The sequence below is a fragment of the Lepisma saccharinum genome, chromosome 25 (assembly GCF_977018435.1).
Source record: "Lepisma saccharinum chromosome 25, izLepSacc3.1, whole genome shotgun sequence".
NCBI lineage: Eukaryota > Metazoa > Arthropoda > Insecta > Zygentoma > Lepismatidae > Lepisma > Lepisma saccharinum.
Window position 1 is genome coordinate 36,700,604 of NC_139253.1, and position 263,086 is coordinate 36,963,689.

At 38.3% G+C, this 263,086-nt stretch overlaps 1 protein-coding gene and 1 non-coding gene across 2 annotated transcripts; both read left to right on the top strand.

The window, feature by feature from the left end:
• The first annotated feature begins 247 nt into the window (after positions 1-247).
• Positions 248-123,467, top strand: LOC145978919 (uncharacterized). The gene is made up of 5 exons (XM_083111893.1): positions 248-465; positions 60,367-60,491; positions 87,893-88,056; positions 101,147-101,301; positions 122,543-123,467. The coding sequence occupies exons 3-5, from the start codon at positions 87,957-87,959 to the stop codon at positions 123,140-123,142; spliced, it is 855 nt and encodes a 284-aa protein (XP_082968019.1). The 5' UTR covers positions 248-465; positions 60,367-60,491; positions 87,893-87,956; the 3' UTR covers positions 123,143-123,467.
• A 24,347-nt stretch (positions 123,468-147,814) lies between these two features.
• TRNAT-UGU (transfer RNA threonine (anticodon UGU)) lies at positions 147,815-147,889 on the top strand. The gene has a single exon. It is a non-coding gene; the product is annotated as a tRNA-Thr (tRNA).
• The last annotated feature ends 115,197 nt before the right edge of the window (positions 147,890-263,086 follow it).

Below are 263,086 nucleotides of genomic sequence, written 5' to 3' on the forward strand. Positions count from 1 at the left end.
TATTGGCGAGGTCTAATCTGCAGATCCGGGCTTGCCGGATGGAAAAGCGGTTTATTTTTACCGGATCTTCACACTGATATTGGTCCGTGCACAGTTATGCTCCAGTTCACCACGAGGTTCGGTCTCAGAAGGGAGAAAGGGTCTACGGCAGCAAGCATTTCCCACCGGGCACCATCAACCATCGTCAACTCTCTCTCCCCCTTCGCATCTCGCGTTCGGCCACTCTGGCCCCGCCCCTCCATCCTTCCGGCCAATCGGAGGGGCGGGATACGGTTGCCATGATTCAGGCTTCATCGTGTTGATATACCGTGAAGTGAACGTGCTTTGACGGTGTGCTTCTACCTAACAACGGCTTACCTCGCTTTCAAGGGGGGACGAACCGAAAACGCCCTATTTTCAAATAGTTATTTCATCTGGAGAAGTTTCTGGACACCCTACTTTCAAAATCCGGACAAAATTATCCAGGTAAGTACAGCAATTTACACTGTTTGGTTCTTGTGACGTGTTTCTGTGGTTTCTGTCAAGGTCGTGAACGTGATGGTTCGAGAACATGTGTAGAAACTAAAATCTGTCTTGGAACCGTTCGCGGATCTTTTATCGCTGAATTTGGTTCAATCTTAATGCAATGACGCTGTCGCATTTGGAATCCAAGGTGCCACGTTGCTCGCGGCGAACGCATTAGAAATGCCGGGCACGTGTGGAATTTCAGTACTCTGCGCCACACAAGAAAGTTTTCAGATTTCTTTACAAAATGTAGACGCCGACACCATCGATAGAACATTTGCTTCAGTCCACATGCTTATATTTCTAGCTATGATGTTACTGGATGCAAGTGGACCTCCCCGATGACATAGTGGTAACTCCGTCGCCTTGTAATCAACAGGTCCCAGGTTCGATACCGGCTAGAGGCACTTTATACCGTAGGTTTGAGTTCTTGTTTTAAGTCCACTTTATACACAGAATGGCTAATCGGGACTGCACCTATAGTTTAAAGTAGGATCCGAACCACGATGTCCTTACCGGGTATCGAACCCGGGACCTCTTGATTACAAAGCCACGACGTCACCATTACTCCACCAGGGAGACCCTTCAAACTGTTGGTCCAGTCCCAATTAATCCATCTGTAAAGTGTACTTAGAACAAAACTTTAAAAAAATGATGCAAATATTGTCTCAATTCAGATCACCGCGTAGAATCTGTGGTAAGAAACAGAACAGTGAAACTATATATTGTGCACGGAAAATACACACAATATAACTTTAACTAGTACCATTTTGAAAAACAAAACCCTGATTTGTTCTTGAAGTCTAGTTCACAATGGACTCAAAGTTTATCTTAGGGTTTGAACTTCGGATTCTTTGATCGGAAATCGAATCCCGTTTCCCTTGATTACAAATCATGCATCTTTATTAGACTTCCAATTGCGCCTTTTCAGTTCAATTAATGCACTACTAAATATAGAAATGCATAAAACCTCACCAATTTACACCAAAATAGACAAGTGTTAAGTTTTTAATAAAATATTGCGTCTATTCAATTTCCTACTTTGTTATTTTACGCCACCTATCTACATCTCTATAGTTAATCATAACGATAATTACATGAGCACATTATATCATAAACACGATAACACATTCATGTCTTTACCGTGATTGGAACTTAGGACCTGTCTGGGTTTCTAACGCGCTAATCTAAATATTCGTTACCGAGGTCGGCATCTACGTTGTAACAAATTTTGACAACTTACACTGATGAAAATCGTACAATACACGAGGAACGTAATTTATAAATATATCACTCTCTTACATTGTTATATGAGAAACTGTATTAAATTTTGGGTTTAAGTGCAAATTAATAACTATCTCAAGATGGATGTCACTTCCTACACCTTTCGAGCAGATAAAACATTGTTGCAAAAATATAGGTATACCTATATTATACCGGTCTATTATAAACGATTAACCATGTTTTTTTTTTCAACTGCATAGTTTATAGTGCATAAAATATATTTTATAAATTTACTTGCCTGCATTATGACCAAGGAAAACTGACGTTACCGTTTCAGAAAGCTATAAGCATGGAGTAAAAAAGTTTAGTTGTAATGATAATGCTTAATAAAGCAGCTACACATTAAAGGCCTTCGGTGGATAACTCAATACAAATCATGTACAATTTTTATTGCATACATTTCGGAAATTAAAGTCTGAGCGGGCACAAGTCACTTAAAACACGACGAACTCAAACCAGTGCTATGTAAGCAAGATTATATAATAAACATACGTGTGGATATTAAATGACTATTTTAGAAATTGTTCTTCTAAAATTAAAATTAATGATACTGGCATTTGATTTTTTGTAATGAGCGTGTTGCGTGAATTCTTTAAAATTTTGCTCTTTCGTTAATTTGTATTTTGTTGCGAACTTGTTATGTGTGATAATTTGAACACAAGCCTCTGCAGCAACAGTACAGTAACTTGAAATATTTTAGGTGAAAAGTGGCAAAGAACAGCTGACGTTTCCGCAAATATTATGTTCATTGATTGATTTGCTTCATTTTACTTCGCTTTTGTGCCACTTCTGGCTTATTTTTGAAGATTAAGATGAGTGATGATATGATGATATTGATGAATGGGCACTAACAAACATCCATGCCCAGGCAGGGATTCGAACCCAGGACCCCTGACGTCGTAGCGCGATGTGCTAACCACTCGGCAAGCTCAATATTATGTTGTATCACAGTGAAAACTAATTATTAATAGTTGCAATAATAATAATACATTTAATTCTATCTGGAAAAAATTAGCGCGGTCAGAACACGAATAATAAAAACAGGCTCCTAATTTATTATGTGTCTGCTTTCTCTAGTAAACATTTGCTAACCTTTGGCCTATCGCAACGATAGAAGCGTTTGTCACTGAATCAAAGGTCAACAAGAGTGTGTTAATGAATTTTGATTGTATATAGGTAGGTACCTTTGATTTCACTGTGTGTGTACAGTATCTTATGCTTGCCTTTTATACATTATAAATATTACCCGAATATGATGTTCTAATTGATCACGAATTACTACTATAGTTTCTCGTTAAGGGTGTACACACCAGGCTGTAATGTTTCTCTCTATTCTTTCTCTCTTATGTAAGTAATAGTATATTAAACTTGGTCTTGCTTTGTACATTTTGCACAAGCTTCTGTCGTCAATATTATTTATATGTTATTAATAATTTTTACCCAAGTTATTCTTCTTTACTTGAAGTTAGTTTGTTTTAAGTAGGCCTATACTTTATTCTCAGATAGGTTATTCAGGACTGGACTAGATCAGAACCACCGTACAATGTGTTTCGACCGGGGATAGAATCCGAAACTCCTTGATTACACGGCGGGACGTGAAGTCAGATGGAATTATTTGTCAAAAGTTCTTTATAACAATGCAACTTTAACTGTGACGTGAAATTTGAAATAATTCATGTTTATTTTATTTGTTTACAGTACAACCGTTGATGAATGAAATATCTTTTACTTTACTTTACTCTTTTAATTTACGTTTAAATTAATTACATTTCATTATGAGTGATAATTGACACAGGGCTTTGTGCAAGCCGATAGGCTGCAATTTGAGAGTTACTTCGATTTCTTACATAAATGGGTTTCTCTTCAAATTTTGGTGGCAGTATTTCTATGCTTTGCTATTACATAACAGTTTTCACGTATTCCATATTCTCAAGATTTAATTATTAATATGGTATATTCATATTTACAATATGAGAATATGTTGTATTATAATTAAATACGAGAAAAATATCTATGATATCTCACTGGTTGATTTGTTTCTTTAAAAATTCCCAATTACAAAAATATGTTTACATTCACTCACCTCAGATGTTGCATCTACTTATACTTTATGCATCATTCTATTGTGGATAATATAGATCATACAATTCATATTTACGACTGGACGCAACGAAACCGAGGTTAAAGATTACTCTTAATTATAATTTATTTGCTTTCCATAATTTATTGATTATAAAAAAGCTATAATTGTTCGCAGTGTTAAGAAACAGGTACATAATGTTTAATGTTTTACTATTTCAAAGACTTCTTACTTGTACATATTTAGTGTTTCAGAATTTGAAATCAATTTTTAAAATTCGTTATTATTTAATTATTGTCCAGTTTTGGCTGGAGGCGTACGTATTGTGTATTATCTGATCGTGTTATTAATGTTGTTTATTCTTAGCGTGACGCAACTTATATACATTGGTTCTTTAGGGTCGAGTCTGGAGAAGATATGTTTCTTGGTGCTATAACGGGTAACGATTGATGCTGTGTAGCCAGTGTTCCTTTAATCGAAATTCATCATTTATCCTCGTCGTCGCGATTAACACCGAATGGTGTAAAAGTGACGTTAAATAACGTGAATACAAATTCTTGAAAATCTATTTCGTGACCTTATCCATCTTTCCTTATTTTTATGTTGCTTATTTTGGCCGTTTTGGTTAAGTTCGATGGTGAGGATGAATGACAACATACCAGGGTTAGAACCTGGAACCCTGAGTGGTGAGGTTGTGGGGACCACTATCCCTTATAGTGTAAGGGACTTACACTGTAAAACGTTGAGTTGAGATATGACGGCCTGAGAACGTCATTTCCGCTCCCTTCAAACTACACTAAAAATATGACTGTGATAGTTTCAAACTGATTAACGACCATTACATAATTACCCTAATTAATGTAATTTTATTTATTTTTAAAAATCATGTTTATGATTCACGCAACTGTAGTTTTTAATGATTACCTATCGTTTGTGTCTTGTTTTGTAAATTAACAGACAGACTTAAATTTTAACGGTAGAATATTGTAAAGATTACACTAAAGTCGATTGAAGAAATGACGGTCTAAAGCCAATTTCTGTTGCCATAGCTACAACTATCATTAAAAAATTACCATGTCCATTTTTCTTGTATCAATGGCCATTATAGACCCCTACAGTAACCAATTTAATGTAATTTTAATTTTCATATTTTAAAATACATTTACGTTGCACGCAACTGTAATTTTTAATGATCATCTCTAATTGAGTCCTTATAATGAAGCATCCCGGGTTCGATACCCGGTGGAGGCACATAGTGGTTCGGATCCCACTTTAAACTGTAGGTCCAGTCCCGATTAGCCTTTCTGTGCATAGAGTGGACTTAGAACAAAACCTCTATTTGTGGCAGGGATATCTGGTTCGAATCCCGCCCTTGGCATACGTATTCTTTGTGACTATCCCTTCATCAATTTCATCATGTCACTCATCATAATGTTCGCGATTAGCCAAAAGTGGCAAAAAGCGAAGTAAAATAAAACAAATCAATTTATTTATGCATGATAAAATATTGAAATTGACATAAAATACGGTTCTGTCTTGTTTTTTTGTAACTTAACAGGCAGACTGTTAAATTTTAACGGTATAATATTGTAAATATTGTATAAGTTGTAATAGTGTAAAACATTGTTTATTAAATACCCGTTAAAGATATGAACAGATGAAGGACCTGTGTAGGTAGGGTAGTCGTGTATGGCGCTAACTCAAGGCTCACCTTTTATGAATTCGTTGTGTAATTGAAAAGTTCCGTCCAAATAAGACTACTTTCCGACAATGGCCGAAGGTGAGAGGCAAAAAAAATGAAGAAAAAGGGCATCACGTCTTGTGCTCGAGCATTAATCACACCTTTTTTGAGAGGTGTGGGTTTCCCGTGGAGCGTTTGAATGCCGACGCTGCGACCGAGCGATGACTTGCAGCTAGGGCTTTGTGTCCGGCAAGTGCAACTCGCCGTGACACGGCAAGCACGACTCCGTCCCGCGCAAATAAAGATGTGGGGGACTCCTTTCGGACGGCCGCTCGACGTGTTGGGAGCATGCTTCTTTTGACAGATTGGCGTCTACGGTGAAATCTTTCGGTCGGGGAGAATGACGTACAAACACTCAACATGCTGTTTTTTCCAACCGCTGCTGTGTTCTCCCTTGAATCACGGTGCAATCGGTAATGACATCTGAACGTAACTGGGATGAATTTCTTTTCGGAATATTCCAATAAGAACAACAATAATGAGGCCCTGCTCAGGATTTTTTGAGAGAAGATCCAAAATGTTGTAGTGATTCGGTTAGGTTATTTTACGTTTGGCTAATCGCGATGATAGGATTAGTGATGATATGATAAAATTGATTCAGTAACACTTAGAACACCCATGCTCAGGCTAGGAATTGAACCCGGAGTATTAGAAGTATTAGATGTGACCACCAATTCTATGGTAATATTGCAGTTAGAGCTAAACGTGCAATTATAGAGTTGCAATATCATGGTCCAAACTAGCAGAAAAAAATCAACTCAACGATAGACCCCCCAATCAGCACCGGAGTCCCATACAGACAAAGGCTATACGGTATAAAGCTTGGTGCTTATTGTTTACATTCAGTTCTCAGAAGTATTCGAATAGTTGTGTTCGGCAAAATAACACGGTTTTCAAATTTCCATTACTTTGAGTTTTTTGAGTTATTTTTTTAAGTCCATTTTATGCACAGATAGGGTAATCAGGACTGGAACTACAGTTTAAAGGGAGACCCGAACCACTTTTGTGCCTCCACCGGGTATCGAACCCGAGACCCCTTGATTAAGGCGTTACCACGACGCCATCGGGGAGTCTCTCAAATTTCTTTAAATTTTCTTATATCAGCACCACTGAACAGCCGTGATAATTCTATGTTTAGAAAATAATATATTTGCAAATTAAATTACACATAGTGTTGCCCACGAGACGAGACTTTGGCCTGTCTCGTCTCGTGGAAATGCTGTGAAATGCTGTCTTGTCTCGAAAATATTCGTTTGTCTCGGGACACATGATCAATCTCGTCTCATCTCGAATTTTTTAAAGCCTGTCCCGTCTCGTCCCGTGGGCAACACTAATTACACATGGATATTAGCAATGATTATTAAAATAAAGAACATGCCTAATGTGAGTTAACAAAAAAAGAAAAATATAGTTTCACAAGGATAAAATCGAACTTCTTGCAAATTGTGAAAAATCGTCAATGTTGTTTTCGTAGGTTTTTATAAGTTCACATTATAATATATTTCATAGTTCGAAGGGGTATGCCACCTATGGCCCCTCCCCTGGGTACGGGCCTGATAACAATAATGCTAAACTAAACTCCATGACGCAACAGTCCTTAAGGGCCAGGACCTGTAAGCAACTTTTTCATTAGGTGACGCGTGGTCAGCTCATCGTGTCCCATTGCCGCTGTTTTCTTCCATTCGAGACCAGAACCCGCTACTTTTGTTTTGAAATTACTGTCCAATCGTCGTCACGACGCTAAATCAACACCGACATTTTGAGAGCTTCTACCGAGAATCGAACACGGGATTGCTCGCACCAAAGGCAAGAACTCGAGACCCCGGCTTCCTAGCGTGCTGTTCTAACCACTCCGCCACAGTGCCATTTTATGTTGTAATAACTGAGAAATTCATCTTCAGGGCTTCTCCTCAACCTTTTCGCCTTTAAATGGCGGCAATTGATAAGGGATGAGCCTTCCCCCTCCTCTCCCCAAGAAAATATGGTTACGGGCCTGGGGAGCCCATAATAATAACCAGATAATATATATATATATATATATATATATATATATATATATATATATAAATCAGGTTTACCATGTTTTGAGAAGTGATAAGAGGACATCTTATTTTTTAATTTTCAGCAAAGAATTAAATGAATTAAAACATATATTACATTTCTACACCAACATGTTTGTTTATGCGTTATTTCGACTTTTTATAACAACTTTAACTATAAAAATGTGGTATCCCCTACTGTAACTATAAAACATCAATGCATGCCAAATCAACTGGGAAGTAGATGCGAATTCGAATCCGAGACAACGCGACGCGCGAGATAGTTTGTGTCGATTTTTGATATCGATATATCGGTCGCTATCGACAGTGTTTCAGTATTGATTTTGGCGATGATCTTACTCGCACTGTAACGTGACATCAAGCGAGCACGTTGAAATTTGCTATGCTTATTTTTAGTGTTTTAATTTTTTTCTTCAGGATTTGAGGACTTGTGCCCGGACGCACTCTTTTCATTATCTAGAAAGAGGACGTGTCCTGGGAAAAAAGGACGGATGGCAACTCTGATATGGATGCTTTGTATCATCCCCATCGTTGCGTTTAACCTACGCTGTAAAAAGTGGACTGGGGAAATGATAGTCAATTTCCACTTGCCAACCAACCATGGCCGTATATACAGAAATAATAGGTGAGATTCAACTTATTGTTGCCAAAGGACATTACAATGCTAATAAATATAATTTAATTGTTACTATTTATTTATTATTAATAAATAATTTTAAATTATAACCAATAACATTTTATCTCCAAACAATTTGGGTACATAAATTATACAGTGGACTCTTTTTAATTCGAACATGCAAGGAGACACAAAAAAGTTCGAATTATGTAAAATTGAATTAATAAAAACTCGTATTACTAAAGATATATTTCAAGGAGAATAAACTTCTGTTCGAATTATCCAAATTCTAATTTTAGACTCCACTGTATTAATAATAACAATATTGTTTTTCCACTAAACTTCGTTAGATTAAGTTCTTTTTATTTAAGAAACTAATAGTTTGTGTGTGTGTGTGTGATATTATTGAACTTTCAAAATTTTGAGATGTTTTACTTTATTACACAATAAGTGCAAAATATTAATTATTTACTCTAAATAGTACGTGTACGATGTCGGGATCATTGAGTGCATCGAAAAAATGTTGTGCTGTCTGGTAGCAGCAGCGCAATAGGCATATAATATTTCTCCCTCAGAGGTTCCTTCATCTTGGAAAACAAATCAAAGTCGCAGGGACTCATGTCAGGAGAATAAAGTGGGTGCTCCAACACCTCGTACATACATACAAAAATCAAAAAGAACTATTAAATCTTTCGATCATTCTCCAGCAATCTGCGAAGTGAATCAAGGTGGTGTGGATCTGTTGCCGTGCGACGATGCTCGCCACCATGTCCTTTCGCGGCTGATTCACGACCACTTTCAAATGCCTTGGCCCATCTGGCAACGGTACGACACGGTAAAACGTGGTCCCCACATGCCTCGCGTAAACCCTTGTGAATTTGCCGTGCATTTCTTCCACGTGCAACCTGAAATTTGATGAATATTCACTGTTCTTCACGCGTGAACATTGTTCAGGGCTGTATTATACACACACTTCACTTTAACGTCTTCAAACTACCACACAACAGGACTTTTCAGCACCAAACACCTACACACGATCCGGCTGTGTCCGGATTGGCAAGCGCTCCGTCCCGTTCTCTCCCATTGCTCTCGCGTGCCGTCGAAGTCACGTCCAAGCCGTCCGAATCTACATGTCCCCTTGTAGTACGGTTGTCACTTTTCCCGCCAGGTGTCAGGCTGAACTTCACACACCGCGCTTTGGGGTGCAGGCACACCGCACGAAAGTAGAAGGCAGACGCCAAACAAACATCACAATGATTTCCACCTATTTACTATTCATATTAAAAATGCAACATGCTATTTCATCATTTACAATTTTTCTACATTCAGTATTATCGATAAAATGTTAAACTATCACTGAGTTTTACATCGTCTAATCAGTAAATGTTGTCTGTACAAAGTGGTGCCAAGACTGGAATCTGAAAATAAATCCAGAAAAATCCGTTTTTATGAGGTTTACCCTCAAATCCAATTTTACAGCACCATCCTATAGATTATGCAACAAAATCATCACGTTCGTACAACAGCACAAAGATCTTGGAGTCATTTTCGACAGCAAACTCACTTTCATCCACCACATAGATTACATAACTTCGAGAGCCATGAAAACCCTTGGGCTAATTTACAGATTTACAGATATCACACATGTTTCTGCCCTCAAAACCTACTTTACATCGTGCGTCGTACCTATTCTTGAATATGGTGCCTGTATTTGGTCAATGGCCTGTGATAGCAATATAAAGAGAACAAACAAAGTGGTAAATTTCTTTATCAGAATAGTCAAACATAGATGCCCAGCCCTTGCAAACTTTTCCAAACATGAAATTCTATCCAATCTTCAAATTCACGATCCGTCCCTTCGCCGTTAAGTTTCAGATCTAACATTTCTTTTCAAAATCATGAATGGACAACTTTTCACTAACGAACTCTTGCCACATCTTCACATCCGGATCCCACGTACCAACAGCAAATGCAACAACTTCTTTTACACAAAAGCCTCAAGGCTATCCCTAGAACAAAGGTCATTTCTCTATAGGCTACAAACAAGGTACAATACACTAGTTGATCCTCCAGGCTTCCATCTATCTAAGCAGGCTTTCAGAAATGCGTGCATCAAGCAGCTGAAGAGAAATTAATATCTGTTATACCCTTGTTATTGTTTTATTATTATTGTTTAATTTTTATTATTTTTATTGTATTATTCTTGTTACATATGTGTGCGTGCTTCTCATTTGTTAATTTCTATTTTTCTCGCTGTTGATATCCTGATATAAAATGGATTTTCTCTGTATTCAGGATTTCTCAAATAAAAAAAAAATTAAAAAAAAGTTAGAATATGACTGCCAAGCGCAGGGTCACAGTAAGTTCAAGCGTGCATCTGTCGCGCCTCTCTGCTCTCCCCTCAGACTCCACGTCTGCCGCGAATTCGGACAACGGAGTTTGGCTGAGTCCCCGGATGGAACGGTGCTCTAGGTGACATCTGCTGCCGATTCGGACGCGGCCTAAACAAGACCTGATCGTCTTTTGTCCCAGCGACAACTGACAAACGTGTACCAACAGTGTTCCCACTACAAGAAAAATAACCCTCGTACAATGCAAACATTTCCTTCTGTGCAGAACTATTTGATATTATTCGAGAATCATTCAATATACATATCTTCAATTCGCAAATTGTCTTTAAAGTATAAAAAGTTATAGTTATTGAACGGTGTCAATAATTTTTATTAATGCCTTGGTTAAACAATTGATTGAACAATTTAGCGGGAACCGAGCAGTGAATCGAACAGTTTGTTCCAGGGGCGTTGCCACAAGGGGGGGGGGGGGTACGTAATATAGAATTAACAAGTTATCTTGCCCAGCTGAATTGTGAACGAGACATTTTCAAGGAAGACAGAGGAAGAAAACTTTAGAGAAATAATGTAATAAATTGGAGAGGAAACCAGAGAAAGAAAAAGGGAGAGAATGAAAACAATAAATTGGAGAGGAAACCAAAGAAAGAAAAGAGAAAGAATGATTGGAGAGGAAACCAGAGATAGAAAAAGGAAACGAACGAAAACAATACCGGAGATAGAAGAAGGAAAACAATAAAAACAATAAATTGGAAAGGAAACCAGAGATAGGAGGGTATGAAATGAAAACAATACCGGATAAAAAAGGAAAGAATGAGAACAATAAATTGGGGAGGAAACTAAAAAAGAGAGAGGGAAAAACGAGAATGAAGAAGGGAACAAAAGAAAGGAAAGAGGGGGAAAGGAAAGGAAAAATAGAAAAAGAAAATGGAACGAAAAGCCAAAAAGGGAGAGAGTCAGTAATAGTAAGTGCAAAAAATAATCCAATGACAGAAACACAGCTATCTGAAAATAATTGGACCTATTCAACCCACCGAAACGAAAAATTCTGCCTATTTTGTCCCTTCCAGCAATAGTTTGAGAGTGATAGTTAACACGCTCTGAAGGTACTAAGGTCGACAGAAAGCCCGTTAAGCTTGCAAAACGTACAGACAAACTTCAACTCGGATGTTCAGTGCGATCGTTTGATGTTTATAGTTGCAACTCCGGCTGTTCCAAGTCCATTGATGGTGACTTCGGTTCCAATTACAGCGGAAGTTGATGGGGTTGCGGCGGAAGCCGACGACTCGCATCAAAGCAATTCCTCGGCTTCTTGGTCTGATTTGAACTGAAATCTGCATCTTCCACCCATCTGTTGATTTTGGAGAACTCGTCACTCGGCTGATGCGTCGCTGGAAGCGATTTCAATCGATGATGAGTCTCGATGCCTCAGAGATTGCAGACTTCCGTTTTCATGGTGAGAATCTCTGGGAGCTTTATTCCCAAGTGAGGGAGCATTGTGCGGAAGGAACGATTATCTGAAAGACTCTAGTAATTTTTCCCATTTCACTTATCTCTGCCTGTGCATGACACAGAACAAAAGGGATGTGGTGTTAGTTTTTTGTTCTTTACTAACTGTAAATTTCATTATATATTTACCATTGCAATTAGCAAGAGTATTCGCTTTCAGAATTATGACAGACAAAAATGATTTATAAATTAAACATTAATTACCTTGCATTATCAGTGGCGTACGATTACATTTCGGGGTGGTGGGGGGGGGGCTTTTTTTATTGGTTGGATTTGCGACCAGCTGTCTAGACTTGATTGTGACACTATCCCGCAATCAGGTCAATATATACACATGTCAAGGCCTCCATGAGTCACTGTTTATCATTATAATCAGGTAAACGTTTGTAGCTTATTGCTGACCTCCGTGGCGGAGTGATTACGTGCGCTACGACGTTAGAGGTCTCAGGTTCGAATCCCGGTCTGGGCATTGGGAATACATGCTCTATAAAGTATGTCTTTAGGCAGCATCTCTGATTTGTAGTTAGAACCGTTTCAACGTTGAATAATTACTGGCTGTTAAAAATTGTGAAGTAATGCATTGTTTACATCGCACTCGGACGCTATTACATATGCACGTGTGGCATGGAGCTCCCTTCTGATTGGTTATGCTACGCGAGATGCTACGAAAATTAGGACCGATTCAATATGTGAAATATGCCATGGAATAGCCTATACTGTGCCATCAAAGTATTTCTTCACTTTACACACGGTAAGATTTCGATTGGGAAAGAAATGTTAAGAAAAATGCCATGGAGAATGCTTTCCTGTAAAACGAACCTTAGTGTTCAAACGTAAATTTTGAACATTGTAGTATATAGAGGATTTGGCTCTTCACATAAACTTACCACATGTTTATTGTACATTTAACTTCACTGATGCTTATTTTTCCAATTATTTACTTTCATTCTTTGTGCCTCAAGCATTTTAAAATACATGAAATAATATAGTTATTTTAAAAAAAAAACACCTTTGCACCATTGAAATTTTATTCCAGTAGGAAGTTCAATCTCGAGTGTCGATCATTAAACTATCGGGGAGACATCCTAAATTATTATATTTCCGTGAGTGATTGAATCACTTCCTGTATTCTTACGCCTCCGCCAATTTCAGTAGTGCGGTTTTTTTAATCTTATATTTTAAATCAATATTTTTCTCATGACAGTCAGTTCTGTTACGACGCAATTCTGTAATTCTGTCGAATGGTTATTGACTATAACCTGTAAGCTTCGTTCCGGTTGCTAGGAGATGGTAGATATTTAGCAAGAGGACGATGTAAGCTGATTCAAGTGTATGATTTCTGTAATAGTTGAAGAAGGTTTTCGAGATTAACGTTGTTATTTCCCGATTCAGTGTTTTCTTTTTTCTTTTTTTAAGTGAAACATAATGGAAGCTGTATTTAGTATTGACTGACAGGTAGTGTGGATGCTTACTATATATCATACAATGTCTTAAGGGTTATCCCACATCTGAGATGACCTCAGAGTAGGCTGTTTTTCAGTTATGAAACCGGAAACGCAACAGTATTCTACATACTCGTCATGGCATCAGAAGTAACTTACTTCAACACTACCTGAAAGATTGCATTGTTTATGTGGTAATGAGAATTTCTTTACTTTGATGTCCATGGCAGTTCCGATTTGTTTCGTGTATAAACTTCCCACATCCTCTGATAAGAATTCATCGGGAAAATAATAATACCCCTAATATAACATTAATAAAATTAAGTTTTTATTTTAGTTTATTTAATTATGGACTTCAATAATTTATCTCATCCTCAAAGTCTGCATAATATTTGAAACAATAAAATTTTGTTGGTTTTGTTCTTAAATATTTCCTTCTACACACTAAATTAATGTTTAATTCTTAGTTCATGTTCTTTACTTATCTAAAGTAAGAGTATTAACGCTGTATTCTCAACCGAGACGAAACCCTACACAATTTTGTTTTCCTTTGAAAAATAATTATAAAATTTACAAATGCACAACTTTCCAAAATGATTGAACGTGTGGATATATAGAATATGTATGGAAATGAATCAGACGAATGAATTTTGCTTCGAAAGCCTTACTTCCAAAAATTGCTGAATTTTGAAGATCGCCTCTTTACATTGCAGTCAGAACAGGGGTGATATTTGATATATTTTTGTTTTTATGTTTCTTGGGCCAAAAGGTTCCTTATACTTCGAACGCCTCCCTCGAAGGACAAGAGACATTTGAGGGCGCTCCTGAACTACGAGTTTCGAGATATCCTTAATAAATAGGAGCGTTTCACATTTTTATAAGATAATTAAATACTCTGTAAAATGTTAAATTTAATTTTGGAACTTTATAATAAGGTTTGTTTAAATTTTTAAATAAAGACCAAATTAGGATACATTTTTATCAAATTAAAAACACGTTATGTTTCAGTGATAAGATGTAAAAGAGAGAGAGAGAGAGAGAGAGAGAGAAAATTTTGATTGATTGATTTGGTTTATTTTACTTCGCTTTTCTGCCACTTTCGGATAGTCGCGAAGATGAGGATGAATGTTGATGATATGATGAAATTGATGAAGAGACACTCACAAAGAACACCTACGCCCAGGCAGGGATTCGAACCCTAGACCTCTGGCGTCGTAGCGCGCTGTGCTAACCACTCCGCCAGATTGAAGAGAAAACCAAACAATCAATATAACATGAATTGTTATCTTACTAAAATTATAGTAATAATTTCGCATGCAAAAAAATATTAGTAGTAATGGCAATTTAGAGTTAGTTAAAAATCGAAAATGTATATTAATAATATTACTATACAACCTTCAAAGTCATCAAATTAATAAAGCTTAGTTATTAGCAAACTGCTGAATCTTTTTGCTTGTTGTAATTATATGGGTCACGGAGTTACACTTCACTCACACTCAATTGCCAATCCCGATAGGAATTTCTGACAGTGTACTGTAGAACTTATTTAGTCTGGCTTATTTGGATATTAACTTTCTTAGTCATTAAAGAATAGCTATCATTATGCTTTTATTTATATTTCATTGGAAGATAATGACTTCTTTGTGCAGTTCAGTGCGCCAAGAAAATTTTCCCTTTTCAAACACGACGCTCAGTTCAATTTTGAGTTGCTTCTTTCTTCTCTTGCTCTGCACTTAATCCGTCTGACCTTTCCATTCCACCTACGCCAACTTTTCCTGATCCCAGTTCTAAATGTCGAACACATTACCCGAAGTTCTCTCTTTCTCTAGCGAGACTAAACTTTCTCTATGACAAATTCATCAAAAAGTATCTCCTCTCCCAACTTCAGAAATCAAAACTGGACTATAGCTTCTTAAAGATTCTGACTATGTTTGTTTGTACACAGAGAGTAAACAACAATAAGGATATGGTACATTCAACAGTTTCATACGTATTTGTCAGATATATTTTCGGCATTTGAAACCACGGAATGTAACTTGCATCATGCATAGGGGTTACATTTGAATGGAGGAGGGAGCAGGGTTCCCAGGAATAGTGAAAGGAGGTCCTGGTACCACCACATTATAAGCATCCTGGTCACAGAGAAGAAAACTGTACTAAGTTCTATCATTAAGATCTACGCGTTTAGAAATACGGTGGATAGAAAGTAAAAAGCTGTATTATAATATTCAGTAACATGTATTATGTGTATGTATGCCGACCCTGGTGACGGAGTTGTTATCACAGCGCGCTACGACGTCAGGGGTCCCGGGTTCGAATTCCGTCCCTTCATCAATTTCATCATATAATTCATCATCATCTTCGCTATTAGCCAAAATGGCAGAAAAGCGAAGTAAAATAAACCAAATCAATAAACAATGTATGTATGTACAGTCAGCGGCAATAATAATGAGACACTTATATTCTGTAATACTGGCTAAAGCTCTACATGTGTGTGGGTGCGAGAGAGACACCTTATACCTAGGTATATGCGCACACTCCTACACCTTTCTCATCAAAATCTGCATCGTGCATCAAGAGAAAATCGGAAAAAATAGATCACGTACTACTAAAGTTGTAAAATACACGGTCTAGTTGTTATATTCACAATGACTTGGATGTAATTAAATGCAACACCAAACCAATCTCAAAATCCATAGAAAGTGTAAGAACAGTTCCAAGGCCCAGTACTCAAGCTGCTTCGTTTGAGAAGAAAACTTCATAAGCAGCCACATCGTATTCAACTTTTCGTGAGAGAGATGGTTGAATGGAGAATTATGAAACTGGAACAAAACTGATTTTTTTTTTATTAAGAGATTGATTTACAATGATGCATGCTTGAGTTCCGAGCGATTTGTCATCAAACAACGCGTACGGATTGTGTGTCTACCACGCAGCATACTTTTCCATACAGTATTCTTCCTGCAGCTGGGAAAGTGGTGTGAATCACTTAAAACACCAATGGAAACATAAATATTATTCATTGGAAGACGTCCTTCGCTGTTCATCCACGTCTTGAATAATTAAGCACATTGATAGTCAATGGATATCCCCGTTAGACTGTGTTGCTCATCAGATAACATGCGAAAGCTTTCTGGTTCGCTCGGGGGCTACCTTCTGAGAGACCAGGACCAAAAACACTTGAAAAGGGGGTTTCGACGTTGAGCGAAATAACTCGGAGTGTTTTGGCGGGAGAGAAGGCAAATGGATGAGGGATTATGTCCCTCAATATCCTCCAGTGACTCAATCTATTGTTTCCCGCTGCTCCCTCCGACCAGTTCCCGTGGGATGGTGCACGGCAACAGCCTCATTTTGCTTGGAAACGGATCGGAACTTCCAGCGTGTTGTGCGAGTGTGCACCAGCCTTTGTGTGTGCGTGTCCCATCGAGAGCTTCTCCCAACAAACCTCTAATAGCATGTCAACGAATCAATTACACGGACGCGCAGCTATGAGTTTTGTATCCAATTTGCACAGATTACATTAGGTCTTCCCAAGTCAAAATGGTGAGAGTGAATGGTTTCCAAAGTTTTCTGAGAATTCCCTTTGTGCTTGCGTTAATTAGCTGACAAACACGCAGAGGTCAGAGAGGACCTATTTAATTGCCTTCATTAGGAATGATAAAGAAAGTTTATTTTATACCATAATTAAACAATGAATTGTTTATTTAAAGAATGCTCCCCTTACTAACTATATACAGGGTGGCCCCAAAAAGGTAACAAATGCTGATTGCATAATACTTTCGGTTTTTTGGGCCACCCTGTACTTTATATAGTATGCAAAATAAATAATTAAGAATACTTAACCGTAATAGACAAGAATTATTTATATCCGTTTTTGGTGGATTTTTGGTGAATTCAGTACAGAATACATATTCATGGTGACTGTTTTTATATTATTATTATGAAACATGCAATTGCTTTGAATAACCTACCATAACCCTATATGGAACTCACAAGTGTTACCTTGTTATCCTAAAGCCAAACATACGTACTACAACGTTGTAGTACATGTGTGGGAATAGATGCCACTTATTAAAATACCTACCAATCTTAGAGCACTTACAAAATTGATTGTACAGTGCATTCGTTTTGGCTAGGTAGGCAAGTGCCTCCGCCAAGTTACGCTAATTAGTCCGAGACGCCTTGATTACCACTACTATATATGTAACATCGTTGAATACGTAATTTCATGATCAGTTGTTACGGAATTGATCTAGAGAATGAATTCAATATCGATTCTTCTGTATCTTTAGTCATTATTTAATATTAAATAAATGTGTTTAGCTTGCTGCAAAATTACAAAACTACCAACTTAACGCATGCTGAAACTGAAAAATATTTGCAACAAAGGATACCACCTTCCAACTCGCCATGTGTTTTAATTCAGTGATGTTGAAAGATTATGTATGTGTAACTTCATCACTAGATACATCAACCCATGGCCCTGTAATTTTCCATTCATTAAATTTTTCATGGGCAACCAACAATCAAAAGGAACTCACCAGTTTACTTCTACTGACTTCTTGTGTAGATGCACTTGTAAAATTTTCAGAACCGATCCTTTGATCAACACAGTCTTCACCGCCCGGCACAAGCTTTATCAGATCTCGTTCTTTTTTAAAGCAGACTCCCTATATTGCAGAGTCTGGAACTCGTAATGATTACTTGTTTCACTAACATTCTAGCTTCATAAAGAAATCTAGCTCTTCGATATATATATATATATATAAAAAAAAGAGCAAAATGACTTCGTAAAGGGCTATCACTCTCGCGTCAAGAATTCTATGTAGGCTATCTTCATGTACTATTGTTCCCCTCATACAAATACAGACACATTCTGTGTCACGTGACAACTCATTTGAAACTTTCACACTCATTGCGGTGGCATCTTCCTGCCAAATTCCGAGGACAAAGAAAAGAGGAAGAGAAGAGGTGGTGGTCTTTCAACCCTAGCCACTTGTTTTAGTTCCAGGAATACAGCAGCGCTTAAGGCCACATTTTGTGTTCGCCAAATGGAGCTTCCAGTCATCTGACAGAAAAGTGTTGCAATGGATGATATTCAGCGAACAACTTCCCCACATCATTGCGCGAAAGCACGCCCGCGGCAAACGTTTCGCAGCGCAGACGGAGCATGTTGAAAACGCGTTTGATAAGCATTGCGCTCACAGCTTTTGTGGCAGTGATTCAAGGTACAAATATAACGATTATAAACCAAATGTAGACTTTCAAATTACTTAGATTAATATACCAAATGTAGACTTCAACAATGACCAGAGTATCTAAAATGCTGCTATTTGCCACAAAACAATGTTGTATAAAGCTACGTAACGTACGAAAAAAATGCAGGACTAATGGAGCCTGTTTCTCATGGAATCAATCGGACCTATCCGATAGTGCAGTGCCTAATTCTATCCCCTTGTAATCGAAGGATCCGAAATTCGATTCCCGCTGGAGGGAATTTTAAAAAAAATTAAAAATATATTTTTTAAAAAAGTTAATTAAAACAAACTTTGTCTCGTGAAATAGATAATTTATAGAAATGTTACGAAGTACAAAATTGTGTACTATATTTTTTGAGGCCGTAACATGTCACTGTCACTTTTCGTACGTGTATTGAGAGTTAGACAGGCATAGACGATATGCTGAAAAGTGTATACAAATATGCGCATACTTCGAACGCACCCGCTGATTGATAAGTAGTATTTCAAACTTTCTGTGAACATTATTAAAAATCGTAACACAACCACACGCGTCGCAAAGTATGAGGATGTAAAGAGTAACATAAAAGTCATATAACGCTAGCCATAAACACAGTACTTGCCTTTAAAATACGATTAATAATTCACCCCGGATTGGAAAAACCACCACCGACGAATCTGTATAAAGGTATGATGTTATCTCACAATTAATACATAAACAATGGCACACACACATGCATAACGCATTAATTCACCAAAAGGAAACTTCATTTGAAAATATACAATAATAGTAATACAATTAAAAATGTTAAACATCGGGGCATTTTCATGCACGCAGCATTTTCTTCGCTTCACGCTTGCTATGGCTTGCCGGACTGAGTGCCGGAGCATGTGCGGTTTGGCCAGATTTCCCTTCATGCTCTCCGCCGCTGACGCCACATTGAATATCATCCATTGAGTAGCGAAGTGGGAAAAAGTTATTATCCATTTTGCCTTGACTCATCTCACCCAACAGGTTAATAGGTGCTGGGGCATGCCCCGAGTTGATATTTTCCTGGAGATGAGGCCTTGCTCGAAGAAAAGGTTTATTATCTATTATCCAAAAGCAACTAAATTACCAATAATTTCTTGTTTCCCCCCAAATATCATTCCCCCCAGAATAAGCAGAGAGGGGACACAACTATCCAGAAGGGGGAATTCCCCCATCCCCCCTTAAAATACCACCCTGTAATTACGTATCATTTGCAGGTTCTGAACCATGCCATTGACCAAGGCGAACGAATCCAGATCATTGACGAGGGGGGGGGGGGGCAGAAGTGTCCGTGCTGTAACTAGTGATTTCAACGAACGGAATTCTCAACGGAACCCAGTGTCGCACGTTACAGTGTTCGAATTGCTGACCAGGTTCGAAGAGAGCGGTACAGTCCAGGACAGGCCACGATCTGGTAGGCCCAGAACTGCCACTGACGAAGGAACAGCTACGGCAGTGCTAGCATAGTTTGCTAAGTCTCCGCAGCGTATCACACGACGAATGTCTGTGCAATGTGGTGTCAGCCAGAGTTCCATTTGCAGGGTGTTAAAGATGGTTAAGTGGCACCCGTACAAGCTGCAGCTGCAGCACCATCTCTCTGAGGATGACCCGGATAGGAGAATGCAGTTTTGTGAATGGGCTGTGGAGCAAATTCGCCAGGACCCACAGTTTCTACTGCATATTCTGCATTCTGATGAAGCCAATTTTTATGTGAATGAGGAAGTGAATAAACAGAACATGCGATATTGGTCCTCCGAGAACCCGTTGTGGAGAGTTCCAAGCAATATGTTTGGTGCTGGGAAGGTTATGGTGTGGCTCGGGATCTGGGGGACACGTATCATTGGCCCATTCTTCATTGATGGCAATTTAAATGCAGAGGGATACTTACGGTTGTTACAAGAAAACATTTTACCGTCAGTTTTGACGGAGGATGGCAGTTTTCTCTCATATTTTCAGCAGGATGGGGCACCACCTCATTATGGGCGACAGGTTCGTCACTATCTGGATCTCCAGTTCCCTGGGCCAGTGGAATGGCGTCCCCGATCACCAGATTTGACCCCACTCGATTTTTACCTGTGGGGTCATGTGAAGTCAATCGTGTATGCCGAAAAGATTCGGGATGTGGGTCACTTGGAGCAACGAATACTGAATGCCTGTGCACAAATCACACCTGAGATATTGCTCTGTGACCACAGAGCATGGGAGAACCATCTCAACATGGGCATAGCGCAAGAAGGACAGCATATCGAACACATTGTGTAATTTCATTGTGTAACTTTCATATGCCCATAACTTCCTTATCATTAAAGTTTTCATAAATCTGACATCACCACTGAATTCCTGGTGCAATTCTAGCCCAAAATCATACTCCACATGCCCCCTTCCCATTTAAAGAAATGAAGTTTGATCGATCCAAGATGGCGGACGTTTTCATGACATGCACCAAAAAGTTTCCCCCGAGGCCTAACATATTACTACCATGACCAATTGCTGCAATCTACAATCCCTTTCATTTTATAAGGAGTGGTCAGGGACTTTTGACTCACCCTGTATATGTATATATGTTTGTATGTATATCGATAGAGAGAGAGAGAGAGAGAGAGAGAGACAGAGAGAGATATGTAACATTTCTTACTGGTTTAGATCATTATGCTGCTGAATGCGAAGACTTACTTAAAGTATTTATGTAATTGTGATACATATCATTAGCATAGTTCCATATATTGACATAGTCAAATATATGTATATTACACAAAAAAATATATGTTTGAATTAACAAAACACGTTTACTTAAGTTTTCGGTAACAGCAAACAAAGGAAATTGGTAGCGTTTACTAAATTTGATAATTTTGACCAAAATTGTTTGTACCGAACAAATGTACATGATTACTAAAAGAATTTGATTCTAGTGAACAATCATTTGTTTGTCATCAATCTAAACAATTTTTGTTTCCTGGAAATTATTTTTTCGTTATTCCAAACAAATTTTTTTCCCTGTGTACTGTTGGCACTCTCCAAATTGCATATTTTAGAGGAGGGCTGTTACTTAAGCAACTTCAAAAAGAGCAAGCTATAATATCAATAATTTTAGAGGTATGTTGACTTTGAGCAAATCTTAGAATCAAAGCCACTCTGAAACGGTGCATGCGTATCACTCAGAAAGTCTTAAATAACGGGTAGCATAAATTGCATAATCTTTTTGTGCATCGGTGGTGACGTCGTGCATTAGTTGATTACTTTTAGTTAACTCATAGAAACTATGCCATATTTGTACAGTTTACATTTCGAGCTCATAGTTTATTTTGAAATTCTACAAAGAAATTTTAAAACTTGAATCACAATTATTGTCAGAGATCAAAGATCATTAAATAAGTAGTGTATTTCAAGTGAAATATAATTATGCGAACACTATATTTTATAGTATTAAACTATAAAAATAGAAAATGAATGAATGAAGTAAAATTGTTGAGTGCTTCGGTACATATGGCCGTTTTGCACCTTTCGATGCATACGGGAAATATCACCATATCTAAAATCCTTACCTAAGAGTTAAGGAGAAGTGTAAAAAGTCCCCGAGAAAGGTTAAAAGTGCAAGGTTGTAAAGAAACCTGCACAGGACAAACACAACACATTAAATAGTTAAGAATACACTAATAGCTTCCTCACAGACAGTGCAAGAAACCACAATAAGCAAACCACGAAATGTAGTGTATAATTCAAAGAAATGTTCAATATTTCAAATAATCTTATGGAAATAATTCATCAGCTTTGAAGAAAGGCGCCTGTTATGCTCTTCTTTTGTTTACTAAGTTTCCAGTTGAGAAAAGAAATTGAAATTCTCTCCGTTTTTCAATTTACTTGTGGCATGATAAATGTTATTGATGGATACATGCCGAAAGATCTGAAAAGCCAAATGATGGTATCATTAAAGAAACTTTGCTCATAATTGTTCGGCAGACCATAATTTATTTATTTACACACGTATCACATAGTAACATGTTCATTACAAACTGACTATATAAAAGATACGCAAGAAGTATCACAAACTTCATTAAAACTCATGTTGGAAATCGCTGCACAAAGAGGTGCCGAAAATGGTGAACAGCATAAAATTTGGATTAACGCCGTATCTCAGTTAAAAATTGGCAATTTTTGCTTACTTTGATGATTTTCATGGGAGGCGGAATAACATATGTGTGTTCATTTACCGGAGAGATACATACTTTGAACACACTCGTTCTCCTAAACGATTCAAATATTAATGAGTACGTCATTTTACACACCTCAGCACAAACAAATAGATAAAAACACGGTAGTGGAACAATTGGTATTTTATTTCAGAGCGTTTAAAATTACAAGCAGAAGAAAATGTGTGTACCTGACCATTGTGTTCAGTGTAGCATGTTGACCATGACTAGAGTTCAAGTTAGAAAATGAATATATAACAGTTGGGCTGAAAAGTTCGTAGGCTGACTCATAGATGGCGTTACTAGAATTAAATCCATGTGATTTTTACTTAGTACTAACCTTCAAAAGATACGTGTATAAATTTCACAGCTGCCGGATAATTAGTTCGTGAGATATAGCATTGTGAGTGAAGCAGCTTTTGTTATTGTGAAAAAATGGATAAAAGAGAATTTCGTGTGTTAATAAAGCATTGCTTTTTGGCGAAAAAAATACTGTTGAAGCCAAGGCTTGGCTTGATAAACATTATTCGGACTCTGCACCAGGAAAATCAACCGTTGAGAAGTGGTTTGCTAAATTTAAACGAGGCGAAATGAGCATCGAAGACGATGCACGCAGTGGACGCCCCAAAGAGGGTGTTACCGACGAAAACATCAAAAAAGTCCACAAAATAATTTTAAATGATCGTAAAGTGAAGTTGATCGAGATAGCTGAGACTTTAAAAATATCAAAGGAACGTGTTGGACATATTGTGCATGAATATTTGAACATGCAAAAGCTTTGTGCAAAATGGGTGCCGCGCGTGCTCACAATCGATCAAAAGCAACAACGTTTTGATGATTCGGAGCAATGTTTAGCGATATTCAACCGTAATAAACACGAACTTTTCCGTCGATATATTACAATGGATGAAACATGGCTCCATAACTACACTCCAGAATCTAATCGACAGTCAGCCGAGTGGACTGCACGTGATGAACCGAATCCAAAGCGTGGAAAGACGCAACAGTCGGCTGGCAAGGTTATGGCATCAGTATTCTGGGATGCGCATGGTATTATATTCATCGATTACCTCAAAAAGGGCCAGACCATCAACAGCGATTATTACATAGCGTTGTTGGAGCGTTTAAAGGATGAAATCACGAAAAAACGGCCCCATTTGAAGAAGAAAAAAGTGCTGTTTCATCAAGACAATGCACCGTGTCACAAATCAATGAAAACGATGGCAAAATTATATGAATTAGACTACGAATTGCTTCCCCATCCACCATATTCTCCAGATCTGGCCCCCAGTGACTTTTTCCTGTTTGCAGACCTTAAAAGAATGCTCGCTGGAAAGAAATTTAGCACTGATGAAGAGGTAATCGCCGAAACTGAGGTCTATTTTGAGGCTACAGAGAAATCATACTATAAAAATGGCATCGAAAAATTTTATGACCGCTATAATCGTTGTATCGCCCTCGAAGGCAACTATATTGAATAATAAAATCGAATTTTGTCAAAAAAATATTTTTTACTATGTTAGCATACGAACTTTTCAGCCCAACTGTTATACCTAAGTACTGTTGAGATTTAAGTAATGAAATAGAAAAATTTTGGGATTAGGTTCAATATGCATACACACAAACATGCATGCAATAAAGAGTGCTGATCTGTGCCATGGGCGAGCTATAGAGACCGTGCATTAAAAGAATGCCTGGAGAGAATAATAGTAAGTTCATTTCTAACTTGAAACCTTTTGCTACAAGATTTAGGCCATGGGCGGGCTATAGAGACAGTACACCCGGTCCCCCTTAAGACTCTACAAGAGTGAGGTCATTTTGTTCGTTGTAATGTCCTCCATACAAGATAAAAGATGTTAACACTGAAAATTTATCGATGCACTATTTTTTCTAGGCAAAGTTTTATTGTACGTACAACGCTTTGAGTTGTTCACTATGTAGTAGAAAGACGTTTCGGTTTATATCTCGAAAACAGTAATGGAATTACGAAACTTAAATCACTGGCATACCATGTCAATTAGTGAAATGTCTTTTAAGCCAAGTTTGAGATGGACCGAGTCCGGAGATATTGGGGCAAATACTCCAAACGTAATGTAACTATTCGTAATAATCATTTTCTGTCAATCGTCTACAATGGAACCTATGGAATAATACTAGTTGGAGTTGTATGTTCCGAAAAATGTATTCATGGTTTCCCTTATGCACACGCGCAAAGTACATATTTCTCAAAATATTCACACTTTTAAATACATTTCTGCTTCTAAATAAGAGGACAGGAAGACCACAGTATTTACATTAACAGACCTTGTAATTGTCTATGTGAAGCCGTTTAGGGAAGGGGTCCTGAGCTATTTGGAGCAAAGCATCCCTTAATTTCCGCCTGAGATTCAGAGGAAGAAACTCTGAAGCCCATGCCAACTATCCACATCGTTAAAAAAGAAAATCAAAGTCCACATCAAATTATATTTGTGGATCCGAAGTTTAATAAATTTGAATATATTTCAAATGTGATGATAATTAGAAACAGGTGTATTCATGGATATACTAACACTTTCTTTAAAAATATCTTAAAAACGTATGTGGACTTTTGCATTTCTCGGTGGGTTGAAAGTGGATAGGTTGTATAGGGTGAAGAAAATGTGAAACGTATACATCTATTTCCCATACCGTAAATGGGTTATGAAATTCAAATACACATTTTCGACGGTTTATATTTTAAACAGAACCAACATTTTCAAAACTACGGCATTTAGAAGTGGTAATTTAACATAGGAAAGTAATATTTCTTTACATATGCAATATATTCAGCGCTGACATAAGCATAATAACTTAATTCCCACAGATGATATAGTGTGGAAATTGCAGTTCTCTAATATATCGCAATAAATAATATTATCTATCGACATTTCAGGTTTTACCTCAGCAATTTTTCGTCTTTTACACAATGCAAGGAAGCTCGTGCAGCCTAACGCGTCTGGCTTTGGAATCGCAATACCGGATGCGCACTGGTTCGAGTCTCCTGACGGAAGCGTAACAACTTTTCTGAGATTTCGGCCAGCACTCACCATCGTGAGGAAAATGGGAATGAGTAGCGTAACCCGGTCATGGAAGCTTACAACAACGACTGGGGGTTCGCCGTGCCGACCACACGTCACCTCCCTCCTGGGTTCGAATCCTAGCCTGGACATTTGTGTCCTTCGTGAGTGTCCCTTCATCAATTTCATCATATAATCACTCATCCTGATCTTCGCGATCAGCCAAAAGCGGCATAAAAGCTAAGGAAAATGAAGCAAATCAATCAATCACACGTCAACCCGTAAACTGGTTGGGTGATCTCCTACCTCTGCTGAGGCATGTGGGAGTGAGGACGGCAGTCAGTAGGTGGACCTTGCCCCTCAGGGGCTGTTGCACCACGGGTTATTATTATTATTATTATTATTATTATTATTATTATTATTATGTAAGGAAGCTAATCAATATTTGGTTGTAATACACTGAATAGAAAAACTAAATTAAACATATCCAAATCATGAAAGAAACTGTGGATGCAAAAGAGGTGAGGTTTCGCTACAGATGATTGATATAAAGGAAATTTGACTTTCGACATGTGATACAATTCATATACCTGCTATACTAAAGTCAATACTTCAATAAAACAGATAATTTCACACAACTTTAATTGCATTAAGTTTTATCAGACCAGAACAAAAGACGAACACATTTCCAATGTATTATGAAGACTCGCATCAAGTTTATAGCTGTCATCAACTTTTACGGCACTCAAATTGTGCATATGGTGTACATTACACGTGGTATAAAGAGAACATCTATAGAAGCCGCACAAAATTATTCTGGCATTTCAATTTGGTCAGCAGAATAAAAATAGTAATAAGGAAACGAGGACAAATATTTCGTCGAATGTGATTTAAATAAAGACCAACGAAAAGCACATCGCCTTTATACCAGTCGCGCAACCTTCATATCAAATCGTCTACTCATCTCAAGTTTTTGTATAAACTTACGAAAGTGAGCATTTGTCGTACATTTAAGTTCTTCTGTGTAATATAATAAGGATCTACATGTAAAAACGTCAAGTCTGTCCAGTGGCGTGCCAGGGATGTTCTAAAAATGGAATGGGGGTTACGTGTACTTTTTTTTTACTAGTGAGCCATAGTTTTGTCATCTTTTCCTGCCTGTGACGTTGTTTTAAGTTTTTTTTAGAAATTCTGGGCCAAAGGGAGAGGGGTTATGATCTCCACCCCATCCCCTTGGGCACGCCACTGAATCTGTCGATTCGCTTGGATATATGACGCAAACATACGAGTAAAATAGAGTGAGTATGGACACGGCCGATAGGAATGTTTAACACAATATAACATAACATTAACAAAGTTCGGAAAAATTTCGAATGAACATAGAACAGATTAACAACTATAATAAATAAATAACAGTAGGGCTCGTTAAGTGATAATAAAAAAATCCATGGTTCGTTTTCTTTCAACCACAAATATGATGTGTAAATTTATAACTGTTATGATAATGTTAGGTATAACTAACTATACGTGTAGGTCAAGTTGTATCTGATTTTCGGTCACATTCACTTCATGTTATCCTTTCAAAACCATCTCTCCTTGCCAGTGAAGGATCCTTTGTAGGCCCCCGAAACCATTTCTTTCTATATCAAGCTTCATTTTAACGCATCATTTAATGCGTTTTTTGATGCATTTAAATATTTGGTCTGATCTACATACTTTATGTATTTGTTTTGTTTCAGCTGATGCATTTACTCTCCTGCGTGTATCGACATCTTCGTTAGAAATAGAGTTTGAAAAAAAAATCCCATACATGCTCTTGAGAAACAACATGCTGAAAGTTAATTTCCTACGCTCGCAACCACTTGAACTGTTCGTAATGGAACCAAATAGATGCAGCAGTTTTAGGTGCATTATTCGTGACACGAAGAGCTTATTTTTACCTCGCCTTATAAACGTGGTCGTCTTCGCCGGTAGCTGCTTGTAAGAAGAAGAAAAAAAGTCATATATTTAAGGGTTGTCGGCTGGTGGCTACTGGAACGACCTTGAGCAGGCTATTCACGAGGGATGATAAATGTGACCCTATAGAAATCCTTCGTGACCCTTAGCTCAGCTGTTAGCGACGTAACCAATGACTTCTCTCTTGGTGACGCAGTACCGTTTTTTTCCCGTCGTTCCTATGCCTTCTGATTTTAATTGCTCCTAAACTGGGAGTAGGATCAAAACGGTTGCTATTGTGAACTTGACCTTGCTGCAGAGAGGCAGCCTCAAAGACGCCCGCACACGCTCACTTTTATTTTTTTTCTTATTTTTCCGTTGATGTTTGGTTTTTCTGGACAGTCACCTACTTCACCTTGGAATGAATATGGTGGAGTGAAGAAATGTGTATCATAAAAATAGAAAATATTTTTTGGGGTCACTCTTATGTAGCAACATTGATAGCATTGGGACAGAACTTCGAATTCGTGAATGCAGTGTGCACTAGCGTAGGCAGGGGGATCTGATGGGGCTACAACCTCTCCTGAAAGTTTGAGAAAATAATATTTTTTCAAATGAAAGCCGAAATATCCCACCCCTACTTGGAACGCAGCTATGTTATCCAATTTATAATTCCAGCCCCCTTCGAAAGAAAATCCTGCGCACGCTAGTGTGTGTGTGTGTGTAGTTGCGGTTGTTAGTCGCTAGGGCCTACCACACGGGAGACCCGGGTTCGATTCCCGCCACTGGTGCTTTCAGGCGGGAATTTTTCAAGCAATGCCTCTGCATGGAACAGCTCTGGAGTTCATTCAACCACTAATAAGTATGTATTTGGGATGAAAAAGGCAGCCGGAGCCTTGAGCTGATCACATCACCTCCACAAAATGTCAGAGAACGTGAATGTGTAGGATCCTTCCTCCACATACCCTAAAATGTTCTTTCATGGCATGTTGCAATGTGCAGGGGTTCGCTTCACCTTTATGTACAGTATATAGTCCATTACAACACAACATAAGCTGAATATGATTCATTATTGGTGGGTGTGTTCACTTACATGAACGAAAGTTTGAAATCTGTTGTCATATAGTTGTACCAAACAAAAGCAGATCGCGAACTACAAATTTATGGGGCCAACCCAATGGCGTAGTGGTAAGGTCGTCGCCTTGCAAACAAGAGGTCCCAGGTTAGATATCCGATGGAGGCACATAGTGGTTCGGATCCCACTTTAGCCTTTCTGTGCATAAAGTGGACTTAAAAACTAACTCCAACAACATCTTCAGTTCAAATTTATGACAAGAATTACCCCAATTTTCCTCCCAGACATTAGTAATACAACTTACACTTTGTGTGTGCTACTAATACTGAGTTTAGCAACTTTACAGATTAAAGATGCCTATTGCAAGAAATTAGATCTACCACAAACAAAATAGTCTTCGGTCAAGATCTTTCCCGCACCTTCCCCTTCATATGTTCAACTTGGGCAATAAGGAAGCATCACTCTCCACTGTGCCTCTCCCATCCGCATGCGGGAGTACGATGCACAAGAGTAACGGGTCTGCTCAGGTTCTTTTGCGTGAGGTTCCACTATAACAGAATCCTAAAAAAAAATAACCTTTATTTGTATTTATTCACTAGAAAAATCTATAAAGAGGCCTTTCTTCTTATGAAACTTCATTGTATTATTTCGAAATTTATATGCAAAATTTTCTTGGAAAGTATTTATGGTAAAATTGTTTTATATTTAGAACTATGGGACACGGAGGGCAGCCATGTTTGGCCCTAAGCGACGTGAATCAAACCTTTATCCCGCTCGGACAATAAAATACAAAATATCAGTACTTGAATTAACCTCCCTTAATCCAATCTTTATCTATTGTTTCACTCCAAATATCGAGGCAGTCTCCGTTGGTGTCTGCTGAACATTAGTCGTCGTGTAAGACAATAAAGTCGATATTGTACCGTCAAGAGCAAAAGTGCATTGAAACCATTCTTGAATTTTTATTGTGGAAACTTCAAGTAAAAGTAACACACACTAATTTTGTCCGTTATTGTACAATAACAGTTAAAGTATAAATTGAGTAGTACTAAGTTAGCTGCGGATGAGCCGACCTCCGTGGCGGAGTGGTTAGCACATCACGCTAACACGTCAGGGGTCCCGGGTTCGAATCCAAACCTGGGCATGGGTGTTCTTTGTGAGTGTCTCGTATCTTCACTCATTCTCAGATTAACGATTAGCAAAAAGTGGCACAAAAGCAAAGTTAAATCAATCAAATCAATCAATCAGTAACTGTGGATGTACAATTAACTTTTGCAACTAGGTGTACAACAAGTCTTATTTCAAACCATTCTTGTTTAGACAGCGATTTTGCAAGAAATCAAATTAAAAACGAACAATTACGTTAGAAATATATGCCCACATATATTATATCTTTTTTGCGCTTTGTACTCGATTGCTATTCATCTTCCCAGTTATTTAACTTTATTTTTTAAAAATTAATAAATTTCAAGGAATGGGTGTAGAATCACTTCTCAGCACATAGGCCTAATTGAAGATAATAAAGGAAATACATTTTGAAAAATTAAATTTATTTTAATTCTCTTTGAATGACGCATGAATACAGCAATGATAATAAAACAAAATGACAGAGAAAACAGAGGAAAAGTACAGAATTAACATAATTCACATTTGCAGTACACACAATGACCTTCCATACGAACAGCAGAGTCGTAAATATTTTCCAATTGTTTTGATTAGCCACGGCGAAAATGTATTGCATTGTTAAAATAATTTATGGATGCTTCGAACGTACGTGCACATTAACATGTGTTTGTATCATCCATGCGTGTATATACCTGTGGACGTGATCCTGTTTTTTTTGTAAGGCAGAAATGTAGAATAAGAATTAAGTGCAGTCTCCTGAATACCAGCATATAGATAGAAGTAACCTTCTTTAGAATACACTTTTTATTGCACATGACATTGACATGGCAGTGTAGCCATACTATGAGGCTATAAATTCCCTTCAGTGCAGAAAATATTTCCCTTTTTATCTCTTATTTTCCCTGCATACTCTTAATATCTCATCTTATACAAATCTACTAGTTTTTATGAAGCTTATGAGGTATAGACATTGGTCATGAGTTTTTACAGAATGGGGACCAGCGGTCTATCTCACCATGTACATAATTCGTGTATTTTAGTGTTACAATTGAAAGATATGCTAAAAGGAGGGACTTTTCCTCGTTCACGTTTTGGGATTAAAAATTCAAGTCAGGAATCAAAATTAGAATTACTTAGACTTCGGGCTTTGAAGATAGCCTAAACTAGCCTAGAATATGCGCTCTTGCTGAGAACACAATCTATATCGCAAACTTTTGTTTGAAAATTCCACTTTAGCATTCTGTTTCGGCAAATAATTTCATTCTTTAAATATAATTTTCTCATATATTTGTAAAGTGTAACTTGATCACTCTATATGCAAGAATTGTGCAATAAGGCATAGTACTAATACCAAAATTCATCAATTTTGTCCGGATAAAATTGCGATCTGGCTTATATATTTTGGAAAATGCAAATAACGACATATTTTTTTTTTAATTGAAAAAGATTTTTGGAAAAATGTGTTTTCAACTCGGTTATAAAGTATTGAAAAGTGTCTAATTTCTTCCAGTATGCATTTTAAAAGGTCAATCGATTAGATAATATTGTCGTTTTACATAAAATTTCCCTTAAGGGAAATATTCTTGTGTTTTTCTCTCTGAAGGGAAATTTTCTTTCTCGGAGGGGAAAAATCCCTTTTTGTGCCTCAACCAACACAATGACATGATGTCTCATCTTGTAGGTGCAAGTTGAGGCTTCTGGTCTGGACATCTTTTCCAAGAGCAATAAGACCTGGAGAAGGGGGTGGGGGATATTAGTTTTCAGGTTCCAAAATGTAATGGAGTCTTTTGCGGTAACCCTTCCAGGGTGACGGTGCGGGGAACGGTGTAAGGTTTCCACATTCCTCGTTTCTTGTTCAACGAGGCGCGACCCATGCACCTGCAGCCGAAAAAAGAAACCTTATTAACCATCCGAATTTGTTACATTTCTTAATATTCGTCTGCTCAGTCCCCCGTGAATTAGTGTCTTTCAGAGGCATGAAAGGAAAGGACATGCTTTGAAATGGAAGTGAGGGTCTGGCATTGTGGGGGGACGGAGCTGAAGCTATCGAGAGCCTGGTTAATTGGTATGCGGACCGCGCTTCGCCGCATAAAGCTTGCTTTGAGAGTGTCCAGGGAACAGAAAAATTGGTGGGTCTCGTGAAAAGGCGAAGAAAATCAAGGAGTGGGCTGTTGGGTGGTGAGGAGGACCCCCTGATTTCCCCGGCCACGCGCAGTTTCCGCACCTTCCACCGGTGAATGTTCCTTTTCACGCCAGACTTCACTTCGACCCGCCTTGCCGAAGGAGACTTGAGTTTCATGGACTAGCACCGTTGCCTTTCCCTATGGCTTCAACTTTACGCTGTTTGGTAGGGCCTCTGCGTCTGGCCTTGATGTTTCAGAGTGCTACTGTCCGTTGCGGTACATGTTCACGAAAAGTTTTTGTCTCGAGGAAGCACGTGTGTACATGTTTGTGTGTGTGTGTAGTTGAATTTTGTTATTTAGCGTCGCTTTTCTGCCACTGCCACGAAGATGAGGATAACTGTTGATGAAATGATTGATTGATTGAGTTGGTGTCTTAAGTCCACTTTATTCACAATATGGCTAATCGGGACTGGCCCTACAGTTTAAAGTGGGATCCGATCCACTATGTGCCTCCACCGGGTATCGAACCCGAAACCCCTAGATTACAAGGGGACGACGCTACTACTGCGCCATCGAGGAGGCATTGTTGATAGAATGAAATTGATGAAGGGACACTCACAAATCGAACCCGAATATTGTGATTGTCCCATCATTAATTTCACTCACCGTTACGATTTACCCAAGAGGCAGTAAAGCGACATGAGTAACCTAAGCAGAAAGCAAGAGTAACTTGCTTAGAATTAATTTAGACAGGAAAACTACTAAGATTTGTAAAACGATCCAGTCTCATTAGAGTTTGTTTCTTGGTTCACTGTATGCACAGAAAGGCTAATCGGGCTGGACCTACAGTTTCAAGTGAAATCCGAACCACTCCGCGTTCCCACCGGGTATCGAACCCGGGATCCTTGCGACGATTTTACAAATCAGTGAGTTAGACAACTACCTAACAGTCAACACTATATTATTCTTCATGGACACTTATTTCAGTAGCAATAATAACAATGCACAGAAGCACTTCCTTGCTTAACTATGACTTCAGCCGGTTAGCAAATTCGTTTCAGTTTAAACCTTATTTTTGTAGGGTATTTACAAATATTAAATTGTGAAGAAGTCTTTGCATTTGTGTTAATATTCCTATTTCTAAATGAAAGAGTCTTAAACATTATAAGTACTAATTTATGAGAGAATTGGCTCTTTACACACCCTTAACCTGTTGATTGATTACCAGGCGACAAGTTAGTTAACGCGCTACCATCTTAATTCCGGAACTAACACGTTCTGGTAAGGTATTGATGTTTGCTTCTTTGTCGATCATTCCTATTGCTAGTAATTTTTCAAGATTACACGATTGTGACATAAAGTTACTGCAGTGAGTTAGATTTAAGATTTTTTTCTACCGCAGCTATTTTCACTGCTGCTATATCAGAGGAAGTGCAGTCGGCAAATGTTATGAAGAAATTAGTGAAATTTGTAACTGTAATGGCGTGTTTGATGTTTTGTGGAACATGCATTCACATTCTAATACATGGAGCATGAAGGCAGATAATACGCGGTTCTCTTTGCGTCGTAGCCATTTATATATGAATTTGAAACGGTAGGAAAACATGTTACTGTTGCAGGCAATCGTGCGTAAGTGCAATGTGCGTTTTGAGACGATTCATATAAAAGTCTTGTTTTATTAATTTTGTCCATAACTGCTTTGTTTCAATTGAACTTGACCGTATCCGTAATGTTGAAGTACAAATCGAAAAATATTGTCTGTTACTACTTCCTTTAATGATTGAAATGCATAACAAGGCAGCCTAGAATCATAATTAACATTCAAATATATTCACCAGCGGTGATGAAAAGGAACGAGTTGAAAGTTATAAAAACTTTTGAAAGAACATGCTAAAATTATTGGTGGGATAACTTCAACACATGTGTGAGATATGTTATTTACACTTAGAAACAGATACGAATTACCGTAAAGCAGTATAACTGGCTTACTGGGGCTCCGCCAAATATTCAAATATTTTCACTGAAATGGAATTTACTTTCAAATACCTAAGTGCTTATTTAGTACTTTTTATATATTAAATGTTTCTGAATTTGAAATATGTGTTTATTTTTTAACTTAAAGCAAACAACCCAACCACACTAACTCAGCGTTGCAAGTGTTAGATATGTCTACATTCTAACTAGGCTACCACGGAAAAATCTTGAAACACTAAGGCCGCCGTGAAACGAAAAAGTTTGGGATCCTCTGCATACAAATACACAAAATACATCACAATATATTCGTTACATTTTATGACTAATAGCCAATACAATGCAAACATTCTATTTGGGCATCAGTCGCAGAAACAGCGATTCTTGCCTGCAAATATACGTATGGCAAGCTAGTAAATCTTTGCTTTAGTAACTTGTCAAGTGGTGGTGGGTTATTTTAGAATGAATATGAACTCTTTGTCAAGAAAGTGACGAGCATTTAGACAAAATATAATGAATGATATGAGCATCTTTCAAATAGTAGACCTACAAATCTTATATTTTATGCCTGAAACAATAGAAAAAATACATAACATCTACTACTATATTTAGGCATAAAATGTCGTTATTTGAGAATGTGTTTCAGAAAAGCGCAACTCATCTACCACCTCAATGAGATGGAACTCCAGAGAGTTCGAATGCAAAATATCTGAACCAACAAACAAATCTTAACATAACAAAAGAAAAGTTTAGACATGTGAAAGAGACCGCATCCAGTTTTCCCACATAATGTAAAATTTCCCCCATCGCAGGAAAATGTATGTAAAATTTAAGTTAAAATGGAGAGGAGAAATGTAATGAATAATATGAAAATTGAGGGAAGTTCGAAGATATTGGGCTCACATATTACATTCAACCTCTTCCAAGTTTTTCGTCATGTAAATTATTAACTTTATATAGACGAGAAATTATCAATTTCGTTGAGAACAATTAATTCCTTTCCGTTACACGTACTTAATTTTTAAAATTATTTTTATACCGCAACTGGTATAAACCCATGAGGTAACGTTCTCGTAAAACTGTCCGTATTTTTTAAAAAATTCTTGTTTTGAGTCCACCTTATATATCTACACAGATAGGATAATCGGGACGGGACTGAACCTACAGTTTAAAGTGGGATCCAAAGCAGGTGCTTCCACCGGGTATCTGGAACCCTTGACTACAATGACGCCATCGGGGAGACCGTAGCATATTTTCGAAAAGTGTACAATTTGAGATCAATAATCTTCATTTTTTTTTGTTACTTTCATTCATTCTGTAAATCCTAGTAATTCCATGAGATGCTTTCTATGGGCTAGTTGCTAGTAATAATAATAATAATAATAATAATAATAATAATAATAATTGGCTTATGCTTAACATTTGGATGGAAAAGAGTAGTTTTATCTCTGGGAAAGGGAAATTCATATCTCAAATTGTGACAAAACTGGACACATCATTGGTGATTTTGCTGCCTCTGATGATAGAATCGTTGAGATATTCACAATTGCTATCGTTGTTTTGAGGATGCACTGAACACTAACATAAAAAACATTTACTCGGCATGTGAAACTAACTTTGATGATACCAGTTACGCCAGCTTGATTTATGTCTCGTGGCTTCTTTCTCTTGGAGGATTAACCACCATTTGCCATTTATATATGTACTTTCGAATTCCTCTTTGCATTGTTTCCATCTGCTGGTTTGACCCTTTTTTGTCCATAATGATGCTCTCACAAGTGTTCTCTGTAATAGATGTAGACGTTGATAGCTAAGCTGGTCAGTTGTCGAGAATTGTACTCGTATTTTCTTCCTTTGTAGAGATCGCATTTGAAACTTTACTCAAAGTCTAATTTTATTGAAATTAGTCAAGACGATTACTTCAAAATCCTAAGGAGTAAATTATTATCATTTGACACTAATATAGCTCGATAAGAATTCGCTGTAAGTGACTAATCATTACACGTTATGTTCTTTTGTTCTGCCCAATGCCTTGATTAACTCTACAAGTGGGAATTAATTTGCAGTAAAGTGTAGAACGTATTCTTATTCCGAGCAAAATTTCACACAATTTAGAACAGTAGCATACAGTTAAATTGCTTGAGAATTTCATAATTTTTATTTGATTATTACTATGGTTATTAAGACTCATTAGTTTCGTAGTGAATATGCAAGATGTGAGTCACCGTGGACGAAAGTGGTTCATTATTATTATTACTTAGTTCTTGATTTAAAATAACAGACGAATTGGCCACCAAAGGTTCCCAGTTAGAGTCCCGGTATGGGTATGGATCAGTGGCGTATTCCATTCCATGCTGGGAACAATAGGTGCGTAACAGTGATTGGGATTTTTGCGAGAAGCCTGGCTGCGTTTAACGCACGCGCCGCCCCCTTTCCGCGTTGCCTCGCCACATGAATTCATCAAAGAAGGCGGGCAAGGTTCCCAACTCCTGAAGCACCGTCATCTTCTTATTGAAATGAACAATTTTATGCACATTTTCCGATCGATTTTTGTTCTGTTTTTTGGTCTCCGAGCCTTGGCTTGGCAGATAGCCTAGAATATACGCCCCTGGTTTCTTTGAGAGTTTCTCATTATCAGTTTCATCCTCCTCGTCGTCATTAGACAGAAAAGTGCTGAAATATACCCTAAAAAAAATTAAAAAACATTCAAATACCACGACAGCAATGAAAGCCGTGCCTTCGTTGTAGTGGACGGATAGAATACCAAATAGTAGCTCAAGGCAAGGCGATCTTTCTATGTATCAGATACTACTACAAGTGAACATTTAAAATTTTCCAAATTAAAAATCTTCCAAATGCACAGGGAAAAAGTTTGTTTGGAACAACCAAAAAATACTTTCTGATAACCAAATATTTGTTTAAATAAGCGACACACAAATGATTGTTCACCAGAATCAAATTATTTTAATATTTAGCACATTTGTTTTTAGAGTTAACAAAAAATTTACAAAATTTAATAAAGGCTACAATTTGGTTTTTGTTTATAGTTAATAAAAAGACTAACCTAACATGTTTTGTTAATTCAAATAACTTGTATTTTTCTGTGTACAAGTTTAGCACCACATAATCCTCATTGTCTCATCTGACTGTTTTTATGAACCAAGAAATTATATTTCGAAAATAAGTTGTTTACCCTTGGTGGCTTACGTATTTTCAAGTGTGGGGCAGTAGTTCCCTGGTTCGGAGATTTTCAAGATGTCTGACTTGGACATGCACTTCAATTCACAAACCACAATGTTTCAGAACAATAGAAGGTTTAAAGTGAACAACTTAGCCTTCACCGATGCATATGTAAAGGAAGCGAATATGTAATACAGTGTGGCTATAAAGACTGGAGCCGTTGGCGTACATGACAGGCTAGATTGAGAGAAGGGATCCTGTAGAATGGTCACCACGGTCACCTGACCTCAATGTATGGAATTGTGAAAATCCACGACGTGGATCATCTCCGAAAAAGGTTAACCACTGCAACACCTATTCTGGATCCTCACAATTTGAAGAGAATTAAAGGAAACATGTTGAAACGTTCGGGGAAGTGTGAGACTGGTGACGGAGAACGCAGTTCATCAGTTCTCGTATTGGTTCAAGACTTTATGGTCACTCTGTAGAAGTTGTTACTTGCAAATCGATTAGAGCATATGGGCGTTCAGGCAGAAGCTATTTAAACTGTGCATGCATCACGTCTCATTGTGGTGTTAATAGACCAGGCAAGACCAAGAGTATTGGAATCGGATTTTTGCATTTTCAGACGAACCCACGATGATTCTTCCGTGTGCAAGACAGGACAGGGGGAAAAGGGAGGGGGCGATGTTGCTACTGTGTCCGTGCATTCGGAATAGAATCGGGGGCAAGTCGTACGGACAATTCATCCCTGGCTGTTGTGTAGGCCCCCCGGGGGAGGGGGTAAACCCAGAACCGAGTCACCGAAGCGAAAAATGTGGCCGCTGGGACATGAATGCCCCCCAACATTAGCCGCTGAAAGAAGAAAGCAGTGTGTCAAATGTGTGAGGAACGGGGGTCATTGTGTGGAGGACGAGACAGCGAAGGGAAAGGGAACACAGTGTTTGCTTTCACGATCCACCGACAAGCGAGCCAAGGTACATGGAGGGCACCCGGGGAAACTGTCAATCATTCGAAAGAGCATTGTTTAGGATTTGAATGCACCTGGTGGCAGCGTTCATAGAATCAACATCGATACACTAATTTTCAACAACCTACCCCTGCTTTCTCTTCTCTATCTATTTTATATATACTATATACAGAACTATTTTCTTTTTCTGAAACCTATTCAGCCTATTGCTCTCGAAGCAGCAAGGCTTCCGTATACAAATACCGTGCCTCTGGAATGCCTTTTAGTTTGGTTTCTCAACTTATTTTCTTACATGAAAAATATAAAAGGTTTTTTTTTTCTGAATCTGCTACTTCACTTGTAACATAAATCACAATAATGACACAAGTATGGCAGTTAGAATGAGAAATTTGATATAATTCTAACAATTGCTCTACAAAATATTGCCTTCAAAGAGTTTATCTGATATTACTTTCTTTTTTAAATTCCATAGAAAGTAAAGGAGGAAGTACTATTTGAATGGTATGGAGTTACTTTTTAAGATTCGTTTAGCACTTTTCCGATAGCGTAGTGGCTATTGATGTGGACTTGTAATCAAGTATCCAAGGTTCGATACCCGGTAGTGGTAAATAGAAGAAGAAGCTTGTTTGAAATTACCAAAAATATAGTTTCTGGTAACCAAATATTTGTTTAAATAGGCTACACACAAATTGCTGTTCCCTAGTACCAAATTGGGTGCCTGCCCGATGGCGCAGTGGTAGCGTCGTCGCTTTGTAATCAAAGGGTTCCGGGTTCGATACCCGGTGGAGGCACATAGTGGTTCGGATCCCACTTGAAACTGTAGGTCCAGTCCCGATTAGCCTTACTGTGCATAAAGTGGACTTGAAACACCAAATCAACCAAAAACCTAGTACCAAATTATTTTAGGAGTCGTGCACATTTGCTTAGTTACCAGATATTTTTGTCAATATTACCAAATTTAGTGAAGGCTACCAAAATTTCTGTGTATATTTCACCAAAAATATTGATCAAACGTGTTTTGTTAATGGAAGCAAATCAGCTTTTTTATGTGCACATTGTACTGTGGTTTCATTCTCGCTTTAAACTGTATATTCTAATAACTTATTTGAGTATAAAATAGATTCAAACCAAAACTTGCTTTTACTTTTAAAAAAATCATATTATTTTGTGCGTATACATGACCAAGACAAATATTTGCACTATAATGAACATAGACGTTGATGTGTGTACATTTCATTACAGCTCAAGCTGAACACGATTCCTATGACCTCCATCAGTTGCAGTTCGCGGCCTTTCATTCCATTCTCTCACATAGCTGAGATTTCTTCAGCTGGTGTTCTCTTTAAGAGCATGATAAACTCAAGATCGCACAGTACTGATGTCTACGCATTCATCCCATTAAATGCCCTCAGTCTCAGATGAATGTCAATTTGTAGCACATTTTCTGCGGTTATAAACTCGATCACGGCACGCTACTACAGGCACTCCACCGACATTGCATGGTTACATGCTGCCATTTTCCTCGCAATAGTTCAGCACCCCCTGACGATAGAAGTTTGAAACCTTCAATTGAGTAGCGGGAAAGTCTTATAAGTGCAATGTATGGTTCCTCAAAATCCAAAATGCGTTTACAAGGTAAAAAAGAAAAGAAAAACATAGGAAGCTTTAATTTTCAGCACGCCCTCGTATATATACACTTTATTGTAGATCCATTTCAGGATTGTAATGTTTTTTCATTGACATTCCAAATTACAGTTCGCAGAATTTTAACACAAAATGTTAATAAGAAATGAAATTAGGCATACCATATTTAATGCAAAATATTGAATTTTTCACGAGTTTTGTATCTCTTAAACCAATTGAATCTCAAACTCAAAATTTTTACTGAAGTTACTTATCATGGAGTACTGTATTGTGTACAAATTTCAGATTTTTAAACAACTGCCCACCAGAGATATTTAACCCTGAACTTGGAATTTTTTAACAAAAAGTACATGTTTATGACCCTGTAGAAAAACAAATATTAAAGTCTCAAGCTTCAAATAATTTTGACATATTCTATTGGTACACAGGTACTTGCACAAAAAATTCAAGTATGAAACAAACTGCCTTCTCCCCCCCAAAAAATGTCCGAAAATGTCATTTTGAGCGATTAAAATACACAATTCTGACCTTAAAATTTATTATGAAGGAATAATATATAGAAAATTACACAGAAATATAATTGTAGCCTATAATGTGCTTAACATCACAGATTTTGTCTCATTGTCGTAGAACTTACCAGAACTGAGATAAAAAAGTTGCCGCTGATGCTTACAAATGGAGAAAATGACGCGTGCCATGAAAAAAAAATGCCCGCCATCTTCAAATCGGTGATAGTAAAAATAAAATAACAGTGGTTCTGAACTGTCAACATATGAGGCTCACACCACACAAAAAATAAACTTTTTTAAAAATGGTGAAGCAACCATTTTCTATGACTTCATATGGATTGACCTACGTGCAAGTTCGTCTACTGTAATTCTCCCGATTTTTCGTACAATACTCTCTTTATTTCACGGATTGTGTGCGGATTGTCTTTGTATACTTTTTTTCCCCATTTTTCTTTCCACTTTTATTCAGAACTGACCTTGTTACTCTAAACGTTTTTACGAGGTTTAATATAAGCGACTGTCGCGGACCCGTTCACCGGCAAAGTCAAGCGCTGATGCCGGGCCGCTTTCCGCCGAGTCTCGTATATAATTTCCAGGAAATTTTTCTTTAATATATATTTTTAAAAAAATTAATTTCATAATGGTCTTAAAATTTTAATATTCCAGATCTTTTAACCAGCCAGAATCATGCTAAAGTGCCAACAACAATTCCTTTGTTTCTAAACATTTGGGTTTACATTATACATTATTGAAACAAAACATGTACAGTCACGGACACTGCTGGGTTGTAACAATTCCATTAAAAGTCAATGCATTTATTACAACCCTAAATTGTCCGTGACTGTAATGAATACTTGCTCTCAACACAGACATCAACATTGCAGAGTGGACGTATAATTAAACCTCAACCAAGTTGCAGCAAAGGTTTTAAGCTCCTGTTGTAATTATGATCGAAATCACAAATTAGCGTGTCGAAAATAGTGGTTGCTAGAGCCAGATGTTTGAAGTTGATTAAATAATGCGCTGTTAACTTACAGCAGTTCCCTTTTTTTCCTGCGATTTACTGTTTCATTACGAATACAAACAACTCACTAATGCGTTGCCATGGCAACCTCGCAGATCGATTCCCTGGTGTAATAGAAAAGTTGGTAATATTTTGCGAGAGAGATGTTTTACGTGAAAACAGCCAGCTGCCCATTGTGGTGTGAAGTAAAAGAGAAAGTTCGTTTCGTGAAGTTTACTGCGGTAAGAAGGGGGGAAAATAAAACTCCTTTTTTATTACGTTAATTTGGAGAACTAAGTTTCCTAATTTTGAAACTAAAAGGAAGGCTACAAATTTCTTTACTGAATTCCTAAACTTTGCCGTACTGTGGGATGTGTGTGTTGCATTACATTTATTTCCATTTTCCTTGTGCGAGCTGTACGCGCTACATAAATTTTATTTTACACACTATAACATTCTCTCCCCTTAAAGACACGTGTAATAGAGATGTGTGTATGTACAGTCACGGACGCTTCTGGGTTGCAACAGCGCCACTGACTTTCAATGGGATCATTACAACCGAGAACTGTCGAGAAATCGAGAGCGGTTTTGACTGTTACGACTTTCATTAAACAAATTACACCCACAATATTATCATAATGTGTGGTGTAAGGGAGCACACAAATGGCGCCTGGACTCGCAACCAGTCAGTTTCTGTAAATATCAAAAATATTATTTCAGAATATTAATAAATTTTAATGTAGAAGTTTTCCATTAGAACTCTACCATAGCAGTCTCTGAGAGTTTTGCCTTGAAATATCCAAAACTTTACATGAAATATTATATATTTTCATAATTTCCAGGATATTTAACTTCATGAAAATATGGCACGACATTTTTGCGCACTCCACAAGACGGAAAAGTATCGGTCAGTATCGGTGAATAAATTCCAACCCAGTATCGGTATCGGCTAAGTCCTAATTCGATTGTATACTACATAGAAAATAATAAAAGATTCATTGGATTGAACTTTTCTTTTCCCAAATAAAAACGATTCCGAACTTCTGTTACTGCGACAAACTGGAAGATGTTTGCGCATATTTTTCAAAGCAAGATATCTGTGAAGACTGTTGCCTAAACGACCGGGAAAAGTTATTGAGACGATTCACAAAGCATCCTGCTATTATCCCACGAAGAGCTGACCATGGAGAAGATATTGTAGCCACTTCTTCAGGTAGCAGATCGAACGCCTTCAATTGCCCCTCTTCCATTTTTTAAAAATTTCGCTGTCCCAGCTCAAAGACCGCTTATCACATCTCATTAGCTTCATACAAACGATGAGACGCGCGCGCTCGATTGAGCGATAATGCACACACGCACCAGCCTTCTTGAAACATCATTAACAAAAACGCATCGGCTCGTTATGCAATTGCCATGGTCGGGTAAGTTTCCGGCTCGCAAAAGACTGCTTCTTGTTTTGGAGAGAGAGAAAAAAAATCACGTGGGGTTCTGGCCTGCTGACTGCCAATGATAAAAGTTAATCACGATGCCTGACAGATAGGCATCGGCCCTTTTGTGAAAAGCAGAGCAAATCCCACATTAATTTGGTAAATTATCCGGGTCCCGGCCCCCACCAGTCGATAAGTTTCTGCGGCCAATTCTCTGTTATGGCAACGTCCAATTACTAGTTCCAGACGGGGGAGGCTGCAGAGGGTGAGGGAGGCATTGGGGAAGATGAGCGCAGCACGTGGCATGGTGAGCGCGGAGCGTCCAGGAGAGATAACGCTTCCTGATGACGTTTTCTCCGGGGATAACTGAATAATGCTTGTTTGGCAGGAGCAAACTGCGATCGTGTCACTTTTTCGTGGTCTGTTAGAAGTTCAATAGACCTGAAAAGAATGTAAATGATTTGACGTAAGTCAGGAAACGAACTGTTCTTTGTACCTCAGTAAATACCGGACTTCTACACAGAAAAAAAAACTGATTTGTTTGAAATAATAAAACACTTTTGGTTAAGTTTTAGGTGGGGTGTAAGGTGTGGTCCTTCTAAGGACACCCAAATATCAACCTCACTTCCACGTAGCACACCCTGTACTCAGTAGCATAACTAACACGCTCTGCGCCTCCCCGCAACTTACAGTTGTGCGGCCCTAGGCAATTTTTTTAAACTTTATTTTCTAAAATTTTAATTCACTTCTGCACGTATACTAGGTATTTAAAAATATGAAAACACATACGTACGTGTAATTTGAATCTATTTAAAAACTGGTAAGAAAGGTTTTAAAAGACAAACGGTAAAAAAATGTTACAATTACAAATGAAAATGCACTGTTACTACAAAATTTACGATATTGTTAAATGCCTATTAACAGTTCTCTACCTTTTTTGATGTAAGCAAATTCTTGTGCTAGTCCCGTCAAGTCCAGTTTTCGAGCACGCGATCGCTTTCAATGCTTAGCAGCATTCATCTTATGATTTCAGTTGATTCTACATTCCGAAATAAATCAATTTCTGTAGCTATAGTGCAAGATCTTGTTCATATTTCTCCCAGAAATTTGTTGCAGATTCCTCTACAACAACTACAAAAGAAATTGAACAACAGCACAATTTCACCAAAACTTACTAAAACGGGAGGGGTGAAAACGTTTCCTTGCCTGTCGTCTACCATTCGGCAACGTAATCTATGACCTGAACTATTCAGCTAATGAAGGTTTTCTTCTAATCTGGAAATTCACTTTCTACTAATCTAATGATTAAAATTTTCTGTTTGCAGTTTTAGGGGCATAAAAATATAAAGTGTTCGGTTGAAAATATATTTTAACGCCGAAAGGAAACTTTTTGTGAACTATCGGTATTTCTTAATTTTTCATTGTTACTGCGCCCTCCCGTGCCGCGTGGGTTGCAGAGGTGCTATTTACGCCACTACCTGTGCTGCATTTTGCAGACTAACGAGGCTCTGGCGTCTGAACCCATGGCCAGTAAAATCCTCTATGGGACTTATGTTGTATCCTGTCAATATGTGTTTGTCCCTTTTATCACCACACGAGGGGTCTTGGATTCGAATCCTGACCTGAGCATGGGTGTTGTTTCCTTCATCAATTTCATCACATCATCTTTCATCAAATCAATCAATCAATCAACCTTTTATCACCATTCATCCTCATCTTCACAAAGGTGGAAAAGCGCGAAGTAAAATAAATCAAATCAATCAGTCAATAAAGTTTTTGGTCACCGTAAACAAACAATTTGGTAACTTTAACTAATTATGGAAATTTTAACAATTTTTTTTTGTAGGATTACTAAAAATAAATAGGATCTGGTAAACAATAATTTGTTTGCCCGGGCCGGTTTCTAACCCGCGATCCCTGACGTAGTGCGCTGTGTTAACCACTCCGCCACGGAAATCGGCTAAATGATCTTGCATTTCAATTCTTGAAGTATTGTGGGTACTGTCTTACACTCTTTTTTAACAATTACAAACAATTTTCTGCTAAGTATCAAACAACATATGTGATATTATCGTGATTGGTGGAAAAATTCCCATGTATTTTTCCCTACACTTTACCTTTCCTAACAGTGCTTGAAAGAGAATGCGAGAATTTCTTGCAGTAAATAAGACTGTTTTCAACTCGAGATGAACTAATATCAATAAAATATGTCACTTCCCCCTCAAAAGTGTTTTACATTAATTACATAGTCTAATCAGAGGTCGTGCGAACGCGTGGAACAATCTGGGAAATAATTACATCATTTTACATAATCAGTGGTGTGCTCAAGGAGCGCGGTGGTGGTGGGGTCGCTACCCTTCCCCTTTGATTAGTACCCTCCCCCAAATGTCAATCGTGGGAAAATATAACAAAATATAGGGTTGACTACTAAAAATAATCCTGGACACGCCATGTACACAATGCTTTGCCAAGCTTGGCATTCCTTATAGTGTTATCTTATCTTGCAAGCTTTTGTAATGTACCATATTGGGTGTTTTTTTGTGGTGTGGAAGTATTTGTTAGGTGTTGCGAAAGATGACAGAAGAATGTATACCTATAACAGAGGAAATTGACGTGAATTGATTACGGAGTGAACTCGACGGAGTGGATTGCTAGGCTGGGCACGTGTGAAAACTCCAGTCGTTCGGCGGAAAGGGGGGCTGAGGGAGGGAGGGGGGGAGACCACGTTGGTGTGACACTTGAGTGGACAGAGTAAGTGCTTGCTTTCACTTCCATGGCTTTCCCGATGCGTGCCAAGATATGCCTTCCCCTTGTTGTCAAGTTCGTCCACCAGATGGGAGATACGTCTATCATTCCAAGGTAAAACGAGCGAATCTCGCTTGTATAGGAATAACAGAAACGAAGAGACCTAGCAAACATTAATAAAGCAAAAATGAAATAAAGGAAAAACCTCTTCTGAAAACTTTTCACTGTTGAAGGTATTATGGCAAAGTGGGTGGACAGGGAATTATGAAGAGATTACCCCTCTTTCATCGACACCTGAGCGTCAATCCAACATTGCAACAGCTGGCCTGTTTCTCGTTATCACGCTTTGTACCAGGCTATACACATAGCTACATATTGGTGTGCACCGACTTAAATTGGCTGCTAGCGATGAACAAACCTTAGAAATTGGCATCTCAACATTACATGCTCCAAAAGTGTTGTTCTGAGACAAAATATAAAATACAATAAAACACTAGAATAACACTGCAAACAAATAAATTAAATGCATTTTGAATAGGGTGAACGACTTTTGATCTTGCCACCGAAGTTTCCGAGTTCAAGTCCCGGAATTGGCATTGGCATTCTTTGTGAGTGTCCATTCATAAATTTCTCCTAATCATCACTCATCCTCATCATCTTCATTAGCCAAAAGTGGCAGAAAAGCGACTCTGAATTTTAAATAAATAATGAATTGTACTTCGAGTGCACAAAGTCTGTTTAGATTGAATTTATGTGTAAGAACCGCATTCTAACAAATGTCTTTAACTATCAATTGATGTAAGTGAAATATATACAGCATATAATATTTACACCAGTACTACCGTTAAGATAGTCAAAACTCAAGGCCAAATATCGTACGCGATTAGCCAAAATTTGCAGAAAAATGAAGTAAAATAAACTAAATCAATCAATCATGCATTTCAGAAACATTGGAACTCTGCTATTTACAAGTGTGCCAGAACCTTCCCTTTGGATAAAAGTATTTCGTTCCCATAATGGCGTTCAAAATGCTTTTTCAACAGCTGCACCCCCTCCCTAAACATTTTCTGGGCGTGCCTTTGTTTAGAATAATTTAAAGGGAACAGCAGACCTCGTTTGCTATTCTTAGTCTTATGTTGCTACTGCAACTGTTTGAAAAGTCACGCAACGCAATCCAAATTTTGATCGCTTATAACATGCAAAATCGTAAGAGATATTTACACGCAGTTTTCTGCATTATATAGCCTCTTCCGTTGAGTTATTTTTCAATGCTTAACGTTATCAGTTTATTCCTAATCGATGTCAAGAGTCAGCATTATTTTTTTCCAGAAAACTTAGTGTACATGGTGTTGAGCTGTTGACCATACCACTTCAAGCTGGTGGTGTGATATCTCATTCCCACACACACATGCGTTTTTGTAGGAGAGGAATTGACAGTACAGGCTGAAATGAATAGGCTTAACTTGGCGGGGGCAAGGAGGAGAGGGGCACTTGCCCCTACCCAAAATTTCTAGAATTAATAAAATGTACATGTTAGTTTGTTTTTTAAACTTGAAGTTCATGTTCTGTACCCCCTTCCCAAAGTGAGGGTCCAAGTTACGCTGCTGCTGCAATGTCACCATGCTATAAATAAATAACTTCTCAGGTATTGGGAAGGAACTGGTTATGTATAGGACCAGTACTAAAGCTTGTGGCTACAAGGTTAGATGGGTGTGCCTGAGTAGTGGCTACCAAGACGACGGTCATGGCCATTGCTAAAATTTGTACTGTTGTAATTCGGTTATTTTACATCGATTTTCTACCTCTTCAGGTTAATCATGATGAATTGCTATTTATGCCCTGGTCGGAACTCAAATCTGAGAACTTCGAGATCGAAAGTTGAACACTGACCGCACTCGACCACCGAGTCGCTTTGTTGAACTTGTAAAACAGATTTAGACAATTACACCCACACTAGGAATTAAACTTAGAGCCATTTGTTTTATAGTGCGATACGGTATCACGTAAACGTTTTGTTATACTTAGTTTGGCCAAGCTGACTACTGCAGATATACATGCACGTATAATGGAAATCGCTCAATACTACAGTGTGTTCAAAAGTCACTCAACCCTAACTTTAATTCCTGTAAATTTGAAGAGTTATTTATACTGGGTTTTCTGCATTATGAAGCAGTAAATTTCTTTCTAGAATGCTAATGTTGAAAGAGAAAAGGGACAAATTAGCACAGGATCATAATTCGAAGTTTCCTGTCTGATGTCACGTTAATAGGTCGTTTGTACAATTGAAGGTCGCATACTTACCAAGCTACAGACAGCATGCTACTAATACGACCTGATGAATAAGTGTTACGCAATGTTCACAGTATCACAGAACCTATAAGGCGAAGAGTATTGTATCGTATACTCAAAGAAGATTACTCTCGTGTCCATTTCATTTATTCACACCGCTCCGATTATCTTCTAAGAACAAAGAAGCGACGCGAAATAACTTAAACCCAAACAGCAGAGACTTGATATAGGATAATGACTTTACTTCACAATTATTTTAAAGTGCTTAAACTCGTACAATACAAAACAGTACAGGAAAACAATTTTTATAGTAGCGTGTCGAGCGATTTCGTTAATGATATGCATGTTTCTATGAAAATGGGCCTGTGTGAGGGTGAAGTGGAAGGTATATTATCACATAAACCCACACTAGGCGAGGCACGCCGGTGATTATAATCTTCATACCCTCCTCTCCACACAATGACTTCAAAATAATTAGTATTACGACATGGACGTCCGCAGGATTTTTTCCAGGGAGGGGCAAGCAAGGCAATTTTTTTCCAGGGGGGGCAAAGGACACATATTTTCGTCCAAAATAGTGATGCCCCCTCAAAAAACACTGTTTTATTCTGAAATTATCATGTTTCTTCAACGAATTTATAATAATTAACATAAATTACTGTGATTGAAATGAAATTATGTGTGAATTATATAATTTTTAGGTACACATTCATTTTCCAGGGGGGGCGTGACCCCTCCTTGCCCCCCTTCCGGACGCCCATGTATACGATGAAATCACACTTCAGACAGTGTGGTTTGTACACAACCCTTACTGTACCCATGCAAGAAATAACATTGAGTATTGTTACCCCCGAGTGATCTAAAATTAATAATAAATCGTCAATTTGTATAAAAGTAGATAACAACAATAGCTTCTCGACATCTAAACTTAAGCGGCCACTATTCTCCGAGACTTCTAAAACTGCCAGGGAGAGTACATAAGAGTACAAGGTAGTTATCCCTCCTGTGACGAATAAAACTGTAACCACCTTCCATTGACACCTAAAATTAAGCGATCTCCCAGTAAATGATGATGGCCATGTAACGCCTAAAATTACCGTTGGACGCGAGAGCTAAAAAAGGACCGCTAATCCGCTACTAATCCAACCCTGCCAACGCCTTCTTCTATAGAAGACCTGTGCAGAAACTCCTTGTTTACACGCAACGTCACCATTGGTAGGTAATGGTCGCAACACATCAGCATCAAAGTCACACGATGCCACCTTATTGCAATTACTATATCCACACAGACTATGTATATTTTCCGAGTATTGACCAGTTATTTACAACTGTGATGGTGATGTCGAGTTATATAATCATGATCTACCAACAATGACGTTGTATGTAAGCGAAAATTTCTGCAGAGGTTTTGTTGTAAGAAGGCATTGGCGAGCCCCTAACTCAAGTGTAGTAAAATAAGTATATTCCTGCTGCTGAAACAAAACAGTCATTAATAGAAAGTAACAATGAGCTGCTAATCAATGCTCCGTGAGCAACAAAAGTGGGTGAGAAACGGACTGTTGAGCTCCACCAAGCGGTCGGTTCGAGCATCCCGGGAGATACAAAGAGGGGGATCTCAGCAATTGATTTAAGGCAGATTACACGGCCGACATATGAAAGGCAGTCTCTAATGCTCCCTGTAATGGAGGGATAATGGAAATGGTCCCAAGTGAACTGGCTCCTCCTGTATTAATAATTAACAATCCTTTTAATTTGCTCCCTGATTTTCAGCATTTTGGAGCTGGACCCTGGGGAGCTGGCAGGCCTTGGCCCAACGCTCTCTCCGCCGTAATTTGATCAGCCCATCTTGACGTTTTAATGCACCGCCGAGGCTCATCAATGTGCCGTACGGAAATTTGTTTCGGCGGTCACGTGACACTGACATTACGTCGTTGGACGGCGGGAAGTACAACTGCGAGAGCAGCGGAAGGAAATTTGCCTGCCCCCCAGAAACATCCCTCGAGGGTTGATTGTTCTTACCACAGGGGGCAGTAAGATAACAATAGTTGTTTATGAAAGACATACGTTAATATTTTATGAACCTTTCTTCTTGTTTGATTACATAAGCCTTTTCTGTTACCATAGTCAGTCAGTATGTACTGTTAGGTCAACCATACACTACGTCATTATTGAATTACTAAACATACATTTTTTCTGCATTATTGGACACGTCCTCAAGTTTCAGACACGCATGAGGTCAACCCCAAAGGGAAAGATAGGAGGAATGGAAATATTCGAGCCCTTCGTTAAATTAATACTCCCATCTCCTACCATGATTTCATATTGATTGCTTGATTGATTTATTTTACTTCGCTCTTTTGCCATTTTTGGCTAATCGCGAAGATGGGGATGAGTGATGAAACTGATGAAGGGACACTCACAAAGAACACCCATGCCTAAGCCGGGATTCGAACCCGGGATCCTCGGCACTGATTAAACACACACACATATTTACATGTGTGTGTATAATATGTGAAGGGCGGTCCTTTTTAAGATGCTCAAAAATCTAATCTCTCTTGAGTAGTACACTGTGGTCTGCCTGGAATCAGAGCCAGTATAATTCTCTGTGTGCTCGTGTTTTGCCCCGTCAATGTTTGTCTTTTCATCATATCATGTTTCATTCTCATCTTCGCGATTAGCTAAGACTGTTAAAAAACGAAGTAAAATAAAACAAATCATATTTGCATTTACGTTGAATTTTTCATGAGGATGTTCAGCATATACCATCTGGGGAAGTTTAAATTTTTGAATTGTTGTTTTTAAGTCCACTTCATGCACAGAAAGGCTAATCGCGTCTGGGCGTACGGTTTAAAGTGGAATCCGAACCACTGTGCCATGTGGCTCCACCGGGTGTCGAACCCGGGGCCCCTTGATTACAAAGCGATGAAGTTACAAGTACGCCAACGAGGAGGTCATGAGGAGGTGTAAGTATGATAGGGTGTTATATAAAGGTATGTTTGGCACCAAAGTGAACACATACGGGGCTTTTGTGAATAATTTTTGGGTGTTAGGAGTGGTTGGAATAATAACTGGTTCGTTTGCACCGTTCCGGTTGCTCTGATTCGTGGTCTTTTTTCGAAGTGAAAACCGTATTTTAGTTTGGATCTTCGTTGTAAGAAACAAAAATACCGTTATTAGTGAAACTACATGGAAGTGGCCTATTTGTCAACAGTTGGCTTTTTATTATTTCACTGTAAATTTTTAAGTTCATAATTTAAAGTTCCGCAGTTCAGAGAAAAATCAAAATTTGTCCTTGAATGTGCTAAACTTTCATGAATATAATGCTATCGCGATAAATAGAGGCTACCTGAGGCAGTATGCAAATGCAGATTAATAAAAAGAAGCAAAGAGTTATTTTGCTTGATTATAGATAAAACACGAGTCACATGAGAAAAAGATCTTAGAACACGGAAAATTCCCATTATTTTTTTTTTGAAGGAATCAGAATCTATTCGAAAATTCGTCCGGACATGACACGGATGAAATATATTTGAATTATGCTTTATTTCTATGTTTAGTGCTCTTGATAAATTTCTAATGGATATATTAACTCGGAAAACAATTTTAAATTTGCTACTTGATCTTCTTTATTAGTACACAGACTTAGTTCTCAGCCAAAGTTCGTTGTTGTTTATTTAATATAACTTTATCCGCAACTATACGCTAAAATACTCGTATACCTCCTCCAGGAATAAACTGTCCAAAAATAAGAACTTTTGGCTTGGTTATGCAAAGAAACCTTGAACAGATCTCAGAATTGTTTAACTTCAGATAAATTTAGCCAGTAGTTAGAAATATTGAAAAAATTGAATACGAGTCGAGTTTGAATTTTTGTTCTAAGTCTCGAAACCGGACCTACAGTATGAAGTGAGATCCGAGCCATTATGTGCCTCCACCGGATATTGAACCCGGAACCCTTGATTACAAGGTGATGATGTTACCACTACGCCATCGGGAGGTCTTTTAATTTGTCTTTATCACAAAAATATCATGCTTAACAATACATAAAGTATTATTGTACTCATGAGACTTTACTCTATTGTTTGGGGTCGATTGAATTGATTGAAATTAAAATTGTGGATGCGTCAGCGCTTAGGTTATTTGCAACCGTCACGTTATACGGGATGAAACCTCTTACCGTAGCTAAATTCAACGTGTGTGTCTGAGGACTAAGATCTTCTTACCCATGCCATGTTAAAAGCTGAGGTTGTAAAGAGGCACTCAGCACATATAGGGAAAAAACACAGGACAACACATAACCTTACAGAGAATTACACTGCCTGTAGTCAGACGGCAGAGCCCCGTTGGCCTTCAGGATGTGCTATGTGGAAGTGAGGCTGACTTTTGGGTGCCTTCTTAATAGATCACCCCTACACCCCTTTTGAGGTGTAATTATGCGTTTTTATTACTTTTATTTATTTATTTCAAACAGTATTTATAGTGCGGTATGCAGAAAATTCCAAAATAGCACTTTTCCACATACGCTCATAATCAAATATCACAAAGTAAAAGAGAAAATGAACATAAAAATAAAATACAAAATGTTTGACAAGGACATGAAATATATAAAAATCAGAACAGTAATATAAAATAGTTCAATCCTAAAGACATATGTCAAGGAACATGACATCCAAACAAAACACTCATATTTATCAGTTATTCTTGGTAACATTATATTGAGTTATTAGATTATGTAAGAAGTATTTCCTCCCATTATTTTTATGCATTACTGTTACTGTTCTATAATTTCGAACACCATATAGCTACTTGCATGGACGTCCGCAGGATTTTTTCCAGGGAGGGGCAAGCAAGGTATTTTTTTTCCAGGGGGGGCATAGGACACATATTTTCCTCCAAAATAGTGATGCCCTCTCAAAAAACACTATTTCAGTCTGAAATTATCATGTTTCTTCAACGAATTTATAATAATTAACATAAATTACTGTGATTGAAATAAAACAATGTGTGAAATATATAATTTTTAGGTACACATTCATTTTCCATGGGGGCCGTGGCCCCCCTTGCCCCCCCCCCTTCCGGACGCCCATGGCTACTTGGGTTCTTAGGCCCAATTTCAGAAGAATATTCAAAATATTATCTATAAAGTTGATTTCAAGATTATTTCTCCTATCTGATAATGGCCTGAGGTCAGTGATGTGCGTCTACGCGTAAACAACAATAGTCTACATTCTACACGTAGACTATTTTATACACGTAGATTACGGAATCTATGTAAACAACATGGCGAAAGATGATAAATTAGCAAAGGGCGCCGTGGAAGTAAAACAAAATTATACCTCGTATCAGTTGCTGATGTGTGAAAGTAACTTTTCATACGCTTCCTTCCAAATTCGAACAATTTCTCACCTAGGAAGAAACCTAATATAGGAAATATTCTAGTGTTTTATGGGGAAAAGACCACTCTTGCCTCACGACTGCCATCTGTTGTTCTTGTTTGCATACTATTTATCTTCTTGCAAAGTTGATGGTAGAAGGGAAGATAAATTTTGTTGTAAATAGGATTCTTTTCATTTCGTTAGGAACCAATATAGTTTAAAATGTCACTTTAATTTCATGAAACCCTTGAAAATTAATTTTAATGCACTTGAGATTGTCTACGTAGTCTACGTAAACTACAACCCAATGTAATCTACGCGTAGATTACGTGTAGACAACGCATGTAGACGTAAACTTATAGTCTACGGCACATCACTGCCTGAGGTTCAATCTATGTAATATATTTTCATGATCATAATAGAAACGAACTAATTTAAATTAAAAAAAATAAATCGAACTAATGTTTTCTGTTTTGTGATTCATAAATATAATTTCTTGTGCTACAAAACAAGTCTACAATAATTTTTCGACGTTTTCATTTGCTGTGATGAAAATATATATTAATTTCAGTATAATAGAGGAAGATTTTAATAGGTCAGGAATATTTTCATTTTGCCAAAATCGAGCAAATATCTACGCTTAAATTGCGTTGAAAGGCCTCCTGCTTCTCGCAGGCAGTTATAGTTCACCCTGACAGGTTAAGATGGACCACTTCAGTGAGGGCGCCACATGCGCTCTAAGCCTCTTACTCCCAGCTGATATACTAGGCTCTGTGATTTGTAATCCGACCACGTATCAACCGTGCAGGGTCCAGCAAATTTGCAAGGCTTCAGCGACTTTATCAAGGAAAACAGTTTGAATAATAAAAGCTTTCGTCATTTGTCCGAGTGATATATTCCCCCGCTTCTCAGTCGGGATGAAGGAAAAATATTGCGGGATTGATATATGGGATAAAATGGGATAACCCGTATCCGAGATAAGCAAATGCAGTGCCGAAGAATATTTAAATGAGAGAAATTCGTCTCCCTCGAGTAGAATCAAAACGGATGTTGTCGATTTAATTGGGTACTTGTATAATTTTACAATTAAAACAGGTCTTGCCCTGGCAGTATTTGTTGATAGATACTTTTTAGCACTATAGCCCTGCAATTGTTAATATGCCTATATATATTATGTGTCAAACCAGACCTTGCATGGCTCTTTGTATGTTGGGAACTCTCACTGTGGGCTTATTTATATTCTCAAAGCAGAACGTGAATTATACTTAAGCGTATCTAGTTCACACTCATTGCCGTTGCATTCGCCCTGTTATTCCACGTCGCCAGGTTGTTCGCTACGAAGATGATGAATGATGAACTGTACATGTGACAATGAGATCTGTGACTAAAACTGCTGCAAAATCTTCCATTAGACCATGCAAACTTTTAAAATTATTTGGTTTCCACGCATTACCTACCACGGGAGCCATCAGAATTTTTTGTAGGGGGTGAAGCCATTCATAAAACTTAATAGAAATAACAATAACAGTTATTTTCATGTTTATGATTATTTTTATACAATAACAACTATAAAACAAATAATGTTATTCCTATTATTATATCCTTGGACGGAGAGACTTTTCTACCCAGATGACTGAATACAGGCCCGTAGCTGCAGGGGGGCAACTGCCCCCCCTGAGAGCCTGCTTTGCCCCCCTGTGAAAAATACAGAACATATTCCTACCTAGAATTCTCACTAATCTTTACAATTATATCCTCTATTACTCTAGCAACATAACAAAAACACTTATTGATTTTGTGATTTATTAAGTTGTGTGGGATTCCGATTAATGTCGTACTAGGATTAGGGGGAGAAAATCCCTTCCTCATTCAGACTTCGGGAAATGATTTTGTAATTTTCAGTATCTAGAACAGTTGTGACATTTTGAGAAGTCTTGTATGAAAGGTGCCTAATGTGTTTGGATGTTTCTCTTGGATGTGTTGCTATGAAGTTTGAACTGCTTAATCTTTAGTTTCCAAAGTCTACCTATTGGTAATAGTGATTCATGTGGTAGAGAGAGGGAGTGGATATTTGATTTTTGTTACTTAGCGTTGCCTTTCTGCCACTTCGAGCTAATCGTGACAATGAGTGATGACGTGAAATTCATGAAGAGACACTCACAAACAGTGCTGCAACACAACAGGGAGCAGAGGCATTATCCCCCCCCCCCAATTTTGGTCGGAAGTCTAATCTATGGGGAGGGGGGCAAACATTGAAGTAAAGAAACATGACTAGCAGAATCTAAGAATAGCAGTACAAATGGGTACTCAGCACAACTGTTTTGCATTATATTTTTACATTTCATACAGTTAGTGCACAGTAATTCTGTTTTGTTACTAACTTTCACGCATTGTTCAAGAGAATGATTTAAAACTTAGGACGAAATTTTAGTCATAATGTTGTGACCTTCTTTCATATAACTCAAATTTTTGGAATTATGAAAACTGTGGCTGCACAATTTAATTTCGTATTTATGGTAGAATATGTAACATAATCTAAGGTATTTTACATTCAAATTTTTCATACTTCTTCCACTGGTTATTCTCCTACTAGCTACCAACTAAATGAACTTTTATCCCCCTGTTATTAAGAATAAAAATGACAAACTTCCGGATCTTTTGTAACTTAAAAATTAGGATACCAATATTTCCAGGAGGGTCCCCGCCCCCTCCAGACGTTCATGTTACTTACATCTCAAACCTCAATAAAAATGTTATTTCGTTTACTTAATTACTTTTACTCGGCCGAAGTTTCAATTAATTCTGTTACTTAAAGGTGGTAGTTCATGGAGGGATTGATTCATATACGTTTCTTGACCACTTCCCATGGGGATTATGTCAATCCTCTTACTGCTTCGAACAATACCAATTCAATTAGATATCCCTTTGATTGCTGTCTGTCTATCCATCGCCATAGATTTTTTCGTCTGGTTTCGGCTAGAGATATGTTACTATCACATATTAAACCATGCTTGATTTTCGTCCCCTTATTTATGAATGTAGACTGTTATATGACTTGAACTATCCATCAACTACAACTATATCAGTGCTATGTCTATGATACTGTAAACCTGGAGAAACTTCTGTGAACCTAAACACATTGTTACATAAACACACCTCTGTTATCCACTGTTTCCTTTATCGGAGAAACCAAATGACAAATTGGAAAAACAATATATACACCTTAGGCTGTTTATCGCCACATTTCATAGTGCAATTTATCATAACACTAGAACTAATAATTTTTTTTCATGATTCCGTTATTAAATATCTGAAGGATTACAGGATGATAGATAGAATAAGCATTATTAATTTACCTCGTGGAGCAACAGCCCTTGAGGGCCAAGGCCTACTTACCGACTGCCGGCCTCACTCCCACATACCTCAGCAGAGGTGGGCGATCATCCAACCAGTTACGGGGTGACGTCTGATCAGCACGACGAACCCTTAGTCGTTGTGGTAGGTTTCCATGACCAGAACTATTAATTAAATAAATTAAGAATTATTCATGTCTTCCTCTATGCCCAAACACATAACCTTCTGTAATCCATTTTCATAAGCAAAGTTGTTTCACACTTCAGTTCATTCTATCAAAAGTTTTTCTATCGACAGAATGAATAGTAGGCCTATTTGTGGAACGACCTCCCAATTCTATCAAAAACAATTTATATTCCGTAAAAATAAAATCTGTAAAATTTTCTAAATGCCAAGGGAAACAACATTCAGGAAACACAACATAAAGTTATTTTTTGTATTGTGTTACAATTTTCAAGTAATGAAGATTTATTGTATTTTTAAATGAAAATTATTTCCTTTATATTTCTTATTCAGTGGCCGCGGTGGCTCAGTCGGTAACGCGTCTGACTACCATGCTCAAGGTCCCGGGTTCGATCCCCGGCCGGTTCAAATCCGGGAACTTTTCTAACGGTAAAAGCGGCCCCGGCGCCCACCCAGCGTCGAATAACATGGGTACCTGGGGGAAACCCTGGGGGGTAAAGGCGGTCAGGGGCGTGATGCTGATCACATCACCCCCACTCACGACCGGATCAAGAAAGTGTGGGGCGTTACCCCCACACCCCCTATACGCCTTCATGGCGTGGTGCTATGCACAGGGGAACACTTTACCTTTTTTTTTTTTTTATATTTCTTATAAAATTATGTAAAAAAAGGCATATCTAACTGATTGTAGCAAGAAATTAACTTATGCGCCTGTAATGAGAAGCGAACAAGGAATCACTTGATTACAAGGCGATATTAAAAGACCTAAGAGGGATGGGGACAAAATAAATAACCTATTGAAGATATGTTTCAATATGGAATCACATATCATCAAATTTAGTAAATTGCAACCGAAAGTTGAATCCATCACTTGGGAAAATACATCACAGAAACAAAAGTTGCAATTTAAATTGTAGCCATAAAATCAGTACCTAATCAATTAATAGAGTTTATTGTTCACGTAACATGGTTTTCTTGAAAGTAGAATACTAAAAATATCGTTACTTTCAACAGCACGAATACTTTGTAAGATGTTTTTACATTTCTTTACTCCGTCTAAGATTTCTTCAACTACTTAGAATTACTTCCTGCAACGAATGTCCCTTCCTATACATTGATCTTACCAGAACCCTCAACATTTGCATACTCGTATTCGATATTTATTTAAGCATAGTGTTTCTTGTCACGTGTGACTATACTATCTTCTCCCACGTCAGTCTGAGACATCCAGAAAAACAATTCAATTGGTGCTTCCTTCGCAGTCAGCTTTGTCCGCATTTCTTCTCAACACTTCCAGACTTTCTTCTCCTTCTTCCATCAGAGCAAGACTCGGGAGTGGCACTATCACTAGATCAACTGTCACAAACCGGAATCAAGCTGTCGATTAAAGGCATCTTTTGTGTCAGCTTCCCTTTGATACTTTCCGAGATAGATGCTACAAATAGCATACGTGATTGTCTGGCAGGAGAGAGGTTCCATATTCTCTTCGTCGACAAACATCCAGTTTTTTTTTCTTCAAGAGGTTATCATGGAAATGACTCCAGATATTTCTTTGGATGGTGGTTTGGGGTAACTGTCATCTTCTTGCTGAACCTGTACGTTTCCAGCACTGGTTTTCGTAGGCGTCAAACGATAACGTGTGGAAATCTTCCAGACGTCGTCAGGTATGATGTTAAAGACCTGATTAATAATAGTATGTTTGTCACTGCTGTACGATGTAGAGAGGTATCGACCGAGCCACAAGGTTTTGTCATGGTAATTAGATCTTATCTGTTGCAGGTCAAGAAAAAAATGGGACTCCTCCTTTATGCTTGTACATTTTTTGATTCATGATTTAAATTAAAAATCATGCTTTTTGAACGAGGATATTAGTTTCCATAATGTGAACAACTTATTTTGTCCTAAGAAACTACTTTTCTTGACTGAAAGATAATTGTTGTATACATCAGACATTTTCTGCACGCACAAATTTAAGTATATACTTTATTTCGAACATGACTGGGCCCAAAGAGTGTCATTTCAATAGAAATGTTCATTTGATACATTTTACGTTTTCTCCTTTTTGTAACCAACCAAGTTATTTTCACACGAGTACCAAGAAAAGAAAACTGTAGATGTATTTCAGAAACATAATTTCGCACAAAGATATGACGACGTATATCTCAGACTATTTTGCATTTTTAGTGTCAAAGTATAGATGAACATATCTATTACGAACTTCTGAAGTGTGTGTAGTCATTTTAAATTCACTATCTACAAGTGAATTGAAATGTAGTATCTGAAAATTTCTTACAGGTTAGAAAAGGCTGTCCAGAATCATTTTGTACGTAACAATAGTCATTTTGTAAATTTCCAGACAAAAATACCCAAAGAAAATGAAACTTCATTTTCGATTTAGGTAATTTTTCAGATATTTGAAAATTCATGTTAGAAAGATTTAGTATTTGCACTTTGTTACTTTTGTTAGTTAGTTTTGTAAACTGAATCACTTGCTCTAATCACTTGGAGATATTTAAGTTTTCTTATTTCTATCAAGTCATGTAACAAAATGCCGGAACATTCTCACAGGCGTTCGAATCTGCAACGGGTATGTCCGTTATATAACTTCTGGCATATAAAAAAATATTGTATTACTGTTTCACAACACACAGTTTTACATAATGTATACTCACGCTTGTGTGTATAGTTCTTAGGCAGCATGTATGATTGTAATTGTAACTACATAAAGTAAAATAAACAAACATGTTTTTATACCGATGCAGTGCATAAGTATATTGTCTAAAATTCTATTTAGAATAGTTACTGAAAATAGTATATGATGTAGGTTCACCTTCTCAAAAGTAGTGGGTAATAATGGCAGCAAAACTGGGATCTATGTGGTGCATTAAGAATTTTCAGCACAGAGGGGAATCCAATCCAAAGGCTGATATTATTCTTTTTACAACTATCAAAAACCTATTACTGATGCAAAAACATACTCAGTCCAACATTTGATATAACGGAGAAATTTGAAAGAAACACAAATGACAGTATATGAAATAAGTTAAACATGGAAAAGAAAATAATATAACAAAAGACACGAAATATTAAAGTTTATTTCTAATGAACTAATAATTCACATCCAACAAAAAATGCCTCCCCGATGGCGTATTGGTAACGCCGTCGTCTTGTAATCAAGGATTCCCGCGTTCGATTCCCGGTGTAGGCTTATATAGTGGTTCGGATTCCACTTTAAACTGTAGGTGAATTCCGATTAGCCTATCTGTGCATAAAGTGGACTTAAAACAACAACAACAACATGTTCCATTTTATCAAACAATCTCAGAACAAAGTCATTTTCTTCTTGTATTGTAATTAATGTTTACGTTTCTTGTTTTGTTGCAGATCATGTCAAGGAATAAGTCTAAAACTACGTGACAGAGGGTGCCAATGGAAACGTGGATTAAAGTTCTAGTCGTCAATACTACGGGGAACATCGAAGTTTGAGTCTCTATCTTTCAGCCACAATCGTAAGTGTAAAAAATATGTTCTTATATATGCAGATATAAGCAAACAACTATATAAGCTTAGTTTTTCTAAATAAAAATCTCGAATGCGGTTAGATCCTTCTTTGATTTTTTTTTCAAAATAAATTGATACACCGCTAATATTAAGAGGATATTTGATTGATTCGTTATAATAAGACTGGCAAGATTTTCCATGTGTGTGTGAGCTAAGCTGAAAACTCATGTGTTCAAATCAGTCGCTTCTATTATGTGGTGTAATTCTAAACTTATCACAAAGAAGTAAAATAATATATATAATGTGATCACAAACTAGTGAAAATAGGAAAATACACATCTAAAGCGGAACAAAAGAAAAAAAGAGGGGAACCCCCAAAATATGCCCTCCTCCACCCACATAAGTATGCGCTTATGCCCTGGTACCTGAAATTAACCTAGTTCCGCTAATTTTTTTTACGGATTCTCCCGCTTTTCTTTGATTTATCCTTTAATTTCCTTTCTTTGTTTACAGTAATTCACTGTGGCATTGGCATGAATGCCCCAGTGTGAAGAACCAAATTTGTTCGGGTTTCCTGAACAAAGTTGGTTTTACAGCATTCTACAAGGAGGTTAGTAAGTTTAGAATAAAAGTTAGTAAGAGTAGGAGGTAAATGTAACATTAATAATATTTATGAATACAGATACAAAATTACATCAGTGTGTAAGTGGTTGGGTAATATTTTGTTAGTGTTGTGTGCATTAGTGTTTATGAATGAGATGAGGGGTAGTCATTAACACGATTCTATGAATGTTAAGCAGGGTCTATTACACAGCCCTGCATTTTTGGAAAAAAATATTGGATGATTTCAAATCAATATTTATATTTACAGACACACATGCGCGCGCTCACACACACACACATGTATATCTATATAGGTGGGTTTCATGTGACATCAGGATGCGCACTTCCGCCACGTTTGTGGCAAATTTTATTTGCAAGGGAATATCCACCACATTATATCTGCACAAATTGCATGTTTGTTTTAAATCACGAATGCTTGTGTCAGTATCCTCACCCGCTCGCTTGAATTCTGTATGCTTACAAGAACTGGTCGTGCCTCCCCGATGGCGCAGTGGTAGCGTTGTCGCCTTGTAATCAAGGGGTTCCGGGTTCGATAGTGGTTCGGATCCCACTTCAAACAGTAGGTCCAGTGCATGAAGTGGACTTAAAACACCAACTCAATCAATCAATCAAATAATTGGTCGCAATCATGGCTGATCGAAGCCACAATTCAACAGTTTGTGATGTAGGTGAAACCAGTAGCGTACGCAGGATTTCATCAAGGGGGGTGTTATTTCGAAAACTTTCTACAAATTCACATTACCATTGTTTTATTATACTTTATTTAATTAATAATAATAATAATAAATTAATTAATAATTATTATAATTAATGAATTAATTTAATTACTACTAATAATTATTACTAATGCAGCTGCTATTTATGAAAAAATAGAACAAAATTACATTTCTTTTGTTTCTTTGTTACAAAATAATTGTCTAGTCAACGGTTATTTGTATATGATAAGTCAGACATTTTAAGTGTGAAGAAAATCCATAAAAACAAGCTAATATATTAAATTTATTGAAATAATCGAAATATGAAACTCATTCAAGGAGCCGCGCTGGTCTTGTCTTAGTCTGACAACTTCGTGGGATATCCGGGTTCGATTCCCGGAATTGGTTGGAATTTATCCAGCCTTGTCTCCGCACCCAGCCTCATAGCAATGGGTACCTGAGAGCAACCCTGGGGGATGAAGGCAGCCGGAGCATGGTGCTGATCACATCACCTGCAAAATAGTTCGAGATCGAGAATCTTTGGGGCCCACCACACCACTACGTGTGACTTCATGGCACGGTGCTATATGCACGGGGGAATTTACATTACCTTTACCTATGGAACTCGCCCAGGATGATGATGAAGCGCGAGAATACATGTTGCTAAATTCCACTAAGTCTATGTTTTCCTTGAAAAGTAAGTTTATAGACATTCCAACACATTTATCACTTCTAGGTGATTCACAAAGCACTTCTTCAACATTATTTAATGATGTGGATGTAGACTCAGCATCACCTGAGAGTTCACAAGGGGATGTGAAATCAGTACCGGGAAGAACGTTTGCAATAAGGTCGGCACAATGCGACGAAGGAAGGAATTTTCACAATTCTCGAGAGAGTCACTGCGCGACTTTTTGCAAAAAAAAATTGCAAAATTGAACTTTGCGGCCGCTTAGATTGTGTTTGGAATGTTGTGTTTTTCTTTATGCTGCATGGGAATAATAATTCAAATTATTATTATTATTATTATTATTAATAATAATAATATTACTGTCGCAGATCTTTGACTGTGATAAATTAGCCATTTTTATTTTTTTTCTACAGCATTTTCCATAATATTTCAAAAGCTCAAGGGGGGGGTTTAAACCCGGTAACCCCCCCTTGCGTACGCCACTGGGTGAAACACACCTATACACATGTAAGGTACTACGCATCTGCTTACTCATGACTTGAAAGCATGGATTATCGTTAAGATTGTAGTTATTTGTGTTTAGCGCTGAAAAATAATTGTAGCCACAAGAAATATTTTCAATATTTTTAAAAATAAAATGAAAATGCAATGAAAAGCTGAAATAACTTGATCTTATCGGAAATATAGGCTACCTCCCGGTAAAATATGTCGTTGCGCTGTTATTTTCACTGATAGCCTTGTGTGGTTTCTCCTAAACTTTGATTAATTTGTCCTCTCTCAACCCATTGAATGGAACCATGTTGACCATTTCTTTCGGCAGAAAGGTTTGGAGGACATAAATATCCTACCCAGGGGATTAGGACATTGTGGTGTAGCGGCTATAATAGCTATTGCCCATGTCGGGAATGATGTAAATGAGGATGAGTGCCACATCTAGAATGTAAGAAGGGTTATATTCTGTAGAAACCCACGCGTTTATGTTATCTTAGTTCTTAGGAAGAAAAAGTTAACGTTGAACGTCCTTAATGTCAGTTGCGAACAGGTATTTCCCTGCATTACAAATTATAACTCTATATCAGAGAAATTCTTTTGTACGTCAGAATTTTAAAGATTATGATTCTTCTTAGAAACTTGAAGTTACACATTAGAAATATTTTCTAGAACTATGGAAGAGGGAAGTATTAAAGAGTACCTTGCGAATGCTCATGAAATAGTTAATCTTCCGATTAAATAATTTATCAATAAATAAAAAATATACTCTTGAAAATTTTGGTGGAATAAATAACTACGTTTCTTCAAGTAGTATTACTGTAGAACAATTCTCACACACAAATTGCTAAAAATGTTCCGCCTTTTTATTATATAATAATAAAAATGATTATTGTGTAATAATATTATAATTATAATCAGTGATTGATTGATTTATTTGGTTTATTTTACTTTGCATTTCTGCCACTTTTGGCTAATCCCGATGATGATGATGAGTGATGATATGATTTATAATCAGTATAAGCAGACTTTACACTATAAAAGTAATGAAAAAGTACAGCAATTTCAATATAACATGATTTTAGAACATTATAAAAGGTTCTGAAGTACGAAACGGAAAATAAAGAACAACACGAGATCCAAATGCGATGAATATAAATTGAATAATTCTGCATCACTCATCTCTGCTATTACACACCACTTCACATTGGGAAAGAGTTGTAGCATTTCGAGTAAAAGTTCTTCTCAGCTCTTTTGTGAATTCACTTCTTTTAACTGTCTTGATTAGCCAAATTCAACTCAATTCACGCATTAATTTTACTGAATATTTATTGTTTTCCCTTTGAAGAGAAAAAAAAAACGTTGAAGGGAATTGAAAATTGTGACCTTGCGTACGACAATTGTGACTAATTGCCAGTCTTTCATGCAGCGAATGTGACTAATCACTGCATGTTTAGTAAACAATGGGACGCTACTGAGTTAAAGTCTGACCCCCCTCCCAACTCTTTCAATAAAAATTGCAAATCCGACTCTTTTATTTCGAAACTTCATCGTATGATTTATCACCGGCGCATCCATTCCACTACTGGTTGCACCGTAATACATTTTAGAAAGCATTGAGCATATGGGAATAAATTACGAAGTGCGTTTTGGATTAGTCTCACGTTGAAGTGAGATCCGCAGGAGGCCGAAGGTTTTGTGCGCTGGAAACCCAGCCATTGTGATTGAACATAAGGGATGATACACGCACATATCAGACACTGGAGAAAATCGGAACCCGGTAGCTGGAACAGTCTCTGCCTGAAAAGGAGCCATGATTTATACAGTCCCACAATTCAGACGGCAAGACTGAATAAAAAGAGCTAGGGCGCACAGGTGTAGACGCAGCAAGGCTGTATTGTTTGCACCTGCATTCCTGCGTGGTAACTAAACATGGTATCATTACATCTTTTCTTACTTAGCTCACAGCCAACCTCACCTATTGAACTCTTGCCAGTGGATAAACATTAGGTGCATTACAGCGAATAGATTGTTGAGTACTTCTGCAGCACATTGTTGATTTCGGAACCTATAAAACTATATATCCTGTTAGCAGGTGTAATTCATACATGGGAGTGGAGCGAATGCAAGAAGTTACTTTTCAGGTCCCGCTGCAGGCTATCCATCTTTCAAGCTAATATTTTACAACGTTGCCAGAAGCAATAAAGTGTTTCTTTAACTGAATTCCTTCTAAAGTAATAAATCCCACTGTAATGTGAGGTTGCCTTGTTGCATTTAGTTAAGTGAAATGGTAATGTAACTTCAACTATAATTGACAACTTGGGTCTTTAAAATGTCCATGTATGTAGTTAAACTGATCAAGCCTTAACCGTAAGGAAGAGAGCTAAGGAAACGAAAACTTTGGATATGTAGACATCGTATCTTTCTTTCGCTATTGTGTTACGCACACAATTTATATAATTTTAAACGAAATACGTGCATTCGTATATTTCTATATTTAACTTAACGTTAACATACAATAAAATGAACGACTAGTTACAATAACAAACAATAATATAAAATTTGAAATTATGGTCTATTTAGCCAATGGCTGCATGCTTAAACGGTGTAGGGCCACGCTAAGAACCAGTCTCCATTCACAGCGCAGAACGATTATTTGGACAAAATCCTGTTTCCCTGCTGGCTGCTTCGGAGGAGGAGGGATTCTAAGGTTGCCGCTTGTTGCCCAAACAGAAGGGCAGCGGTAGGCCTAATTGCTCTTTGACCGCAAGTTCCTTCGTAGGTAAAAGCTGCAACAGCGAGAGACTGCTATCGTTCTCCGTGCTGGCTGTTATCGTAGCGGTACTTTCCCTATATAACAGGAGTCCAGGGTTAAAATCCCGGCCGAGGCATGTCTGTTCTTTGTGAGTGTCCCTTCATCAATTTCATCATATCATCACTCATCACGAGTAGAGTGCATTCAGCGAGTTAAAATATTTAGTCTTGAAGTCTATGTAATTCGCTGGTATTCCACAGACAAATTTCATAGCTGCTTGAAATGCTACATAAGATTATTATAAAACACAAAGAAGCAAATGGGAGTCACACTCGGGTGGTCAATGTTCAAGTAGCTCAGTGCAAGCATTTCCATTTCTTTCTGCAAGTGCTCAATGAGTAGATGCGGCGTAGTTCCAGGAAGCACATCGCATACAACTCCTTAAATGTTTGTATTGACTGATTGAAACTAATGTGTTGATTGATTTGGTTTATTTTTAGCTTTTCTGTCACTCTTGGCTAATCGCGAAGAGCATGAGTAATGAAATTGATGAAAGAACACTCACAAAGAACACCCATGTCCAGACAGGAATTCGATACCTGAACCCCTGGCGTCTTAGCGCGCTGTGATAACCACTCCGCCACGGAGATCGGCGGAACTAAGCGTTGTAGACAGAGGGGGACAAGGTAGTAAACGTCTCTCCTGGTCGATCAATCCGCCTCCCAAGAAAACAAGAATAATTCGATAAATAAAGGTATTATTTTAGCGTAAATATGAATTTCTGTGGAGTATTTAGGCGTACACTAAATGTGATATCCTGCAGCAAATGTCTTTCTTCTATTTTTGTACTCGAAATATTAAAACAAAATAACAATGAAAGATGACATTGTCGTCCTCGTCTTATAATCAAGGGGTCCCGGGTTCGATACCCGCTGGAGGCACATGGCACAGTTGTTCGGATCCCACTTTAAACTGTAGGTTCAGTCCCGATTAGTATTTCTGTGCATAAAAGTGGACTTAAAACAATAATTCAGTTCCATTCAACATGACATTGTATAGAGTTACCTTCAAGGACCGCATTTAACCTGAATAATTTCTTGAAAATTCTTCGTTTTGTAGGGCATTGCAAAAACTATGCCCATCTCTCTCGGAATTAAGCTTAAGTGAATTTTTACAATTAATGTTTTTCTGGTGCCGTCACTGGTTGTAGCCTATTGGAAAGTACTGAGAAACCAGTTGTTTCAACAGAGTAACGATAAGTTATTTCTCCAAAGTAACATAAACCACCTATTTCTGCAAATTGTACCAAGAATAAATCTTCAAACTTACTTGCAGTGGTTTTGATTCCACTTTATGCAGAAGATTTAGGCCCAGATCATAGAATGGGCTAACATTAAAATTCGCCATTTTTTTTCAAAGTAAGTCGTAACTTTTTTTTTAAACCAGCAACAAACACGACGCTCGCCTCCAATGAATTATCGCAGTCTCACCTGCTTCTATCTCACCCAATGACACAGCAGGCTAAGCGGGAGGAATTGTTGATTTACATTTCCTGCACATTTAGCAAGATTAATGGTTATCGCCCACGCTGCAGGTCGATTTCACACTGCACCCTTGAGCTACGAGTGTTCTGAACTCCTTGGTTTATCGCCTCAGTGTTTTCCTATGCGGCTTTTCTTCCAACATGGCGCACCATAGCAACCAGATATTCCGTAAGGACAACACACAATATGCAGAATACATAAACGTACGATGGATTTTCTTTTCGCAGGGGGCTGGAATTGTAAAGGTAGCTTCACCTCTAGGAAGGGGGTGGGGGATACACAATTAAATATTTCGTAATTATACAATTTTGAAGTAATCGCGCTCATTTGGGACTTTGCATTGGAATTTTCAAACAAGAAAGATGTAACATTATACCCAATTCGAAATATTTTGATAGGGGTTCAATTACTGTTTTATTTTATTTTAAATTATAATTGTATATGAAAAGGAGTTTTATTTACCATTTCGGTTTCCCCGTTGTTTACTGCTTTCATTTGAAAAGTTCGATTTTTTCGAAATTTCGGTTAGGGGCTGTAGCCCCATCAGCTCCCCCCTGCGTACGCCAGTGGCATAATACTGTGTTTACTTTCCTCAGGCGAACTTCAATCCTCCAAGCTGTTTGTCATCCATGTTGGGTGATGATAACAGTGTTTTACTAATGTTTTTAGCTTCTTGAGAAGAGCGGGACTGTTCCTGAGGAAGTTGTAGTCCTTTTTAATGTCTGTTGTGTATGTCCTGCTTAGATCTCTTTACAACCTTACACTTTTAACCTTTCACAAGGGACTCTTCACACCTGTTTTAGTTAAGAGGTTTTCCTCGTGTACTTTGAAGGGTGCAAAACGGCCATATGTACCGATGCACCCAAAATTTTTAATCATTCTTGAGATTAGTATATGGCATAACAATTAACACGAAATTGATTGATTCATTCGGTTTATTTTACTTGGCTTTCCTGTCACTTTTGGCTAATCGCGAATTTGAGGATGGGTGGTGATGTGATGAAATTGATGAAGGGACACTTACAAAGAACGCCCAGGCTGGAACTCGAACCTGTGACGCCTCTTGTCCCTGTTCTGTGCATAAACAAACTCATGCCATTCCATAATAACGGTATAATATTCCGGTAGTAGATTTTTATCGCACGTGCGAAGTGTTTGAAAGCACTGAATGCGAAGATCAATAAAATATGAGAAAAACTTTCACATGGTTCTCATTAGGGTATATTTCATATTTGAAGCATTTGTCGTCCTTATACAAATGCAATATAGGTTTCCATGAATGACATTTATTTCCACGTTTGAATATGGATGCCAATTCTAAAATACAGCAAACATTTTTCCCAAGGATGTAAATTATTCCTGTGCGAAGTAGAGCGTTAAGGAGTCTTAGATTCTGCTCACACAGAGAGTAAGTGTGCAGCATTGACAATCGTTAGAACGATTCTAAGAAAATAAATCCATGACAGATAACATTATTTTGGCTTGAACGATCACATATGTATTAATATTTTATTTGGTCAAAACAACACTGCAGTTGATTTGGTATAACCACGAATTTAATAATAACCGTACGTCATGCCTAGTGGACAAAAGCATTAAAATATTGTATTAACTGTTATTATACTTTCCATTATTTGCATTCCTTGCACTGTTTATATCCTAACTGGATTTTTGAAACAATATAACAGTATAATTGTATCCATCAGCGTAGACTTCTCGCTATTGAGTTGTCCGTCTGTGAGGTGTGAATAACTTGTTTCCGGTGGAAAGTTGATAGCAACAGAATGTACAGAAGACATTAGAAGAGGAATTGTTATGGCTATCATGAAGGATATATCTGATTGACTGATTTGTATTTCATAGGCACTTCAGCACTATTTTGCCCGTCACGTAATACGGGGATAACCCCTTAACTAAAACAAAATTGAGGACAGGCCCCTAACCAAAAAATAAAATGTCTGTTAAAAATTTCCTTTCTGAATTTTTAAAACTAGAACTTATACTAAAATCATCTTCCCTATGTTAATAGCTGAGGCCTTAAAAGGGTATTCAGCACAAACAAAGGACAGAGGACAACACAGAGACCTACAGAGGCCAGAGCCTCGTTGGTCTGCAAGAAACAGTTACTGGTGTGTACTACGTTGAAGTGCGTTGACGTTTGAGTGACTTACCAGATGATCTGCCTCCTCACTTTTTGACCCTGCACTATGGCCTCTTAATGCTAAGCCTTTACAACCTCTTCCTAGCAATTTTGCACCCCAGTTTTGTCACCCAATCGCCGCCACTGATAGTAGGTGTAATAGGCAAGATTATATGGCATAACTATACCTACCTACTCCTAATAAATCTCATCCCTATTGCCTACATCCTGTTCATTATTCATCACGTCTCAGAAGCATTTTGTATTGTTTCATAATATTTATACATGATACATGTAAGAGATATTTGTAGATATATTTGATTTTTAAATGTATACGATTTATCTTTTATTAAAATCAGGTTATCCAGTACTTTGTTACAGTGGCGGCCGGCGATTGGGTGCCAAAACTGGAGAGCAAGGAAGCTTACATTCTCTGCGGGGGCAAAAAGTGGGGGCTTGAGGTTGGTGTTTTAAGTCCACTTTATGCACAGTAAGGCTAATCGGGGCTGCACATACAGTTTAAAGTGGGATCCAAATCACTATGTGCCTCCACCGGGGGATAATTCCCCACGCCCCCCTCCGCCACTGCTTTCTTACTTGTTTCTACCTTTTGAGAGATCAATTTGTTGGATACGAATTAGCCTAATTTCTATCTAGTTTTGCAATATGAAACAAAGTTGCATTTTGTGCTAATAATAACTCATTATTTTGAAAGTAGCCTAGTTAATTTCGTGTGTAATAGTAAATTTGAAAAACATAATTTAATTAACACAAAGAAAAATCTAATTATGCATTACATGGGAATAGTTTTATGAATAGCTATCAAATGTTACAGTACGTCTCCATAAGCTTGTTATAAACACAATTCTATAGTTATTTAGAACCTTGTCATTTATTGTATTCCTTCCTCGTCATTTTTGCAGCACGAGACGATAAATAATATAACAATTAATAAGGAAATAATAACAATAATAATAGCTGAAACATGATTCGACACTGGTTAATTTACATTTGGCGGAAACTTCTTATTTAAAATAATATTTATGACCCTCTGCATGCGATTATGAATTCAGTGTGCTGCAATGAACAGTACGTGTAGAGAACTGCTATTCGTGTAGAATGGCTATATCTTTATCTCCTTCCTTGGTTTTGTTTACGTCGTGATCCCATGCATATTTCATTAAGCAGGCTATCTCGGGTGCTCTAATCTGCCATTTCTGTTGCATGACAATGCTACTCCGCACTGGAACAAATCGTTTACTCACAGTAGCGATGCAAATACTGTATTGCAACTGAAATAACACGGAAATCTAGGGACATTTGCAAGCTTCTGTTTGTTTCTGTAGTTATATAATTCTTACAAACGTGACGAAATTATACGAATATATTTATGTGCGATGCATTGTAAGTCAATCTTGACTCCAAGGCACGCGGGACGGACTTAGCAATTCATATTTTGGGCAATAAGTTTGAGCACGAGATCGTACAGTCTATAAATAATACAGGAGCGAAAAAGAGCATTGTTGTCTGGCAATTGTTGGGAGTAATTAATTGCACATACCCATGCAGGATCATGGAAAGCCTGGGGGTTGTTTAACGTCACAGGTCTTCAACCTGGAACCAGGGTTGCCAGGACTAACCAGCACAATATCTTATAACTTATGTAGGTGCAAAATTCCCTTTCTTAAATATTTCCCTTCGTAACTGAAAATTGCAGTTGCAAAACACTTCATCTATTATTATTATTATTATATTATTATTATTACTATTGATCCCTTAGGAAACGCCAATAGGGAAAAAATGAAATCACCAAATTAAATTAAAACAAAGAGGGGATGACAAAAGAAAATTGCATTTGATTCTTCCAAGGCCAAATTCAGAAATAGTTAGGCCTATAGTCCATTTTGTGGAATAACGAAAGGAAAAATATCTTTCAGAATTCAGAACAGCTTGAATCTAATACATGGTTCAATTGTTCTCTAATTTCGCTGCAATTTAGATAATTTTCATAAAATTTATATTTTGCTTTTTTTAAACTGAATTTCTTTGCTCTTAGGGAAATTTCTCTTCATGTGGCAACACTGTCTGAGACAGACGAATTTTAATTTACAAGGTGGTCATTAAGTCCTTCACCAAATTCAAATATTAATGACTAAAAATTAGCATAATAATAAGTTGAATTTGAATGTTTCAGTGGGGTGTCCGTCATTTATGCGAGATGTTGTAACAGATTATAGCGACAGGTTAAATCTAGAAGAGGAACCCTAACTTCTTGCGAAATTCTGGACGCGCTACTGTACATTTGTACACTAAAATCTTACACTAACAATAATGTTATAATTTGCGATTTTAAAGGTTGGTACATACTCTTTTCTGATATTTTTTTGAAATGCTGTATTTTTTGGGGATTAGCTCTTTTTGGCACTGGGTTAAAAACTACATCGAATCGAAGTTACCAGGTTTGAATCCCGGTCTGTCATGGGTATTCTCTATTCTCTATGAGTGTCCTTTATCAATTTCAAATAACCATCACTCAACCTCGTCGCTGCGAGTAGCTCAAAGTTGAAGAAATACTAAGACGTAAATTAAAAAAATATATATACGGATGATAATAGTTTTCATTGAGGCCGAAATTTAAGGGATATATAAATACTTTAAAATTGTGCTTGAATATATTCAGCTTATGCAATATCCCGATTATAATTTTTTGTAAAATTGTTGTTCACTTCCCCATACCGTTCGTACACATCTTTCCAATAACGGTTTTCATATTTTAACAACTCAGTGTGTTGTTTGCTATGAAAGAATACCCACCCAATCCTATGGTTATCTAGGACGAGAGATAATATGGATATCCATGATGAGATATCCCGTGAATATCCAGAACTGGATATCCCATGGACGTCTAATGGATATCCACAATATCCATGGATCTGATCTAGACATTGTGGATATCTTATGGATATCCCTTGGAGATTTGTGCTGTATGCACCGGGATTCGGACCCTGGAACACGCTTGACTACACACCCGGCTGGCTACCTTCTACATAAATTTGTAGAAAAACTTACAAATTTCAATAAGTAAATATTTCGTGCATTCAGATAACTGCATTCAGATACGTGGAGTTACACAATATCTTCAAGTTTCGAACTTTAGACCCTGAAAATCATTTAAACAAGGCACTTAATTTATGGGCTAGACTATAAAATAATTTTATGCTGAAGTCAAGTTAGGAAAGCTTGTATACAAGCATATGCGTCAGCATATTTTCGCCTTCTTACAAATCCAGTGCGTCTCCTTTAGAAACCCAAGGTTTTCAGTTGTCATGTCTTCTGTTCTTTAGTGGGAGAATAACACAATCGACTCTGAATTATTATACTTGCCCCGCATAAAGCTTCCCTATGAGCTCATCCATTACATTCCGATTCTGAACTTCAGAGTTTACGCGCCAGTGGTTACGGAGACTAACCTTGAAAACCTGAAGAAAAAAATGTATTGAATAATACAAGGTGTTTATAATTTATTAACCACATAAATGCCTATATTACAGTTAACCGAATGTCGTCTCGGTTGTCGAATCGCTTGAGTGGTTGAGCCACGGTCTCGGAATCGAAAGTTCCAGGTTCGAGTCCAGAATTTTCCTTCCTGTGTGTCTAATATTTAATGTAATCATCATCAATTCCCATCGTCAAGATGTGAATTAAGAAATTCATATCACATAGAGGAAAAATTGCTTGGAATAACCGTCGAATATTTTTCGTTAACCAAACATTTGCTTAAATAAGCTACAAACAAATTATTGTTTATCAGTAACAAATAACAAATTCATTTAGTAATCGTGTAAATTGGTTTAGATATGCCAAATAATTTGAACAAAATTACTAAATTCAGCAATGGTTTCCAATTTGTTTATTTATGATTGCGACATTTCAAGAGTAAAAATAATTAATTAATTTTCGGACAGTTAATCCAGTAAATGCAATCAATGAAAATAGCAAAAAAAAGTGACAAGCTATATTTGTCCTTTCTAGGTGGTCGAGTAATATTTAATTTTTTTTTGTTGACATGTTCTCGAGATAATCGTGACCAATTAATACCTAGACTTGGTTAGAAAAATGCTAAAGTTTTCGCCAGGGTATAACATCGCCTTAACACATTCGTTTTTTTTCTATGTAAAATATAAATTCCAAGAAATTACTTTCTTTGCTGTGTTTGTTTTTTTGTGTGTTTTCGGTCAATTTTCTTCATCATTAGGTTAATCGAGAAAATGAGTGTGCAAAGTGGTGATAGATGAAACTGATAAAGGCGCAAACAGAAAGAAACAACCATCACGCCGAGGCTTGAACTTGATCTGCCCCCTGGTTCTGCAGTTTTTGAAAAAAAAAAATGATTATCAATAGGTTATAGCAATGATACTACTATTTTTACCACTATAATATTATTGATTACCCCTCCCCCCTTTGTTCCTTCCCAATCTCGCGTATGACCAGCTAGGCATTACCTATTTCTGTCATTTGAAAGAGCAACTCTACAAATAACGTTTTATCAGGTTAACATCGAATTTTGCATAATGACGTGGAAATACAACGCAATAAGTGTACAATAATGTAGATTCAGTAAGAACACATGATTTTCCAAAGAAAATGTTGGTCTGCAATTTGTATGTGTGTAAAAGAAGTGTTGCAATTGAGTTACCAGCAACAGCGTTATGCGGAAAAGCATCAATCGTTCCGGAACATGAGTGCCTGAAGGGGAAGCGAGGGGAGCTGTTCCCCTCCTCCCGAAAAATCAATTTCAAAATGAAACAGTCCGGTGAAAATACCTTGCTTGCCTTTTCTCCTGAAGAAAGTCATGCGGATGTCCTTGTCCCGGGAATCGAAAAAAAAAAATATTGAAAGAAATAGATTTTAATTTGTGAATGTAAGAAAACATTAATATTATTGTATTCAGAAAATTTGCTACATATTATTTGGTTAATATTTCATATTAAGCTCGCCGTTACACACACACACACATATACATACATACTATACAAAAATACATATACATGCATACACAAACAAACGTATACATACACACACACGGGGCACGACCCTGTGCGAATCCATCCCTTAATATTTGCTACGAAAGACCTATTTCTGTCGACTTTAATGATCAGTGTAGCTTCACATCCCAAATTAAAAATTCTGGATAGATCAGTGGTTGCTTCCACTGCGGTTACCTCGGTATATTATACAGAAAAGAAGCAAAAACAACAGTTTTAAGTTTGCAAAATAAGATTATTAAGAATATCTTCGAGCAATAGTTAAAGTTACTCTCACATTTGATCATAGTTTAGTGGTGAAAATCACAATAGAAATAGGCTATAGAACGGAATAGAAATATGGTGAAGATGATAAAGCTTAGAAAGCAAGAAATCATGAGAGAGGAAAAACGAAACTCAAATCAACAAAAAAACGACGCTAAAAAAAGCTCTAAGCGGAACAAGAACATGGAACTCGAGCAACTACGAAGCAAAAAGCATCATCTCGAACACACGGGGAAACAGTTTCAGAAAAATACCACGAGATGGCAGCAGTGCATTCAAGGTCGGAGGACAACTACTCGCCAATGAAAATCCGGAGAACCTGGCAATGGGGAACCAATCAGAGTGTGGGGAGGAGTTTACCGGTGAAAGCAATCTTCCCCTCCGAGTGGGAAAAACCCCGCCTTCCGCTCTGTGATGCTTTCGACCAGACGAGAGGCAGACCGGCTTTCAACGAGGACGATCACACCCACGATGTGGTTTATTGCACCACAAATTAATGCCCTGTCAACAACAAAGTGTGCATTATTCAGCGGGGCAGACGTTACAATGCGATATTTAGCACCTTTATCTGCTGTGGACCACGTGCAAGTTGTCACTCACGTTTCCCGCTCACATTCACCTCCCTCCTCCCCTTTCAAAACCGAACCGACCATGCAATGTCACTAGATTAATAAGTTGGAAGAATACAGCACGAATAAGATCAGGTCAGCACTGCTTTATGAAAGTCCGTGTAATTCAAAAGTAAACCCTGTGAGTTCCGTAAAATATACTAAAAAATACAGGGTGTTTTGGAATAAAAATGACTCTAAATTTTGATCCTTTGAGCCTATTACATCTTTGGGACCATACCGTTACTTATAAATCACAGAGTCTTTAATAATCAAACGTTCAATCCCCGGTGGAGGCACATTGCACAGTGATTCCATTTTAACTGTATGGCCAGTCTACCTCAGCATAAAGTGATTGTAAAACAAACTTTCCCTTTCATCTAAATCATGATTTTTGTCATTTAGTGTCGCTTTTATGCCATGTTTGGCTAATCGCGATGATGAGGATGAATGATGAAAGAACACTCACTAAGAATACTCATGCTCAGGCCAGGATTCGAACCCGGGTCCCCTGACGAAGTAGCCGCTGTGATGAGCACTCCGCCACGGATGCCGGCAAATTCTTTTGGTAATCATGCATTTTCTTGGAGTTATCAAAAAATTTATTCAAGATTACCAAGGGTGCCATTTTTTTTTGTTTATGGTTACCAAAATGCTTAACCAAGCGTGTTTTGATAATTCATACAAATCCGTTTTTTCATGTAGTAAATATACTAAGGTCAGTTTCTTATTATTATTACTATTGTTAATATTTTTGGCCCGTTATGGTCCAGTCCAAGGTCCTTGGGATCGGTGCTCTCGCTGCCGTTGGTCCAATCGATAGGATGTATGGTTTCCACACAAAATATCGATTCCCGGAACTCGTAGGAATTCTTCCGTTGATGTCATTGCGTTAGCAGCTTTGGAGTTCGTCCAGGATCTCAAACATTGGTATCGTGGTGCCGATCACACGACCTCTACTGTGGATGAGATCCAGAAATTGCGGAGCCCTACGTTCACACCCGCGGTGGCTCAGTCGGTAACGCGTCTGACTACCATGCTAAAGGTCCCGGGTTCGATCTTTTCTAACGTTGGAAGCGGCCCCGGTGCCCACCCAGCGTCGAATAACATGGGTACCTGGGGGAAACCCTGGGGGGTAAAGGCGGTCAGGGGCGTGATGCTGATCACATCACCCCCACTCACGACCGGATCAAGAAAGTGTGGGGCGTTACCCCCACACCCCCTATACGCCTTCATGGCGTGGTGCTATGCACAGGGGAGCACTTTACCTTTTTTTTACCTTACGTTCACACCCTCTTGGTATGGTGCAATACACAGGGAATATTTATTTCATGATTATAAATAGGGTTTATTATACAATATCCCGAAAAGTCAAAAGTAACATTTAACCGCCTTTTTTTGTGCCTTTTCGTTCCTTGGTCGTGATTTTTTTACCAGCTCTGTTTATGCGTGAACTTTTACAGTAGGAAATTAGGCCTACCTGTAAAATTAAAAATAAAAACTGTATTTGCACTATAAAAACTTGATTGGATACTATATGACGGGTTGCCATCTAACCACGGTAAAAATTATATATGTGTGTGTGTGTGTATATAACATGTATGAGTGTGCGTGTGTGTTACCGACACCGTGTTTCCTTCTTATTCTAGCCGCTCTCCGTGACTATCACAGCTCATTACGACGCCAGGGGTGCCGTGTTCGAATCCCGGCCTGGCCATGAGTGTTCTTTGTGAGTGTCCCTTCATCAATTTCGTCTTGTCATCACTCATAATCATTATTGTGATTAGCCAAAAGTGACAGAAAAGCGACGCTAAATAAAAAAAAATGAAATCAAATAATCATTGTAGACACGGTAGAATGTTGTAAATTTTGTTACTTTCAAAAATTGTAACTATAACTCAGTTATTTTTAATAATGACACTCTGTATAGTTTATTGTTTAACGTAACCTACTGCGTAGACGGATCCTGTGTTCAAATTCCGATTATGAGACGGTGGTTTCTCTGCTGTTGTTCTGTTAGTCTGTTGTTCAGCCTAAAAGTATTCCGTCAACTTAAACTTATCCAAGGTATGCTTTTAGGCTGAACACCCTGTAGTTCATCAATTCGTCGGATGGAAAAAAGCGAAGTTAAATAAGTATAACACAACATGTAAATTATAATATGACGCGTCAAATTGATTATGCATAAATAATAACAGTTATTATATTAATATGGCCTCGATTTGGGGGTGACAAGAGAGGGCAACTGCGCTTACAGAATTATATTGAGTATTGTTATACGCAGGAAGGTTAATCGAGACTGGGCCTACAGTTTAAAGTGGGATCTTAATCACTCCACGGCGAATCGAACCCGGGACCTCTTGATTACAAGGCGCCCCGTTACTACCACGCTATCGGAGAGGCCCCTAATAGAATTATAGAATTATGAGGGAGTGAGAAATATTATATTGAAACTCAACAGAAGTTGATTTTTTTTTTTCGAAATTCATAACTGACCATGGCAACTAAATATGTGTGTAAAAAGAAACATAAATATCTTCTCATAAAAGTTGTTGAATTTCCTTAATACTCCCAGGCCAGCTTAAAAAAGATGAAAAAGAAAAATAGAGAAAAAAACAGAAAATGTAAAGAATGTGAAAGAAAAAAGAAAGTAGAGGAAGGGGGAAAATTGAACAGATGAATAAGAACGGATGATAAAACATCTGGAAAAAGATCAAATGTAGGAACATAAAAAAATAAAGCGTAAGGCATAAGCGTAAAAGGAAGAAAGAAGGCAAGGCAAGGGTGGAATAAAGGAAAGAATACGAGAGAATAAAAAGAAACGAAATTAGTATAAGAAAATAGGAAAATGCAAGGAAAGTAACCACGATATGCTTGTCGGGAATATAGCGGTAACCTATCGACTGTCATTGGTTCTGCATTAAGACCTTTCATTATAACGGAAAGAGAACTGTAACTCGTTGATGATGTCAGTTCTGGATTGCCTATATCTCCGCCTCTGTTTCTCATTATCGTTCGTTAATTATTAATTGGTTCCATGTATTCAATTTGAGCAATTTCTACGTTCATCTTCTATCTAATGATTCAGTTGTTCGCCGCATCAGTTTCTGACACGTGCGTACAAAGACACACATGCCCTTATTTGTGCCTGTCATAAAATATTAGGAAAACAATTTTAAAAAAAATGAAGACATAAACTTGGATTCTGGTGGTGATAGCATTACATGGCTATTTCATTGGTCGATTAATTGTCCTCGTTAACTTGTATTGCGACGTTAGGTAAATCGGAACGGGGAAAGATGACGATGGAAGGAAATTGGTGACGACATCATAAATACCATCCCAGCATTTGTCCAGAGCGACTGAGGAAAACACGGGTCAAGATGAATCTTCAACCCCCGCATCCTTGAGATGTCATATTAAACTGTATCGATTAGTCTATCTGTGTCTCCCGGGTTCGAATCCTCACCTGGGCATGGATGTTTGTGAGTGCCCGTTCATTAATTTCATCCATTACTCACTCATCCCCATCTTCGCAAATTAGCCAAAAGTGGCACAAAAAGCGAAGTAAAATAAAGTAAATCAATCAATGTATCTGTGTCAAGCAGTTACCAAATATAGTTTTTTTTTTTTAAAAAAAAAAATTAATAACTGAAAAAATAATAGTGTATGGTAGGCAGGAATACTACTTCTCGATATTCAGATGTAACCTATACGAGATGTCAAAGATTCGATCCTCTAGGTTCACAAACTTCTTTGTGATTCAATCTCTAAAAGAAGACGTGGTCAACACCGAGCTCTGATTACTATTAAAGTTTTTCCCCGTCAGATAGGGTTCTACCAAACAAACACAATTGCGTACACTGCAGTAGCAATTAAAATTATTGGACGTTGATAAACATTCGGTTTTATGTGGTAAGAAGTCATAGACCTTTGTTTCTGCCTGAAGTAATGGCGGTATGATAGCAAACCATTCGGGTCTGCCCAATGGCGTAGTGGTAACGTCGTCGCCTTGTAATCAAGGGGTCCCGGGTTCGATATCCCGTGGAGATACATAGTGGTTCGGATCCCACTTTAAACTGTACGCCCAGTCCAGATTAGTCTTACTGTGAATAAAGTGGGCTTAAAACAACAATTCAATCAATCAACAAACCATTAATTTTTGTCTGGTGCGGAACCTACTAACTCGGGAGCGAGTACCCTTGTTGGTAGTTTTCAAGTGGATTCATAGCTGCTAAGTTTGTAATTTTGCTGATATACATATTTATTTGCCTTATCTGAACATATACACGCAGCCACCCCCGATCCCAGGTCTAAACTTCCATGACAAAACTTACAAAGGTGTGAAAACTGTTTCCTTGTGAAAGGTCTACCACGAAACAATGGCTTGGAAACAGCCGTCTATAAATAACTAGCGTCTGAAGCCTGCACAGCATGAGAACTGTCCACGGTGTGGTCACCACTCTATTGACAGTATCCCGCCATCTCCAGTACAGGTGTTTCCAAGAAGGTAAAAGGTATTCTCTCCCCCGCGGGACAGGAAGTTATTTTTAAATGAACGCCGTTGAGGATTCACTGCGTTGCTACTTCTGTCGATTCAACCATCTTCGACACTGGCATGCTACTCTTTATAAAATTACACATTTTCCAGTTGACTTGACCTAGGAAACGAAGACTGCTCTCGTTGGTTCCTCCCCACGGCCTGTTCTTGCAACTCGGAAGGCCAATTTCATGGACAGCACAAAGCCCTATCGTTGCCAGCTGAAGCAAGAAACGGGCGTCCCTCAGGGCTTTTTACCCCTTTTGTTTCCTACTGCACAGGAGGTGGGGGCGGGGAGGAGCGGATAGCGTTCATAGCGATAAGCTGAAGCACGTGATCAGGTCTAACTTTCGTATTGCTCGTTAGGATCTCGTTCTGCAGGTAAGCTAATGTGAGTTGTGCTTTCTTTGCATGTTTGTTCTTGGTAATGCTTTAATCCGTGTAGTGTTGTAGGGAGTGGGATTTAAAGATGCGTTCTTGTTGGGATGGCAGCTTTGATGTGTTGTGCTTGGCTCATATGGGTAATCCTTGCAAGATGAAGACCGAATACCGTTACGCTGTCCACGTCTGTTGCTATAGATACAGTTGTTACCAGGACAGCATTCGGTTAGTGCCAAACTTGATACGTTTCACAGGAATGCCTTCTCTTGATTGGACATTGTGTCGTGTGTGATACGAAGTAAATGGAGAAGGTTAACAAGAACTGTCTGAATTTTCTGTGCGTGCGTGTGTGTGTCTGCACACGTGGAAGGTAGTGACACATGCAAAATTTTATAACGCACTTTTTTATTTTGGTCCTGACCTGCAGCGAACGTATTTTTACGACAATGTAGCCTCGGGAGTTGCCCGGCTTGTGGTGGACTTATGCGTGGTTTATGTTCTGGTATGTTTTGTTTGGCTAATATTTACAATTGGATTGGGGGGAGGGGGTTAGTGGTCGTGATGAATGTGAAATCATATTGTGTCCAGAATTTTCATGACAGACAACTACAATGCAATCGTATAGTATGTTGACGGCAAAGACACGCTATTCGGCAGTCAACCCCCCCCCCCCTCTGAAATAAAATCGTAAATACGGAACTGATGTAGACTATACTTTCCATATTAAAAATGTGATCGTCAATATTCTGTGACGTACCGCGAGAATGACACGAATAAACACACCTTGAAGACATAAGTCAATGTCTTGCAACTGTAATTAAAAACCTCAATTTATGTTCGATTTTAGCGATAATTTGTTCCATTAATTCGAATATAGACAATAACATTACACAAGAAACTTATAATTTAGAGTAATCATCTGAAAACAGTCCACGCGTACCCTAAAAAATGAAAAATTTGAACGAATCGCAGGGGATTGATGTTATTTGCATACGACGTGTAGTAAATGCAGTGGAAAACGTTCACCATCACTTTTACGATGAATAAGATTGCATGTTCAAAATTGTTATTTGCACCAGTAGAAGGAAAACTTTGATGCTGCTCTTTATGCCTCACATCCACTCATAAATAGACCTGTTAATATCATCCAGTATTATTATTTGCTGTGCAAAGAGCTTACAGGCTTCCCCGATGGCGTACGTCGTCGCCTTGTAATCAAGGAGATACGGTTCGATATGCGGTGGAGACACCTAATGGTTTGGATCTCACTTTAAACTGTAGGTCCAGTCCCGATTATCGTTTCTGTGCATAAAGTACACATAATGCAAAAACTTAAAGAGCTTGTGCTTGCACTTCCGTTTGGTGTTTGTTTTCTCTTAACAAGAACTCTCGAGATAAGTTGTGAATTTTTAACATTTTTTTTTTTATTACTGGACTCGCGCTTGGCCGAATGATTAGAGCTCTTAACCTTTGGTCCCACTCCCAGGTTCGATCTCCGGTGGGAGTCCTAAAATTCGGTCATCGGAATCGAGAAAACACTGGGGAACTACTTGATAGGAAGAAAACCAGATAACAGCGGCGATGGGACTCGATCCGCTAACCATGCACCCATTAATCCACTGAAATGCAGCTTAGTTGACGTTGGCCTTTATTATTATTACTCTTGTTGTTGTTTCAGTGTCTTTTAAAGGCAAGGAACCAGCCGAATACTATTTTATTTACGATTTGCACACACATCAGACACATACACACACACAAGACAGAATACTACTAGGCCCTATTTTGTTTGCCTGTCCATACTCTGACCATATGATTTTTAAATGTTTCAATATAACCGGACAATAATATTAATAATGCAGTATTTCAAAAAAGTATAGATTTTTTGTGAAATAACGGCAAATTGTTTGATTGAGAATCTTATTTGAGTTCAGGCATTTTTATTTCACTGTTGTGTCGTGTATATTGTATATACTAGTACATATATAATGTGAAAGATATTCGGAGAGATTCAGCAACACTATTCTACGTACGTCCACTGCTGGAACAAAGCCACTCAACAAATCCACGTGACTTGAGAGGAATCCTATTAGGCAGGTTTGTTGCACGTATGTGTATGATCAAATCGTGCCAATTGACTAAGATATTAGTAATTGTACGGTCATCAGTAGACAAGGAATTAGGAATTACTCAGACCCAAGGGACTATTTTCTCACAAGTCACGTGGTTTTGTTTACAAGTCTAGAACCGTTATTTTTGTTTCAATGTTTACCAGTTGCTACTATCTCATATTGATTAATTGAAGTTTCGAGTAAATGAAACGAACAAAAATATACCTCTACATACAAAAGATTTGCCATAATTTATTTCTTCATTTTCAAGTCATCTCCAAAAACACAATCGTGGGAAAATTTGTAGAATTCGGGGCACGAATTATTCTGATTATATTCTAATCTGTATTATTTTTTCTCTGCGTTTAAACTGTAACTTTATATGCTTGATACTTGTGAATTACTGAAACTTTGTCTCGCTAAGAATGCAATACAAATGACAACATTTAAATCAGTGATGTATTAAATGGTAGGGTGAGGATTTTTGTATATGTGCACTGCATGATTTTTACCTTGCCCAAAATTCGTATGCTTTTTACAGACTAATCATTTCACTTGATTTGGATTATCCTGTTGAAGCTTTATATTGCTTATAAATGCTTATTTGTGAGGTTAGTACATAAGCATTTTTCCTGCTCTTTGTGTCAGCATTAAAGAAATAGCCGATATCACCCGATCGACGTCACTAGTTAGGTGAATGTCAATCTTGAAGGGCAATAAGTAGTAAATTTAAAAAAATCAACAATTGAATATTGTGTCATATTGTAACTATGGCACATAAGAGATTTTAACATGAAATGCTGACCAAAGTAATGCAATGCATGTTCTGTTTCCATGTGATTGCAATTAAATACAAAATTATGCTCTGAAATTATCGGTCATTTTACACGTACGTGTATAATGCCAGTTTGTTTAAATTGTAAATATGTAATGTGTTAATTGCAGTGGCGGCGATTGAATGCCAAATGGGGGTGGGGGGTGGGTTAGGGTAGTTTACTTTATTTTGGTAGACAAGGCTTAGCATTAATAGGTCATAGTGCGGGGGCAAAAAGTGGAGGGCAACTGCCCTCCTAATCCCCGCCAGTGGATCATTAACTTACATCTTTACTTCCTATACAAAGCATACTACACTATTTTTTAACGTAGGTTAAGTTTACTAAATTCTTAGTACATATTTTGCCATGTTAGTTTATATACTCCACCCCATTTGTGATTAGTGTAAACGCCCTCGAAATCAAAGATTGCCTGGTGAGGCACGGGTTGCTTGTTTCTTGATTATTCACAGCGATAAGCGGCCCGCAGGCAAAATTCCCTGCATGAAACTTGTTTAAGTGTGTACAGAGCATAAATATTATATAAAATATCACTGACATTGTAATGGAAGGAAAGTTTCATTAAACAAGTGCCACTCAAACTTTTTGCACCAATAAAAAATAACACAATGTCTTGCAAAATAGTAGGCATGCAGAAACTGCATTGTTTTGTTTCGCAGTGTCGGCTATTTTTTAAATTTATACCTACTACATATTTCTATAGTATTCATGATTTCATATGCGATTTTTCTATAGCATATACTAATGGTGTATAAATTCTCGTTATATGTCTTAAGAGCCAAGTAGCATGGTGTCTTACCAGTATAGGAATCTACAGAGAAAGGGAATGAAACTCGATTTACATAAGGCCTGTTCTGCAGGGAACCATAAAGCTGGTATCGCCGTCACAGTCATTCATCAATCTTTACGGTTGCGACTAACCTAGATTTGGGGTACAACGTTAAAGGACTAAATACGAAAGTAAACGATCCTTATATCTGAGGACAAGCAACAACAAGAAAACTTATCGGTGCCTACGTTAAAAGTAGAGGCTGTAAACATTCCAACATGCATCATAAACAAAGTAGAGGGCGAGAATTGGAAAAGAGACCACCTCAAGTACTGTAGTTCCAATCGGTACAGCCTTGCTAATCTGTGCAGTGGTAGAGTGCGAGGGTAGGATATTTCAAATCGACTTAGTTCCATTTCTTTTGTATATTGGCTATTAAAGCAAAACCAGCATAACTTATTGTCAACTCGCTCCGCGCTTCCAATTACGGAATCACCCCATGTGATATTTTGAGTTGCTGTTATGTCTGAATCTTCAAACGAATTGGAAAGAACTGGTACTAAAGCAAAGGATTAATGTAATTCCTCCCCAAAATACTGATATATAGAAAGCAACTAATTATCTTTTTTATCTTTCCTTTCCCAACAGAGCTTTTTGAGGGTAAAATATGAAGGCCTGAACTTTCGGTGAAGCAAAGGACAAACTCCGTCAAAGAGTGTTTATTTACTCACGTGAATGAGTAAGCCTTTCTACCTGTTTGTAAGGGGGGAGGGGGGGCCAATGACTCAACAGTACGTTCGTCGGAAGCTCTCTAATCTGTTTGAGATGGATTCACTCACAAATATTTCCAGTCGAAACCTCAAGAGGATTATCCCAGCTTTACGTACGTACCTGCTCGGCTAGGCCTACTTCTGAAGGCACTTCACTCAAAGGAAAAACCTAGGAACAGTGGTCCACAAATATTTTTGGTTTCATGTTACTCGGGATCCCTCTGCAGTTCAGCTGTGTTGAGGCTTCCGAGGTCAAGTGACCCCAAATTACAGGGTTGACAGCTGTTATTGACGCCTGGATACCACGATCAACAGCACAAGACATGTCTATTGGTAACCCTGTTACAGGAGGGGACGGGTTGTGGATGGGAATTAGAGTCCTCAAACTTGAACCGGATTCTCCTTCTAAAGTTTTACTATTACTTGTCCTCAAGTATAAATGGCTGTTTAGATAGTACCAAGTAACTCTATTTCCTTGATATTTTCCTCTCCAGCCTTTGACGATTCATGAAAAGTACCATAAGTGCACATTAGCGATTGTACCGAGAACGAGACAGGTCTCTGTAAAATCGAAAGAAGACGAGGAGCTAGTCTCGTTTGACTTTCTATTCGAAACATTTACCTAAACCAAAATAACTTTCCCATACGACTTTATCACACACATCAATCGGATTCTTTATAGTTAATTCAGGATTTTGTTTGTAGTAACTATGAATCCAATTCATTAGTGGCAATTGTGAATCTCTGCTGCGTGGTTTCATGTATATTAAAAGTAAAAGGCCATTTTTGTGTCGATATTTTGTGGCCCCGAACAGACAAAAAAAAGAGGATGATACAGACAACAGTCTGCAGAATCTCTTCGATGGAGGAACAAAAAAAAAAATTTTTTTTGGAAACGACACTCCTGCTCTCCAAGAACTGCTTACATTTGAAATTCTAGTGTTCCTGTGACGATCCTATTAATGGTTTTCTTGCTACTGCCAGTTTCCTATGGCAATTCATGGAATGCTCGGATATGTAATTTTCGGTCGAGGGACTATGGCCCTCCTCCTGCTCCCTTCATTTCGAACACCCTACGATAGAGTTATAAGAATGTCGAGTGGTAAGACCGTGTTCGTAGGCGTAAGCATGTGCTGTAAGGTGCGAAAATAATATACTCTATTAAATATCAATGTAAATAATATGTACTTTCTGGGGTTAATATTATTTTCATTCATTTGACATTTCGACATACTTATACAAAAAAAATGTCGGATGAATATAAAGAATATCAACGACAAAAGTTCAATTTCTACATCTGATATTTAGCCGACCTTCGTGGAGGAGTGGTTAGCACAGTGCTACAGCGCCAGGTATACCGGATTCGAATCCCGGACTGAGAGTGTCCCTTTATCAAATTTACTATATCATTAATCATTTTCATTTTCACGATTAGCCAAGAGTAGCAAAAAAGTGAAGTAAAATAAATAAATGAATTTCCGATATTTAATGTAACGGACCCCAATTATCTTCTTCCCTCATATATTTCTTTGTATTAATGACCGATACTGCTTTTTCTCCTAGTGCTTAATTTTTCTCATCAACAGTGTTTTTCACCGTTATATCTCAATCATGATGCATTTCCTGCGATTTTTTAAAAGAGGCATTTGTTGTCATTGGATATTGACTGTCCAAGTTGTCCAGTCCCAATTAGCCCCAATGTGCATAACGTATAGACTTAAGCAAACGTTGATGTCAATCCTTTGAAGGAAGCGGATAGCACGATAGGTTTTTCATACAACTGGTCAATTTCCATTTGATTTGTTACTAAAATGTAAATACTGTCTGAAGCAGAGTCTTGGATGGAAACCTTCCATGCATTACGTTTCCTACACGTTACGGAAACAGAAAAGATTTTGAGAGGATGTTCTTGCTCACCGAAAGACCCGTAGGAGTAAAGCATCGACCTCGCTTGAGAGAGAATTAGGTCCCTTTGCTTCTTAAAAATTCTGCCAGAGAGCTCCCATTGTATAAGGGAGGTATTGTTCAACTTAAACCCCAGTAAATGGGTCTTCAAGAGTTAGCTTTCTGCGTTTTGTCTACCTTAGAAGAAAAGCTGCACGAGTCAAGGAGACTACCTTGGAGTTCACCCCCCGTCTTTATTATCGTAGCAGAAAAATCGACATTTTGACATAATTTGGAGATACGGAATGAATGTGCCCAAAATATATGTACTCCGTGCTTATCTGTTGGTTATTATTTGACTTATTTTACTTTTAAAATCATTTTTATTCTGAACTAAATCTATTGTTTTTTTTATCAAATAGGCGGAGTTTATATGAACTATGAGAAATAATTTTCGAAAAATATCTGCCTGTGAGTGTCCTAAAACAGCAATGAAAACCTTGGTAGCACTAAAGAAGACATACCCGATTTTGTAGTAGGGTTATTATATCTTGATATATATTGTTTTTCAATATGGTGACCTTTTGACTGTCCAAGAGTAGCAGAAAAGCGAAGTAATAAGTCAACCTCATTTCCACGTAGTAAATCCCGGTAACTGCAGTCTCCAACGAGGTTTCTGGCGTCCACGATTTCGAAACAGTATGCTTTCTGAACATTTGTTAGTGTATACGGACTTGCGGGTTGCAACAGGACACCCCCCCCCCCCCGGAAATTTACAGAGAATACTACAATCGCTGTATTTCTAGTGCCGCTCAGAACTAAAGCTTTTTTATTTCTGAAAGATCACAATTGTAGCCTCCTTATATGCACAAATTGACTTTTTCAAAACTGGATATTTCGAATTTAATAATAATAACGTCAATAACAAAAACCTTGGTAAAGTATACATAGTGTGATCTAGCAAGAAAGTGCACAATAAGAGATGGTGCAAAGTAACACGAAGTGTGGTCTTTCGAATACATAAACATGTGTAACATAACAGCTGTTTTCGTGGTAAATGGCTGTCTTCAGCTCCATGGTGTCTTGTTACACTATTGGCTCTCAAACAACTCCAAGTATAGAGGCATTTAATAGTCGATTAAGTGATGGTTACACTTTTTCTGACAACTCAGTAGCATATTGTTTTGGAGTGTATGAATTAAGGTTAGTTATAAACATTTTGATTTATTACGCGTGTGCATTTATTAGTATATATGATCTCTATTGCAGGTGGCAAAAGTGCAATCTCGCCGTGGATTTCTCGTGCAGCTACCCAGGGCCAGGCCGCCCTGCCATGGCCTATCTGAAGTCCCCTCACTACCCGGTACCCGGCCTAGGGTTTGGGATACCTCCGTCTGCAGACTCCGTTCATCCTGCCGTAGGGTTTTCCCCAGGTGAGATTCCGAACTGTATTCTTCCTATGAAGGGGTCCTCTCAGGCTATGGACCAGGGGAGTTCTAGAAGATTCTAGAGATAATGTTAAAGTTCCTGAATATGAGGGTGACATTAGCTCTCTCGAATCTTGTTTAGAACTCATCTGGCAGGTAATTCTACCTTGTACTTCGTCATTAGGATGTTGATTTATAGGCACGAAAGTAAGCAGTGGACATGAAATGAACTCTGTCGTCCCGGGAATCTCTGGAGCGGGCGAACGAAAACGAGTTTCTGCGCAAGTAGTGATTCGAGAGGGGGAGGGGGAAGTGAGTGCAGCTACCAGACGTTTGCAGCAGCGCGCACTGCTTTCCTCTTCTAACTCTCTTTCTCCCCTCCTCTTCCGTTCTGTGCCACCTTGCTCCACATATTCCAGAGACAGAGTATAGTCAATTGTACAGTCATGAAAAAAATACTCCCCCCATAGCGCCTTAATACCAGTATTCTTATGGGGGAAGTATTTCTTTCCACGACGACTGTACACTTATCGACTTGAATTTTTCCATTCCATTTTATTACCTTATTTTTTTATGTTGCTTTTTCTGTTACATTTTGCTAGTTCTGACAGTGATTATGGACTGGTTAGATGAAATTGGCAACGGGACACTAACGAATCAAGATATTACTATCTACGGTATACTGTGGGGAGAGCCCAAGTAACAAAAGAAAGTGGTAATAAACGAAAAGGCATTTTAAGGCAAGATTTTGAAAATTGGTAATTTTTGGCACTATAAAAATATGTTCACGCTCGAAACAACATGATATGACTTAAAAACATAAAAGCCTATGCAAATTATTATTATTATTTTTTTAAGCAGATAGACTCATCGCTTGTTGCTAGGAAAGATTCAAGGCGAACTCTATATTTCTGATTTAGCCCTGGTAATTTGTTTACATTCAGGAGTGCAAGAAAATGCATAAGACCTAATGGAAAAACTGTAAGAATTTCTTTGAGATGTACACTTCTTAATGTTGATAAACATAGTTAAATTGTTTTGAAGAGCTTTTAAAAATGATTTGAACTTTTGTTAGCATTTTTTTGTGTTTGGGACTAGTTTCTGTCAACAAGTATAATTGTACATAAAATATAAAACACATACATAACTCGATGAGACAGGAATAAAATATATTAGTCAGAATCATGCGTGTGGCTTCACTAGAAGGAATTGAGGGAAATACTTTTTCCATGAAAATGTTAATATTACTTTCTCCCATACAATGGGATTTATGCAGAATTTTTTATTTCTTTGTACGAGTAATGCGTATAAGGGGAATACGAATTCAGATAGTTTGTGATTAATTTATGACAAATGGATGTTTTCATTGCTATGTTGCAATTTACTACCAAAATAGAATAGGTTAGGAACACTTCTAAATAAATTGTGCAGCGATTTAATACAATCGCCGATGAATTATATTAAATGAAGTGAATTACGCTCATATGAAGCGTTCGGGAGGGAGTTTGCAGTGACAAGCTTATGCGACCCATTAGGGAGAGAACAACAGGCCCGCATGGAGGGATAGGCTGACGCCTAGGGCGCTATACACAGAAGGGCGCCATTCAAAGACTTTCCTTATTTTTGAAGGCAACGAAGTCAGAATTTGCGACGGGGAAGAAAAACTACTTGAGCTCGTCAATGAGTCAGGAGAGGTTAAATAATATCTCAATGTTGTCAATTGAAAATTGAAATTGCAAAAATGGTCAATTTTGATAGAAAAAGTGACTATTTTGCTTCATTGATAGCAAGAAAAGTTAAATTCTAATTACAGTATTTTCTTTGAGATATCAGTCGGGTTTTATAAATATTTTGTAAACTTTACATGGTTTATAGCCGGCCTCCGTGGCGGAGTGGTGAGCACAACGCGCTACGACGCCAGAGGTCCCGATTTCGAATCCCGGCCTGGGCACGGGTGTCCTTTGTGAGTGTCTCTTCATCAATTTCGTCTTATCGTTACTCATCTTCATCTTCGCGATTAGCCAAAAGTGACAGAAATGCGAAGCAAAATAAACTCAATCAATCAATCATGGTTTATAACGATGTTATTTTTTCAAGTGGAGTTGAATAATTTTAAATCACAAATTTTTCGATTGAGAACATACTGCACACTGTATAGTTTATCTGAATTATTATTCCTAACCTTTTTTTATGCTTTTACTTGTAGCTTATATTCTGGTAACACACTGCAGGTATTTTCTGTTTCCCAAAGTAGTAGTAATAGTACGTTTTAAAGAGAAGTTCTTCAGACACTAAATCATAACTGAAATACTCTTAAATATATTAAACTTTTCTTAAAATCAGTAATGCAAACTACGAATCTTTAAATAAAACCTATATTATTTTTACTCATTTCAAAATTCGTATAAATATCACAAAGTATGGAAGAAAATATCGAAGGATGCACATACAATGTCGGTGCTTGGTAGTGCGGGAGGGGAGGGGGATCACAATCCTGCCTAGGGTGCTAAAATATCTATAGTTACGGGGCTGAGGAATAATGAGGGAAAAAATCATTTGAGGAGGGGAATGGACGGGCATTATTCTAAAAAGTGATTTGACAATCTCCCAATAAGAAAATTTACCTGTAGGGGACCTTGGGTTAAACATTAAAAGGATAGAATGAGTTTACGAGAACCATCCAACTTATTCTTTGCAGGTCGTCAGTGGTTAGCAATCAAATCCTTACATACATTTCCACTTGAGCCACGAGTGCGCCGGAGATAATCGAGTCAAACAGAAAAACAAACAAGCGAATGAATACAAAGTACACCACGGCACTAAATCGCCCAAGTATTGCATAAAGAACATTTTATGACCGCGTAGGCGTGGTAGAGTCACACGAAGCGGTAGTCATATTTTAAAACCTGACGGCAGAAGACACTTGACAGGCCACGACTGTTCAGACTTGAATGAAGACTGCCAGCAAGCCGTCACGTCACAAATTAAAGTAGTGATTAATGTTGCGGAGTCGGACCACCGCAACACCTTGTTGTTGAACAAGTGTCATCTCGTTAGTTCCGCCTACTTCCCAGATAAGAGAGACTCAGCAAGAACCCAATTAAAAGCTTGTTTCCGAAACAGGCCTTTGAAATGAGCGTATTCAGACGGGAGGATCTTCCTTTACTAATTTAGCACACACCGAGCATCATTATTCCAACATTTATCAAAACGCTGTCGGAATATCTTCAGGATTATTTAAAACAGAACCACTTTCTTGTGTAAAAATCAATGAGACGTGTAATCAAGTCAAAATTCGTAACATTTGCACTCTTCATCTGATCTCTGGCGTTCTTCCATTGTTCACGATGTTAATTTAACTCATGCGTTACTGCCTTGGGTACTCTCATATGAATCTTCATTCTCCTTCAGTATTATTCAACATGGTGAGATTTGAAATATTTTCAAATTACATAATATTATAATGGCTCGGAAGTTGATGACAAATCATCTTTTTTCTAAGCCTTGAAAACAATGCTAAACTTGATATCTGTCCGTTTCCCTTCAGTTAGAACCGGAAAACATTATATTTATAATGCATTTTTCGGCCTTATTTGGCTTTTAGGTAATTTTTCAGTATTTCTTGTCATTTTTCTTTAATTTTTAGCCTTATTTTTGTTCTCTCTTCTTGTTTCGTCAATTTTAAATTCATTTGCTACCATAACTTATATAATTTTCTGACATGGTCCTTTTAGCAAGTTCGCTATTAATACGGGCAATGGAAAAGTACGTACAATATTATTTAAACATAAATGTTTGGCAATTCCTTAATAATTTATTGTGGCAAATTTACTTTTCCTCCAGCAAACTTAAAGTACTTTGTGCAAAGCCTACTTTGATGTTCCCTTATAGGTTCTGTGGTTTTAAAGTAAAATTAGTCACAATATTTAAAATAATATAGTCTGATGTACGCGAAAAACTACCGTATTTTCAGATGCTGGCCGACTACTGTATCGTGGAAGGTTCATTCTGAAAGATGATGAATGACTTATGCAGAAAAACCTCGCGGTGTATTTTATGTAACCTTGAAATAAAAATTGCACTTAATTGCTCTTATCCCTTTGCTTCAGTAGTTTAAAGTACCAATCAACGGGTTTTATCGAATTAATCAACTACTCTCTTGCAATTTTATGAAAAAATCCAGCTTTCATTATGAGAGCGAAAATTATTTCTAAGTCAAGAATTTTAAGATTATTCTATAGGTCATTTTTGACATTTTTTAGGTCATCAATTTCCGAGCCGTAATTATAAGTTTTATTTAGGACCCAAAAATAAGAGAAAGATGTAAATAAAACACAGGTACTCATACCTCCTCCAAACGACTCGAAAGCTATGTATGTAATTCTTCTCTAATCATTTACTTCCTTAGTTTTTATACTTAACTCACAACTCACCCCAAAATTCTACTGTTTTATTTTTTATAGTAAGCGTTTTAACTTTTTCATATTTAACATTATTCACACTTGCCGTTTCGTAACCGGTGAAAAAGTACTAGGAGTACTTCATATATTTGTAGAAGCATAAATCACGGGAACTAGCGAATACAAAAATACAAGTAATTGATATTTTATATATTCCCTTCTTCGGATCCAGAATAGAAAATTTTGTCACGATTTAAGCATGCGAAGAAATCTGAAATCACCTTTTCCATTCGAATGTGGTGACCCACACGAAAATATGTTTTCTACAAAAGTTGTATGGAATTAAGAAAGTTATCAAACAATTGGTCACTGGACCCTCTTTACTGTTTGAAATTTTCAAGGCACCCCCCACCCCAACATGGCACCTAGCATGTTCAAAATTCCACCTTCCGACTCGTCCCATGCGTTTTTATGAGGTGATTCGTATATAGTTTGTGCAGTTTATTTTCAGTTTCGAAATCTTTAGCAGCATTTTAAAATAAATACAGTGTAAAATGTCTCTTAATTGTACGTACTGTGCCATGGGAGAAAGACATTGAAATCCACAACTGAAGGGGAGGTTTGTGGTGACCCTCCAATATCTTCACCGTCCTCTTCGGCCAGGTAGTTTGCGGTCCGCAGGTGACCAAGGAGATGAGAAAACGCTCGAATACGGCAGCCGCGATGACAGCTCTGTGCCGATATTCCCGCCATCCAAGTGGCACTTTTCAGTAAACATGTCATTCAAAACTTGCTGCTCCGTGGCAAAACGTAACCACTATAGCGCCCTTACATGTCAACAAGGGAAGAAGTAGCCGGTTGCCCAGCACCTGCAGCAAACAAGACCGAAATACGATCCGATAGGGGCAAACATCAAGCTTTGAGACCTAAAAACAGCCATTTTCTGGGGAAATGTTTTTCCTACTGTAACCGCCATTATTGGAAGCTCCCGTTTCTTTCTTTCCTTGTTCTGAATGGTATCTTCGGTCATGTGAAGGTGATGCCCCATTCAGTTAACTCTTGCTGGTCGCGGTTGGGTCAAAGCTATGGAGTGGCAAATTAGCCTTTTCCTTTTTCCCGAGTCTGTCGGTTACATTTAGAGTATCGAGAAAGTGCATTTACCCGTTCAGTTCCGCTACTGACATTTGTTTTGTACTCGAGGGATGGACAGATGTTCATGTCTGAATTTATATTTTGGCATGATCATTCTTGCTCAGTTCTGAGCAGTGAAATCTTTGCCCAGAGCTCGACATTGGACTTTCCGAATACTATTTAAGCTTCTAAAATAAGTTTAATATTATAACGTGTAAGACGCTTGATAGGTCAGAAAAGATAATGGATTATAAGTCCGACAATTCTGATGGATTTGATATCAATCAATCAATGATTTCCATTGTGAAAGGACTTTGCTAAGTTACTGAAATGTTTGATAAAGTCATACTTTCAGAGTTACCAACTCTTTCTCTCTGTTATTTAAACACTTATTATTTACCCTGTTGTGAAAGCAACTAACTATAACTTAGGCAAAGCAAATTAAAAGTGCAGGGAACAAAGAAAGAAATCTCATATCCCACTTGACATATAGCCTATTGATGTGTTCAGACGTTGGCAACACTATATTTTGTGACCTGTGAAAGACTGACACGAGAAAAGCTTCTCCCTGTTCTTGCATGCAATAGTACACAAAACCCTGCTTGACTTGATTTGGTTTTTGTTATTTAGCATCTATTTTCTGCCACTTTTGGCTAATCGTGACGATGAGCGATGATATGATGAAATTGATGAAGGGACACTCATAAAGAACACACATACAAAGGCCGGGATTCTAACTCAGGACCCCTGGTGTTGTAGCACACTGTGATAACCATTCTGCAACAGAGGTAGGCTCAAAACCCTGCCGTAAAGTTAAGCTCTTGCTTTGAGACCTTTTCCGATAGGAGATGTGACGTGGCTACTTCTAGAAATGTTAACAGTTTTTCCTTGTTGCATAACAGCAAAAGTTTTTGACTAATAGTTGCATGTGCTATGTTTCAGTGTCAAGCTGAAATGTGGTTTCTGTACAACTTGTGCAAGAATGGTGCTGAGGTGTTTAACTTCAAGCCGACAGTCATATCTGGAGCAAAGCCTTCCAGAGGCAATTTCTTCTTTCCCTTCTTCCCCATTTAAACCGTGGGACCATTATGTCGTCATGGCAACGGAAAGACAAACAAAGATCTGAAGATGGTGTCTTCCCTTCTTTTCTCCGTTCGGTGATTTATAGGGCATGTAGAAGACCAATCAATCATCCTCAATTTACTTTGAAAACATATTTATGAAATTTAACGAGCTGAATTGGTTTGCTGTTCGCTTATGTAAGTGCGGGTAATTATTCTGTACTACCTTCTATATAATGGTCTCCAGTATATAGTAAATAGATAATGAATCGGCTCACAATTCATATAATTACTGCGATTAGCCATTCGTTCCTTGGTACTCTAAATACCTAGTCTTACCATAAATACTGTCACAAAGTTTTAAGTAAATTGACACAAAATGCTGAGAGATATTGTAATATCCTAATAACATTACTGAAATGGATGCATGACACACGCACTCATTCCGTAAGTCTTTGTGGCCACGCATCAATGGAATTACGCAATACATCGACTGGAAAATGAGCAACTGCCTTCAGAAGAGACCGACCGCTTTAAACTTTCAATATTGGGATGTCTCTTCTTGCAAGCCATCTCCTGAAGCTTGGACCACAATTTGTAGTCCAAAGGGTATAGGTCCGGACTTGCAGAAGGCCAATCTGAAGTGGAAATGAAGTCTGGCACTAGTGTTGCCCACGAGACGAGATTTTGGCCTGTCTCGTCTCGTGCTCGTCTCATGGAAATGCTGTCTCGTCTCGAAAATATTAGTTTGTCTCATGACACACGGTCAATCTCGTCCCATATGTTGGGGCTGAATCCTGCTCCAGTTCTGACCATGGAAGAGAGTGTTGTTGACATTCTTGACTAGTCTCTCAAGCACTGTCTGCTGGTACACTTTGGCTGATGTTTTTACCCCTTTTTCACAGAAATGTAGCGTGCCCTCATAGCAAATGTTCCAGACTTCATTTCCACTTCAGATTGGCCTTCTGCAAGTCCGGACCTATACCCTTTGGACTACAAATTGTGGTCCAAGCTTCAGGAGATGGCTTGCAAGAAGAGACATCCCAATATTGAAAGTTTAAAGCGGTCGGTCTCTTCTGAAGGCCGTTGCTCATTTTCCAGTCGATGTGTTGCGTAATTCAATTGATCCGTGGCCACAAAGACATACGGAATGTGTGCGTGCTAAGGGTGACCATTTTGAATATTGATTTGTGATTTTGATTTGTCATGCATCCATTTCAGTAATGTTATTAGGATATTAAAATATCTCTCAGCATTTTGTGTCAATTTACTTAAAACTTTGTGACAGTATTTATGGTAAGACTAGGTATTTAGTTCATTCCCTTTAGTGTAAAGGGTCCCGGGTTCAGCGACAGTTATTCCAAAAGAGGACGTAACATCTCCCTGTCATTTATTTATATATTCCATGTGCCATTTGTAAACTGTAAGCACTACATACTATACAGCGCAATCTTTTTCCTTTCAGTAATATTTTTTACTGTTGTCCATCTACATATTATGAATAGATATAATTTTCTCAACCTTAGTTTTACATTACTGCATTGTTTCTCATGTCAAGATAAGAATGGAGCTTATATGGTTGTTATTAAAGTAACCAGAAATTTTTGGAAGTCACGTGACACACCTAGGCGCCATCCCAGCCGGCATGGGGGCCGCCTTTATGGCAGTGAGCCTCTGTTGCTGCGTTTTTCTAAGAACCTACCTGCGTTTACCTGCTTGGGCAAGAAGCGGTTCTGGGCTGTGAATGGACACCGGTTGGTACGGCGGCTCCATTATATTGTGTACAGCCGAAATCTTCATATAGGCTATTGACAACATTACACATTATTTAAAGTAGTATAAGGGAAGGAACTACAACTACCTACTTACATTCAATATTAGACACCAAGTTTCAAAATTCAGAAAGCCGACTCCCGTGGCGGAGTTGTTAACAGATCGCGCTACGACGCCAGGGATCCTGGGTTCGAATCCCGGCCTGGGCATGGAGGTTTGTGAGTCTCCATGCATTATGTTATCACTCATCCTTATCTTCGCAAGTTAGCCAAAAGTGGCACAAAAAGCGAAGTAAAAAAAAGCAAATCAATCAATCAAAATTCTGAAAATGTATTTAACATCAAAATATTATACATGCATGAAGAGCCGGCCTTAGCGTGGCGCAACTCGGCCACTCGCCCGAGGCTCCGTCCCACATAAAAGCAATTGTTCGTGTACGGTTTATTATGAGTGTGTAAGACGCTGGTCATTCCAATTAAGCAACCAATCTGATTTTTCCTGACTTCATGGATTGTTTTGACCTACTTAAAAGTATCCAAAATAATATTCTAAACAATAGCATCACAAGAAAATCATGCCACTTTGAACACCCAGTTTTGTAATTAAATCTAATGAACATCGCACCAGTGGTGCATTAGAAATGAAAAGAAATACTAGAAACTTTTATTAGACTTGAAATTTTGGTTACAACATTCAACATGTTCTCCTTATTGTTCTTAGATAATACTACGAAATATATAAATTATTTGTTTATTAATTGAAATAATGTTTTTATTGTGATTTCAGAACTTCAGACTGAGTCTTACCGATTTTTTTTATGTCCACTTTATGCACTGAAAGGTTAATTGGGACTGGATCTACAGTTTAAAGTAGGATCCGAAACCATGTGCCTCCGTCGGGTATAGAACCCGGGACCATTTGATTACAAGGCGACAACGTTACCACTTCTCCATCGGGGAGAGACTATTGCTTTACATAGAACACTAATGTGTGAGTATTTAATTGTCATAATTGTACGACGAAGTAACGTCTTACTTTTAGAAGCACAGTAACAGTTTTCTTACTATAGAAGAACTACATACGATGGCATCGACATTTAACATCCGTCCTCCGTAGTAAGCATTTTGCCGACCCTTGAGTCTTTTGTACAATTTCAGGGCCGGGCGACTGCCAAACTGGAGCGTCCCTGTATTTTAAGTTACCTATATAAGTATGGTCTATTTACTTTAAAAGGAGTTGGATTTGTGTAGTCAATAATTAATTGAAAAGTTACTGCTGTATAACATAATAAGTAGGGCATGTATTGCAAAATCATGTAGGAGTTTAAGCTAACGGATAACTGTGTCTTTGTCATTATGTAGGTATTAAACAAGCACATACCTTTAACACTAACACTTACAGAATTTAAGAATTTATTACTATTTTTCTTCATTAAAATGTCATTTTTTTTAGCGGGCGCCAAAAAACCACCTCGCTCAGGTGAAGATTTTGTCTTGAGCAGTTCCTGTACAATCATGTAGCTCCGCTATGCAAACATAACTTATACTTCCCATACTCCTCATACGAGGCAGCCTAAACGTAGCAATCAATATTTACCAGAAAGTAAGAAAAAAAGAGTAACGAGATGTGAGAGGCTCTAATACTTAATAATTCTTCCTGGCACTGATTTTTACATCAGAAAGTTTCCGTAGTCTCAAGGCATGGAAGCATGGTGGCTGTTAAAATATATAGGGTTGCGTGTACAGAGGGTTGTTTGTCACTGCACGCAACTGGCCGCTACAGATAATGCATCTGAGGGTTAAAATATGCTGAAGAATGCATAACGATTTATCTTGCTGGACTTGTGAGCCTTATCTCGCATGTGGCGGGGGTGGCACTTGACAAGATAAGAATATCTCGTGAGCAGGAAAAAAATTGATGTCTTCAATTCTTATCCTTACAGTACTTGGGATAAACGTGCACAATTTATCGTTGCGTCAGAAATTGCTTCAAGCAAAATACGTGTCATCCGTTAAACGTTAACACTAGGAAAATGCTAACCAAATTATACGGTTTAGACGGAAATAAGGCAAACTAAGGCTTATTATACTTCGTCATTAAAATCATAAATATCTGACATGGAGATGTTTTGTATTGGAGGAAGGTGGAAACTGGTAAGCACGGGAACCAGGTAAGGGAGGGTGAGAAGTAAATGACTGACGCCCAAAATCCAACTCATCCGGGTGGAAATTTTGACTTGAGCCGCCCCTGTTCACGACATTTCGAGACACCACCCACTGCGACTCTTGCAGGCACATGGCTAGGGGGAGAACTCGGTAGTGGGTAGCTGAAGCCCCATCAAAAATCCTACAAATATCTAATTTAAATAGTGTATAGTGATAGTTTTACTTCCTTAGCAGAATTAAACATCTTGTTTAATAATCTGTATACTGATAAATTCATCTTCATAGCTTCTACCGCCACTTTTTCGCCTTTAGATGGCGGCTGCTGATAAGGGATGAACACCCCGAAAATAATATTCTGGCTACAGGCCTGGCCTCTTGTCAAAAAGCTGTTTCGCTGCTGGAAGTTAGGGATATTTGAACAACTTTCCATACTGTCCTGACCCGAGCCGTTGAGAGGAAATCATTAACATAATACCAGATATTGGATTATCCATGCTTTAGAGCTGTCATTGAGGGAATGAGAGTGATTTTTGTTTTGGTAACAGTCATTCTAAAACTGTACTTGTGTTGTCGTTATTTTCTATGCATCCTTTGTAAAATTAACGCTAACGACATTATTGTCAGCGTGATGGAATTAGATTCAAATGTGTTCGCAATTCGAAACCATTACAGGTGTAGTTGATAATCAACAATGGCACATAAAATATTCTGATCACAATATCAAAACAGGCTTTTATCTGCTTAATTTATGAGATAAACTTAAGTTGTTCGCGATGATTCCTTTTATCTCACACAAACCCACGCTTGTACGGGAATTATTTAAGAAAAAGTAAACTCTTTGCTTCGTCTGCATGTTCCCAGACACCCCTTCGCTATCCTCATTTCCAAGAAATGACCAAGACCTCTTGTGGAGCGTCCAAATACCAAGAGCAGTACCCGTGAATGGAATGGGAAGCCGTTCTTATCTATTTTCCAAGAATTGGCTGAAGTTGAATTGGAACGGCATTTCCCAAGAACATGAATATCCCAGCTTCTTCTTCAGGAAGACTCATTGTCAAGAACAAGTTGCAGGTGTGTGTTATCAGGACTCATCAGGGCCAAACTACCCCTTGCTGATAGTCATTGTATACACCTGTGGGCACATTTCAAAGTGTTGGCATTTGACAGTCAAAGAACAGTAGGTGTCGATAGAAGCCCAAAACGAATGTCCAGAATATATGATTGTCCCTGAAAAAGACATACTAAGAGAAATTAGTTGAACCTTTTGTCGACGATTGATGAAAAGACTCATCCATCACCATACGGTGAACAGTAATAAATAACTGTACACAATACAACAGCTTATGGAAAATTATATACAATAACTGCCTTTCGACAATGGAGTTCCCTTCCAACGTGCAAGGCAGTAAAATATCATTATTTTTCGCTTATGTATTAATTACTTCATACAATAATTATGCATTTTCTCACACAAATTGCATAACGAATGTGATAAATTTATATCCATTAAGTTCACATGTAGTATATAAATTATTTTCTTGCTTTTTAAATCACTTTTTTTTGTACTGTATTGGTTTCATCAACGGTAAAAAATACTGCAGAATGACCTACACAGAAAAAGTTCGTTTAGAATAACCAAAAGATAGTTTTTGTTAACCAAATTATTTGATTAAGTAGGCGACAAACAATTATTATTCACAAACACAGAATTATTTCAGTAATCGTGCACACTGTTCAGAATTATCAAATAATTTATTCAAAATTACAAAATTTTGTAAAGTCTACAATGTCGTCTATGTTTGCCAAAAAGTAACAAAACTTGTGTTTGACTCAGCTGGACCTTTAGCTGACGCCAGCGAAACCGTTTTCTAAATTCCCTTTCGTTTCGAAATACCGCTATGATATTCCAAAATCTGATGAAGTACATCTGTTCACAATTCCTTCTAGAGCCTTCACGTGAATTTTCATGTGCTTTGCTCTCGTGTTATAATAGATATTCGTAATAGTTTTGTGGCTACGTAAGCCTATTAAACTATTGCGAATATCTAGAAAACAGAAAACTTCACAAAGGTTCACTTGAATTTCCCAGAAGGAATTAATTCCAAGCATATGTAATTTTCCAGATTTTGGAATTAGAGCTGTTTTTCGAAAGAAGATGAAATTTTAAAATCGGCTTCGCTGGCGACGGCCAAAAGTCCAGCCGAGCCAAGAGAGCATTTTTACGTGCCAGGTGAACCACACGTAAATTTTACGGTGTTATCAACGTTAAGTTACGAATCTTTTATACAGTGTATGCTTTTCATGGTTCTCATTACATGCTGAAATAACGATGTCAGGCAAAAATTCTCAAAGCGATCATGGAGTTCAAAAAACAGACTAACTTTCTGTTTTTAAAAAAATGAACACAAATATTAGAGAAAGAAACCTTCGATCCTAGCTTCTGAATCCCAACGAGACTTCCCCAGCAGAGAGGGATTGAGAGGGGAGCGAACGTTCCAGACAAATCCAGCTTAGCGAGTTCTTTGTTCGGAACCTAACTCCGTCCTTCCCTTTTTCCCTATTCCAGGAACGAACCCTCGGAAGCAGCGGCGGGAAAGAACGACGTTCACAAGGGCTCAACTCGACGTTTTGGAGGCATTGTTCGCTAAGACTCGCTATCCAGACATCTTCATGCGGGAAGAGGTTGCGCTCAAGATCAATTTGCCGGAGTCAAGAGTTCAGGTAAGGAGCAGTGTTTGTATTTATTTGTATTTTCATATGAAATCACTACTTAATTTTATTTAATTAACATAACTCTGAATCCCCCCATATAATATCATTTTGCCTTTTATTCCTCCAGGGATTATTTCCGCCCTCTGCCTTGAATCACCCCACCGTATAATAACACATCCCAACCAGGGATAATTATACCCCACCCGCTGGATATGTAAACACAAATACATCATATTTAAGAAGTTCCAGTTCTGTTTAGTTAATTTTATATCCACATAGCTACATACAAAAATATACGTTATATCGTTAAGCATTTTTCTTAGATAGAATTCTGGTCGTTAAACGTTGACAACACTGATACGTTACTACTGCAATTATTTTTTTTTCTGAGTTACCAACTAGGCGTATTTAATTTATTATAACACAATCTGAATCAGCGAAACTTTAACATTTTAAGTTTGTTAATAATATTTAAATACGCAATACTCAAAATTAACATTTGAAAACATGGTATTAGTGTTAACTAGTGCAAATTGTTACTCTCATCATATGCACGCCGCGGTAAAAATAAATTTAGCAGTTTCCCCTCGAATCTTTGTGTACGTCAAAATTTTAATTTTCTAATTATTTGATTGTAGAATTGAACTGAGGATGGCATTGATTTGTGTTCCATTTGTCATCAAATTTACCGGTAAATTTTAAGCCTGCGTAATAGATAGGTAAAAAAAAAAATACTGCTTGCGAGGTTTAAATTAATGGAAAGCTATTACTAAACAGTTTATTCTGGCAGTTTTTGCCAAACATCTACAAAAAAATAAGATAGTAATAAGTTCATCTCCCCATCCGATAAAATCACAAATCGTACCTCTACACATCTTTGTCTATAGCTAGGATATATAGGTTTTCCAGTCGAAGCTACCGAATGTTTTCATTTTATGGTTGCGGTGCGGTAACATTGTTTCGATACATCGTTCGTCAGCTGTCAGCTATGATAAATGTAGTAAAGGATCGAAACACAGTGGAACACTGTGTTCAAATCATTACAATTAATTACGGTAATTCGTGTTCTGTGAAAAACACGTTTCGCCAAATACATGATAACTTCTGTCTTCATAAGCGTCCAACAGTGGAAACGAATATTCGCGCGATATGACAACACTGGATTATTTTCTCCGGGACTACGTGAAAGGTAATATATACACGAATAATCCAAAAAGCACGGACGAGCTCAAAGAATACAATTATTATCTATACCTGTATGTTCATTTTACATCGTCGTACATAATGTCTCCATTCTCTATTTTTCATTGTATTGTTGTTTCCCCATGTGTATTATGCAGCATAATACACATGGGGAAACAAAATTAGCAATTTTCTCAATTTTTCTCTACGGAATTATAATTATAAACTGTTGTAATTTTTGTTGACAATTGTAAGAAATACAAGATCATAAATATTGGACATGTAACTCAATTGTTATTCAGGGTGTCCGGGCTAGAGGTATTCCAGATTTCAGTAGTCCACTTGTACGATCAGTCGTGCTGTTGAGTCACGCATGCGCAGAAACTGCCTAGCCATCTAGATCCCCAGATCTAACAGACTGCCAAACAAAGACCTCAATCAGGGAACAGTTAAGAGTAAGAGAATGGGGGAAAGCGAAATATATCCAGGTGGTGGGAAAAAATGAAAGAGGCGCGCTGGCATGGTTAAGATTAGGGGGATGGAAACAACTTAAGAAAGAGAAACTAAGCAGGGGAAACGATATGTCCTTTGTGCGAGGGGAGGAGACGGATAAGCATATCCTACTGAACTGCCCTGCTACACGTGACCTAAGGGACAAATGGATGAAAAACTTAACAGGCAGGGAGATGATAGAAGTGGTAGACGACAGAATAAAGATGAAGGAAGCGGGGCAGCAAGTGGGGAAATACCTGGGAGAAGTAAGAGAACGGCGGGGGAAAGCTATTAGAGAAGGTAACGAAATGAGTGATCATGCTCCAGACGAGCCATCTTTATAGTGTAAGTGTGTGGAAAGCAAAATGTATGCCTGTTTTGGTGAGAGTCCAGGAAAAGAGAAGTGAGGAGAAAGACTGGAAGAAGAACTGCCGAGGGAGGGGAAGAATGTGTACATAGGGGACAAAGTAAGAAACAGCTTAAACGAAAACTAAATGTAACAAAATAGTGTAGAAAAATCAAAAATATGTAGTGCGTACAGCCTATGGCTCGCACAAAAAGAAAATAAATCTAATCTAATCTAACACCATTAGGTTTTATTTTTTTTTTTTTTGCATGCGGCTTTATTAAAGATGAGAAGTTCACGATTTGGGTGATTTGAGACAGCGTATCGTTGCGCTAATAACTCCTCAAATGCTCGTCAACACTTGGCACGAGCTTGAGTATCGCTTGGATATCTGTCGAGCTTCAAATGGTACCCACATTGAACTTTCTGAGTTGCTTTGTACAAAACTGCGACAAGAAAGTTAATAAACTTTACAGATGCTAAAATATTTGTGTGTATTTTTGTATACCTCTAACCTGGACACCTTGTATTGTAGGTCCTAAAGACATTCTTTGTGATGTGAATTATAGGGTCAGTCAAGCCATGTTTGAAATTTCCTCTCCTTTAGAAAACTGCTATGATATCCCAAATTCTGAAAAATTAAATCTGCTTAGAATTACTTATTAGGCAATCACGTGAATCTTTGGGCGATTTTCTTTCGACCGGCCGGAGCGTGATGCTGATAACATCACCTCCACAAATGGCCGAATTTGTTACTGTGTGTGTGTCCCTACCTCCGTATCCTCCTATATGCCTTCACGGCATGCTGCAATGTGTGCAGGACGTAGCTTTACGTTTATTCTTGCTTACTCGCAATTGGACGAGAGACTATATGATATTGAATAAATGGCGTATTAATCATGACATAATAATGGTATTTTACTGCGAACATTTACGATAATATCAAATCGTTTCGACTTAGCATGGGCGTCGCCTGAAATTTTTGTAGGGGAGAGGGGGGTTCAGGCCATCGATGAAGCTTGATTAATAGAAATAGTAAAAAGAATAATTATGATTACCACAGTTATAATTGTTATTTTACAATAATAAATGATATAAAATAAAAATAAACCAGTTTTCTCGATATTTAGTATTATTTATTACATAAATGGGGAGACTTTGCTACTCAATCCACCAGATGAGTGAAGTTTCAGGACAACTATTTTCCTTTTTTTAAATTTACATTTCATATAGTTAGTGTACTGAATTTCAGTTATACTATTTTTTTTAATTAGCTTTCACACATCTCGTTCAAGAACAGGATTTAAAAATTTTGGGGGATAGTTTTATTCTCTAAATTATATATATTTTTTAAAAATTTGGAAACTGTGGAACCATTTTATTCTTTGGATTAAAGAGTAGATTATGAAAATATATCCTGGTTCCTGGTTTACATTAAACTGTTTTCATATATTGCATTTTCACTTTGGTTATTGTCTTCAAATACTAAGTAAATTAACTTTTTTGTTAGTAACAATTAAAATAACAAGCTTTCTGCTTTTTGAATTCGAAATGGATGGTGGATTTCCAGGAGTGGTCGACGGATCCGATGCCCCTGCGACTTAGTCATATAACAATATAGAAACGAAAACAATTGTTAATAAGCTAGACGTAATCGAATACTACAACTGTTCACGATATAAATCGATACACCAAGCATATTTCACATATTAATTAATGAATATGACGAATGTACACACATTACATACCATGTGCGTCGCCAGAATTTTTTGTTGCGAGGACAAGCCATTGTACATCTATTTGAGTATATAAGCTCGAAAAATGGTATTTATATCTTCCTTTATTTTAACATGTAGGCTTATTAGCTTTTAACACCGTGTATTTGACATATTTTAGTTATTGTTACTTGTAATTTTTATATTTTCAAACATTTTACGACATATATATTCCATATTAAACCTATTTATATACATTTTTCATGTTTGTGTTAAAACCCAAAGGTTTTTCGTTCATCTGCATTCTGTTCGTTTTCTACTCACTGTTTATTTTAAATCTTGACAGAAGACAATGCATCTATTATTCTAACATTCACGAAAAGTGCTAACGTATCTGCGTACCTGTTAGTATAATTCAATTGATTTCGGTGACCACTGTCACCATCCACAAAAGATTCTCCTCAACCCACCCCCACGTTCTTCACCAGCCATCGCCTATGGTATTGCAAGAACCCACAGGAGAAATCCATTGCTTAGTTTAAATAGGAGGAGATTCAAGTTTCAACACTTAGAGAAAGTTTGGTAATTCATTATTTTGGTAACAAAAAAAAATCACATTTAGTATTTTACATCATTATTAACGTAATGTAAAACTAATGCATTTTATTTAGCTAGATGAATCGCTTACTTTATGAAAATTGCCATTCTTCACAATTTTAAGTCCATGTTTAATTCCATATTTTGGTTAAAATAAGTAAATATATATTTACATATCTAACGCTTTTTTAGTGCATATAAATCAGTTCCCTGGTTATAATGGTGCTAGTGTAGAAAGATTCAAGCTAGACAAAGCATCGACCATAATGAAAAAGGCGATAGAGCAACCACATAAACACTGGTCCACAATTACAATCTCGTTTCGCAGAGACTTCCCAATCGTTTCTCTCTCAGCGTGGAACGGTTGTCGATAAAGAGGAAGTAATTGATCTCTTTACTTCCAATTTCCCGCGCATTCCTCTTGGCCGAACCTTTCCTCCTAACTCCAATATTTAGGTATCCATTTCACCCGGTTGGGGTGCGCCACGGATGCTGAATAATAGCGCTTAATCCGTTTCACATCAAAACTCATTTAGTTGCTATAGTAACGCCGAGAAAGGGAAGCTGTGTTTGGTCGGGAGCGGCGGGGACAATAAGTGTGGCGTGGCCAGATAAGCGGCGCGGCGGCTGGTGTTTCCGAGTCCTAATATTCCATGATGGTCACATCAAATCGGGACCCAGCCCTTATCTTCGCTGGGCCGGTGTCCACGACCGCCGAAATGAATGTGTCTGGAAGGCGGAGGGAGTTCAAGGGGGGAGGAGTAAGCTTCTCCGTAGTTTGCGGCAAATTGAGATTATTTCGATTCACAACCATCTTTGTTGCAATTTGACAGGAATATGGGCCTCACTGTTGGGGTAGTAGTAAAGCTGTCGGCTTCTAATCTATGGGTTTCGGGTTCGATTCCCGATTTAGGCGCCTCGCGTAGTGTTTCAAATCTTACTTTAAATGCCGTCCCCATTAGCCTATCTGAGTATGAAGTGAACTTACAACAAACTTTGCTAATATAACAGGAATAAGGAGCACTTGTACCAGCTGATAACTTGAAAACAAATACAGTGGATTCTTTTAATTCGAACTTGGTTTTGATTGATTTGTTGTTTAAAGTCCATTTTATGCACAGATAGGCTAATCGGGACTGAACCTACAGTTTAAGGTGGAATCCGAACCACTATGTGCCTCCACCGGGTATCGAACAAGGCGATGATTACAAGGCGACAACAGTACCACTGCACCATCGGGAAGGCCCTGAAACAATGGCTTGGAAACAGCCGTGTACTGTATAAATAACTAGCGTCTGAAGCCTGCACAACATGAGAACTGTCCACGGTGTGTTCACCACTCTATTGACAGTACCCCGCCATCTTCAATACAGGTGTTTCCAAGAAGAGAGGTCCCAATTCGATCTTGGATAATTCGAATTACTCGGAATTTCGAATAGAATTCTCCTTGATGAATATATAATGATACATATTTTTGTTAATTCGAATTTTGGATAATTTGAACTTGTACCTTGCTTCGAATTGAAAAGAGTCCATTGTCTAATTTATGAAGGAAATTGTTTCGTACAATAACTTACGAATAATTTACGTTAAAATTTGTCGAATAAATGTGATTAATGTTATTTTATTAATCATCGTTTTGACTGGATCTTGATCGTCTGTGAGAATTTACCATCATATTTATATCGCGTTTCTGCCCATTTTGCTAATCGCTACTATGTGAATGAATGAATGATGGTTAGATGAAATCAATGACTGGATGCTCAGAAACACATGCTCAGACCAGGACTGTAACTTGGATCATGCGAGATCACGATCGGTCACCGTGATGACTTGGGGTCTTAGTAACAAACAAAAATTTTCCCCATTTTATAAGAAAAGTTGAAAAATTACATCCCTTAAAATTTTTTTTAAATATATTAGTGCAGTGGTTCTCGACATTTTCAGACCGTGATTCTGTAAATTATCTTTTAAAATTCGATGTCCTTATTCCAACAATTGTACTCAGAAATACCTTTCTATCTTTAAATTTTAAACATTAACTAATATATATATTCCTGAAATTCAATAGAAATAAACTATGACACATCATAAAGAGTAATCGTTCGATTATATTAGCTTGTTGGCAAATATAAAATTAGGTTTAAATTAGTTGTCAAACACTGGATCTAATGATCCGGTCCGGAAGTTGAGAATCACTGTATTAGTAACACTGTCATTATGAATAGGCTAATACAATTTTCTAATTACAAAAATCCAGTTTACTGCGATTTTATCACAACAATATGAGCAGGAGGACTGTTTAAAATTATACAGGTGAGGTTTCTTCGAAACGGATCAGTTTGAAAAGTCATTGTAAACACAGATGTTCTTTAATTAAATAGTTGTACTTACACCGAGTCTAACGAAAATTGGGGAAAACAAGCAAACTTCTTGTTGACATGGAAATATCCATGCGGACTCTGTGTAGCAGTTGTTGTGGGGTACTCGAACACCCGAAACATAGATTCACGGTTAAAGTACCGCAAATTATATATTCTTTCACTCAGTCCATCTTAATCGTTATTGAACTCTAATAGTAAACCCCATTATGATGGCAGAATCACAAAATGAAAAGTACCATGTGAATTCATTGGGTGGAATCCCTCAAAAATATGCAAGTTAACACTCATTAAATTCTGGCAGTTGCGGTATAAATCAACTATGGACTATGTTCAAACACTCAAATTTTCAAAAATTACACTTTCGAACATAAAGTGCTTAATGCAGGGTGTAGAAAAGTATAAATAAATTCAATATTTGGCAACGTAAACAATCTTTGAGATGAACTATATTTTATTTTATTAGTTAGTATTACTTCTAGACAGTAATTAATGCTGTTATTCTCACCAAATTGCTGCATTGTTGCATTGAACATTTTTTATGTTGTCTTACTCGAAATTTGACGAGGGTCTACATGATGATTGAATAAATAGTGTGTGAATGTGAATTATATCCCCAATGCAAAGAAATAATCCAAGTATACTGGGCCAAACATTAACAAATATTTGGAATTGTTTCGGCTTAGTCATATAGTTATATAGAAACGAGGGTAATTGTCACCAAGCTAAGAGTAATCGAATGCTATCTATTCACGACATCATCCTATCCACAGCCACGAATTTTCACACCCACACACACTTGTCTTTGTACTGTTATCAGATGGCGGAGAGTGGACATTGACGCAACAATGACACAATGAACCTCTAAATCGTGGTCTGTCTGCCGGTGATAAGATGAAATTTGCACATTCACAAAGCCTTCGTGGTGACAACTGCAATACAGTACAACTCACTGCGATGGAGGTTCGATGTCTATCGTGGTGTAGTTCTCATTTCAAATGACAATTCTCCGTCTGACCAAATAATTCAAAAAACAAAACAAGAAATATATTTTCATTGCAGCTGTAGAATGTAGAAGTTATGGAAAAGTCGCAGATATTCCTTTGCGGTTGTTCTTTTAACCATTTCATCACAGGCGGCTCCAGGATTAATGATGTAGGAGTGCTGTGGAGGTGCGGAATAAAATCTAGGGGGTGTGATGTTCAAAATAAAGAGAACATGAAAGCCTTTTGCCACCACATCAAATAACAATCAACTTTTATTAGGCATCTATTATAATATAAATAAAACCATTTATCATATTGAGCTATCAATTAACGAGAACCGGCCTCTCCGATCGCGTAGTGGCAACGTAGGTAAATGATATTGAAAGAGGGTATAGACCTACTAACATTTCATAACGTACAGAGGGAAAATCACGTGGATGAGCTAATAATACACATGGGTAACTAACAATATTAGTATCTTTATGATTCACCATCATATGAGAATACTGGCGTACGCAGGGGGAAGCTCATAGGGCTTTTGAGAGAGAGAAAACAGTTAATTCGGGAAGAACCAAAGTGGTAAATGCAAACTAGCTTTAAAATGTCCACCGATCACCATTTTTGTCTTTCAACAACTTTTGAAACTAAGGTAAAGAATGGTAATTACGAAATATTTCATAGTCTATCCCGCTTCTGTCTAGAACGCAGCTATGTGATATATACTTTTGGGACATTCCACGAAAAGTGGTCCTACTCCATGTAAACAATAAAATGAATTAATGTGGAAGTAATTATTGTTTTTAATTGCATTATGGTTCAGATGTCTGTGAGTGCATATAATTTGCACATTTCACCAATAAAAGTTACTAGCATCTGCAGCCCATATGTTTCACAAAGAAATGAAGTTAAGATTTGCTACATTTTTAAAGTGTCACACACGTAACGCACTTTTGTTAACGCTTTTCATGCATTCAGCTTATGCCATTATACTTAAGTTGTTCTTAATTTGTTAGCAGACACCACAAAGAACTTCATAATTCTCTGAAATAAGTTCATTATGAATATTTTAATCCAATCTCATGTCGAACCTTAAAATTTGTGTGTAAAAAGATACACGTAATGCTGGAATGCCCTTTTTACAATTCCAGCTCCCTCCGGAAAAGAAGTTCCTGCGTACGCTATAGGAGCATGAATTGGGGTTAGAAGAGGGAATAAAATGCTTCTTACTGTTTCGTGTTGGTTTCCTACATCACTACCTAATTATGCAATAACTGATGATGAAGGTGAAGACATAGTAGGGGGAAATTCTCGAAGAGTACGCACCTAACTTTGCAACCTCACAGAAGCTAAAGAAATAATTTTAATGTCCAACACTTTGCACCAAAACACATATTGATACATCGACTTTTGAGTACATATGAACAAACGTTCTGGTAATAATAAACTCGTATTGTTTCATGAAAAAGTGTAATTGCTCACTCTTAGATGACAGTTCCTCGAAGAGTGCGCACAAGGTTCTTCAAGAGTAATCATTAACAGATGTCACATTTAAATATTGCCCTCATAACAGGAGCAAGATTCGTGCCACCACTGAACACAAACTACGCACTGAACCCAGTCTTCAGTTATGGTTTCCACATACTGTATCTTGTGCTGACGTTGATGGAGTTGCATCATCAGGGAGACGCACAATTTTTCTTGGAGGAATTGCTTTAATTGTCACTCTGTTCCGTTTTGCAAAGTCCCGGAATTTGATGCCAGAAGTGAGTTTGTGCTCGGTGAAGAAGATGTGAGAACATCTGATTTCTTTCCTTTCCCCTTTCGCTTTGTTTCGTGGATCAATTGTGGTAGTGGATGTAGTGTTGGGGGTGATAGACGTTCAGATGTTTCGTAGTAGCTTCAAACCCCGACCTACCACTCACTTCTTCACCTTTACCATTTTGAGGAATGCTTGGAAAACCCGTTATGTTGGAAGGTTCAAAGTCTTCGTCTGTGAAAATGTCAGGGTTAGAGGGATGAATCGAAGTAGCCTGAAACGAATTTCTACCCTTCTCCATCGTTGCAACTCGTAGGTATGCTGATCGAAAGACTGTGAACATTTGTGTTAGGCTAATCACTCGGCCAGGATTGCTAACCATTCATTTGTCACATTCAGCTGCAGTCTTCAGAGATCCAAGAAACCCTTATCCAGCAGCTGCATCATATGGTTGGCGTGTGGAAGCAGGGAGAGCAGTGTGATGGAATTCTCTCGGTAGAAATGCTTCTAGACTCAGTGTGAAATATGGTTGCCAAGGATGAGCAAAACAGCATCATCCTCACTAGGCTACACATATGTAGCAAATTGTGCTAGCCATTCTAAAAGGATTTATGTGTTCATAAACCCAGATTCTGAATCGAGAGGAAAGCTTTGAGCATCTGTCCCTAAGAGTGCGCATGAAAGTCCTCTAAGAGTACGCGCGTCCTCTTATAGGACAATGCACTGCGTACTCTTAAAGAACAAGACAATTCAGAATTCATCCGGCAAGAGCAGCAGCATGTAGGGGGGATGGTTCTCACATTTTATCTGATGTTCGACGTTGTGGTATATTCTAACACTTATTATCATACTTAAAACAAATGATTTCCATTACCAGATCTTAACCCTTAAAATGTGGAAGTTCAGTATTACAGTGAACAGGCAAAAAAACAGAAACTTACCGATAACTTCACGGAAAACACCACAATATCCACCAGCTAAGACATGCACACAGTCAACTTATGCAGCCTTCTGATGATTAAATGGCAGCGTCATGCAATGCTACCAACCGTCAAAAATCAAGTTCCGTACTCTTAGAGGCCGCGCGCTCTTAGACGAACTTACCCTATACATTATTAAGATTTTTAACATTATATCAATGTATGTTTCCCTGAAGCATATTTACAATAACTTATGAAGATCTATTCTGAAATATGCTATTTTTAAAAATAAGAGATTTTGCCTTTAAAATTATATCACATTCTACATTTTCCTGTAAACTACAATGCGTGTGTAGGCTATAACATGTGAACTCTAAACCTGCTCAAACAATATCTAGTTGACGTGTATACAAACCTTTAGGCGTAGATGTAAACACATCACTTTTTTAAAGCCACAAATCAATTTCTTGTTAGTTGTGAAAGTAGTCGGGGAGTAGTGGTGGCGGTATTTACAAAAGGGACTACGATTCGATTACAGAGTACTTACTACGCACGTGCTGAATGGGCAATGAACCGCAGCGGCTGATGGGAGCTTGGACGTTCATTGTCAATATTGTCTTTTCAGTCACGTGACGCTAAATCTGTTTTCGGCGCGACTGAGCATTTCGGTGGGGTGATGTGATTTCATGCATTTATGCATTCAAGTACGCAAACTCGACTGCGGAAACGTGACATTTCAGCTTTTTATAAAAGAATCAATTCGCAATCACTTTGGTCAACAACAAAAATAATGTTGTTATTTTTAAATGCTATGAATTCTTGAAAAGGTTAAATATAAACACAACAGGTTAATACTTTTGCAGGTAGTTTAATGGAAATTTTATCGCCTTATGTTACAATTTCAACTAATGATATGTTACTCTTGTGACCAACTACTGTCTTGTAATTATGAAAATTGAATTCTACTTGAAATTGAACTGAATTGAATTGAATTTATGAAAATTGAAGTTTAATTGTTAATGTCCATATTACTCTTGTGACCATCAGATATAGTTTTTCAGTTATATGAAAATTTTGCTACTTAACAACTACAATAAATTCTATATATTCGTCTAAATATAGAATTTATTCAAGTTTTATAGCATTGAAGCAGTATATTCCATAACAATTTCTGATGATATCAATATTGCATAAATGGCAGAAGAAAATGTTTATCAGGAATGGCATTTCTGATAAAGGATACAACAAATCTTCATTTCACCATTAGCTTGTACTGTATTTTTCTTGAATTATAACTTTTATGTACCAAGATTTATAGGAATAATCTATTTTGTACATACACAAGAAAAATAAATGTAATGATCTTGTTTACATTTCGAACATGAACAATTGTGTACATAGACAACTTGTTAAAAAATTTAGGCAAATTCGCCCAGTTATTTGTATATAATTACAGAAATTTCATTGGAATTTTTTCGTCAATCACAGTAGTAATATCAGCTATGGTAATCAGTTTCTTCTCCTTGATCGGTATGGTAATGTTTTGCGTGGTGAACCAGGATGGCAAAAATCTGTAATATTATGATATTTTCAATCTAATTTGTTTCCAAAAAAATTCAACCCAACTTTCTGTTTTTACTCTTTGCGAGACTAAATACAACAATTTTGTTGAGTAATGGGTTTTTGTATAAGTTTTAACACAGTAAATGGTATCAAGCCTTTATTTGCATTAATATTGTTTACAACTTCCGATTTAACTGTAATCCTATTAAGATAATAAATAATAAATAAAAAAAACACCAAGTAGGGATGAATTTGAGAACAAGTGAGCTTAAATATAAAAGTTTATTAGTCTGCGTTTGTTATCATGGGCCTCCCCGATGGCATAGTGGTAACGTCGTCACCTTGTAATCAAAGGATCCCGAGTTCGATACCTGGTGGAGGCACATTGCACAGTGGTTCGGATCCCACTTTAAACTGTAGGTCCAGTCCTATTGAGCCTATCTATGCATAAAGTGGACTTAAAACATCAATTCAAACTCTAATGTTATCATGATTTTCACCCTTTCTTCTACTTAGACAATAGCATTTTCTAATATTAAATTATGGTACAATAAAAGTATCAATATAAGTATCCTAAATCAATTTTTATTATAGCATTGATTAGAGTTCAGTCAGCTTTGCTTCTAATTTGAATATGCCGATAATGTTATGTGCTTTAACTAGCGTTCAAAATATAGTTTCTCTTAAAATTATTGATTTGGTAGATATCAACATAATTTTGGTAATCAATTTGACTGCCTTCTTTGTAAATTTTATATCCTACGATATGGTTACGAGAGAGAAATAAAGAGAATAAGCTTTTCATAAAACATAATACATTTATGTTTATGTATACATAATTTCGCAACACGCAAGCTGTGTTTTACCACACTTTTGTACTATATTCACTTTTATTATGTAGTTCTATTTTATAACCATTGCTCTACATACTACTCGACCGATACAAAACTCACATATGTAAGGTGCACAAGTTGTCTTCAACTAAAACCACACGTAAGGCTAAAATACATCTAACAAACCGACTTTACCATTGAGGCACCTCTCTACTGTGGTATTAAGTTTGGAGGTGTCAGTTGTGGGGGGAAGAGGGGGGGACAGGCCATATATTCTTTCCTCTGTAACCCTATCAAGGGCCTTGGTTGGGTGCTGACAGCGAATTATGGATGGGAAAGAGCAGAGATCAGTGATAGTGTACATGTTGCAGCTGCCCTGGGAATGTTTCTTGGGCGGGACAATGTAATTCTTCCCCTGGCATCCTTTATTTGCCAATTCTGCAATGTTTCCAACCCCGCAGACGTAAAACTCTCTCTCAAAGGTCATTCTTTGGTAACAGTAACAAAATATACCAGATTCAGGTCTTTCAGGACAGTCTTGACAAATCGTCGTTTTGTGAGAATTATGCGAGGAGTAGTATCTCCTAAAGAAGTCGTAAACTGTCGAAAGAGATGCTCTTCTAAGGTAGATATAAGTCCGAAAATTTTCCAGTGAAATTGGCAAAAATAAAATTATAATAATAGTCAAATATTCCAATTATAATAGATCTGGAACTATATTAATTACATACCATAAATATTTACATTTTCTTGTATATGTTGTTGCTAATTGGTGCAAATTATCTTCTATTTATTTCAATCCATAAACCTCATTAATTCATCAAATAAATGAATGTTCCGTTTTCGTTTTGAATAATATAAGCAATATGTTTTTTATTCTTTCCATCCTTCTCTGACTATAGGCAGGTTTTTTCCACTGCAGCATCCAGGCTTCACGATATTCCACCTTACACTTCATGTCAGCGTAGGGTTCACTTAATTTAATATTATCTATCATCTGATTTGTTCTTCTTCCTCCGATCCTTTCCCGTTAACTATTCCTTGAAGTGCGTCTTTTAGCAGGCAGTTTTTTCTATTTTGTCCATTTTACATGCATTTTATTACATTTGTTTTCCATCAATAACACACACTTGAGAAACTGAGGAATTAAACAAAAATCTTCAAATCTAAATTTCCATTATATATTTCAAGATATAGTATACATTCTTATTTAGACATCTAGAAGGGTAATCGATTACTTTTTAGAGGGCAAGGGGCAATTGGTATTTACTCTGTATTAATTGAGCACTTTCTGTTACTGTGGCGTTTTGAGGGGCGTTCTCCCACCTCCCTCCACACACTCATCCTTTGTATGTAAATTTGTAAGTCTGTGTCCATTATTTTATTTTAGTGGTACGCAAATATTGATACTGTGCCATTTGCATAGTTGAGAATCGTTTGTGTTAACAAGAAATGTAGAATTATATGTACTAAAGTATGAATCTATGTGAAAATATCACAGTATTTTTAAGAGACTTTCGATTAACTTTTCGAATTTCGTGTTACCATAACGAACTGAACTGAAGAATGCCAGAACCTCCCTCATGGGAGTGGTAAGAATCATGCAGCATTGTAAACAATGGGTCCGTGTTTGATTCCCTGTGGATCCACATTGCATAATGGTTCGGGTCCAATCCCTATTAGCGTACCTGATCATAACGTGAACATAAAACAAACAATTACCAAGAAACAATGAAACTTTGTTCGGTCATTATCCTTAAAAATATTAAGGATTTTATACACGTTCCCACTCAGAAAACGTTGAAGAAAACTCGAGAAAATATTCTTTAACATCTCCCGAGGTTGAAAACACTGCTTCCCAACTCAGACACACACTTTTTGCTGCTGCTGCAGGCAGTGCAGATCGAGCCGTGCTGTGAATTATGATTTATTTGCTGAGCAAACTTGGGCCTGCAGTCGGCGCGATAATGGAACAAAAGAGCATCGTTTCGTTCCCTGCTGCCATTGAAACATACAGTAAAATCTTACCACGTTTCTATTCTATCGTACAAATAATCCCTGAGCTAATTTCAACCGTGACTGAAAAATGTGGCAATACTGCAACAGTGTTGCTAGTCTGAAATGTACACGGCAGGGTTGGTAACCTCGTTTCATTTTAAAAAAGTCGCAGGATTATAGTCGTGTCAGAACTTTACAAGTACAATCCATGTGTTTTAGAATAGATAACAAATACAAGGCATAGAAATATAATATAATATTTCTTTCCAAAAGCAATACCTTTTTCTTTCTTGATAACCACATGTGAATTTATATTATACACTGACATGACGTACATAATACAACAATAAACATACTTATGTTGCACACACACACTCTCTCTCTCTTTCGCGCGCCCACACATATTTGGTAATAGTAACCAAATATTCCACACTCACCCGTGGAGGACAATTTCAGTACTGACAGATCGTAGTTTTTGAGAATTGTTTTTTGAAATTGTAACTTTTTAAGATTACTTTGGCTTCTGTATTAAAGGAGAAAATAAGTCGTAAATTGTCAAGAGATAGAAATTTTAAGGAAAAAATAAGCTTACTTTGCCCATTAACAACAATTTTACCATAGTCTCTTGTTTAGGGATTTGTAAAGAATTTTCAGAATGCAGAATAAGATTTAGTAATTTTTAGAGGATGTAAAAATAATTTGAGTGCCACGAAGATAATAAAAAATAGATTTCTGAAAATGTTTTCCCAAATTTATCATTTTGAAATTTAATTACAACAATATAGGAAAAATCTATTTTAGAGGAAGTTAATGAATTAAGAAGGTAAATGTATGGAATAAAATAATATACATTTATTTCCATCCTCAAAATAACACAATTTGTATTTTTGTTATTTTACGTCGCTTGTCTGTTACTTTTGGCTAATCGCGTCGTTGAGAATGAGTGATGATTAGATGAAATGGATGGAGGAGACACTTACAAGGAACAGGCATGCCCAGGCCTGTACTCGAAACCGGTATCTTCCGTCGCGAGATCGAAAGTCGACCACTGTGGCCCGGCTCAAATTTAGAAATTACGTGTTAAGCAAGCAGTGTAAAACAATAGGACTGGGAGAAAAAATAATTTAGAATTGTGCTAAAATGCATTATACTTGCAAAGTTATCGGCAATTAGAATTTAGGATCTTTTTACAGAAGTGAGATGTGAATTTAGAAAAAAAAAGTGTATGTATATTTCGAAACCAAAAACCTTCTAGCAGTATACTTTTTATATTTTTATCTGTAATTCCATTTCCAATTGCGATAAGAAATCTTACCAAAAGTATAATCTCCTTACCACACACATAGAGATATTAACAATCATGATAATCAGATCTTACGTATTTATAGATTAAGACAAAATAATAATAATTAATTATAACTTGTTGACAGTGTAATGTAGGCTATATAGGGAAAGTATGATTTATTCATGATTTTGGCAGAGGAACGGTGGACGTGATAGATACTTTTTTTTGTCTGAAACCTTCACCTGGATGACCCAGATGTTTGCAAAAAAAATTTAACGTTTTGTTATGGTTAACTTTGAACTTGACTCGGACATTGATCATTAGTCGATACTTCATCCGTTTTTCTCCCAAGATGAACGGAGCGTAGCACATTCTTAAATTAGAACTTTAAATTAGTTCCTTATAAACATCACCAGCTTATTTATTATTCAAAATTTATTGTTGGCATCTTTGGAGGTCCAAAAACCTTAACGCTATAGCAACACTTATGAGTTTTACAAAAAAGTTAAGCAAATGTTGAAAAAAATAGTTCACTAAATCCAATTTCTGAAAGATAAGGTCGTTTGCTAATCTCCCTGTCCAATTATTATTAGTCAGGTTCAATACATATAGCTCGTACTTGAAAAAAGTACACCTCCATAATAATTAGTTTGTGTATTACCGACATCCAAAACCTGTCTTTGTTAGGTCATGTCCAATTTGACAAAAAAAGAAAAAGTTTTTGTTTGGTTTTCTTGTGAACCACTTTCCCTCCCTGTTTTGTTTAACAATGAAGTATTTCAAGGGACCCCATGATGAATTAAATGTCTTTCCCTCCCATTGGTCAGCGCATGAGATAATTATGATTTATAATCTCCGAGTTGTATTGCGAGAACAGGTTGGAGAAGAATAAAGGTGCCGGCTATAAATGTAACCGCTAAGTATTAATGTTTAATGCTAATGTAATATATTTAATGGTGAACAAAGGTCTTGACAGTGTTACCATTATTATATCACTCTTACCTTTCTATACTGTTCTTTTCGCCGACGAAAGGTACGTAAATAGTTATAGGAACTTTTCTGAGGCGTCCCTTCTTTGTAATTTGTATCAAGTCTTCCCTCTTGTCCTGTTCCCGGATGCAAAAATCAGTGTTTCCAACTTCGCCCTCATAATATCAGACCAACATGTCTAACACTTCCCTTTCTCACATAAAATTTTTCCTCCTTGTTAGAAATATGAATAGATACTCTCCTAGTGCAATAATTAATTATTAGGTTAAAGATTGGGTGATTTCTAAAAATGTGATGTTAGTCAACCATCAATCGTTCGGATCTTGCAAGCGCACAAATGGGGACTTTGCAAATGAAGCCAGGACTGCTGTGGAGGTTTTCTTCGTCGGTGGAAGTTCTGGGACATCCTGATCGTCGCCTGATCCTGTCCCCTGGAAATTTTGGAGTAATTATGCAACTGTCACATGCGACGCTGGATCTCCTTGGGGGTGTCGTTGATTAAAATCATTTGCAATGGCACGCGAACTTCTCTCCCCAGACAGCAGTACGATCTCGATACGTTCCTCACGCGTTAGAAGCATTCTGGCACTGTTTTCTCACACCTGAAAAAATGATGCATTTGCTACAATCATGCAGTCATAACTTTTTTCTGATAAAGGACAGGTTGAAAAACCTCCACCTTTGCATTTCTAGTGAAATTATAGCCTGATTTGATATATCAGGTCACTCTCTTCCTATTTAAAAATTTTGAGTTGAATTCAATATGGTGGACGTCCGCTTGGAACACACCAGTATGATTCCCCCTATGCCTAACCTGCTTCCATCATGACCAATTGTACCCAGCCTAACTCCTCTACATTTTATAGGAGGTGTTAAGGAACTTTTGAATCACCCTGTATATAAATTTCCTCTGCACACGTAGTGACTCGAGGGGACTCGACCAATGAACGCGTGAGAGGGGGGAAGGGATGGATTGCATGGACGGGCAGCGCTGCTGCAGCTACCAGCCGTTTGCAGCAGTGCGCACGGCTTTGCTCCACCCTCTCACGTTCTCCCCTTCTCTACCGTTATGCGCGGCGGTGCTCTACAGACTCCTGGGGCGTAGAGAAGGCACCTATTAATTACACATCGGGGAGATTGGTGACTGACAAGAACGAAATATTCAAACTTACTGCAATAGAGAAATTTTCTATAGATATAAACACGATTTTCCTTTTCAGAAAAAAAAAAGAGCCAAATTTACCTGCACTTAGAGATATATTTACCCTTATGGCAACACTAAGCAGGAACTCTAAACAGCAATGTTATTTCATTATTCTGCTCAGTCCCTCTTCCCCTTGGCGTCTCTAAAAGACGTGCAAACATTGGCCAGTCATTTACACCCCTCCCCTGCTACCAGAGCCATCCTACCCTCTAATCCTCTTCCCTCGCTAATGGAAAAGCCCTGGAATAAAAGCACAGTTGGCGGCTTCTAGGAAGCGTCTGCACGATACAACCGTACGTACGCACTCTGATTTCCCCCTAGTAACACTCCCCCTCCCTTCCTTCAGATGTATATGACCCTACTCTGGTTTGCTTCAATGTATTACGCTGTGGTCTGTTTTTTTTAGTTTCCCCCAATATTATGTTATTTACAAGCACCAATCGGATCTGAAAAAAACAAATTATTTATACCTCATATATACATACGCACATACGTATATATAAAATGGCCCTATATGCAGAAAAATAATGGTAGGGATTCAACTTTCAACAGAGCAAGGATAGCAAAATGTTAATAATTATAGACCGTTAATAATAGAAAAAACTATTGCTTGATGTTAATGATTATAATATTTTAAAAAGGGTTATCAATATTATCATTAAAAAGTTTAAAATTAATCAATAGTATATTTCCTTTTAAACAATCTCATTGTATATTATATACATCAAATATTGTAGGAGTGCATTCATATTTCTATTCTCAACTTTTAAAAAATTATCAAAATATGTATGAATTATCACTTTTTTTTTGAGACTACATAAAATTACAATATATGTTTTCTATAAATTCTGAAACATGCTTACAGATTATGAAGACAATAACATTATTGTAATTGAAGGATATGGGACCATCCATTATAAATGAACCATAAATAAATTGTTCAAAATTCTTCAAAGTAATAAAATGATTAATTGTTGATTTCATTTATCCTAGTCATTTCAAGATGTTTGGTAAAACAAACGGTAGGACAAATGGTAGGGGTTTGGACCCGTTCAGACCCTCTGGAAAACATTACATAGATACTGTTTCCATTTCTGCGGGGGTTGAATGCAAACAGTTTCCGGGCGTACGGGTCGGACAATATTGTTTGTAACTTACATATCAATTGTTCCCACTTTGTTAAAAGTTGTTTCTTGTGCTAGAATATATGAGATTAGGTCAACAATTCCATAGCAACGGCATGTTTCACTTTTAACAAGCTTCATTGACTTGCATCCGTGAAAGTTCGAAAAATGTAAAGAACGGGTTAGGTGAGTGGCTGTGTTTGGAAACTTACTTTTCAGAAGTAACTGACTTACAGTTACTTTTTAAGCACAGTAACAGTAAGTTATTTTATTCTAGATAAGCTAGAACTCTTAGAACGTTGATGTCTTCATGATCCGAATGAAGGTCTTACTGATGATAATCTTTACATTAATTTTCATTAAATCGTTCAAATATAATGGTAAGAAAGTATTTTAAATAAGCACTTTTACTTGAAAAATTTACGCCACCAAAAAATTTACTCCTAAAAAATGTAAATAGGAATATTAATTTTTGTTTAATTTTTTTAATGATTTTCGAGTTCTGTGATAGGAGTGGTGCTTGCTTTAAATCCTTTGAAGAATCAATGTCGTTTTCGTTAAAAATGTAGCAATGAAAGCAAGATATATGATTTTTTTTAACAAGTTCAATATGTATTCTCTACACTAGACACCAGTGGAGACTAAGCGAGAAAAGAATAAGCTGTCTGTACAGAGGGGGGAAATAGTTTGCTTGGAATAACCAAAAAATATTTCTTTGTAACCAAATACTTATTTAAAAAGGCGAGAAAGAAACAATGATCGTACACCGGAACCAAATTCTTTTGGTACCAAAACACGCTGTTTTTTCCTCTGTGATGTGTAGATTATATATATAAAAAATAATGTTCTAGATTTATCTTCTGTAACTGTATTTTCAGAATATAATTTTTCAACAATATATATTGTAAAAATCTCAGAATTCATTTTGACACTACATTTCTAGCACCATTATTATTATGTAGTCATTCGCACTCTTAATGTGAGTCCAACTCTGATTCCCCTCATGTGGGCCTCTTACTTACGAGTTATAACTTAATAAAATAACTGTAAAATGATATTTTTACACACAGAACTCAAAAATATGTGACGATTGATACACATGATATGTTGACTCCAGTAACACATTAAAGTGCACAGACTGCTAATGATGCAGTTTTGACACAGAATGCATAAAATACCTACTGTGCCGTCTGATGCACTAGAATGCATCAATTGAGAAGATCAGACACTATTATTTCAAAGAAATCAACATTACACTGTCAATTGATGCACCAAATAGGTTTCGAGTTTTGTATGTGAGGAGATGGGGGATACAGAGATCGAGGTGGGATAAAAAAAAAACTAGAAGGATGGAGGGAAGGGAAAGAAAAAGGGATGGATAAAGAAAGAGAGAGATGGGCGATGTGTAAAGAGAAGAGAAATGTAGATAGAGGAAAAGAGGTTGGTAGGAACTTGGATAGAACGAGGAAGAAATATTGAGACAGAGTAAGGTATAGAAATATAGAGATAGGGGAAGCTGTGTGGAAGGGTAGTAAGAGTGAGAGGGTAAGGGATAGAGGGATGAAGGGTGGACATAGGATAAAGAAAGAGAGAGAGGTGGGTTAGAGAGAAAATGGTCGATGTGCACCACCTCTTACATAGTAACCATGATTTGGCTTAGGAAGGTACATGAAATGCACAATAACTAAGTCAATAACTTTGAGAGTGTAACTTTTCAAACACTGATTGTGAACTGAAATCGAAATTTAGATGAATCTTATTTGTCTTCATGCAAGATGAGAGCAGTTATTGCCTGGAGTTCTCCAGCATTCCACGGGCTTATTTGCTTGTACATCAATGTATCTGACAACAGGACTAAATGCATGCCTTTGCTTTCAGGTTTGGTTCAAGAATCGACGAGCGAAATGTCGACAGCAAGCCCAACAGCAACAGCAGCAGCAGCAGCAGCCGCAGCAGCAGCAGACGGGAGCGGCGGGAAACAACAAGCCTCGTCCGAAGAAGATAAAAAGTCCTCCTACAAGTCCCTCACCTGGTCGCAAGGAGGCGTCTCCCGTATTCCGAGCCACGCCCCTAGCACCGTCACCGGGACCTCCCACCCCGACCTTCCCCGTCTCGGAGGCAGCCCCGGTGCACCCTCCCTCCTCCGCCCCGCCGACGACGTACAACGGGTTCTGGGCGCCCGCGGGGGCCGGGGCTTGCACGGGCGGCGGGTACCCCGGCAAGTCGCAGCCGCAAGCACCGACGTGTTATCCGCAAAACTATGGACCTTCCCCTTACTACGGCAACATGGGTGTCGAGTACTTCCCGCCTCCCAATATGCAGATGGGAACGCCACACCATCACATGGCGAGCTTCAACCAGATGACGGCTTCCCACTATATGCACAGCCACTCTCCGCAACACTTCTCCAGCCGCCCCACAGATTGCATGGTGGATTATGGGGAAAGCAAGCATCAAATGGTGTTGGGGCAACCCTAGCAATAGCTAGCGTGTTGCCTTGTTGGTGACAAGTAACTTGAAACGCAAAAAACGAGCCTAGTTTTATCGAAAAAAAACTGTCGTGTAATGATGAAACCAAGTGACAATATCACACAATCAAGTCCTTCCAAGAGAACAGTGCAGAAACTCTAGCCTGTTTCTATAGGCTTTTTAACTCAGCTAAAGACTATCACTACTTGCCTATAGTCATGTAAATAAGAGAGCAATATGTTTACTTACAGAACGCATTTTCATTAATTTTAAATGAACGTATTTGTGATGTGTGTTTGTTCATTTCTTCGAGTGAAAAGAGACATGAATGGTACCTACAAAAAAATAAATTGTTAATGCACAAATTGTGATTTTTTTTTATTACAAGAAATCCGCACCCAAAATCTATTTTCACTAACTTCAATAGCGAGTGTGTAGATCTGGGTGCGCAATTATATTTGAAATTACATAAAATAATAATGAAAAGTATCAAAAAGGTTTCATCAACTTAGTGATATCTATAAATAAGCCGTGAAATTTATTATGATTTATTTTCTTGTTTTCTGTTTCACATACTGCCATCAGTATTTATTGTGATAATTTGTTTTGCATTTCAACTAATTTAATGTTCTCTGTTCTAATTCCAATTAGTCGTCTTGATGGCCGAGTGAGTCGAGTGCAAGACTCACGATTTTGCCACTGATGGTTCCAGGTTCGAGTCCTTGCGTGGACATGTGTTTCTTCGTGATTGCCAATTCATCTAGTCATTGTTAATCCTCATCGTCGCGATTAGCTTAAAGAGACAGAAAAGAAAAATAAAGTAAGAAATATACAAATCCTCTATAGCCAGTATGAGATGAGATATATATATATATATATATATATCCAGGCATTCATAAAATTCATTTTAGTCTATCAGAGGTTTTGATCATATTAATTATAATGTACAAATTTAATATTAAGAAGGTGGGGGAGTAAATATTAAAAATAGGAATAGTCAATTCAAAATCGTGACTTACCATCCAAGAATCTTATATAGTTTTTGTCGAACTTGCCGCTTCCTCCTAAAAAGAAAATAATATTTGAAGTAAGCATCTCCGAAACAAAACACTGAATAGACACTGTAAGAACTTACTTAAAATTTACAATATTCTACCTTTAAATTTTAATGTTTTTATCTTCCATAAGGACAGAAAATGATTATAATAATATTACAAATTACAGTTGGTGCACCATAAATATAATTTGAAAAACCAAATCATAAAATTACATTCAGTAAGGTCACTATGTAATAACCGTTAATACTTTAACAACAGTCATGGTCATTTATTTTACAGTAGTTGGATGGCCATCATTTATCCAGTCAACGTTTTACAGTGATGAAGTCAAAGATTTAATTATTGAAATGTGGTTAGCTAAACAATAGTTAGGAAAGTGCTGGTAGAGATATTTCTAATCTCAACTAGCTGGAAAAATAGCACCTCATGTATTTAGAATGTGACAATCGTGCGTGTGTGATATCATTTCTTCTTCAGTGTACCACAATTTGAAAGAGCCTTGTACATAGTAGTCCAGTCGGGGGACCACGGCTTGATTTGATTCCCGGACTGAGTGATTTCAGGTGAACAGGGCCAGACATTTAATCAATAGGTACGTGGAGGCAACGCTGGGAAATAAAGGCGGCAGGAGCGTGGTGTTGACACATCACCACCTTCTATGCGCCTTCATGGCACGGTGTAATGCACAAATGATAGCTTTGCCCATAGTTTGAAATTGAGAGCGCTAGATATATGAGAACAGTCTTCATCTCTTATGAACTAAATGTTCGCTTCATATCTCTCTCACTCAAACACACACAGGCACACATATAGCTAGCTACACATGGCCTGCCTGATGGATAATGTTAATACATATATTTTACAGTGGAACCAATATAATATAGATTCATCTCGCTGGCGTCCTAGATAAAAGTGGACATTTTCAGGGACCTAGTGCAATTAATATGAAACGTAATGCGTGTGTATAACATAATATAAATATATCTGTATTTGACAATACTTTAATGAAATAAAACTGGAATTATGGGACTAAACTTTGAAACTGCATCTCCCCTTATTGAGATGAAAATAAAACCCTCCCCGATGACGTAGTAACGGAGTCGTGTTGAAATCAAGGGTTCCCATGTTCGATAGCCGGTGGATAGTGGTTCTGAACTCACTTTAAACTGTAGGTCCGGCCACGATTAGCCTATATGTGCGTCAAGTGGATTTAATACTCAAACAAATTAAACTAAGCTTCCTGGAACGTTTCGTAAGTTCAGGAACCAGGTTGGAGTGCTAAAGGGCCAGCTCCAAAAGATCTTAGTTGGCAACATTGTAGCCCATCCAAGTACGTGAGAAATGTTTCAGATTAGAGTAGAGCAACGAGGGAAAGGATATAGAAAATAGCATAGATAGAGGCAAACAGATGAAGAAGGGGAGTGAGAAAGAAAGAAAAACATGAAAAAAATGAGAAAAAGAGAATGTACAGTCACCGGCAATAAAAATGGAACACCTTGATCCTGAAATGCTCCCTTACCTGCAATGCGTTATGTGGGGTCAAATGGGTTATGAGGAAGCAACATCGTACGGTGCATAAAAAATAAATGTTTAGGTATTTTATTATAATTAAACTGCAAGGCGAATCAGCCCTTTGAGAGACAAGGCCTGCAAAGTTGTTTTTCATTCGATGACGCGTGGTCATCACGTCGAGTCCCCATCTGGTTTCGAGAGCGGAATTCCATATTGCTTTCAAGTAGCTCCCCAGTTGTCCTCACGATGTCTGGTTAATACAGAAGTTTTGGAGCTCTCACCTTCGTTGTACCTACCAAAGACGAGAGCGCAATCATTGAAGCGGGTGGGAAACCTATTACATCCAATGCCATCACAATTATGTTCAGTTTTGCACACAAAATTGATTTTAAGAAATTAGATGTATGCATAAAATTTCTTCTACATTGGCACCATTCTCCAAGTGTACAATCAGATGCCACAAGAGACTCGGCCTGCCTAATAGAATAGTGGCTAACACGGTCGCCTTGTAATAAAGGGTGTGGGATTAGATTCTGGTATGCCTAGCTTGAACTCATTACGCACACATTTCATATTCACGCCGTTATCATACTCCAGATTCCTTCACTCCGTTGGATCTAAACCCACTAAGATGTTTTCTAGTGGATGCACCAATATCTAAGAATTTCCATTACTTCTTAATTTCCTTTGGACAAATTTACAAATCTAATACAACAGAGAAAATACGTGGATTTTTAAAGACTGGCTAGAACTGTCATTGCTACTCTAGACGCCATTAAGTTAATGAGTTCATTCTGCATTTAGATAGATCCCCACCCAAATAATGGTCGTGGATCTGGCGAGTCTTCATCCGTCTCAAATATTCCTGTAAAACTGGGTCAAGTTTTGCAATCATTTCTATACCAAACCAAGAAAATTTTCATTGTTGGGGGATCCAAAGGAGAGAGTCATCTTCCCTTCGAACGAGACAATACACATACACACATATTCATACATATAGACAGACCTACATTGTAGATACATAAATAGGTTGTTAATTTTTAAGGTTTGATAGAAGTTATTCTTAAGTTTTGCCTCCATCAAACTAAGTTTTGCCTCAAACTGATCAACCTAGATACGTCCCAGTTCAAAAATTAGGCTAATTTGTTTCTAGTGCCATCGGAGGAAATAGTTGAACTATAGGGGCTATCCACCGGAAGGAAGTGCCTTCGCACGGACGCCATGCTTGTAGCACAACAACTTCCGGTTCCTAGGCTCACAACATGCCGCTAAAGGGAGCTGAGATTGTGTCATGTATGAAAGGAACGAATGGGTGTGTACAAGGAGGATGTAAACTACGATCAGGGCTAAATAATCTTTCACGGATCTCTCTCTTCATCCATTTCCTTGAGATCTAGGCCCCAAAATTATTGCATTCAATTCAAGCTGTCAGGCGTGAAAATCGGAAGCCCATTAGCAGGAGTAGACTCCGCAGTAATGACAACGGATGTGCAGGATCCCAAAAAGTCGGGACCTGAAAAAAAAATCCCGTTCCGATCAAGACTTCGGAGAAAATGATAGAGTTTAAAAGTAGTTTATTCCCTACATATTTTTTTTGTACTAAATATCCGAAATTTTTGTAAATTAGCAGGTTTTTTTTCCAGAAATGCAAAATAAATCATCATCTGAGGGTAAAATTGTGTGTATAATTAACATTTTTTGTTAGTATCGGGTAATGTTGAATATTTTCCGCTCCTATATTCTCCTAATTTAGTCGGGAAATAACATTATTTTTCCCGTTTTGAACGTCAGGACTTTAAAAATACCTCGTCCTGTTTCCTCCCCAACCAAAAATTTTGTGTCCCGGACCCCTTGCACTTAATTAAAGGTAGAAGAGAAATCATTCAAATCTGGATTTTCTCTATGTTTTAGTGATAAGAGCAAAAATATTACTTTTCCTTTCAAAAAATGCTCGGTCATAGTCAGATAGGTTACACGTTACGTTCTTGAAGTACACACGAACTGTACTTAATTTTTGTGTAACCAGAGGAAATACATTTTTGTGCAACCAGAGGAAATATTTTTTTGTAACCAGAAAATTAAGTGCGGGTACTATTATTAATTTTCGTCTTTTGCAATGGAAATTTTTTCAACATTGATAAAGAAGAGGTCGTAGGTTTGAACACCATGGTCAGGCAATGGTGTGTCATTGTGTTTGTCCCAACAGTAATTTTTCCAGTTTATTATTCATCTTCATCGTCATGTTTAACACAAATAGTAGAAAATTGACTTAAAATAACAATGAGTGTTTTTTTTATTTCTGCGTTCAAACGGGAACGAAACCAGCAAGTGTGCAATGTGCATTACCGCATCCCTCTGACTCGCCCTGACTGAAGAAAGAAGGAAAAAAAGCACATTTTTCCGTTTTTTATATGTCCGTACATTTCGCACTTTTTCACTTAAAACATAAGTGTATGCATCCAAAGATTTACATGCTTTAAGCGCTCTCGCTCTGTAGGAAAAATTACTTTCTATTAAATATGTAGGCTACAAATATCGCCAATGCAACGACGATCAGCAAATGGATCTCATCCTGGAATAATGCCGTATTACTTCCTATATGCTCATCCAATTGATATGGAAAGGCCTCTACTTTGCCCTGATATCTCTTATTCTCCTCGTGGTCAAGTGCTTTTATATGATCCATTTCATCCGGTATACAAAACGAGAAGAAAGGACACAAAGTATGCGATTGAATTACCCGGCCGCCGTGAACCGGAAGTTGTTGTGCTACAGTTCGACAATCGATTGTGCCGTTTGATATGTTTTTGTTTACTCGTGGATAGCCCCTATAGATTATTTACCTTCCTTGGTGAAAGATTGGATACCTCAATCTTAAAAGATTGTAAAGCCAGCTTCTAATATTTTTTGGGGGGAGGGGGAAGCAAAATGGACATTTTTAAACGTATAATTTATATATACCTATTAAGGAATTGTGGGGGGGGGGGCACAAAGTGCCTAGCTAGGGAAGTGGAAATTTAATACAGTAGAGCGTCAATTATCCGAAGTAATTGGGGGACATGGGTGTTCGGAAAACTGGTTTGTTCGGATAATCGAACTGTACATGTTTATTTGCCAAAAAGAAGTACTGTAGGTACAGTAAATTTATTCATAAAAACAGGCATCTCTTTAAGTATGTATTACAAAGTAACGTACAAAGGCAACTTTAGTAGGAATATATAGTATGTGGTACAGTTTATTAAACAAAAATATGTACATATTACATACGCATTTTGCATGAACAATACACACAGTACACAAAATTAACGTTTAAAAAAATCCTTTATTTTGGTCTGTCTAAGCAAGCCTACACGCTTACGAGCAGCTAAGTCACGTACTTTTTTCATTACAGATATCTGAAAGTGAGCGAGTACACAGTTCGGTTAAGCGGTCGTTCGGATAATCGACGCTCTACTGTATATTTGATTCGAGCGCCATCATCAAGAATTTAAGCTAAATTACCGCCTTTGAGGATTATCTCTATTTTTAAAGCGTGATATTAATAAAGTTGATTCCAGCGCAAAAATCGTGATATGGCTGAAGTAAACATTACTTACCTCCCTTGGATTTGAATATATAAAATTCCTCCGCAATAATCTGGAAATGGCTGAACTACAAATTACTTACCTCCCGCGGAAAGATTGGATACCTTCATCTTAAAGCATGATTTTAATATATTTGACTCCAACGCTATCTTCAGCAAATGCCTGAACCACAGATTATTTACCTCCGTTGGGGAAAGATTTCATACCTACATGTTAAAAGCGTGATTTTAATATAGTTGATTCCAGCGCCACCATCGGCAAATGGCTGAACTACAGGTTATTTATCTCCGTTGGGAAAAGATTGGATACCTTCATGTTCAAAGCGTGATTTTAATATAGTTTTTCCAGCGCTACCATTGGCAAGTGGCTGAACTACAGATTATTTACCTCCGTTGGGGGAAAGATTTGATACCTTCATGTCAAAAGCGAGATTTTAATATAGTTGATTCCAGTTCTATCATCGGCAAATGGCTGAACTACAGATTATTTATCTCCTTCGGGAAAAGATTGGACACCTCCACGTTAAAAGGGTGAATCGAATATATTTCATTCCAGCGTCATCATCGGCAAATGACGGATCCACATATTATTTACCTCCGTTGGAGAAAGATTGGATACCTTCATGTTAGAAACGTGATATTAATATAGTTGATTCCAGCGCCATCATCGGCAAATGGCTGAACTACAGATTATTTACCTACTTTGGGGAAAGATTGGATACATACATATTAAAAGCGTGAATTTAATATATTTGATTCCAGTTCAGGCTGAGGGCTGGAAACAGAGAATAAGGAGATCGTGGTACAGTGGTTGCGCATTTGCTCTATGTTCCAGAGGTCCAAAGATCGATCCTCATCGCAACGGCATTAATTTTTTTCACTACATTATCAACTTCTTATTTCGATTTCTAGATTGCTGCCGTAACTATGTTAGAGATTGGCTGGTTTTTGAGGACTTATCGATCACTGAAGTCTGCTGATTGAACCAGAATTTTGGTGATGATTGAATGTTCTTGAAGGTTGCACTGCTGTCAAACTAAAGCTTCCGGGGAACATATGTTTGAAGTGCACAATGAAGGGCAATTGCCTCGAGTAGGAAGCGAAGCTTGAAGTTCATCCCAGAGGTTTGTAGTGTTTTGTATGAATGACTGGCATTGGGATAGTGCAAGGATCGCATTTCCTGCAACGTTAGAAACTTTTTCAAGAACTTGGATGATTTTGTTATTATACTTTCCAGACTGCTGTGCAGTTAAAGCTTCTGGGGAAGATATGCCTCAATTGAATGATCTCGTGGCGCGGTGTTTAGCGCACAGGGTCAGTATTCTAAAGGTCCAAGGATCGATCCCAGTAGGGAGTGGGATTAATTTTCAAGGACACGCCGCTTTTATTTTATTTTAATTTCCAATTGACGGCTGAAAATGAAAAATAAGGAGATCGTGGTGCAGTGATTGCGCACCTACTCCATGTCCCAGAGGTCCAAGGATCGATCCCGACGCAGCGACAATATATATATATATATATATATATATATATATATATTTTACCGAAATATCAACTTCTTATTTCGATTTCGACATTGCTGCCATACTTATGTTAGATTCGCTGGCTTTTCCGAGAACTTGTCGACTACTGTAGTCTGCTGATTGAACCAGTCGAATTTAGATGATGATTGTAGGTTCTTGAAAAAGTTCTCGTCGCTTCGTGGAATCGATCCTCGGACCTCTGTAATATAGAGCACATGCGCTAACCACTGCGCTTCGCTATATTTTACTTTCAAGTTGTTTTCCCTTGCTGCTTCAGGATCACAGTAGTCAGCATGTGGTAATGATAGAGTTGGACAGCTTTAGGATGACTGCAAGTCCTTGAAAGAAGGTTTCGTTCCTGAGGGAACCGATCGTTGGAACTGTGTATCATGGACCAGGTGTTGGATAATTTAATTTCGCTTCTACAGCAACCAGTTGTGAAGCCCAAGCTCGTCACCATGTTGTTTACGAAGATTGCATCGTGCACGTGTATTTCATACTCTACCAGCATACGATTGTTCTTCATGCGTGGAGGAACGAACTCAAGGCAATGGAAACAGCAGATTTTCTGTTCTGTCCTTTCGAAAGATTACAACGTGGAGACGGAGCAGTCATTCGCACCAAGGTGCCTACAGTGTTCCTCAAGTAGCAAGCCCCATTCCTTGACAAATGGCTACAGCCGTCAAACATTAAGGTTGTCTTCATCGCTAGACATGTCTACGAATTGACTAACTGAAAATATTGCAGGTAGAGAAACATACTCCCCTCAAACCTCACACCCAAAGGGTGTAACAGGCCTTCCTTCTTCTTTGTGTGGCACACACCGCCTATGAGCGATTTCTTGCCAGGGGTCCTATTTGGTTTGTTATGAGAAAGTTTGTTTACATTCCAAATGTCTGTTTGTTTATGTTACAATGTTGTTCTTTCGTGCAAAGCTGTACAGTATCCACATGACATCAGACCGCGGCTCGTAGAGTAGAGTCGAAAGGGATATCGGAAATGGAATACCCACACGGTGTAACTGTTTGTATAGTGTATTGCGATGTTGTTGTCGAATTGGGCATTGTAAGAACAAATGGGTGATTGATTGGATAGCTTCTCCACACGGACAGGAAGTTACAGGCACGATATATGAACTGGGATGTATAACGACGTGACCTGTACGCATTCGCATGGTAAACACTAAAACTGCACGGGGTAGGTTAATGTGTTGAAACCAAGGACGTTTATTGCCGACTTGTGCATGCCATCTACAGGGTGTTTCTAAAGGTCGTTTACAACGCTTGGGAGGTGATTCCTCACACGAAAACAAGCAAAAAGTCTAAGTTCCATTTTTACGACTGAGGCTTCGTTTCCGAGATAGGAGCCTCGCAAAAGGTGACAAAGTGAACGTCACACCTAACTGGGACGAATACTATCACAGATAGAGAGGCGGTTCCAAGGGAATCATAAAGGAATCGTATGTGCTCAGTCCGGAAGTCACTATGAAAAGTTCACTGCACGCATGCGCAATGGAGTCCTCAAAGGAATTGGGGATTTCCAGCAACAACAATGCATGGAAAAGGTATGTAACGCAGCAAGAAGGACCGTGACAATGAGAAATGCGTTCAAGACAACACATCCCGACCTCAAACATCAAAACATGACCACCGAACACAAAATCCGAAAAGTTGAGCACGGTTGCATACCCCAGTTACACGCGAGGAATGAACGAATCATGTCATGTGGCATACGAGAGACAGGAGGAGGGAAAGAAAAACACAATATCAGATGATTGCGACAACGTGTATTTTTACACGCGACAACTACGTAATATCCCCCCCCACACACACACAACAAACAACAAATGCTACAATATCTTACGCACAGACAGTCCGTGTCACTGTACACCAACTGAAGATGTCACTTTCACCACACAAAGGGGGTGGGGAGCAATACCAAAAGTGTTCGCACGCGATCATTGTGACGTAAAAGAGACCAGTTTTGGAAGCGCTGCACAGGCAAGTCTGGCTCTCGTAGTCTACGTTTGACCTTCATGACTGCTGTTCCCGCGAGAGGAGCTCGAAGGGTTGGTTCTCTCCGGCAGTCGTCCCAATCGTGTTGCAGGTGCTGGGATATGATCAGCAGTTCGCTCTAGCTTGTCATACGCATTGAAGAGTACTAGTATGTTGCATTGAAAGAAGTTGACGTGGTGGAGTGGGCAAGTCAAGTATCGCAACAATTGGTCTGTGGTGTTCGTACGGTGATACGGCCAATTTGTGCAGTGTGCCAGTGTTAAACAAAAACAATACTTTGCAGTTCCAGCTCCCTATTACACAGATGGCTGCGTATACGACCCAGCAGCTAGCAGACATGCATCTCATGTATGGGGAGGCACGTGGTAATAGCCGTGAGGCAAGGCGTCTTATGGAGAACGCTTTCCACATAGACGTTTACCGTCTCACACCTTCTTTCAGGTAGTGGACAGTCGACTGCGTGAAACAGGGTCAGTGTTACCACCGCGGCAAGAAGTTGGAAGACCCCGAAGTGTACGCACACATCAGTTTGCAGAAGATGTGTTAACAGCGGTCGCAGAACATCCTGGCACCAGTACGCGAGTGCTCGCTCGGGCACGAAACACGTCTCATGTGAATGTTTGGCGAGTGTTGTCAGATGAAGGAATGCACCCTTTTAAACTGCAGAAAGTACAAGAACTGTTACCTCGTGACTTTCGCCCTCGTATGGAGTTTTGCCAATGGTTGTTGCATCAGCTGGACACAAACCCTCACTTCGGGGCAAACGTATTGTGGACAGATGAAGCCATTTTCACCAGGATGGATGTCTTCAATAGTAGAAACAGTCATGTATGGGACTTTGACAACCCACATGCACTTTTTGTGGCCCATCACCAGCACAGGTTTTCAGTGAATGTGTGGTGCGGGATAGTACATGATCATTTAATTGGACCATACATTCTCCCTGTTCGCCTGAATGGTCGCACGTATCATGCATTTCTTAGTGAGGTTCTGCCTGAACTGTTGGAGACCGTACCTTTGGCACTGCGGCAAGAAATGTGGTACCAACACGATGGTGCACCAGCTCATTTCGATCGTAATGTACGACATTTCCTGCATGACGTGTTTCGCAATAGGTTCATTGGTAGGGATGAGCCTGTGCCTTGGCCACCGAGGTCGCCAGATCTCAACCCTCTCGATTTTTTCTTCTGGGGAGAAATGAAAACCCTCGTATACGACACACCTGTCACATCAGCTGAGGACCTCGTTGCTCGCATCAACGTCGCCGCCGCGACGGTAGCAGATACACCTGGCTTGTTTGCTCGTACTCGACAATCCTTGATTCGTCGCTGTCATCTCTGCGTAGAAGTAAACGGCAGACATTTTGAAAACCGTCTGTGATTATTGCCCTCGGCAAATACCAGTGAGAACACTTTTGGTATTGCTCCCCACCCCCTTTGTGAAAGTGACATCTTCAGTTGGTGTACATTGACACGGACTGTCTGTGCGTAAGATATTGTAGCATTTGTTGTTTGTTGTGTGTGTGTGTGGGGGGGATATTACGCAGTTGTCGCGTGTAAAAATACACGTTGTCGCAATCATCTGATATTGTGTTTTTCTTTCCCTCCTCCTGTCTCTCGTATGCCACATGACATGATTCGTTCATTCCTCGCGTGTAACTGGGGTATGCAACCGTGCTCAACTTTTCGGATTTTGTGTTCGGTGGTCATGTTTTGATGTTTGAGGTCGGGATGTGTTGTCTTGAACGCATTTCTCATTGTCACGGTCCTTCTTGCTGCGTTACATACCTTTTCCATGCATTGTTGTTGCTGGAAATCCCCAATTCCTTTGAGGACTCCATTGCGCATGCGTGCAGTGAACTTTTCATAGTGACTTCCGGACTGAGCACATACGATTCCTTTATGATTCCCTTGGAACCGCCTCTCTATCTGTGATAGTATTCGTCCCAGTTAGGTGTGACGTTCACTTTGTCACCTTTTGCGAGGCTCCTATCTCGGAAACGAAGCCTCAGTCGTAAAAATGGAACTTAGACTTTTTGCTTGTTTTCGTGTGAGGAATCACCTCCCAAGCGTTGTAAACGACCTTTAGAAACACCCTGTATATGTAGTGGTATTGAGGAGTTGTTGGGTACACCAATCGTTCCATTGTTGTTCTATTTTGATTTTTACCCGTGGGAGGAGGTCAGTGTACGGCAGGCGCATCGGGGTAACAGTTTCTTTCGTTCTTGCTTGTTTGGCCATTACATCAACGCGATCTTGATATTTATTGAGGTCACTGTGGGCACGAATATATGTGAAGGTCGCTGACAGACCCTGCTGTTGAAGTTCTAACATGATTCGGAGAATAAGATAAGGAAATACCGTTAATTTATATGCTGCCCGACCTGTTCGTGCTAACGTTTGAAGTACGCTCAATGCGTCCGTAAGAATTAACGAATGATCGATTCGGAACTGCAGGGCGAATTGTAATGCTTTATAGATAGCATAACATTCCGCCGAGAATATCGACATATCGGATGGGAGGGAAAATTGTCGGGTGATGTTATGAGATGGTACGTAAAAAGCACATCCCACACCGTCTGCAGATTTCGATCCGTCAGTATAAATAAAGGTTGATGTGGGCCACAAGTCTCTATAATTTTCATGTCGGCCATGATCTGCATAGTGTATCGCTACTCGGGGTTCTGTGGGAATATTCAGTTGATATACAAGCGGGTCCGGATGGGTAAAAGTTTGTTGGTAAGCGTCAGGGTCAATATTATAACATTGTAAGAAAAAAAAACGTTTAGTGGGGAGAGGGGGGGTCGGGAGGCCAAACCATTGTCGTTGAATCGCAAATATTCTATTAAACGGATGAGCGTGTCGCGCCCACGATTTAAACAAATATTGCACAGTGAGTTTGATACGTCTATGTGACAAAGAAAATTCATTGCTTTCTAAATATACACTAACATTGGGACTAGACGGCATGAGTCCTAGACAGGTACGTAAGGCTCGTCGTTGTAATACGTCGATAGACGTAAGAAGTTTTGGATTGGCTCCACCATAAGCTGGTGCTGCATAATCAAATAATGCTCGAAAACAATTTTTATAAAATAATAGCATTGTATGGGGGTGTCCTCCCCACTTGGTCGTGGAAATACAGCGGAGTAAATTAACAATTTTTAGACCCTTTTCCTTGAGATACTGTAGATGCCTTGTCCAATTCAGTTTCCTATCAAAATATACACCCAGGTATTTGACATTGTCGACTACTGGAATGTGCTGTATTTCTGTGATATTGTTAGGGTAACTGCTCATTTTTCTCGAGTTAAAAATTATGATTTTGGATTTCGGAATGGAAATAGTGAGTCCTAAGGTATCTAAGTGATCTGTAAGAATTGAAACTGTTTTCTTTAGAGCGAGTAAGCCTTGCGTGGCGTCAGGGGTGCATTTATAGCAGCACAAATCGTCGGCATATTGTAACAATTTAAAGCCGTGCATATTTGTGTGATGTATTTGGTGGGTATAGATATTAAAGAGTAGGGGGCTAAGGGGCGAACCCTGAGGGATTCCCGTGCGAGCTATACGGGGGCCTTCCAACCTATCTTCAAACCAGAATTGTAAATTCCGTTCGTGATATAAATTCCAGATGATGGTCCCTACTATGGGGTGTATGTTTAGTTGTACCATCATTTTATATAAGATCGGGATGTGAACTGCATCATAAGCATGTTCTATGTCAGTGAAGAGGCCAAAGCAATAATCATGAGTAATCTGGCTATTTTGGATTTCAACTGTTAGGGTAGCTATGGCATCTTGGCTTCCATGTTGCATGCGGAAACCCATTTGTGTTGGCGAAAAGAATTTATTCTTTTCCAACGCCCAATTAATGCGATGTTGAAATGTTCTTTCGAAAAGTTTGGCAACTACTGGTATTAATACTATTGGTCGGTATGACTTTGCCTCCGCGGGAGGTTTGTGAGGTTTTAATATGGGGAGAACTATGTGGTGACGCCACTCGATAGGGATTCGTCCTGTGCGATAGACGGTATTGAATATGTGAGCAAGTAATTGTATACCTTGCTGTGGCAGATGTTTTAACATGTCATAGGTGAGACCGTCATATCCCGGGGAAGTGTTCGGCACGATTTCTAAGATTTGTTGTATTTCGGTAGCAGTAACTGCCGGGAAATCGGCAGTGAAATCGAAATTCTGTGCAAAGGATTTAGCCGCTCGTGCGCATACAGAGGGTGGCGTGAGTATGTTCATAAATTCTGCTTCCCACTTTCTATCGAGATTTTTCCGTTGTGGGTGGGCCGGGTTCCTAATAGAATGAAATTTATTCCATATGGAGCTGAGGCTATCTGTGCAATCTAGGGAATTACAAAATGATTGCCACGCTTCTCTTTTCGCGTTTAAATATATTTTCTTCGCCTTGGCTTGCAGTCGCCTAAGTTCGATTTTCTTCCCCGGCGAGGGGTTTCGTTCGTATCGTTTTAATTGATTTTTTTTTTTGCTTTTTATTAAATCACAGTCTCGGGTCCACCAACTAAGGGATGGAAATTTAATTGGGCTACGATATTGGCTTCGATGTGCACTATTGTCTATTGCAATGGTAATCATACTGAGGAAACGTTGATATGTTATTTTTCCATCAGTGTGGGGAGTTGTTTGATCATAAATGCTTTTAAATTGTGTTGTAAAAGCGTCCCATTTAATGGAAGCTTTGGTCCAACGTTTCACCGGGACCGACTCCCTATTTTCACGCAACAAGTATGTGGAAAACGATCTACGGGCTATAATTAAAATGGGGGAATGATCACTGCCACGGAGATCTTGTTCCTTTACCCAATGAAACCTATTGTACAATCGGGAGGAAGTAATTGTGAGGTCAATGCAAAGGTGTAACAGGTCTCTGCACAAGATTCAGTTCTCCTCGCACAACGATGGGCAATTGTCTCGAGCAGGAAGCGAAGCTTAGAGATAACACCAGAATGGTGTTGTGTTTTGGATGAATTGATCATTTTGTTATTACACTTTCCAGACTGCTGTGAAATTGAAGTTTCTGGGGAAAAGATGTCTGAAGCGAATAACCTCGCGGCGCGGTGGTTTGCGCAATTGGTCAGTATCCTAAAGGTCCAAGGATCGATCCCAGCCGGGAGTAGAAGTAATTTTCAAGGGTACGCCGCTGTTCTTTTATTTTAATTTCCAGGCTGACGGCTGAAAACGAAAAATAAGGAGATCGTGGTGCAGTGGTTGCGCACTTGCTCCATGTTCCAGAGGTCCAAGGATCGATCCCAACGCAGCGGCAATAATTTTTTTCACACCATTATCAACACTTATTTTGATTTCTACATTGCTGCCGTACTTATGTTAGATTGGCTGGCTTCTCCGAGGACTTGTCCACCACTGTAGTCTTCTGATTGAACCAGTCAAATTTTGATGATTGAAGTATCTTGAAAAAGTTCTCGTCCCTTCGTGGAATCGATCCTTGGACCTCTGGAGCATATACGCTAACCACTGCGCTACGCTTTATTTAACTTTCAAGTTGTTTGCCTTGCTACTTGAGGATCACAGTAGACAGCATGTAAAAATAGATTGATTGATTTGCTGTTTTAAGTCCACTTTATGCACAGTAAGGCTAATCGGGACTGGACCTACAGTTTAAAGTGGGATCCGAACCACTTGTGCCTCCACGGGTATCGATCCCGGGACACCTTGATTACAAGGCGGCGGCGCTACCACTGCGCCATCGAGAACGCCCATGTAATAGTAGAGTTGGACAGCAATAGGATGAGTGCAAGTCCTTGAAAAAAGGTGTCTTTCCTGAGGGATCTGATCATTGGAACCATGTATCATGGACCAGGTGTTGGATAATTGAATTTCGCTTCTACACCAATAGTTGTGAAGCCAAAGCTTGTCACCATGTCGTTTTCGTAGATAATCTCGTCCACGTGTATTACATACTCTACTTGCATACTATTGTTCTTGATGCCTAGAAGCAAGTCGCTATTCTCATGTTAATGTATAGGAACCATCTCAAGGCAAAATAAATAGCAAATTTTCTGTTCTGTCCTTTCGAAAGATTACAACGTTGAGGCGGAGCAGTCATTCGCATGCATTACATATGCTGGTGTCAATTCATTCATGAGAAAAAAACAGAAAATACAGATAGTGAGAAAAGCTGGATAATAGCTAGATGTTAAAAACAGGCATACGGCAATGTTTGGATTTTCTCATTTAATTGTAGTCCCGTTTCTCAATGTACACTGCTGTTCAGATAGTGGCACATTCTTCAACTATCCAACTCTATTGAGTGTGCCACTTTCTATGAACAGGAATGTACAAAACAAAAGCAATCACCGATGCTTTCATCTTTTATCATGTTTTTACCAAGCAGCAACTTCCTTTTGAAGGCTGACACCTGTCTGATAATTTCAGGATTCCCTTGTATAGCTTGGAGAGAGAAATTCAAAACATTTAGATTGTGGAAAATATCAAAAGGTATGCACATTTCTTTACAAAGACACTTATCAAACCAAGCAGTGCTATGATAATCTTCCTCAACGTACAAGCACCAGTGAAGTTTCTGTCTCAGTTCAATAACACGGGAGATGACATCACCCATGGACAACCAACGTGAGTTGAAGTAATACAGAATAAATTGATGTTTTTATTAACACATTTTCTACTTTCAGAAAAAGGAAATACTTTTTCGGAAGTATTCGCGCCTCTCCTGCGAAACTTCGAAGCCTCACACTTTGAATACCTCTGCTCTATTCTATTTTTGTAGATGGAAGGATCAGGCCATTGATAAAACTTCAGGGGGTGAGTAATAAAAGCTGCCATTAATAATTATTGAAATGGTTATGATTATTATTATTATACGATGACAACTACTATAAAATGTAAATGGGAACAAATTTCATTCCAAATGTATTATTATTGTATTATCGTGCTCCTCACTTAAATAAATATTATTATTATATTCTTTTGGAGACCTTTTTCTACTCGATTCACTAGATGAGTGAATATATAGTAACCCCTCCTGACGCCCATGACTGTCCCTAAATCTCCATACCCCCATACATACACATACCTAAAGTGAGACCGCCGTAACTCCCGTCAAGAGACCCGCCTTTCTGGCAGTGACCCTCTGTTTCCGCTTTTACCTACGACGGAACTTGCTGTCAAACAGCCAATTAGGCCCATCGCTTACCTCCTATTTGAGCAAGAAGCAGCAACTTTAAAATCCCCCCTCCACGAAAGAGCCAGCAGGAAAACAGGGTTTTGTCAAAATAGGTGTTCTGCACTGTGAATGGCGACCGGTTCTTAGCCTGACCCGGGTATAACTTCAAGCACTGGTTAAAACGCCATGAGTGCTAGGTTACACACTTCGAAATAACAAGAACTGTACATGCGGCAAGGACGAAGCTAGGTGGATCAGTTTTGGGGGTATCTAAATTTTAGAACCTTCTTTATCAAACCATTTAGAAAATTAACAACATTTTGTTTATATATCTACACACACACTTTTCAATAATGCATCCTGCACGCGTATTTCCATGATCGAGAAATGGCAGAACTAAGGATTATTTACCTCTCTTTGGAAAATATTGGATTTCTCCATCTTATGAGAGTGATTTTCATATATTGATTTCAGCAACATCGTAAAATGGCTGAACTACAGATTATTTACCTTCCCTGGGAATAGATTGGATACCTCCGTGTAAAAAGCGTGATTTCAATATTGTTAATTCCATCGCTATCCGAGTGACTCTATATGTGTACCAACAGTAAATTATCACATAAGGAGATTTTGTGTTGATCTTTCATGGTTACATCACATGTATTTATCTATCATGATTGAGGGGAGGCGTGTTCAGATTTTGGCAGCGGAGGGAACAACGACAGCTAAAAGTTTGAAACCCCTAGAATAGAGAGAGAGTCCAAAATGAAACAGTGACGACCACAGTTGTCTGCTCTATATTTTGTCATCTTTTCTTCTTTTTCAAGTTCTCTTTAAAAAGGGTGTTGGGTCTAATAGGCGGTTGTGCCCCCCCCCAACTAAATTCGCTTTGTCACGGCACTGTTTGCAGGGGTGCTTTGGGCATGTTCTTTTAGCTGTGGCGGCTGAGGAATACTTTGAGTGATATCGCTCTAACAGACAGAAAACACTACACTTCTTATAGGTAAGGCATTGGGAGGATGCCAAAGCATTTGGTTATTTCGCTTCGTATGGTAGTTTACAGAATACACACCGACCTCCGTAAGGGAGTGTTTAGCACAGCGCGCCACGACGCCAATGTTTTAGGTTCGAATCCCAGTCTGGACTTGGGTGTTCTTTTTTAGGAGACGAACGAAGAACACTCGTTCATAATGTTGCATTCCAAGGGTTTCGGGTTCGAGTAGATACTTATTTTTTAATTTACTCATGAAATGTTGAGATAGCACACAGAGTTAAATAATAAAAGTGGGGCACTTTGCAATACTTTTCAGTTTAATTTTTATTATTCAAAAACTGTTACAGTTGGAACAAGTTACAAATATGCAATGAAGTGATACGTCTTTTGGCTACTCAAATATGAAATTGTAATTTTGAACCTCAAGTGAGAAAAGTCTGTTAATTTAAGGCAGATCCGAGTGTTGCTATGTGCCCCATGCATGGGGTAAGTTGCAACAGTGATAATGCATCGTCAGAATGACACTCTTTGCATTCAATGCACACATAGGGTTACCAGATCGCTGTTAGGGAAATGTAGGACATGCTGTCCCAAAATGTAGGACATTAAGTCAAAATGTAGGACACAACACATTCGCAATAAATAATACATATTTCTATAGAGTACGTTAGAAAGTAGTTGAAAAATTACACTTTTCAGTTTTAAAAAAATGAATTCTTAATGAATTTTTAAATGCAAAATTTCAAGACTTTCAATCATACTAATCAATGCCCCTCTTACTACGTGATTTAAGTGGTACTTCTCTGAGGAGACAATTTTTATCAAAATTTCAGGTTTAGTCAAACTATATTTATGTTAGAGTGGAGAGTCATACTATTTGAAATTATAGGGGCCAGTAACAGACATTTTAAAGACTTTATGAAAAAATAATTTCTCGTTAGTCTGTTGGGCTGATGGTAATAAAAGTATTCTCTGAACATTTGAATTATGACCTGTAATGTTAAACAAATATTCAGCAATTACCGTAATTTAAAATTCGAGTTTAAAGTTCGAGAAGTTTCATCTTGGGTAGTCTTTAGTTCAATAACAGGGTAGGGTGTCTACCAAAATAACGCATCCAGAATTCTTGACTTTTTCTGGACTTTTCTAGACCTTTTCCCCGTCTTTCTTAACGTTTATTTATCCGACCCCTACTTAGGTAAAATTGAAAATTATTAATTAAGAAAATAAATATTTATTTGTTGAAAACCCCTACCATAAGGCTAGTTAAGATGAAAACTGAAGCTGAATTTAAGAAGAGAATTAGATCTGTTTTCTCGTATTAATGCATCCTAAACTGTGTTTGGCAGACGAGCAAGGCTTTGGCGTCTGGACTCAAGCCAGTATAATCTTATGTGGGCCTTGTGTCGGTTGTCCCTATATGTTTGTGAATGTCCCTTCATCCATCTTACCTTACCGCCATTCATTATCATTCTCGCGATTAACCAAAGGCACAGAAAAAAGTTAAGTAAAATAAACTAAATCAACCAATCAGTCATTATGATAGCAAAAATTCTTGACCACAAGAATAATTTATTGCCTTTGTATTGACTTCTTGACCTATTTGTTGATTTCTTTACTTTTTCTTGACTACCATGACTTTCTTGACTTGTAGACACCCTGAATAACTTTGTTCTCTATACCCCTGCTTTACAATCAAATTATATTGAATAAGAATGGCCACCTTGTTCCATCAGTATAATCCCTAAGGCAAGATATTCTGCTCAGACATTGAACAGTTACGTTATCAGAAAGTGGTTCCAAAACTTTGTTCATTAAGTGCTTCCGTTTTCCCGTATTTTTAATAGCAGGACAAACATTTTTCTTTTTGTGCAATGACTGAATCAAAATAAATTTCACTATTGAGTTTGGAAGCGCAGTCCATAGACTTGTAACTTGCATGATTTTTTTCTGTTACGTATTTTCGTAATTAATATTATGTGACGCTCAAAATGTAGGACATTTATGATATTTTTCAAATTCCTCCCGGACGCCGGACATAAGGCTAAAATGTAGGACATGTCCGGGAAAATCCGGACGTCTGGTAACCCTATGCACACATAATACGGATTTCTCTCCGCACATAGCCAATGGGACCACATTTTGCATTGTTTGCACTGCACCCAGTCTTCTTCCTCTTTAAAATATTCTCCACACACTAAACAGTGATATTCTTTACAAGAACATAATTTTCTTCTTGCCCTTTTCCTTTGCACTATTCTTCTTTGCATCTTCCAAAGCCCCCTTTTCAGGTTTGTCTGTTAGCATGGCACTTCGTATACGTTTACGATTCGTCGTTTTCCTGGGTTCAGCCTTTTGGGAATGGACGAACATTTTTAGGGGTGAAGGAAACTTTAAGTCTACTCACTACTGAAGACATTTGTGTGCCACTTGGAACCGACATTTCAATTTGAGAATGCAAAGGTTCACTTTGAACATCACCTGAAGATGATTTAGTTGGCAGTGCATCGCACCTGGCAGTTTGGACTATGTCATCACTACCAGATACGGGAGGCCTACTATCTACCTGTCGTGCTGGATTTGGTCGATCTGAAACGAAACACGACGCAAAGTCGCTTTCTTGGAATACGTCAGAATTGAAGGGAAATATTCCTGTTTGAGCAAAACCTGATGTTACGTTGGAAGAGGTAACTGTATTCAATAATGCTGTTTTAACTATCTGTGGTATGTAGTAGATTGTAAGAGTTTTTCCTGGATGATTCTTATGCCAAGAATCAATTACTCGGCCACACACTTTCTTAAATGGACCGAAAACATTGACATCTAACGGTTGTAGTCAATGCAAACAGTGTGGAGGATACGGCAAAAGGGCAATATTATTATTTTTGCATTCATCTAAAGCTTCACAGCTTCAGGATTCACCTGAGAAATGAAGTGTCGAATGAATTCGACAAACGTTTCCTCAATCATCCAACCTGAACCAGTAGCTGCTCCAATGCAGTCTGTTGGGACATCTCGAATGAAATGGTCCCGAAAGTTTTTACGTGGAAATATTAGCATTGGAGGTATAAAAGTCCCTTGAGCACTTACTGCCACTGCAACTGTCACAAGTTCACCTCTTTCTGCACTGCTCACTATGCCAACCTGTTTTGTTCATTTTCGAGCCACAACCTTATTTGATTTCATAACAGTTGTGACACCAGTTTCATCCATGTTCCAAATTCTTGAGGATGAATAATTGTTTCTGGACAGAACTTCGAAAACTTTGTCAAAAAACATACGCACATTTTCATTGTTGAAACTGGACATTCTTGCTAAAGAAGTTGATTCAGGCAAGCGCACCGAAAGATCTTTGCTTCTCTGCAGGAATCCCCTGAACCATTCAATACCAGCCATTCCGTTTACCGACTACGATGAAGGGGCACTTATATCAAACTTAACTGCACAGAGATGAGCTAATTTTCGCACTTCCTGTGGTGTTAATCCAAACATAATATCACTGGAACGCTGCAAGTACATTTTGAAGATATTCTCTTCTTCGTCTGAAAACACTTTCCACGGATTCGCATAACCACAACTTATGTTCTGTCCCTCACGATGACCACTTCCTTGTATTTTCTTCTTTTGTATGTATCTTGAGAGGGTTGAATAATGAATGTTGAACTCTGCAGCCACTTGTCTTAAGCCCCAATCTCACGGAACTGGATTTCTAGTAAGAATGCCCTAGTTGGCGTTGAATTAACTTTCTAGGTAGCAGTCATGGCCGCCTGTCTGACTGCTTGACTGGTTTGGAGAAATAGGACATGTTCTAATTGTTACTTGCTTTCCTCGACTGGATTCTGTGGAACAGCCAATCAGAGCAAAGTTTCGCCATGTGAAGATATCTGTGAGTGTGCAAAGGAGCGCTTTTGTCTGTGGTTTCCGAGTGTTACTCCAGCAATGTCTAACGTATGCAGCATGAAAGGCGCGTTGAGTTACACCATCTATGCTGAGTGCACGGTGTTTACATTTGAAACAACTAAAATATTCTTCCATACGTGTACAGTAAACGTTGTAAAGTATGTATTTAAGCAGCGCCATTGTTTTGTACCTAATAACGTTTTACACGAAACGTTATTCCTCTCGGTTGAGTAGTTATTGGCTTTTAAAAATGTGAAGTTATACATTGTTTACATCTCACGCGGCCGCCATTACAACTTCCCTCGTATGGGAACAAAAAGTCTATCGACAAGTACCGTGTGAGGCGAAGACTAGCAAATTGGTAGCCAGTCCAGCGCCAACTAGGGCATACCTACCGGTATCCAGTTCATCATGATGCGGGCTTAAGGCTGACATTTTTGTCATCTTGGTGTTCCAGGACTAAATTTGCTGCTCTATCCATCACATCAGGCGGTGTAGTCCCCTTTTGGGTCTTCCTCTTGTAGTTCCTCATATTGCAGGCTACCTGAAACAATAGAAATAATAATAATAATATTACGGCAATAATTATACAGCAATACGACAACAATAGTTTAGGCGGGAACATAAGAAGGAACAAATTTTAAAAAAAATCTGCAAGGAAAAAAGAGACCATATCAGAAAGCATAACAATATTAATGTTTCGTGCTGCTAGTAGAAATTACGTGCACATGATTATAAACAAAAATTCATTCACAATTTACGTATTTATCTAGCACTACTGACGTGCGTGTAATTTTCTATAAGAATAAATAAGTGAAAATTGTAAATGTGTGTGTTGGTTACTGAATACAGGACTAAATATATGCGATCACATTTTTCTTTTACTTGAAAAGATTGTAAAATTAGTAGACAATAAACAGTATTTCGATTTATCACATTCGAGACAGTGAACAATTACATATAATTTCCTTTTAAAGCGCTGGTCTGTCATGGGGCACTTTGCAACATTGTGGGGTACGTTGCAACATCTGTTGCAACTTGCCTCACCGACATGTTTGATTACGAAAGCTATTCTTGCTTCCACAAAAATTGCATCATATGGAAAGCAATATGACGTTCCACACCTTCAATAAACATGCTTTCAATTGACCACATGTCGCATGCTGTGGTCATTTATAGGAATTGCATATTAGAAATTGTAATAGATTCTTCAAAATTACTCACCGTCCACAAAATTTATCTTTCTTCCTCCACTCTGACAACATCTGAAAAACTGACGTAACGAACGGTTCATCAGAGACATCTACCAACGTCTGTTGGAACTACATTAAGCGCATCGCAGTAGAGCCATCCTACATAACCGAAAAAGCACTGTTGCAACGTGCCTCTTGTTGCAAAGTGCCCCACTTTCCCCAAAATTAAACATGATAAATATATTCGAAAGTATGATCCTGCATGAAAATATCAATATTATTTTAGTGGTTCTTATGATTAATTTGTGTGGTTTCCATACGACACGGCCATGAAGCAGCGGCGATGCACTGACCCGATGGAAAAGCGTTCGCCTCTGCAGGCTCTGCAAGCCTGTCGGTGTTTCACTGCATGCATACATATTTCAAACGCTTCACCAAAAATCCCAAAGGTGAGGCAATGAACCGTTGTATTGTTTACCTGTAGTGGATTTCGAAAATATTTCACACACTTATGAATCACCCTGTATAATAAGGATGCCACAACGTTAACCTCTGCACAATCCAAATTTGAAAATTTGGGATAAAGCATTGTACGTACACATCCACCTGGAGTGTACCAGCAAACAAAAGCTAATTTCTCTTCGCTTCGAGCAAAACACGAACAGTGCTCGGAGGATAAATTTCAACCCGTTTTATAGTGACATGACACACAGCATTTCCCCTTTTGTCACATGAGGAGTGAATAATGGAGTTACCCGCCATTTGAGTATATACAAAGAGCTTAGTATTGTGCCGTACGTGATCAGATGATATCGGCTGCGATAAATCTTGTAATCGCTCAGTTATTCCGCACAGTAAACATCCACGTCAAACGCTTTGCTAGCGATTGCTACTGAGGCGTACTAAAAAGCGCATAATGGCAGCGAGGAACAGTAGGAAAAAAGTCAGCATTATTTTTGTTGGGGGAATTCAATACTTTGTTTCCCATTTTCGGCCTTGGTAAATTTTTAACAGAATGTTCTTTGCATTTAACAGTATTAGTTTTTTTCCCAATATTTTTAAATGCATGTTCATTTCTCTCAATTAAGTAGCCTATGTGAAAAATGTAGTTTTTGCACACAAACTAATCCTCTAGTTCATAATGCCCCCTCACTTTATGGAGATAAGGATTCAAATATTCTCGACCTTGGCTATCTATAGGGCTACAGCCGAATTGCGCACACTTGTCCTGTTTTATCAGGGGTATCTGATAAGCCGTTGATAGCTGTCACAATGTACAGGATTGCGCACAAAAAATGAGGCGATGTTGTCGGATGTAAAATGTTCTCAAGCCGTTCTCACTTCTGTTGTGTTTGTTTGTGTGTGTGTGTGGACTTAAACGTGTTTTTGCAGTCATTAACCTAACCTAACTCTTGAGTTTGAATAAATTGGTATGATTTACTATTTTATTTCTAATTTCTCTTTCTCTTCTTGTCTAAAGAAAGAAAACACAGTTTTGCGCACAGACTTTAAAGCTATCAAAGTGGCAACGTTCGATCAAAATCTGTGCGCAAAACAGGTCAGTGAGATTTGTGCGCAATCGTGGATCTAAAGTGTGCGCAATTCGATTGCGCCGATCTATAGACTGTGGTTTACACTAGGGATGACCAAAAAATCCGGATAACGGATATTAGGATTTCAAAAATTATCCGATATCCGTTTCGGATGCAACGGATAATTCGGATATCTGGAGGGCCTCCCCCATGGCGCAGTGGTAGCGTATTTGTCTTGTAATCAAGGGGTCCCGGGTTCGATACCCGGTGGAGGCACAAGTGGTTCGGATCCCACTTTAAACTGTAGGTCCAGTCCCGATTAGCCTTACTGTGCATAAAGTGGACTTAAAACAGCAACTCAACTCGGATATCTGGAGAATTCGAATATCCGAATATCCGGATGGATCAGATTTGATGAAGAATTTGTGGAAAATTTGTACAGTGAAATACGAAAATGACGAAAAAAAGAATATGTGAATAGCGGATAATGCACACACATTCGGATATTGGACATGTCGGATAATCCGATAACCGGATGTGATTTTCCCACCAAAAATGTTTTAAAAACATAGTGCAAAGAGCTCGATGAGGGGCAGGATCTGATAAGGGACTTTTCCTTAGGGGATACGTAGTAAGAGCATAGATTCCCATCGCCGCCATTATTTGTATTCCTAGGCCAGAGCCCGCTATTTCTTTTCGAGTAGCTTCACAATTGCGCTTAAGATGCTGGGTCTGAAGTGTGATTTTGAAGCTCTGAATCGAACCCGAGACCGCTGGCACCAAAGTTGAGAGCGATAACCATTAGGCTACGGGGAGCTCAATTTCTTCCTTCACTCAATACGTACTCGAGCTTATCAAACTTTTAACTTCTTCCTTTTTAACTTTATCATTTAAGCCTTGCTTGCTTCGTTGTCAAAATATTACTGTATTACGTACTATCTGCATCCAGAAACAAAATGCTCGGTTGATGGTGGAGTTGAAAAGGTCAAGTGTGTGACTGAACACATCATTTCCACTTCAAGTTTTTTGAAACTAACATATTCTATTTTCTGTGAGCTACGTTTCAATATTGTATTCCATTAGGATCTCCGTGGGTGGCAAAAGGTAAAAAAAAAGTATCGGTCTGGAAAAACAACTACATCTGAAAGAAAATAAGCGAGAAGAAATTCGCGTCGCCAGTAGTGAAACAATTCGAAAAATTACATGATAAGTAAATAAATACTTTCCAATAGAAGGTGTAGGTGTTACGGCTTCACGATCTGAAGGATGCGTGTTCGAGCCCGGTTACAGAATTGTTCTTTTCTTTTAGTTGCAAATGAGGCTCCAATATGTGTGTGTTCGAATCCGCATTTATACAGTGATTTTTTTAATATCTCGAATACATGGGATAATGGGATGTGGGAAGTGCATACCACATGCATTTTTAATCCATGATTTCACCTGCTAATTTCGAAAAGCACCTTAGACTTTTCCTTCTTAAATACTTAATAATAAATAACCCATGGTGAGACAGACCTCGAAGGGTCTTGGCCTATCTCCCGACTGCCTGTCTCCCTCCCACAGTCCTACATAGAGGTGTGGAGAACTTCAACCGTTATTGGGGTGACATGGGATCAGCACGTCGAACCCCCAGCCGTTGTAGAAGCCGGGTTACGCTACTCACTCGTAGCTCCCCAATTTCCTCACGATGATGGGTTGCCAACGGGCGTATACACAGGCCGAGAACCCAGCTATTGAACCCAGGCGGACTCGAACCCATGCCATGCCGTCCCTCAGTCGGATTCTTATATACAGCTACAGATTTTACAACACAATTATAATGTTAAGATCTGGACTAATTCTGTCGACTCAAATAACCTAATATATTCTTAGCTACTTTTCGTTTTAAAAAACCAAATTCTATTCATAACTCAACCCATATACATATATATATATATATATGTTGGAAGTGGCGCCGGCGCCCACCCAGCGTCGAATGACATGGGTACCTGGGGGAAACCCTGGGGGGTAAAGGCGGTCAGGGGCGTGATGCTGATCACATCACCCCCACTCAAGAAAGTGTGGGGCGTTACCCCCACACCCCCTATACGCCTTCATGGCGTGGTGCTAAGCACAGGGGAGCACTTTATATATATATATATATATATATATATATATATATAAAGCTGGAACTGTATGGATCGTTCACATGCATTTCCACATTTTGTAAGAAGTTTAATATCGAGTAGTTACTCTCAAACCCATTACATTTTTATTAAAAAATAACAGTCGTGCCGATATGTGTAATTAAGTCTATCCTAGGTATATACTAGTTGGCACTGCACTGTAAAAGAAATCTGCCTTTGAGGAGAGGCGAACCCAGAACCATTGGCATGTTGGGAAGTTATCATACCGACTTGACCACAACGTCACATTCACAAACCATTTCGTTTGCCCACTTATACTTCTGTTAAAAAAAAAAAACTATTATACGACTTTACATGTTATTCAACAATAAATGCAAGTTTAGATATTTAAGGGAAGGGAAGTTAGTTCCTTGATCGCTCTGCAATAGGACGTTACCAAAACGGTCGTGGAAGTGTGATCTCTGCCTCAACGTGTAGCATCCACGAAACGATATATGACTATATGACGTCACACATTGGTTCAATCACGTGGATCCACAATCGAAACCTCCTTGCAATGGAGAGACGAGTAATTTTGTAAGCAAGGGATGTGGTTGTCGGGCGTCGGGGGGGGGGGGGGAGGTGATGATAGTCTTTCAATTTTTAAGAAAAGTTTGTATGTGGATAGGGGGATGATGAGTGCAGTGATACAAAGTCGATATCTTCTTCGCTCACTGCATGCATACAACGCCTGAAACTACACAATCTTTCAAAGTATGAATCAATATAAATCATTTATTACTTTAATAGAAACTGAAGGAATATAAAATGGCAAACTGAACGTCACTTTTTGAAATGACAGCTTGACAATGGGTTACTAACAAATGCAGCATTAACACTTGCGTCTGTGTTTGGATTTAGAGGTAGGATTTAATAGCACAGTAAACCAATGATGCACTAAGCATAAAATATAGTTCCATCAATTCCATGCAAACACTAGTTTTAAATTATACATTGTTCATTGTTTTTGTTATTACATTTATTTTATTCGTCTCATTTTATGGTTTCAAATTTATTAAAGTAGTTTTGTATTGAGCACTTCCAAAACAATTTGCAATTTGTGTTAAAAATTAAAAACATTTGTCATCAAATACACATTAAATATTTCACAGACTTACATTAATTCGCATTCTATCGTTTTAAAACAAAGTGCTGTACGGGGAGAATCGAACCGGGGACCCTTCGTGTGGTGGGCATGTATCGTAATGACTGGACTACACCGTCCTTCTTGATTTATTGCTTATATGCTCCTCCTCATATCTTCAAACTATATTGACTATTTTATCTGATATTCATAGAAAATATTTCAAACAGAATTTTACAATTAAACTGGTGTTTTTCGAAACTGCGAAACATTACACTGGTCAACACACATTTTCTGGCATAAGGTTTTCCAATGGTTTTAAGGTAACTTTGGGGTGCTGATTCCAAATCTGATCTCAGATTTGCTCTATCACATCTCATTTGTATGCTATTGGCAAATCCCATTTTCATTGATTTTACCTGGAATTGACCGGTGGTCACTATCACATCAGGTTTTTGAGATATCAAATATTGCATTTTCAATAAAAACAGCACATTTATGATCATATACGAAGAGCTAAAAAGACATGCAGATGATAATAAGATAAGATACAATATACAATAATAACGAAACAAACATTTAATGAGCCGTAGCACAGTTGTGACTGCATATAAATGCTCTTCGCTCAAATGACCCAAGTTCTCTGGAAAGTCGGCCAAGTGACTATGTAAGTAGTGAACCTTGATGCTCATCCTACATCCAAGTGCTTGGAAACTCAAGAGCATCTCCCCCACAATCTCTTCATAGTTGTCCGCTTTCCTGTTCCCAGGGAATATCCGCACCACATCAGAAAATACATTCCAAGCCCTAGCCTCTGCCGCAGCCATTGTTGTAACAAAGTGTGGATCCCTGATGAGTGTTCTTATCTGAGGGCCATCAAATATTCCTGCCTTTTTCTTCTCGGCACTAACACTTAAAAAGGTTGAACATATTTAGCTGAAGCAGTCACCAGTGTGATCAAGAGCTTTGACGAATTACTTCATTAATCCAAGTTTTATGTGCAGTGGGGGAAATACAATTTTATTCCTATCAACCAAAGGCTCATTTTTGATGTTCTTGTCACCAGGCGTCAAACTGATTCTTGGTGGCCAGGTCCTTTTAACGCAGTGTTCTAATGTAGCCCTACTGTCCCAGTAGCACAGGAAACAAGGGTATTTGGTGTGACCTCCTTGCTGCCCCAGCAGAAAATTAACCATTTTCAAATCAACACAAATTACCCATCCATGAACATGATATTCCAATCTATCCAGAATTGTCTTGATGTTTGCATACTCTTCTTTCATTCGTTCAGAGTATCCTATTGGGATTGAACCATATATATTTCTGTTGTGCAGTAACACACATTTCAAACTCCTTTTACTACTGTTAATAAAAAGTCTCCATTCACTTGAAACATATGCAGGCAGTCCCATATTCAGAAGAAGCCCCTCAACATCATTACAATAAACAAGTTGACCATCTGAATGGAAGTACTTTCGCAGTGCTGCTTCTCTGTTTCGATAAAAGGAGACACTAGTGCCAGGTCTGAGTAGTCCTTTCTCTTTCAGCCTGGAAACCAACACTTCAGCAGACTGCTTTGGCAAATACAAATCTCTTACCAGATCATTCAATTCAGGCTGACTAAACAAGGACATTTTACCAGAATCTGCAACTTATGTCGTATATTCGGTCAGATCATCATCCTCATCATCTGTAGAAGCAGGTGAAGTGACGGTTTCAACATCAATCTCTGGCAGGTCAGTAAATACAGGCACAGGTATTTCCTCTTAGTGTTCAACTGGTCGTCTGGCAGATGGGATATCTGGGTATTGTAAGTGGTGTTTGTTCGTCTTATTGAAACCTTTTACATTGACAAGGCAGTAGTAGCAGTCAACCAAATGGTTTGTTGGTTCTCTCCAAACCATTGGCACACCAAGCTTCAGCGTAGCATTCTTTCCTTTCGACCATGATTGCAAAGTTTCAACACAGGTCTTGCACACTTTGTCGGGAGCCCAATTTTTGTTTTGGTCTCCCAGTCATACCTTAAAGTAGGCAAGATACACCTTCTTGACAAAGGTATTGATGTTGCGCCTTTGATCCCTCAAAGTGAAGCTGCCACAGATATAGCAGAAGATATCTGCGTCATTACGGCAAGTCCTTCTTCCGGATGTTGTAGCCATTGTTAGATCACGACCTGCAGATGAAAAATATGACATAAATGTTGATGTCTACATAAAACATATTATAAACACACTATCCTACAAATACAACGCCATCTTTTATCACTAAAGCACTCACTGACTCGCAACAACTTGTAATCATAAGTGCCCACCGGTCAATTCCGGGTAAAATCAATGAAAATGGGATTTGCCAATAGCATACAAATGAGATGTGATAGAGCAAATCTGAGATCAGATTTGGAATCAACACACTAAAATTAGTCTAAAACAGTTGGAAAAGTCCATGCCAGAAAAAGTTTCTTTTTTTTTTGTTGACCAGTGTTATCTTTTCTTGTTAACTCTAAATATTGAATAGGAGGGAATTTAGAATTCGTTCACAGACAGGATAGCCCATGTCGTGTATGATTCAACAGTCTTACTTACAGAAGCCTGCGAGCTAAGCATGCGCAGTTCAACGATTGGCAAGCATCGCACTCTCTGCCTGAAACCACAATGCGAATGTTCTCTCAGCAGTATGACGTCATCCTTGGTTGATTTGCAGCGGAGTGCCCAGGAATTTGTAAACGAGATGTAGGGTTTTCATGACTTTTTTTTTTAAAAAAATAATCAACCTCTATTTTACCTCAAAGTTGGACCACGAATATTTCTCTGTTCACCTTATTGCCTCATGTAGGAAGTATTGCAGAAGTTATGTGGAAAAACGCATCCCAAGTGATATCGTCAAGTAATTAGATTTATCGGAAGAAGAGTTTTTCATATTTTCCCTCTTATAAATGTCCAAAAGCAACAATTCTACTAAATAAAAAAAGTCGATTCTACAACAAGGCCAGCTCTGTACCACTTTCCCACTTAATCACTCGATCAAACCAAGTTGAAATTTTGTCTTAAGAGTCGTCAGCAATCTTGCAAACTTCGTTAACATACCTGCTGTTTCTCACTAGTTTTTTTTACAACCTGGAATAGACTTGAGGTCTGCAACTTAGAACTAGACTTCTGTGGTAACTTATTCTCTCTAGTCTGATCTAATGTGACAAATCTCATGTATTGTAAATGCAAAGTGGCATTGTTATATGTTGCAAATAATTTCTCATACAGATGTTAGTTCCAGATTTGGTCACATCCACCAAGCATTTACTTTCTGGACAGATAGTACCTGTATTCGCTATGTACTTTTTTCCTCTTCATGATGATACAAACACTTGGCAAAGAATAAAGGTGACAAAGATTTGGCAAGGCAGAGGCAAGATTGCATGGCAAGCAGCTGATTGCATCACCCATTCTCCATTCTCTCGCCTTCGACGACAGCGCCAGAAGGTTTTTTCTCTTCTTGGTCGAGCTGAAACTTGAAAATTGAGTTTCAGTTTGATTTTTTTGTTTTAAGTCTACTTTATGCACAGAAAGGCTAATCGGGACTGAAGCTACAGTTTAAAGTGGGATCCGAGCCACTATGTGCCTCCACCGGTTATCGAACCCGAGAGTCCTTCATTACAAGGCGACGGATTTACCACTACGCCACCGGGAGGTCCTTAACTTGAAAATTGTATATACGTATATGATCATGGAGTCCGGACAACTGCAAACACATTCCAACCAAACCAGTTTAAAATGAAAATTGTCAAGGACAATTGCAATTTGGAGGGCTGAAGTCCTCTCTCCTACCCCGTACCACATACAGACATCCTATCCTTGTATTTATATCTTTCCCCCTCTGGAACCACTTTCACTATTTCGAAACAGATTGTATTTCTTTGTCTCCTTTGTTCTTCTGGTAATGTATTACAGCCGACCTCCGTGGCGTAATGGTTAGCACAGAGCTCTGCGGTCTCGGTTCGAATCCCGGCCTGAACATGGATGTTCTTTGTGAGTGTCCTTCATTAATTTCATCATATCATACCATCATTCATCATCATCGTCGGGATTATCCAAAAGTGCCAGAAAAGCGATGCTAAATAATAAAAATCAATTCTAAGGTATGAATTACAATGACTTTGCCACTGTTGTACACTAGCGCCAAGATATAGGAAAATATGTGAACTACAAGCTTCCCCGCGCTCTTAAAGAGACACTAGCGCCAAGATATCGGAAAATATGCGAACTACAGGTATAAGCTTCCCCCGAACTGAAAGCGACACTGACTCCACTGTTTCCAAGCCAGGGCTTCAAATACTGTTTGAAGAGAAGGATATTGATGAAGATGCATCAATATTTACGTGTCAGTTAATCACACCTTTATCTGACAGGCAGTAGTATTAGCACTAACAATCATTGTGTTTTAAATAGTGTTGCCCACGGGACGAGACGGGACAGGCTTTTAAAAAATCGAGACGAGACGAGATTGTCATGTGTCCCGAGACAAACGAATATTTTCGAGACGAGACAGCATTTTACAGCATTTCCACGAGACGAGACAGGCCAAAGTCTCGTCTCGTGGGCAACACTAGTTTTAAATGAAGGAAAAAAGTCAATCTTCCGTTGTACACAACGGAAATGGAAAGCACGTGATAAAGAAACAGGTATATACGCCTACACACTACACACCTCAAGAACTGGCGTTAAATTACCATGGCGTCCTTCAAGCGTTAAGATGTTCGGATATTTTAGTTATGTCGTGTCGTCATCTGTACTGTCGTTGGAAGTTCTCGAGAGCGTATAGGATGCCCATGTTTTTTCCTTCACATGGTTCCCAACGAGGAACGAACAATCCCAAATCAATTGAAGAGGTAAACGCAAGAAGGGCATATCCCAATTGAACGGTTAAAAGTATCAGATTTCAACTCTCCAAACTTCTGATTCACAGATTATAACAGAATAGCGGTCATTGGGCATATCCGAGAACACGAGATAATACATGACAACAAATTTAAACTTAGAACGGATCTCACTTTTCACCCGATTATCTGCTCCCAAAATATCTTAGATTATTTCATATCAAGCATGAATGGCCCTCAAAATACATCTTAAAATAAAATCCGAAATTTGAATGCATCAGTACTAGAGTGCTACAGGGAGAGGATTTCGTCCGAGCGCCAAATAGTTCGGACGGACGACGCTAGATAGCGTACGGAATTGAGAACTGCTTCACTCGAGCGAATAACGCTCGAACAGGCAAAACCAGCGGTATACACTCGAAGCCAATAGTACATGTATAACCGTAATTTTTCTATGGTAGTATTAAGTTAACATAGTCTATCTTACCAATACACAGTGACATATGAAAATGGAATAGACGATTGTGGGCTGAAACTACCAAGGCGGAAAACTTACATATAAGTGTATAAGATTATATTGTCATATTAAAATTATATTCGAACGAGTACGAGTGAGCTAAAGTGGTCCAATGAATTTCTCTAATCAGTACTACACCTTAGCACACACTAAATTGTAATTAGAGAGCTTGATCGATGGCGTAGTGGTATCGTTGTTGTCTTATAATCAAGTGTCGGGTTCCATGCCCGGTGGAGGCACATTGCACAGTGGTTCGGATACCACATCCCGATCAGTTTAAACAAAGAAAAAAGTTTCTTTGAAATAACCAAAAAACATAGTTTCTCATAACCAAATATTTCTTCAAATAGGCGACAAACAAATGAATGTTCACATAACTAAATTCCTTTAGTAACTGTGCACATTTGCTTTGAGTATATGAAACCATCGTAATTGTAATTCTATGCATATAACTACATAATGAAATTTAAATACTTGAAACTTATATCATCATTTACTTCGCTAAATTTGCAAGCATTGACACAGTATGACAAACTTACTGGTCTGTAGTCTCTTTGTTATGAATTCCATCCTATTAAAATAAACTCTCACTCACTGTCAACATCAGAGCAGCTGAGGACGGATGCAATGAAAATAACAAGATGTGTCCCAACAGATGCGGCAGTTGACAACTTTGTTGGAGCATAGGCTTCCCTTCCCCTTGCAACTGCAGTGGCCATTCAAACCCTGCCGCCGCAGCGACCCCTCTCTGTATGACAAGAGAAGAGTATCAATGCACCTCTTTGTTGTCTCTCTCGTATCTTCTCTGAAGTCTGCTGGGACAATACGTGCGCATACGTGTCTCTGATGAAGTGTTACTCAATACTGCTGGTGGAGTTTTTGGAGAACTGGTATGGTGACACACGACGGGATTATAACCAAAATCTATGTATTGTTGAGCCCAGCGAGAAATTAAATTTCAGTCCCATGCAAATATTAATAAAGAGAACATTGTTGAATTATAGTTTGGGGTGGGTCTCCCCGTTAGCATTTTTCGCTTTCGTACGAGTACTCTCGCACTCAATTCCTGCGAAATGCATATTTCTTGTACTAATATATCATTGCTTAAATAAGAAAGGCGGGATTTCGGTTTAGTAGACCAAGTAAATTCAGCAATAGAAGTTAATCATGGCCCATCGAACAAAATTCCAACTGAAGACAGTAAGGATTGTAGAGCTTTGTACTATGCTCTTAAGTTTAGCCATTATAGAGTAAATTTATGCATAAATCAATGTTTTCCACTATTCATGACAACACAATTTGTCATGAAGAAGTAAATGGTACTATTTCTCTTCAACAAAAATGTGGAATGTTAACAAGTTATGGGTAAATGAGAAAATAGCTGTTTCTATGTTATCTATAGACTTTTATAATGAACAAAAAACTAATTGGTCACATATGCAGCCATTAAAAAAATTACTAATCGGATGATACTACAGAAGGAAACCGCGATATCGAAATTTATTTTTGTACCTTACCTTCATAATTTTATTCACATTAAAGGCCAATACTTGTAAGAAGAGACTATGAAGTAATTGTTCCTTTCGTTACAAGTTTCAATGGCGTACCCAGAAGGGTAAGAAGGGTACACGACAGCAGACGAGAGATAACGACATCTTTCATAAGAAATTCTATATTTCGCCATATTTCTTGTGATCTTGCAGAAAATTTAGTGCAAGGGGAGGAGAGAGACTGGTGTCTCAAAAAGAAGGGACATTTTGAAACGGAGGTATTGAGAAAATAATAAATAGTTGAAAGAGATTTAACCACGGAAATTAATAGTGCAGAGGTTAATGTTGGTTTGAGTTGGTGTTTTTAAGTCCACTTTATGCACAGTAAAGCTAATTGGGACTGGACCTACAGTTTAAAGTGGGATCCGATCCACTATGTGCCTCCACCGGGTATCTACCCCGGGACCCCTTGATTACAAGGTGACGACGCTACCACTGCGCCATCGGGGAGACCCGAATAGTGCAGAGGATGCCACTAAATACATACATACCGCTGAAGAGATGGGTAGGTTTATGACGTCCAGTAGATGAGGACCTTTTCCAAGCAACCACTCCTGCAGTTGTTGAGGGACATGCATAGCTCGCCATAACATGTCCACAGGAATCTGGGCGATTTTCTCACGGATCCTTTGGACTCGACCTGCTACAACTGAATATTCGCTCAGATTATGTTAAGAGAGGCAGAAAAGCAACTAAAAGTAACAAAAATACACAATAGGTTTTCAGACAGAAAGGATAAAGGACAGCTGTAACCACGAGTGTGTATGGCGGGCTTGCATACATTCAGGATAGAATGTGTCGTTTTTTGAAGTGCCTTAGCTTCAAGATGAGGCATCAGTGAAAATATGGGTTACGTCTAAATCTTCGTGAACTTCATAAATAATATATTTTACTAATACAAGGTGGATTTACATCTTAACACACTTAAAGACATAAATTCAAGTAACACATAAACAAAGTGCATAATAGTTGCAATGCCCAGACTAATGCACTTGGCCATAGCTGCCAGTTCACAATGCATAATAATGCATGTTATAGTATATAACAATCTTCTCCTTTTCCAGAGAAAACAGAAACTTATGGCGTTTTTACTCTTTGAGATTCCTTCTTCCCATCGAACTTCTTCCTAGACCAGAATTACTTCCTCCCTTCGAAGATGAACTGCTTCCTGGACCAAGACTGCTCGCTTCCCTCGACCATGAACTGCTTTCTTGCTTCGAAGACGAACTGTTATAGCATTGTCTTCTTCTCCGCCGCTTAATTTCTGCCGATGCATTTCATGTTTAATTGGAGGATATAAATATGCCTGATATGCACCATCATGATATTCCTGCAGTTTGACTGATTTGAATCTCCAGTTTCATGAAGAATCTTTAAAAACGAATAGTGCACATTTCTACATTTGCCACTTTCCACATCTCTCACTTTATAAACAGCAAAACTGCATCTTTCAATAATTTCGCCTTTCCGGTATATCTTCCTTTCTGGACAGTAATAATATACTTGAGTACCAACTTAGAATGAATTGTACAAACAACAAAGGTGAGATCAATCATGCATTCCTTCCAGCCAGAATTTCTCTTTCAAGAGCAGCACCCATCATATTCCACTCACGGTCATCCATATCGTTTGGATTGTTTTATCACTATCAAAACTCTCTTGTTCACCAAGATCTAAGTCACTAGGAAGGGCTTCTCCTCTTCGAAATTTTGCACTTGGCATAGCTGCCAGTTCACCATGCATATTAATGCATGTTATTGTTATAGTATATAACAATATGTTACAAAGAAAATTTGTTCCTCTCAACGCTCTCTACACACTGTGAGAGTTTGTCGGTTTTGTATAGCGACACCCTATATAATCCTACTTACGTTACTCTACGTCACTCTTTGGATAATCGCGATTGTGCGGGTGATGATGCAGTGATAAAATTGATAATGCGACAAACACAATGATACACCAAGTTCCGAACCTGGTACCTCTAGCACGTTACAATGACCATTAAACCACAGAGGGTGAAGGGTGTAATGGGTGACCCTTTCGGAATGTACCCAAACGTTAACCTCTCTTCCGTGTAGTACTTTGGAGACTAAGGAGCTAACGAGGCTCTGGCGTCTGGTATCACAGCCAGAATAATTCCTTGTCCGACTTGTGTGTTGTCCATTTGCACCAGCGTACGCAGGCTGCTTCTGCTTTTTTTTGTTAGTGCCATTCATCCTTATCTTCGGGATTAGCCAAAAAATTGGCAGAAAAGCGAAGTAAAATAAATCAATTCAATCAATCAATCATCCCGGAGGCTGGGTATAATCAAACTTGGCACGACACTGTTTCAGTTATAATAAAATCCTCCCTCCAAAAAAGTAACTTACATGTAACATGGTTTTAATTTAAATCTACGAGTACTCTCTCACTTCTAAAATAATCGTAGAGCTCATATCGCTGGTAGTCCACCAAAGTGGAATTGGAGAACGATTGGAAGTTAATCTTCCCCAACAATGAAACGGAGAAAACCAATCATCGTGGAGCACTTATCGTGATCTAACTACCATCAAAGCATAAAATAGAATCTTCCGTTCCGGATGATGTTGTCCCGCTCCTGCCTAAGCAATTTGCCTTTGTGCGACCGCAGTCGCGTGTCATCTTTGTCATGCGATCATTGTGAGAGAGGGTGTGATGAGTAGCTTTCACAATAGAGAGCCAATTCCTACCGGGCACGCGACCTCGCACTACCCACCCTTTGAGGAGTGAGCGGCGAAATTCGATAGTGTGAGGAAGATGATTAACGGCATGGGCAGCGTCCTTATAACATCCATTTAATCTTCTTTCGGCCCTTATATTCAATCAACTATCGCCAAGGGCCACTGAGGGAACAACTGGCGCATTTCGAAATGAATCTATCGAAAGAAGTGGAATGTTATTGTTGTTTCTTGTCTATCAAATGGACAGTTGACTACAGTTTCCACTGCCAACCAGTTACTATATATAAAAAAATGATCATGACTGCTTTAAATTAATGTAATTTTAATGATTCAGTTTGTAAAAAATATATTTACAAGGCACACAACTGCAATTTATAATCATTATTTTTGTAAGATATCTAACTGCTAGAGTGCTGCAGGAAAAGCATTTCGCTCGACCGCCAAATAGTTCACACGGACGACGCTACAGAATCGAGAGCTTCTTCGCTCGAGCGAATAACGCTCGAACAGGCAAAACAAGAGCTATACGCTCAAAGCCCGTAGTATACGTATAGCCGTGGTAGTGGACCCTCAAATGTGGATCATGAGGTGAAAGATGCACTGAAATTGAAACTTAAATGAACATAGTCATCATCTCCATGTAAAAATGTAGTTTAGTCCATCTTACCAGCACAGTGATATATGAAAATGAAATCGCTGATTCTGGGCTGAAACTGCCATACATACATGTATATGTGTCTACGATCATTGTCACACTAAAATTATATTTCACTGTAAACGCTCGAGCATGCTAGACTCGAACGAGTACGAGCGAGCGAAAGTGGTTCCGTGCTCTAACTACCTCAACTTTCTGCTTTTACCTACAAATCTATGTCTTGGTTCTCCAGGATATTTTTCATTTCTTCGTTCCTTCAGTCAATGATTATTCTAATAGAGCGATAACATTTTCGGATTTCTTTCATAATCTCGAAGACTGAGTTCATTCTCTTTGGTGAGTGTCCAAAGTTCTGAACCATACGTTACTATAGGACTTATCTTTGTTTTGTATATTTTCAGTTCAGACTTTCTACTTATTATTTTGTTTCTCAATAGCTTTTTGTTGGCGTATTAAGCTTCATTTCCTTTTTGCGATTCTGCTTTAATAATATGTTATATTGTTCTGGTTATCGATTAGACACATAGTGTTCCGATTCCACTTTAAACTGTAGGTCCAGTCCCGATTAGCCTTACTGTGCAAAAAGTGGACTTAAAACACCAAACCAATCAATCAATTGATCTATAGACCAAGGTATTTGAATGTATTTACACATTCATTTTTTTCAATTTCCAACTGCAATGTTATCTTTGTTTCTTTTGTATTCCTCTAAGGCTATGATCACCTATATTTTTTATTTTATGTGTACATGCAATCCGAGTTTATTGGCTGTTTTTTTTTTCTAATTGTATAAACTGTATCCTCTTGAGTTATTTCTCTGTCCTGATGATGCTTCCGAGATGGAATCGAAAGCTTGGAAAAACTTTTAGTGGGTTTCTATCATGCTGTTGTGTGTTTTCTGTTGATTTTAAGAAGTATGTTTCCGGAACGTGACGTGAGAATTTTTTTACTGACATAATATAAATAATGCTGTAGAGAGTCCAACTCCTTGTATCAATACTTTCTATTTTGAAACTCTTCTATTTGTTGCTCAACTTTAACTTATGCGGTGGTTCATTATAGTACCTGCAATTTTTACTAAATTAATCAACTTTCTTGGGATTGAGAAATGCTCTAGTGCATGCATAAGTTGTCTATTTACACTGTCGAATGCTTGCTTATAGACTATATACAGTATATGTAAGTCCATTCAATGTTCAAAGTTCTTCTCAATTATCTGTTGCATACAAAACAGTTGATCTGTGGTACCTCTATTTATTCGGAATGCACATTGGTATTCACAAATTATATTTTCTGTGTACTTCTTAATTGTCCTGTAAGAATTTTATGTCCAATATTTATTATGAAGATGCCTCTGTAATTTAAAATATCTGTTTATCCCCTTTTTTATGAGCTCGGCTAAGTAATCCAACGATTCATTCGATTGGCATTTCTTCTTCTTTCCATGTTGGACCATAAGCTTTCATATTTGTTTCTTCATTTCCGGGCCTATATATTATAGTAGTTCGGCAGTTATTGAATCTTCCCCCTGGACTTTATTATACTTGAACTTTCTCATCAATCTCTCTATTTCCAACTCCGCTGGTATTTCCTCTACACATTTATCGGGTGTATTAGTATTCTTTCTTACTTGTTCTGAAATTTCTTCTCCCTCTATTTCCTCTTCCTTATCTATTTATGATCCAACTGTTTTTAAAATATTCCGTTCATCTCTGTATATTATTATAGTATATTTAATTTCCCATTGGTTCTTCATTTTTATCCTTATACATCAAATTGCTTGTGGTTGGTATCCTCTCTTCAATCGTTTAAGTGCAGCATAGAATTTTAAGGTTTCACTATATTTGTTGAGATACTCGATTTATTCTAACATATATTTCATCATTTCCTTTTTCTGTATTATATTTGCTTGTCTTCTAGTTTCTCTATATCTCTCACATCTACTCCTTGTCTCCTATTGAATCATTTTCTTCCTGGCTTAATTTGTTTTGAGTATCACTTCTATACATTCTTCATCAAACCATTGTTGTCTTGCATTTTTCTTTTTATAGCCGATTGTGTCTTTGCTGCACCTTTGATAATGTGTACTTTGTTGCCATCTCTTTTGGACTGTTCTATCTTCATCTTCTATTTTCCTGTTATCTCGCTTTTCATCATTTTCCTGCAGTTTTCTCTTTTAAATTCCTTCTTGGTCTTTCTGTGTTGCATCCCTTCATTACGTTATCTTGGCTCGCGGTATACTGTATAACTTCTCCCTTAATTTTTATTTAACAAAGTAAATGATCATAACCACGTCTCTTATTTATGATGCGTATTTATGATTAATTAAAATGTGACCCATTTGATTTGTTGTGTTACCATCCGGTCATCTCCACGTTCCTCAATGGATCTTGTGTGGAAAACATGGTTAGGTTCTAATACATATATCAATGCAAAAATTAGAATTTTGAGGACAATACCAGCAATGTGACAGAACCACCGGCATATGAAGAAGTAGTAAATATAATGTAAGGCAGATGCGGACAAAAGTGAGAAAATGCAGAAAAGGTCATAATTGAGGTAACATTTTAAATGAAAATGTTCTTGGACGCTCCAATGGACATGAGTAAGATTTTATCCACTTCTTGATCAGGTTGAGCTGTATAAAGTGAACATAGATTAGAACTTTTCTCCAAAGAAGTGAATTTTATCGGCACATTTTGATGTGACGTCATGTATAGAATTTTACTCTCATATTCAGTCATATGTAGGGTGCTGTGTTCGTGTGTGCGGGTTTGAGAAAACAATATTTCTCGCAAAGATCTGTCAATTTATATCACAATGTAATCGAGTCGCACAATATCAAAGTTTAAGTCCACAGGGATCCGAACCACTATGAAATGTGCCTCGGCCGGGATCGAATCCGGGAGCCCTGTGTCACACAATGTAACTTAAACACTAAAAATAGAGGGTACCTGTTCAACATGCAATAAGGTGGTCTCAAATATAATTTTCTGGAAGTAACTTAAATTTGTACTTTTGTTATTATACGTAATTTGACTTAGATTGGATTTATTTATTTTACTTCGCTTTTCTGGAACTTTTGGCCAATCACGAAGATGAAGATGAATAGTGATAAGATGAAATTGATAGAAATGGACAGAAATATTCGACAAAATTTCACCACTACAAGCGGGCTTCAGGAAAGGGTACAGCACGTTAGACAACATATTCATATTACAAACTCTCGTACAGAGGAAAATAAAACAGAAGCGGGGGAAATTATACGCATGTTTCATTGATTTTGAAAAAGCATTCGACAAAGTTCATAGGGATATTTTGTGGGGAAAATTGTATGAGAAGGGAATGTCCGCGCGCATGATCAGAGCACTGCAAGCAATATATGCGAGGGTAGAATTCGGAGTAAGATGCGAAGGAAACCAAGTCTCGGCACTGCAGCCTTCGCTCAGGGGACTCAAACAAGGATGCATCCTTTCACCAGTGCTATTTTCACTGTTCATAGATTGGGTAGCGCATGAAATTAACATGGACCAGGATTCTATCCCATGTATAGGAGTGCAAAGTATACCAGTCCTTATGTATGCAGACGACATAGTCACCTTGTCCGAGACAATAGAGGGTCTTCAAAGGGGCATAGATAGCATATATGAGGGGTGCATCAAATATAAAATGAAGGTAAACATTAAAAAGACAAAAATTATTGCTTTCAAAAATGGCTACATATTTAGCAGACAAGAGACATGGACATACGGGGGAGAGTTAATCAAGCGGGTTAAAAACTTCACATACCTGGGGGCAACGCTCTCCATGACAGGAAGTTGGACACACCACATAAGGGCAAGAAAAACTAAAACAAAATTTGCAATAGAACAAGTCATAAGGACAATAAATAAGGCACCTCAAATGCCTTTCCCGGTCATTCAAAACCTCTATTCATCAGTAGTGTTAGGTACATTAAACTATGGAATAGAACTGTGGGGGTTAAGGGGGGACAACACAATAATTGGCATACAAACAGAATTTTATAAGAGAGTAATGGGCGTAAGCAGAGGCACGGCCAACTGTGGGATTCTTAAGGAATTGGGACTGAACAGAGACACGGTACAAGAACGGATGAGGGTTGTTAAATATTGGATGCGATTATCACAAGAGGGCCAAACTACGCTGAGGGGACAATGTTTGGAAATACAGACAAGGGAGGAAAACGTTTACAGCTGGGGCCTGGAAGTGAAAAATCTCTTATATAATAGCGGAATGGGTTGGGTATGGGAAGAGGGAGGAAGGGGGGGCATCTCAACAGAAAATCAAATCAGGGACAGGTTATTCGACATAGACAGGCAAGAAATAATAGCAGACTGCCAAACAAAGACCTCAATCAGGGAACAGCTAAGAGTAAGAGAATGGGGGAAAGCGAAATATATCCAGGTGGTGGGAAAAAATGAAAGAGGCGCGCTGGCATGGTTCAGATTAGGGGGATGGAAACAACTAAGAAAGATAAACAAAGCAGGGGAAACGATATGTCCTTTGTGCGATGGGGAGGAGACGGACAAGCATATCCTACTGAACTGCCCTTCTACACGTGACCTAAGGGACAAATGGATGAAAAACGTAACAGGCAGGGAGATGATAGAAGTGGTAGACGACAGAATAAAGATAAAGGAAGCGGCGCAGCAAGTGGGGAAATACCTGGGGGAAGTAAGAGAACGGCGGGGGAAAGCTATTAGAGAAGGCAGCGAAATGAGTGATCATGCTCCAGTGTAAGTGTGTGTAAAGCAACATGTATGCGTGTTTTGGTGAGAGTGCAGGAAACGAGAAGTGAGGAGAAAGACTGGAAGAAGATCTTCCGAGGGAGGGGAAGAATGTGTACATAGGGAACAAAGTAAGAGACAGCTTAAACGAAGACTAAATGTAACAAAATAGTGTAGAAAAATCAAAAATATGTAGTGCGTACAGCCTATGGCTCGCACAAAAAGAAAATAAATCTAATCTAATCTAAGAATACAGTCCAGGGTGTACTGCGTGGAAGAGAGGTTGACGTTTGGGTGTCTTCGCAAAGTGTCACCCCTTACACCACAGTTTAAAATGGGATCCGATCCACTGTGAAATGTGCCTCCATCGACTATTGAACCCTTGATTACAAGGAGAGGACTTTACCACTACGCCAAGAGGGAGGACCCGAGTGTAACGTCACCACTCACCTGGTTTCGAAGTCAAACAGAACCCCAATAGCACAGAGATCTTGTGATTGCACTCATTTTCGAATTAGCATTCTCCCGTTCTTGAATCGATCGGACCCGATAAACCCCCTCTTGTTCTGCTAATCGATGGATACATCAGATAGTGATTGACGCATTATCTCGCCGACAGATGAGCATGTTTCGTCCCCTCGTCTCCCTATCCATTCAGGTGGCCCGGAAACCTCATCGGCACCGGGGCTTTCTGCAGGTGGACCAGCGCCGCCATGTTGAGTGACGTCACGGGACCGTACAGGAGAGCGGCAGAGTCGGACAAAACACAGTTGAAAAGACTCATTTCTCTGCTTGATTAACCGTGGATCCAGTTTCAGGAACGTAATTAATTAAGATACTTCAAAACATAATTCATTACTGGGACGGTACGCAATTCCCCAAAGCACGGCATGGATTAGGCCCGTGCTGTCGGCTAATTTACGTTCGCCGTGATTCTGCTGGTGCGGTTTGACAGAATTCACCCCCTCTCCCTCCCCTGTTTCCTATCTTTTCCATTTTACCCCCCGCACCCAACCCTCTTCACCCCAACCCCCACTCCGTCGTCTCTTCAGAGCACGAAATTAATTAGTTCGAAAAGTGCACAAGGCTTTCAACGAAAGAGAAGAGAAAACTCCACTTTGTGTTCTTGATTATTTAAATAAAAGAAAGAAGGTAAAAAGAGGGTGGGTTGAGGGGCTCTATTTTGCATCCTCCAGCGAGTAATACGTTCTTTGAAGAACTTTCACATACAGCTTCATCTTCTTTGCCAAGAAATTTCCACCCAGGCAATTAATACGGCAAAATATTAACGCATACACAAGAAGCTGAAGGAAAAAGAAAAAAATCTCCCCGACAGTTTCATCAAAAGCAGGAAAAAGTAAATTTCTTTGAGAGACATATGCAGTGTAACCACAGGTTCCTGAGTGTTTCTCATTTACCAATTTCACTTACAGAACAGTTTGTTGTAGGACGTTGCTATGGGTGCTATAGAACTATTAATTTCCCAACTCACGTAGAACCAATTATTAATTTATTCTTAAATCTACGTATATGATATACCATTTGCTGTAACGTCAGAAACACTTGTATGTAGTACATGTGGTCAATTTATTATATTGCATGATTATGAAAGTTGAAGCTTCATATATAAAAATTAACAATTCACCATTTCATGATTGATTTATGAAGAACAACTACAAAAAGTTCATATCTTTTTCGAAAATCAAGCTCAGAATCCTTGACTTCGTTATACTAAAGTGAGCCACGAATAGCGTTGTTAACATTTTGAGGCAGGTAAAATTTGGGTTCTGCCGACATTATTATTTCACTCCTCACAAAAATTTGGAATATTGTTACTATAAACCTTTCTTCGAGCAGGCCTCATCTCCAGGAAGCTATCAACTCGGGGCAATCCACAGCACCTAACGACCTGTTGTTGTTTTGCTGGGCGATATCTTTAAAGATCGAGACTCTACCAATAGTTTGGAATATTGTTACATTAGGCAATAGGTGATAGGCACAGCCTTGGAATGCAACAACACATAGTATCTGTCTGCTGGACTGGACGTCCTTGTGTTTTCCGCCGACATATACCACAGTGCCTATCACCTATTGCCTACTATAACAATATTCCAAACTAGGGATAGGTTAGTCTCGACCTTTAAAGATATCGCCCAGCAAAACAAGAACAGGTCGTTAGGTGCCTGGGCCCGCTCCGAGTTGATAGCTTCCTGGAGATGATGCCTGCTCGAAAAAAGATTTATAGTAACAATATTCCAAAGTTTTTGTGAGGAGTGCATTATCAACAGTTTTGTTATCATGGTACTTCACTTTCAGAACTTGGTTTCGTTCGCCTGCTCCAGAAATAAAGGGACAGGGTATAGAAACTCCTTCCTTCTACATTATTTCATGAAATAAGCAAGTAAATAAAAGGACCTGAAATGTTTTATTTTGCTATCATCGCAACATTAAGGAATGTTAATAGTCGATGGTGTTTGTCACTTCTGCACCATCGGCGTCTCATTTTTGTGCGGTCCTTTGGACTTGCGGCGTAGTAGAAAATCCTCTGATCACCCCTTTTTTGAAGGATAAATTAGGCGTGGAAATAAATTTATAAGGCCCAGGTGCATCAACATAAGGGGAGGGTGGGGTAAGTGAGACATCCTAGCTAAATTATAGACCATGATAGAAAATGACTCCGCGAGAAGCTAGTTGGTGTCATGGAAGCTGGAAAGGCTGTGTGCGAAGAAGTTGTACGCTCACTTAAAAACTGACGATTTTATAGGTATATATTTATTTACGGTGTTATCTTTATGAGGTTTGATTGATTGAGTGATTTGTTTTTTTAAGTCCACTTTATGCACAGTAAGGCTAATCGGGACTGGACCTACAGTTTAAAGTGGGATCCGAACCACCCGGGACCCCTTGATTACAAGGCAACAACGCTACCACTGCGGCATCGGGGAGGTCCCTTTATAAGAATTATGGTGTATACATAAGTCTACATTGCATTTTGTCAATACATTTTAACACTTGTAATATATTTATTGCATAAATATCTCTTTATGAACCTCATACTGACATCCGGTGAATGTAGCATTATTAGACTCGCATACAGGCGTCAAGTAAATAAAACATGTGGGGTGGGGTAAGAGCGTCCACCTAGAATCTTAGACAGTCGCACTTGTTCCAAGTTTGATTGATTCACTGGTAGGTTATTTTTTGTTGCGTTACTACAGTTATAGTTTAATTTTAACAACAGTTATGTATTGAGTAGTATGCGTGCTAAATTTTTCGTTTTGGGGAATGCCTACTCATTCCTTTTGCCATTGACTCTCCAGCACATTCCATTAATCTAGACACATGTTTTAAGTGATTTAGAACTTTTGTCTGGTGAAAGTTATTTGCCAAGTTTTATTATTCAATTTCTGTATCTGGCTGGTCTCATTTGCCCCTCCCGGTGGGCAAGTGCGTCCAAGTGCAGACTTGATTTATTTCAATTTTTTTAACAGAGAAGTTAATTATTTTCTTGTATTTGAACTAGATAAAAATGTTCATAACTGTTCTACGTGTAGCCTGGTAAAAGTTTGTTTCCTCTCAAATAAATAATGTGCACACTATAATCTTTCTTTTCTTAAAGGGTCTCACTTGCCCCACTCTCCCCTATTATATAAGTATTTAGGTCAAATTATGCGAGACAGTTAGTTATATTCTTTGCTTTTTCCTCACATGTATCTCATTCGATCCCTATTTGGTAAACGACGCCAGGTGTTCCGGGTTCGAATCCCGACTTAGGTACGGGTATTGTTTGCGAGTGTTTCTTCAAAAATTTCATCATATCATCACTCATCCTCATCGTCGCGATTAGCCAAAAATGGAAGAAAAGCGACACTAAATAGCACAAATCAAAACATCAACGAACCTCCCCCCGTGGAGGCTCTCTTTTCAGATGGCGGCCCGGAGGTTGTAAGATCTTTTCCCTCGGTTTTAGTTTGCCTTTGTTCGTGATCTTCCTCTATCCTTGATCATTTCTTCCTTTGTTTCCTTCCAGTTTTATTTTTATTCTTTCCCCTTCTACTGCATTTTTCTTCTTTCACTCTCTCTTCCTTCTGCATCACTTCTTTCTTTCTTTCTCTCTCTCTTCCCTTGTCTGTCTCGCTTCTTAATTTCAATTTTTCTCTCTCTCCCTTGTGCAACATTTCTTTCTTCTCTTTTTCCCTCTCCTTGTATGTCTCGCTTCATAATTTCTATATATTTTGCTTTCACTCTCTTTCTGTTGCTTGTTTACTTCTTCTTCTTTCTCGTTCACTCTTTTCAACTTCTTTATTTCTCTTCTGTTTACGCTGCTCACTCTCGTCAACCTTGCTTCTCTATTATTACAAGTTATATGGCCAACAAGCTTATAACAAAAAAAATAGATGGCAGCACTAACTTTCACAACTTTGAGGTGAGGCGAGTGAAGAAAAATCGGATTGAAATTTATTAGAAAGGAAGTGTTTAATACACCATATCATAATATAATAAATGTGGAAACTTGATTTAAGTTAAGTGAAGTGCAATGCAATATTAATTAATTTCGAGGTTGCACAAACAGAAATAAACGTTTCAGGTTAAAATAAAGAGTTAATTGAGAAGTTACAATTTACATGTGATATCGAATAAAGAATTTATTTAAAAAGATGATTTTTAGGGCCGTTTCAGACACGTGAATATATTAATCGCAATGAACTTACAGCGGGTACAGAGCGGTTCCAAGGTGTTCCAGAGTATCAGAGTTCCAGAGAATTCTGTTCCAGTGTTTTCCAAATTTCCCGAGCTTCAAAATGTTCACGATTTTCTGAGCTTCGGAATTCGCGAACTAGGGTACCAGAGAGTTCCAGCATCCATAGTTCCAAAATCTAGCGTGTTCCAGTTTCAAAATCCAAAGTGGGGGATACATACTTAAAACCTGTTCTGGGTCGTGTAGCAAATGGAAAGAAATTGCAAATGTAGTGATTACTAGACTGACTATGGGAAGTGAATATCTCAATAACTATTGTCCATCACATAGCTATGAGCAGTAGAGGCTTCTGCCTATACGCACATTCGCACATGCACACGCAAATAAATCTGCCATGCAATTATTTTTTATTATACTTATTCGCTGGACACTATCTCCTTCAAGACATCAAACGTTCCGAAACCCAATCGCCCCGTCGGCTTCGCATTACTATTGCCTGCCCCTGAGATAAGTTCGCTCGGAACACAAGTCGACCTGTGCTCGTTTGCCGCTGTTTGCAGCACGCAAGAAAGAGAAGGGACTCACTCTTCTAGATCGCGGTATTATGGGCTCCACGCACACTTCTAGCGTTGTGTTCACGATACAGCAGTGTTGCAATACCGTTCCATTCGAGATCGTGTAGTGGAGTAGAGGCAACCCACACATCGTCGTAAATCGAGGTAGGAAAAGGGAATTTCTATGATATCTTCGCCCACACTGTTCCGAGCATGACAGGCCAAGACAGAAGGGAAGACGGAAGGGGCGGGGGTAGGGGGGCAACTGAAAACGAAACGCGTGCTTTAAACAATATCTTGCATTGTCTTTGCTTAGTGAAGCCTGGTCAAAATAAACTGCAATTGTGGCGCTGTAGTCGAATTATCAACCCGCGAAGGGGAACCGTGGATAAGTCAGCTGTGCCTGCTCTGCGTTGCAAAATTGTTGCACTGTCAAAAGCTCGTTGCTGTTTCAGTGGAAAGTGTTTGCTTTCATAATGAAAGGGAAAACTGTACATAGCGAAAGCAGAGACGTAATATTTCACGGTGTTGCATTTTTGGAAGGAAGTCTGCCACAAAGCGTGCAGCGACTGCAGTAATACGGATACGGAGGGAGGGAAAGGAAAAGTTTGAAGTACGAAGCAAGACAGTGTGGAGTGGAGTGGACTGAGTGAGTACTGTTATTTAGTTTAATATTTATTATTCTCTTGATTTCGCTTTCTTCTGTCGGTCATTAGAAGTAAACAACTGCTAGATAGATTACAACTGATTTTCTGCATGTGGTCGTTGGATCTGCTACCTTGTTTGCAGGAGTGGCTAGAGATAAAATTATCACCCAGGTGACGTGGAATTTTAACGCCCCCTACTTTCCACCTTCCTCCAATATAAATCATAACCATGTTATATATTTACGGTTTTAATGACGAAATATAATAGCCTTATTTTAAAAATACTTTAATACTGTTATTTATTGTAGGTGTGTGTTTAATTAATACCTACATAATGACATCAAAACAACAAAAATCTCAGATTAAATTTCTTCATGATTTTGCAATATACTTATCAAGTTATTCAGCAGTAACTTCAATTAATTCTTGTCAACAATAAATCCAACTCTTTTAAAACAAATAGCCACGGACACGGTGGAAGCACATAGTGGTTCCGATCCCAATTTAAACTGTAGGTCCTCTCTATTTGCTATTCTGTGCATAAAGTGGAGCTAAAAAATAAATTCAAACAAAGAAAGAAATAGCCACGGTTAGGATTTGCCTCTAATCAAGGAGGATCCTCGGTTTGGCGGCCCTAAGAGGTCGGCGCCCCGGATAATCGCCTGGCCCTGCTTGTTTGATGTATGCAAATGCTATTATTCTTGTTCACTATTATCAGTGGAGCGAAGGAGAAAATTTTTACTTAATATATTGAAAATCGACAATAATATTGAATATTGTAGGTCGGAATTTCTATGTTTATAGTGATTTTGTCAGGTTATCGAATGTTGAATTATCTATACCCAATAACATCACTCTTTTCGTGATCGACGGAAAATCCACCGAAGTATTTCCAATTTATATATATATTAATATTTTTTGATATTTTTAATGAAATAAAAATATATAGCCTCATCTTCAGTAATAGGTGATCATAACTTGGGTTGATAATACTTCTTCTGGACACGAGTCTGAAGTGCACACCCATAAAGTCAGACCACGAGCCGCCACTGGCTATGAGTTCAGAGCACAAGTGGTAACTTCATTCAAGACAATTATTAGAAAAAGGCACATTTAAATAACTTGGTATTATGCTCAGCTGTTGGAGCACAAACATTGCGTTCTAAGTTCCATTTCCATGAAAGTGGAATAAAGCCACTTGTGCTCTCAACCCCTCATATTATGCAACGATCTCTTGATTTTCTCAATATAGAAAGTTTTTAGTTTTTGTATTTTAAGTCAACTTTACGCACAAATAGTCTAATCGGGACTAGAACAACAGTGGGATCAGAACCACTATGTGCCTCCATCGGGTATGGAACCCGGAATCTCTTGATTACATGGCCAGGACGAACTACACACCCAGGGGGTGGGGTGGGGAATCAAGCGTAATATCATTGAATAGCTTTCTTTCACTTATTAAACACGTATTTTTTTCGTTTCCCAATTCGATGTGTATTTCTCACGATATGTGACCGTTCCGGGACTTTTAGACCACCCTGTATATATTGAGGTCCTCCCTTTCAATTGAAAAAATTTCTGAGATTGCCCATATATAGAATTGTTAGGAATTATGATTTTCTGTAAAAGATTCAAAAGGATCTTTACTGATGAGACTTATTTTGGTCTGTAGCGTAGAATTCAAAACTATTATTATTATTTTTTTTTTAATAAGTACGTCCTCCTCCGTGGCCGTGTAGTCTATGGCGCTGTGTTTTGGATTCCGACTGCGGGACGGTATGGGTTCGAGTCCGCCTGGGTTCTGTCTCTGAGTTCTCGGCCTGTGTATAGAACCGGTGGCAACCTACCATTGTGAGGAAATTTGGGAGCTACGGATATCTCCTATAAAGGCTGGGGTGTTCGACGTGCTGACCCCACGTCACTAGTGTTGCTCACGGGACGGGACAAGCCTTTTGAAATTCGAGACGGGACGAGACGGAATGCCTTTCTCGTCTCGTTTTCGAGACGGGACGGGACGGCTTTTGAAAAGTCTCGTCTCGTCTCGAATGTCCCGAAAAAATAAAAGCAAAATTTTTAATCAGATGCAAATACTTGTTTGCTTGGAATAAAGTATTTCAATTAGAAACGTTGATAAGCGTGTGTTAAGTCAAAATAAGAAGACTATTCTAGAGAGAGGCATGAATGAATACCTAAACTTATTTCCTATACTCTTTCGAAACACAGCGTTACTCCCCATTTTTTTAAAAAAAAATATTCCAGGTTAATAACTTTGTTATGATAGTACTCCAGATACTAATACAATTCTGAATAACATCAAGTAAAAGGGCTGGTAGAGAAGGTGGAAGGAGGGGCCAAAAGATCGTGGAATGTCTGCGTCCGAGGTTTATCTTGTAAAAGTAGTCTCAGCTCTATAGGTTGGAAAGATAAACGGACCGACGGATAGGGTTTATTTTTATTATTTAATTTTTACATCAAAGGGTGTACAGAAGTGATTGTTATTAGGATGTAGGAAAAGCATTGTAGGAAACATGGCAGTACAAATTGATAAGGAGATGTTGGGAAAGTTATTAAGGAGTCCAAGATATAAGCAAGAGAAGGACATAATTAGGGACAAATAATCTTGCATTATCCCACTCCGATCAGCTGAGAGCCAAATAGGAGGAGAAAATACGGGAAATATGGAAAGAAGTAATTTGGTGATTTTAGTGTTTACAGGGAACCATGACAAGATTTTACCACATGATTATTTGCACGGGTTGCGAAATTATTAGAATGTTATGGAAATTTCGGATATGTCTTTGTTGAGAAAATTCTTGTTGTTTCCCTCAGGCATTCTGCAGGTGGTTGGATTCGATTTTTTTACGTCCGTTTGAAGATTATTTCCAATGTTTTTTTTTATTTCTTTATTTCTTATTTAAGGAGAATACTATTCCTTGGATTGTAATAACGAAATACTGAGGCTGATATAGAATAGATTTCAAATGAAGGAAGTGCACTAAGTTCTGTATAATCATCGTAGAAGGAAACTTTGTTCTATGAGGGTACTCCCCGATGGTACAGTGGTAGCGTCGTCGCCTTGTAATCAAGGGGTCCCGGGTTCGATACCCGGTGAAGGCACATTGTGATTTGAACCCCACTTTAAACTGTGGGTCCAGTCCCGATTAGCCTTTCTGTAAATCAGATGAAGGAATGTTGTAGCTGTTCTTTTTATTCTGTAAATTTAGCCTTCAAGTTTATGAGCAAAATACATGTAGTATCTACTGTCTACATTTTCACTCGTTATTAAACACATTTCACAAAGTAGTTTTGTCGAACTTCAGAGGGAAGCTGAGAGCAATGTCAGGGTGGTGGGAGCTTGTTTACGACCAGGATGTATTCCGAGACTATTTTTCGCCGTTCCCCAATGACAAAGGTTTCGCTTTGAACAATGGACACCGTTGCTTCAGGGGGCAAACACCAAACATACGGCGAGGTTGACCTGCAGTAGCGGGTACGTGCCATAAATCCAGGTCTAAAGTAGGAATGAAAGTTGATGCAAGGGAGGGGCAATAAAAATTCTGTAATTTGGTTTGCTTGCTGACAGGAAGTTTTGCAGGAAAAGCTGAAAAGGAAAACGGCAGATTTTGAATGGAAGAGGGACAGTGAACACAAGTTCTTTGTATTATTCGCCGACACACAAGCTTCCATTTCGAAGGTGAGGCTATCAGCAGCGAAGTTATTAGAGGGTTGGAAGCAGTGACGACGCCAGAGGGGTGCAGGGGGACGCCCCATGTCAGATACTTCGCCCCCCCCACCCGGGCCCCCCTACTGAAGTTAATTAAATATCGAATAATAAGAGAGTTCATTTATAAGAGTATGACGAATTTCACCTTTTCAAAGTTGTGTATTCTGCATGATATCACTTTCCTGCTTATAATACCAACTTGATTAACAAATATTAATTTGCTTCGTCCAAGATTCGAGCGCCGACCTGGGCATAGGTGATTTCTCATTCATTTATGTCCTGTAATAGCCGAGATTAACCTAAGTTTTAACCAGTCTTAAGAACTGGGAAAAAGTGTTGAATGTGGATGATTTTAAAACATCACGAATATTTTCAGGAGCACAAGACATCATCTGTAGTACGGGCAAATTATTCTAATCGTGGTCGTTAGTGACAACGCTAATTATTAAAAGACATTCAAAGTTGATTCAAGATTTGGTTGGTTGGTTGATTTGGCTTTTGAAGTCCACTTTATGCATAGTAAGGCTAATCGGGACTGGACTTATAGTTTAAAGTGCCTCCACTGGGTATCGAACCCAGGACCAAAGGTGATCGAAGAAAACCCGACACTACATGTCAGTTGTTGTGGATTCATCGCGGTTTCTTACTATTCAGGGACTTGAATTTCGAGATGATGAGTCTGAGGAAACCTTAACAAAGGGAATTTCTTCGATACTCTTGAAGCTAATGAGGGGATATTATTTGGAAATGTATTGAACGTGAACCTTAAAATGCAAATTACACTTAAAATTCGATTCAAAACATGTCGCGGGCAGGTAAAAGAACGCTTATTAGGATTTGCCACTCTTTAATCATTAGATGCAGGTTCGCTCTTTCTCGTACATATCAAAATCGAAGAACTTCTTCCCACGAACTCCATTAGTACCTGTAATTGGGTAGCACAGACGTACGTTGGAGTGGTAGAGTAAGAGTAAGTAATGCCAGGGTCAGAATATTTCTTGAATTATGAGATAACTGTACCCTTTGTCTGATTTTTTATCCTGTGATAACATTTCCCTGAAAGGTGAAACACAAATTTTGTCCACAACTCTTCAGCGTTACGAAGATGGTTGTCCTTAAAATATTTGAAAAGGCTTGCTTGAAACAGGATGCTGGATGCAAACTGCCTCATTTGGCTGTTCTTGCCATTGAGAAGAAATGTCAAGTCCTGGTCGTACCAAAGGTGCGCAATGTGTTCTCCAAAGCACATAGAGCAGAATTCTCCTACAGGAGAATTGCACTTCACTAAGTGCCTCACATTGTTTCTAATACTTAAGAAGATTCATTTCTCCCAACGTCACGTTTATTTTGCAAGAAAATTAAACTCTTAGAAGCATTATTTTCATCATTTATATTATTATCTTATAACTTAAATATTTATATCAGTAGTTTCATCTCAAGAAAGACGATGAATTATAAAATTATGAATGTCTTTCAATACTGAAATAGGCCACTAGAGACAACGCAACTTACCAATAAAAAAGAATTAATGACTTTATTAAAACGAATCGTGTGGAGATAAACTCGTAATCAAGAAGTAAATTTAGGCAGTAAACGTCCACTCTAAATAAAAGACACACACAAAACACCATACATGAATATAATAATAATTATTATTATTATAATTATTATTATATAAGTATATATATGTGTAGTGTTTTCGGGCGTTTTAATGTGACTGCCCCCTTACAATATTTTGTTGCCAGCCTCCCCCCCCCCAGTCAAATTTCCCTGTCGCCGTCACTGGTTGGAAGTAAATTTATTAGGACGAGGAAAGTAACATTAGCTGTTGACAGTGTTGCACCAAAGGACGTGATATGTGCTACTGTTTGTATAAATGATAGGAAATTTAAGCAAAAATTTATAATTGTTGAGACTTGAGAGTTGTTTCCTTCATTTGATCTTAGGAAGAGGTTTTCTGAGACAGAGTGGGATTATTTTACACATACATGGGAAAGGGTGGTTGTTTAAAGATAGAGACGTATTTTGCACACTTTTTAAAAGTACAGATAAAAGGGGAATATAGCCTTACTGTTATGAAAAGAAATAACGCAGTACGGGGAAATAATAACTTCACATTTTTCGCACCTGGTGGGATGCAATACAAGAGTATTGCAGGAAGTTGTAAGCCTTGTTTTGTTGTGTGTTTTCTTATCTATACATGCACAAGACATACAAAATACGTAGGTTCAAATTAAACAATATAAATTTAATACATGAAAGCCATTCACGTACATCTTACACAAGGTTACTATAACAACCAATCAATAACATGCTATAGAATACAAATTCTTCTTCTTCCTCTATCATGCGTCTATCATCTCCTCCTGGAGTCTCTTTTTTTTTTTAAGTGCTGGTCTCACCATATCTATCAGGAAGTCTCCTAAGTCTATTCGATCTTCTGAGTGGTGCATGCCTAGCGTCTGTGTTTGGTTGGTTTTCGTTACCTCTTCCCTCTGCATCCTTAGGTCTCTTGCTAGCTCTTCTATCTAGAGTCAAAAACTGGTCCAGACCGAAAGGATCATCTTCATCTTTCTCAAACTGAACAGGTGTGCTGCGTGGTGCTCCACGGTCCGTGCCACCAAATTCCTTGTCTGGGACAAATCTGTTTGTTTTCATTATTTTCTCGAAATCTTCTCCATACACAGCGTTGTCCAGATATCTTGATGGTCTGTAAATATGTTGGTCCAGAGTTTCGTGCATACCACCAAGGTTTATCATACACGTTGTACGCTTCGTCATCTCCGTACCCACTGGCCATCCTCTTTGATAGGTTGAACAGCTTCTGGTCAAACTGAGTGTCGTCACTGGCCATGCTCTTAGCTGGCATTCCAATGGCAATCTGTTTACTAATGTCCCTCTCCCTGTCTCTCCGGAGCTTCGGTGTTTTATGTCCGTCATATCGCAGTTGGTCACGTTCCCATGATTCCTTATCTTTCTGGGCAAGTTTCTTCTCCAGCTGTGCTCTCAAACCTTCACTTTCCGGTATTTTTGTATTAATATCTGCGTTGTAATTTCGTCCGGACCCCGTATTTGTGAACATTGTGTTACGTTGTGCTAACAAGTTCCTCCAACCTGGATGAATACTGTCGAGCCATGAACGTCCAATCAACGGATAACGCAGTTCTTCTTCACACAATATAACCGGTAATTTATACAGTACATCATTCAATGATAAATCAATGAAAGCTTGACCTTTCAACTTCAAAGTATTATTATTCACATCTCGTAACTTAAGTGTAGTGAATTGTGTTCGCCGATGAGGAAACATTTTTTTGAAAGACTTGCTATTGAACAGCGTAACTGGAGATCCAGTATCTAGTTCACATTGTATAATTCGTTTATCAATACACAGATTAACTACGCACGGTTCCGCTGACATAAGAACATTAGTGCCATCTACAACTTTTGTCTTTGGCTTGAAATTAACGCTCCTTGCTTTTGAACGATTGAGCGTAGCATCTTCCACTTGTGAATTGTCTGTGCTTGATGAAATAGTGCAAGTATTATCTTCTAGCGGATGAGAATCACTAACTTCGACGTGCAATAAAGACAAACCATGCAATTCATTATGTATGCTTTGTTCACCAACAATAGCGTCTAAAGGTTTAATATTAGACGTAGATATTTGATCACTTGTAATTGTCTTACTCGCAACTCCACCATTATTTTTCCTAAACTTGCATTTTACATGCCAATGACCTTTCTTTTTGCAAAATGAACATATCGAATATTTTGCTGGACAATGTCCAAGATCATGTCTTCTGGAACATCTGTCACATTCTTCGGTGCTTTTATAACTTCTATTCTGAGGATTAACGAAGTTCTTTCTGTGTGCTTGCGAGGACTGAAAACATGGTTTCAATTTCTGTGTCCCAGAAAATGCAACTAGATTAGGACTATAATCTTTTTCACGATGTATGAACATTTGTGTTTCCCGTTCAATTAATTCCATTTCAAGCACAATATCTTGACATTTTGCTGGAGTCAATGTAGGTTCAGATAGTAATTTCTTTCTAATGGCGTCAGACCGAACGCCTACAATTATTTGCTCTACAATGGCTTCCTGTAAGTAATGGCCAAAACTACATTTTAGTGCTTGTTCCTTAACACGTACCATAAATCGTGTTGCATTCTCACCACTTTCCTGCGTGCATTGCCTGAACTTGAAACGTTCCACATATTTGTTTATTTTCTGGCCATAATGTTTAAGCAGATTGTCCTTGAGGATCGAATACGTTTGCCGTTCGACTGGTTCAGTTGCAAGTATAGTCTTCAACACTTTGAAAGCTTCAGACCCTATAACTGCAATCAGTATGGGTACCTTCCTGGCTTCATTAACATCATGAGCCAAGCAAGACTGTTCAAACCTCGTTAAATAATCTTCTATTTCTTCCGAATCTGGCCGGAACTCAGAGAATAAATTCAAACCGAACATATTCATAATTGTGGTCCACTAAATATCACAATATGGTAAACACAATCCGTATCACACTGATTTAAACTTTGTTCTTGTACAATTATTGTAATCAATACACAAACCGTGTAATCTTGGTTCTTACCGTAGAAATTGATCAAGCCGACACAATTTCTCCTTGCATAAACCTATGCTGGAATGATGATCGTCGCGTACTCTTCGTGACGTCTTCATCCATACTTCTTCTTACGAAGAATCACCAAGAATATCCTGTACGACTGCGCCATAGATGTAAGCCTTGTTTTGTTGTGTGTGTGTGTGAGATTTTTTATCTATACATTTACAAGACATACAAACACGTAGGTCCAAATTAACAATATAACTTTAATGCCTGGAAGCCATTCACGTACATCTTACACACGGTTACTATAACAACCAATCAATAACATGCTATAGAATACAAATTCTTCTTCTTCCTCTATCATGCGTCTATCAGAAGTCTATGAACGAAGATGAAGAAGGATATGTGAAATTTGACTTACCTGCGGGTGAAATAGTTTATTCTAATATTCTTAATGTTGATATTGTTGTTTTTTTTGTTTTTTTAAGTCCACTTGATTCACAAATAGGCTAAATCGCGAACCGACCTACAGTTTAAAGTGCGATCCGATCCACTTTGTGCCTCCATTGAGTATCGACGCGAGGACCCTTCATTACAAGACGTTATTACTACGCCATTGAGGAGGCACCCAATTTACACAAATATGTTGATTCCAATAACACGTTATATGCATAATCTGATAATGATGCACTTTGGGTGCATCTAAACATATTTTTTTTCAACTATAGCATGTCTAAAAGAATCATTGAAGTTGGGATTTTTATAACTTCAGGAGGCACGGCTCTGTAAACGTGCGATATAAAATTAATGCAGGTTTGACTTCCATACGTGGTGGTTTTGTCACGTTTCTTCGCTTCGTAAAACATACACTTTTGCAGGAAAGGCTTCTTGCATCCTCCTGGGGCCTTGCTCTAGCTAAACAAAAAATATATTTGTTTAGCATAATCGAGGGTTACATATTCCTGCCGAACTTACTAGAAAACAAGGATTCTATTGGGATCATACTGCTTTGAATGACAGTATCAATGAAGTTTTATGTACGTTATAATAATGAGCATAAAATATTAATCAGGAACTTTATTTTTCGTCAACTGGATGTAACATCTTTTTTTGTTATTCAGCAAATATTCAATTCATCACCTTTTTTGACATTAATTTTCTTGCCAGGACAGCTGTTTTTATGCAGATTTTGACGATCTTAACTACACGTAAGCTAGATATTAGCTAATATTTGTGCTGTTATATTACTATTCTTCTACCATCTTTGTAACATGTCATGCAATAATAATAATAGAATTGATTAATTGACATATTCAAGTGAATAGACCTATGAATTATATTAATGCATTAATTTAAACATTTGCTTAATTGTTGTCGTTAATGTTATTATTATCATTTTTTTCTGAAACACTTGGCTCAGACACCCTCCCCGACATATATTTCTAGATGCGTGCCTGCCGAAGGATAAATTAGATCAAGTGGTGGTGGTACCGGACTTAGAGGCTAAAGGGAAAACAAAGAAGTATGTGCGTCATAAGCTGAGCATAAGAAACAGCACAATATCACAAAGAAACACTTGTTGAAACTTATGTCATAGAAGATGTTTAACAATATTAAGAACAATAAATGCTTTCTATTTGTACTATATTAAATATTGAAATTTTAAATAGTCTTTTGTGTTCGTACTACACATTTAAAAAAACTTTTTTGTTGCTCCCCAGCGCCAAGCTTAGAATTTAAAGAAAAAATGTACATTTTCATAGTGTACGGAAGTTCGACATTCAGAAAGATAGAAGGTCTATTGGAAAACATTTCAAGACTTCCAAAAGGTATAGCAGTAATGAAAAAGAGCACTCACTTATACCGTGTTTGTTACCTGTTCGGCTTCCCAACGGTAGCTGATCGCTGGCTTTTCTAGCATAAACCAAGCGGTGTTGCTGCTGAAGACCGCCTGAACTCCGTGCTGGGGAAAGCCAAAGCCAGGCAGCAAATTAAAATACGCAACGTGGCAACAACGTCTTATGTAAGCTCCTCTCTTCTGGCTTCCATTCGCTCCTCGCTGCCCAGCAGACGACTTTTTTCTCGTTTCTCATTGGCACCAAAACTGTCGAGCGATCGCTAGCGCGGGAAACGGGACAGGTTCTAACAAACTTGGTATAAATGTACGATGGATAGACAGTTGTATGAAGCGAGAAAAACCACAAGGTAGATTTCATAAGATACCTAGCAATCAGTAACCAACAAACTGCATTTTTAACATTAATGTCCTCATGATTAACGAACCTTATTTATTCTCACCACGCAATGGGTAAAATATTTGGAGCTTTATCCCACTTTCCGGAAAAATATTTTGTGTTTCTGCTACTTTTGACTTTTGTTGGCATGATATCCCGGATCACTTTTACGAGACGAGACGAGACAAAACGAGACGGGACGAGACGAAACGAGACAGAACCCTTCGAGACGGGACAAACGAATATTTTCGAGACGAGACATGAGACGAGACAGCATTTTCACGAGACGGGACGGGACAGACCAAAGTCTCGTCTCGTCTCGTCTCGTGGGCAACACTACACGTCACCGCATTATTGGTTGAAGATCTCCACACCTCTAGGTAGGATTGTGGGAGGGAGACTGGCAGTCGGGAGATAGGTCAAGGCCCTTACGAGCCATGGGTTATTTTATTATATTTATTATTTAATAAGTACATAACATGATTCTGGAATAGTAACTCGATATTATATACATGTCAGAATGGAGCAACAATACAAGTAAGAAGATTTGACTGCAAGAATATTATGGAAGAAACGCACAAGAATTAAAACAGTTGAAACGTGGATGAAAATGCATCGAAAAGGAATTTAAAACTACACTGAGCGAAAGAATGTACAAAGGAATTTAAGCAATGTACCAAAAAGTCAACAGATAACTGAAGGTGTTTGAGGAAACAGAACATGGTTGATGAAAAAGAGTAAAAATACACAATGAGATAGAAGGGAAGTCGGATTAAGACTAATCAATTTTTCTGAGGATCTAACAAATTCAGAACCATGAATTTTAGATTCTAACAAAGAATGGATACATTTTAAGTAGCCTGTGGGTGAACATTTTGTTGTCTTGTGGAATTATGCCATCTTTTCAGATAGATTTTCACAACTTCGAGTAATCATGTATGTAGATTACAAAATATTCATATATATTATATTAATGACTGAATGAGAATGCTTCAGATCAGGATGTCAGTTAGGTTGAGATTCCAGTACATACATAATTAGAGTTTAATTATAAACAGAGAAGAATTAATAAATTTAATTGGCTGATATAAAGGAGGTTTTATTTGGACAAAAAAAGGGAGGAATTAGACGAAGAACTGAAGAAATAACCTGAAAATTTATTTTGCTTCAAAATGCAATAATGATCTATTTATTTTGTTCCTGAGGTGTAAGGAGTGACCTTTCCTCTTTCCACCCAAAAGTCATCCTCCCTTCCTATACACACTGGACTGCATTATGCAGACCAACGAGGTTTTGGCGTCTGGACCCACAGCCAGTATAATCCTCTGTATTGTTGTCCATATAATTGATTGCTGGATTGATTTAGTTTATTTTACTTCGCGTTTTGTGCCTCTTGGCTAATTTGCAAAGATTGGAATGAGTGATGAAATGTTGTACATATAAATATGTTTGATTGTCTCTTCATCCATTTCATCTTAGCGTCACTCATCATCTTCGCGATTAACCAAAAGCAACAGAGAAGGTAAGTAAAATAAAGCAAATCATTCATGCATTACATTGTATCCATTATAGCCTATCCGAACGTACGGTGGAGTTAAAACAAACTTTAAACGAAACTTATCTATTCTTGTTAAGACTTTTATTTAAACTGAAAAAGTAGAGTTCCTAACTGAGATAGAATTCTAAATAATATTAATAGTGTGGTTCATTGCTACTTTCACATACGATATAGGAAATGCATTAAGTCGTGTGTGTGCGTGAGTGTGTGCAAGATAGAGAATCCGGCTTCGAACTAAAGTTAACCTGTGAGATTAGCCCATACAAAATCATGTCTTTGATACTTCAACTTCACAGTATCACTCTTTTCGTGATCGACGGAAAATCCACCGAAGTATTTCCAATTTATATATATATTAATATTTTTTGATATTTTTAATGAAATAAAAATATATAGCCTCATCTTCAGTAATAGGTGATCATAACTTGGGTTGATAATACTTCTTCTGGACACGAGTCTGAAGTGCACACCCATAAAGTCAGACCACGAGCCGCCACTGGCTATGAGTTCAGAGCACAAGTGGTAACTTCATTCAAGACAATTATTAGAAAAAGGCACATTTAAATAACTTGGTATTATGCTCAGCTGTTGGAGCACAAACATTGCGTTCTAAGTTCCATTTCCATGAAAGTGGAATAAAGCCACTTGTGCTCTCAACCCCTCATATTATGCAACGATCTCTTGATTTTCTCAATATAGAAAGTTTTTAGTTTTTGTATTTTAAGTCAACTTTACGCACAAATAGTCTAATCGGGACTAGAACAACAGTGGGATCAGAACCACTATGTGCCTCCATCGGGTATGGAACCCGGAATCTCTTGATTACATGGCCAGGACGAACTACACACCCAGGGGGTGGGGTGGGGAATCAAGCGTAATATCATTGAATAGCTTTCTTTCACTTATTAAACACGTATTTTTTTCGTTTCCCAATTCGATGTGTATTTCTCACGATATGTGACCGTTCCGGGACTTTTAGACCACCCTGTATATATTGAGGTCCTCCCTTTCAATTGAAAAAATTTCTGAGATTGCCCATATATAGAATTGTTAGGAATTATGATTTTCTGTAAAAGATTCAAAAGGATCTTTACTGATGAGACTTATTTTGGTCTGTAGCGTAGAATTCAAAACTATTATTATTATTTTTTTTTTAATAAGTACGTCCTCCTCCGTGGCCGTGTAGTCTATGGCGCTGTGTTTTGGATTCCGACTGCGGGACGGTATGGGTTCGAGTCCGCCTGGGTTCTGTCTCTGAGTTCTCGGCCTGTGTATAGAACCGGTGGCAACCTACCATTGTGAGGAAATTTGGGAGCTACGGATATCTCCTATAAAGGCTGGGGTGTTCGACGTGCTGACCCCACGTCACTAGTGTTGCTCACGGGACGGGACAAGCCTTTTGAAATTCGAGACGGGACGAGACGGAATGCCTTTCTCGTCTCGTTTTCGAGACGGGACGGGACGGCTTTTGAAAAGTCTCGTCTCGTCTCGAATGTCCCGAAAAAATAAAAGCAAAATTTTTAATCAGATGCAAATACTTGTTTGCTTGGAATAAAGTATTTCAATTAGAAACGTTGATAAGCGTGTGTTAAGTCAAAATAAGAAGACTATTCTAGAGAGAGGCATGAATGAATACCTAAACTTATTTCCTATACTCTTTCGAAACACAGCGTTACTCCCCATTTTTTTTAAAAAAAATATTCCAGGTTAATAACTTTGTTATGATAGTACTCCAGATACTAATACAATTCTGAATAACATCAAGTAAAAGGGCTGGTAGAGAAGGTGGAAGGAGGGGCCAAAAGATCGTGGAATGTCTGCGTCCGAGGTTTATCTTGTAAAAGTAGTCTCAGCTCTATAGGTTGGAAAGATAAACGGACCGACGGATAGGGTTTATTTTTATTATTTAATTTTTACATCAAAGGGTGTACAGAAGTGATTGTTATTAGGATGTAGGAAAAGCATTGTAGGAAACATGGCAGTACAAATTGATAAGGAGATGTTGGGAAAGTTATTAAGGAGTCCAAGATATAAGCAAGAGAAGGACATAATTAGGGACAAATAATCTTGCATTATCCCACTCCGATCAGCTGAGAGCCAAATAGGAGGAGAAAATACGGGAAATATGGAAAGAAGTAATTTGGTGATTTTAGTGTTTACAGGGAACCATGACAAGATTTTACCACATGATTATTTGCACGGGTTGCGAAATTATTAGAATGTTATGGAAATTTCGGATATGTCTTTGTTGAGAAAATTCTTGTTGTTTCCCTCAGGCATTCTGCAGGTGGTTGGATTCGATTTTTTTACGTCGGTTTGAAGATTATTTCCAATGTTTTTTTTATTTCTTTATTTCTTATTTAAGGAGAATACTATTCCTTGGATTGTAATAACGAAATACTGAGGCTGATATAGAATAGATTTCAAATGAAGGAAGTGCACTAAGTTCTGTATAATCATCGTAGAAGGAAACTTTGTTCTATGAGGGGACTCCCCGATGGTACAGTGGTAGCGTCGTCGCCTTGTAATCAAGGGGTTCCGGGTTCGATACCCGGTGAAGGCACATTGTGATTTGAACCCCACTTTAAACTGTGGGTCCAGTCCCGATTAGCCTTTCTGTAAATCAGATGAAGGAATGTTGTAGCTGTTCTTTTTATTCTGTAAATTTAGCCTTCAAGTTTATGAGCAAAATACATGTAGTATCTACTGTCTACATTTTCACTCGTTAATAAACACATTTCACAAAGTAGTTTTGTCGAACTTCAGAGGGAAGCTGAGAGCAATGTCAGGGTGGTGGGAGCTTGTTTACGACCAGGATGTATTCCGAGACTATTTTTCGCCGTTCCCCAATGACAAAGGTTTCGCTTTGAACAATGGACACCGTTGCTTCAGGGGGCAAACACCAAACATACGGCGAGGTTGACCTGCAGTAGCGGGTACGTGCCATAAATCCAGGTCTAAAGTAGGAATGAAAGTTGATGCAAGGGAGGGGCAATAAAAATTCTGTAATTTGGTTTGCTTGCTGACAGGAAGTTTTGCAGGAAAAGCTGAAAAGGAAAACGGCAGATTTTGAATGGAAGAGGGACAGTGAACACAAGTTCTTTGTATTATTCGCCGACACACAAGCTTCCATTTCGAAGGTGAGGCTATCAGCAGCGAAGTTATTAGAGGGTTGGAAGCAGTGACGACGCCAGAGGGGTGCAGGGGGACGCCCCATGTCAGATACTTCGCCCCTCCCCACCCGGGCCCCCCTACTGAAGTTAATTAAATATCGAATAATAAGAGAGTTCATTTATAAGAGTATGACGAATTTCACCTTTTCAAAGTTGTGTATTCTGCATGATATCACTTTCCTGCTTATAATATCAACTTGATTAACAAATATTAATTTGCTTCGTCCAAGATTCGAGCGCCGACCTGGGCATAGGTGATTTCTCATTCATTTATGTCCTGTAATAGCCGAGATTATCCTAAGTTTTAACCAGTCTTAAGAACTGGGAAAAAGTGTTGAATGTGGATGATTTTAAAACATCACGAATATTTTCAGGAGCACAAGACATCATCTGTAGTACGGGCAAATTATTCTAATCGTGGTCGTTAGTGACAACGCTAATTATTAAAAGACATTCAAAGTTGATTCAAGATTTGGTTGGTTGGTTGATTTGGCTTTTGAAGTCCACTTTATGCACAGTAAGGCTAATCGGGACTGGACTTATAGTTTAAAGTGCCTCCACTGGGTATCGAACCCAGGACCAAAGGTGATCGAAGAAAACCCGACACTACATGTCAGTTGTTGTGGATTCATCGCGGTTTCTTACTATTCAGGGACTTGAATTTCGAGATGATGAGTCTGAGGAAACCTTAACAAAGGGAATTTCTTCGATACTCTTGAAGCTAATGAGGGGATATTATTTGGAAATGTATTGAACGTGAACCTTAAAATGCAAATTACACTTAAAATTCGATTCAAAACATGTCGCGGGCAGGTAAAAGAACGCTTATTAGGATTTGCCACTCTTTAATCATTAGATGCAGGTTCGCTCTTTCTCGTACATATCAAAATCGAAGAACTTCTTCCCACGAACTCCATTGGTACCTGTAATTGGGTAGCACAGACGTACGTTGGAGTGGTAGAGTAAGAGTAAGTAATGCCAGGGTCAGAATATTTCTTGAATTATGAGATAACTGTACCCTTTGTCTGATTTTTTATCCTGTGATAACATTTCCCTGAAAGGTGAAACACAAATTTTGTCCACAACTGTTCAGCGTTACGAAGATGGTTGTCCTTAAAATATTTGAAAAGGCTTGCTTGAAACAGGATGCTGGATGCAAACTGCCTCATTTGGCTGTTCTTGCCATTGAGAAGAAATGTCAAGTCCTGGTCGTACCAAAGGTGCGCAATGTGTTCTCCAAAGCACATAGAGCAGAATTCTCCTACAGGAGAATTGCACTTCACTAAGTGCCTCACATTGTTTCTAATACTTAAGAAGATTCATTTCTCCCAACGTCACGTTTATTTTGCAAGAAAATTAAACTCTTAGAAGCATTATTTTCATCATTTATATTATTATCTTATAACTTAAATATTTATATCAGTAGTTTCATCTCAAGAAAGACGATGAATTATAAAATTATGAATGTCTTTCAATACTGAAATAGGCCACTAGAGACAACGCAACTTACCAATAAAAAAGAATTAATGACTTTATTAAAACGAATCGTGTGGAGATAAACTCGTAATCAAGAAGTAAATTTAGGCAGTAAACGTCCACTCTAAATAAAAGACACACACAAAACACCATACATGAATATAATAATAATTATTATTATTATAATTATTATTATATAAGTATATATATGTGTAGTGTTTTCGGGCGTTTTAATGTGACTGCCCCCTTACAATATTTTGTTGCCAGCCTCCCCCCCCCCAGTCAAATTTCCCTGTCGCCGTCACTGGTTGGAAGTAAATTTATTAGGACGAGGAAAGTAACATTAGCTGTTGACAGTGTTGCACCAAAGGACGTGATATGTGCTACTGTTTGTATAAATGATAGGAAATTTAAGCAAAAATTTATAATTGTTGAGACTTGAGAGTTGTTTCCTTCATTTGATCTTAGGAAGAGGTTTTCTGAGACAGAGTGGGATTATTTTACACATACATGGGAAAGGGTGGTTGTTTAAAGATAGAGACGTATTTTGCACACTTTTTAAAAGTACAGATAAAAGGGGAATATAGCCTTACTGTTATGAAAAGAAATAACGCAGTACGGGGAAATAATAACTTCACATTTTTCGCACCTGGTGGGATGCAATACAAGAGTATTGCAGGAAGTTGTAAGCCTTGTTTTGTTGTGTGTTTTCTTATCTATACATGCATAAGACATACAAAATACGTAGGTTCAAATTAAACAATATAACTTTAATACATGGAAGCCATTCACGTACATCTTACACAAGGTTACTATAACAACCAATCAATAACATGCTATAGAATTCAAATTCTTCTTCTTCCTCTATCATGCGTCTATCATCTCCTCCTGGAGTATCTTTTTTTTTTAAGTGCTGGTCTCACCATATCTATCAGGAAGTCTCCTAAGTCTATTCGATCTTCTGAGTGGTGCATGCCTAGCGTCTGTGTTTGGTTGGTTTTCGTTACCTCTTCCCTCTGCATCCTTAGGTCTCTTGCTAGCTCTTCTATCTAGAGTCAAAAACTGGTCCAGACCGAAAGGATCATCTTCATCTTTCTCAAACTGAACAGGTGTGCTGCGTGGTGCTCCACGGTCCGTGCCACCAAATTCCTTGTCTGGGACAAATCTGTTTGTTTTCATTATTTTCTCGAAATCTTCTCCATACACAGCGTTGTCCAGATATCTTGATGGTCTGTAAATATGTTGGCCCAGAGTTTCGTGCATGCCACCAAGGTTTATCATACACGTTGTACGCTTCGTCATCTCCGTACCCACTGGCCATCCTCTTTGATAGGTTGAACAGCTTCTGGTCAAACTGAGTGTCGTCACTGGCCATGCTCTTAGCTGGCATTCCAATGGCAATCTGTTTACTAATGTCCCTCTCCCTGTCTCTCCGGAGCTTCGGTGTTTTATGTCCGTCATATCGCAGTTGGTCACGTTCCCATGATTCCTTATCTTTCTGGGCAAGTTTCTTCTCCAGCTGCGCTCTCAAACCTTCACTTTCCGGTATTTTTGTATTAATATCTGCGTTGTAATTTCGTCCGGACCCCGTATTTGTGAACATTGTGTTACGTTGTGCTAACAAGTTCCTCCAACCTGGATGAATACTGTCGAGCCATGAACGTCCAATCAACGGATAACGCAGTTCTTCTTCACACAATATAACCGGTAATTTATACAGTACATCATTCAATGATAAATCAATGAAAGCTTGACCTTTCAACTTCAAAGTATTATTATTCACATCTCGTAACTTAAGTGTAGTGAATTGTGTTCGCCGATGAGGAAACATTTTTTTGAAAGACTTGCTATTGAACAGCGTAACTGGAGATCCAGTATCTAGTTCACATTGTATAATTCGTTTATCAATACACAGATTAACTACGCACGGTTCCGCTGACATAAGAACATTAGTGCCATCTACAACTTTTGTCTTTGGCTTGAAATTAACGCTCCTTGCTTTTGAACGATTGAGCGTAGCATCTTCCACTTGTGAATTGTCTGTGCTTGATGAAATAGTGCAAGTATTATCTTCTAGCGGATGAGAATCACTAACTTCGACGTGCAATAAAGACAAACCATGCAATTCATTATGTATGCTTTGTTCACCAACAATAGCGTCTAAAGGTTTAATATTAGACGTAGATATTTGATCACTTGTAATTGTCTTACTCGCAACTCCACCATTATTTTTCCTAAACTTGCATTTTACATGCCAATGACCTTTCTTTTTGCAAAATGAACATATCGAATATTTTGCTGGACAATGTCCAAGATCATGTCTTCTGGAACATCTGTCACATTCTTCGGTGCTTTTATAACTTCTATTCTGAGGATTAACGAAGTTCTTTCTGTGTGCTTGCGAGGACTGAAAACATGGTTTCAATTTGTGTCCCAGAAAATGCAACTAGATTAGGACTATAATCTTTTTCACGATGTATGAACATTTGTGTTTCCCGTTCAATTAATTCCATTTGAAGCACAATATCTTGACATTTTGCTGGAGTCAATGTAGGTTCAGATAGTAATTTCTTTCTAATGGCGTCAGACCGAACGCCTACAATTATTTGCTCTACAATGGCTTCCTGTAAGTAATGGCCAAAACTACATTTTAGTGCTTGTTCCTTAACACGTACCATAAATCGTGTTGCATTCTCACCACTTTCCTGCGTGCATTGCCTGAACTTGAAACGTTCCACATATTTGTTTATTTTCTGGCCATAATGTTTAAGCAGATTGTCCTTGAGGATCGAATACGTTTGACGATCGACTGGTTCAGGTGCAAGGATAGTCTTCAACACTTTGAAAGCTTCAGACCCTATAACTGCAATCAGTATGGGTACCTTCCTGGCTTCATTAACATCATGAGCCAAGCAAGACTGTTCAAACCTCGTTAAATAATCTTCTATTTCTTCCGAATCTGGCCGGAACTCAGAGAATAAATTCAAACTGAACATATTCATAATTGTGGTCAACTAAATATCACCATATGGTAAACACAATCCGTATCACACTGATTTAAACTTTGTTCTTGTACAATTATTGTAATCAATACACAAACCGTGTAATCTTGGTTCTTACCGTAGAAATTGATCAAGCAGACACAATTTCTCCTTGCATAAACCTATGCTGGAATGATGATCGTCGTGTACTCTTCGCGACGTCTTCATCCATACTTCTTCTTACGAAGAATCACCAAGAATATCCTGTACGACTGCGCCATAGATGTAAGCCTTGTTTTTGTGTGTGTTTTCTTATCTATACATGCACAAGACATACAAAATACGTAGGTTCAAATTAAACAATATAACTTTAATACATGGAAGCCATTCACGTACATCTTACACACGGTTACTATAACAACCAATCAATAACATGCTATAGAATACAAATTCTTCTTCTTCCTCTATCATGCGTCTATCAGAAGTCTATGAACGAAGGATATGTGAAATTTGACTTACCTGCGGGTGAATTAGTTTATTCTAATATTCTTAAGGTTGATATTGTTGTTGTTTTTTTGTTTTTTTAAGTCCACTTGATTCGCAAATAGGCTAAATCGCGAACCGACCTACAGTTTAAAGTGCGATCCGATCCACTTTGTGCCTCCATTGAGTATCGACGCGAGGACCCTTCATTACAAGACGTTATTACTACGCCATTGAGGAGGCACCCAATTTACACAAATATGTTGATTCCAATAACACGTTATATGCATAATCTGATAATGATGCACTTTGGGTGCATCTAAACATATTTTTTTCAACTATAGCATGTCTAAAAGAATCATTGAAGTTGGGATTTTTATAACTTCAGGAGGCACGGCTCTGTAAACGTGCGATATAAAATTAATGCAGGTTTGACTTCCATACGTGGTGGTTTTGTCACGTTTCTTCGCTTCGTAAAACATACACTTTTGCAGGAAAGGCTTCTTGCATCCTCCTGGGGCCTTGCTCTAGCTAAACAAAAAATATATTTGTTTAGCATAATCGAGGGTTACATATTCCTGCCGAACTTACTAGAAAACAAGGATTCTATTGGGATCATACTGCTTTGAATGACAGTATCAATGAAGTTTTATGTACGTTATAATAATGAGCATAAAATATTAATCAGGAACTTTATTTTTCGTCAACTGGATGTAACATCTTTTTTTGTTATTCAGCAAATATTCAATTCATCACCTTTTTTGACATTAATTTTCTTGCCAGGACAGCTGTTTTTATGCAGATTTTGACGATCTTAACTACACGTAAGCTAGATATTAGCTAATATTTGTGCTGTTATATTACTATTCTTCTACCATCTTTGTAACATGTCATGCAATAATAATAATAGAATTGATTAATTGACATATTCAAGTGAATAGACCTATGAATTATATTAATGCATTAATTTAAACATTTGCTTAATTGTTGTCGTTAATGTTATTATTATCATTTTTTTCTGAAACACTTGGCTCAGACACCCTCCCCGACATATATTTCTAGATGCGTGCCTGCCGAAGGATAAATTAGATCAAGCGGTGGTGGTACCGGACTTAGAGGCTAAAGGGAAAACAAAGAAGTATGTGCGTCATAAGCTGAGCATATGAAACAGCACAATATCACAAAGAAACACTTGTTGAAACTTATGTCATAGAAGATGTTTAACAATATTAAGAACAATAAATGCTTTCTATTTGTAATATACTAAATATTGAAATTTTAAATAGTCTTTTGTGTTCGTACTACACATTTAAAAAAAACTTTTTTGTTGCTCCCCAGCGCCAAGCTTAGAATTTAAAGAAAAAATGTACATTTTCATAGTGTACGGAAGTTCGACATTCAGAAAGATAGAAGGTCTATTGGAAAACATTTCAAGACTTCCAAAAGGTATAGCAGTAATGAAAAAGAGCACTCACTTATACCGTGTTTGTTACAACCTGTCCGGCTTCCCGCGGTAGCTGATCGCTGGCTTTTCTAGCATAAACCAAGCGGTGTTGCTGCTGAAGACCGCCTGAACTCCGTGCTGGGGAAAGCCAAAGCCAGGCAGCAAATTAAAATACGCAACGTGGCAACAACGTCTACGTAAGCTCCTCTCTTCTGGCTTCCATTCGCTCCTCGCTGCCCAGCAGACGACTTTTTTCTCGTTTCTCATTGGCACCAAAACTGTCGAGCGATCGCTAGCGCGGGAAACGGGACAGGTTCTAACAAACTTGGTATAAATGTACGATGGATAGACAGTTGTATGAAGCGAGAAAAACCACAAGGTATATTTCATAAAATACCTAGCAATCAGTAACCAACAAACTGCATTTTTAACATTAATGTCCTCATGATTAACGAACCTTATTTATTCTCACCACGCAATGGGTAAAATATTTGGAGCTTTATCCCACTTTCCGGAAAAATATTTTGTGTTTCTGCTACTTTTGACTTTTGTTGGCATGATATCCCGGATCACTTTTACGAGACGAGACGAGACAAAACGAGACGGGACGAGACGAAACGAGACAGAACCCTTCGAGACGGGACAAACGAATATTTTCGAGACGAGACACGAGACGAGACAGCATTTTCACGAGACGGGACGGGACAGACCAAAGTCTCGTCTCGTCTCGTCTCGTGGGCAACACTACACGTCAACGCATTATTGGTTGAAGATCTCCACACCTCTAGGTAGGATTGTGGGAGGGAGACTGGCAGTCGGGAGATAGGTCAAGGCCCTTACGAGCCATGGGTTATTTTATTATATTTATTATTTAATAAGTACATAACATGATTCTGGAATAGTAACTCGATATTATATACATGTCAGAATGGAGCAACAATACAAGTAAGAAGATTTGACTGCAAGAATATTATGGAAGAAACGCACAAGAATTAAAACAGTTGAAACGTGGATGAAAATGCATCGAAGAGGAATTTAAAACTACACTGAGCGAAAGAATGTACAAAGGAATTTAAGCAATGTACCAAAAAGTCAACAGATAACTGAAGGTGTTTGAGGAAACAGAACATGGTTGATGAAAAAGAGTAAAAATACACAATGAGATAGAAGGGAAATCGGATTAAGACTAATCAATTTTTCTGAGGATCACACAAATTCAGAACCATGAATTTTAGATTCTAACAAAGATTGGATACATTTTAAGTAGCCTGTGGGTGAACATTTTGTTGTCTTGTGGAATTATGCCATCTTTTCAGGTAGATTTTCACAACTTCGAGTAATCATGTATGTAGATTACAAAATATTCATATATATTATATTAATGACTGAATGAGAATGCTTCAGATCAGGATGTCAGTTAGGTTGAGATTCCAGTACATACATAATTAGAGTTTAATTATAAACAGAGAAGAATTAATAAATTTAATTGGCTGATATAAAGGAGGTTTTATTTGGACAAAAAAAGGGAGGAATTAGACGATGAACTGAAGAAATAACCTGAAAATTTATTTTGCTTCAAAATGCAATAATGATCTATTTATTTTGTTCCTGAGGTGTAAGGAGTGACCTTTCCTCTTTCCACCCAAAAGTCATCCTCCCTTCCTATACACACTGGACTGCATTATGCAGACCAGCGAGGTTTTGGCGTCTGGACCCACAGCCAGTATAATCTTCTGTAGTGTTGTCCATATAATTGATTGATTGATTGATTTAGTTTATTTTACTTCGCGTTTTGTGCCTCTTGGCTAATTTGCAAAGATTGGAATGAGTGATGAAATGTTGTACATATAAATATGTTTGATTGTCTCTTCATCCATTTCATCTTAGCGTCACTCATCATCTTCGCGATTAACCAAAAGCAACAGAGAAGGTAAGTAAAATAAAGCAAATCATTCATGCATTACATTGTATCCATTATAGCCTATCCGAACGTACGGTGGAGTTAAAACAAACTTTAAACGAAACTTATCTATTCTTGTTAAGACTTTTATTTAAACTGAAAAAGTAGAGTTCCTAACTGAAATAGAATTCTAAATAATATTAATAGTGTGGTTCATTGCTACTTTCACATACGATATAGGAAATGCATTAAGTCGTGTGTGTGCGTGAGTGTGTGCAAGATAGAGAATCCGGCTTCGAACTAAAGTTAACCTGTGAGATTAGCCCATACAAAATCATGTCTTTGATACTTCAACTTCACAGTATCACAGACACGAAACTTACGACATTAATCTAACATCTAATGTTGAATTTGCCCAAGAGACTTAAAATTTCAGAGCGAAAAAAAAAGTATGCACAAATTTTCGCCTCAAAAATCATGAGGCACCAAGATGATCTCACCACCGCACCTGAATCTGAGAAGAACTTCCATCGAGAGAGCTCTCACGGAGCGAGGTAATCCTGGTGAATCACTGCGAGGACAGAATAGAAGCTCCAATCTGCGCACGATCCGACACGATTTGTTTTCATTGGGCATTGTACAAGCTCCAGTGGGAATTGTCACACTTGCACCGCCGGCTCCCGCCCGTAGCGTATTCGAGTGTGAAGGATTAGGCAAGTGTGGCGAGGCTTTTTCAATGAAGGCGAAACCCAATCACTTCCGATCCGTGCGTTCCCTCTTCCTCCCTCTAACTCTTTGCAAATCTCCTCTCCTCCTCATCCCGTGCTCTATTTTCGCTCGCCTGCATCCACCGATGTTTACCGTAAGAAGGAACACTTATCGTTCTCACTCTGATCTTCGAAAAGGGGTAGTTTCGACATTCTCCAGCAAGTATGAGGATTTTAACAACCCAAGTGCCTAATTGACTTCTACTCGGTAATATGCCAACATTCTTACCCTGTCCTTCGTTTAGTTTCATAGGCATGCAAATTGCTGTTTCAGATTCTGTTTATGGCCAATGGCATTTCTAATTGTATCATAAGTTTTATTCTGGATATAATATTTCAGTCTCATTTTTTTTTATTCTCAATTTTATTTGTTTCAGAAGTACAAACACTCTCACGCTCTTTGTTTCAGACGAATGAAGACTCCCATAATGTCATCCAATGTTATCCGTGACATTGTATCACATGCATGAAGGTTCTCACGTTGCCATCAATGTTATTCATGACTGTTTCAGGAGGCACATAGTGGTTCGGATTCCACTTTAAACTTTAGGTTTAGTCCCGATTAGCCTTACTGTGCATAAAGTGGACTTAAAACACCAATTCAATAAAAAATCATGACTGTTTCAGACTAATGAAGATTCTCGCATTGTCATAGCTGCCATTTGTGACTTTTTCAGTCGAATGAAGATTCTCACCTATCCATCGGTGTCATTCATGAATCATGACTGTGTCAGAATTCATGAAGATTATCGCATTGCTATTAGTATTAATGCCATTTGTGACTGTTTCAGACAAATGAAGATTGCTACATTGTCATGCATGACTGTTTCAAACTAATGAAGATTTTAGCATTGCCGTTAATGTCAATTGTGGCTTTGTTTCAGACCAATGAAGATTCTCATGTTGCCAATATCAATCATGGCTGTTTCAAACTAATGAAAATTCTCTCATTGCCATTAATGCTATTTCTGACTTTTCAGTCGAATGAAGATTCTCACTTTGCCATAAATGTTATTCATGTTTCAGACCAATGAAGATTATCACCATGTCGTGAATGTTCTTTTTAACTTTCCTGACTTGTTTGAGACGTTGTATAAGACGGTTGTTTTGTTTCTTGTGTGATTCTTTGGCGTTAAAATTACTGTTTGTCTTAAATAATGTAAACGAGTGTAAGTAAATAAGAAAATATGAATTCGGTATATTAACACAACAAGTAAATCATACATTTTTAGATTCCAAGAGAGTTTGACATAATCTAAATCCACTCGAAGCACAAATAGGGTAATAGGAACCGGAGTTCCCGTTAATTGGTTTCAAATTACAACAATAAATATTCAGACGGAATCGAAGTTGAGATCATCTATTCATCAGCAAGTTATACATGTACAGTACGTAGCATAACACTACAATGTTGAGAAGCTCGAAGACATGTTTTGTAGCTGTTAATACACATGGAATCGCCGAGAACGGAGCCCTGCAACAAGATGCGAACCGGATTTGAACTCATGATCTCCCAATTCCAGCGTTTGGAGAAAAACATAAAGCAGTCTTCGAAAGTAACAAGTTACATGTAATGCAGTTACTTTTTCCAGTAACGGTAATTAAAACTCAGTTACTTTTCGAAATGAGTAACTGTAACTCACTCTTGCCAAATGACGAGTAACAAATTTAACAGTTCCCTAAACAGTTCTCTTAAGTTTCTTATGTAAGGAAATTTTACATTAGTTAAAGTTTACTTAATTCTATGCTTTCATATTAAAATAACTATTGTTAATTATAATGTAATGAAAATTAATTTTAATTTTAAATTATCATTTATGGAAAAAAAATATATATAGTTATATCTCTTATCTAGAATGAAGTAAGTGGAAAGAAACTTATAGTTACATTTTCAAGTAGTGTTGCCCACGGGACGAGACGGGACAGGCTTTTAAAAATTCGAGACGGGATGAGACTGACCATCTGTCCCATCTCGTTTTCGAGACGAGACACGAGACTCGAGACGGGGCGAAACGGATCATGAAAAGTCTCGTCTCATCTAGGAAGTCTCGAAAAAAATACGAACAGAATAATTAATCAGTTGCAAATAATTATTTACTCGGAATAAAGTATCTTTGTTTGAAACCCAAATGAGCGTGTATTACATCCAAAAAAGGCTATCCTACTTATTTTTAATACTTTCGAAATCCAGCATTACTTCCATTTTTCAATGTATTTAAGTTTGATAATTTTGTTTTAATAGTACTCCAGATTCAAGTACATTACTAAAATACCGATTCAGATATCTATTTGTAAAAATATTGTGATAAGAGAACAGTTCTCGATAATTTCTTTGAGTGAGAAATGTATGAAAATATTGTAAACCTTACGAAGAAAATTGCGGGCTTTGTTTTCTTTTCCATATTAATGAAATTATTTGCTTATCCTTAAAACAGCTGGAATGTTTTTAACACTTTCAATGTTACTGTTCAATGCTACAACGCGTAAGCTATAGTAAGGCAGGCATACAATAATTGTTATCGTCACAACACGATATATTCCCACATAAGGAATTAGAGAAATTCCACATAAAATCGTGTCATCTAAGGAACTGTCCAAAAGCGAGGTCTGTAATCTGCCTTGCTGTTTGTAATCCCTCCCCCACACCTCGCGGTCAGGAACTAAAGATGGAGCAAAAGAACGCCTGAAGCCAGTGAAGAGATATAATCAATTAAAAGTTAGGGACTGATTTGTGGTATAACTTCACTGGGTGATCGATATCCATGCTTGTCGCGTCGCTTCGGTTCGAAAGATTGCATTCATTACTGTAGATTCGTTTCGAAGCGACACTTTTCGCCTGTCGCCTGTTGCTCGTCGCATAAGTCAGACCGAAGTAAGAAGTGACTAGACCAAAGCAACAATCTATGTCCCTTAGAAACGAATCTCCATAAATAAATGCCGCATTCCGAACCGAAGAAACACGACAAGCTGCACGTGTCGCTTGTCGCTTGCGTGTTGCTGGAAACAGTTCTTTTCTCATATCAATATCTCACTTTCATGTAATTTCTTTCATCTGTTAAGCATTCTCTCATTTCTCTATATTTCTCGATGTTCCAACATATCTTCGTCTTTTTAGCAAGCTCTTGGTAGTTGCATTCTGGAAGATTCCCCCTCGCAAATCCGAATTCGTCACAAGTTGTCCGTAACGAATCTGCCCCGATCTTAACCCCGTGTCCCAGCTATCTTTATTTCCAAAGATAACTATCCTCCTGCTGAAATTTCCTCCGAATACCTTAAATCTACCAACCATTGGCTACCCCAGGCCCTTCCTTCCATTCATCCTTGCGCAAAACGATGTGGAGGTAGTTACTATAATTTTTACTGTAGGTCTTCGTCCAGCCATGCTGGAGACAATCGTCATAAAATTCTTGCTCGTACAAAGAGTTCTTTCATTGCGACCCCTCTTCTCAAAATCAGCACACCCTCGCCCCCCTCAAGTATATTGATTGCAAACTCCAAAGATTTCGCACTAACAAGCTAGAAATTGATTCTTTGATTGGTTGATTGAATTGGTGTTTTAAGTCCACTTTATGTACAGTAAGGCTAATCGGGGCTGGACCTACAGTTTAAAGTGGGATCCGAACCACTAGGTGCCTCCACCGGGTATTGAACCCGCGACTTTGATTAAAAAGCGACAACACTACCACCATGCCATCGGGGAGGACCTAGCAATAGACAAATAGTTATGGCCGAATCACACGGAACTGGTGGCTGCTTGACTGGTTTGGAGGAATAGGACATGTTCTAATTGGTACTGGCTTTCCTCGACTGGATTCTGTGGAACAGCCAATCAGAGCAAAGTTTGGCCATGTAAAGATAATCTGTAAGTTTGCAAAGGGGAGTTTTTTGTCTGTGGTTTTCGAGTGCTCGCTGTTTTTGTTAGTTCTCCGTTTCTCGATAAAAAAAAGTAAAGAGATGACGTGCAGTGCATTCGTGTTCAGTTCATTAATATTTAGGTGTTTATGCAAAACGATGAGATGTGTACGTGACTTTTTTTTCTGAATGAATCCTGCGAATCTCATGTTCATCAAAAAGCTTGTCCTGTACGCATTGATTACAATTTTTTTTTCGAGCCAATTTCTAGCCCATACCTTTCTTTTTTAATTTTTAATAAAAGCACAAAGCAGTATTCTTCAAATTCCTCGTCCATCTTTACAGATTGTCTGCTCTGCGCAATGAATTATGGGAACAAAAGTCTATCGACAAGTACGGTAACAAAGCAGCCAACTAGGGCATTCCTACTGGAAATCCAATTCCGTGGATTCGTGTTTTAGATAGCCTACTGTGCGTTGACGTGAATAACATATCTTGCCTGAAGTCAAAGGAGTAAGGAGAATCATGAGACAGGCAAAAAGCATCTGCGACTTGGAAATGAACACTCAGTAATAAATGCAACCTTCCGTAGGGACGACACGACGAGCGGCACGTGTCGCTTGCCGCTTGCGTGTCGCTCAGACTTGGCCGTTTTCTAATAGCTATGGTGTATCGTGCCGCCTCTGTCTATTAGTAGCGCATGCGCGGGGAATGCCCGCGTATAGACTAAATGAGATTGTGTCGCTTGTCGCTTCGGTGTCGCTCGGGGATTCCACCAATTGAACGCAGGCTTGTGCAGCCTCTCGTGCCACTACGTTGTGCAATGTTGCTGTTGATGGGCTCGTTGCCAAGCGGCATGTGTCGCGTGTCGCTTGTCGCTTCGATGTCAAATCTCCCTTACATGAAATCTTTCGAACCGAAGCGACTCAACAAACTGCTTGTATCTATTGTCGCTTGCGTGTTGTATGGATTAGGCCGTTTTATCAATAACGTGTTCTCTCGGACTGTTGTTTGTGCATACGCGGTGAAAGTTGCTTATAAACTGAACAGGCCCGTGCCTCTGGTCGTTTTCTTAACATCGTGCGGTGGGCCGCCTCGGTCTGTTGCTGGTGCATATGCGGTGAATACTTGCCTAGAACGGGTTCGTTCGTGTCGCTTATAACTTTGTAAGATTAACTACCGCGCGAATTGTCTCCTGTCACGTGTTTCTTCGGTGTGAAAGCTACCTTAGTGTACGATGGATAAAGAGTGGATGGACGTCAGAAATACAAGGCAGATTCCATAAACTATTATTGGTAATCAACAAACTTTAATTTAGACTAAATATTAATGTACTTGTAGTTAACAAACCTTATTTTTTCTGACTGTACAGTGAACAAAATGTTTTAAAGGTTTAACTCACTTTAGGGAATAATGTTTACCCAACTGTTAACTTTTGTTGGCATGATATCCTACATTAATTTTACGAGACTAGATGAGACAAAACAAGACGAGACGAGACGGGACGGGACAAAGCTCTTCGAGACGAGACATGGGACGAGAGACAGCATTTCCACGAGACGGGACGAGACAAGCCAAATTCTCGTCTCGTCACGTCTCGTGGGCAACACTATTTCAAGTAAATGTAACTAAGTCACTTTTCAAAATGAAAAACTGTAACCAGTAGTGCGCGATTAGGGGGTGCAGTTACCAACACTCTTTTTGCCTCTTTTGCCCCCGCACTATGCTAAACCTTATCTACGAGGGAAAGTAATAAACTGTATTTGACCCCCCCCCCCCAGTTTTTGCGCCGTACCCCCCTAGTTTTGGAACCCAATCGCCGCCACTGACTGAAGCTAGTATATTTGAGTTACTCTTGAGTGAACACCATTAAGCCTTGTTTCCATTATTATGAAAAAATATAAATATGCTGACCAAGGCAGTAATTTATTTTATTAAAAACATAAACTAAACGTAACGTTTCAACCTTCTAGCAAGGTCTTCATCAGACTCTGTATCAAGTACAAAAGTCTCTTTTGTACTTGATACAGACTCTGATGAAGACCTTGCTAGAAGGTTGAAACGTTACGTTTAGTTTATGTTTTTAATAAAATAAATTACTGCCTTGGTCAGCATATTTATATTTTTTCTTGAGTGAAGTAAAAAAGAAGCAGCTTACATTTTATTTGTTATACAATCCATACAAGTTCTATCGTATCTGGAATAAAGTGACTGCAAAAGTAATTTACAGACACTTTTCGATAACATTAACTGTATCCGAGTTACTTTCCAGAATGAGTAACTATAACCAGGTTATTTTTGGGGTGTAGAATCTTAGTTATTTTCAAAAACTTAGTTTTCAGAAGGCTAACTTGAGTTTCTTTGAAGTAGGTTAGGTTACCATGAAGAACAGTTAATTAATTAACATTACGTCATTCCTTTCAGTAGAAACGAACCTTTACTTACATTACAACACAACTCCCTTTCAATTCCAGTGAACTTGATATGAAATGGATGACGCTCAAAATAGACGAAGAGGAAACAATGAAAAATTGCGGGAAGAGTTAATGTAATGGTACATATTGTGTTTTGTTTCACACAGACAGCGGATCAGAGCTTTCGACAAACTAGTCGATGCAGCGGATAATCTGACGATGTGACCGAAGGCACAATTCATACAGCCTCTGAAGGCCAATCTACAAATTGAGCATTAAGCACACACAAAAAGTGCAGCTTAGCCATGTTAATCTCGGTCTTTTCATGTACCGCCCCGTGCAGATACTCACGGCGCCAGGGGGAATAAAAAAAGATCAAAATTGCTTCACCTGTAGGTTTCAATCAGTCGAATGAAACATTTAATTTCATAAATGTTACGCAAAACAAAGGAATGGTTAATCATACCGATACACAGCTCAAGGGTTAGATACCACACACTGTCTTTGAAGTATGCTTTTGTTTTGTGCTCTGCAAATTGATTGAAAGGTAAAGGAAAACAAACCACAATCAATAACAACGAGATAACAATATGTTGTTCATTTGCAGAAACGTTAATTTTTTCTGTCGGTTCGGAAAATGTCAAAAACAAAGTATCTCGAAATTATAACAAATTGTAACTTGTAATTTCAATTCAGCAAACAGACTCGTCACTGAAAGTTCCTGAGTTCGAGTATAACCTGCCTGGGTATATGTGTTCTTTTAGAATATCTCTTCATCTGTTTCACTTAGTCATCATCATCATCATCATCGTAATTAGTCCAAAGAGACATAAAAGCGACGTAAGAGCCAAAATTAATAAATAAAACAAATTAAGCAAGCAAGATTTTGTAACTACCTGTAAAAAATACATATGAATGTTAATACCTTTCCTAAAATATTATTAACAATAGTTTATAAAGGTTGATATACAGTGATGTGTGCTGGAAGTTGCAAGCGGAAGCCAATCAATGTATTTGATATTGAAATCGGTTTACCTTTATGCAAAAACCTGGCCAGCATGATGTTATGGGGAGGAACAGGAAAAAATATGGTAGGATCCATTTTGATTTCTCTTATGAAGTGGTAGTTAATTTGAATAAATGCGGAGTGTGTGTGTGTGAGATGAAACCGTGATATTGAACAAAATGCGTGACGTAATTGTTCTGCCCTTGAAATACGTATTTTATAAAGAAATTGCAGTATGGTGTTTGGCCAGAGTAAGATAATTTTAAGGTGTTAATATCAGGATAAAGAGGAGGGACTTTGAAATAAATACTACACATTAGCAATTTATTAGTCAACAAAATTTTGGCACTCCGTGGAGCAGAGGTGACTCCCAAAATTTTGGAGATCCCATTGGGTGTCGAACTCGGACCGTTCGTATAAGAATTATGTGACCTGTGCGACTTTCGTGGCAGAGTGGTAGCACAGCGCGCTATGACGCCAGGGGTCTCTGATTCAAATTTCAGCCTGGGTATCATGGCTGTTCTTTATGAGCGTCCTTTCATCAATTTCATCAATATCATCATTCATCCTCATCTTCTCGATTAGCAAAAAGTGGCAGAAAAGCGAAGTAAAATAAACCTACTCAATCAACCAAATCACCTGTTTCTCAAAACCAAGGAATGGAACCCAATTCCCTGTTGTGTAGATATTCGCAATAGTTTAACAGGGTTAAGTAGCGAAAGCAAATAATACGAAGATTCATGTGAATGCTCCAGAAGGAATTCTAAGCAGATGTAATTTTTGAGGATTTGGAACATCATAGCGGTTTTTCGAAAAAAGGGGGGGGGGGATTTCGAAAACGGCTTTGCTGAGGTCGGCCAAAGGTTCAGCCGAGCCTTAACGATGACTGACTGACTTAACTTAACTGATGACACTGGAAGAACGAAATACTTGCTTCAAGAACAACCTTACATTAAAAAATCTATTGAGAGCGTCTGAACTCAGCCAGTGTAATCATCTGTGGGGGTCGTGTTGTGTTGTCCGTATAGGTTCATGATTGTCCCTTTACTCATCTCATCTTATCACTATTTATTCTCATCTTCGCGGTTAAAAAAGTATCTTCCATTCTCTAGACACTCTGTGCCTAGTGGAAGGGAAAGCCCCGATAACCCTACGTTAATTTGCACCCTGAATGCCACATATATGTATAAGCACCGTAAGTATTAGAGCAGCAACATTTCCAAGTCCAAAAGGCACGGATGAGTGCAAGGTGTTTTCCCATGACCTGGGAGATTCCGACAGATATTGCTTGTCATGGTGATGCAGTCCAACTTCATCAGGTGTCAGGCGTCTCCTTTGTTAAGTAATAAAACTGTCATTGTCGTAATCCACGGCCATCGAATGAAGAATTCGAAGTATGTGACGTAACTCCACGTCATGAATTCGTCACATGGGAGCTGTCATGTGCATTCGCGGTAATCAAGGCACGACGAGCGACATCATCTCCACAGTTCACTGACTCAGACAGAGAGAGAGATGGGGGAGGGGGAGCCGTAACAATGGGATGTTAAAGACCTATAGGAGGGAGGAGACAAAATTACAAAGAACAGCAAACATGCCGCAGCGGTTGGAAACTCAACTCGGTGGAAAGAGTGGATCCCACTAGAAACCTCAAGTGTTCCGAGTCAATATTTGTAGTGGGACTCCCGCTGTTACGCCTCAGGTTGGCCGCTGGGCCATGCATTCATTTCGACTAGTTCCCACTCAAGCTGAATCGCTTTCCGACACTTCCGTTCTTCATTAAACGCCCCTCGCTATCAATCGAAATTGACACACGTGTCTCTAGTAAACAGTCCTTGCTAATTTTGAAAATTAAATTTGTTTGTTCAAAACATATTTGGTAGGGCTCAGCCGATGTATCGGTGTATCGATATCGGGAGATACGAGTGGTATTGGTATCTGAAAGTATAGCTTGGAATTTGTTTACCGATATCGACAGATACTTTTTCGGCATTTTCGTCTTTAACAGGCTCCGCAAAAATGGGTCTGGAAATTATGCAAATTTAGAAGTTTCTCCTCATTTTGCACCAGTTTATGTGTGAAAAAACTTAATTTTTTGATGACATGTATGTTATTTGATATTCTAATGTCATTATTGTACATACCCTATTTTAAAGCAAAAATCTTGGTCAATTGATGCACATAACTAGACACTATTGTTAATGAATATTTTGAATAACTTTTAATTGTTACAATTTTTAAGTATCGGTATCCGTGGGAAGCGGTGAAATTATCGGTATCGACTCATAAAGTTCTATCGGCTCGGTTTGGATATGCACACTCTTGTTCAATTACATACTACAGGAAACAACTATAGTGCAAATCACCAACCCTGAGACCTTCTGTAAACAAACCGCCTAACCGATTCGATGTATCACTGAACGCGGAAACCTTCCGGCACGCATAGAACTCGTCATGTTGAAAGTGGCACTACTTCCTTGCTGTTCACATGATTATTTTTAGAAAATAACAATGTTATAAAATATCATTATGTACACAAATATCTAAGTTCATTGAAAGTTACAATGCATATTCCTACAAAATGTTCACACTTTTCTTGCCTTGCCATGTCACCAAGTTATTTTACGAAGTGCACTATATTTGGCGGAACAAAAATCGTTATTAGCATGCTTATCAAAGTTTCCAACCGCAATAAATTTACGAACTTTCTTTGTCTTGTTTTCATCATCATAATATATTTATTGGACTTTTAGCATTGCATATGGCTGTTTATGCCAATTATATATTTTATTTATATAAGATATAATTTACATAAAATCTACAAACAAATTTCAAATACATTCCTATCTATATCGAACCTTAGAAATATACATTACCATGTTATATCATTTTGTCTAAAAAATGCAAGTAAAATATATTCAATTCGCATGCAAGAAAAAGCCAAATTTATGGGAAATGATACTAGTGCAAAGAGTTAACCAGAAAGGTGAAGCAATAAATACAAAAGAAAGAGCATTGGGTTTAAAGTGAGACGTCATTTGCGGCAGCGTATCCCATACTACAAATTGACCGTTGTTTTACCTTACGTAATGAATCCTGCAACAACGCTGGATTTTCGTGTGGATTATTTTACTTCTATGAGTTTGTAATGCTTTCTGCATGCACGTGGTTTTGTTTACAGAAGGTCTCAGGGTTGATGATTTGAACTTTATAACTAACGAATCCCTTATCCATCCCTGCTTATCCTTTTATCCTTTTATCCTCCGTGGTACTCGTACAGTACCACCGAATAAAACTTATGAAATTAAACGGTATTGGAATAATTACAAAAAAACAGAGAAAGCTTGTATTTCTTATGCTTAATAACACAAATAAAGTTCAGTAAGTAAGAACTCGAACAGAATAACCAAAGTAAAAAATGCATTACATTGAAATAATTGAATGAAAAAATGCTGGAACTGGTTTATATTTTGTCATATTCTACATTTCATTCAAAGAATAATGGTTCCCTATTTACAAAATTCCAAATTAGATTTTTACGTGACAATTGGAACAACAAATTTTATGACTAAAATTTCCCCCTAACTATTAGAGCTTCTTCTTGAACGAAGTGTATAAGAGTATGAGTGCGTGCGAGAGTGTGTGAATTTCACTAACTGTTTAGAACGTAAAAAAGTAATGAAGAGCCGTTGTATTGGATATTCACTTATTTGGTGGATCTAGTAGAAGTAGAATGGGTTTATTACGTAGTTTATAATAGTTCTTACTGTATAATAATAATTACTATCATAACAATAATTATTGTTATTACTATTCAAGTCTTATCAAGCCTGACACCCTTTCCCCACAAAACTTTCTGGCGATGCCTAATATTAAATGAATGTTCAAGTTAAAGAAGTGCAGGAAAACACTGAATCAAATTTGCAGTTCTGTAAAATTATGTGAACTCCCCGTTTATATCTGTTCTTTACTTAGAATGCGTCAGAAATAGGCAAAAAAAAAAGAAGACACCAACCCTTTTTTCTTCTCGATATATATTTGAAAGTTTGCTACAGTGAAAGGGTCTTGTGGAGTATTTAAATACAAAGTGTTAAGGTTTCACAGTTTGTGAATCGTTTACAGTAGCAACTTTGATAGTGGCGAAAAGTAAAGGAATGAACAGGCAACTTAATTAGCCATCAGATCCGTCGTTATATAACCTTTAGTGGCGCCGACTGGGTGGCGGGCGTCACTAATCCTTGTCTACCAATAGAAATAAAACTGTCCTCCCCCCCCCCCCCAGTTTTGGCACCCAATCGCCGCTACTAATAACCTTGTTTTTGTTTGTTTTAAAATATGGTAGCCTTAACGATACTGGAATACGAGGGGCACTATTTATATTTTGAGCCTAACAATGAAAAAACAGGAATTTGGCATTGAAAACTGCTTTATTGTTTTTCGAAGTATTCTCCTTTATGGTCAATACACTTTTGCATTCGTTCGAACCATTTGTCAAAGCAGTTTTTCCAATCTTCTTGAGACACCTCCATAATATGGTTTTTGAACGCATCAACGGCGTCTTCCGCCGACGAAAATCGTTGTCCACGCAATTTATTCTTGACATTCGGGAACAAGAAGAAGTAATTGGGTGCCAAATCAGGACTGTACGGTGGATGACCCATCAATTCGATTTTTTGACGGTTCATAAAGTCGGTTGTTAGACGAGATGTGTGACAGCTGGCATTGTCTTGATGAAGAATGATCCGACGGCGTTTGTTTGTTTTCCGTATTTGACCGAAGACCTCTGGCAAACAAATTGTTCTGTACCATTCAGAGTTGACCGTTCTATGTTCCTCTAAAGGCACAGTTGCCACATGACCAGTTTTCCCTAAAAAACAGGCGACCATTTGTTTCGATGTGTTTCGAGCGTGAACAACTTTTGTTGATTGGGTTAATCTTGAAACACCCATACAGTCGACTGCTGTTTACGTTCCGGCTCATATGCATATATCCATGATTCGTCACCTGTTACAATCTTATATACGTCTTTTGAAGCACCACGATTGTATTTATTGAGCATTTGTTTGCACCAATTGACGCGAGCGTCTTTTTGAGTTTTTGTCAAATTGTGTGGGATCCAACGAGAACATACCTTTCTCACAGCTAAATGATCATGTAATATTTTATGTATGCTGGTAGAACTAATGCCTATGGTTGCCTCAATCTCACAGTATGTCACATGACGATCTTGCAGTATTAGGTTTTGCACAGCATCAATGTTTTCTTGAACAACAACTGATTTTGGACGACCTTCGCGAATCTCGTCGGTGAGCGAATGTCGGCCCCGATTAAATTCGTTATAACAGCGTTTCACAGTGGCAAAGGATGGGGCTTCATCGCCAAATGTGGAAGTAAGTTGATCGATGCACTCTTGTCTTGATAATCCACGTCGAAAATCGTAAAAAATCATCGCACGAAAATGTTCACGAGTTAATTCCATTTTATTGTTGTCGCTCAATCTCCAAGGCAACATAAACAACACAAATGAAGCTATTGACAAAACATTTGAAGTACGTTATGGTCAATAATGCCAGACGATTCCGTGCAAACGTCAAATCGCGCCTAACTTCAATCAGTGTTGCCAAGGCTCAAAATATAAATAGTCACCCTCGTATATTCACGTTAATTGTAAAGCTAACGCTTGCACGTACAGTCAACGGCAAATATAATGGTAAGCAAATTGTCCACCGCTATTTTCGTTACTGTTTTATTCTATATCCTGTGTTGTTTTAAGGAATGAAACTATGTTGGTTCGAAGCAGGCATTGTTCTCTGCTGATTGGCGTCTTTATTTCAATTCATTGTCATCACACTGTGTAATTCAGACCGCATGAAAATGGCGGTGGACAATTTGCCTACTGTTTCTTTCGCCGTTGGGTGTACTAACCAAACGTTGCGTAGTTGGAATGTAGGCTAAGCCAGGCGAGATGGACAAAATTTTTAAACTCAAAAATACACACCAAGTGCCTTTAGACCACACAATTTTGAAAGAAAAGGATTTGAACTCGTTGTCAGGTGCTTGTGTGAGATAATTCTACATTAAGTTGATCTGGGGTCGAATTTATCGTAAAAAAATTTATTAAAAAATACGAGTAGTATCGCTTCTTTAGTTAGAAAACTGAATATATAACTAATGAATCTAAAGTGTAAAGCAAAATTATAACTAAGAACTTAAAGTACGAGGGCCGTACCGAAAGTAATGCAAAAGTAGTCATAACCTCTTTATTAACTGATGTAGATTGTTCAAATTGCACATGTAGTTGGAGTGACTCTTCCTCTATACAGATGTTTCAGAATCTTTGTCTTCCTTGCTGATGAATAATGGATTCTAAGCAGAAGCAACGTGTTGTCATGACGTTTTTGACAAAGGAGTGGTGCAGGCTGTCCGACATCCACAGAAGGCTACAGAATGCGTACGGAGATGTCACCATTGACAAGAGCAATGTGCACAGGTGGATGAAGAAGTTTAAAGAAGGGGAAACCAGCATTGAAGACAAACCGCGCAGTGGGAGAACATCAACTGTAACCACTGACACGAATCGTCAGCGAATGGATGAGTTGATTCGCGCGGACAGACGTCCTTTATCCTTGATTTTCTGCAACGCGGCCGTACCATCAACAGCGAGCGGTACATTGAGACACTCCATAAGCTTAGAGAAGCCATTAGGAGGAAGATACCGCACAAGAATCTGACAGCGATCCACATTCACCATGACAATGCGCGACCACACTTCTCTTTGGCAACAAATCAGGTGATCGGCAAATTGGGCTGGTCCGTGATCCCCCCATCCACCGTACAGCCCAGATCTGGCACCCCCGACTTCTACTTGTTTGGTCCAATGAAGGGCAGTCTTCGGGGACAACGATTTGATGACACAGACGATGTGAAACTGGCTGTGAAGAAGTGGATACGACATTGCACATCCGGACTTTTTTCAAAGAGGATTCGAGAGTTGGGTTTAACGATGGCGCAAATGCATCGCTTTAAATGGACACTATGTTGAGTAGCTGGTTGCAACTACATGTGCAACTTGAACGATCTACATCAGTTAATCAAGAGGTTATGACCACTTTTTCATTACTTTCGGTATGACCCTCGTATCATACTTCACCCGTTAGTTCATGATGCCTCCACTTGACCCCAAGGTTAATCGCACGAAAGAAAGAAAAAGGAGGGCTCTGATATTAAAACAGGAACCAAATGCTAGGACTGGACAGAAGGCTTGTGATAAGCTCGCGACCTTACAGCAGCTCTGCCTGCTGACGTCACAATTTAATTTGTAAAACTGACATCTATGGTGAAAACGTCGAACTATCTGATCAACTAGAGTGTAGAAGTGACGATGTTGAGGATTTTGTACCCAATTCAGTTCATAAATGCAATAATTTTCGTTGAAGTTTAATTTAAAATATGTTCTGATTTGTAGAGTGAAAGTTAGTCTTCAGTTGTCTTACGCATAGATAAGTTAATTTGAACTGTACCTACAGTGTGTAACGTGCCTCCCCCTAGTCACTTTATTACAAGAAGGCAATGTTATCCCTTATGTTTTCGGCAAGGTTCCAATGTAATGTTAACTACTTACATTTAAATAAAAGCAAATACAGCACTTAAATCACATTCAAATATGTTCTTCTACAATGTTGCAGCACTTTTTTCCGAAAAGGTATAGATCCTATACTGCTTGGTTGAACAATTCAAATTTGTTACCACCTGGAATCGATCATTACAATTTTCCATTAAATTCAAACACATTTCTTTGGCATATCCGAAAACCATTTTCTAACCAAGACGACAAACAAATGATTGTTCACCACTATCAAATGTTTTAGTAATAGAGCACATTTCTTTACCAAAACATTTGGTCAAAGTTACCAAATTTAGTAAAAGTGACCAATTGTTTTTGGTTTATGATTACCAAAATGTTTAACTCAACGTGTTTGTTTTTGTTAATTATATTTCTAAGCAATTGACAAAACATGTGATATTCAATGCGATTTAAAGTAATTGTAGTAAAAATAAGTTATCCAAAGCCGCAAATAGTTGACTTAAAGAACCAATTATGTGAAGAAATCACTGATGGTGTACCGCGTTCGATACCCGGTGGTAGCACATAGTGGATCGGATCCCACGTTAAACCGCATAACTAGTCCCGATTAGCCTTTCTGTGTATATAAAGTGGACTTAAAAAACAATCCCGAAATCAGCAAGAATCAGCAATTCGCAATATCAATTTGAAATAATATTATCTGCATTAGTGGTAGTGACGTGTTCCATTGGACTTCTAATGTAGGTAAAAGACAAAACGTAAGGTGTGTGAAAAGATGATGAAATACAAACACTGGCTACTTATAGAAGTCACACTTCTCGTCACAGGATTGAAGTGAAAGTTTAAAATTTTCTTCTTTGAACGCGTAAACGTTTATGGAAACCTATATTAAGATTTTCTATACACCATTCTGACGTTGAATCGCCACGCAGGTGTCTCGATTTTGCAAACAATTGGCAACAGAGATACTTAAGCACCTTTGTGGAAGTTAAAAATAGGCTGTAATAGATAGCACGTAAAGAAATCTGAAATCCCGCTTCTTCAAATCAAGGGAAAACCCTCCCCACAAGGGAGTCCTCGTGGGAAATTCGGGGAAGGAAGTTTCCGAACGAAGCTAGGCAAGCAGGAAGCAGTTTTTCACAGCTGACAGGAATCGGAGCGTGTCTGCGCCAACAAAGATCTGCACCTTGCACTGTTTAGCTGCATTGTTACCGCAGCGAATCCCCCAACAGAAGAGGAAGGCAATTCCAAGATGCCAGCCGGAAGCCATTCTTGCGATTATAGCGAAGCTACTTCCTTCTTATGCTGAAAAATTTTGTGAAAATCTTTTAAAAGGAAACCGTAGGTGTTAGGCTTTTACCCTTATGGGACTGGACATCTTTCACTTCCTGGCTTTTCATAGAAACGCTATCAAAATTTATTTATAAGTTGATTCGCAGCAACGGGGCCACTGAAAGTTGTTTAAAATACTTCTTCAATGAAATGGCGCTGGAGGGGGATCAAAATGGAGAAACAGGTGCAGAAGCCAGGTTTGAGAAAAATTGTTACAGGAGAGACCTTTTTCCTCTGTACTGAAACACAAATTCAATGAAATGTACGATCTGTCCTGTAGCAGAGGGCAATGTGCAGACTTAGCCTATATGTTTAATGTTAAGGAACTTACTCTTGTGTCAGATACTTAAAAACTAATTTATGTATGTAAGATCCTCACTGAAATGAGGTACTTGTCCAAGTTTCATTGAGAAGTTCTGTAGTGCTGGTACTACGTATTTGTTATTTGGAAATATTCACGTGCTCCACGAATCAGCGGTAAACTGTAATGAAGTAACTAACCTTGATGTAATTGATTTATGGCTGCAAATTATGTTAACATTTTTTTCCCATAGAATAAGCTAAAAAAAAAAAACATATCTCAACTTTTAAAATTTGTAGCATCCATTGAACATGTGCATAAATAATTTAAACTAATGTACCTTTATTATGATTAATTTTGTAATCAAAGGGGATTGGAGACTGGAGAGTAAAACCTCAGGCATAAATACCCATAAATTTCGAAAACAGAGTAGTATATTTCTTTGACAAAACGGCTCCTGGGTGGACTAGGAGACCTAAATCCCTCGGTGCACTAGGGAATACACTTCCTGGGTGGACTACCCTGGGGGACAAGGTGTAATTAGACATACAAGAAATTCGCGTATAGCCCCATTCAGTTAAACATAACTATAATTAAATTATCTAGTCCGTGATCCTAAGGTGTTTGTAATCAAATGGGATCTCGTCCGTGATCCAAGTGACTGTACGTACGATTCTTTCTTCAATAAACTGTTTGAAATGATAATTCAATGTTCATGTTTCCATGATCCTGGGATGGCTTTAATGTAGGCCTAGAAAGAGTTAGTGCTACCGGCAGTAAGAGCAACGGGTCAGCTAACTGTACGTACAAGGGGAACGTAGCAGGAGTGAAGGAAATTTTATATGGCTTCATTGTGCTTTTTAGTCTCCCGCGTAGCCAAATGGTTAACGCTCTAGCCTGTGGTGCTAAGGGTCTCGGGTTGGATTCCTAGTGGGAGCCCAGTAATCATTGTCGATACAAACTCGTATTCCACAAAAACTTACTAATGTTATCATCTTATAATCAAAGGGTCATGAGTTCGTTTCCTGACCGGGGGGGATGGGGGAGGTCCCAGTCCCAATTAGTTTATATGACCACGAACTGGACCTAAAATGAACCCTTCCAATTGTCTTGATTTGAATATATATATATATATATATGCGCGCGCGCGCGCACACACACACACACACACACACACACACCCAGAGGATGTTTTTAATATGTCGAAAAATCTGCACATTTTTTTCAAGTGTTAATGAATTTTTATGTGCTCCTCCCAGAAAACAATTCTAGATCCGCCTGTATGTGTGTGTGTGTGTGTGTGTGTGTGTGATAATGATGGTGCGTGTGTGTGATGATGATGATGATGTGTGTGTGTGAGTTAGAATGTGTTTGTGTGTGCGTGATGGTGTGTATGTGTGTGTGTGCGTGTATGCAGTGTGGTATTTGAAAAAAAAAAATACAGTCCCGCATAAGTACTTGAATAGGCGTGTTTGCATTTGAAAGAACCACTATAGATCCAGCACCAAAAATAATTTATAAGAAGTACTCGAAATTGAGACACCGAGGAAAAGTAGTGAAATGATTTCAAAAAATACATTTTGCGCCCAACGTTTTATGAACCGAGAGGCTTAGGAAACAACGCACCGCATTCGCTGATAAAAAAGCAGAACCATGGTACAGAGAGGAGAATGCGACCTTCAGTTAACGTTTTTCCACTAAGCTGCAGGCAGACAAGCATCAGAGGCATTTGTTTGACACGAATTTCACAGCATCCTGCTCCCTGCAGATATTCGTCTTCCGAACCAACCCTCCCCCTCATTGATTCGGTAGTAATCCTGTGACTCATTTAAGCCGGATTTGCCCGTGGAAAAGTTCGTATCGTAGAAAGTGGTCGGCAATGGTAGTGCTTCCATTGAAACCTGTGTCGGGTTCCAAAGGCACTCTCGTACAATAAGTACCTGCCTCCCATCCCGCATGACGGTCTGCTTGTTAGCGAACGTAATATATGTATCGCAGTGGGGGAGTTACTTTTGCGAAATTCTTTTGAGATGGGAATAGTCTATTTGCAGCAGTCGTAGGCACGGAGACAGCAACTGCAGATAATAACAGGAGCATTTTCAACTTTCATGTTTCAGATGTTCAATTATTTTTCTGTATTTTGTTTTGCATATGCGTAACTTGACGGGGGTAAGTGGGGGAACTTGCTCCTTCTAAAATGTCCAGGTTTATGAACGTTTACTATTTAAAGGTATTTTTGTTAACCTCCTGGGATCTGAGGAACAAAGATAGGGTAATTTTTATGATTTTTCAAATGTAGCAGCCATCTTGCAAACAAGTCTTGGACGCTATTTTTATGGAATGGAAAACTTTTCGATTCTGCTCCCTCCAAAATTTGGCCCCAAGTTACTGCCATGTATTGTTTCTTATTCTGCGACGTCTTTCTTCCTCTTTAGACTAAATGAAGATGCCACCTCCGTGGCGGAGTGGTTAGCATGGTGCTCTACGACAACAGGGTCGAATCTCGACCTAGGCATGGGTGTTCTTTGGGAGATTCCCTTCATCAATTTCATCATATTTTCACTCATCCTCATGGTGGCGTTTAGCTAAAAGTGACAGGAAAGCGAAGTAAAAATAAACCAAATCAACCCCTTCCCGATGGGGTCGTCTCCATGTAATCAAGGGGTCAAGAGTTCGATACTCGGTGGAGGCACATAGTGGCTCGAATCTCACTTTAAACTGTAGGTCCAGTCCCGATTATAATGTATGTGCATAAAAAGTGGACTTAAAAAACTATCTCAAACAAAACTAATTGAGGATGCATGGGAAATATTCTCCGACCACAGCAAGCATGAAGTTGATGTAAACACTGCCGCGTGACCTGTGAGAGATCCTATTGGTTGATTTCTATACTGGAACCTGCTACGCCTCCTTTATAAGATATGGTCACAGATCTTTAAGCTATCCCTACACATTGCAACAAGCCGTAAATGCATGAGGGAATGTGGATGTAGGCCTCCACATATTCACAATATAGGCCATTCATGGAGGTGATGTGATCAGCACCACGCTTCAGTCGCCTTTACCCCACCAGGTACCCATTTATTAGAGGCTGGGTGTACCTCAGAGTTGCTCCGTGCTAGGAATAAAAAAATACCACCTCAAATCACCCTCCCGGGAACAGTGGCGCAACCACATGGGGGGCATTGCCCCCCAACCTTGGTCGGAAATGAGTTCTAGGGGGGGCAAGGGGAGAAAACATTGACGGCCAAGTGTACCTACAGGGGGCAATTACCGCTCAGAACTTCAAATATGATGCAAATAAAAATACTTTTCACAAAATTTTCTTGCTCGCTTCACTCCTAATGCCTATTTTTCTTGGTCTTATTAAGTTCAGGACCTTAGCTAGGGGGCGGCGGGAGACGGCCTTGGGCGCCGAATGGTCTAAATAAAAAAAGTCGTAAAATTGATTGATTGATTTGTGTTTTTTAAGTATACTTTATGCACAGAAACGCTAATTGAGACTGGGCCTATAGCTTAAAGTGGGTTCCGAACCACTATGTGCCTCCACCGGGTATCGAACCTGGAACCCCTTGATCACAAGGCAACGATGTTACCACTACACCATCGGGGAGGCACAAAAGTTGTAAATGATATAATGCCATGGATTTCCGTGAAATTATTTGCACCCTATTAAATTAATATTGATTTCAGCCTGCAAAAAATTGTATCCAAAAATTTTCTTCCTCGCTTCGCTCGCAGTTTGTGTTTGTTCACTGTAATGCATTGTAAATCACCAGACAGAGAAATACGACTTGTCTTAATTGATTTTGTTTTAAATGCATGAACAATTGTTTGGAGGAAAGGGAGCATGCACATTTGAGAGACAATTTATGTAATTTTTGCTGTTGGTTTATTGTGGATGAATTGGTTGTGTAATGTATTTAAATAATATATGCTGTATATAATATTTATTAAAGAAACTTTGAATACGCACACAATTTAGTGTCCACGTCACTCCACATTGCACATATATGAAACATTCTATGTACAAGGTTATACATCGGTCTATGCATATATCGTGCATGAAAGTTATGTTAATGTAAAAAATAATTATATTTGAAATGCATTTATCAAGCATTTTCTGTCTTTCAAAAATAGTTTATGTGCTTGTTTTCCGTTATTAATGTGAAATTGAACGTGTTAAAAAAAATAATTAAAATAATTTGTTCGAACACAAATGCTTTAGCACCAACTTCTACCCCCTTTTTGTGTAATTTACGAGGATAATAACGTCTTTGATACTACCACTACTAATAGTAATAATAATGTTGGTCCTGAGTTCGAATCCCGACCTGGGCATGGATGTTTGCGAGTATCAATTCATCATTTTCATCATGCCATCACTCATCCCCATCTTCATTAGCCAAAAGTGGCACAAGAAGCGTAGTAAAATAAAGCAAATCAATAATAATAATAATAATAATAATAATGTTATAATAACATTACTAGTATTAGCATTATTTTTATTATTATTGGTACGTTTATCCTGTCCCCCCAGACAGGTTGAAGTACATTTTATGATCAGTAACTGCTGAACCTGAAGGTTAAAATGAGATATGAGACCAGGAATAGAACCCAAAAGCCTTCAGCACACTCGCTCACTGACACCCCAAGAGCGCCTTGCAGGTATTGTATTGTACAGTCACTGCCGGCTTGTAATGAATACATTGACTTTCAATGGAATCCTTACAAGCCGGCAGAATGTACAATATACATTTTCAATGATGAAAAGGGATGATGATAAAGTGAAAAAGAATTGTAACATTCACCCTATTTCCAGGATGCCTCTTTCCCTTTGCAGCGATATTCTCAAATAAACCACAAAGAAATATCACAGTCAATATAGCACTAAGTGGCCATTCTTTAAAGAATAATCTACTTACAAAGAGGAAATAGCAGCTAACGAAACAATCCTTTGCTTACTCATGTGTAATTTAACGATTGAATTTTCCATTCGGGAGATTTTGAAAAGTCCGAGTCATCATTCCAAGCACACCCTTAGAAGTTGAAAAGCCACCGACTTCTGACGCAAGCCAGGCATTAGCCATGCTTGGCTTCCTGATGCATGCGAAGCATTGGTGATCTTGCTCATTTCACACACATTTCTTTTTGTCAACACGAACCCCAATTAGAACAATATCGCCGTCTGAAGAAAAATTTAAATGGCAATTTGATGAACAATTAACTATATTTACAAGGGAGAAGTTGGAAAGAGCTGAAACAGAATTTTAGAAATCCAATAAGACTCAGAAACGCTACATATGTATTATCTTTTTAGGAACTACAGACTATTACGTACCACTGAACTAGTGTAAGACATTGGATTGATTTTATTATTGATACGTGCCGTAAAGTGACTACCACATGCCGATCTAGATAAAATTTTCACGGGGTGCTGAAGGATTTTATTGACATAGTGCTTTTAGATTGACTTGTACTGTCTCGTTTGCACTACAACCTTTACATACCATTGCTACACTAATTTTATATCAACATGTGCTCTACATTCCCTCCAAACAAAATATATTTTAGTCACCACCAAAATACACAAACTTCATGTATCCATCTCCTTGTTTTATTTTATGATTTCCCATCTAACCGGTTAACATCGGTGGCGGAATTGAGAGTTGGTCACTCGGCCACCTTAGCCAAGTATTTGAAAATGAGTTGCCGATTTTGGTTTCTGAACTTGCATTACTTGAACATGGCAGACGTTAGGGGGGGTTGAACCCTAATCCCCACTAAATATGACTATCTTTTAACTCGAACTGAAGTAAAAGTTGGATTTTCCGATGTACGACTTTACAAATTCATCACTATCATCCTACAGCCAACTTTGGGCCTTGGCCTCCTTCAGTTTTCCTCTCCATTATTCTTACTTACTTGCCTATTCTTACAGTTAATCTTGCTGCTTCCTATGCTGAGCCGGTCTCCGTGGCGGAGTGGTTAGCACAGCGCGCTACGACGACAGGGGTGCCGGATTCGAATCCAGGCCTAGGCATGGTTGTTCTTTATGAGTGTCCCTTCATTAATTTCATCATATAATCACTCATCCTCATCTTCGCGATTAGTCAAAAGTGGCAGAAAAGCCAAGTAAAATAAAGCAAATCAATCAATCAATTCACGCTGTCTTCCGAACTGTGCCGTGTTTGCCCAACTGGGTTTGCGAAAAACAAATTGAGATTTTGTTTCAAGTCCACATTATGCACACAGTTTAAAGTGGGATCCGAAGCATTACGTACTTCGAACCCGGATCCCCCTGATTACACGGCGACGACGATAACACTACGTCATCTGCGAGGCCACCAAACTGGAGACTAAAATGCAATAAAACGACCGTGGGGGAACAAAATGCAGTTAAGAAACCTCAAAATGATTAAAATTGAATAAGAACATGCAAGATTATAAAAAATCACCAATAACTACTAAAAGGCACTAAAGTTGCAAATAGATATAACGTTCTCTGGTTCTAACCGAAGATAATTTGCTTTGATTTTTGTTACTTAGCGTCGCTTTTCTGCCACTTTTGGATAATCGCGACGATGAGTTGTGTTATGATGAAAATGACGAAGGAGCATCCACAAAGAACGCCCATGCACAGGCAGGGATTCGAACCCAAGATTCTAACCGAAGTGAAACGGATTACTATTATATGAAGCATCGTGTTCAACAACGAAAAAAAAATGAATCTTCATAAGCTTTCGAGCCCTGAAGTGAACTTTTACATGAAATGCGCTATTTTTGTTTGGAAAAATGCTTGTTCATTGCTTGTCGCAGCATATGCCGAAATCAATCCACACTCCCCCTGATTGCACAGGGAGCAATCGGAAAACAGCCGAAGGGGCTATGGGAATAGGCACGGACGTCAGGGAAGGAAATTATTATCGCTTCTGTCACGATGGATTTGGTGGTTTTCACCTCTTGTGAGCCGCGAACGTGTAGAAGTCACAGGATCATGTTTGGTTTGCATCGATCGGTGGGTTCCTCGCTGCTCACCAGCATGGCTGCGCCCTGGCACTGAAAAGGCTTCCGAGCCTCACACACGCCCAACCATTCAGCCTCGAGTTTGCTTTTTGGATTACGAAAGGTTCATACGACTATAACGAATCCCGAATAATGAATATTTCTCCCCTTCATTTTTTTTTTTTCAAAATCTCTCTGCGACTGAGGAGTGCCGTGGGGTCTTCAATTGCCTTCCTACTGCTTGGATGCATAATTTCATATCGCCATATTCCCATTAGTCTCAGTCAAAATAGCAAACTATTGAGAGTTGTTCTGATCGCATGCCTGGTGGTAGGGGACGAGACGAGACAAGAATTGGCTGAGCCTCGTGTGCCTTGTTCTTAGTCTTATCTCAAGTTGTAAATGCCTGGCTTTGTCTCGTCTCAATTCATAAGCATCCATTTCGTTCTCGAAACATATAGGCTAGCTATAAGTCTGTAGTTCTCAACATTTCTGGGACCCAGGCCTGGTAAATTCTTGCAGCTTCAAAAGTCGAAGCCCGGATCCCAATAATTTACTTGTAAACAGTGATTTATCGACACACGCCCTGAAAGGCCCAATTTATGTATATCTTGGATCTAAATTTACCATTAGCCCCCTTAAATACGAACTTACACCCATACAGCACAACATGGTTTCAGATATGTTACGGATACGTAACTCGTGAAACATTGTAACATTGCAGCAACATTGCGAAACATTACAGTGATGTTTCAGGTATGTTACAGCAATGTAAAAATGTTCGCGAATATAACATAACATTCGTAATGTTACAGAAACATGTCAGTGTAACATTACAGAAACCTGTCAATGTAACATTGCAGAAACATGTTAGGGGAACATTACAGATATATTTCCGTAAGGTTTTGTGATATTTCAGTTACATTACAGTGATATTATTTTACATTACGGTTATATTGAATGGAATCAGTACTGTATTCATGAATGGCATATTTGTGGGGCTTTTTGGGGTTAAGCCCCTTTATTTCAATATTAATTTGTAAATCATTTCCTGAAAATAGAATTCACAATGTTTGAAACCTAATTAGGAATGATATTTAATTATATTTATTTTACCTCTCCTCAAATTGCTACAATTATTCTCGAGGGAAGAAAAAGTGCATAAAAGTACGAAATACACATTCATTCACACCAGACAACAGTTACAACTAAAAAAAAACAAAAAAAAACTCGTTTTCGCCACCAAATCCTAAACCACCTTAAAATTTGTATAAAGTTTTACATGCAATAATAAAGCCCTCTCTCCGTGGTTCGTTGCACCGTCACAAAGAAGGTGGGATTTGAGTGATTGCATCTCCAGTTGCATTTTTATTTTTATTTGATTTTTGTTATTTAGCGTCGCTTTTGGCCACTTTTGGCTAATCGCTACGATGAGGATGGTTGATCATATGTTGATATTGATAAAGGGACACTCACAAAAAACACCTATGCCCAAACCAGGACTCGAACCCGGGACACCTACGTAGCGAGCCGTGGCAACCACTCCGCCACGGAAGTCTGTGTATATTTGTAAAAAGCACTAGACAATGGATAATGTCAAATTAACAATGCTTGCTAATGTAGAAGTATTGTCACTAACATTCAGAGAACGAACAGGTTTAATTACTCAGATCAGGAGAGAATTTTCAAAAACAACAAAAATAAACGACTTGAAGAGATTTAGCATGAAAATGACGCTATCAAAGTAAGATATCTCCTGAATAAGTAGGAAGGTGATGTAAATGTCATTTGAAAACAGAACGAGTGCATCTTGTATGGCTTTGAACACAAATGCTCCTTTTGCAAAATACAAAAATAATCCATCTTTGAAAATTTCAACATCCAAAGTATTACAGTTGCATCAGAAGCACAAAGATGTTTTATTCCAAAAATAATACAAAGCGAAACGTAACTGGTAAATGCATCAAGTACATGCTCTTTGTCCTTTCCCTGAGCCGCTTTAGGCCGCTGAGAGATGAAATAGGAGAACAAGGCAAAGTCTACGTCTGTGTTCTTTTTTTTACCTTCATTTACTTGTTTCTTTTTCCTCCCTTTTTTTTGAAAAAAAAGGTAGGAGTGGGGAAGCACACACACAAAGACGCGATCGACCCTCTCTGCGGGTTGAAATTGATGGACAGAAATCAATAATTCACGGCCGTATTACGAGTTCCTCGCTAAGCTGGAAGAGTCTGGGAATCCCCACGGAGAAGCAGGGACTCCCCTGAGCCTCCGTGCTGAAATGTAACACGCAGGCTTACCGAGAATCTATTAAAAACTCATCACTCTTATATATTAATATGCCCTCGGTGGAAAATGGGCAGTAATTAAAGGTGGCCGCATCCTACGAAAATGAAATCTCCAGTGTGTGGAATGGTCTCAGTCGGTCGGCCATATAATACGAACAGTGGGCACGGTATAAGATTACATTTTGCGTGGATGCGGCTTACTTTCGAACGAAACATTAAACAAAGGACGAATGCATTATGGAACCGGTTTTAAGGACGTTTTGAACAAAGATCAAAAGGAAAGCGGTTTTGTTTGTTCGATGTTGTGGCAAAACGTACAAAAATTGACTGGGACCGCCAGTAAGAGTGTTCTGTTTGGTGACAGAGGTTTCAACAAGAAAGCAGGCTGGAGAGTAGCAAGAAAATCCCGCAAGATGTGAACAGCGAAAGGTACAGAGAGATGGTGGGTGACATTAGCAGATGGTGAAGAATTTCAATAAAGTAAGAATGACATAATATAAACAAATTTCAGAGCTTCCTTCGGTAATGCAAATACACGGGAAATAAGACAAAAGCATAGGCGTACCAGAATTTTTATAGGGAAAGGGGGGGCAGGTCATTGATAAATATTGAATAGTACAAATGATAATAATTATTATTATTATCATGCTTGATTGTCCTTGTATAATAATAACTATCGGTAAGTGATGAAAGTAAATCAATTTTATTCTCTATTTATCATCATTATTATTAAAATCTTGGAGAGACTTTTTTCTACTGGATTCAGCAGATGAGTGAATATCTAGCACAACTGTTTTTTTTAAATATCATTTTCTCATTTCACACTGAAATAAGTAAAAAAAAACTTTTACACACATTGGTCAAGAAAAAGATTTGAAAGTTAGGGAAAATTTTACTTATAAACATAATCCCTCTTGCACAAAACAGCATTTTTTTGGAATTTTGAAAACTGTGGAACCACGTCATATTATTTTAATTAATTGATAGAATATTAAAACATAACTTGGTTCCTGCATTTTACATTGTTCTTTTCGACATAATGCACTTTATGCTTTTATTCTGTTCGAATAATAATTAAACTTAATTTCTGTTTTTAACAATAAAAATAACAAGCTTTCTTCTTCATGTAAATGCATAGATTTTACGTATTTTTTAAAAAAGGAAGAAAGAACTCACAGATTTATAAATACACATCTTTACAATGTTCGCTAGTTATCTGTAAAATAATTTGTTTGTGGGTGTTGTATTTGAAGGTAACAAAAAAAACAATCCTGAATCTGAAATCAAATTTAAAAATGTAGTTGTTTGTAACAGATGATTGAATATAGTAAAAGAACAATTTACTCATGTTGTTTTCTATATCGCATCATATCAATTCACTATAAAGAAATATACAGATTTGTGTTTATTTTTCTCACACACAAGACACAAAAAAAATCATGTTGTAAGGCTTGTATCTGGGAGATGACTCAAAAGACAAAAACAAATATAAAGGTTGTGTTACCATGGTTTCTAATTCCTAATTCTTTTGTGTCAACATTGTGGTTTTCAGGATATGCCCTGTCTTTCAATCCGCAGGCTGAGAAAAGGAAAGTTTATTTCGGAATGGTCAACTGGAGAATTGTCCTGGCTCAAGTCAATTCATATGGCAGAAAATCCTCTCGAACTAAGCAAAACCTGGAAACATAAGAGCTATCCACAATTCTACCATGTGATCCTTGTGAACCTTACAAATTGCACCTAAAATTCAATTCAATAAGAATATTCCAAAGAGTATTTTCAGATGCCTCCAAGAAAAGAAAAAGAAAGTATACAGAGAAAGGATATAAACAGAAGTCTTCTTGAAAGGAAAAGTCTTCAGCAAGGAAAATGATAGATATTCTGGTAATTCTTATTGGAAAAATACAAAGAAATTCATAATAACTGTACACATTGGTCAAAGGTAGTTTGAGAGAAATAGCCTATATGAATCTAACTCAAGTTTATTTGAATTCTGAATTATTTAAAATGATTTTATGACATCATTTCGTATAATTCGTACTTTGTTTAGAAGATGCTAATAATACTGCTATTGGATTTTAAAGTTTGTCAAAAACAGTCCATGGAGTCGTAATAAAACGCACGCAAACAATTATTATTATCTGGTGCGAGGCCCCCTGAAGCGTGGGGCCCCGGGTGAGTATCCTAGGGCCAGTTCTGCACTCAAGCTGATGTATTGCGCACAGCCGATGGCTCGAACATGAGAATGAGAAGTAAATCTAAATCTATCTAATTCACATGTCTTCAGTTTCATTTTTCTTACCTTTTGCTTGGAAATTTTTACGTTGTTACGTGTATTTAAAGATATTCTGAAATATTGTGGTAGCTTTCAGAAGTACACAACCATACAAAATGAACGAACACGAGAAGCAAAAATCAACAAAAGGAAAACCGTTTTAAACTTTCTAAACAGTGTTGAAAATTAAAAGTCACAAAACTCGGCTAGAATTTGTAGCTTTGTAAATTTCTCAAGACGTCAATTTTGGCGAGTAGTCTCGGGACATTACACGACTATAAACAACGGATAGAGCGGTTCACAGATTGCTTGCTAAACATGTGTATTGTTTTTTTTCTGCAGTCAAAACTACACACATAAAACTAAATGCATCAAATATTTGAAATGCATCGATTGATCCACTAAAGTGTGTTTCCTTTTGGCCTTTCCCAAGAATCAGGTTTACTGTTTGATGCATTATATCGTTTCAAATTATACTTGCCAAACATTGAATGAATACAATTGAGCCAAATATCCATAATTTTTGTAGCGATCGAGGTAATGTGTGTTGCTTGTTTCAATACTACAAAATGCGGGAATTTTGAGGCGGCTGGCTTACTAAAACTGCTAAGAGGTTTTAATAAACTGTTAATGTTATACATTAATTTTTTGTCAGTTTTAATCGCTACGAGAGTAGAAGTGTAGTGGTTGTCTTTCAACCATTGCCATCCGGTCTCCATTAATTGAGGTGTACTTTGGCGACTAAATGACTAAATATTCAGTTTGGAGCCTAAATTTTCAACTTTTCCGACTAGGTCTAAGTGTTAAGGTCGCTCCCTAACCTAACCAACATTGCAATCGAAGAAAGAAATATTTAGTTCTGGAAGACAACTGAATCTTCCCAAACTAACAATCACAACAACTGAACGAAATTAGAGTTTAAAAAAACACCTAACAACGGCTATAGGGAAAGCTTTAACAAGTCACTGAAGAAACGTTTCGACAACCAGTCTTCGTGTAAAAGAAAAATGAAAGTCTTTGCAAATACAGGACAAGATTTCTTCTATGAACACTCTATGAAATTTTTTTCTTAAGTTTCTGTCTTTATTTTCAATTTCGTTACAGGCTCTTTTATCACGGATCAGGTAAGATGATTCCTGTTGAAGCTCGAAAGGAACAACTCTGGTGAAGCTTGCCCTAACTGCCGTGTCACGTCACGCTGCCACGAAAGTGTCATGCTGCATGGAAGCACGTGGCCTTTGAACTGAAAAGGCTAACGGAATGTTGCTGCGTAACTCCTCATTGTCGATATCTCCTGAGCACTGCTCAGCCCCACATTACCTCCCGTAGTTAGCACGGAGGGAAGGAAAACATTCGTAGCATGCACATGCCTTTGATAAAACTCCCACCCCTGGTACTCCATTTCAGTGAGAGAAGGCACGGCTTTTGTCAGGCGATTACCATGACTGATGGAAGGAAACAAGGAAGCCTTGTTGTCCACGGTAACAATTTGTCCAACAGAGGAAACGGCCGGCTAATGAGATAGGTCGAGAAGAGACTGACCTCCGCAGCTGAGCACCACAAATTGGATGTTGATGAAGGGAGGCGATATTGGGGGTCCCTCTCGACAGGGGTACCACCGTGGGTGTGGCCGACAATCAGCTACCTGACAAAGTTCCACGACGGCAATCAGCTAAGTGACAGGTCGCTGCTGGAGTCCTCACCTGCAATCAGCTCCCGCTCTTCTCCAAATGGGTCAAAGGGTCAACCACCCTCCCCGGGCATCCCTTTCTTGTTGTCCAGAGTTCCCCTTTTCCGAGAATAGCATTTGAATCGAAGAATACCTGTACTTCAAGTCGATGGTTTGTACCACATCCTGCTGTACAGGCCAAATATTGTTCATGCGACTTTGAGGAAACAAAAAGAAATGTTCCTCCCTTTTCATCGCACCGTTGTGAAGGTAGGGAACTACACATTCTCGATCTCGGTCATTTAGTTCCCTCTAGTGCCCCCAGGTACTAAAACTTTTTTCTTTCTGGTAAGATCTTCTGTCCATCTAACTTACAAACTTCTTTTACATTTTTTTCTTTATAGACAGAGACATCCTCTACGCGTCCTAATATTTCTTTCCGTTTATATTTTTTTTTGTCGCATATTTTTTGTTGAGGTATAAAGAGTTCAGGTACGTATCAAGAACTATGTTTCGAGAGGGGTCCGAACCAAGTGTCTCACACGGAAGAATAATGAAATTTATAATTAATAGATAAATAAGATTAATGTGTCTAATACCTAAATAGGTCAATTAGTAATAATAATTGTGATTATTACATGAACAGGTTAAAATAATATAATAGATATATAAGAGCATATATTCATTATCTAGCTTATGTCTAGTTGAGATTACTAACATTTGGATGAAAACAACTGTCCCATCAAAGAAATTAATGTAAAAAATATATTTTAATGGATTCTATTTATTGAATACGAAAACGCTTATTGTGCAGCTGATGAAAAGTAAAGTCTATGATCATTATTTTTATGCGCGTTATTATTAGTAGTAGTGGTGCGCATATAAATTTTCGAAGCATTGTCAACGCAAAGGTTTATAATCCTTACCATTATCTGCGGAAATAAATTAACTTCATATTATAAAACAAGTATCTTTCTTATTCATTTTGGACTTGGAAAGTCCTGGGGGGGGGGGGGGTCAGGACCCCTGAATGCTCTAAATACGATCTTGATAGAGCCAACAGTCACAGTTAAGAGTTCACGACGAGATAGTCCAAGCCAAATTTATTTTCGCCACACATTTGCAGAATATTTCAAATGACATGAAGTCACTTACAGACTTTATCGAGATCTATTTTTTGGATGACTTAGACTACCAAGTTTGATTGATTGAAGAAATTTCAAAGGTAAACGCTTATTTGTGCATTTATTGTAATTTTAAGTCTATTTCTCACATGTACGAAAATATGGCTTCGAACCATCCCGTTGCAACCCCTTCAATTACCCGAACGGTGGCAATAAATGCGCATAAAGGTAAAGTAAAAAGGTAAAGTGCTCCCCTGTCCTTAGCACCACGCCATGAAGGCGTATAGGGGGTGTGGGGGTAACGCCCCACACTTTCTTGATCCGGTCGTGGTTGGGGGTGATGTGATCAGCATCACGCCCCTGACCGCCATTACCTCCCAGCTACCCATGGCATTCGACGCTGGGTGGGCGCCGGGGGCGCTTCCAACGTTAGAAAAGTAATACGCTTTCATAAATTACTTGGTGTTTGAACCCACAACGGCTCTAGCTTATGTAAATTTAACCCAACAAAATTAACTAAACAAAAGATCTCGTAAAACAAGAATAATAAACAATTTCCACTTTCACTAAGTTTTTCTGTATCGTATTGTCGCCCTATTTTAACAGTGACGTGGACTAATTTAAACAAAACTGCTTTGAAAGTTTCTCCACAAAATTTCTTTGAGGACCTAAGCCTGACAAGCAGTTTTTCATTGAGCGACGCGTGATATGTGCATCGCATCCCATATTTTCTAGCCTTCAAAGATTGGAGTACGCAACGATTGCTCCCACCGGAATCGAACCCAGGTCGATTCGCACCAATGGCAAGGGCGCTGATCGTTCGTTACGCGGGAGCTCACCATTGCTAATATTGTGTGATTGGTGCAAATATCGATAGAACTAACGATTCCAGATAACTGTGTGTCCAATAAATCAATTATTATAATTAAACTGAATTGTAATTGGATGAAATTCCGACAACTCTCTTCAAGAAATTATCAGGAGGAAATTACTTTTAATAGCAGTGTTGTCACCTCCTGTATTCTCTTAATTCAGAAAGAAACGTTGTATTCGCGAATGTTCATTGTAAGATCTTATTTAGACAATAATACACGCCGCTAACGCATAGGCTCCGGGTTTCTATACCGAATAAAACACGAGTTTTTCTTTGTGTTTATTCCTTCATCTAATTAGTACTTTAGCATAAATTTGAGACTTATCTATAAGAGCACGCAAAATAATTAAAAATGTGAATGTTGTGTACCTTTCCCTATACTAAGGATTACAGTAGAGCACAGAGATGGACAAAGGACCGAGACTACCTCCATTTTTAAAAAAGAAACTCGAACTAAACAGAATAGAAATAACCTAGGGAAAATCGGAAGAAGCGAAGGGAAAAACAACATAACAAAATAACTACAGTCTGTGAACAATGGGATATATGGTATTATTATGAATATTGGATTTATTGCTGAGTATTGATCTTCGGAAAAAAAACTAGTAACAACATGGATCTTATACTTATGTCTTCTGCTTCAGGACGTTGCATTGTTTCTGTTCACAACCTATACTTATCTGGGCATTCAGAAGAAAACTCGGGAATTTTGTGCCTAGATTATCGAGACTTTATTGTATGTACACACAAATGAATGGAGGTATCTAGATTAAGAGTTTCCTAAGTCATAAAATCATTTGCCCATAACATCCAAAGAGAATTCTAGCGACACTCCATGCAACACACAATGTCTCATGTATACTATCTGAAATGTTCCAATGTCTCCATATTACATTATATTACATATATGTATTTTTCTCTTATCTATCGTATGTGGTACCCCACGAAATATTAGTTCCAATACTGAGTTTTGTTTCTATTCGTTACCTAAGGTTATAAACACGAAAACTTACATTACACTGTGTGATCCCTAGAATTTACTGAGACACTTTGTGTAGCGGCAGATATAATAGGATATTAAAATAAAAACCAAGCCACTGGCTTTCAGCGAAAATACATTTCTTAGATATGGGTTCAGTAATTTTCTCTGGAATCAGAAACTGAAAACTCTTGTCTGCCTTTTTTTCACGTTTTCACCTCGCTGCAGACTACAATCTGCCCCTGCTCTCCGACAACCCGCTTGTCTATTGATTCTACTCTCCCCTTCAACCCCCTCCCTTCTCTCTCCCTCTTCTCCCCATCCGACAGCCGCCATGATGCTTTTACAGCCATCTCGTTGCTTTTTTTGCCTCAGCTATTTTGGAATAGGACTTTCAACGCTGTCAAGTCAAGATCCATACACACACAGAGAGTGTTTACGCGCATGTAGGCTTTGATATATGGAATTTATTTCTTAACCTCTAGAGGGCTTTGAACTCTCGTTAAACAGACATTCTACATCAGGTTATATTTGTTTGATCTACTTGAAACACACACACACAAATGTTACCAAAACGTTCAACTAAATTCTAAAAATTAACTATAATTTTTTTTAGAATTCCATTCCGTACTTACACTATAAAGGTGAGATAACAATTCTCTCGGTTCTTATCATTGTACACAAGTAAATTTAAGCAAATTATATATTTCTTTAATTTATTCTTTTAATGTTTCACATCTCTACTTTAAATTTGGATAATACTTTCCCAATAAGAACATTGTGATTTTGACTTGGGAAAATTTATCATGTGAAAAAACGTTATAAAAAATTATAACTTAAGAACTCATTATTACATTTTGTAACTATTAAATTTTGTAACGCGTTTGATACTGAAGCTTTATCCTGCCTACGTGGCGCAGTGGTCAGCGTAACAAGAAAGGTAGAGGTCTCAGATTCGAACCATGGGTAAGGCAATGATGTATCATTGTGTTTGTCACTCCATTCATTTAATCCCTTATTCGTTCATTCCTGTTGTCGGGATAACCCCAAGAGGTAGAAAAGCTATATAAAATAAACCAAATAGAAAGAAATATAGTAAATCATTTATATCCTACTTAAATTGCAACGGGATTGAAATATATTCATAATAATTGCTAACGTCTATATTTCTACTAATCTCTTAATATTTGACAAGTAACGTTACTAATGTTTCAAGTAAGTCAATTTCTCTGCAGGAACATTTTATTGCATGTAGAGATTTATGCATGGATATAGGCTCGTTGGAATTGAACAACAATTTTAAAAAGATGTCAGAAACGATTACATAATTGATTCATTTCAAGATGTCTGCTGGGATAGAACACGACGACTTCCCGAATATTAGTTTATTACCTTAATTAACGTATACTTATTTGGTATGTGTGCATACATTTTTAGTATACATTGCATTTTTGTTATTTGGCGTCACTTTTCTTCCACTTTTGGTTAATCACGACGATGAGGATGGACGATGATTACATGAAATTGATGAACGGAAATGATGACCCATGGCCAAGTCGGGTCCCGAAAGTCGACCACATAAGTTCCTCAGTAATCGAACCGGCATTTAATATGTTTGTGTGTATCACGTGACTATTTCTGCAGGTAAATCGAGATGATGAAGATGAACATCAGTACTGTAGTTCCAAGTGTCTTGAAATTTTAAAGGAAGATCATGTTTTCGTTAATTTTTGATTATGTTTTCATTAAATATATGATTAAATCATTTGACTTCTGAAGAAAAATACCATTGATAGTAGAACACTGATGATTAGGGCTACGATTTTTATGACCTAAAAATCACCAAAATATGCAAAATAAAATACGCTCTTATGACCTAAAATTTTACAAAATATTTCAATATAATTTGAAAAATATGCCCTTATAACTGAACTGTTTCAGACATCAATATCTAAATGCTGAGATATTTTCACATACATACTATTTTTAGTTCGCTTTACGGGCCCTGAGTTGCAATACACAATGAATACTTTCTCTAAATCTTCAAATATAAATGTAAAAGATTTTGCTACAGTACAAAAAAAAAACAACTGTCGATTAAAAATGGGAGTAAGAACGAATCCATTTCAAAAATGACTGTATATTTCTTGAAAATGCAAAAATATGCTGAATATGACCAAAAATACATCACGTAGAAATGGCCAAAGATGCCAAAATATGCCCTTAAAAAGCACCTTCATTTAATTAGTTTCTTCATAATATGAATTTCTATATGTTTATGTTTACCCAAAAAAAATATGCTAAATGAAAATCCTAACCCTACTGATGATATACCCATAATTGGCATAAATGAGGCATATTACTTAGTTCATTCAAATGAAAAGGTCCATTTTACTTTTTCTGAAAAAGCGTTTTATACGAGACAGTAATTTCATGTGTTTTGTATACCCACAGGTATATGTGACGTTTTAGTAACGAGGCATCTGCGCATGCGCAAGTGTGTCCAGGTAGCACGTGTCCGTTATCTAATCACCTTCACTTGCTTCCCTCCAGGTGGAACGCTGTGCTGAACAATGGAGCTGCCATTAAGGGACGTGTCCAAGGAAGAACAGCGGGGTGTCATTCGGTTTCTTCATGCCCAAGGAGTACATCATAGGAGAATGAAAGTTGTGTATGAAAAATGTGTATCGGACAAAACAGTGAGAAAATGGTGTTGGCGTTTTCGTGGTGGACGAAACACATTGAAGGACGATGCTCGGCCGGGACAGTTGAAATATCGCATTCCTGATTGGACAGTGGCTGCTATTGACAACCTTATTCAAGAAGACAGACTAATATCCCTGGCAGCCATTAGCGAACAAGTGAACGTGTCATTGGGTAGTGTGCATGACATTGTGAGGCACAGACTGGGTTACAGGAAAGTGTGCGCACAATGGGTGCCAAAGTGTTTGTCAGAGGAACAAAAAATGTGCAGAATGGGAATGTCATTGGCTCATTTGATGCGATACAGGAATGAAGGTGAGGACTTTATCAGCAAAATCATTGCTGGAGATGAATCCATCTGCCCGTATTACCAGCCAGAATCAAGGAGGGACAGTATGGAATGGAAGCATACAGGATCACCAAAACCAAAGAAAAGCAAGTCACTACCTAAAGTCGGCAAACTTATGATGACAGTATTTTTCGATGACCAAGGGCCACTGCTAGTGGAGTTCCTTCCGGAGGGACACACAAATAACGCAAACACGTACTGTGAAACACTGCATCGTCTACGGACATCAATCAAGAATAAGCGTCGAGGAAAACTCAGCAAAGGCATCATTTTACTCCAGGACAATGCTCGTCCCCATACAGCCAGACAGACACAGGATATGTTGCAATCATTCCATTGGGAAGTGCTAGACCACCCTGCCTACAGTCCTGACTTGAATCCATGTGATTTTCACATTTTCGGACCAATGAAGAAACACCTCAGACGACGACGTTTTGTCTCGAGTCCTGAGCTGCAGGAAGCTGTCAAAGAATGGTTTCATTCCCAGCACAAGGACTTCTTCTACCAAGGAATTCATAATCTTGTTTCAAAGTGGGACCAGTGACTTACCTCATACGGTGAATATGTGTAGCCAACTACTGTAATAAAGTTTCCGCAAGGAAATGGACCTTTTCATTTGAATGCACCTAATACAATAGAAAAGGAATTTTTAAAATATGAAACGTGTATTTTAGTGATTGCATTTGAACGTAAAGCATACCCTTACAGCATGTTATTGTATTTTATTTTCTTGTTGATATTGCTTTTGTGAATTGTCAGTTTGTATACTGTTAATAATTTTAATAATACTGTACTGCTAATAACACTAAAAATGAAAAACTTGGAAGCAATGCTTTGAAGACAGCACTACTACTTTCTTCTGGAGATGTTTCTACTTTTTGCTTTATTGATTGATTGATTTGCTTTATTGATTGATTGATTTCCTTTATTTTACTTGGCTTTTTGGGCCACGTTTGGCTAATTTGCAAAGATGGGGGTGAGTGATGACATGATGAAATTGATGAATGGACACTCACAAATATCCATGCCAAAGCCGGGATTCGAACCCGGTATCCCCTGACGTCGTAGCGCTAAGTGCTAACCACTCCGCCACGGGGGCCGGCAGCTGTTTCTACTTGTCTACTCGAAAAACTTTCCAAAGTGCCTCTTTTGATACGTCACCACATTTGTCATAAGAACGTTTTTGCACTAAACTCTTGAATTAGTGTAATTTGCAGTAAGGTGTCCTTGACATTAAATTCCCGATCACATGGAGTAATAGCCATTGCATAAATACGAACGAAACGAAATGAACGCAGTATAATGAGGAAGGTTAACCGCCGTACTACAGCCTAGATGAACATTGAACTCATGTGAAAGAATGCAATTATTATCTATAGAACATAAAGAGACAGTGTCTTAATTGGTATTCGAACTAAAGTCTTGACTTTTCTTAAGTTTAACGTTATCCTAATCTGTATAACAAAAATATATATACCAGCAAAAGCTTAGCATTATAAGGAAGGTCGAGTAGGTGATTGGGTTGGAAGAACTGTCGAGAGAGGGGAAGAATGTGTATATAGGGGAGACAGCTTAAAAGAAAACTAAATGTAACAAAATAGTGTAGAAAAATCAAAAATATGTAGTGCGTACAGCCTATGGCTCGCACAAAAAGAAAATAAATATAAGGAAGGTGCCTGAAAATCCAGGGATGATTAAGTCAACAAAGGATATCGTATTAGTCACCAAGGCCTCAGTAGATTGCTATTATTGTAACTACCATGGTGATCAATGAGAGAAAAAGGCTAGTTACTGATTTTCTTTGTCTACGAAAGGTCTAGCTGAAGTGCACGTGAACTACGTACAGGGTGTACCAAAAGTCCCATTACACCCCCCTCCCTTTTTGAATTGTAGACAAACCTGCAAAATGTTATTTTAACAGCATGCGTATGATGAGAGGATGGTATACCATTAAACCAGACCAATCTCCACCATTCACTCCAGAGGATATGTGTGCGCACCGCCATTTTCATGGCACAGTATTATTCGCCTCCAGGTGTGATGTGAAATCCTCCGTATCATATGATGTCAGATCTGGATTTCAGGTGGCCATTTTAAGAGAATACCTTAATGATGTGTTCAGAGACAAATGGATTGGGCGATTATCGCCAAATTTACCAGCACCTCTAAAATGGCCACCCCAAAGTCCAAATCTGACATTTTGTGATAATGCTCTATGGGGACACATCAAACAGAAAGTCGCCCATAATCGTTATCAGACAACTGGGGAACTTCAAGAAGCTGTTCGCAGTGCGTTTGCTTACCTCACCATGTTACGGAGGATTTCACATCGCACCTGGAGGCGAATAATACTGTGCCATGAAAATGGCGGTTTGCACACAGATCCTCTGGAGTAAATGGTGGTCATTGGTCTGATTTAATGGTATACCATCCTCTCGTCATACGCATGCTGTTAAAATAACATTTTTCAGGTTTGTCTACAATTCAAAGGGGGTAATGGGACTTTTGGTACACCCTGTATAATCTCAACTGTTTATGATGGATTTTCTCTATACCCCCACTGGAGAAATATGAAACCTTGAGATTACTGAGGGAAAGAAAAGCTAACTTTCTGTTCCAACTGCCTCTCGTTTTGAGAACATTAAGGGTCAGACAGACACACTGGATTATACTTCCTAGTCTTTCCAAATCGTCACAAATCGTCTTGAGCCGAGAGAGGAAAACTCCATGAATTTTACTCGAACCACTTAAACACCAGTAAACTGTGAAATCTTCTTTTGAAAGTCGAGTTCATCCAATAACAACAGAAGATGAACCAGATCGATCGTTTTTTGGCTGAAGACCTCCCTCCCCCTTCTCTCTCTCCCCCTCTCTCTCTCTCTATCCTCTCGCTCCGAGGAGCTGCGCGCGATTGGATTGGATTAGAACCATTCTCTTTTCGCTCTGCCTTCATCTTTTTCTTGTTCGATGAAAGCTGCGGAATGGAGCCTGGATAACATGATTGAATGAGGCTGGAAAAAGCCATTACTGTAGCAATATACAGGGAATTCATTAACTGATTTATGGCTGTGTGAACACGTTGTGAAAATACTCGAGATTACAAAGATATTAAGCTCTTAAGGAAGAATTAAAAGGGAAGCCATTTTGCGTCTCTTTTGTTCGCTTATAATCACCTTTTGTTACCAGGGGGCGTAGAGCAACGAGGTTCTCAATTATATTTTGCTTATTTGACCAGAGTTGGCGCCGGGAAATGTTATTAACTTCCGAAGTGGAAATAAAACGACATAGTTATTGGAAGAATGAAAATGCTACTGAAATCTGTTGACTACATTTCTGCACTTTTAATATTCCTCGCGACGATAGAATGATATTAGATAATACACAAATAACACAAAACTTAGAAGTACTTACATAAACACATCCAAACATGGCTTTCTTACCACTTTTCGGCCTCCCCGATGGTGCAGTGGTAACGTCGTCGCCTTGTAATCAAGGGGTCCTGGGTTCGATACCCGGTGGAGGCACATAGTGGTTCGGATCCCACTTTAAACTGTAGGTCCAGTCCTGATTAGCCTTACTGTGCATAAAGTGGACTTAAAGCACCAATTCAATCAATCAATTCAATTAATCTTACCACTTTTATATGAAGTTAATTTGTGTGGTGTGTGCGCACGCTAACATCTTGAAGCAATCATACAATTTAATTTGATTCGACTCTTGTTATTTACTGTCGCTTTTAGGACATCTTTGGCTAATCGCAAAGAAGAGGATGAGGGATGATGATATGATGAAACCGATGAACGGACACTCACAAAAAACACCTAAGCCCAGGCCGGGATTCAAACCCGGTAATCCTCAAATATCCTACGATACTTTATCAATCTGCAATACAAATTTCTAGCCATATTTAATTTTAAAAATCTTTTCTGGGATACCTAGGAATAATTGTATGCAATTAATGTCATCATGTATTTTCTGCTGTCTTTGTATTGTTTCTTGATCGCTTTATTTAGTTTTATAATATTTTAATAGATACTTTCAGTGTTCGATTTGAACAAAATCTAGAGAAAATTTCAGAAATTTCTTCTGTATTCAATTTCTTAAGTGTTAATATCCAACCAATAGGCATGAATTCCAATTACCTATGTCTTTACAATAACAATATTAATAATGAACGCACTTTAAAATGTATGTATTACAAGAAGCAGACTATTTTTATTTCAGTAGGCCTATATAAAAATTTGTATTAGTACAACTTACTTTTTTTCTTCTAAAAATTGGGGGTCAAGGGTACAGCCCCTTGTTTGGGGGCGTCAATGAACTGATAAAAATAATATCCGCTTAATTGTGAGAGACAAATCGAATAGAACAAGGGTAAAAAAGAGAATAATAATAAATAATTTAGATAGGCTCTATAGCCTATCCGTGAATCAAACCTATTACTTAAAATGATCCGTAAACGTAACGTCATGTGGATTTCTTTTATTTCAAGTGTTAAAAAAAAATCTGCTTCAAAGTAACATAAATGAAAGCAATACTGAATTTTTGAACGCAAATTTTGTGTATGCGAGTATCGAATATGCTTTGATATTCGCAGTGAAAAGATATTTAGACATAAATGACAAGTAATATATTTACTCAGATTTGAAGAATTCCCTCGTAGTATCAATTTCCATTTTCATAATTGAATACATCGTATTATTCCACCGTCTACAACGATTGGATGAATCCAAATGTCAGAGGGTAAGTAAGTAAAAGGATGCGGGAAAGAACGCTGTAGGTTTCGGATAGTGTTTCAATTGTATGCCTTCGGTTGTTTATTTTTGCTGACTGGTTGTAACAACTCGTAAAAACCTCTTCGAAATGGAACAAGGAAGATTTTCATGAAACCTGCTTCCTCATCAGCGTTCTACTTCTAGTCGTGACTCCAATTTTGCACCTTTGCGTCGATGGTCGTTACTGACTCAGACGGACTGTAGCTACTTATAATTTTTCTTTGCTTACAGTGGCGTAATATGTTTGTAAAAAATCGACTTGTAATCAATGGGTCTCGGGTTTGAGGGAGACTGAATCTGGAGTCTGATATATCCCTCAAGTAGTGCTCGAAGTAAGGGGGGATGTGGGGAGATATTATCCCCCCAGCTAGCAAAAATTTCTCAAAACATCTCACCAGTTGTTTCATTGTCACAATGTTAAACCGTAGGAGCATCCCCCAACTAACCTCAAGACACGACCAAACATCATCTCGGCTAACATCAACCATTTCCAGCGTTGCCCTCAAGGCTATTTAGTACAACTTTTAAAATTGTTAATTTTGAACGTTTCCCAAGGTATTCTAAAATAGATTCCTGTAACTTCCGCATTACATAATTCTCAATTCCTTTACGCTCATTGATTTGAAGATGGGCTGAAACCCACTCAGCCTTACCTTCGGTACGCCATTGATCCCGAGCCCGATTCTGGGTGAAGGCACATTGCATAAAAGTTCCTAGAGTGTTTAAAATGGAATGCGAAGCCTCCACTGAATCGAACCCTGGGCTTCTTGATTACAAGGCGATAGCATAAGCCACCACACTGTTGGTAAGTCCAAAATTTAGTAAGAGGCAGTAATTCATGATATAGCTTCGAAGGTCAACAAAGTTTGGACGTCTCAGTGACATATGCAGTACCTCACCAGTTAAAGTTGCAAAAGCCATTGTACTTTCAAAAATATCTAAGTTCAATAATAAGTTATTCTCCCACCTCAAACACTTTATTCACTGTAAAATCCGTAACTTTACAGTAACTTGAAGCCTAACTCAGGGGAGGGAGGAGCAGAATCGAAAAGTTTTTCATCCCATAAAAATAACGTCCAGAACTATTTTGCTAATTGACTGTTACATTTGCGAAATCCAAAAATTACTCTTTATTAATTTGCTCCTCAGGTCCCAGGAGGATAGCTTGTAAATTTTAATAAATATGAAAATTTGAGGGGGGCAAGTACCCCTCCCCCATTTGACCCCGCCAAGTTACGCCTAAGAGTAAGAGCACAATAAAATCTACTGTAGGTTGAATACACAGTATTTTTACGGTGGAATCAATGTAATATTAGGGTTTATATCCTAAAGCTACTGGCGATTTCACTACAAAATTACGGACCTCCCAATGGTGTAGTGGTAACGTCGCCTTGTAATCAAGGGGTCCCTGATCCATACCCGGTGGAGGCACATAGAGGTTCGGATCCCACTTCAAACTGTAGGTCCAGTCGCGATTAGCCTATCTGTACATAAGTTAGACTTAAAACAAAAACTCAAGCCAAAATGACGGTCTTTTTTTTTTTCAGTGTTCTTACCTCTTTAAGTCTATTGAGACATTTACAACTTTACTTGTCTTTCTCGGAAAACGAGAACGCGTGTACATATTTTTGTTTTTACTTTGGAAGAAGAGAAAAATCACCTGAGATCGTGGTAATACGGAAAATGGAAAGCTCCTCCGCGCAGGACCTGGAAGAATACAAGGGTCGCTCTAAAAGCATAGGGTTTGTGGCTTCTCTGGAGGAGGTTATATACGGAGAGAAAATCAATACGGATTACAAACGAAATGGCGAAGAACTTCAGAGCAAGAGCTTGCAGCCCGGATATCAGACTCTTGTTGCTGACTTTCTGTTAAATTCAACGCAAAAGTAGAGATGAGAGAAAGATTTACATTTAGTTTCCCTTCCCTTTCGTTAAATCTGTTGACGATCTAACGGCTTGTGAGAATTGCCTTATTACCTGATTTGAGTCCTTACAACACAATGCTAATTTGCACTATTTTTAGCTATTTCTCGAGATATGTCTTGATGCAATGGCTACATGTAAGTGTTCCTGCATGACTATTTAACTAACATAATCATGAAAATGTTGTTATGATTCTTCAGTATAGGGGTTATCATTTACAATATCCGCCGGTCCCCGTGGCGGAGTGGCTAGCACATCGCCAGGGGTCCCGGGTTCAAATCCCAGCCTGAACATGGGTGTTTTTGAGTGTCAATTCATAAATATCATCATTCACAATCTTCACAATTAGCCAAAAGTGGCAGAAAAGAGAAGTAAAATAAACCAAATCATAAATCATTTAAAATACCATCCGGGATAAAGTGTTTATGCATTTTATTGTTGATGTTAAAATAAACTTTTGGAATGACTGAAGATCTGTATGAAAGAATGGTGAGACGTGGATAGAAGCAAGAACTGCACCGTAATAATTCTCGTAAATTTACGGTCTTCTCGTCGTAAAATCTATGATAGTTGACCGTAAACTTCAATCTAGAGTATTTTCACACTGAATACAACTTCTAAATTACGAATACCGTACATGACAACAAATAGGTTAAAATATATTGTAGAACTGTTGTAAAACGTTTATTGTTATGGCGAGATGTGCAGATTTGTACTAAAATGTAAAATGATTTACGTAGAAGTACATCAACTAATACTGGTATACATTGGTGTCACTGGAGAACACTGCATATAGAAAAATAGGCGAAGAACGCCTTGCTTTTTCTGTGATTATGGTGCCGTTTGTTATTTTTTTCTGCAGTAAGTGTTCTTTTAGGGTGGAACAACCTTTGTTTTACGGAAACTAACTCATTTCACCTAAAATTATGGTTAACTATTTACAGTGTGCTATTTCTGAGCTTTACCACTACACCATGGAGGCCGGCGAGTTTCGACGTCAAGAGGTCCACTGGGAGAGGATCTAGAGAGTCAAGCAATAATGGGAATCGACGCGAAAGACTGTTCCTTTCTGTAAACTGACTTTTGGAACACCCTGTACATTATTAAATAGTGTGATCCGAAAGGTTACATGCGCACAGATTTAATTTTTCACCACTTTTCAGTTACCGACATGAAGCTAAACATGCTGCTTAACCTTTGTGCTAGACAAGGAAGGAGATTTTCTAGAATATTTTTAGCAAGACCGGGAGGATGGGGCACCACCTAAATGCCACTTATGTAGATCAGCAGTTTCGATATTCCGAATGGGACAAGCACAATGATGTATGGAGAGTTGCCGAAATTGGACCGTTGCCTAAGTTGGACCGCCTTTGTTTTTGCATATGGACCAGTATTTGAAGCAGGTGAGTTGGCACTACTGGTTGGCGTCAGTGCCATGTACAAAAGACTGAATGGTCAGTGACCTAAAGACGTTCGACGAAGTAGGAGTGCTGTTATTCGGATCTCAAGCTCTTGTGTAGACTAGGGGTAAGTAATCAAATGTTCAGTAGTATATTATAAAAGTGTCATTCATTGACCACTAACTACATGTGGTAAAACTATGGTTTAGTTGCGTATGCTCGTGTACCGTCATATTTTTATTAACGGGGTATAATTGCGTAAGTTGGACCACCACGTGTTTCCCAAATTGGACAGGGGAAAGTATGGGCTGTGGACAGAGATGGAATTGCAAATGGCTATAGCAGCATACAATAATGGGGACTAAGGTTTGAACGAGTGTAGTAGAAGGTATGGTTTGTTTGGTTTTACAGCTGGCCGAATATTCAACGTGGATGAGTCAGGTTTCACCACTGTCCAGAAACGTCCACAAAAAATTGTAGCAAAGAAAGGAAAATCACAGGTAGGCGCTGTTACAAGCGGCGAACCTGGAGTAAATACTACAATGGTGTGTGCAGTGAGTGCTTCAGGTGTCTAGATACCGCAGACATACATACGTACATGCCCTTTGTGAGCGGTCCAACCTAAGCAACCTGTGGTCCAAGTTAGGAAACCTGTTGCCTGTAATGGACCGATGTCAATACTTACGTTCATGTACCCTATTATATTGGTTCCTGCATTTTTTTGTTGAAATACATATATGAAGTGAAAGCTAACACGAGGGTCACTATTTATATTTTGAGCCTAACAATGAAAAAACAGGAATTTGGCATTGAAAACTGCTTTATTGTTTTTCGAAGTATTCTCCTTTATGGTCAATACACTTTTGCATTCGTTCGAACCATTTGTCAAAGCAGTTTTTCCAATCTTCTTGAGACATCTCCATAATATGGTTTTTGAACGCATCAACGGCGTCTTCCGCCGACGAAAATCGTTGTCCACGCAATTTATTCTTGACATTCGGGAACAAGAAGAAGTCATTGGGTGCCAAATCAGGACTGTACGGCAGATGACCCATCGATTCGATTTTTTGACTGTTCATAAAGTCGGTTGTTAGACGAGATGTGTGACAGCTGGCATTGTCTTGATGAAGAATGATCCGACGGCGTTTGTTTGTTTTCCGTATTTGACCGAAAACCTCTGGCAAACAAATTGTTGTGTACCATTCAGAGTTGACCGTTCTACGTTCCTCTAAAGGCACAGTTGCCACATGACCAGTTTTCCAGAAAAAACAGGGTTCATCTTGAAACACCCATACAGTCGACTGCTGTTTACGTTCCGGCTCATATGCATATATCCATGATTCGTCACCTGTTACAATCTTATATACGTCTTTTGAAGCACCACGATTGTATTTATTGAGCATTTGTATGCACCAATTGACGCGAGCGTCTTTTTGAGGTTTTGTCAAATTGTGTGGGAACCAACGAGAACATACCTTTCTCACAGCTAAATGATCATGTAATATTTTATATATGCTGGTGGAACTAATGCCTATGGTTGCCTCAATCTCACAGTATGTCACATGACGATCTTGCAGTATTAGGTTTTGCACAGCATCAATGTTGTCTTGAACAACAACTGATTTTGGACGACCTTCGCGAATCTCGTCGGTGAGCGAATGGCGGCCACGATTAAATTCTTTATACCAGCGTTTCACAGTGGCAAAGGATGGGGCTTCATCGCCAAATGTGGAAGTAAGTTGATCGATGCACTCTTGTCTTGATAATCCACGTCGAAAATCGTAAAAAATCATCGCACGAAAATGTTCACGAGTTAATTCCATTTTATTGTTGTATCGCAATCTCCAAGGCAACATAAACAACACAAATGAAGCTATTGACAAAACATTGAAGTACGTTATGGTCAATAATGCCAGACGATTCCGTGCAAACGTCAAATCGCGCCTAACTTCAATCAGTTTTGCCAAGGCTCAAAATATAAATAGTGACCCTCGTAGTTTGTGCTTCTCATACCTTCAATTTCGTTCTTTTTCTGTGTCTTGTTTTTTATGTCACATGGGGATGTCGAAGTATGGTTCACACATTCTCGATCTTGCCCAGTGTCTACAGTGGAGATGACGATCAGTAAAACCACGGCTGTGTAAGCCCCAGAACAGATTGAACCAACCAAAAGATTTGCTATACTGTTCGCCACTTTAACTGGCGGTTGGAAAGAATCGAATCAGCGATCTGTTCACTTGTGTTCGGCTGACATCGTTTACAGTCGTGCCTCAAGGAGCCGAACGCTGCTCGCGGGGGAAACAATCAGATCCGCACGTTGCCAAACCTACTGGAAGCACATAGTTTCTGATGGAACAAAAAAGGAAACACCCTTTAAGAAGCATTTCAAATATCCAATGACAATAATGGCAATCAAGAGATTTGTTATATGTATGTTTGTTATTTAGCTTAACTTTTCTGCAACTTTTTCGCCAATTGCGACGGTGAGGACGAGCAATAATTAGATTAAATTAATGAAGGACACTCACAAAGTCCAAGCCGGAACTCGAACCCGGGAGCCTCACCCGTCGAACCCGTGTAATCTAAATAGAAATTGGAGTGCTCAATGTTTGCAAACATACAGGCTTCATCTGAGAAATAATGCAAGTTCAAGTTCAAACTACAGAAGTATTTTTTCTACGTGTACGAAATTTTTCTCCCTCTACTTCACTCCTAAAAGGAAAAACCCCCTTGGTTACTTCATCTTTTCTTCCACTTATTATCACTTTGGTTTCCATCACTGAGCATCGTGTCTTATAATTTCTCGTGCTTCTAAACTTCGAAACCCGCGCATCCAGAAAATTTCGGATCTTCAGCTTCTCTTCTCTTTCTTCTTTTCAGAAGAGGGGATGAAAAGTTGGGGAAAGTGAGCCATTATCTGAGAACTTCTCCACATGTTAAATTTTGTTGTATTCCTGCTAACCCTCCACTATAACAATTCTCTCAATCAGGACACACTTTAAAAAAATATAAATAATTTTAATATTACCGTTTCATTTGTGTGCAGCGAAATTAAACCCTTTCTCATTTAATCAGTTTGAGGTGATATGGAGTGAAATAACATCTAGGTCATGAAGAGTAAAGGATACATTGTCAACTTCATGAACAAAAAAAAACCTTCCTTCTACTTTAACATTATCTTAGAAAAATAAAATACAGGTATCAATACTTCCTTTTTGTACAGTGTAAGAGAACATTTATATGAGAGGATATGATTGATTGATATTGTTATTTTACTTGGCTTTATTTCACTTTTGCTAATCACAACCATGAAGATGAGTGATGAAATTGATCAAGGAACATTCATAAATAACACCTATGCCCAGGCGAAGATTTGACCCAGGAACCCTGGTGTCGTGGGGTAGAGAGATGAAATTAGATAGGGAGATGCGTTCAGAAAGAGAAAGAGAGATAGAGTGAAGATAAAGAGAGTAGAGACAGCGTGGAGACGCAGAAGAACAAGGAAGGACACAAGAAAGATAAAAGGGAGAGCGATGGACAGAAACAGAAAAAGATCCGGAGATATGTAAGTGATCTGACAGAAATATAAATAGTCAGCGAGAGGAGGAAAAACAGAAGATAGAAAGGCACAAAAGGACGTAGACAGATAAAGCGAGAGATATAACAACTAACACACACACACAGAAAGAGAGAGAGAGAGAGAGAGAGAGAGAGAGAAGGGGGAAACAGGCGAACAGAGAGAGAAAAAAAGAGAAAGGGAGAGAGAGCAATAATAAGAGGACGGAGATAGGGGCTCAAGCAGAAAGAAATAAGAAAGCTAAAGTTAGAGAGCCAAACACACGAACAGAGAAAAACAGAGAGAGAGGGAAATAAAAGGAGGACGGGTATAGGGGCTCTAGCAGAAAGAAATAAGAAAGTTAAAGTTACAGAGGCAGACATGCCAACAGAAAAAAAAAACAGAAAGAGAGAGAGAGGAAGATAAAAGAACAGAGATAGGGACTCCAGAAGAAAGGAATAAGAAAGTTAAAGGTAGAGAGACAGACAGGCGACTAGAGAAAAACAGAGAGAGGGAAATAAAAGGAGGACGGAGATAGGGGCTCAAGCAGAAAGAAACAAGAAAGCTAAAGTTAGAGAGGCAGACAGGCGAACAGAGAAGAACACAGAGAGAGGGAAATAAATGGAGGACGGAGATAAGGACTCCAGCAGAAAGAAATAAGAAAGCTAAAGTTAGAGAGGCAGACATGCGAACAGAGAAGAACACAGAGAGAGGGAAATAAATGGAGGACGGAGATAGGCGCTACAACAGAAAGAAATAAGAAAGTTAAAGTTAGAGAGACAGACAGGCGAAAAGAGAAGAACACAGAGAGAGGGGAAAAAAAGGAGGACGGAGACAGGGGCTCTACAGAAAAAAATAAGAAAGTTAAAGTTAGAGAGGCAGACAGGCGAACAGGGAAGAACAGAGAGAGAGAGAGGGAGGTAAAAGAAGGAGGGGCTCCAGCAGAAAGAAATAAGAAAGTTAAAGTTAGATAGGCAGATAGGTTAAAAAAAAACAGAGGGGGGAATAAAAGGAAAACGGGGATAGGTGCTCCACAGAAAGAAATAAGAAAGCTAAAGTTAGAGAGGCAGGCAGGCGAACAGAAAAGAACACAGAGAGAGGGAAATAAAAGGAGGACGAAGATAGGGGCTCAAGCAGAAAGAATCAAGAAAGCAAAAGTTAGAGAGGCAGACAGGCGAACAGAGAAGAACACAGAGAGAGAGAAATAAAAGGAGGACGGAGATAGGTGCTCCACAGAAAGAAATAAGAAAGCTAAAGTTGGAGAGGCAGACAGGTGAACAGAGAAAAACAGAGAGAGAGGGAGATAAAAGGAGGAGGGGCTCCAGCAGAAAGAAATAAGAAAGTTAAAGTTAGAGAGGCAGACAGGTGAACAGAAAAACAGAGATAGACAGAGGGGGGAATAAAAGGAGAACGGAGATAGGGTATCCACAGAAAGAAACAAGAAAGGTAAAGTTAGAGAGGCAGACAGGCGAACAGAGAAGAACACACAGAGAGAGAGAGAAATAAATGGAGGACGGAGATAGGGGCTCCAGCAGAAAGAATCAAGAAAGCTAAAGTTAGAGAGGCAGACAGGCGAACAGAGAAGAACACAGAGAGAGAGAAATAAATGGAGGACGGATATAGGGGCTCCAGCAGAAAGAAATAAGAAAGCTAAAGTTAGAGAAGCAGACAGGCGAATAGAGAAAACAGAGAGAGAGAGGGAAATAAACGGAGGACGGAGATATCGGATCCAGCAGAAAGGAATAAGAAAGCTAAAGTTAGAGAGGCAGACAGGCGAATAGAGGAGAACAGAGAGAGAGGGAAATAAATGGAGGACGGAGATAGGGAATCCAGCAGATATGAATAAGAAAGCTAAAGTTAGAGAGGCAGACAGGCGAACAGGGAAGAACACAGAGAGAGAGAGGGAGGTAAAAGAAGGAGGGGCTCAAGCAGAAAGAAATAAGAAAGTTAAAGTTAGAGAGGCAGACATGCGAACAGAGAAGAACACAGAGAGAGGGAAATAAAAAGAGGACGGAGATAGGGGCTCAAGCAGAAAGAAACAAGAAAGCTAAAGTTAGAGAGGCAGACAGGCGAACAGAGAAGAACACAGAGAGAGGGACATAAAAGGAGGACGGAGATAGGGGCTCCAGCAGAAAGAAATAAGAAAGTTAAAGTTAGAGAGGCAGACAGGTGAACAGAGAAAAACAGAGAGAGAGGGAGATAAAAGGAGGAGGGGCTCCAGCAGAAAGAAATTAGAAAGTTAAAGTTAGAGAGGCAGACAGTTGAACAGAAAAAGAGAAATAGACAGAGGGGGGAATAAAAGGAGAACGGAGATAGGGTATCCACAGAAAGAAACAAGAAAGCTAATGTTAGAGAGGCAGACAGGCGAACAGAGAAGAACACAGAGAGAGGGAAATAAAAGGAGGACGGAGATAGAGGCTCAAGCAGAAAGAAACAAGAAAGCTAAAGTTAGGGAGCCAGACAGGCAAACAGAGAAAAACAGAAAGGACGAAGATAGAGGATCAACGAGAAAGAAATAAGAAAGTTAATGTTAGAGTAGCAGACAGGTGAACAGAGAAAAACAGAGAGAGAGGGAGATAAAAGGAGGAGGAGCTCCAGCAGAAAGAAATAAGAAAGTTAAAGTTAGAGAGGTAGACAGGCGAACAGAAAAACAGACAGAAAGAGAGGGGAGGAAATAAGAGGAGAACGGAGATAGGGGCTCCAGCAGAAAGAAATAGGTAAGAAAGTTAAAGTTAAAGTTAGAATATATGAGAGTGCAAACATCACACTGGATACTGTTGATGTCAAGCAGTGAAGGTGAGAGATTACAGAATAATGTATACTTAAAATATATACAAAATCTATATTAATTTTAGTTTTGCAAAACAATTGAATAATGAAAACATAAAAAAGAACAACATTATCGATGAGATTGTGTGGATCATTCCTATATATATATATATATATATTTTTACTTTCTGCTTAGGGACAATTGAGTGTGGGCAATAATAGCGGCTATGTACACTAGTGTGTATCGATTTGTAGACTTACAAACATACAAACACTCTCTCTCTCTCTCTCTCTCACACACACACACACACACACACACACACACACACACAACACGTACAGTCACCGGCAATAAAAATTGGACACCTAGATTCTGAAATACTCGCTTTCGGCGTAATGTGTGTTGCCTAACTCTACGGCGGTGTTAGAAGTTGCCATCGAAAATGTGCTATTAAAATACACTTATCTGCGTAGAGTTAGGCAACACACATAACACCTTGAAAGGAAGCGAGTATTTCACGACAGGAGACCCATTTTTATTGCCGATGACTGTACACAGATGTGTATAATAATGGAGGTTATTCATGAATATTATCTATACTCTATGTTGTATTTCAAACTTCAAGATAATCATTCTGGATTTTTTCAATTGATTTGGTTTATTTTATTTCCCTTTTCTGTCACTTTTGGCTAATCGCGAAGATGAGGATGAGTGATGATACGATGAAATTGATGAAGGGAAACTCACAAGAACACCCATGCCCCGGCCAGGATTCGAACTCGGGGCCCCTATCGTAGTATGCTAACCACTCCGCCACGGAGGTCCGTTCATTCCTGATTTATGTCAGCAAATGTACTGAATAGCTTACGTAAGTAATGAAGGCTACAGGTCTAGTCTTTAAAAAAAAGTGGTAGAAAATATTTAAAAGTAAGTAAGTGGTAGCTGAAATGCATCAATACCTAGTACATATTTTAAAAAAATATTGATCGGCAATTTATAAAAGACATTCCAAGCAATATTACTACCCACGTATTATCGAATTTATACACGTATCCATCTTCTAGTTATTTTTACGAAGAAGTTAAACGCAGCTTCATTAGCTAACGAGACAGAAGCATATACGCTCCCAGAATATTAAGTTCTACTTCACAATCTAAATTAAGCACCTGAGGCGAACGAACATGCTACGTTGAGGCACAGAACCAGTGGACAAGATGTCAAGTGGCTTGTGTTTTGATAGCTCAGTTGTCATCTCAGATTGCATGGCATTTCCTTATTATCTTTTTTTTAGTGTACTTGGAAGGAATCCGAGATAGAGGATAGTGCATGTGCAGCATGGGTAATTATCTTGATTTATATTGACTTTCATTTTGGGTCGGTTTTCTGATACTTTTGGTTAATCGCAACGATGGAGAGTGGAAGAAACTGATGAAACACTCACAGAAGAACACCCGTAGCTCGAACTGAAGCCATCGTGATTCGGCCACTCAACGCGTTTGGCCATCGAGGGGGCAGTTATTATGTTGTAAATGGCATTCTACACATATTTTTCTGAGATGTAATATGTCTTCAAATCAAGGCCAATTTACTTTACAGATAGTAAGATTCACAAAAGAACATTTCCAGTAAATAATAGCTATTCTACGTGGTAAAGAGAAATAGGGAGATAGAGAAATAAAGATGGGAATAGAGAAAGAGAGAGAGATTGAGGAAAGCAGTGTCAAAAGGAGACAATTAGAGAAAAGAAAGAGAGAGAGAGAGGGAGAGAGAATGAAATAAAGAAAGATAAAGAGAGACGGACAGGGAGATTGAGAGAATCAGAGAATCAAAGAAAGAGATATACAGCACGAAATATAGAGAGAAAAAGCTAGGAAAAACTAGTAATCTGTGAAGGAAATAATAATTAAATATAATTTCTCTCGTGACCTTACTAGGGCTTGATCCCAGAACTTTCTGGGATGAGATCATGAGTCTGGCAATAAATTATTTCGGCTACCGAGTCAGTCCTGATTTGTTCTTCATGGCAAGTAACAAAACAAACCGTAAGCTTGAAGAGAATCAACCAAGTGTGTGTTCCGACATGACACTCATGCCTGCAACAGTGTACAATATGGTTGGAAACAGTCGACACGTATATAAACCATAAAAACATTTATACAACATTATTATTATTATTTTAGGTTTAGAATATGATAAAAGGATGTGTGTGTTACTCCTGCAATAATTGGTTCTTAATTTTAATTAAGTGACTTTTGTAACTATTATAATTATTATATAACTGCACCTATATAAACAACAAAGGAAGCAGTGATTCAATGACAAAATGATTTCTTGAATTTTAGTGATAAAAAAATGTGTGGGTCTCTGAGGCAAGTAAGTTTCTGGCATGCAGAAGCTAAGGTTAATCCAAAGCAGAGGTGGGCGAAATGGGCGACAGCCCGGGGTCTCGCACCTGAAGAGGCCTCGCGCCCAATGAGGCTTATTATTTTCTTTTAATGTAATAAATAGGATTGAGATAAATAGGTGGAAAAGGACAATTTCTGTGTGATAAAACTACAACATTCTGTTTTTATCCGGTTTTAAATTCTGGTTACACGTTACAATTTGAATAAATACGTCACATATTGAGTATTTTAAATAAACTGAGTGGTAGCCATCTAATTTTAGGAAGTCACGCCGCTATAAATAATAATCTATGAATAAAATAATTTCTCTGTGATTGTTGTTAGTGTTATGCGTTTTAATGAAGCTCAGAAGTGAGCTTAAATTAGTTAACTAAAAGAAACAAAAACTGTACAGTGGGATCCACTAGTATTGCTCGGCAAATTGTCCATGACTATTTTCATTATTTTTTCTTTTACATCATATGTGTTTTTAAGCGATGGATTTTTATGTATGCTGGTGCAGTCAGAAGTTGTCAACAGCTTGTTTTGTTGTTTTGAGTTTTCTTTTAATTCTTGAAGCACGAAAATGGTGATGGACAATTTACACGGTAATACTCATGGATCCCACTTTACAACTCTAATATTAAAATGCAATCAGTAGTTTTATTATTTTTATAATTTATTATTGTATTATTATTATATTATTGAAATTTGACACTATTTTTCTGACATATGCCTGATAAGAATTCTACAGAATGGATGGATTCTCACAATCTAATCTCGCCCAGGGCCTCGCGATATGTTGCTACGACAATGCCCAAAGATATTGTGAAACTGTGGCACATGCAAGAATTCTGGAACCGAGTGTTCCATATACTGTACTCTTATTCATGTGTCTCAGTACGGTGGAGAAAAATCCGTCTGAATGAAGGGAAAGTTGATACAATCGAGGCTAGTCCGAGGGAGCACTGTTGATCGAGTTTTGGTGTTTCCTTTGTCACGGTTTAACGCTAGCTGGAGTGCGTGTGCAGCGAAGGGTTTTCGGAGGGTTCCTAAGCCGGTCAACTATGCGACGGAGACAGTTGTCTGGTTTGGACACCTGAAACTCTGCTCACCTCCGCCCTATACAACACATTGCCGCCCTTATACACATTCGTCAGGATCTCCCAAGATTTTGCTGCTCAGATTATATACGGTAAAAAAAAAAAAAAGGAAGGGGGAGAGAAAAAACTGTCGAGGTAAGAAGCTAGAAGGTGGTCGACTCCTCCTGACGTGACAGCCTTTTGACAAGCTTCTCCCAGACTTTCCTGTCTCGGAGTCGAAGTGAGCCTCAAGTTTCAAGCAACTTACATTTTAACCGGGCGACGTTTAAATGGCGGATTCAGTTACTTTTCATTCTGTCATCAAAAAATGTCAGAGTATGGAGTCGCGTCACATCTGCTTTCTTTACAGAGAGCTCTAGAAAGTCTACGTCTTCTTTTTCCTCTTTTTCAGATAAAAAAGAAGGTCTTAGCTGAACTCGTGCAAGACGAATGAACACATCAGCTTGCCGTATTGACTCATCTGCGTACAGTTGTGGTCGTTCACTTTATGCATGGTCGATGTGGCAGTGAATGAATGCAGAACGCGTGAATAATAATACGAACACGTGCCAAGTGCATTGTATTTGTATGTATTCTGGTTATTTAACGTCCATTTTCTACAATGAGTCTAATCGCAAAGTTCAGAATGAATCACAATCATTCCCAAAAATTTTTGTAAACACTTTAAACTGTAAGTCCAGTTCCAATTAGCCTTTCTGTGCATAAAGTGGACTTAGAACCAAACTCAAATCAAACTATTATTATATTCTCATTATATTATGAAGATTAATAACAAGCCTTACGATATATCCTTCATAGGACTTAGCCGATACCGATGCCGATATATTTATGATAAGACAACATGTAATTTAATATTCTAATGTAATTATCAAATATTTTAAAGCAAAAATCTTGGTAAAGTGATGTATGTAAGGGAATACTTACACACCAACATTAAAATATATTTTGAACAACTTTTAATTATCACATTTCAAGCATGGGTATCGGTATCGGTGAGAATATCGGCATCGGTATCATCAGACGAATGAATATTCAACACAATTCTTTCTCTTTATTTTTTCGCATGTCATACCGTTAATATACTGAAATGCAAAGCTAACCTATTTCGTTATTAACTTTGGGGCACCTCAAATGCCTTTCCCGGTCATTCAAAACCTCTATTCATCAATAGTATTAGGTACATTAAACTATGGAATAGAACTGTGGGTGTTAAGGGGGGACAACACAATAATTGGCATACAAACAGAATTTTATAAGAGAGTAATGGGCGTAAGCAGAGGCACGGCCAACTGTGGGATTCTTAAGGAATTGGGACTGAACAGAGACACGGTACAAGAACGGATGAGGGTTGTTAAATATTGGATGCGATTATCACAAGAGGGCCAAACTACGCTGAGGGGACAATGTTTGGAAATACAGACAAGGGAGGAAAACGTTTACAGCTGGGGTCTGGAAGTGAAAAATATCTTATATAATAGCGGAATGGGTTGGGTATGGGAAGAGGGAGGAAGGGGGGGCATCTCATCAGAAAATCAAATCAGAAACAGGTTACTCGACATAGACAAACAAGAAATAATAGCAGACTGCCAAACAAAGACCTCAATCAGGGAACAGTTAAGAGTAAGAGAATGGGGGAAAGCGAAATATATCCAGGTTGTGGGAAAAAATGAAAGAAGCGCGCTGGCATGGTTCAGACTAGGGGGATGGAAACAACTAAGAAAGATAAACGAATCAGGGGAAACGATATGTCCTTTGTGCGAGGGGGAGGAGACGGACAAGCATATCCTACTGAACTGCCCTTCTACACGTGACCTAAGGGACAAATGGATGAAAAACTTAACAAGCAGGGAGGTGATAGAAGTGTTAGACGACAGAATAAAGATAAAGGAAGCGGGGCAGCAAGTGGGGAAATACCTGGGAGAAGTAAGAGAACGGCGGGGGAAAGCTATTAGAGAAGGCAGCGAAATGAGTGATCATGCTCCAGACGGGCCATCTTTATAGTGTAAGTGTGTGTAAAGCAAAATGTAGGCGTGTTTTGGTGATAGTGCAGGAAAAGAGAAGTGAGGAGAAAGACTGGAAGAAGAACTGCCGAGGGAGGGGAAGAACGTGTATATAGGGGACAAAGTAAGAGACAGCTTAAAAGAAAACTAAATGTAACAAAATAGTGTAGAAAAATCAACAATATGTAGTGCGTACAGCCTATGGCTCGCACAAAAAGAAAATAAATCTATCTATCTATTAACTTTGGCACCAGAAAATTCTTTAAGTCAGGAGAAAATTTTACTCATGAAACTATGTGACCTCTTACATAAAATCTTATCATGAAAGCGTTTATACTTTGGATTATGTCTTAGTTGTAGAATTTTAAAATATGCAGTTCTGTTTTGTTTATACATATCTTTCCGTTGAGTGTCCTGCTATAATAGTTATATAGTATTATCGACTATGAGAATAATAAACTTTTCCCCTTTTTTTTCAGATTTTAAATGAATTTGAAATTTTCGGGGGGTGGACTACTGACCAGTTGGACCCACTCCCTTTATACGGTGCCCATGATATGAATGTTGACGTTATAGAATTGATTACGAACAAAATGTAAAGGCAATAATCATGCTGAAGTTGAAATTTGAAGTCAGGATCTTGGTCCTTAGAGTTCATTACAATAAACACCACACCTACAGTGTCAAATTTTGAGGCCATACTTCAGCTAAATAAATTCTCTAAAGGATAAATTAGCAAATTTGAGATTTCTACCTTCAATAAAGAAAATATACCTAGTAAAAACAGCAACAATTATGGTCTTCACATGTAGGCACATGCACGTGTGTGAGCGTTTCTATACATTAATGCCTCATCTACATCTGTTCCTATGGCTATAAACCTCACGAATATAATAAAATAAAGATTGCTAGAATGGTGGAATAGCGTTTAAAAATGGGCACCAATTGATTGATCTGGTATAAATTCACTCACATGAAACAATTGCGTAATATTTTTTCTAGACTTTTGTCGCCTGTTATTATGACAGTAATAATAATACCAATAATAATATCATATTTCAAATTGTACGTTGCAGTGACGAATTTAATCAGGTCACATTTCGTTTATTTACTTCAGAACTTGAGTTTGAGTTTATTTTTCTACTTTCTGTTTTAAGTCCACTTTATACACAGATAGGCTAATCGAGACTGGACCTATAGTTGAAAGTGGGATCTGAATCACTTTGAACCTCCATCGGGTATCGAACCCGGGATTCCTTGATGACAAGGCGACAACGTTACTACTATGCTATCGGAACTTGTATGCGGGATAAAGTACTTGCTTCTTCACACCAAAACTTACTCCCATAAAAGAACACGCTAAGTCTCCAGTTATAACACATACTACAGTCCTACAGAAAAAGGCAAAGTGGTTAGATATTTATTCTATTGTTCATCCCTACTAAAGATAGGGGATCTTAAGAGCTCTTCCAGCAAGATAAAGAGCTTAGCAGATAATAGCGGCCATTGCCAACTACCGCCAAGTTCAGAAGTTGCGTGAGTAGGTTTGTGTGTGCCTCCACGCGGCCTCTTAATGAATCGCAAACATTGTTCAGTTGAATACTTCACGGGGCTTTGCCTCCATTGGATCACGTGGCGCAGCTAATAGGTTTCCCGTGTGTTATCACACTTGAAGTGGCTACGAACTTCCGCGCACGGGGACGTTATGCACTCGAGACCAGAAACGAGGCACCGTGTTTTGATTTTGCGTGCTGTGTTTTGGTTCTAAAACGGTCCAAACTGTTACAAAGCGTCGCATTCTTATTATATCTGTACAGAGTGTCTATTTCTGTGACATTAGATTTTCTATAATGCAATGTTGTTTAGGCTTGCCAACTTTAAAGAATAAATTTCCGATAGATTTCTTTACAGGCTTGAAAAACTTTAGCTTAAAATGTTCTGGAAGACTATTGTGCTGAATATCAGCTACTTCGAATACAAAATTGAATCAACTTGATCAAAACTACCTATCAACCAAAATTTGTAAATAAACAAAACAAAATGAACATACAGATACACAGACTGTAGGCTACTAAAGCCGTGATACTACAACAAAATTAAATACTATTAAAAGATAATAATAAAAATATAATAATACTAACTCTCGTTATTACTGGAGATACCAAACTTTGTTCCGGAGAGTGAGTTATATTCCGGGAGGGTTGGCAAACCTGTCATGGATATAGCTATGTATCTTTGGTGCAAATTTGTGTATTTACAAAACGTTAATTTGTTTGTGTCGAGTGTTGTGCAATTGTTAAGTTTTGGATTTAAGATCCCTATCACTGATGATGAACGTGGAAGAAGTTCCGATTTAATCAACAAAATTCTGTTCAGTGAAGAAGCGACCTTCCACGTACAGAGCATTCCCTCACATTCGCTAGAGTCGGTTATTAAAATTACAGTTTTCATATTGTGTACTAACCTTGACTACAGAAGGTGTTCAAAATTATGTCCTTCTGTTGCAACACATTTCTGGTATCTCCGAAGGAAATTGGCATTTACACGTGCAAGTTCGTCTACTGTAATTCTCCCGATTTCTCATACAATACTCTCTTTTAACTCACGGATGGTGTGCGGATTGTCTTTGCATACTTTATTTTTTAGATTTTTACACTTTTTCCCCGTGACATTATTATTTTACCATATAAGAATTTTAGCGGCTCTAAATGCTGTGGTTTTTGAAACACCCGTTTCTTGTGAGAGGCGGTGGATAGATTTCCGGGGAGACTGTTCTAACCTTTGTCCTATCTCATCGAGTTTTTCCTCAGTAAGTACACGTGGGTTTTTCTTTCCACTTTTATTGAGAACTGACCCTGTTACTCTAAACTTTTTTACGATGTCTAATATAGTGGTCCTATATGGAACGGGAACACCAGGAAATTTCGTTGCAAAACGTCGTCGCACTTCTCCACAATTCCTCTTTCCGAAGTAACACTCGACAAGATAAATCCTTTGTTGTAATGTAAACTTTTGTGGTGCCATATTAAGCCACAATCTTCAACACACGGACACGACACAACACAACTTCCGAGGGAGGATTATACTGGCGTCAGTCTGCAACGTCAACAGAAAGGGAAAGAGATCGAAAGCAGGGAGAGCGAAAAAAACAGACTGTAGCGTGCGAATGTCGCGGACCCGTTCACCGGGAAAGGCAATCGCTGATGCCGGGCCGCTTTCCGCCGAGTCTCGTAGCGAATGTCAGGGAATGCTCTGCACTATTTGGAAAGTTGTCACATTTGGGCAAACGAGAAACCAACAAATATTTTTGAATGGAAACGAGACAAACCGAACGTGCATGTTTGACTTATCACTTTGAGCTCTGTAAACACAATGATTGTCGCTATGTGGAGCACTATTTCTCTAGTTTGAAATAAATATATATTTCATGTCTTAAACCTGTTTCTTCGTAATTCCAAATATTTTCCAAATTAGATAGTGACTTTTGAGACACCCTGCATGCATGTTTGTGTGTGTGTGCGTGTTACATGTACTTAAAATCACTGGTGATAAAATGTTTCATATATTGTGATAATACCACACTATATACGTAGAAAAGTGGACGTTGAATTATGTACTCTATCCTGAAAGATAAGCAACCCGGAACATAAAATCGACAGGTTGTATAACATGTAAGGATACATGTTAATGAGAATGACGAGAACACACATGTATCAGTAACGGACAGAAAAGTCGAGCAAAGCAAACGCAATAGAATACTTTCTATTTCTCTATTTTGGTCATTTTACGTCACTTTTCTACTTTCTAGTTTAATCGCGACGATGGAGATGAATGATGAACTGATGAAATTGGTGTCTGATCGTCTCAAGTAATTCAATTTTTTAGTGCATCACTCAAAAATTTGACATATGCATTTCTGTGTGTATTTGGAATAGTGAATCATTAGCAGTGTATGCACTTGGTTGGTGGGGAAATACGCCACCCCCCTTTCCTTTTTGGCCCAGTAGTTCTAAAAAAGAGAGAATATCAAAGGCAGCAAAAAATGGCAAAATGAGGGCGGAGTACTAAAAATGTACACGTAACCCTCCCTCCCTTTCAAAAACCCTGGGCACGCCACTGGTTACTAGAGTCAACACATTTGTGTCAATTGACAATGTGCGTTCTGCGTGTATAAAAATCTTCAAACCTCGCGTGTAAATAAATCTATTTCCTCTAGATAAGGACAAATAAGTCGAGAGAATGTCGCCAGTTTCATAAGCTCTTCTGAGCAGCCATAGTTCCGTGGACAAATGACTGTAGGGTATATTGACAAAGCATACTTGTATATGGAAAAACTGCCTTTAATTTTAATGCTATTTTTAAGTACATGAAATCAGTAATTTCACACAACCTGACGAATTAAAGCTCTTTAAGGCACTCAAATATCAGTCTCTTATCCTTGGAGACATCGATTTTTGCACGCTAAAGAGGCTTTGGTGTCTAGAACATTCTAGATCAGTGGTGTGTTATATATTTTGTAGTAGGTGGTCCTATATTTAATTTGGTCGTCTTTCTGTTCATTTGATGTTCTTTCTCTGAGGAGAGTGTGGTCATAGGCGAGGCGTATTACATCTACCAACCACCCTGGGCCCGCAACTGGTCAGGATAAGCTCCGTAACCTTTGTTTTTTAAAGGGCTATATTTTAAAAATTTGTTTACTTGTACTGTGTTTTCTTATTGAAGCTTGGCTTTGTAGGAGGGCTATAAAGGCCGAGACGAGACTTGATACAATCAAGATACCATCCACATATACGTAAATATTGACTGATTGTCAAATTAAGACTAAGGAAAATAGTTCTGCACTTAGATAATGTACTGATAAAAAGTAAACCACCACAAACTCACTGAAGGGTCTATCCGGTGACGTAGTGCTAAAGCCGTCGCCTTGTAATCAAAAGTTCCTGGGTTCGATTCAGTTGGAAGCAAGTAATTGTTCGGATCGCACTTTAGACTGTAGGTCCAGTTCCGATTAGCTTATCTGATTAAAAAAGTGGACTTTAATCAGCTTTTGTGTGTCCATGGAGCCGTCTTAAGTATTTAAAATAGATTTATTTTGACCAAGATGAAGAGGTAATAGTTTTGGAATGTGTCTTTATACGGTGCTCAGTTAAATAATCCAGAGTCGGGAAGTAAAGTGACGCAAGAGATGCGTTACTTTTGCAATACTTGAGTTAGTATCGTTACCTAAATTACATGAGTAGTTGTAACGTACTTTGTTACTTTGTGTTACCATGATAAATGCAAAACTGACGGATGCATTTGCCAGGACAATACATATGTACTTTGTTGTGCTGTTTTAAACGTGTAATGATATTGTATGATATATTTATTTATTTTCATGTGAGAGAGGGAAGGCTCTCTCACTACAAAGGCGGTATATTTTGTTCAGTTGTGAAATACAAATATATTCCTTGAAGAAGGAGGAGGATAGAAAATGATTTTAAAAGATACAGTTCTATTGCACGTCTATGTGACTAGTATGTTATGTATGCAATGCACACATTACTCACACATTGTATTACTCATGGGAAAGAGACCACAAGTACTCAGTTCCGCTTCGGTTGACACGGATTCTATTTTTTTCCTGCGGTCTGTCAACTCTTTTCCTCGCCGATCTCAGTTTCCATAGACACCTCCATTTCTTTTTCATCATTTCCATGCTGTCCTATATCTTTCGTCTTCCTCTTCCATCTTTCTCCGCGTTACGTTCTTCACCCACCCAGGCTGGTATTTGTAGCCGGGGATGGGGGGGATTCCCCCCTCTGGATACTTGTGTCCCCCTCTCTGCTTGAGAAATTTTATACCCGGGGGATAATATTTGGGGAGGGACAAGAAATTATTGGCGGTTGCTCAGTCGGTAACGCGTCTGATTACCATGCTAAAGGCCCGGGTTCGATCCCCGGCCTGTTCAAATCCGGGAACGTTTCTAACGTTTTAAGCAGCTACGGCGCCCACCCATGACATGGGTACCTGGGGGGTAAAGGTGGTCAGGGGTGTGATTCACACCCCCTATACGCCATAATGGCGTGGTGCTAAGCACAGGGGAGCACTTTACTTTTTTTGTTACTTTTTCCACTTCGCAATTTAATTGCAACACTTTCTGTCAAACAACTGGAAGCTCCATTTGGCGAACGCAGATGTGGGGCCAATCGCTGCTATATTTCTGGAACTGTCAAACAAGTGGCCAGTGTTGAAGACCACCTAACCTATTCCCTTTTCTTTGTCCACGGAATTTGGCAGGAAAATGCATGTGTAAGTTGCAAATGAGTTGTCACGTGACTCGAACTTGTCACCACAGAATGTCTGTAGCCTATTTGTACGAGTGGAACAATAGTACGTACATGAAGATAGCCTACATGTAATTTTTGATGCGAACGCAATAGCCCTTTATGAAGTCATTTTAAAAAAAACAGTGTGCTTTTATTTAGAACTGAGCTAGGTTTCTTTGTGAAGCTATAATGTTAGTAAAAAAAGTTAGCATTACGAGTTCCACACTCTGCAACAGCGAGAATCTGCCTTCAAAATTAACAAAATGTGATAAAGCTGGTGGCAGTGAAGAGAGACTGGGTTGATCAAATGATCGATTCTGAAAATTTGCAAGTGCATCTACGCAAGAAGTCAGTAGTCAACAAGAAGTCAACCCCCTATCTTTATATAAATATATATATTATCTCAAGCTGTCTCTAGACAGTCAGTAGAATTTCCCCCCTCTGGAAATTTCTTAAATACCACACTGTCCCACCTCTCTCTCAGATCACGCGTAGCAGGGCATTCAAGAAGGGTATAGACGAACATTTACCCCTCAACACACAGACCAGACCGTTTCCCTGCTTCATTTGTCCTCCTTACCTGTTTCCACTCTCCCAATCTGAGCCATGCTAGTCCTCCTTTTTCCTTCCTTCCCGCACTCATGTCTATTGCACTACAGAGAACAGATGTGATACTTGTGTAAACAGATAAATGGCCTTATTGTTTGATAAAGTAACGGAAACGTGTTGCTTTTAGAAGCGAGGTAACGATAACGAGTTACTTTAAAAGCGAAAGGTAATGCGTTACTTTTAGGAGCAAAGTAAAGGAAACTAGTTACTTTTAGAAGCGAAGTAACGATAAAGCGTTACTTTTGGAAGCAAACTAAGTTACATTCAGAAGTGAAGTAGTGATAACATGTTGCCTTCAGAAGCGCTGTAACGGTAACAAGTTACTTCCAGAAGTGAAGGCGCTCATGTGTTACTTTTAGAAGCGAAGTAACGGTAACAGTAACGCATTACTTTTTTGAGTAACTTACCCTTCCACACAAGATTGCTCTATCACAAACATGAAATAACGTCTTCACATTATGGGAGTTTCATGTTTCTTGCATGGACGAAAAACATTCGTCAGAGCATAAAAAGTAGTTCTGCTTTTTCACACAGGAAATGAAACTAATTGCTTCAAAATAATGTCATTCAGTTTGCGTAACATAGAATAAAGGACTCAATATCCACGACCTTGTAAAAATCGAGAAACGAACGAGACCAAACCCTTCGAGACTTGTCGAGACGAGACAAACCTCTAAAACTTTATTATTATTATGTATTAAAGTAGGAATACACTTAAGCTTACAATTCACTTTACATTGATTCTATAACTATAAAAACAGCTTTTACCCTTTTTTCGAGAAGAAAACGTGGCTTATAATAGTATAATAATATAGTATACGTATAATAGTATCCTAGTCGAACGATACGGTAAAGAAAAGTTAAGCTAATTCCCTGTGCATTACAGCGTGCCATGAAGGCACATGGGGATGTGGGGTATTGGATGTCACTAGAGGTGACGTCAGCACCACGCTCCGATCACCTGTACCTTCCAGGGTTGCCCCAAGTACCCATTGATCAGAGGCTGGGTGAGGTATAGAGCCGCCCCATACAGGGATATTGTCAGAAAAATTCCCCACCTGGGATCATCCACTCCTTGAGAATCGAACTGGTTCTCCCGCGTGGCAGTCAGACGCCCTTCCACCTAGATTACCGCTATATCTACATGGGGGATATAGATGCTTACCTGAATATACAGGGTGATTCATAAGTTCGTGAAATATTTTAGACACATTCAATTTTACGCTACGGAGATCGGTGAATATAAATCTGCCAAGGTATTGTCGACATTTTTAGGCACGTCTTTAGTGAAACATTAACGAAACACGATTTGTGGTCAGTAAAGAGCTTCCAATCATGTAATCACTTTTAGTAGCTATTAAAATCTTGTGAATGACATTAGCTGGGGCCAAGTGAAAAGTGACCTCAAGATTAGAGTTGTTCGACTTCCGATCTCGCCAATGAAGTTCCTGGGTTAATGTCTCACTTTGGGCATGGGTTTTCTTTATTGCGGGTGTCATTTTATCAGTTTCATCTAATCATTACTCAATTTCATCATCGTGATCATGGGCGTCCGGAAGAGGGGGGCAAAGGGGCCGTGCTCCCCATGGAAAATGAAAGTCAACCAAAAATTATGTATTTCACACATATAATTTCATTTTAGCCACAATAATATGTGTTAATTATTGCATGAACACCATAAATTCAAACTTTTTATGAAACAACACATTTGTGGGGGAAAATGTGACTTGTTTGCCCCCCTGGAAAAAATACCTTTCTTGCCCCTCCCTGGAAAAAATCCTGCGGACGTTCATGATCGTGATTAACCAAAAGTGGGAGAGACTCGACTCAAAAATAACAAAAGTACAAAATACAAAGCCTCTGGTAACAGTTTACGGGAGCTTTCAAACCGAAGCGACAAGTGACACTGGAGCTTCACACCGAAGCGACAAGAGACATAACCCACAAACTACACTGACAACAGAATAGGCACTTTGCAGTTTCTAAAATAAAACATTTACTGTGCATGCCGTACCAACAGGCCGAGGCGACACTACTGAGAAAACGGATTAATCCGAGTGACATGAAAATAACAAGCGCCAACCTCCGTGGCGGAGTGGTTACCAGACCGTAACGCCAGGGGTCCCGTGTTCGAATCTCGGCCTGGGCATGAGTGTTCTTTGGAGTGTTCCTTCATCAATTTCATCATATTATCACTCATCATCATCGTCGCGATTAATCAAAACTGATAGGAAAGCAACGTTAAATAACAAAAATAAAAGAAAACGAAACAGACAAGCGACATTTGCAGCTTGTCATGTCATTCAGGTACGAAATGTTGCATTTATTTATAATGGTTCGTTTCAAGTGATAAGTGTCCCTTGTCGCTTGTGGGTCGTTACTTCAAACAGAAGTTAGTACATCGTTATGATACAGTAGTGTAGTTTTAATATTTAAATTTCGTGTTGATTGAGCATCGTTAATAACAATTTTGGATCTACTTGAAAGAAATAACAGCGAATTCCGGTATAGGAAGCCAGATAACTGTAGGAATTGGATTTGATAGAGTGACGTCATCGAATGAAAAGCTGCTCGGCAGGCCTTGACACTCAAAGGGATATTACGGGACGGAGTTTAGTGTTTGTATTTATATTTAATTATTATACGTCGTCTTTAGCTTCTTTAATCGCGATGAAGAGGATGAATAATGATGAAGGAACGCTTACAAATAAAACGAAAGTGCCTCCTCGGTATCCGAGCTAGTCGTGTGGTCGACCAACGTTAATGCCGTGAAGGTTCCTGGTTTGAAACTGGGTTTGAGCATCTAATCATAAATCAATTACATCGTCGCAATCAGCCTGAAGAGAAAGTTGTATTTGGAAACATGCAAAATAGGTTCATCTAATACAAAATCTAGTCAAATGGGTGAGCGTATGTAATATACGCCAAAAGTTTCTCCTGAACCATCCTCGACGAATTCTACGTCACTTTAGCTCTCGGAACATGATATAAGAGTGATGTTACCTCTATGGATTAAAGATAAGTATGACGTTAGCTCTCTGGATTTAAGGTAAGTTGTGACGTTAGCTCTTGTAATTTAAGACAAGAAGACGTTAACTCTCAGAATCTAACGTAAGGGAGACGCATGCTCTCGGAAAATAAGAACGACGTTAGTTCTCGGTAAAAACGAGTGTGGCGTTAGCTCGCGTATTTTAAGGTATGGCTGATGTTGGCTCTCGGAATTTAAGGTAAGTGTGACCTTAAGTCTTCGAATTTAAGACGAGTGTGACGTTAGGTATCGGAATTTAAGATGAGTGTGACGTTAGTTCTCATAATTTTAGATGAGCGTGACGTTAGCTCTGGGAATTTAAGGAATCTTGCAAGGGAAATGTGAGCTCTCGGAATATAATATAAGAGTGACATTAGCTCTCCGAATTAAGGATTAGTGTGACGTTAGCTCTCGTAATTTAAGATAATATTGACGTTAGCCCTTGTAATATAAGATAAGAGTGACGTTAGCTCTCAAAATCTATGGTAAGTCTCGTCAACTCTTGAAATCTCGAAAACATTTTCAGCGGTCACATGGTCTATACCCAGAGAAAATCTATTCATCGGTGAGACAGTTTTCATCTCGAGTTAAGAACAACTAATTCGGTCTCGTTCAGTGTGAAAATCATTGATTTCGCTCTCAGATCGCGAAATCTCAAGCCTATTTGTATGAATGGTACAGTCACTGACACTTGTTGTAATGATTCCATTGAAAGTCGATGGGGCTGTTACAACTCAGGAGTGTCCATGACTATACAAATAGGTTAGACTGGAAGAATTTCAAGTAGCCTATGTGAGGGAGGGGGAAGAAACCAATGTCTTAATTTTAGAACGTACTAGCCACAGTCGAAGTGTATCGTTCTTGATAGTGATGTCTCGTTGTCTCATTTGGTTCAACGGGATCTTGCATCTGTGTTACTCGATTTTTTTATACATATTTTCCACAAAATAAAGTTTTCCTGAGACAGTTTTCAAGGTGCTTCACCTCGTTTTTCTTTAGAAGCTAGTTACAGCTAGTCTATTTATGTGAGAGTTCTATTGTTTCCTAGCATCTGACAACGAAGACTGGTGGTAACTTGCGGGTGAAGTATCCAGGTAGGGGTTTATGGGATGAAAAGACAAGTGAAGAGAAATAAATGTCTTCCTAGAGGGGGAGAAAAGCAAGACAGGTACAGAATGGGCAGGTATTGATTACTGTTGGCCGGAAACCTTACAGTTTACTTGCAGCAGCTTCATGAGGCGGAGGTGGGGTGGGGAAAGGGGGAGGGAGGGATGGGTTTTTAAGTGGGGTGAGAGGGGGCCGGCTCTCGTTTACACACACACTCCGCCTGCTCTTTGTTTGCAGTAGGCATTCACAAAAGAA

Bases quoted from the DNA above. Each gene is read 5' to 3' on its own strand.
- LOC145978919 (XM_083111893.1), top strand. From the start codon at position 87,957: ATGGCCTATCTGAAGTCCCCTCACTACCCGGTACCCGGCCTAGGGTTT. The intron at 88,057-101,146 runs GTGAGATTCCGA...TCCCTATTCCAG, and splicing joins TGCCGTAGGGTTTTCCCCAG to GAACGAACCCTCGGAAGCAG. The intron at 101,302-122,542 runs GTAAGGAGCAGT...CTTTGCTTTCAG, and splicing joins TGCCGGAGTCAAGAGTTCAG to GTTTGGTTCAAGAATCGACG.